Source organism: Antedon mediterranea, chromosome 2 (genome assembly GCF_964355755.1).
Source record: "Antedon mediterranea chromosome 2, ecAntMedi1.1, whole genome shotgun sequence".
NCBI lineage: Eukaryota > Metazoa > Echinodermata > Crinoidea > Comatulida > Antedonidae > Antedon > Antedon mediterranea.
Window position 1 is genome coordinate 14,742,642 of NC_092671.1, and position 209,843 is coordinate 14,952,484.

At 32.3% G+C, this 209,843-nt stretch overlaps 8 protein-coding genes and 1 long non-coding RNA gene across 25 annotated transcripts; 6 read left to right on the plus strand and 3 right to left on the minus strand.

Moving 5' to 3' along the window:
* The first annotated feature begins 2,749 nt into the window (after positions 1-2,749).
* Positions 2,750-87,457, plus strand: LOC140040525 (two pore channel protein 2-like). 12 transcript variants are annotated; one of them, XR_011842731.1, is made up of 30 exons: positions 2,750-2,948; positions 15,316-15,442; positions 15,854-16,031; positions 16,330-16,446; positions 16,909-17,015; positions 17,812-17,881; positions 18,337-18,481; positions 19,612-19,677; positions 19,891-19,955; positions 20,633-20,736; positions 21,195-21,276; positions 21,449-21,538; positions 21,706-21,825; positions 22,207-22,299; positions 22,393-22,479; positions 23,112-23,164; positions 23,992-24,079; positions 25,125-25,196; positions 25,436-25,515; positions 25,633-25,696; positions 26,042-26,124; positions 26,485-26,566; positions 26,779-26,867; positions 27,542-27,639; positions 47,605-47,639; positions 47,861-47,902; positions 48,551-48,641; positions 48,770-48,925; positions 50,729-50,813; positions 86,050-87,457. XR_011842731.1 is itself a non-coding variant. In XM_072086524.1 (25 exons), the coding sequence occupies exons 1-24, from the start codon at positions 2,831-2,833 to the stop codon at positions 27,612-27,614; spliced, it is 2,253 nt and encodes a 750-aa protein (XP_071942625.1). In that variant the 5' UTR covers positions 2,750-2,830; the 3' UTR covers positions 27,615-27,639; positions 86,050-87,457. The 12 variants fall into 12 exon arrangements, 5 of the variants coding, with proteins under 5 accessions (XP_071942625.1, XP_071942628.1, XP_071942629.1 ...); XR_011842730.1 differs by having other exon boundaries at positions 48,770-50,813; XR_011842732.1 differs by lacking the exons at positions 47,605-47,639; positions 47,861-47,902; positions 48,551-48,641; positions 48,770-48,925; positions 50,729-50,813 and adding exons at positions 77,279-77,361; positions 77,856-77,940; positions 84,033-84,103.
* LOC140040526 (uncharacterized) lies at positions 50,299-59,848 on the minus strand. The gene is made up of 3 exons (XR_011842737.1): positions 59,448-59,848; positions 51,035-51,205; positions 50,299-50,344 (listed from the first exon to the last, which is right to left on the minus strand). It is a non-coding gene; the product is annotated as an uncharacterized lncRNA (long non-coding RNA).
* A 6,970-nt stretch (positions 87,458-94,427) lies between the features above and the next one.
* On the plus strand, positions 94,428-103,893 carry LOC140040527 (G1/S-specific cyclin-D2-like). The gene is made up of 5 exons (XM_072086530.1): positions 94,428-94,877; positions 95,504-95,719; positions 96,136-96,295; positions 97,809-97,954; positions 102,164-103,893. The coding sequence occupies exons 1-5, from the start codon at positions 94,674-94,676 to the stop codon at positions 102,323-102,325; spliced, it is 888 nt and encodes a 295-aa protein (XP_071942631.1). The 5' UTR covers positions 94,428-94,673; the 3' UTR covers positions 102,326-103,893.
* Positions 103,894-105,266: 1,373 nt separating this feature from the next.
* On the plus strand, positions 105,267-122,231 carry LOC140040530 (E3 ubiquitin-protein ligase Mdm2-like). Of its 3 annotated transcripts, XM_072086539.1 has the most exons (13): positions 105,668-105,921; positions 107,874-108,018; positions 108,286-108,360; positions 108,516-108,649; positions 108,816-108,871; positions 109,045-109,106; positions 109,578-109,668; positions 109,962-110,155; positions 110,724-110,873; positions 111,367-111,459; positions 111,757-111,925; positions 112,072-112,463; positions 121,654-122,231. In XM_072086539.1, the coding sequence occupies exons 1-13, from the start codon at positions 105,896-105,898 to the stop codon at positions 121,666-121,668; spliced, it is 1,602 nt and encodes a 533-aa protein (XP_071942640.1). In that variant the 5' UTR covers positions 105,668-105,895; the 3' UTR covers positions 121,669-122,231. The 3 variants fall into 3 exon arrangements, with proteins under 3 accessions (XP_071942639.1, XP_071942640.1, XP_071942638.1); XM_072086538.1 differs by lacking the exons at positions 105,668-105,921; positions 121,654-122,231 and adding an exon at positions 105,267-105,647 and having other exon boundaries at positions 112,072-113,919; XM_072086537.1 differs by lacking the exon at positions 121,654-122,231 and having other exon boundaries at positions 105,670-105,921; positions 112,072-113,919.
* On the minus strand, positions 116,787-134,095 carry LOC140040528 (tyrosine-protein phosphatase 10D-like). Of its 3 annotated transcripts, none has more exons than XM_072086533.1 (24): positions 133,820-134,095; positions 132,324-132,587; positions 131,689-131,955; positions 131,178-131,450; positions 130,744-131,013; positions 129,772-130,044; positions 129,163-129,429; positions 128,701-128,973; positions 128,079-128,339; positions 127,410-127,670; positions 126,944-127,090; positions 125,456-125,575; positions 124,863-124,989; positions 124,516-124,583; positions 123,183-123,291; positions 122,665-122,745; positions 121,868-121,949; positions 120,181-120,271; positions 119,892-119,968; positions 119,635-119,769; positions 119,420-119,542; positions 118,949-119,097; positions 118,528-118,663; positions 116,787-118,407 (listed from the first exon to the last, which is right to left on the minus strand). In XM_072086533.1, the coding sequence occupies exons 3-24, from the start codon at positions 131,912-131,914 to the stop codon at positions 118,303-118,305; spliced, it is 3,654 nt and encodes a 1,217-aa protein (XP_071942634.1). In that variant the 5' UTR covers positions 131,915-131,955; positions 132,324-132,587; positions 133,820-134,095; the 3' UTR covers positions 116,787-118,302. The 3 variants fall into 3 exon arrangements, with proteins under 3 accessions (XP_071942634.1, XP_071942632.1, XP_071942635.1); XM_072086531.1 differs by lacking the exon at positions 133,820-134,095 and adding an exon at positions 133,072-133,277; XM_072086534.1 differs by lacking the exons at positions 121,868-121,949; positions 133,820-134,095 and adding exons at positions 122,243-122,324; positions 133,072-133,277.
* LOC140039305 (receptor-type tyrosine-protein phosphatase beta-like) lies at positions 132,183-136,073 on the minus strand. Its single transcript, XM_072084910.1, has 9 exons — positions 136,034-136,073; positions 135,407-135,664; positions 135,009-135,281; positions 134,672-134,920; positions 133,820-134,092; positions 133,483-133,731; positions 133,072-133,344; positions 132,324-132,587; positions 132,183-132,196 (listed from the first exon to the last, which is right to left on the minus strand). Exons 1-9 carry the CDS (start codon positions 136,071-136,073, stop codon positions 132,183-132,185), a joined length of 1,893 nt encoding a protein of 630 aa, XP_071941011.1.
* Positions 136,074-142,653: 6,580 nt separating this feature from the next.
* LOC140040531 (galactosylceramide sulfotransferase-like) lies at positions 142,654-145,741 on the plus strand. Its single transcript, XM_072086540.1, has 2 exons — positions 142,654-142,963; positions 143,261-145,741. The coding sequence occupies exons 1-2, from the start codon at positions 142,743-142,745 to the stop codon at positions 144,387-144,389; spliced, it is 1,350 nt and encodes a 449-aa protein (XP_071942641.1). The 5' UTR covers positions 142,654-142,742; the 3' UTR covers positions 144,390-145,741.
* Positions 145,742-161,702: 15,961 nt separating this feature from the next.
* Positions 161,703-166,364, plus strand: LOC140039306 (galactose-3-O-sulfotransferase 2-like). The gene is made up of 2 exons (XM_072084911.1): positions 161,703-162,396; positions 162,805-166,364. The coding sequence occupies exons 1-2, from the start codon at positions 161,703-161,705 to the stop codon at positions 163,572-163,574; spliced, it is 1,464 nt and encodes a 487-aa protein (XP_071941012.1). The 3' UTR covers positions 163,575-166,364.
* A 27,490-nt stretch (positions 166,365-193,854) lies between these two features.
* Positions 193,855-199,887, plus strand: LOC140040529 (uncharacterized). Of its 2 annotated transcripts, none has more exons than XM_072086535.1 (4): positions 193,855-193,949; positions 195,087-195,630; positions 196,443-196,537; positions 196,930-199,887. In XM_072086535.1, the coding sequence occupies exons 2-4, from the start codon at positions 195,157-195,159 to the stop codon at positions 198,482-198,484; spliced, it is 2,124 nt and encodes a 707-aa protein (XP_071942636.1). In that variant the 5' UTR covers positions 193,855-193,949; positions 195,087-195,156; the 3' UTR covers positions 198,485-199,887. The 2 variants fall into 2 exon arrangements, with proteins under 2 accessions (XP_071942636.1, XP_071942637.1); XM_072086536.1 differs by lacking the exon at positions 193,855-193,949 and adding an exon at positions 194,162-194,283.
* Positions 199,888-209,843: the final 9,956 nt, after the last annotated feature.

The window sequence follows — 209,843 nt, forward strand, 5'->3', positions numbered from 1 at the left end:
GTATGCCTATGATTAATGTGTGTTTTTATATTTCTTTTCAGAGCACACCTATGGATGTACAGATACAAGACTGTTGGAACCGATCACAGGTAAAAACACCATACAGTATGCCTATGATTAATGTGTGTTTTTATATTTCTTTTCAGAGCACACCTATGGATGTACAGATACAAGACTGTTGGAACCGATTACAGGTAAAAACACCATACAGTATGTACCTATGATTAATGTGTGTTTTTATATTTCTTTTCAGAGCACACCTATGGATGTACAGATACAAGACTGTTGGAACCAATTACAGGTAAAAAACACCATACAGTATGCCTATGATTAATGTGTGTTTTTATCTTTCTTTTCAGAGCACACCTATGGATGTACAGATACAAGACTGTTGGAACCGATCACAGGTAAAAACACCATACAGTATGCCTATGATTAATGTGTGTTTTTATATTTCTTTTCAGAGCACACCTATGGATGTACAGATACAAGACTGTTGGAACCGATCACAGGTAAAAAACACCATACAGTATGCCTATGATTAATGTGTGTTTTTATATTTCTTTTCAGAGCACACCTATGGATGTACAGATACAAGATTGTTGGAACCAATTACAGGTAAAAAACACCATACAGTATGCCTATGATTAATGTGTGTTTTTATATTTCTTTTCAGAGCACACCTATGGATGTACAGATACAAGACTGTTGGAACCGATCACAGGTAAAAAACACCATACAGTATGCCTATGATTAATGTGTGTTTTTATATTTCTTTTCAGAGCACACCTATGGATGTACAGATACAAGACTGTTGGAACCAATCACAGGTAAAAAACACCATACAGTATGCCTATGATTAATGTGTGTTTTTATATTTCTTTTCAGAGCACACCTATGGATGTACAGATACAAGACTGTTGGAACCGATCACAGGTAAAAAACACCATACAGTATGCCTATGATTAATGTGTGTTTTTATATTTCTTTTCAGAGCACACCTATGGATGTACAGATACAAGACTGTTGGAACCGATCACAGGTAAAAAACACCATACAGTATGCCTATGATTAATGTGTGTTTTTATATTTCTTTTCAGAGCACACCTATGGATGTACAGATACAAGACTGTTGGAACCAATCACAGGTAAAAAACACCATACAGTATGCCTATGATTAATGTGTGTTTTTATATTTCTTTTCAGAGCACACCTATGGATGTACAGATACAAGACTGTTGGAACCGATCACAGGTAAAAAACACCATACAGTATGCCTATGATTAATGTGTGTTTTTATATTTCTTTTCAGAGCACACCTATGGATGTACAGATACAAGACTGTTGGAACCGATCACAGGTAAAAACACCATACAGTATGCCTATGATTAATGTGTGTTTTTATATTTCTTTTCAGAGCACACCTGTGGATGTACAGATACAAGACTGTTGGAACCGATCACAGGTAAAAAACACCATACAGTATGCCTATGATTAATGTGTGTTTTTATATTTCTTTTCACAGAACACCTATGGATGTACAGATACAAGACTGTTGGAACCGATCACAGGTAAAAACACCATACAGTATGCCTATGATTAATGTGTGTTTTTATCTTTCTTTTCAGAGCACACCTATGGATGTACAGATACAAGACTGTTGGAACCGATCACAGGTAAAAAACACCATACAGTATGCCTATGATTAATGTGTGTTTTTATCTTTCTTTTCAGAGCACACCTATGGATGTACAGATACAAGACTGTTGGAACCGATCACAGGTAAAAACACCATACAGTATGTAGCTGTGGTTAATTCTTTTTATCTTTCTTTTTAGAACACACCTATATAGAGATAATAGACTTTTGGAACCAATCACATGTAAAAACACAAATTATGTACCTATGAGTAAGACTAACCATATTATCACATGTACCATTAACTATTTATGACCATTACTCTGTTCAGTTGTTGCTAATAAAGAATACCATAATGGTGGGATACTGTGAACAAATTAAAGCTAGCTACGTACTGGTACATTAAACATATTCGAATCTCATATCTGTAATAATAATATTTATGAATGTAAATGACAAGAATAGATACAGTATTAAGAATAATACTACCAGGTACCATGTTGTTATTGTATATTTGCAAGATCGATCGATTTTGCTAGTGGAGAAACATCCAAGAATTGCCAAAGGTAGAGTTTGTCAGTTGCAAAGAAATTGGTCTAAAAAACACATTTTTCGTACAAATTTGCCATTCTAATATAGACTATTATGGATAAAGGAGAACTAGTATAAGACTTATGGTTTAGGAGGAGATAGAGGAACAAATTTTGGCTTAATGCTATTGTAATATAGATTAACCAAAATGATACCAAGGTAATTCATAAAATAGTATTGTATTGTATATTTCTAGTATTTACTGACATATTTAGAATATTTACCTACAGTAGCCATACTACTAATTGTCGCCGATACTTGAAAAGAAAACAATTATGTATTTCAATTATTTAAATATTCATTAGGTTATCTAGGTAATGAATGAATGAATTTGATAACTTATATATAGTTAGCATTCCTCAACAAAAGAGCATATAAAGGTTATTTTTACATTATTTATTGTTAACTTTTTTTAAAACTCTTTAAAAAGTTCAAATATCTAAATTATAGAGGGCGGTGTTTGTTCCAACCACCTCTCACGTGATTAAATAAAAACATGAGTTTTGTGGTGAAGCAGCAGCGAAGTCTAAAGACGGTACAAACATTTTATTAGAACATTTAAAATAGCAGTGATGATTTACAATACTTTTATTTAGTTAAAATGGCTACAGAAGAAATGCCGGAATCGGCCTACAGCATTCTGACGAACAGCATGTATTCATCAACAGAGATTGAGCATGAGCTTTTGTCCGGTAGAGATGACAGAAGTGATCTCTGCAGTAAGTTCCTTCCTGTCGTGTCTCTTGCTTGTCTGGTTGCGGTAGTAGGGCCTAGCCTTCTTAAGCCTAGCTTCATATGAAGTCTAGGCCTAAGGGCGCATTTATTTAATTATATAGTATTTATTAAACCACAGTCTATCATAAAAATGATTTGCTGTTGTGATAATCTTTTGTTTGATAAATATAAAGGGAGCTTTTTAAAATTGTATTTACTGATGAATAGAATAGGGCCTAGCTAGCCTAGGCCTAGCCTATATCTATCTAGGCTAGGCCTAGCCTACTACTACTAGTACGGTCGAAGCGGCCGCCAACCAAAGCGGCCGCTAGTTCAATAACGGTAATTTGTATGGAACGCCGTGTGCGCTTTGACTGTCGTTGTTTTGTAATTTTTGATTGTCATTGTTTCGATCGACAGGTTTTCTTTTTCTCGGACGTAAATAACATTTAACAACCTACATTATTAATATTATGTAATTTATTCTCTTTTTTTACAGATTGAATGTGATACATTACGTTCTTTTAAACGAAATGGCGAATCGATGATTACTTACTTTAACTGTTTAATAAAGTCAATAAAATACATTGTGGTGTTTGTATTGTATATTAATATAATATATAATAAGCCAATTATTAAGAATAATATATATATTTTTTCAATAAAGTATATCAAAATATATATATTTGTTATTGTATATTGAAAGTGTCTGTACGGTACGGTAATTAATTACGCAAATTTCTGCTAATAACTCGACTGGCGGCCGGCCAGGAATAGTGCTGTAGAAGGTCGTGTTTTCGTCTTCACGTTGCTTTATTGAAAACACAAACAATGTATTACAATGGAATAACACTTAAATATATAAAATAACACACCCTATTACTAATCAATAAAAACAAGATTCGATAGTACAGTGTAAACGAGATATAAAAATTCGGCAATACCGTACGTAAATTATTATTGCAATACTGTATAAAGATTCGATGTAAATGAGATATAAAGATTCGGCAATACCGTACGTAAATTATTAATGCAATACTGTATGAAGATTTGATAGTATGTAAATGAGATATAAAGATTCGGCAATACTGTTACGTAAATTATTAATGCAATACTGTATAAAGATTCGATAGGAGAGTGCTCAAGAAACGTCGGGTCAGTTCAACGTTATTTTTCCCTTCACTGCCAATGTATTTAAAAAAAAAAAGAGATATAAATAAACAAATAAATAGTACGTAAATGAGACATAAAGGTTCAATAGTATGTAGATTATGATGCAAACGTAAATTATTAATGATTCGATAGTATATGTAAATATATTTAGTTAGTTAATATTAAAATACAAATAAAATATACATTGATTTATCGGCAGGCAAAATTAGAAATATAAAGATTCGATAGTACATGATTTGGCTTATATTTATTGGTTTGACCATACATACAGCTGTAACTCAACTCGCCATAGGCCATGGCGTTGACAACGACAATCAAAGATTAAAGCGCACATGGCGTTCCATACAAATGACGATATTAAACTGGCGGCCGCTTCGACCATACTCCGTACTGTAGTAGGGTCTAGGTCTAGCTAGGAGGGATTTTGAAATTAGAATGATGGATAGGAAAGCTAGGGCCTATGCCTCGCCTAGCTTTCTTCCGTCATATTTGTTTTCATCTCCGTTCTCTATTATAATTTTAAGTTATTAATATTTTATATATACCATTGTGCATTATTTAAAGATGTATTGTCCCTTGAAACACAAAAAATGAAAAAAAAAATATTCTAAATTTAAATTGGCCATATCAAAGTAATATTAAAGTTATTCACTTTAAGTTGAAAATTCGAGCCAAAAACAACAGTTTACGTAATTAACAGGTAAATTAATTAGATTACATTTCGTCTGAGAAATCGTCGCAAGCGAAAGTAAACAAAGATTTCAAACCATGAGTATGCATAATATGCATGATGCTAATTAGGATTGTTTACAACTCATCACCGTTGAGAAGGTGTTTTCACACAGATCGCGAGGAAGTTTATGATTATGCATACAGAGTAGCCAAACAAGCGCATTGCATTATGGGATATGTTTTGATTGAAAACTTTGACTGAAAGTCAAAGTTATTTTTTGAACAAAAAAACATCTGTATTTCGGTAAAATTATTTTTTTTTTGACTAATTTTTGGTGAAAGTTAATAACTATTATGATACTTCAAAATGACCCACTTTTTTTCGAAATTAAAAAAAAAAATTTTTTGTGGAATTAGTCAAAGGGACAATACATCTTTAATTGGTTATCCGCACTTGGCGGATAACCCCTTGTTATTGTCAGGATCTTTTTTTTTTTCTTTTTTTTTTTTTGGTTATCCGCACTTGGCGGATAACCTCTTGTTATTGTCAGGATCTTTTTTTTTTTTTTTTTTTTTTTTTTCGATATTCTTCTTTCTTTCCATGAATTTTGTTGCAAGCATATCTCTAATTCTGGCTAACAAATGACTGTATAACTTTGTCATAAGATTGCCCTGTAGCTGTAGATGTGCAAGAAACTTTTTTTTATGAATTTCGAGTCGCGCAGCGTAAGTTACGCGCGATTTTATGAATTTCAATGATTGATCATAGATTAAAAACTAAAATTCATTTTGTATTGAAACTTGGTGAACATTTAAGTCATATAATGCGCAAACTTTCTATGGATTAAAAATGGCATGTTTTACAAAAAGTTACGCGCGCACGCGCGTTTAAAATTTCAAAATGCGAAAAATCAATATCTAATCAACTTTCTACGCGTTTCATGTCATTTTGAGCATTTAAAAAATTCCCACGCGTGCGCAATTTTTTTACGCGCACGTGCGCACGTAGCGCAAAAACATCATTTTTTTGCTTGATTTTTGTTTTTCCTGTCTTTTTTAGAAAATTTACCAACTTTCAAACAATTTCGACTTAAAATCACATCATACGAGCATGTAGAATTAAACAATTTACGCGCATTTTTGATGAAAAAGTTCAAAAATTAGTCAAAATTATGCCTTTTTTTAAACAGTCATAAATTCTAAACTACGTGGTGAACTTTTTTATAATTACATATTCTGGTAGTAGATGAGTTGCAGATATCAAATCATGCATCAATATGGCTAACCGGACATTGTGACGTCATCATATGGCTACTCGAATATAAAATATAGGATTTTTGTCTCTTTCCTCGTAGCTCGTCACACTTAATATAGCGCATCTCCACTTATTTGTATTCCATTTCCCCCCATTTTTTTTTTTTTGTCTAGGTCTATCAATTATCTTTCGCACGATTCACCATTTTAAAAATTGTGATGACGTCATCATGTTCAAAAGCGTCAATAACTTTGGTCACTTATTTTCACCTATTCTGCACTGTATGTAGTACGTATACAGTATATAGTGTATACCGTATATACTCAGACGTGACGAAAAATAAAGAGCTTGCTGAAATTGTTTCAATTACTTAATCGTTTTTCTGCGCGCAATATTTTAACGTATGACGTGCACGTGGCCTTTGCGCTGCGGATAACCTAACTCGTCCGTAGTGACGAGTTCAAATCTAGTTAGTTATCCGCACTATGGCGGATAACTCCTTGTAACTGTCCTGTTTCATCATCTTTTTTTTTTTTTTTTTGGTTATCCGCAACGAAGTTGCAGGATAACCTCTTGTGATTGTACGAAATCATCAACATCAACTTTTTATTTCTCTTCTTTCTTTCTGTATGATTTTTGTGGAACGCTTTTCTCTAAAACTTGCAAACATAAAATTTTGTAACTTTTTCAACATATCGTCATGCACATGAAGATGTGCAGCGAAGCTTTTCATGATGTTTACAATTGCGCAACGTGACGTACGCGCGATTTAACGATTTTGTCGTATTTAACATAGCTCGACAACCAAATAACATTTCAACTTGAAACTTTGCAAAAGTTTAATTTATATCATGCGCTAACTTTCTGTTGAAAAAAAATTGCGTGTTTTACACAAAGTTACGCGCGCACGCGCATTTAAAATTTCAAAATGCGCAAAATTAATTTATAATCAACTTTCTACGCGTTTCATGTCGTTTTAAGCATGTCAAAAATTCCCACGCGTGCGCACATTTTTACGTGTGCGGTGCGCACGTAGCATTCAAAATGTATTTTTTTCGCGTGATTTATAATTTTCCAGCCTTTTCTAGTAATTTTACCAAATTTTAAACAATTTCGACTTAAAGATACGTCATACGAGCACGTCGAATTGGACAATTTTCGCGCGTTTTTTATGAAAAGGTTAAAAAATTCGTTTAAAATATGCCTTTTTTTAAACAGTCGTAATTTCTAAACTAGACGGTCAACTTTTTGTGGATGACATATTCTGGAAGTAGATGAGTTATAGATATCGGATCAGGTATTAATATGGCTAACCGGATATTGTGACGTTATCGTATGGCCACGCGAATATAAAATTTACGATTTTTGTATCTTTCGTCATAGCTCATCACATTGAATAGAGCGCATCTCCACTTATCCGTTTTCCATTTTCACCCCGATTTTGATATTGTCTAGGTCAATCAACTATCTTTCGAATGAGTTAAAAATATTTTAATTTTTTTGACGTCATCATGCCTAAAAATTTAAATCATGTGTGGCATTAATTTCATCTTTACTGTAAATTTTAATCTGTTATAGCTCGTAAGAATAAAATGTGATAATCACGATTAAAACTTTTTCTGGAAGCTATTGGATTGTAGATACGAAATTATGTTAAAATGTTGCCAATCGGATATGCGAAAGATAGTTGATTGACGTAGACAATATTACAATTTCGGGGGAAATGGAATACGTATAAGCGACATGCGCTTTGTTGAATGTGATGAGCAATAGCGAAACAGTAAAAAATCCAATATTTTACATTCGTGTGGCCATACGATGACGTCATAACATCCGAGTGGTAAAGATTCTGCATGAATTCATATCTACAACATATCTGCTTACATATTAAATTAAAAAAATTGGGGGTAACGGTTGATCCTGAGGAGCTATAATAGATTAAAAATAGGCTTAATTTTGGCATTATGTTGTCACTTTTGCAACTAAAACGCGCGCAAATGGTGTAAATCAACGTGTTCGTATGACGTCATTTTAATTTGAAATGATGTCAATCTTTTTTAAAATAACTAGGAAAGACTGTCAAATCATAATTCAAGAGAAAAACACATGATTTTCGTGCTCCGTGCGCACCTTACGCGTAATTTTTTTCGCACGCGTGGGAATTTTTGACATGCTTAATGTTAATGTTGCACCACTTGCGCGGCGGATAACCAAACTCGTCAAAGTGACGAGTTACATGTCTAGTTTTTTTTCTGTATTATTGGTTATCCGCAACGAAGTTGCAGGATAACCTCTTGTGATTGTACGAAATCATCATCATCATCATCATCAACTTTTTATTCTTCTTCTTTCTTTCTGTATGATTTTTGTGTAACGCTTTTCTCTAAAACTCGCAAACATAACATTTCGGTAACTATGTTAACATTTTGACATTTATGTAACGTCGTCAAGCGAAGCTTTTCGTGATGTTTACAATTGCGCAACGTGACGTACGCGCGATTTAACGATTTTCTCGTATCTAACATATGTCGAAAACCAAATAACATTTTAAAGTGAAACTTTGCAAAAGTTTAATTTATATCATGCGCTAACTTTCTGTTGAAAAAAAATTGCGTGTTTTACACAAAGTTACGCGCGCACGCGTATTTAAAATTTCAAAATGCGCAAAATTAATTTATAATCAACTTTCTACGCGTTTTATGTCGTTTTAAGCATGTCAAAAATTCCCACGCGTGCGCACATTTTTACGTGTGCGGTGCGCACGTAGCATTGAAAACGTATTTTTTTCGCGTGATTTATGTTTTTCCAGCCTTTTCTAGCAATTTTACCAAATTTTAAACAATTTCGACTTAAAGATACGTCATACGAGCACGTCGAATTGGACAATTTGCGCGCGTTTTTTATGAAAAGGTTAAAAAATTCGTTTAAAATATGCCTTTTTTTAAACAGTCGTAATTTCTAAACTAGACGGTCAACTTGTTGTGGATGACATATTCTGGAAGTAGATGAGTTGTAGATATCGGATCAGGTATTAATATGGCTAACCGGACATTGTGACGTCATCGTATGGCCACGCGAATATAAAATTTAGGATTTTTGTATCTTTCGTCATAACTCATCACATTGAATAGAGCGCATCTCCACCTATTCGTTTTCCATTTTCACCCTGATTTTGATATTGTCTAGGTCAATCAACTATCTTTCGCATGAGTTAAAAATATTTTAATTTTTTTGACGTCATCATGCCTAAAAATTTAAATCACGTGTGGCATCAATTTCATCTTTACAGTAAATTTTAATCTGTTATAGCTCGTAAGAATAAAATGTGATAATCACGATTAAAACTTTTTCTGGAAGCTATTGGATTGTAGATACGAAATTATGTAAAAATGTTGCCAATCGGATGTTGTGACGTCATCATATGGCCAGTTAATGAAAAAGGTCGTATTTTCATCTTTTGCGTCATAATTCATTACATTTAAAAGAGCGCGCATCAATATTTCACGTATTCAAATTTCTTCTACACGCTAATACGTTGTTGCTGAGATAATTTCCTTTCGGAATTGCTACCTTCGCGTTTTATTTTAAAACCGTCAACATGTTAAAAATTGCAATAAATAGCAGGTCCCGTAATTTCACCTATTCTACACTGTATGTCACTGTATGTGATATGGATACAGAATATACTGTGTATACTATATATGAATTTAAATAATAAAATTCAGCAATAACAACATATCATATTCTTCAGTTCAGATCATAATGCCAACGTGAACACTTCCTTTTGTCCTCAACCTATCCCCTTAATGTTAATGTTGCACCACTTGCGCGGCGGATAACCAAACTCGTCAAAGTGACGAGTTACATGTCTAGTTCTTCTTTCTTTCTGTCATTTTTGTGCAGAGCGTATCTCTAAAACGTGTAAAGTTAACATTTTATAACTTTGTCAACATATGGGCAATCACGTGAAGTTGTGCTTTCCTATAATTGAATGACGTCAGAGTTGCGCAACATGACTTACGCGCGTTTTTATGAATTTCGCGTATTTAACATAGATCGAAAACCATATAACAATTTAAATTGAAACTTAGCAAAAGTCTAATTTATATCGTGCGCTAACTTTTTGTGCACTAAAAATGGCATGTTTTACACAAAGTTACGCGCGCACGCGCGTTTAAAATTTTCCATTGCGAAAAATCAATTTCTAATCAACTTTATACGCGTTTCATGTCATTTTGAGCATGTCAAAAATTCCCACACGTGCGCAAATTTTTACGCGCGTGGTGCACACGTAGCGTTAAAAACGTCATTTTTTCGAGTGATTTATGTTTTTCCAGCCTTTTCTAGTAATTTTACCAACTTTTAAATAATTTCGACTTCTAATTACGTCATACGAGCACGTAGAATATGATAATTTGCGAGCTTTTTTGATGAAAAACTTCAAAAATTCGTCAAAAGTAAGCCTTTTTTTAAACAATCGTAGTTTCTAAACTAAACGGTAAAAATTATTTTTATTACATATTCTGGAAGTTGATGAGTTGTAGATATCAGATCATGCATTAATATGGCTAACCGGACATTGTGACGTCATCGTATGGCCACGCGAATATGAAATTTAGGATTTTTGTATCTTTCGTCATAACTCCTCACATTTAATAGAGGGCATCTCCACTTATCCGTTTTCCATTTTCACCCCGATTTTGATATTGTCTAGGTCAATCAACTATATTTAGCATGAGTTAAAAATATTTTAATTTTTATGACGTCATCATGCCTAAAAATTTAAATTACGTGTGGCATTAATTTCATCTTTACAGTAAATTTCAATCTGTTATAGCTCGTAAGAATAAAATGTGATAATCACGATTAAAACGTTTTCTTGAAGCTATTGGATTGTAGATACAAAATCATGTAAAAATTTTGCCAATCGGATGTGGTTACGTCATCATATGGCCAGTTAAATAAAAAAAGTCGTATTTTCATTTTTTGCGTCATAGTTCATTACATTTAAAAGAGCGCGCATTAATATTTTACGTATTCAAATTTCTTCTACACGTTAATATGTTGTTGCTGAGATAATTTCCTTCCAAAATTTCTACCTTCGCGTTTCATTTTAAAACCATCAACATGTTAAAAATTGCAATAAATAGCGGGTCCCGTAATTTCCCCTATTCTACACTGTATGTGATATGTATACATATTACACTGTGTATACTATATATGAATCAAAATAATAGAATTCAGCAATAACAACATATCATAGTCTTCAGTTCAGGTCATAATGCCATAATCTTTTTCCGTGTGCAATATTCCAACGTATGGCGTGGACGTGGCGTTTGTCGTGCGGATAACTAACTCGTCAAAGTGACGAGTTTCATGTCTAGTTGGTTATCCGCACTTGGCGGATAACCTCTTGTTATTGTCAGGATCTTTTTTTTTCTCTTTCTCTTTTTTCTTCTATTTTCTTCTTTCTTTCCACGATTTTTGTTCGCAGCGTATCTCTAATTCTGGCCAACATATGATTGTATAACTTTGTCAAAAGATAGCCCTGTAGCTGTAGATGTGCAAGAAACTTTTTTTTTCGAATTTCGAGTTGCGCAGCGTAAGTTACGCGCAATTTTATGAATTTCAATGATTGATCATAGAATAAAAACTAAAAGTCATTTTGTATTGAAACTTGGTGAAAATTTAAGTCATAACATGCTCAAACTTTCTATGGATTAAAAATGGCATGTTTGACAGAAAGTTACGCGCGCACGCGCGTTTAAAATTTCAAAATGCGAAAATTCAATTTCTAATCAACTTTCTACGCGTTTCATGTCATTTTGAGCATTTCAAAAATTCCCACGCGTTCGCAATTTTTTTACGCGCGCGTGCGCACGTAGCGCAAAAACGTCTTTTTTTTGCTTGATTTTTGTTATTTCAGCCTTTTCTAGTAAATTTATCAATTTTCAATCAATTTCGACTTAAAATCACGTCATACGAGCACGTAGAATTGAACAATTTAGGCACGTTTTTGAAGAAAAACTTCAAAAATTCGTCAAAATTAGACATTTTTTTAAACAGTCATAAATTCTAAACTACGTGGTGAACTTTTTTAAAATTACATATTCTGGAATTTGATGAGTTGTAGATATAGAATCATGCATTGATATTGCTAACCGGACATTGCGACGTCATCGTATGGCCACCCAAATATAAAAATAGGATTTTGTTCTCTTTCGTCATAGCTCGTCAAATTTAATAGAGCGCATCTCTACTTATTCGTATTCCATTTCACTCAATTTTTTTATATTGTCTAGGTCAATCAATTATCTTTCGCATGAGTTAAAAATATTTAAATTGTTATGACGTCATCATGTCCAAAAGCGTCAATAACTTATTTTCACCTATTCTGCACTGTCTTTAGTACGTATACAATATATAGTGTATACCGTATATACTCAGACGTGACGTAAAATAGAGAGCGCACTAACATTTTTTCAATGGCATAATCGTTTTTCTGCGCGCAATATTCGAACGTATGACGTGCACGTGGCTTTTGGGCTGCGGATAACCTAACTCGTCCGTAGTGACGAGTTCAAATCTAGTATTTATTTCTTTCTTTACACACTTCTCTCCCATTTTTTGTTGGCAGCGTATCTCTAATTCTGGCCAACATATGAAAGTATAACTTTGTCAAAAAATAACCCTGTAGCTGTAGATGTGCAAGAAACTTTTTTTTTTTTATTTCGAGTTGCGCAGCGTAAGTTACGCGAAATTTTATGAATTTCAATGATTGATCATAGAATAAAAACTATATGTCATTTTGTATTGAAACTTGGTGAAAATTTAAGTCATATCATGCGCTAACTTTCTATGGAGAGAAAATGACATGTTTTACTGAAAGTTACGCGCGCACGCGCGTTTAAAATTTCAAAATGCGAAAAATCAATTTCTAATCAACTTTCTACGCGTTTCATGTAATTTTGAGCATTTCAAAAATTCCCACGCGTGCGCACTTATCTTACGCGCGCGTGCGCACGTAGCGCAAAAACATCGTTTTTTTGCTTGATTTTTGTTTTTTCACCCTTTCCTAGTAAATTTATCAATTTTCAATCAATTTCGACTTAAAATCACGTCACACGAGCACGTATAATTGGATAATTTGCGCGTGTTTTTGATGAAAAACTTCAAAAAATCGTCAAAATTAGACCTTTTTTTAAACAGTCATAAACTCTAAACTACGTGGTGAACTTTTTTAAAATTACATATTCTGGAAGTAAATGAGTGGTATTTCTCGAAACATGCATTGATATGGCTAACCGGACATTGTGACGTCATCGTATGGCCACCCATATATAAAATATAGGATTTTTTTCTCTTTCGTCATAGTTCGTCAAATTTAATAGAGCGCATCTCCACTTATCCGTATTCCATTTCACTCAATTTTTTTATTTTGTCTAGGTCAATTAATTATCTTTCGCATGATTCACCATTTTTTTAAATTGTGATGACGTCATCATGTTCAAAGGCGTCAATAACTTTGGTCACTTATTTTCACCTATTCTGCACTGTATGTAGTACGTATACAGTATATAGTGTATACCGTATATACTCAGACGTGACGAAAAAGAGAGAACACACTGAAATTGTTTCAATGCCTTAATCGTTTTTCTGCACGCAATATTCTAACGTATGACGTGCACGTGGCTTTTGCGCTGCGGATAACCTAACTCGTCCGTAGTGACGAGTTCAAATCTAGTTTCTATATTCTTCTTTCTTTCCACGAATTTTGTTGCACGCATATCTCTAATTCTGGCTAACAAATGATTGTATAACTTTGTCATAAGATTGACCTATATCTGTAGATGTGCAAGAAACTTTGTTTTTTGATTTTCGAGTTGCGCAGCGTAAGTTACGCGCAATTTTATGAATTTCAATGATTGATCATAGATTAAAAACCAAAAGTCATTTTCTATTGACACTTGGTGAAAATTTAAGTTATATCATGCGCAAACTTTCTATGGATTAAAAATGGAATGTTTTACATAAAGTTACGCGCGCACGCGCGTTCAAAATTTCAAAATGCGCAAAATTCATTTCTAATCAACTTTCTACGCGTTTCATGTCATTTTGAGCATTTCAAAAATTCCCACGCGTGCGCAATATTTTTACGTGCGCGTGCGCACGTAAGGCAAAAACATGTTTTTTTTGCTTGATTTTTGTTTTTTCAGCCTTTTCTAGTAAATTTACCAATTTTCAATCAATTTCGACTTGAAATCACGTCATACGAGCACGTAGAATTGAACAATTTGCGCGCGTTTTTGATTAAAAAGTTCACAAATTCGTGAAAATTATGCCTTTTTTAAAACAGTCATAGATTGTAAACTACGTGGTGAACTTTTTTAAAATTACATATTCTGAAAGGTGATGAGTTGTAGATATCGAATCATGTATCGATATGGCTAACCGGACATTGTGACGTCATCGTATGGCCACTCGAATATAAAATATAGGATTTTTGTCACTTTCTCATAGCTCATCACATTTAATAGAGCGCATCTCCACTTATCCGTATTCCATTTCCCCCCATTTTGTTATATTGTCTAGGCCAATCAATTATCTTTCGCACAATCTACCATTTTTTAAATTGTGATGACGTCATCATGTCCAAAAGCGTCAATAACTTGGGTCCCTTATTTTCACCTATTCTGCACTGTATGTAGTACGTATACAGAATACAGTGTATACCGTATATACTTTGACGTGACGCAAAATAGAGAGCGCACTAACATTTTTTCAATGGCATAATCGTTTTTCTGCGCGCAATATTCCAACGTATGACGTGCACGTGGCGTTTGCGCTGCGGATAACCTAACTCGTCCGTAGTGACGAGTTCAAATCTAGTTTATTATTATTATTTGAATTTAATATTTTTTTTAATGTGATTTTACAAGATTTAATAATTTTGTTTTAACGTTCTGCTATTTTTAGTAGGCAATTTCATCATTTTATATTAATATTATTTCCTATTTCAACTTTTAACTGTACTTGTTACAATCTGTGGTTTTATTGAATTCCATTTTTGTCATTTTAACTGTCTTTTTATTAAGAAAATATAAAGAAACAAAAATTGAATTGATTATTTATTTTGATATTGTCAAACAAACATTGCACATATTAAACCTCAATTCCTGTCAACAAATTCTAAGAAAAGGAACCTTCCTAAATAATGTACTATAATAACAATATTTTTTTCGACTACGTTAATATGAATTTTAAATTCACAGATCCTGAGTCACTTTTACAAGCTGTTGTTTTTGTTGAAGATGCTGTCAAATTTAGAAGTATTTATCACAAAGTTGATATTAAATCTCTTTGGTACTACAGACTATATTATTCTCCAGTTGTGCAATGGTAAGTGTAAAGCTCTGTCTACACTATCAAACTAGTTATATAACATCATATAGGCACATCACATTTTTTGATAGTGTAGACAGAGCTTAAGAGTATGTTACGGAGTATATTCAAGAAACATTTTCAATGTACACTTTTGTATACAGCATTCTGTTAACATAGCCCCCATTTGTACATTTTTAGGGAAAAAAATTATTATTTCAAAGCTTGGTTCCCACTTAAACGGAACGGAATAGATTCAGCACAAGTGACTTGACCAATCACAAACAACTGGTGCAACATCGTGTTGTGAATGGTCAAATAAGCCTCCATCCTTGTGTTGCCTCGTGAGACCCAAACTTTATTTTGTATCTCACACAATCGTAAAAAGGGAGTACTAATATTTTGTAATAAAATTGATTGAATTCTCAGGTTCATAAGTACAGCTATATGTGTGATTCTGTTGCTGGCATTCTTTGAAAACCCATCTTCTTTGACATGGAGTTCAGATCCAAGGAAGAGAGGCGAACGTGTCTCTGCTCCATGTGGCCTAACAGAAGGAATTGAATTTGTCTGTTTACTGATATTCGCAGTCGATGTCTGTATGAAGGTACATGCTAGTATAATGATATTAAATCATAATATAAAGCTTTGTATCAATGTATTGGTATTAATATTTTTGTTGTTGCTTATTCCAAGTAGTTAGTAGTACTACCTGTTATTGAATGCTGTGAACATTTTCTTTTTGACATAAAAATTAAAATTTCCCAGCCACTACCTAAAAAATTCTCCACTATCCCTTTGCTACCTTGGTATAAGACTACAGTAGTGCAAGAGAGTCAACTTAAACCAATTCATAGGTATTTAATTCTATATGTAATTGTTGTTTTACTGTTCTTATCTTATAGGCATATCTAATTGGTAAAAAGCAATTTATAAAGCAGAAATGGTTATCTGCGTATGTCTTGGTGATTTTAGCATCTTTGATTGATTGGATAGTAACCGTTAACTTTTCATGTGAGGAGGTAATAATTGCATCCACTTCTAGGTGTAACTTCATTTATACATTATATATACGCCCATAAACTGCCCATGCTCTTAAGCACCCAAAAATAGTATTGCTCAAGTCAACATTTAAAATAACTGAGTAAAGCTGATCTAATCCAGATAGATTGAACCCTGACCTAACATTGGAAGCTGAGCATTAACCATTCAGGTATAACTTTACATCAAACCTCATAATTCTTTGAACACTAAAAGTATCCCAACAAAAATCAAAATCCATAATTTTTTAATATTTTTTCATTGACCATTTCACATTTAAGACTACTGTAAACATGTGTACGGGTGTTTAATTCACATCATAAGTTAATTTAGGTCAACTTGTAGTCTTAAATTGCAACTTAAATGTGTCTGATATTACAGAAACATCTGTTGTGTTGTGTATTTATAGTAATAATAACTATTATTTGTTGCTTTTTCTATAGCCACTCAGAGTTAGGCGTCTGCTAAGACCATTTTTTTTACTTCAAAATTCATCACTTATGAAAAAGACAGTAAGGAGTATTAAAAATACATTGCCAGAGGTTTTTAGGTTTGTATCTCTTTTTTAGTTCAGTTCAGGATGAAACCCCTTTAATAATAAGATTAAATGATACAATTGTCCAAAATTTAGCGTAAATATGCTGTAGTGCCCTGTCTTGAATTGGGTGTCGCATATGTAAAGTTCTTCTACATTACCTTTATATACATTTTTGAACCTGAGGTTTTTTTTACAATACATTATCCAGATTGGTTATTAAAATACAGTAGAACCCCTATGAATAAGACACCTTTAGCACCAAACAAAATGTTGCCCATAATAGGGTTGACCGCCGAACAGTGGTTGACTGCAGTGTTAGGGGTTGACCGCCGAACAGTGGTTGACTGCAGTGTTAGGGGTTGACCGCCGAACAGTGGTTGACTGTAGTGTTAGGGGTTGACAGCTGAACAGTGGTTGACTGCAGTGTTAGGGGTGGACCACTGAACAGTGGTTGACTGCAGTGTTAGGGGTTGACCGCCGAACAGTGGTTGACTGCAGTGTTAGGGGTTGACCGCCGAACAGTGGTTGACTGCAGTGTTAGGGGTTGACCACTGAACAGTGGTTGACTGCAGTGTTAGGGGTTGACCACTGAACAGTGGTTAACTGCAGTGTTAGGGGTTGACAGCTGAACAGTGGTTGACTAGTGTTAGGGGTTGACAGCTGAACAGTGGTTGACTGTAGTGTTAGGGGTTGACCACTGAACAGGGGTTGACTGCAGTGTTAAAATATATATTGCCCATTTTTTCACAGTAATACATATATTACTGTTGCCATTTTTTTCATGTAATTTTTTCTTCATATTTTATAGCGTTATTTTATTAGTACTACTGCACTTATACTTCTTCACTATGGTTGGATTAATCATGTTTTCAGCACAGGTAATATTCCTAATCTTTAAGTATAGTGTTGTTTTTACCAATTTGATTAAAATTTACTGTATGAAAATATATATACTGCTAGTTGTCATGAGCATATCCTGCTTTCATTTTCTTCTAAATTTGCATTTTCGATTTAGCTACATTTCTGATATGCGGTCACTGTAACCTATTGCCTATTTTTTTTCTTTTTGAATTATTATATAATACAGAAATAGAAACTTTGAAAACTTTAGTTTCAGTGGTTAATTGAAACTACATATTTACTTGAGGCTTTATACTGTTATTAAATTTTCATTTTATATTAAAATGCAATATTATGGATTTAAGTGTAAAGTAAAGTTTAAATTAACCTTTAAGTTACTTTTTTTGTGAAAGAAAAACAATCAATCAAATTGAACCAAATTAATATTTTCATTACTGTTTCTAATAACATTCATATTTTTTTATTGTTAAAGACATCTACTGCTAGTCGTAACTCTTCAGATACTGATTCAAACAGTGCAAACATCGACGGCAGTGAAGCTTCAGAAGCCTTTTCTTCCATTGGTAATGCATATATGAGCTTGTTAGTGCTGTTAACTACTGCAAACAACCCAGATGGTTTGTATCCAATACATTATTCTTCCAAGTGTATGTATCTCTTTTTTTTTCAGATTTTATGTGTTTGTTTGGTTATTTGTGCACATCACAAAACTGAATAGATACATGGACACATATCATCTGATGCACATTGATAAGTTTGACACAGATAAAGTACCTATCCTGTAAACATAATGTACATGTGATGAACATGTAGACCTATAAGAGGATGTTTGTGTAATGAAAGCATAAAGTAAATGTGATTAAATTTTATTAAATTCATCTGATGCATATGTATTGAAATTGTTGCACAGAAAAGTAAATGCGAAGTACACATAATGGACATGTAGCATATAAAAGGATTCATAAAGTTTGTGCAATGAAAGCATAAAGTAAATGTGATAAAGTAAAGTGCTTAAATGTTGTTATTCATTCAAGAACATTTCATTTCATCAATAAAGTAACATAAATTTTCATTAATAATACATAAAAATACCTTTTTTGCGATTAACACTGTATATTATGTCATCATGGTAACTTTCTTAACGACACAATATGACCTACTTTTTCATTTTAATGTGTTTCATGTTTTAAATGTAAGCCATTTGTATTCATTGATATTTTAATAATTTATGGTCTAATAAATAATACTGAACGCAAAACTACATATTTGTTTTTGACTACCAATATGAAAACAGCGTCATTAAACATATTTAAAGAAGTTTTTAGAATTGTACACTTGAATTGTACTCGCATTATTACCTTTTACTTATCATATATTTACTGTGTATACAATAATAAAATGCACAGAAATCAATTGAACACAAATACAGGCTTCTAAAAACCCAACATCATTTAAAAAAAAATGTTCACACTGTTTTTCTGAGCTTCCAGTGATAATAATGCACCTTAAATTGCTGGTAAACGGAAGCAGTGATGTGGGTTCGATTGGTCTTGTTTATTTTTTTAGTTTTTGTCAAATTTATCAATTGCATTTAGGTTTAAGGTTAATATGTTTCATGGTTTTTCACAAGCGCCTTGAGCACTTTAGTGGATATGTGCGCTGTATAAATCTTATTATTATTATTATTTATGTTGTCAATATTGAAATAATAAACAAAATGCTGATATAACATTTGAATATCTTTTAGTTATGATGCCAGCCTACAAAGAAAACAGGATGTATGCATTGTTCTTCATTATATTTCTTACAATTGGTAAGTAACAATAAGTCATCAGAGTCTTCAGTTTTTGTACAAAAATCAGAATTATGTTCTAAAGCCAAAATGTTCATGTTTAAATCCGTTTATTTAACTTAATAAAATGAATATATTATTTGAGGATTCACTTGTATTGTATCAGATTTTAAATCTATTTTGAAGCTCTTAAATTATAATTCTTAATTGTTATTTAAATTGTATTTGCTTTAGGACTTTACTGTTTCTTCAACATGCTAACTGCTGTTATTTACAATCAGTTCCGTGGTTACCTACAAGTAAGTCAACATGTATTTCATATATAAGGCTATACCACGTTGAAACACTGGTTCTCGTTAGATCACTGAAGTTAAGCAATGTTGGGCCTGGTTATAACTTAGATGGGAGACCATCTGGGTTACGGTATATAGGCTGGGTTCACCTTAGGCATTTGAAATCAGCTGTGCTGACTTATGGCAGCCCCTGCATCTAGTATCTGCTTCAGACATATTGGCCTATGCCTTTCCTCAAGTCAAGGTGGGCACTGGACGAGAGAAGCCCTTGATCAATGATAGGACCAATCAAGGTGCTTTAAACAGTCCTGGCTTAGTTTCATCCATCATTCAGATGAATGTAAAACTATTGACATTGTCATTCGCAACAGACGTCGGCCATAAACATTTTATATTGTGAACACATTCAAACTTTTGATCACAACACAAATTATATAAATTTACCTCAAAATGTGTGTCTGCTGACTGCAAACTTTATCAGTGGAATGACCTGTTTGCTGCGGTGGAAACTTGATCTTAGCCAACATCAAAACCATGTCATACACATTTGGAAGTTGAAACGGCCTGCTTTATATTTATTTGTGTGATGAGTTTACATGTTGATAATGTATTTTATATAATATTTATTATACAAATGCTTGCATTAAACCAAAACCTTTGTTTTCTTCAAATAAACATTTTAGACATCTATTCAAGCCAGTTTCTTTCGGCAGAGATTAGGAATTCGTGCAGCTTTTGAAATTATGAGACGGCAAGGAAAAGGGTTTTCAAATCGAACACAAATAAGGTACAGTTTTAATTTTTATATAGGTGGTTTTTATAAGTTGAGGAAATTTGGATTAGACCCTCTGTAGACCCACCGTAGCCACCATACATGATCAGCGCACACCGGAAGATAATTCCTTACTTACTGGATACAAGCAATATATGGAACAGACTAGGCCTCTCAATGCTAGTCTGATATACTGTACACCTAGTCTAATGTAGTTGATACTGGGTTTTCTAATTGCTGATTACCATAATAATATTATAGTGCACTATAATATCTCTATGCCATAATATTCATTCATTCATTCATTCAATCTTTTATTTCGGAAACTCTGGTCCATAGAAAGTAAATTACATATAAATGAAATAAATTAAAAAAAAAAAAAATCTATCTAAAATAGTAGACAAGAAGATATTTAATTTACATTTAGATAATTTTGGAATCCACACTCTAAATAAAGTTAATTATTATTTCAGAAATACTATTCCAGTTAGCATTGTCAAATCTGTTATTCTACAAGTTAAAATGAAAAAAGTTTTTAAAGCAGCCATAATAAGGGTAAGTTTTTGAATTAGACAATTTTTCATTCTAGAAGTTACTAACATGTTTCAGGCTCTTAACACACCCTTGTTATTTGTTCTAATTCTGTGAAAAGTCAATTTCTTATTAATATTTTGAATATTACTTAAATTGTTATTTTACTTAGTTCAGTTGTTTTATAATGTTTTAGGAACTTGATGATAATATGGGAGGCTTTGTGACCTCAACAGATTTCCGATCTCTGTTTGATGTTTTAGACACACCCATCAGAATAAAAAAGGTAACCTAAATATGGATTTAATTAGTATATTTTAAGAACTTCAATAATAATAATGTCTGTAACATTTACAATCCTTATACCATTTTGGAATTTAGAAATTACGAACTTTTTTGATGCGTTTTATGTAATGTCTTGTAATTTTAATAATATGTATTTGTTTGTTTTAGGAATTCCCTAAAAAAATCTTTCGACATTCAGTGCTGAATAAAATACAGTCATGTGTATCTCATCAATATTTTGCCTACTTTGGTAGTTTTGTAGCTGTGGTTAATGTATTCTGTATTACAGTAAGTAGGTTTCTGATCTCATCTCATCTCTCTCTTATATTGCGTTATGTGCAGAGGTTCAGCTGTCTCATTTAAAATTAGCCGCGCTTACTTTTTTTTTTGTTACTGTGACACACAGTGCAATGTATATGGTGTGTCATATAGCAGCAGAGTGTCCCAAAGCCCTTAATTTAAAACAACATAAAGATTGAAATAAAATAAGTGTGTTTCAAAAGCGTTTCACAAACTTCAATTAGGTGAGGGTTGATACAAGATATTCACATAGAGGAAGTTCCTCCATCATATAGCAAGCTTTTGTTTCAGAACGGTAGACAAATGAGATTTAAATTCCTTTAAATAATTCAACAGACCAATATTAATTACATTGTTTTATTGTTTTAGGTTGAAATGGGTCTAACCAACAAAGAAAAAGGAATTGAAGATTTAGTTTCTGCTCTGAACTTTATATTCATTATTTATTATGTGGTTGAATTGGTTAGTATGCATTTTAACAGAAGTTTTATTTTTTTGCAGCTAAATTTTCAAAATATTCCATTATTTTCTTGATTTTAATATTTATCTCAACAGATGCTTAAAATTTGGATGTTAGGCTGGCAGAAGTACTTTTCTACAATATTGAACATAATAGATTTTCTTGTAGTTGTCTCTTTGTTTGTAAGTATAAATTCCCATTCCATTAATCATACACTATTATATAAATTGTTTTCATTGTTTTTATTTTTTTTATATTTTATTTTCTTAATACATTTATTTTCAAGATTATCATAGTGTTTACTGTATATTTTCCTTTGCTAGAAAACAGTTTAGATGAGTATATATTATTTCTGTATATTTGAGTTTGGTTTTGTGAATGTACAGAATGGCCTTGTTAGAATAGAGACATACAGTGACAATTTGAACTATACAACAAATAATGGGTAATAGTTCATCAACATGTAAACCATAGTATGTCAACTTAAATCTAAAGGCGGTTTCATTGAACTATCCGATTGACTTCTCAGTTGGTGAAATTCAAGTTGACATTGCTTTACATTTAGATGAACTATTACCCATTACTACACTGAAAAAACATTAAAGCTTTTTACATTAACAAATAAGTTTGCCTATACAAGCTTCAAATGTATGTGTTATATTTTATTATATACTTTATGAAATTTGCGGTACACCACATGTATTAGTTCTGAAAAGAACTGTTGAGTTTCTCGACGTTTCGATCAATATGCTTTGATCGTCCTCAGGAGTGAGAATTGGTCATATAGTAATGAAAAAGATTATTGTTCCAACAGGTTGTAGAAATTGCATATGCCTCATCTGTAAAAACACCTTTCTATTCTAAAATGTAAGTACTAAATACAACAATCCATTGAGTAATAGGTATGTGCTTCTACCAATGCTACGCCTCTTGGTTCAAATCCAGTCTTACAGATATCAGTAAACAAGAGGTTGTTCTCCTTGTAAGGTTACTCTCCCAATTCTTCTTTACCATTCAAAATGTATTCTGAATACCAGACTTTGCAGAGTAGTCAGGTTTGTGGTACATCCCCGGGGGGGTCACTCTTAAATATTCAAGTGACCCCCCCCCCCCCCCCCCCCCGGGGTACATCATGTGTACTGCAAACTTGACTTCACTAGTCTTGTAAACATTAAACATTAATTAACATAACTTGTGTAAAGCATCTTGTGTATGTTCAGAGAATTGAGCTAGTAAACAATTTAAACAGCACCCTTGGTCACATTTTTTGTTGTATTGAATTTACATTGTCATGTCACAATCAATTTTCAACATGATGCTGTAAAGTTTTATGTTTTAGTATATAACCAGTTTGAACTCTTTATGGTAAACCACAAGTATGTATTCCTAATTTAAAGTTATTTATTCTACATGGACTCCTGAGGCAATTTGGGTGTTCCAAATAACTTTCATTTTCCAGTGGAATCTTTCAGGTCATTGGGTTGTGTAATGTATTAGCAGGTAGATGGAGATTGGAATTCCTACCCCACCCTTTTATCCACCTAGTTTAGGTTGATGTATTAATTATTAATTAAATTTTCTATATTATAATCTTTCCATACCTTATATTCGCATGTTGCTCTAAGATTCTATATTTAAATGATTTATTTTATATAATTGTATCATCTAATTCTTTTTTCTGTTTTTTTTCATAGTTATGACAGCCATGTTCTCTTTGTATTATCACGAGTAATTAATTTACTTATTTTAGTGCGACTTTTCAGAATTGTTACCCATATTAAAGTAAGTCAACTATTTATAAGAAAGCAATTGCATAATCTTATGTTCCATGTTACTATGTATATACTAACTATGGATGAAATGATTCAGAAATAAAAGATTATATTACATAGCCTATGTAAATACGCGAACGTGATTGGTTGAAACTGCATCACATGACTACCGCTGCGAGGATCGTAAATCGTATATATCCTCGAGAACGATGATATTGACTGTGTAATTTTCGCGTAATTATCGTGTCCCCTGTCATTAATCAGATAAATTCTCGAGTACGATGATATTGACTGTAATTTTCGTGTGCCAACACTCGCGTTGCCGATAAATAAACAAAAGTCATCTAGTGAGTCTTGAACTTGCGATGGAGTGACAATGTCATCGCAAGACAACGCTTCAACCGCTGCGCCACGAAACTTGCTTGAAGAAATTAATCATCTAAACTATTTAAGCTATGCATACATAGCGCCCTCATTTGTTATTAGTCCACCCTAAATGTGATGAAACACCGTTTGTGATTGGTCAATACTCACGGTAGTAACCTAGTAACTAGTACGCGCTGAACATCCGGTGATTCGGCTCCTCGAAGATCGAGAAGAAGACGAATTGTTTATTCGGCCTACCTGTTTATAATATTATTAATAGGCTTATTGATGGAAATTCTTCTGTTAATTTAAACGACCTAGGCCTAAGTGAATATTTTATTGCCAAGGAATCATTAATTAGTAATTATCTGTATATTATTCTTCGCAAGGTAAGGTGTCTAGGCAGGCTTGTTTAAATACAATACAAATACTATAGGAGGCCTAGCCTAGCTTCACCCAACCCAGCAGACTTGTTCTTGGCTATATAATATAACAGATATTGCCTTTTATATCGGTTAAATATAAGATTTGACATCCCCTCGGGAATGATATTAAGTTCTCGGGGAATGGCGCTTTGGGAAATATATATTCCCTCGAACTTAATATCATTCCCTCGGGGATGTCAAATCTTATATTTAATCTCTAAGCAGTCAATATCTGTATAATGTTGAATGTGTTTTGTATTTTAGCCAATGGCAATTGTAGTCTGGACAACGTTGGATCTTATAAGAAACTTAAGAGCTTTTGCAGGGATTTTAGTGGTGAGTTTAATTAAGTATACTGTGTTTAATTAAATAGTTATTTACAATACAATTTATTGTCAAAGATAACTTCCATTATGTTAAGATGCAATATATTTTGTATTGCTAACTTAAGTTAACTAAATAAAATATAACTAAATCAAAAAAGTACAATTGAACTTTCTTGTGAAATTAGAGTTTGAAATATTGAATCTGTATATCTAATAACTATTATATTTATGTTATGTTTGTATTAACAGGTCATCTATTATTTCTTTGCAATTCTGGGAACTATGGTGTTTAATGGCAAAATTACATTTAAAGATAGAGATATGAACAGGTAATTAAGTCAACTTTTGTTTGTTTAAAAAAATAGAATCTAATTTAGTAATGTTAAAAATAAATAAACTTTGACTTGCCAATGATACCAATTATTAACATATATGTTTTTTTTTAGAACAACTGAATGCGGTACTTATGAGCAGTTAAACTACTGGGCAAATAACTTTGATGATTTTGCTGTAAGTTACATTTAGATGAATACATATATTATAGGCATTTGAATAGCTATTAATATTATGGTAATTCATAAAGCTATGATTGAGTTGTCCAGAAGTAGCCGTAGTCCATATATTCTACATATTCCACATATTCCACCAACTAATTTCTTAACAATTTTCAAATGAAAATGTGTATACTGTACTGTTTAATATTCCAAGGGCTATTATCAGGTGCGACTCGAGCTATATACAACTGACCTCTCAAAACTTCCTGACTGCTGCTAAAAAGCCACATGTGGATTATGACCAGGGCCACTTAATGTTTAATAACTTTCTAGTTTTTGTTGAATATTATTGTTTTTTTAGGCGGCTCTAGTTGTACTGTGGGATGTTATGTTGGTCAACAATTGGCATATATTTCTTGAAGCATATAAAGTATATGTGAGCAAGTAAGAACCTAACAAATAATTTAAATAATAATTTATTTTTATAGCACAATCAATCCATACTTTTATACAAGCCTTCATAAACTAGATTTGGTAACATTTTCAGTGACTGTTGGTCTATAGCTGAAATTATTGTTCTTGAAAATGACTCATAGTAAGCTTATATCCCATGATGGTGTGTAAAAACAGAAGATGACTAGTACTATAGTATGCCATAAAACATCTGGATTTATTGTTATAGTTTTGGAAAATAGAATTTATATAATATTGTATACAATTACAAGGGAAACCATGTAGTGTAACAATATAACACTTTAGCAGTCTAGATATCATATCCTGGAAAATTCTTTTGTTGTTTTACAGATGGGCTCAGATTTATTTCATCCTCTGGTATTTTGTCTCTGTGTTAGTATGTCTAAACCTTTTTGCAGCTTTAATTATTGAGGTAAAATTATATTATACGATATGCACCCATTAATTGTAGTAAACTCTGTTCTCAATGTTCTAGTTCTCTATGCCAACTGGTAACTTTCAGGTTAACCCTCACTAAGAAAAACGTAGTTTTAACCTTACACTGATATATGTCATTATGGAATTAAAGAAAGACAATTTGTGTTGCATATTGATAAAGGATTTTTTTTATAATTTTAATTTCAGAATTTTATTACCAAATGGGATCGTTATCATATACAAGAACAAGAGGATCAGCAGACCATGTACATGTTAAATGTTCATGCAATGTTTAGGTATGACTGGATGAATTGGCTAAAAAAATTGTTATTGTGCATTTATAGTGTAGGATTTTGAAAAAGTGAAGTGCATATGGAACTATAATGGATATTCATTTTAACAAGACCATATACATGGCTGCAGTCGCGTGCTCAAATTTAAGTTAGTGTTTACCGACCGACCAGTCAACAGACATAGTGAGCTGTAGAGTCGTGTTTGCACGTGACTAAAAATGTCTTGGCTCAAAATAGGTCTCAACAACCAAACTATAGTGGCATTGTGGCTTGGTGGTTAACATGCTTATTTACAATCCCAGGATCCTTTGTTCACATCTGTTCCGTTTCAAGTTCAGGTTTATGTCAGGATTGCGCATACAGAATTAGTGACTTTTTGTTTTCACAACGCACCATGTGGCCATGTACATATCAAGTAAAATGATTGCCATGTGTAGCATGTGAAAACGAAACATTGAGATGCATTTTATTTGCTGGATCGGTGCAGGTGTGAAATACACTACCCAAGCCTCTTGGTTTAGAATGCCTGGGTGTCCCATTCTGTAACTGGTGAGATGTGTGTTTGCTGTTGGATGGTGTGAAAATTTCATTTTTGACATGTATTTTTAAAATATTAAAATATGTCTCCCAAATCTAGAAAGAAATATTTATATATATTATGTGTTTTGTTTGTATAGGCATGACTTAAAGGAACCATCGGAGGATGATCTGATGGATGCCCTTAGACAACACAATCATTTAAACTTATAGTAGTGAGTTAATGTACTTACAGAGGGTAAGTATAGTCATTAATTGTTGTAGTCTATTATAATATGGATTCCAAAAAATGTCATAGAATTTTGATATAAAATTTTGTTTTGATTTTATTTGTTTTGACCATAACATCAATTGTAGTAATGTTCTAACCCCAGTTCCTTATTTATTTTGTTCTTATTTAACCAGGGATTATTTTACAACTCCCTGAATTAACCACACACTAGACCATATTTTAGGTGTAGTTTTGTAGTTAAACATGTACACCTAACTAACTTAGTCGTACAAAGCTTATTTTGCCTGCTAGATTGTGTAAATTTGAAAAATGTTATTCAAATGAATGTATATTTGAATAAAAACAGATTTTATGTTTTAATTAATAAACATTAAAATCCCCAAAATAAAGATAGTTTTCCTGCCCCTGGTAAGAATATCTTTTTTTTTTTTATATTAGAAGTTTTAGAATAGGTGAAGTTCCTAGGGTCTTTAATATTTCCAAGGCCTTTAGATACTAACTTACCCAGTTAGCGGTTACGTTGTGGTTAGAATTAAGTGTCACCCGGTGCCTGGCTGGTGTCAGTTTAGGAAAGTCTTGTGTCAGTGATTATTGAGCAATGTTGATTTCTAATCCATGGATCAATAACTGCAGATGGCTAAATGATTTTTAGTTTAGCACCCGGCATCATATCCTTGTTTTTTTTAAAGATTTGATTTGTGTTTTTTACAGTGTTTGAAATGAAAGTATTTATATACTTGATAAACAAAGATAAACGCCACTGTGGTTTTTTTTTTATTTCTTCAATGCTTTTTTGTTCCTGAGAATAGTTACAGGATCTTCTGATCCATGGTGTATTTTTCTTTTTTCTTTCAATGTTGCTTGCAGTTAATATCCTATTTTTAGTGGAACACTAACTATTTTGTTAATAAATTGAAACTTCTGTTTAGCTGGAGATGTGGTAGCACACTCTCTGCTCCTGGTTCTCCCCTTACGGTGCTACAATTTTGCTTCACACTCTCAACTCTATGAGAGTACAGTCTTGCCCCTAACCATGATTTTACATTCTTTCCCCTAACAATAGAATACTATCCTTTCTTTACCTTTATGAAGGATTGATACCCTCAATCTGAACCTAAAGCCACTATTATGAAATAGATTCCCATGCCAACAGTACGTAATTTTGTTATTACATTTTGAGGATTAACCTGGTTTTGAAACGCTTCAAACCTTTTAATCCTTAACGGTAATTCTAAAGCTTCGTTTAGACTTGTTAAACTTACACTTTTGCATTCATTCAACGTATTTCTTTATTGTTTATAGCTGCAGTGAAGGCCTGTGGTATTTGCTGACATTTTTCACTTGTGTTTGACTTGACTGCTGCACTCTATGCAGTCTTTTAATCTTTGGTAAAACTATCTTTTTTACTGCTCATCTTCTATTCAATAGTTATGAATAGCCTCATTGAGAACTTCTGTTAAGTCATTGATGACCTTTTATTCACTGTTCACCAGAGGCATATTTGAGATTTTCAGAATTTTTATGATAATATTATTAATCTCAATGGGAAAAAGATAAATATTTGACATCAGTTAGCTAATAAACATTTTATAAATGATAAACAAATTATTGTAAATAAATATTCTTGCCCACACTGTAAATACACACAGTTGTTTAATATTTAAAACAAAACATGATTTTGTGCTTAATGCAATATATTTACGTAAATAGCAATAATTTATCTATTTAGTAAGAATATTTACAGTATAATTTTGCCTAATCTTTAAATGTTATTAAGTTCTAAATTGTGCTATAAGCCATTGGCCCTGATTTGTGTACAGTATGCAAATGTTCGCTTTTCCAAGATGCTTTCATTATATAAATAAAGCATGGAGTTATTTCTCCATGAATAAAGTAATAATAATATTTTAACATGCATACATCTTGAAGTTTGCAGCATAATGGTTATCTTTTAATAACAGCTTTAATTATAGACCAAAAATCATAGTTATAATTTATACATTTTATTAGATTACTGTTTATTAAATTTAACAAAACCAATTGACAGTAAGGCCATATAAAAAAATATATTTATCGTCCCCTCCCTTTTTTTCTATTTTTGCAAAAATGAATGTTTCATTACCAAAAATATATGAGATCTGATGAATAGACATACAGATCCATGAAGTTGGTGGATCCTCATAAATTGTTTCTCTGTTGTATTGTGTACACTACAGGCCATGTTTATATTTTGCCACCTAAATACTGCTTTTAGAAAAAAGAAAAAACTCCACTACTGACAATTTTGAGGATATAGGATGATAAACAATTAATTTTTTTATAGGGCTCAAATTGTAAAAATTAAATGTATTTTTGTATAAGTAAGTTTGTAAATGAACAATAATAAATTGATTATAAAAACAGTTGTTGTATTTTTTATGTTGTACATTATAACTTTTTGCAGCCTGGCTGATTGAAGAGGAATCATTATTCATTACTTGAATTGCCTTTATTTTAGGTCATAGTCGTTTAGATTGAACCATATGCATGATGAGTATGGTATGGTATTGGTGTCAAAAATCAAGTATTCAAGGTTGCCATGGCAGATTGAATGTTTTACAAGTTTGTTTGTAATCTAATGGCCATGTACTACATAAAGTACAGTATGCCATATATGACTTGTAATCCTGAGAATATTTTGTGGTCAAAAATATCTTTTGCACACCTACAAATTGGCAACCCGTTTTACATCATACTATGCAAGTATTGAAGGCACCCCTGGTATAAAGGTGTTACCGTATTTGAAATGTGGTATCTCTGGTTCAATACCTTTGAAAGTTTCAATATAATAACTGTAATCTTGTGTACTTAACCTATCGATTACTGCTTCCTATTGGACTTTATCCTCTTATATACCATAGTGCACTTTATAGTTCATATGGTAATTTCATCATGGATTCTCCTATTCTATGCCTCAGTGCTTTGCTGGCACAAAAGGAAATAACTCAACCTCTCAAAGGTAATTGAGAGGAACTAACAGATTAAAATCTTATGTAGGGAAAAAATAGATCAGCCATGCTTTATACCTGCAATTTTGACTGCTACCGAGAGACGAGAGAATTACTCACTATCCAATCCAGAATGGAACCCTTCAAATTGCTAGTCATAGGTCATTCCCCCTGGGTAATTATTAGGGGTTGTACACCTCCCTTTGTTAATTACCTAAACTGATTTCCATTTATAGAATGTTATGGAATGTAGATCACCTGAAATCTGTTTTTGATATTATTTTGCATAATTTAATTATTGTATGAAACAGTTGGTTAATGAGACTTGTCTGGAGTTTGGATTATTATGAAAACATTGTGTAAACTTTGTATAATGTTGTTAGTCTTACCATAACCCCTCTCTTTACCATCACTTTCATGTCTACCTTTGTACGTGTAATTAAGTCATTTTGATGTTAAAAAGATGATGGATTTTATATGTCAGCCACCTTTAATCCAGATGTTCTGTTATGTAAACTTTGCCTAATGTTCTAACAACATGGATTACAAAAAGGATGAGAAGTAGTAAGCCATGAAGCCAAGCCAATCCCATTTATGACTAAAACTGTTTAATGCCTGGAATTCAGACTTATTAGTAGTGTGGAGAGATGGTAATGGATTTTGTTTGGAGTGGGTGGTCTTTAGGCATTTCATAGCATTTTAGTACCAGTCATAATGTTTATCTTCCTCATCAGTCAAACAATTTGAAATTCTTCAATGGTTCAAGGGTGGATATAAAATTTGGGGATAAGGTAAGAAATTTGGCAATAAAATTTGAAAATTGGATCAAAGAGACATTACTTGCAGACAGGACCTTGCCAACAACAATTCCTTTAATAAAAAAACAGATTATAGTTATACATTAGTAGGCCTACATGTAGTGTTTCTGGTTTAACAATTAAGCAAAGATGTTTTAATCATTAATTATTGTCTTCAAGTTGTCAGTCTTACTTATCTAATGTCAATGCACCAATTCCTCTGCCACAACTGTCATCAGTCCCATCCTTATCATATACCATGGCACAGTCAATTGTCATTCAAATCATTAAATACTGTATATGATAATCAAGATAGTTAATCAAGATAGTTAATCAAGCTTCCTTTTATTTATCAATTTATTCACTTTTATTTATCAATTTATTCACTTTAATTTATCAATGTATTCACTCTAATTTATCAATGTATTCACTTTAAATTCAAAGTTCATTCAGATGTAAAGTACATCTTCCTGATTTTATATCATTTGCAAAAAAAATTCAATGTTAAACAGCAATGCTTTCAATTCTATTGTTATGCCTGTTTGTAGTGTCTTTGTTATCTTCTACAGATTTAAAAATAGATTTTTCCAGGAAGATATTCTAAATTCTATTGTACCCAGTATTATCACTATGCTGTACACTGTGTTTAATGCTGGTTTAATTAATGATTGTCTAGCATTAACTCACTCCTCTATATAAAAGTGTGAATTACTATTCATTCCAGTGCCATTGTTGATGAGAACCAGCTATGATTAAGTTCAAAGCCTGAGCAGATTTGCATTGATTATAGTAAACCCTACCGTCATTCTTTAATGGAGACCCACTTTATAGTTTGATTTAGTTCGCTTTTGGGAATCCTGTCTCTCTGTATTGTTTGTTATTTTTTTGTTATAATTATGTGAGACGAAATAAATGAAATGAAAAAAAAAAAAAATGAAATATAATTCAGTACTACACTTCTAATTTCAGCAAATGTTAGGAGTCATTTAATGAACAATCATTCTAAACAAAGCACTAATCACAATTTAAAAAATCCTGTATATCTTATTATGTAAAGGCTTGGCATTATCTAGTGTATAGGATCTGCAATCATAATGTTCATATGTATAGGGTATTTAAGGTAATCATTGTCAACTTTACACCTATTCATCTGAAGTTACCTAATTTTGTAGTCAATTATGCCCACCATTGTTACAATTGTATTTATGGTAGACATGGTATTAAGCAAAGTGTTAAGTTAAATAAGTTTCTTAACAAGTTCATGACTTAATTAAAACTCAAATGAGAGCTAATGAAGGCAGGTGCTACTTCTTTTTCCTGGTTCAGTAATCTTCTTGATTTCGTTACTGATTAACCCACAAATTATTTTATTTATAGGATAAATGAATTTCAGTTGTTTTAAACCAGCTTTTCAAAGTTTGGATAGTTGTTTTAAGGTGTTGCATTTATATTTTCTTTAGGCTTGTTATTTCTACTAATTGACCCACTACTGTAGCATTTCTATCTATACCTTTCTATAAAATATGAACATTGAAATGAGAATGCTGGCCATTGTCGCCATTCAGCTGATTACATATATTTTTCATTACACCTGGTAAAATGCTAAAATTATCTCAATTCATTGCAAACATTTTTACAGAGTAACCAAAATAACTCAATTGATGACATGTGTAACAATGTAATTAGTCTGTGTGGGCTTCAACTTATCTGCACTGGTCAGCAGAGGTCACTTGTGCCAACTACCTGTTTAGGGACACCTTTCTAGGGATACTGTTTGTTTTTAAGGTCCACTTTGATCATACCTACAAGGCTAGACTAGTTAATTGACTGTATGTTTTTATATACCTAATGTCCAGGAGAGTTGGCATTTATGGGATATAAAGGATCAAGTGCTTATTTGAAAGATCATAATAAATAAAAATGCATTCTTTGAATAGATAGATAGCCTTTTGTTGAGGAGGAGGTGGTATATTGCAATTATTGCAGATATTTTGGCAATATACAATAAGATAGCTGATGAAGGGCGTGTTCCTGGATAACTTGTTAATTAATGGCTGTTCATCTTGATTTAGCTGTTTAAGTTGACTTTTAGATTTTGTCATGGTGGAATTTTTGTGACTAGATTTGAGGGTGCTGGTGCCAGCAGTATGTTACAGGTGCTTACAAATTGTGTAAAGATTACCATCTCGTCTTCCTGTACCCTTCACCATCAGATATCTACTACAATGCCAATTTATATTTTTACTATGTGAACCAAGCAATACAGTAATCTATCAACACATTATCCTACCAAGAAGGATTTGATTTCTGATCCTTATTGAAATAAATCTGAACACTGATTAACCCACACAGGGATGCAGCCTTGCCAGGGGTTGAGGACCTTATTTAGAAGGATGAGAATTTGGTAAATCACTAATAAATGTCCCATAAAAAAATACATCTCAGACATGTTGACAGATAGAGTGTAAATTACAAGTTTGAACATTTATCTAGAAAATGTTGTAATGATTTGTGATTCAGGAAATTTATACTACCTGCAGTATTTTTGTATTGATAAATATTGGCTTGGCTGTGGTTGTTATGTATTAAATCTACCCTTTGATCTATAACCATATATATTATGGTTGTAGTACATTTACAAGTTGTTTTTTTTTTCAATCCATCCCATGCCCCCTTTGTTTTTTGGCCGCAGTCTATAGATTGTGGAACATCGCTTTTGGTACCTCACAATACAAACAGATCCTCATTAGTTCCTCAGGTAACAGACTGCACCCCACACCCTTTTAAGCAATTAGTACCGACTGGCTCCAAGTATCTTGTCACACACCAGGTGACAAAGCTGAGAAAATCTTTAGGTGGTAACCTTGATGTCCATTTGATAACTGACCACTCATAGCAGGATGCTAACAGGAAGTGGTCACTCACTGGGCTTTACAGTGTACAAAGAATCAGATACAAATTTGTCAGGAATGTGAGATGGTTTTCATATCTTCTTTTTCTAAATAAGAAACATCAGCTGACTGGGCACTCCTGAATTCTTGTCTCTGGGAAATGTTCTTTATTTGATTATAATCCATCTTATATTTATTCACTTCTTGTTATTTCTTTGGCTGAGAAGTGTGGCATATAACAATTAACATGAATGGTAGCACAGGCCGCCATGTTTACTTGCATTTTTGTAATAATGATATTTTGCGAACCACATATTGTGATATCATGTACTTGTTAACAGTTCAGGTCAAATATTTAAACGATGTAATATTGAAAACATATTTAAAGTTGAGTATCATTTAAAGGGACTGAAACACAATATATACATCCAGATATGTATACTGTATAATCATCCCACTCTAAAAGGCTTTAGAAATTCATAGTTGGCCATGCTGTAACTGACTTCCATAAAAAAAGTGATTATTTGTATTCAAATTGAGTAAAGTACATTAATGTAAAATGATTTATTATGGTATGTGATGCAAAGTACATATATTTATATATATAAGAATAATCTATAATTTACAATGTTTTATATATTTTTAATCCATCAGATATTATTTATTGAACTGATATGGTTTTGTTTATTACAGAACAGTACATACAACACAGCACTTTATGTTATGTTATTGTTATGTTATTTATTTATTATTCACAATTTTTTATTTTCCTTTAAGTTCTGTTATTTATTTGTTAATTTTGTAGCTTAAGTTAGTTAAGATGTTTTAAAAGGTACCAAGCTTGATTAGCTCCGGCTATAGCTTGGCTACCTTTTGTATTGATTAATTGTTTGATACAATAAAGAAGAACAACAGAACAACAACAACTGTATCTTTAAATTGTATTTGATAGAACAGCAGCATATTATGTATAAATCCCATGATTGGTATTCACAAAATTAGGTACAAATTGCCTAGTGGCAGATGCGGTCAACGTCTGTTGTGGTATGTATATCAGTTAGTATTACCCATGGTGGGCTAAGCAAATCAACCACCTCTACTTGACTTCTATCCCAACCTTTTTCCTTGTATCATTACTTCGACCTTTTGCTCCCTCTCTCTATCCTCTGGCTATGACAACTGACTAGACTATGGAACTGTTGCCTTGATCAAAGACAATGATGAAATGAAATACTGTACAGTAATTCACAAGTATTGTTTTTATTTACTTTGGCGCAGTAAACAAAATGTCTTTATTGAGTTGATTTGTTATTTTTGGTTGGTTAAAGACTGGCAAGGTACATTACGATCAAGTACTGTACTAATAAACATACAACCTGGGAATGTAGGCTTTTATTAGGAGTGTGTAATAAACCAAAAAATGTAGTATTTTACTAAAAATATGAGGTACTTCAGTATAATTAATCTTGGTCCTTAAAATATTTCAAATTGTCCATGCATATGGTGATAAGCAAGAGTAATAGTATACCTACCACTTAATTTTGGAATTTGCTATAGTTTAATTCTTCAAAAATTGTTTTGTTTTTTTAATTTTATTTGTTTACATTAATATTATTGAAACTGAGAGACAGTTAACCAATTAACACCAGCAACTTACAATGTGATTAAGATGGCTAACCCTCGCTTGATTTCTTCTCACAGTTTTGGTAGATTCTAGGTCCAGACGTCAGACAATGTCATAATATGCATATGTTGCAAATTGTAAATCTCTATAAATACAGTAATATATACATCTCTAGATGGCATCTTAAAATGGACCTGAAATGGAATTTCGATTTTCAAGAAATTCACACATGTTATTTAAATGTATCAAATTAACACAAACCCATACAAATAAAAACAAAATGTATAGTATTTTGAGTAAAAAAGAAATTTTAAGATACCATGGTAAATTAGCGAAAATTACTCACGCCATTGCAATATTCTATTTCAACGGCCGTCGGAAGCCTCTATATTCACGACGTCACATATACACACGATGATATCGAGAGCGGGTATGCCGCCCGATAGTCAGTGAATGATCGACGGCCTGGAAAGATACGCGAAGCGTTGACACTAATACTAATTTATTCAATATCTAATGTTGTTGAAATATAGGTCCCTAAAAAATGTACTTCGTTTGTTCTAAAACCCGAATTTAGAAGGCCTACCTCCCAAACCTTTACTAGGCCTAGGCCCCCAATCCAGTGCGCGGAGTCGATCCACCACCCACATCATGCGGCGAGGCTCCGTTTCATGTGCATCCAAGGACCAAAGCGATATCAACAACTTGCTGCGCTCATTGTCAAGCCAAAGTAAAATATGAATAAAATTCGTTTTCGAACTGCCTGATTCGTGACAAATAAATTATCATCTCATATTACTAATTTAATTCTGCTAAACTAAAAACTAAAGAAACTAACACATTTTAGCAGTATAAATTACGAACGATACAAAATACACGAACGGAAAATATGGATACGCATCATTGCGCACGGAGCTGTATCCCGGACAACGTTGCCAGGCCAACTTCGGTATTGCCAGAAAAAAACCGTTGATTTTAAGATTTTAAATCGTCATTTACTCGATGAATAACCGTTTATACGGTAATAATTTTATCTAAAAAAATTCTAAATACGTTTCTGCAAATGCACAAGCATTTTTTAGAAAATACTTCATAGATTTCAAGAGTTATAGCCAAAAAACTGCAAATTGTCCATTGGAGGGATAGGAATATATTCGCAAAGTGACGTCACCCGCGAATTTTTTTGATTTTCAAATGGGGCTTTCCCCAAAAGGGCCAATTTATATTTTGTAACAATATACATTCTAGCAACACCTAATAGCCCCCAAAACATCATTCTAAAATGAAAAAAATCGAAAATCCATTTCAGGTCCATTTTAAGAGGAAAATCTTTTGTCTTCATTTTCTGCCTAAGCACAGAATTTGTTTCCTGTATGGCAGATACTTATTTTGTTCCTGAACCCATGGATGGAGTTATTATTTTATAACTTCATGCTGAACCTAATCCTTTGTCTATGCTTCCTTCTTATAGCAGAACATAAGGAAATACTTTAACTTCTTCTCACTAATTATCATTTCAATTTCTGGGATTTTTTTAATGTCAAAGTGGTACTAAATTACTACTACTGTACTAATCTGCTGACTTAAAATGTCGGTCATTTTCTGAGGTCCTTATCATTTACTTTCCTTAAACACTTTTCAATTTATCTTTGCTATGTTTTCCTAAATATAGCATGGTATTAGAAATTTGGTTGTTATTTCATTCCAAGAATTTACCACAATTTAAAGTAATTTACCTTACCAAGCCTGGATAATTTTGATTTGCTGCTTCACATAGGTGTGAATTGGTGATATAATGGTGTGTATTCTGTCAAAGTATCTCATCAAACAGATTTATTCATTAGTAGTATGAGTGTGGTCTGTTCATCCCAGGAACCTATGCATTATCACAGGATACAAAAAGCAGATGTTGTGACAACCTAGGGCACTGTATGCATTCCATGTATACCAGTAAATTAACATCAAATATGTTAAATTTAATATTTTGAGTTTTCATCTGAATTACCATTTCATAAGAAATTGAAAAATGAAAATACTAAGTCATAATTGGAAAACCAAATTATACTGGAAGTTTTAAAATACCTCATCAGACAGGAATATGATTATGAAATAAAAATAAATGATTACCATGTAATAGTTTTGTTTGTGAATTTACTAATAATACAAATACAAAATAATTTAATTGCAAATAAAAATATCACCCGTCTGAAATGATAGTTGATAAATAAAGTGGTATATGAGAACTAAAAATGACATTGACATTTTTGTAACTGAAGGTAAATTGTAGCACAATGTACATTCAGTTATAAACTATTCCTAAAATACCCTAGTAACCCGTTTTAAATACCTACCAACAATGCTGGACAGTTTTCCCAAGGAAAACAAAAACAAAATAAATAGTTTGGTATTTGTATTTTCAGATCCCGATACAGATGTGAATTTCCGGTGGTCGGTTCCACTGACTGATAACCATCTAGGTGCGAACTTACAATAAAGAATATTAAACTCTTTTCTTAACCAGGCTTTGTATATCAATGAATGCTTTACCAATTAATTGTGAATGAAAACAATTTCTGTCTTTTTGACCTGGATAGGTTACTGTAGAATCTTTCTAATATTATATCACTATACAAAACCTGAATAGAAGATGGTTTGTTTCGTTTTGTGTCAGACTAATTGTGCGATGGTTATCTAGTGTACAGTGATTCTCATGTACTCTTGACTTGCTAAAAGAATTTTTATTTCTGTTCACTATTAGTGACTTATAGATTGCATTTTATTGAATTTGTTTGTTACAAGCTCATACAAAAGCTTTCTTTTTACTCTATATTTGGATTTTTTGCTACAATATATAGCCTTCATAATTTCCATATCTTTGAAATCATATTTTAATATGATTTCAAAGTTTTTTTTTTTTTAAAAGGGATGGAGGAAAGTTTATAAGCAAACGTGTCTCTGTAAAGCCCATAGTATCCTATTCATATACCTCTGCTTTAAAGTTATATTTACTTGCTTATTTGCTTTAGTTGATTTAATTCTGATAAATGTTGAAAAAGTTTCCTTTGTTGTCAAAAGACAGCCACCACCTGTAACCATTCACATTTGTCATTTTGAAATGCCGCCCTCTTGTGTTAATGCATTTCCTAAAAGTTTGTACAAATGGCATGTCTAGATAGGCAGTACTGTATAGTGTGTAGTTCTAACTGTCATTGAGGATTTTTAATATTTAGCATACTGTACAGTATATTAATGCATGTACTCCAATCTATACTCCAATCCTGCATTGGAGGTATTGTATGTACAGTAGCTAGCTGCAAACCCCATACGGTGCCCTTGTACACAGTGCCCTTGTACACAGTGAGAAAAATAATTTGTTTCTTAATAAGCAAAGTACCACCATTAGAGGAGGTCTTGAAATAAAAACATTTACCTGAGAAATGTTTATCAACCACCAATAATACAGTTTTGGATTGTATTAAAACATTTAAAAGCTCAACATAGTATTAGTCTGTTGGGATCTATTTTTAGTTAACTAGAATTCTATAGGTATTTAAAGACACATCTGGGAAGCCATCACCACCTGTAAGATATTATTGTTTTTTAATATTGATGATGTCTGATGTTGTTACCAAGTTATGTCTCCAGGTTAGAGCTGTGGTCAATTTCAATGTATAAACCTTTCAAGCATTAATGCACACATAATATATTTTAACATGAATTGTCCGAAATGGATCATCTAACTCGTCATGGCCAAGTTCAAATCTAAATTCTAACAATTATCTTAATTTCCATAACTTTCCCTTTTGTACTCAACTTATTTTCTCAGCTCCCAACTATTTACCATTATAACAATACTTGATTGAAGTCTTAAATTTCTAGTCCTGAACTTCAACAATGTTCTCTGGTTTGTTAATTAAATCTAATACTTATTCATTATACAAGTTCATGTATTTTAAATGGTTCTAATTTATTAAAATAATTACACTCAATGTACAGTGTCTGTTTTATTAGGCATTATCTTCAAAGTATACTTGAATAAAGAAATATTACACAATACACAGTAACTTTCCTGTATAAATATACTTTGCATACTTTGTGAATTTTTGTCTGGCACCTGGCTATATACTTTTATTATACAAAGCCTACTTTCTATTGAATTGTACTTTTGATTTATGTGGTACAAAGTTTAAAAGAAAATCTATGTCAGGTTGCTAGGTAAAGATATAAAAAAAGCCTTTGAATAGTTATCTATTGACCTTTTTTCTCATTAAATTGTTATCAAAATAAAGATGCAACTTTAATAATGTTTTAAACATGTATACAAAATAAAATTGTAATATTTAGTTTGAGATGATGGGGATAAGTTTCCCTTCAACAAGACTTGGTGTAGTGTTAGCCAAGTGCAGAAAGTATAGCGAAAATGGGTTAACCAATATGTCTTCATTCAGTTTGCCTAAAGTATATTTTATAGGGTATTCTTTTCGCACTGCGCCTGTTAGGCAGTTATATTCAAGTATCAAGCGGTTTACTACGGCTGAAAAAATTGGTATTTGGAAACTCGGACTTGGCATGTGCAAACCCCAAAGCACGTCTGGGAGAAGAGAGACTATGAGATGTATGCAGACAGTAGCCTATGAGGAGTGTTGACAAAGTTCGAGATATGCAAGGCACGCCAAATATTTGTGCGAGGCATCATTCTATCATTTCCAAAAGTGCGAGGCATGCGATGCATATAGTTTACAATTTCAAAAAGGTGCGAGGCATATCTTAACGTCCTATTATGCTATATTATAGGCCTAATAATCAATTATTTATATTTTTATAATAGGCCTAGCGTATCTAAATAGATTCGTGTGTACACTCATCATGTTGTTTATTTTTATGTAACGATGTTTTTTTCATTCAAGTCATATCGTCTCAAATTTTACTTTTACAAAAGTACCCAAACTGTTCAAAAGTTGTGCATCCATATGCGCCATATTTTTAAAATCTGAACGACAGTCTTCAACTTTCTATAAACAATCATTGTTATAGCGACACTTATCAAATGACTGCCATGCTTGTTGGCATTTTAACATGTCTCTCAAACATAGCAGAGTGAAAATAATATTTTGTCACACCCCCACGGCTCGATCCAGTAGACCTGAGAGATGGAAAATCCTTCTTCACTATTTAGCATATAGGTGAACGATTCTGCCCTGAGAGGATTCGGCCTTATGGCGATTTCCCTCCTATAGCATGTGGTTTCAGCAGCAACGCACAGACTTCTCTCTGAGCGGCGTGCCAAAGACATTTTTGTCATTCCATTCTCTAGGAAATCAACACGTGTACCTATCTCGCAAATAAAGTGAACAGCGATGGCCAGGATAAGTTTAATAACTGGCAGTGAATAAAAGGTAACTGATATGCCAATCAAATAACATGCCGCAAAGAAAACAATTCTGGAGCGATAATCGTAATACTAGGCCTAAAATTATACTTTAGCTAATATGCTTAGCCCTAACCTAGAGGCCTATGTAGAAAATAATTTAATTTAATTTTGATATAATTGGTGTAATATTAATAATGATACACTATTCCTGTTTTAGTAGGCTAGGTATATTACGAGCGATTTTTTATTTATTGTTGTCCATGTACGTACTAATAAACCTGGCTCTAGTTTCCTTCGCTTGTATTTTGACTCCAAATTTGATATCTAATTATCATGTGAATACCACACCTTAGAAGTATGCCTCAGAAAGAATCGCATAAAAAGTAACAAATAAATCCTTAAATTAATGATTTTACAGGCGTGTTTCTCGTTGACTTTTAATTTTGCTCTTTTGGCGTTCCATAGAAACTAAAATATTGAACATTGAAATTGAATTTCGTGAACAGTATGCAAGAAAAACGTCTGTAAAATCATCAATTTAACGGATATTATTGTTTTTATGCGATTTTTCTTCATTAAAGTAGGCCTACTAATTCTAAGGTATGGTATTCAGGATAAAGTTGGTTAACAAATTTCAAGTTAAAATACAAGGCAGGTGCAAAAGGGAACTAGTGGGCCTAGGCTAATTCAATTTCGGTGATTTCCTGCCTCGCAATTTTTGGGAAATGATAAAATGATGCCTCGCATTTTTTGATGATGCTAAAACGATGCCTCGCATAAATTTTTGACTTGCCTTGCTTGCCTTCCCTGCCTTGCGTGCCTTGCTGCCTCACACTTTCTTACTACCCGCCTATGAGACCTGTTCAATAAACATGTTTTCGTTTCCATAACCAGTTAAATGGCAGCCTGAAAATAATGTATAAAAGCACCCAATCGATTTGGTGTTACAATGCCATTTAGCCGGTTATTGCTGTGCAACTTTTAGCTGCATTGCAAAATAACGGTAAATGCAGTAACATTTGAATTAACTGCCAGTGCCCATTGTATTTTGAGTACTGCTAACGATTTCCGTCATTTCCGGCGTTTTTTTGTGAGAAATATTTCTTGTTTTAGTTTATGTTAGCAGAATATAATTGCTATTAAAATCTACAGTTGATACTATACTTCATTGAAGATAATATGTTGGGTTACATGGCAGATTGGGATAACATAATTCGGTTATCACACTTGAATTGCTTTGTCACTGTCAGGACCCCAGTCAAAATGACGCAGTTAAGGTTGGTCCATAGACATAAAGTTGTTGTCTTTGATCATGATCAAACCACTTTGTCATATGTAATCAACATTACAATATTTCTTTAACAGACGCACATAATTTCATAACATAAAACTCTTTTCCCATCTCTTCTTCCTCTCCTCTTCACAAATGATGTTTATCTATCCTAAACCCTTTCCTCCTCCTCTTCACAAATGCTGTAAATCTATTCCAAAACCCCAAACATTTTCTCCTCTTTTCCCATCTTTTTATTGCCTCCTTTTTACAAATGATGCTAATATATTATATTCTCATATATATTAGCATACATTTTCTCCTATATTTCTCAATTTTCTCATATTTTCTTTGTCTCTGGGCTTTCAGGAAGAATATCAACAGACGAATGTCATTTAAAATTCTACTTAACCTGTCACCCAAGTAACCTATATGAAAGTTGATTTGAAGGAAAGAAACTGGAAATAGTAATCATAATATTTAATTTCCTTATCACATAGTTTTCAGGAGCTGAACTGTTTATATTATTTTTTGTTTTAAACCTGATTTTAGCTGTATGGTTTCGAAATAATTGAAATGAAAATAGAAGAAATAATTGGTTAAAGAATGTGTCATTTGGCAGCTCTATTAAGAAAATAGGACACTTTGTTGGGTCCCCTTAATAAATAAATGCTTTCAAAGACCTACGTTAGCCAATAATTATATTCCTGTCTCATTCCTCTACAATCCTGGACCACCACTATAACTTTGTTTGTGAAATGTTTATTTCCAATGTCCTAAGACATGAAAACTCCCTTTCTGTTAATATTGTAAAAGGTAAATATTTTTACATATAATTTTAAGTTCAATCAACTTTCCAGGCACTCCACACATTTGGGCTAGCCTATTAATTACATCTGGTTTTCTGGAAAAAGTTTATATACAGTATAATGATAAAAAAGAATTTTGGACCTTAGGAAAAGTCTGGTTTTGGGAGAGTTTCTAATTTTCAAAGAGTATGGTAGTGGCATACCTTTTTCTATATTATGGAAGATTGTTTTTTTTTTTTTAGTTTAAAAAAAAAAAATCTTATATGTTTCCAGGTCAGCTCTTACAAAGTTAGGTTTGCACAAAGTATCTAGTCAGTTGTCTTTTTCATGTTCTTAGAACTAGTGTATTCCTTTCTGAGCGCCACCAGCTCTCAATCACATTTTGATATTGTTTCCAACTCAACTCGCTCAAATACATATGACACGTCAGGTGTGTCAAAATGTTTATCTTTTTAACAATATTAAGCTAAATCGCTGTCTAGAATCCACCAAAGAGCATTGATGGTCTAGACTAGTAATACAAAGTATAACTGTTTTTAATTTCGGAATGTAAATAAATTAGGTCATGTTCTAGAAAGAATTACTAGTTTTCCATTCCAAAATGTTCGACTTCTTAACACCTTCGTGAGCAACATCTTTGCACTTTCAATCGTTTACTAATTATGACAGATTTATTTTATGAAAGTGTAAGCTTTAAAATGAGACTTCATATTATATTTCATTTGGTAGTTTGAAGTATGTCAAATCTATACCAGGATAAATAAAGAAGCCAGTTAAAATGAGGTAATTCAGAAGAGAAGGAAGTCGACAATATCTAATAGCATTCATAAACCTGTTACCAAAGTAGGTTTATTCATTTCAATGGTATTTGAGTGTTAATAATATGTGCTATTAACCATTTAAAAATGTTTACTTAGGCAGTCTCTGGTCTTTGGTTCTTTACATTCATGTGTCAACATTTGAAATGAAGTAATATTTCAACTTAAATTGAATCAACCCTGTTTAAAAGTTTATTCGGCAGGTTATTGAGTTGAAATTGAACTTTTGAGAATAATATAAAACATTTCTTGTAGCAACAAGAGCATTTCATACGGGTAAATATTCCCTCCCCCAACCAATCACCCAGATCATTTCATACTGGTACATTCCCCCTCCCCAATCGAATCATTTAATACTTACTTGTATATATTCCCCTCTAACCCCTCCCCCCCCCCAACCAATCAACATGATCATATCATACTGGTACATTCTGCCTCCCAATCAAATCATTACATACGGGTATGTATTTCCCCCTTTGCCAATCAAGCAGAGCATTTCATACGGGTACATATTCCCTTCAACCCCTTCCCCAACCAATCAACCAGATCATTTCATACTGGTACATTCTGCCTCCCCCCCCCCCCCCCAATCAAATCATTACACACAGGTATATATTTCCCCCTTTGCCAATCAAGCAGAGCATTTCATACGGGTACATATTCCCTCCAAGCCCTCCCGCCAACCATTCAACCAGATCATTTCATACTGGTACATTCTGCCTCCCCCCCCCCCCCCAATCAAATCATTACATACAGGTATATATTTCCCCCTTTGCCAATCAAGCAGAGCATTTCATACGGGTACATATTCCCTCCAAGCCCTCCCGCCAACCAATCAACCAGATCATTTCATACTGATACATTATGCCTCACACCTCCCCCCCCCCCCCCCAATCAAATCATTACATACAGGTATATATTTCCCACTTTGCCAATCAAGCAGAGCATTTCATACAGGTACATATTCCCTCCAACCCCTCCTGCCAACCATTCAACCAGATCATTTCATACTGGTACATTATGCCCCACCCCCCAATCAAATCATTACATACAGGTATATATTTCCCCCTTTGCCAATCAAGCAGAGCATTTCATACGGGTACATATTCCCTCCAATCCCTTCCGCCAACCAATCAACCATATCATTTCATACTGGTACATCCCCCCAATCAAATCATACAGGTTTATATTTCCCCATTTCCTATTTTGTTACTTGAATAGTTTCTGTGTAAACATTCCACCACCACACTACAGTAATATTTCATACAACTTGCCATTTGTTATTAAAGTAAAAAGACAACCATTTTTTTTTCTTGTTGGAAAATACAACCATTTTCGCTTCCATGCAAACCTAAAATGTTAACAGAAAAGTAATCTTTGACCTGGCCTTGAAAGTATTCGATTTTAATTCAACTTGACAAACTTGTTAATAATTTTGAAATTCTTTTCGTTAATTATATTGTTATTGGCCAGTTGTTTTCTATCTGAAGTTTTTATGAAATGCATATGAGTCACAGTTTGCTTGCTTTGTAATAACATGCAGTGATATCCTAGTAAAATATACAGCTAGAAATTTGTAAAAAAGCAGGGATCAACTACATTATATAACATTTTATTATTATTAATATTTTCATAAATATTTATTTCTCTATAAATCTTTGCTGTAAAATCATGTTATACATAAAAAGTTCAAATTACTTTTTAATTGAGTTTCAATTCTATATTTTCTCCAGAGATAAATAGAATGTCACCTGTATTTCTCTGAAATTCTGCAGTATCTATTTATCTTGATGGAACTTTCAATTCCGGTGCTTTACCATTATAATAAACAATCTTGGTAGAAATGTTCAATTTAATAACTTCCTTTTAAAGACTTTTCTTAAGAAAACTTACTTAGTTCATATGTTACATCATTATACTTAAAACCGCAACAAAGATTGAAACCATTAGTTATTAAATCATATTATACATATGCTCTATCATTCCTTGCTATAAAATAAATGTAAAATGTAATAGATCATTTAGTATTAAAGAAAAGCAATTGGTTTAAATTTTTAAAACCACCAGGAGGGATAACAATATACTGTACAAACAAATGAATATATGATGATCTGTTTTGAAATGCTGCTAATATTGTAAAATCAGTTGAGTTTTGTTGAAAGATGAAGCAATTTGTTTTTAAAGTATTGACAGTGCAAATGTATAAATCAAGATACTCAGTATATCTATAAGTGAAACTATGTTCATTACTTAGGAAATGTTTATCAATTTACTCAAACTTAAGTGGTAAATTAAAAATGGTTGCAACTTGTAGAATGTCTAATCTATCTAATTTGTAAGTGAAACAGGACACAGTGGTTTACAGTAAAATGCTACTAGAAAACTGCCACCATTTATTTTCTGCTGTTTATTTAATTACTGTATGTATGTCCCACAGTACTGTAACATTGCGTTTCCGGTTATTATTCAATATTTTATTATGCCTTGGTATCGACATTGAAGCATCTACACATGCTCACTAACCAATTTGCGCGACACTGACAGATTCCAGAACTAAGAAAGTAAAATGAACCTCTTCTTTAATTCGGTCAGTAGGAACTGTAAAAAAACAGTAATCCCACCTTGTAAAGTGGAAGGTATGTACTGGTGGTACTGCTTCTTAAGTCCCACCCTATATTATTGACTAAACTTACAGTGAACCTTTCTATGTTTCTTCTTCTTAACTTGCCAGCTGATCCCTAATGTGACCATTGGAATTTGTGTGTAGTTAGTTGGTGAGATAGGTCAATGAACTACATGCCTTTAGGTAATATTTTCTAACTGCTCATGTTTTAAAGGTCATAGTCATAGACCAAAGGTCATATAGAAGAAGAAATATGTTTGACCTTTTTAAAGATTATACATTTTAGAATTTCTGATTCATTCAGGAACATCTCATATTTAATTGACTTGGAGATGAACAGGAAATTCCTAGAAAAAAAAAAGTTGGGTGGTCGGTCGGTGGTACATGGTAGATGCTGCTTCATTTGGGTAATGTTACCACCTGGTGAAGTTTTTGCTTCTAGCGTTTGTAACATTGGGAAAGGTGAAGTGTTAGAGTAGACCAATTTGAAATAAATCGACATCCAATGCGTGTTGGCGACGCACTGGTGAATGTTACAAATTCTAAGCTTCTAAATGAAGCTGGATTCTAATTGTCTGGAAATTGGGGTGATAGAAGTTCAGGTATTGTCTACTGCCCTAGGCTTTTGTAGTACGTGCGGACTCCATTTTTATCTTCATCTTTTTTAATCTTTCACTCTCTTCCCAACCTTAGAATTGTGTTCTCCTGTAGTTTATTTTATTACATTTAGTTACTTTATCATGACAATTTCCCATACTGTTTTCATAACCTTCATTTTCAGTTGATCAGAAGGTAAAGAAGGTTAGAAAATTAAAGGTCGGCTTCCATTTTATTATTTTTGTAAAACCAAATACAGGTTTCACTCCAATTAAAAAGCCACAACGAATAATTTAAAATAACTTTGTGGATTTATGTTTATGTTGGCATATAATTGGTAAAAGTGAATGTACAAATTGAGATATAAATACTTGGTAGATGAATATTCATGACAAACACTATTCTATGCAATAAAAGTAGCAATCAATTTTTTCTTTAAGCTTTGAGTCTCTATGTTTTACTAGTGGTCATCTAGCCTCTAGGTAAGAATGCCCTCTGAACTTTTGTTACCTTTCTACAGCAGCATGTAGATATTACAGTACCTAGACCCACATCCTGGTTCATGCTGGCTCGCCAAATAGCTATATCACCTATATTATTTTATGAATGGCCTTGTTTTTATCACCCCCTCTACCCACACCAGTATTTTAATACCTGGTCTACAGCAAAGGTCATAATTGACCACAGTTCTCATGAGGCATCCTTGCCTGGCAACATGAACAAGATTCGGATCTACAGAATTTTGGAATGTTCCAGCCACAGGTTCGCACCACTGGCATACTTTCTATACCAATAACTTCCACCCATCCTTGACCCCCTCCATATGTAGAACATCTTAAGGTCATATTTAATTGTTCTTTCACAAGAAAACTTCCACTATAATTTCCTAATTCCCTAGGCACTATGGTATGAAAGTGCGGAACTTCTGTTGGTGTATAAAATGATATCTCACCACCTTAATCCTTAATATTTGGCTGCCATATTACTGCTGGCTATTTCATTTTATTACAACTTAATTATTTTTGACTACCATGGGTAACTATTACCTCAGACCTACCTGTAAAATAACACCTGTAGTCTGTTCATTTGATGTATAGCAGAGCATTTAACATTTTATTTTTTTCATTTAGCATTTCGTAAATGTTGGCTGTACACAAGTGCATGAAAAAGAACACAACCACTTCTTGTTACAGTTGCCTCATAAAGAATTTGCGGGATATTGTATGTGTACTTTTATGATATTATTAGCTATACACTCTGTCAATTCTTCACATAATGTAGTCCTTTATATAATAAATCACTAAAATTGGAATAAAACTTGAAGAAAACTATTTGTTTGTGTTTTTAAGGAGGTACCGACAGATGCCATCTGATTGGATAACATGAACCAAGCTACATCCAATTAGTCGGCTCTACACAAGGTCCTCAAGAAGCCTATATTTCCACATAATACTGTTCATATTGTATGCTTTTAAAATATCATTTTCATGAATGTTATCAAGTTGGTAAGTGAATCTGGGATGTCTGAGTCGTCATACAAAAACTCCCACAGCATTTGACATCAACACCGTACACATTGTCTTTAGTCAAATAATCAAAGCGTAAGACAAGATTTAGTTCTGTTTTAGTTTGTTATGTTTAAATAAGTTTTTTTTTATGACATTCTACAATTACTTGTACAGACTAATATGTAAATTGTGCATAGTGTGTCACGGTTCTTCAGTATATTATCAATATAGTACCATCTGTTAGTCAGTCCAAACTGATTCCACAGTAGTACATCCCATTGCTCTCCCTTCATTTTCCTTCAGGGCTGTTCGTTTCATTTCATAGGCAGATCCAGGTGTCTAAGACCCCATTTACACTTCAGCTTTTAGCGAGCTCGAGGCCGGCTCCGAGCCAAAAGTGCACAAGTGTAAACACTCTGGGAACAACCGAGCCGGCCTCGAGCCGGCTCAATTTTGAGCCTAGTCTAGAGTAGGCTTCGGGCCGGCAATTGCGGGCTTCGGGCCGGCACTTCGTATAGTGTAAACACTCGCGGTCATAAAATGAACGTTCTGGGTCAACTTATTGCTGATGAATCGGAAATTCTTCATTGAAATTAAATTGGTGAAGATAGTATACGCCTTTTTCACGAAACGAAGACATCTTCGATCTATGACAAACAATGCCGTGCAACGAAGCGTAACCAACAGAAATAACATAGCGTTTTCATGGGATTTCAGGACACCATGCGGCGTCTATGCTTATAAACTGTGGTGTTTTTTCGATGGACTTAAGAAGTGAAAAAAAAAATTTAATTTTTTTTAATCACACAGTTATATAGGCTAATCTTTAAAGAACATTTTACAGTACAAATTTTGTCCATACGACTGTCCGTTGAGGAGTTACGAATTTTTAAGTAACTTGTCCTCCGAAAATAGGCTGAAAACGCTATGTTATTTCTGTTAGTTACGCTTCGTTGAACGGCATTGTTTGTGTTTTCATCGATCGAAGATGTCTTCCGTTTCGTAAAAAAGGCGTATTATCTACTACTATTCTTTAGAAAACGAGACGCAAACATTAGTAGTAAAGCAATAATACAATTGTTTTGATCCATATTAAATACCGTTATTTGATTCTTTTTTGATAAAGTTGATAGGCCTAGGCCTAGTGTAGATCGACAACTTTTTAACTTTTTAAGACACACATGAGCGGATATGACGTGAATGTAGCGAAATCGTATCATCGAGCACTCTTCCGCGAGAGCAAGTGTAAACACAATAGTAGGGGCCCGAGGCCGGCTTTTTGGGTAAGTGTAAACACATTGCAGGCTAAAAAGAAAGCCGGCGTCGGGCCGACTTCGGGCCGGCTAAGAAATCGTCGATGAAGTGTAAATGGGGTCTAAGAGAAACCAGTTGCGTTCTTCCCAGTCTGGGTCCCCACTAAATTTTTTCAGTGCAAAAAGATAAGAAATTATTTTAAGTTTAACGCTTCATATCACAATTTTTAGGCTTAGATCCTTGATCTGCCATTGTATTTATTTTATATAAAGGTAGTTTATTTGTGATGTATATCAGTTTTTCTGTTATCATTACCTCCTTCAATGTCATTATGTGAAGGTTGCGTTCTCATTTACTTACTGATTGTTTATCTAAACAAAAAAATGTAATATTTCCCACAAATTCTTGTAAAATATATATACTCATTTATGATCATGATTTGAGTTAGTGATTTCACTAAATTGAATATGTAGAGAATTATATTTATTTTACTATATTATGTTTGTTTTGTGTTTTTATTAGATTTTTTTTTTGGTTATGATCCAGGGAAATTCAAGGCTGACAATTAAGAAAGGAGGGGGTATTGTGATGATGGTGGCTTGCAAGAATGTTTAGAACATAGCAAATGAAGGTGGGCTTATCTCCAGATTATAGGTGTGAATGGTTGATTATAGTTGATTATCCTGGCATAATGAGAGGCACTTCACTTTGATGTTGACATGCCTCCAGGATCCCATAGCTGCAAGGCTAGATCAGACAAATTTCAATCAGGCTTAGCAACATAACTGTCTGCATACCAAAGTCAAAATATTATGCATATAGGTGCTGAGAGAGTTCATAGCATGTACCAACCTAAATTTCTTGGCAAGGCCAAGTTTCTTCCAATTAGAATGGCTAGTTGTTTTAAGCTAGATTTTCTATGTCAGCTATAAAGACAAACTCTTGAAGTGATTGAACTTCGTAATTGATACTTTCAGCCAATCCACTTACAGCATTCCATATCTTCAATCTATCACAGATTTCCTAAAAAAGCAATTGACTATTAATCTCAATTCAGTGCCTACAACGATTTGCATAGATACTTTTTAGCATAATTACTATATTAAAATGTTATGCCTCTGTGAATGTGTGGAAAAATCTCCAAAAAAAGGTTTATGTAGCTTAAATATGGTGTGGTTTGTGTCATAATTAATAATAAATTACTAAATATATGTGGTAATATTCCACAGTTTCATGGGGAAACTATTAAGAGAAGTTGTCAACATGGTAAGTGAATTTATTCGAGGAATTGTTTTTGCATATGATCTTAAAATAACTTTCCCTCTGGTAGGTTCATGTCTCATAAATATTCATGAATTAAATCCGCATGAATATTGTCAATTACAGGTGGTACAAACTTTAAATGTTACAACTCATGTCAGAGTTCAAAATCTAATAGTCATTAGGTACATATCTGGCCCTAGGGTATTGCTTATATATTTTTTTTGTCTACAGGGTATGAAATGAAACCTATGGGTTTTGTCTACAGGGTCTTATTAATAGAAAATTTACATGGCTTAATATGTCTCACAGTATCTATAGTATAATATTAAGAAGTTTACCTCGCCGTAAGCCTCTATGACTCGGGGGCGGTATAGTATGCGGTAAAAGAAATAGTTTTATAGGATTGATTTTGTTTAGCTTCCGATTGCTTCAGGTTTCTTTATTAGCATAATGTGCATAAAAAGATTTTGTAGGATATTGAAGTTAAATAAAATCCTCTTAAATTGTGAATAAAACTGGCAACAATAGAATAGAAATTTATGTTGTTTTATACTTTTATAGAATTACGTCACCCGTAAGGATATAAATCCCAAGTGTTTTGTATAACCAGTGGAATGTGTTTGCAATGATTACCAAAGAGGTAATCTAAACATAATTTATATAAATTGGGAGAGGTTATTATAAGTCATTCCTCTTATTTTTTTATAAATTACTAATAAGCAGATATTTTTTAACAAATAAGTCAAATTTCTAGTGTCATTTACACTATATAAATAATAAGTTAAGTTAGCTGCAACACAATCGGGGTCTCAATTTGACCCCAAAAACTGAACTCTGCAGTCTGCTGCACTGGGATGATTGCGGTCATCTCGCAGTCAAACTCGCGCGATAGGACCTAGGCCTAAGTCATTTTTATTTCTCTAGATAGTGAGTATTTTATTTAACTAAAAAATGTTGACCGATGCCATTACGAGGTTCGTAAAAAATATGTGAAGGAAAGAAGATGAGGGGACTTGTCGGGAGTCGGAAGAAAGACTCGCGTATAGGCCTACATGTTTTTAAGAATATTGTAAAGCGTGTGAAAAATAGATGAGTTCAACTTGACAATATCAGAGGGTGCGACGTACCTATACTTTAACCAAGGACCACAATAACGTTTCAGGTAATAATTCCCCCTTCTATGATGAAATGGATGCTATTTCTTGGGGATCGCGCTATGCGAAAAAAAGTAAACATGACCTCGATCAAATCGCGCTTCCGCCTAACGAACTGCATTGTGGTGTATATAATGACGTCATTCATAACGAACGCACATGGACGGAACCGGTTTTATTGGAGTAAAAATTGAGCTGCAACGCGATCTTTATTTATAAACAACAGCCGAAACCGGTTTCCAAAAAACCGTTCTTTTTTTATTTTTCAATAGAAACAGGCCCTTACTACAGTATAAGTACAAAATGTTATTGTTACATTTGTAATTGATTAAAGTACAAATATTTGTATTATACTGTTAAGATGCAAATTCATTATGAGATATAAACTAAAGTAAGCAAAGTGGCACACAGCCAACATTACATCAGAACTATGGTAGGAGATACATACACATACATAGCATTATATTGTTTTGATATTAACTTCAAAATTGTTCCAAACTTGGGCCAACCAACATTATACAATCCAATGGATATTAACCACTTGACCTGTTGTATGTTAGAATCTAAATTAAACTTTACTGATCTCTTCTTTGATGTAAATATTTACTGTCATCATGTGGTCACCAACTATTATCAGTTTAGTAAGTACAGTACTGTAGTTTCAGTAGTACTGTAATTCAAAACGAATTTTCAGAATTGGGAAATTCTAAAATCGCCACTTGAACAAAAAAGAGATACTTTCATGTATTTATGAAAAAAAACACCCAAAAAATTGTACAATGTTTATAGAAGGAAGGAAGTTGTATATAGGCCTATCATAAAAAAATGGGGTTTTTTTATCTGTAATAAAATACATAAATATTTGATCTGGGTCATGGGCAAAAGTCACAGAGGTTCTACCTTAGGAAGAAGATATACGAGTATTAGCTTTGAGAAAGTGGAAATATAGACGATTGATGGATTGACTTATTCAATTGACTGCGACTTATGATAATTTGTTAGCAAAGAAGGATAACATGGTAAGCCATGGAAACGGATTTAAGTACCCTGACCCAGTTGCCATTTTGTGATGAAGCACAGATGAGAAGAAAGCAGGAGAAAAAAGCCGCAGCATTCTCAACTTATTAGCTTTAAACACTCTGTTGAATTGGCCTTATTTTCTCCTAAATCATCAAATTAAATTGCAAATATTACTGTTTTACCCCAAGGATAGGCCTTTGAAGTGTTAAAAACCACCATTTTATGTCTTCAGAAGCTACTTGTTGTGGTTTTTATGGGTTAGTTTATAACTTTTTGTTTGACAACACTGAGAATGTTTTGATTGCCAAGAATTTGAATTAAGTTGATTTTTCTGAGAATTAAAATAAATTAATATCAATTTTAAATAAATTCTTTCAATATCAATTAAGAAATTAATTTGAATTAATTAAAAATACTAGTGTTTTAAGCATAGCCAGGATTTAATGTTTTGCTTTCCACTAAAGTGGCAAAATCATCATTAAGCTAAGCTAGTGGGGCATATTTACAATCATTTCATTTTATCTAGTTCACAGGGCACATCAGGAAAAAGTATAGTTTGTTTGAACCCTCAACCTTATGGTTACAGACTTGGTATATAGTTATAAAACTACAGTTAACTTTTTTATTGCTTTGTTAAATGATGAAACAGGAACTTCTATATATTTTACAATGTTAATACCATACTGTTTAAATAATAGCATACATAAGCTATTTCTGCCAGTTATCACCTCATGCAGTATGTATGGTATATTTCCAAGTGTGATAGTATCATAAAGATAATAAAGATTTATTGTATTTCATAAAACCTTCCTTCCTTAATTGCAGCAGTTAAGATAATTTAGATGAAATATGAATTCTTGAATGAAATTTAAGATACAGTCATCAGGATAAGGTTGATCAAATCAGTGTCCGGTTCTAATTCGTTTGTGATGTTAGGATTATTAAAAGGAAAGTATGGATTAATTATCAAGAACTGTTTAGTGCTTAAGACAATGTAGGCAAATTTCAATGTTATAAGTTTATTACTGTATTATCCAATTTTTTCATTTATTGGGTCATTGATTTTCTTAAATTGTTTTCTTAGTGTTTAGCTCTATGTTTCGTATGATTTCACCTTTTTGTCCCTTTCCTCTATGTACATTTTTATCCCCTTCATCTACCAGTTTGAGACTACTTTTAAACACTTCTTGTGTGAATCTTCCCAGCTATTTTGATTTGTTTTATTCCTTGACATCCATTTTTCTCCAAGTATTCTATATTTATATCCCATTTCTCTTATCTTTTGCTCTGCCCAGATCAGCCCACCCTATATTTAAAAAATTGTAATCCCAGAAGATAGGACATTAAATTGAACTTATTTCAAAATCCTCGATCTGCCACTGTTGCCTGTGCTACCTGTTTTATACACTACTCCCTGTAAAATATCCTTTATCCACTTTCTCTGTGTACTGTATCCTATCCTATATTTACATCCCCTTCCCTGTGAAACCTGCTTGCCTATCTTTATACACCCTGTGTAAAGAAAAGTACAGGCCCAGCCATCTTACAATGCTGTTTTTTTATGTGACAATTTCCTTATGTGGCATTTTGTTTATATTGTACATTAATAATTAATTTCATTTTTTTAATCCCTTTCCCCAATGTTACATTTTATCCACCTCATCTTTTCCCTGTGGACACTTGTGATATACTTACTTGCTTCTCAACATACATACTTTCTTATGTTAAACAAGCCAATGTTGATCATAAGTGTACTTGAATTAAAAAAGGTGTAAGCTTACAATAGGCTAGTGCTATTTACAATTGATTTAGTGAAAGTAGACATAAGTTTAATAGAACTGATGGCATTCTTAGGTGTCATCCTTGGTGTCCAACTTGCCCTTAGGCTGAATGATATATTTCCTGTTCAGTGTTGTGTTTACTGATTTGCCTTTGAAGGGTCTACCTGTAGTGTTACCTTTTTAATTCTTCTTCAATCATTGGAATGTGGTTGCTAAGAGCTAACAGACATTTTATGCTGGAATGTTTACAGTAATGTGTATTAAGAAAAGGATGTGTATGTTGTGAAATTGGTTATTCTGGTTTCGTTTTGATTTAGGATTTTGCTTTCCAACTTTCATCTATAGATAATCACCTTTTCGAAATATTTTCTTATCTTATATAACATCATCATGGTAACATCTTAGAATATAAATGTAGTACAGTATCTGGAGACAGAAATTACTATATTTATGTGGTATTAACAATGTTTTCATTAGATATAGTTTTCATTAAAACAGAGTCTACTGTTTAACATTTAATGACAACTTAACTGACAAATATATTTTCTGTACCCAATGACCTTTTGACATGTAACCTGGTTTCATATTGGATTGTCATTGATTGAGGACAATATGTACATTTTGTGTATACAAATTGATTGTCATTTATGTAGTGTTTGTATTCACTGCACCTGTCAATATAATTACCATATAAATCGGAGACCCTATTTAGCACAAAAACTTGTTTAAAATTACAACCAACAATGGTGTTGGTAGGCTTTTGGCACTGTGCTCACCCTCAAGACACATTTTTAAGGTCCCAAGGAACAATCTTTTTTATTAAGACAGTCCCATAGGCTGGTAGTAACTTGGGATACCCCTCTTTGTCTTGAAACATGTAGGCCTACATGGTAGGTATATTTGAATTGCAAAAAGTGCGACTTTTCTCCATGTAGATTCAAGATTCAAGAAATTTTATTTGTCCATAAAAATGGAAATTCACTTTGCTTGGTAGATTAAAACAACAATAAAAAACAAACAAAAAATGTTGCAACAATTTAAAACGTGCAGTATTATAAAAGATTAAAATACAAGATAAAAAGTTAAAAATAAAAAAAAACTGTTAAAAATGTAAAACTATTTAATAATTTGCATTATCGTCTTACATTAGAATTAAAAATATGAATTCTATTTACAACGAAGGATTTTCTAGTTCTACAAAGATTTGCTCTTGGAGGTCGTAACCTAATACCTGATCTATTTATGTCATAACAGTAATGTAACGGATGAGTGGGGTCTTTCATAATATTGTTTACTTTTTTTTAAATACTCTTTTCATAGATAAATGAACAAGGCGTTAGATCAGTTTTAATAATACGTTGTGCAATTTTACATGGTCTCTCAATATTTTTCTTTCATTATCAGTATAGTTACCATAAAAACATCCAATGCTAAAAATACTTTGAATAATACTTTGATAGAATTAAAATAGTGTTATCAACTCTAATTTGCTTGAGTTTTCTGAGAAAGTAAAGCCTTTGAGATGCCTTCTTGGAAATCATGATTGAGTTTGACTCCCATGTAATGAGATTATTGTTGTCAAATTTATACACTATTAATTAAAAAAGAGTAATAACAGGGTATGGTAAACTCTCAAATGGTGTTCTGACATAGGAGGACCGGATGGTCCTGTGTCCTGCCTCTGGAAAACCATATCATTTAGAGGGATCCTGATGTGTATGTACTACTACTATACTGATTCCCCCACCCCACCATGCCGTAATAAGAAGAGCTTCTGTACCTTACAATACATAAAGAAAGATAGTTGTTTATGTAAGAGAATTACATTGCGTTAAATGTTATTACGCACTCTTTTTGCCCGATTTCTGTTTTCTTGACTTACTTTTCAACTCGAAATTACGTTATACGAGCACGTCAAAAGTGACAGGCTACGCACGTGTAAATTAAAAAAAATATAAATGTTTTTAAACATTTCAACATTTTTAAACATGTTCAGCAATTTCGGTCAGTTGGTAGGTTGGTCGGTCGGTAAACACTAATGAGCACGCGACTGCAGCCATCTATATGGCCTTGTTGTTAAATGTTAAATCTAAAACTAAATAGATTTTTATTAAAAGAATAAAGCCAAGAGATATTTTCAATCTACCGTACAAGTAGAAATTCCACAATTCCCAAAGATATATGCAATAAACAGTACATAAGACCACCATAGTGTGGGAAAACTCAATTAGAGAAGTTTAGAAGTGACTAGATTCTCTGGTAATTGAGTTCCGAATATGTTTCTAAATTCACCAGGAGACAACTTGAGGCCATCCTAGGGGAAATAGCTCAACTCTTGCTGTTCTAACTGTTACTGTTGCCTGTGTACATATAGTGTTACAACCAGTAGTTATTTACATGTATCGGATACATAGAACATCACCATATCCATGCTTACAAATATGCACCGACCTTAGAGTGTTAACTGATACATGAACAGTTGGTATGCCTTGAGTGTATTAGGAAAAATCAAGTCTGAAAATTAATTATATATACAGTATGTTGTTATGGTGGTTAATTATCATTAATTAAGTTAATAAGTAATTATAAACAAAAAATATGTTCATGTTTATAGATATTGCATTTTTTTTTATTCAGGTTCAAATTAGTGGGCAATTCTCAGACTTCTCAGAGAACTTGGAAGACTGCTTGGGAAAATACATTGAATGTAGACTATAACATCAAATAAGATACTTTATTTTATTTATCGCATACAGACTCATACATCATGTCAACTATGATTTACATGTTCCCTATTAAATGTAAGAATCCCAGGGAGTGTATTTTGTTGTTTGTGTGTGGGTTGATTTGTCTCTTTTAATGTATTTGGCAACTGTGATTGTATTCAAGTATCATCCATTATTTCCATTCATTTATTTCACATCCTAAATTGTGCACACTTAAGTCTAGATTGTTTCCCTACAGACATACTTTTGCCGGTATCACCGGTAAAATCCCGGATCATTCATGCATTTTCCACCGTTGTTCATTTTAAAATGTACAGTGTTGAGCTACATATTATCAGTATATTCTATAACTGTGTTCCTTGGAGATTTTCTGTTAAATATAATGACATTTGCATTGATTTTTTTTTTTTTTTTTACTGGTCTATTGATTGAGAACATTTCGTAACATCTCTCATCTAAATGACACTACTCATTGGGTTTTTTTGTCTCAAATCTAAGTTAGTGTTAGTTAGTTAAGTGGAGGTATGAACAGAAGGCTTGTGATCGGGTTTGAGTCTCACCAGAGAATTATGGTACTTGCAGAGTTGTTTGAACGTATGTGAAAATATGAAAACATCTTACCTTCTCACATTTACATCCTGTCCCAACAAAGAGAAAACATATTTTTTCAGATTGTTACTAAGCCATTGGCAAGCCCTATACTAGCTCTGTTGTATAAATATATATAGTATATGCTAATTTGTAACTTTTTATAAAATTGTGTTCTTGTCACAGAACATTGATACTACTGTACTTAAATATAACTTTAGTGCGAGATTCTGTATTGTAGGTTTGCTTCAATTACATCTATTCAACAGTGATTTGCTGATAATACTAACTCGTACCAATATATGGAGGCCTAGATACGATAGGTAGTAAAATGTGGAATTATCCATTCATCCATTTTCACTAATATTAACTAAGCTTATTCAAATGTGTATTACATTGTGATTAGTTGTGATATAATTGGTGATAACTGTGATTGCGAGTATCAAGAATATCTCATAATCATGGCTGTCTGACCCTTTCACATTTTTCAACCAATCTGTACGTTGCGTTGATATTTGTGGCAATTCGATTCCTTGCTAATATTATATAGTTTAATAATATTGTAGTACTTTCACAATACTGCGTGTTGTGATCGAGTGTAATTCACGTCTAAATGCAAGCACTCTCGCACGCTGTATTCAATAGAATATCTAGAATAGAAACTGTGTCCATCAACTATTTATGTGAATTTTTATAGAGTAACAATTATTAAGCTATATATTTCAGTACTTACAGTAACAATATAATTCTTTACACACCACAAAACTTGTGTCTCACAATTGTACAATTTTATGTCTAATTACTGTATTAAATAGTTGACTCAGAGTACTGTTGACTGTACAACTCTATTCTTCTTGTGTATGCTATTGTGATCACTAGTACAAAGTGCCAAAAATGATATGGTTTCAAATAATTGACATAGCGCCCTCTGTTGGACAGGTGTGCCAGGTGGATTGTGGTCTTAGCTTTGAAACACCTGTTGGAGTGCAGTGACCTTTACTTAGTTTCACATTACAGAGCAATAGGGCAGATGGGATGATGAATGTTATGCTAGGGTATTTGGTAAATAAAAGAATGTAATTAATTATTGATAATAACTAAAATAAAATATACCTAATTTATTTGTTAACTTATTGTAGATAATGTTACACATCTGACATCCATATAACAATAATATTTTTGTTACAGTTTTTTATTGATTTAAATTTTGACTGGCAACTTCTCTTTCTCAGAGCTCCTTTTTCCCATTGAGTAAAGAATTTTATTATTCTTTACTCGAAGCTTTTCCCCATTCGGCAATAGATAAATAAATTGCCAATTATATATAAATCTAAATCAAACCATAAATGATGATGATGCGGATCTACCTCTAAACAACAAATAAACAGAATATTAAATTCTGTAATTATAATTTTTTCTAAAACAACTTTATAATAAACTTTTTCTTTTAATGTAAACTTCAGCCACATTTTAATCATTATCTTACTGTTAATTAGCCAGATATTACTTTGCCTTTATGGTTCAACAACCTAATTGTTATCTGTGTAATTTTAAGAGAGTCAACTTCCTCAGTACTGTATAACAGTCTCCTTAAGCATATGCAGGCCTTGAAGTCAATCTAGAGACTAGCTAATTTTTTAATGTTAAGATTACAAGATACAATTTGAAAGATACTGATACTAATTTCTTTCATAGAGACATAATAGGAAAAAACCAGTAAATTCACTTCCACATTAAATGACAATGGACATTTCCCAGATTCTCCATTACTTCGCTGCTAATTAACATACGTTTGAGTGTACCACTAAATGTATTATGGTTTTATTCCTGGCTAAGTTGAGATGGGAAATGGTTTGATCTTGTGGTGGTCTGGAACTTTTGGTTATGGTAGATCTTACGATTACATGGTGTCCCTTATGTACCATAAATTTAGTTCAGTACAGAAGTCAGTGACACAAAGTCAGTTGTACATTTGGTAGAGATTGATATTTTCCTGGCAGCAATTACTTATTGCCATTTTTTTAAAAAGTTTACGGACACTGCAAAATTTCTATAGGGTTGTTTGTTTTGCAAAAATATACTGTAATAACTAAATCTTTGACTTCCAACATTAATAATATTAGGCCTATAATATGTGGAGAAATGTGATTGGTTCAGAAATCTAAGGCTTCAAAGGAACAAAATGTCTATAGCTTTATGTTTCCTTCTTCAATATTGTTTCAATAATATTTGAGAGCAATAAGTAGTTTTCATACACAAACTGTTACTTAGGATAAGGGTATACAGGTACAAAACAGAAACATTGTGTGTAGATCCTTAGTCTATTACATGGTTGGGTGACACAGTGATCCACTTTTCCTCAGTAATACAAAATAATAAATTGTAATATTTAATTTAATCAAATACTATGATACTAAATGATTAATATAAAATCTAAAGTATGATTTATTTATCTAAAGAAACTTTGATGCAGCTATTTAAACGTTTTTGTTGTTGTATTAAAGTACAACAAAATATGTAATACCTAGTACCTCTCTGTAATAAAAGTCTTGAGTACTACCATATGAAAGCAATGTGAGAAAATAGTTCTTGGTATTTTTAGGAACGTCTCGCTAAGCTTTAGCCTAGGGCCAAGCATTTAATTTTCACAGCATTTACCAAGGTGGGGTTCATATCTTGATGCAAGATCCAACCATTTATAATACAATTTTCATTCTACAAATCTAATGATTGTAAACTATTTGCTATTAAAAGTTAAACCCATGTCATTGTTGTGGAAATAAGCTATTATTTTGTCATATAGCAGAGCCTTCATTAAGGGGGCACCTTCAGTCCCCTGAATGGAAGTTGGTAATAGTATTAAAACATATTTCCCATGTTTATTTCACAGGAAAGTGTCCCCTTAATATGGTTGTCCCAAATGAGGGCTTCCCTAATGATGAGACCTACTGTATTTATGCCTACCATATTGAGGGGAACGTCTTTTTTGACAACCCAAAAATAATTTGAATTTTAAGGTGCTTTGAAAGAGAACTACAGTATTCTGAAGCCTTTTCTTTGGTCACTTCCATTTTTAGTATTTTGTAGAGTATAGTACATTGTCATCAGATATTAACGATACTAATATTAAGATTTTGTTCACAAAGACGATCAGTAGATAAAAGCATTGTATGTATAGTATTCGCATTCAAGCACAATCTATTTTAGACTTATTTAAAACTTTACAAGAAAATGAAACTACTGTCAGAAATATGTCCCCTCTATTCAGTATCTATTGATTTAGCACAAAAGTAATATTGATTATTAGCTGGGTCCTGGAAGTACTGGTATGCTGACCCCAGTCCTCTTGGTTACAAACACAAATAGAGTGAGTAGGCAGGAAGTTTTCAATTTGTAAATAAATGAGCTTTTTATAAGGAGCCTCGTTACCCATTTGGAATCTACCATTTTAATGCAGGGTAATGACTTATTAGTCGCATATAACAACCCCACCCACCATCCTTTCTTATACAGTACCAGTTTTCAACTAATAATATTTGTTCTTTTTATATTACTATATAGTTACTGTACTCTACTTTTATAATATACAATTGTTAGGTTTTTCTTTTCACAAAGTCTTAAAATATCATCATCCTGAAAAAAGGAGCAATATGATTTGGTAATATCAATGCTTTAAACCATTTTGCTTTGTTAACTGTACGCCCATTATTCTATTTTAATATTTCCATGTTAAAATATTAAATCCCAATTGTATAGTTGTGAACCCCATGTACTCAATCTATAAAACTTTATACAAAAATGTATGTTGGAATGATTTCCACCTTCTCTACCAACAAAGGCAGTCTGAAGTGAAGGTTAATTATATAAGGATATTGATTGTGAAAATATACCACCCTGGCATCATTTATGAAAAAAAGGAAGCATTTGAATTTGTTATTAAAAATATTCCTTTGTTAATTTTCATTGTTAACTAATACGCAATTTACATGTACAACAGAATGTAACAAATTGTTACTTTATCTCCGATAATCTTACCGAATCTCTAACATGCTAGTTTGTTGAGATGCTGAAGCCTTGTTCCGAGATTTTACATCCATGTAACACAGAAATTATTTCACTTGTTCATGCCAATTGAACATAAATAAAATCATTATTTTTTGTTATTCTGGTTAATCGCCCCTTTTTGGTAATGTAAACCCCTTCATTCTACCCCAGAAACGGTGACTATTAATATTAATAGTCCTTATGCAAGAATCTAATCTGTTTATGTTAACCATCATGTTTATAGATGCAATAGAACATGTGATAGGTATCCTGTTTATATACTTGATGGTACAATATCATATGTATGTCTACAAATTCAGACACCATGAGAGTCATGTCTTCACCCATAAAGTTCAATATTTCAACTGCTCACCTTTAACCCTAGTCTATGGAAATGCCGAACAATGTTTGGAATGCAAATTGGTTTTCTATATATCTTCCATATGCTTTGGTATAACATAAAGTTTTACATACGACCTAAAACTCACTTTTTTACCCCGCTTTTTCCCTCTTCATTGTTGACAAGTTCAAAGTTTTCATCAACAAATTTAACAAGGGCTGTTATTATTTAAGGATGATACATGGCTATGTGTTTCACAGGTGTTTAGTAAGGTACAGGTGTTTTACACAGGTGGTTGAACAGATTGAGAAAAAATTCCTCCCAGTACCCAATGATATAAGAGAAGGTTCAAGACAACAACTTATGATGTAATCTCTGCACTTCAACTATGCAAGTTACACAAATCTTCTGTGGCTACCGCCAGACTACCGGTTCCCTGCATTTACAGTATTCACCTGTATTCAACTCAAAAGGGAGACTGAAGTTGTAGACAAATTGTCCTTTGTCAGAGTAATTTATTATGTCTCAACAATATAATAGTTTGCCATATTTTTATTTATAATTTAAGAGGAGCTTCTTGGTTCATCCAAAGTCTTACGAAATCTTTCAAGTACGTGCTCATGTGACGTGCTTTAGTACCTGGTCTTAGGTAACTTGATTACATAAATTTTTATGGTCATTACGTTTTACACTGCAAGTGAAATTGTAGAATGAATTCAATATTTAATGACATTTGGATGATACTACCATCACATCTGCTTTTTGACTTCCTCGTCAGGTGATGAATTGGCCTTAAAAATGCACTGTCACTGTTTTAAATGCAAAAGAAAATAATGGTTTACAAAAATGATATTAATTTTGGTCTAATCTTTTGGCAATTGAGGAATTGCCAATATACAGTACTTACTGTAGGCACCAACCATTTAATTATCATCATCAGTTCATGCCTCTCGTACCATTTTCCTCTTTCATCATGGGCAGGATGGTTTTGTATTTTGTTTATTTGTTTGTTTATAATTTTCAATTTCCTTTTAACTGTCATGATCCATGTGATTTTTGTCTTGCTCTGGTCTTCTTATTCATACTATTCTGTTATAATTATACTTATGCAAAACCATACTGTACATAATAAATTAGTTTTCACTTTGTGTACAATTTACAGTATTGGTGGTGGATATAGACTGGGCTGGAACTCATTTGTCATTCAGCTACCTCCAAGGTGTAATGTAGTGTGATCTGATTATTTAGTGGAGTTTTTCACTAGTCGCCAACATAAACAATCTAAAACTTTGATTTCCTGTCTCAGACTTGTTAACATTATGAATGTCAACGTTGGATTTGGTTTCTCCTTTGATAGCAGCCTCAGGACAAGTTCACAGCATACTTTAAACTGTTAGTTAAATGAATACTTGTTAATTACTGGCTGAACAATTTAAATTATGCAAATTGTCCTGCTTCCCACAGGAAAATCGTACTTTTTTTGGTTAGGATATCAACATTTGGCCCTTGTGGGTAATGATCAGTGAAAATGGGGGTCCAGTTACTGTTTGTGCCAAACTGAGTTTGATAAAATAAGGATCAGAACAACCTCAATGTTCTGCTTTGCAATCAGCTGATTTAGAACAGTTCATTAGTTTGTTAATTAATATACTTGCTTCCCTATGCCATTGCCAGGGTGATGAAGTCAGGTACTTCGTACCAGTATTCCACAACCTATTGTAAAAGATAATAATAATAAGATTATGTTACTGCTTAAGATATCAGCCATTAGGAATTAAAAGTACTGTAAATGTCTTAAATATATAACCACAATTGTACTATATAAATATCTTTTTTTTCTATACATCTTAACAATGAAAGAGATGTATTTTGTTGAAACCATAAATCTTATTTATAATTACTACAGAATTATGAGTTGTGGTTTTCCTAGTTTTGTTCATGGAAAAAGGAATTTAAAAAAAAAAGAAGCACCAGTTTATGTTTTTTGTCTTTGTTTATCTAAAGCACAAGTAAGGGCTCGACAATAGATACTTCAAGTGTGATGATAGTCATTTGACTTAATCATAAGGATGGATAGATATCCATATCCTATGGAATTTGACCTAAAAATACATAATGCTTGAATAATCATAGGGCAGACTGTTATGGGGTTTGATCATAAGTGGGAGGAATTATGTGAAATCAGGTACATCCACTGTATGATACCATTTTTTCAGTATTGCACAGTATAAAAGCTTTAAAAACATGTTATTTGTGGTTTTTCAGTTGCTCTTAGTCTTAGTCTTAGTTCTGATCTAGAAAACCGTCAAATGCATTTTCATCCCACGTTTTTGCACACTGCCTTTTTACCTATTACCTCAATGTCCTTTTTGGATATTGCAAATGCAATATAAAAGTATGGAGGAGCATCTTCATCAGGAAACTCTAATATTGTTCAACATCTGTATTGCAACCAACAGCATTTTGCAATTCATGGCTTCTTTCACAAGCAACTCACAGTTTGCTCTGGATAAGAAAACAATCTATAAAGGTAGTTTAGTTACGCAACATCACAAAATGTTCAAATATGTTTAATCCTCCCATTTATGTAAAGATAGAGCAGCTAAAATATAATTCTAAATATACGTCCCTATTGGCTCAATATATTTACATTCAATATTTCTTTGTTTGAATAATAATTGACCTTTTACATTTCATGGTCTTTCCTAATTCTTTAAAGATCTTTATTAAATAAGTGTTTCTTTTTCACCTACCTTTGTTAGAATGTTGGTTGTTAATGTAAAAAAAAACATGATTTTCTAAATCAATAAAATGTTTTGCGATGTGTTCCAAAATGGAATAAAAATGATGTAATGTATCTGAAGTTGAATGGTCGGGGGGAAAGGTTAAATGCCATGTAAACTTCAGCGATTAATAAAAATTGCTTAACGAGTTCAAAAGATGTTCATATTTTCTGATAGCATAGAATCTGCACGAATTCGCGACGAGAACATGTCATGTGAGGGAACGTGCAGGTCATCAAAGATTGACCTTTAGTAAAGTGAATGCCTCTTTGATTGGTTCTTTATCCCCGATTTATCGCAGGATTATATAAGTTGAGATCATCGCATGCCAGAACATTATTTGGCCATTAAACTTAAATAGTGCATATGTTGAGCTCATCTTTGGAATGTTAGGATTTTGTATTTTGTTAGCTTTTGATTCAGATGGGAAGGAATAGATCATCTAATTATTTGAACTTTGACATGAATGGAACTGTTTAGTTGATTTAACTATATTGTTTTAATAATGACTTGGAAGTCTTTGGCCATTATTTTAAAATGGAAAAGTGGTTTTAAATTTTAATATATTAGGCCTATTTTAAATTTTGGTTGTTTTGCTTGTCAAATGCCATGGTACCTGAAATACATGTTAATTTGTTGTTTTGACATGCGATTCTGTCATCTTAAATTTTGGTTCCGCTACTGGTCCCCAAACATCTAAATTCTTAATAATAATAATATTTTCTCTGTGATCACAGCTATCAACTTATGATTTTAAGCACATTCTTCATCTCATCAACAATACTAACATTGAACATTCCAAAATATCACCAAATCTGTAAGTGTAAGATGTTTTTTGACATTCCTAGAAATCAACTCTTGATTAGTAACTTTCGATTTTCATTCCCACATGACTAACATAATCCCCTTGTAAATTCAACATTTACTTCCTAGTTCTCTAATGTAGGCCTATAAAAATGAGTGATAAAAATGTGTTCTGTATCTCTCCCTTCTCATCTCCACACTGCCTCAATTATTGCTTCAGTTTTTTTTATATATGTACTTTTTTTCCTTTTATACAATAGTTGTTCTCACTTTCCGACGTTGAGACGTTGGAATGTTGTAAAGTAGGCCAAACATAATGTAGTATGTCTTCATTCCAATGGGAACCCTCCTACTTCAACTTAATACTCTTAATTATGAACATTCTTTTCATGTATAGAAATCATATTCTTTTGTCAAGAGTCACAGTCTGATTGTGATACCCCAGCTGTGATCAAAATCACATATCAGTGCTATCAAAAAATGAAAGAATGCATAAATAGAATAATCTGGATACAAATAAAGGGATGGCCCTGTTTAACAGGATGTTATACCCTGGATGATTTGGCGGTTGTCTGTCCACATACAACATAGCAACAAAGACTAAATTAGATTTGGCCTTAAGAGAAGAAAAGAGGATTTGTGTATAGATCCGACACGTGGAGAAGGCGGGGCTAGCTAGCATTAAACTTGAAAACCACTGAAGCAGAACATTTTGGTGTATGATTGATCTATTAGGATATCCATTTGGGATTTAGATGAACACTCAAGGATAACTATATTGGCTTTGTACCCCTTTATAACTATATAGCATAACACTTTTGAAAACAAATATGACAATATAGATTAATAAGTTAAATTGAAATAAACACATGTTACTATTGTTAGTATAGTAAGGACACATGCGATTTCTTAAGTAAGAATGAACTTGCCAGTCAGTCACCTTTTTGTTAAATTTCTAAAATTAATTTAATTGCATGTTCGACCTCACCAGCTGTTGTGGTCCTTGATTACATCATGTATCTACCTATTACCAATAAATTATGTTGGTGGAAGTCCACTTGCATTCAGCCCCACCCCCTCCTTTTTTTCTCCCTTTTTAAGAATATTAAGAAATATGAAAAAGGGCTTCAAGAAAATAATTAATGGAGGAAGATTCTTAACACCTCCTTCTCCCTCCTAATATTCTGCATCAACCTCTTCAGCCCTTTTTTATTGAATTAATACAAAAATTACATCAAAAAGGAGGAGAGTAGAATATTGTTAGGGCTGCCATGTAAAATCCATCAATGAGAATTTCTTTAATTGTTTCACTAACCTAGTTGGTATGAAATGATCTGTTTTAAAATACTTCTCTAAACTATTTTCCTTGCCATTAGAAACAGGCCATTGTTTGTTATCCTATTTCTAATTACTTGGAGTTTGTTTACATTCTTGTGGTCAGCCTTCACAAATGAAACCAATTAGGTTAATTATGGTCAAATTAAATGACCCAGGTATAATGACTTACCCAAAGGACTAAAACATCACATTAATTTTCAATTAAAATTACTTTTTAAGTGTCCTACTAAGATGTTTAAGCCCACCTTCAAAGTTTGAAGCGATTTTCATTCATAATTCATATAGGTGCCATTTCTACATGTTTGTCTTTTTTATCATTATATCATCAGTATGTATCTTTATGTATCATTTCACTATCTATTTTAACATATAAATGTTGTAATGACCAGATTACAAATATTAATGAACAACAAGACTTTTCAATTATCATAAGATTATTACCGGTAATAAATTATTTTTATTGATCAGATGATCAAAAGAAGCATTTAATATTATTTTTTATTTTCTTTTGGAATATAATCAGCAGATGTTACAAAAATCATCATATTTTTTCATGTGAAATAATTTTTTTTTTGGCAATTAGTGATTTACTTTACCAATGAGTAACTTCAATTTCAGTCTATTGTCAAGGCTTTTTTACACCACTACTAACACGAGCCATGGGAAAATATATTTTTCATGTAAAAAAATTGAATGAAAATCATTTGATAAGTAAACATTACTAATTGCAAGATTTGTGTGTATTGTGAAAGAACGTTCGTTGAAACATGTTAAATAGATGGTCAAGTTTACTTCACTATGCTTCAGTTAATATTTTGAACTGTAGTCAGTTACTGTGCGTAAATAAAAGATGATTGCAAAAAAAAGTTTTATCCATGATTTAACAATTAATTTCTGCACAATTAATTGATAAAAATTATTTCTTTTTTTGTTGATTTAAAATATTATTGTGGCATGGTGATTTCCCATCTTACTTAAGACATGTTATATGCGTAAGTTATATTCACTGATGCGAGTATCATTAGTGATTTTTGTCCTTTGTGAGGCAAGTGCCTTGGCAGGCAGCCCACGAACGGTACAACTGGTTCTTCATTAGTAGTGCGCCAGTAATGGGTTTTATCAATTAAACCTTTTGAGCATTTGTTTTGAGTAGTTACACTATTTTACACCTGTGATTATGCTTATACAGCAGGCTGTACTTAAGTCAACATCCAGAGATAATTGTTGCTAATAAATGGTTATTGAACTATTCAAAGGTTTTGTTAGGAAGTTTTGTGCCGCATAAGAGAGCTTGCGTGTGGCTGCGGATTAAGGGAACCCAGCCAACTTGGACCCCCTCTGTAAGAGTTTGCCTGAAGCCTCAGGAAACATACATAACATTGCACATTTGACTGGTAATTGTATTGTTGTTGTGCATTAAATGCTTATTTTAAAATTAATCCTTTTGAGCAATAGCATCAATCCCCCATGATGCCAAATAAACAAAACTAAAATATGGTTTCTGATATTATTATTACAATTACATTAAGCTATTGCTTTTTGGTTATCCGCAACGAAGTTGCAGGATAACCTCTTGTGATTGTACGAAATCATTCTGTATGATTTTTGTGTAACGCTTTTCTCTAAAACTCGCAAACATAACATTTCGGTAACTATCTTAACATATTGACATTTACGTAACGTCGTCAAGCGAAGCTTTTCATGACGTTTACAATTGCGCAACGTGACTTACGCGCGATTTAACGATTTTGTCGTATTTAACATAGCTCGACAACCAAATAACATTTCAACTTGAAACTTTGCAAAAGTTTAATTTATATCATGCGCTAACTTTCTGTTGAAAAAAAATTCCGTGTTTTACACAAAGTTAGGCGCGCACGCGCATTTAAAATTTCAAAATGCGCAAAATTAATTTCTAATCAACTTTCTACGCGTTTCATGTCGTTTTAAGCATGTCAAAAATTCCCACGCGTGCGCACATTTTTACGTGTGCGGTGCGCACGTAGTATTGAAAACGTATTTTTTTCGCGTGATTTATGTTTTTCCAGCCTTTTCTAGTAATTTTACAAAATGTTAAACAATTTCGACTTAAAGATACGTCATACGAGCACGTCGAATTGGACAATTTGCGCGCGTTTCTTATGAAAAGGTTAAAAAATTCGTTTAAAATATGCCTTTTTTTAAACAGTCGTAATTTCTAAACTAGACGGTCAACTTTTTATGGATGGCATATTCTGGAAGTAGATGAGTTGTAGATATCGGATCAGGTATTAATATGGCTAACCAGACATTGTGACGTCATCGTATGGCCACGCGAATATAAAATTTAGGATTTTTGTATCTTTCGTCATAGCTCATCACATTGAATAGAGCGCATCTCCACTTATCCGTTTTTCATTTTCACCCCGATTTTGATATTGTCTGGGTCAATCAACTATCTTTCGCATGAGTAAAAAATATTTTAATTTTTTTGACGTCATCATGCCTAAAAATTTAAATCACGTGTGGCATCAATTTCATCTTTACAGTAAATTTTAATCTGTTATAGCTCGTAAGAATAAAATGTGATAATCACGATTAAAACTTTTTCTGGAAGCTATTGGATTGTAGATACGAAATTATGTAAAAATGTTGCCAATCGGATGTTGTGACGTCATCATATGGCCAGTTAAATAAAAAAGGTCGTATTTTCATCTTTTGCGTCATAATTCATTACATTTAAAAGAGCGCGCATCAATATTTCACGTATTCAAATTTCTTCTACACGCTAATACGTTGTTGCTGAGATAATTTCCTTTCGGAATTGCTACCTTCGCGTTTCATTTTAAAACCGTCAACATGTTAAAAATTGCAATAAATAGCGGGTCCCGTAATTTCACCTATTCTACACTGTATGTGATATGGATACAGATTATACTGTGTATACTATATATGAATTTAAATAATAAAATTCAGCAATAACAACATATCATATTCTTCAGTTCAGGTCATAATGCCAACGTGAACACTTCCTTTTGTCCTCAACCTATCCCCTTAATGTTAATGTTGCACCACTTGCGCGGCGGATAACCAAACTCGTCAAAGTGACGAGTTACATGTCTAGTTAGAAATTGTATGGGTTCAACTTTAACAATGTAGGGGGACATCCCAATCCCCCTTAATATGTTCCTTCCGGATCTCTTGTTTGTATCAGGAATTTACTTTTGTTACTTTCGTTGGAAAAAGAGGAATTGTGTTATATACCTAAAATATATGCTTACCTCATCTAAATATGTAGTATGCGTAATTCTTCTATGTTTTTCAGTAGCAGAAGCCTATAAATAAGCCCAGCCATTTAAAATAGCAAAAACTTTAAGACTCTTGAGCAGTAATCCTAATGGACACTATAGAAAAAATAGTCAGTTTATCTGAATTTTAATCAGTTATTTGTAATACAATTATTTATTCAGACTTTTGGTAAACTTTATTCTTTGCTCACCTTCACTTATGAACTTAATTGTGTTCATTTCTTTTCTTTGAATTGGACTTTTTTTTATTAATTCCATATGAAAATTTATCTGATGCATCCGTTCATTGTATCTAAGTTCTTGACATTACAAATAGCCAGAAGACTAGCATATCAAATTACGCATATCACCAGAGAAATATCTTACGATTACGAACATCTTAAGATGAAGGGGTTCTTTTTGTACCTTTGATTATTTAAAGGCTGCCTACCAGCTGTATGATATTCTAGCTTAGGACGTGTGGCAATCTATTGTCTACAAAAATATTTATCTTTTGATTTCATCTTTTGACAATAGGGGTCGCGTGCCTTAAGTTGATGTGTACTTAAGACTTAAAAAACTGGACTTCCATTCTTTCAGTAATCACACACCTGCAGTATAGATGTATAGATAATGAACTTCACAGGAGAATTTATGCGAGTTCCTATGCTCTGTTGATTTTGCCAAGAGCGTAGTAAAGTCTTTTCAATTCAAAGAGTATTGGAATCTGAGACTATTGAGACAGGAGGGAGAGAAGGCAGGTGTGTAGCTACTACAATTTTACTTACGGAATGCTTCCATATTTGTTGTATTTGTGCAAACAAACCTCAGGATGGAGAAGCAAGTTTATGTAACAGCTTCTGTAGGCCTGGTTCACATTCACAATTGATCATGATGAAGCCACTCATTTTATGTAAACCTAAAATGATCAAATAACATATCACCTTAACATAATCTATTGGAACATTATTGAGAAACATGATTAACTAGAATGTGATAAATGGATTCATAAAAACAATAAACCAACCAGCATTTTATTTAAAGTTCCTTTTGATGATAGATCATGATATCTAAGTTAGTCAGTTACCAGGCCTGAATTTTCAGTTTTCAGCATGCCCAAAAAATTATCTTAAGCTCTGTCTACACTATCAAACGTTATGTGACAAAAAAATGTGATGTGCCCATATATGGACATGATGATGTCATATCACTACCATATTTAAGCATATCACTACCATATTTGGGCACATCAAACTTTTTTGTTTGATAGTGTAGACAGAGCTTAAATTCTGCACTATACTAATTTCTATCCAACATGAAGACACCAAAAGTTTAATTTTACTAGGGTAGGGCATAATTATCAGTCAAAAAAAACTTATAATTGTAACTAATGCATTTAAAAAAATTGTTTTAACGATTTTAATCAAACTTTATGCACATGTTCAGGTGAACAATTCCCCAATTATGGAGTTGCAAGGTGTGAGGTGTAACTGAACTTTTTCCTTTCAATTTGTAAATGTCCATTGTTACCTATTGTTTGCAAAAAAGTTTTCTTATGGTTTTATGTATGCAATAAAATGCTATTAAATGAATTGAATACATTTTTTACACCTTATTTGTTTTTCGTATTCATTCATTAAAAAGAGGTATAAAATAAATCTGTGAAGTACTGAACAATAAAGTAATTTGAAACGTACTTTAAATAGTTAAATAATAGAAGTTGACTGGTGGCATACTTATATTGTTTGTTGTATTTTTTTGTACTGCCAATCAGGAGGAATTCCTACACACATATCTTACAGCTGTATCCCAGATTTTTTAAATAAGGCGGAGCTTAACACTTTCTTATGCAAATTAATAACCCCTTTCACTGTTAAAAATTACTTTTGTTTGTTTAAGTTATTTGTTGTTGGTGATAATTATGGGAGGAGCCGTGATCACGTCTCCCCTACTACTGTATTCCATTCCGATATTAAAATTTATTTTGTTTCGAATTTTTTTTTTCCTGAATGAAACGGTCAATAAAACTGAATTATGCTAATTAATGTTAGCTGATTCATTATTCATCAACTTTTTAAAAATGAGTACTGTATTGTCTTTGTTCGGGGTACAAGGTTAATATTTTTATGTTTCTTAACATTACATAAACACTGTATATATTTACCCCATACATTGTCAAACCAGAGGAAGATCTTCAACAGAAGTGGGGCAACAAGTTACATAAGTTGTTGGTTTTGTCATTTAGTTGTAAAACTTTAAATTAAATTATGTCTTATATATTAAAATAATTTGTCAAGGTTATGTAATAATTGCTATGATGATTTGTAGTGACAAGTTAATTTGATTTTTGTTGTCAGCATATTTATTCATATTCTATTAATTGTCTATAAGTAGGTCAATCACTTAAGTTATCATAATTCTTTATAATGCATAATTACATATTGTTTAAAGCAACTGATTTTTTTGTATTAGATAGGAAATGCATTATGTTAGTGTGTAGGGGGAAGGGAGAAATTTTAGTTTCCTTTTGTATATTTCCACTGCTCATCAGATCAATTAGATTTAAAACTGAAGATTTAGTGATCGTCGTGTTTAATATAAGTTTTATTAAATCAATAATTAGTGGTTTATAAGTAGACGGAGCTGGTGTGAGCTGTTAATTTTATGATAGCAATAGTATTTTGTAGACTGAGATTGTATGAAGGAAACTTTTATGAAGGTTTGATGTATAGTACTAACGTCTCAAATTATCCTAAACCTAAATAAATCCCAAGAGAAATAGATGATCTTTTGTTAAAGGTGTCCCGTCAAAATGCTATTTTTATATCGTTTGTTTGTACTTCCTGGCTACCACAGAACATTGGCGACTGACAAAATTGAGTGTTATCCCAGACTTTTACTCATTTGTCAGACAAAAAATATAGAGACCCTGGTACAGGAAAAAAAAGATTACCCGGATTACAAAAAGCCAATCAGTAAAAATATATAAGTTGATTGATATTGATAGGTTAATACTGTATCTTCTTTGTTGTGAGCTTTCTTCAAGGTGTAAATTAGGTTCAACAAAAATTGGAAAGGAAACGCAATTAGATAAGAACAATTTATGAAACAATTAATTACACACGTTATCTAACTGGATTACACATGATTAAACTCAATTTTCTCTCAATCTTCTTGAATAATTTTGCCTTTAATCATATCATCACCACCAACATTTTACTGTATATACAGTACTGAAAATCGATAGTACTGTATGTCCCTATCTGGCCCCTCATTTATAACCTGGTGTGTGCACAACACTGCCCTCTTAAAAGTTTGTGGGTATAAATAGGATACTTTAAAGGAGGGTAGATATTGCAAATGTACATCGCATCAGCGAGTTGTCTCTTCAGGATATTGTACGGAAGGCCCAGCTAAATTCTCTGCACTCTATCACAACACATGAACCACCAGGAATGCACCACATACTGTTCCACTATACATTCCCTATAATTGGAGGTATTGTAATGTAGATCAGTCAAATAGTAAATGTTCAACATTGTACCAGCAGAAGATCTTGCACCTCATTATTCTACCCCCTTACTCCCCCAAAAAGTTAACCCCTTAATTCAAACCACAGATGGCTACTAGTGTGGTTTTTTTACCTTTTAAACAAAACAATATCTCTTTGATTAGTATCAACCCATTTTCTCATTAAAATTGAACTTATTTAATTTTAATCAATTATAATTTGTCCATGGAAACCAACCCTTGTGGGATAATTCAGATTCATGAATGAAAACCTACTGTATTCTACCATCAATAGAGTATATCCCCTCTGGCCATTTTTAAAGTTCATCAAAGCCAAACAGAATTTTCTCTTTTTTAATCCATCGAAGCATAATGAGCATTTCCGTTTCTTCTCTGACTGATTTTTGTTGAAGGAAATGTTTTAAGGAGACATGCGTTGTAGGCAGCTGGAAGGAGGATGATATTGAGTGGCAGTAACAACATTTTAAGCAGCTGATATGAATCCTCTTTTGTTTTCCAATAGGAAGTGTTCCCAGTTGCTGCTCTTTAATCTCATCCTGGACATTTTTAATTTAATTCATAGAATCAATGACCTTTGATCTACAAATATCAGTTTTGTTTCAAATTAAGCTAGTGTAAATGTCAAAGAGATCTATGGTGTTTTCCTTACAAACCTAAATGTATGACCTGCAGTATCCCTTTCTCCCTTCCCTGAAGCTCACTCAGAATGTTGTTTACATTTTTTGTTGCTAGATATTACCAAACTATCACCAACTTTAAGATAAATGTTGTTGATACAGTATTTTAAAAGATGTTGTTTAACTATCTGTCAAATAGTGTTTAGTTTACCCACAAAGTTTTAACACTTGCTTGTATACTCTCTAGTCATCATCATTACAACCAAACTGGAAATAAATGACACCTCCTCACTCTTAATTCTCATCTTATTATGCAATACTTCCGTTCTAACATCACTTATCATCTGTATCATCGTTAATTATCTCCTTCCGGCTGTGAAAAATGTTGTGTTTAAAGGGAAAGTAGATTGTGAAGATGTGTTAAGTAATGATTGAATGTGTGTTATGGTAGTAACTCTTAATGAGCAATAAAGGAAATAGCTTTACTGTTTTCAGAATTAGACAGTTTGGATGAAATTTCACTTTTCAAACATTCTGTTTTTTAATTAAATTTATCCAAAGTTTACTCTCCATAGGAAAACTTATTACTTAACTTTTTTAGTTGTCATTCTTCCTACTAAGCCCTTAACCAGGAGATGTTCAAGGGTTTGAATGCACCCCATTTTCCCTGAAGTTCCCTTTTCAATCTAGAGACCAGAAGTAGAAGTGATCGTAAATAGGCCTGGCTAAACTCATGAAGAGGACGGCCCCATCCCTACAATCCTGGTTATGGACTTACTCAAGAACACTAAATTGATTGACTACATCTTTTGTTAACATTTAATGAACATTTTGCCAAAAACTTGTTCAAGAAAATAGTGTTGTTGTTTTAACAGAAACCAGATGTTTTAATATTGAACATCTTGTCCAAGAACAATATTTGTTTGTAACTCATAAGGGAAGAACTTGTGAGATATTGATTATCACAGGTTCACTTCCCCCTGGCAGTAATTTTAAAACGTGCGTTCCATAATTAATTATTATTTTTCCTCTTTTTTTGTTAAGTTTTATGTTTAAATATTAACCCTGAATTATGTATTCATATTCAAGATATAAATTTATATAGTAGCACTCCCAAATTGCTAATATAAGCCATTTATGTATGCTTATTATGGCCTCTTTATTTCCCTTCTGCCAATTCCCATATTGGTCATAAAAATCAAATGTTTAAAGAAGTTGCCTGACTTTTGTATCCAGCTTCACATAGTTCTTTAATCATCATTAGTTTTTATATTGATTTTAAAATAATATATAAAATCACAGTACAAAAAGTACAAAAATCACAGTACAAAAAGTACAATACTGTACCGGTATTGTAGTTCCATTAAAAATGATGTTTTATGTATATTTATTTTGCTTTTAATTACATTACCTCATATTATATTTGTTTAATGAATAATTTAATATCAATAATAAAATCAATTAATTATTAAATTACCAAGTTTTCCATGAATAAAAAAAACATAAACATCTGCGTTAGCTTCTTTGCAGATGTTTAAAAATTTGGAATTATTTTGTTGACAACTTTTAGCATGTTGTGATCAACAAGTTTCACCGTTCATATTGAATTCATACGAACTGGAAATAAAAACAAACTTGAACAGTGTCTTAATGATGGCCCAGGTGTATATTTACTAATTATTTCATTAACTGTAACAGTTTACTGAAAACTGAGAACTTCAAATTAGATTTACATTGCTTCTTTAAGACATTGCCGAGTTGATTTACAAATTGCTTTATGTACCGTGATTTATCTTTTGTATGACAATTTCATAATTCATTGTTAAACTTCATTATTACAGCTTAAAATTGAAATGCAATATTTAAATCGACAGCAACGGGTGATTAAAATCTTGATTTCAGTGGTCTTTCATTTCATAAAAAGGTAAATATAAATGATAATGAACCATGGTGATTATCAAATGTATTGCAAACTTATAATACCCACTTTAATTCATTTTTGATTTGCTTTTTAATTTTCTATTGCGGTACCTTGTGAACACACCCCTAGGCATAAAAACAAACAAAACCCCAATTCTGTGGGTTTTACAATTGTTTTATTTTATTAGTAAGTGAGCCGTAGTCTCAAGGAGTTGATGAGAAATTGTTTCACATTTCAAGGAGCTAGTAACAATGCGTTCTAAACTCCCCATTTTCCGGATAATCGTTCTTGGCATTGTGTTACAATCTTTTTTTTCCACCCAGGTAAAATTTAATATTAACAATTTATTTCACCTGGGTAATTTTTAACTATACTGTGTATGAGAAAGGTAGGTGTGTTCAACAGGTCTAAACCTTAACCAACTTGAAATGTTTGCATTGTCATTTGCTTGTAGTAACATACAATTATTTCAGTATTTCCTAATATTTCCTAACTAGTCATGATTTTGTTCTACAAAGATTTCTACTACCAATAAACTTTAAAGTGAAATGTGTGAAATACAACAGATAGAAACCAAGACTGGTAAGTTTTTAGTATGTGATCATAATGATAATGACCCACCTGCATAATGATATTGACATGCATACTAATAAGGCCATCTGCATCCTGATTGGCCATCTGCATGTTTATATTGCACCTATCAAGCCACCTGTATGCAGTAACGTTTAAAGGTCCAACACAGTGTTAGGCTTGATTGCACATATTTTACAGATGGATGCACAATCAACCTTTTATTTTAAAATAGAATAAAAAGACTTATTACCTGTTTCTTTAAATTCTTTTATAACCGTTACTTTTAAACGATATTTTTTGTTACGATTCATTGAACAAATTTTACACCAATTTGCTACATTTAGTTTGATTTGAATTTAAAAGGTTTGCTCATAAAGAGTAAGAATTAATATCCTTAAAAGAGTACCCATTCCCAGAGAAAATTAAGTGTGTCGAGGTCAATAAAAATACTTTCTCAGACTTTTATCGTGAGGTTGAATAATTTTTTGCCTTAAAATTTATATGTAGTAATATTGAAGTTGTTCCCGCATTTTAATATTATTTTTATTGACTAATAATGATAATGAACAGCATTTATTAAATTAAGCATGTGACATGCAGTTTCATTCACTGAATTAAATACAGAGAGAATAATTAATACTTTTTATTATCATTCTATTGGACCTTCAATAATCAAAACCAACAATCAATATGTTCTTCCGGTTCTGTCTTCAATCATCCTACTATTTTTAAACATAAAATCACCATAAAAAATAAATAAGAAATTTACAATAGTACTTTGGCACCTTTTATAGGACACATTCATACCAATACGGTATAACCTTTAAAAAATAATATTATCTTTCTAAATATTATCTTCAATTTATATTTTTCTCATATATTTCTATTATTAATTAATCAACTTGTAAAATGATTCTTGTTTTTCTTCTACAATTTACTAAGTAAACATTCCCATGTGAAATAGTGGGTTTGATCACGTTGAGAAACATTTATATAAATATAGGAGTATTTATACCAAATATGAATGGATTCAGATCAAAATGCAAAAGTGTAGTGTGAAACTTTGGAAATGTTATTGTTATTGATGTTCTACCAACATTTACTGAATATTCTTATGTGAAATAGTGTGTGTTTTTGTCTTTTGTGGCGTGAACCACTGCTTTCATATCATAATTAAATACATTACTATTAATCTGTATATTTTTCTTATTATATTTCGTATTATTCTGCTCAAAAACAAAAACAAAAATGTATCAGTAATCTTTGTAAATTTTAGTTGTTCACATATTGTTTCAAATATTTTTTTCCTGTTTTCATGGTTTTTTTTATATTTGTTCTATTTATAAATATATTATTATTATTATTATTATTGTAGGTAGGCAACTACTGTAGTAAAAAAAAATTAATAACTAGGTAGTTTTAGGTAGGCCTATAGTGTATGATTTTCTTTTTTGTAATTAGTTTAATCAATATACATACAAATCTGAAGAGGAAACATTTAATGCAAAACGATGGTCAAAAAGGTTAGTGTGAAACAAACCCAGGAAACTTGCTTACCAGGAATTAAATGTGGCCACTCCCAACCACATTATTTTGTAATAACTCCACATATTTGTGACAGCAGCAATTATCTATCAAAGCTCTGCTACATGAAAACTTAAATAATTTTATGACATTTCTCTGTCTCTTTCAAATTGTGCAATCATAATTTATCGATAGTTGTCTTGTATCTATCTTATATCAGATGTCATTAACATGTTGTCATAACATTCTTACATTTTCAATTGTTTTTATAAAGAAGTAGGTCTACATTTTAATTAGCTTTGTGTCTACTTCAACAATGAGGGAATTTACCTTCTCTTTCAAAGGAGTCAAAACTGAAACTTTCAAAGGATATTATGTTTACATTTTGAGACTGTGATAAGTCTTTCAGAATGACACTTTTTTATGGAATGTTTTAGAGACAAATGTAGTTTTTTTTTTCATGTGGCTAAATTGTCTTTTGTTGGAAAAGCTTTCCCCCTGTCCTTAATATTTCAGATAATGGTTAACTAAAATACTAGTACAACCTCCTTTCCAATTACTCTATGGGATTTTATTTATACTTTAGTGTTTTCATTGGCAATGCTGCATTGTGCTTTGTCTGATATGTAGGAAATGATTCAATAAAACTTATATTAATATATGGACAGTATTTTATTCAAAATTGTTGCATATTTCACAAAGCTCTTTCAGACTATGGAATGTCAAAAAGTATATCAAGTGAAACAGAGCTGAACCTTTCCACATTACTGTATTACACGACTTTTTGTCCAATTTGATTGATCTAGTGTGAGAAATTTTCACACAGTTAAATTTCTGTTCAAAAATTCTTTTAGTATTGGTTAAAATTATATTTACCTCTCTGTGAATGGGTGATAGATAAATAGATAATAGCTAAAATCACTAGGCGTGGTTAATTCCCATGGATTCATATGCATCAGAACAGTTGATATTTTTGTGAACCTAAACAGCATTGTATCTAAGCAGGCGCGGATTTAGGCGGGGCCTAAACCGGCTTTACCTCCCCCCCCCCCCCCCATTCACTAAAATTTTACTTTTTAAAATAAAATAATGACTATTTGTATTTTTCTGCAACCTGACGGATTGTTTTATCAATAATGAAAGTATGTACCTAGAAATCCCCTTCTGACAATTTGGTCACTAAAGCTCTGTCTACACTATCAACAATATGTGATGTGCCCAAATATGGTAGTGGTATGCCAAAATATGGTAGTAATATGACATCATCATGTCATATATGGGCACATCACATTTTTTTGTCACATAAAGTGATAGTGGCGACAGGTCTTTATAAAACAAAATAGAGGAAGGGATATGTTTACCTAATGATGTAAAAACAGTAAATGAAATAAGAATTTGAAGTGAATCCCAGGTCTTTTTTAATCAATTGTAATTGTTCTCCCTGTAATTAAATAGCACTGTATTGGAAATATTCTTTAATTCCGAAAGATAGCTGCACAATGTTGTTAATTTCATGGTTCGATTACTCATTTTAAGTTACTAACTAAACTTTTGAGAGGTGTGATCTGCCTAGGAAAAGTATTAATTATCACGATCAGAAAATAATGTTTTTTCTTAAAGGTTGTTTTTGCCAAACTAACTAGTGAGTGTGATAAACATGATTAAAAATGAGGTTCTCTCATTGGTGAATTGGCCATGTTTGGTTTTGTAGCCCTATAAATTGCACCTATTGTATTCATTGTGTGTATGTATCAGTCCTGTAAGACTTCTCAAAATACAATAGCTTACATGCTTTATCTAATCTTTAAAGAGCCTGGGAATTCTGACTGGAATACTTACATGCATTAATACTTAATGAGCAAAGTCAGTCTTTTTATACATTCCTTGCTATACTGGAGATCTATAGTAGAATTACAAAACCAAATCTTCTTTTAGATTAGATACACAGGTAATAATAGATAATCTGGATATTTGCTTAAGTCACGTCAACACTGTTACCACTCCAAAACAAGATTCTTTTTTAAAAAGATAGCTAATTAACAACACTGTAAAACATCATTATCTTTGTGTTAAGAAGGGCTATTTTTGTATTTGTGTTTTAAGCTTGTTGCTTGCTTGTTTTAATCATGTTGGTGATTAAAGTAAACTTAAATGGGTCTGATAAGTACTACAGTAACTCTATGTGTCCTCAATATGGAATTAGCAATCAATAATTTTTCTGTGCTTAATTGCTGATGTTACTTTTGAATAAAGAACACTTAAGTATACCCTGGATAAGTTTGTTTACACTCCAAATTGTATGCTATAAATGAGGTATTAATTTCCCAAATATAGTCAGAGCAATGCAAAGAGTTTATAGTAAAATGATAATAAAAACACCTTGATTGAGATGGTAGGGCCAGTTTCCTCTGCCAAGAAAAAAATTAATTGTGTGAATAATTTACTGAAACAACAAATTTGACTGAAACAACAAATTTACTGAAACCACAAATTTACTGAAACAACAAATTTCCTGGTATAAAAACATCAAAAGTAGAACTCCATTCATTTTTAGAGGCAATCCTGACCAAGATCACAATTCTGGGACCACTTTTTATTATTTACTTAGGCCGTCGTCAAAACTAAAAGACGGATCTTTACCAAATTTAAACCCCAGATAGATATGTGGTCACAGACAACTCCATCAATTTTTAGAGGCAATCCTGACTAAGATCACAATTCTGGGACCACTTTTTATTATTTTATTTAGGCTGTCGTCAAAACTAAAAGACGAATCTTTACCAAATTTAAACCCCAGGTAGATGTGGTCACAGACAACTCCATCCGTTTTTAGAGGCAATCCTGACCAAGATCACAATTCTGGGATCACTTTTCATTATTTTACTTAGGCCGTTTATCAAAACTAAAAGACGAATCTTTACCAAATGTAAACCCCAGATAGATATGTGGTCCGCAGACAAATCCATTCAGTTTTGGAGGCAATCCTGACCAAGATCACAATTCTGGAACCGCTTTTCATTATTTTACTTAGGCCGTTTATCAAAACTAAAAGACGAATCTTTACCAAATTTAAAGCCCAGATAGAGGCAATCCTGACCAAGATCACAATTCTGGAACCGCTTTTCATTATTTTACTTAGGCCGTTCATCAAAACTAAAAGACGAATCTTTACCAAATTTAAACCACAGATAGATATGTGGTCCGCAGACAAATCTATTAAGTTTTGGAGGCAATCCTGACAAAATCACAATTCTGGAACCGCTTTTCATTATTTTACTTAGGCCGTTCATCAAAACTAAAAGACGAATCTTTACCAAATTTAAACCACAGATAGATATGTGGTCCGCAGACAAATCTATTAAGTTTTGGAGGCAATCCTGACAAAATTCCAATTCTGAACCACTTTTCATTATTTTACTATTTTTTATTATTTTGCAAAACAAGATCTTTATCACAATTTTTTTATTCTTTTTCTATTTTCATTCCTGGCATAGGTTGCAACTCTCTGATTGCTCTTGTTAAATACGATTTGTTGTATAGCCTAGCTGCAATGAGAAATCATAAATAGTTCTTAAATAGTCATTCTTTTTCTAATAACAAATATAATTACAACAAAACACGAGTGATATAAAAAGTGATATTTAAGGCTTAAATTTTTAAGTATGAAAAAAGAAATAAAAAGGATTGTTTATGCAGTCTATTATAGGCTATAGTCTTAACTAAAATACATACAGGCCTATATACTGTACATTGTAAGGGTCCTGGGAATTCTGACTGGAATATGTACATGTATTCATTCTTAATGAGTAAAGTCAGTCTTGTATACATCCCTTGCTATAATAACTGGTTCAGAAAACTAAATCTTCTTTTAGAATTAAAGTATAATAGATAATCTGGATATTTGCTTAAGTCACGTCTTAAGTTGGCAAACACTGTTACCACTCCAAAACAAGATATTTTCTTTAAGATAGCTAATTAACAACACTAGAATCATTATCTTTAGAAGGACTATTATGTACTTCAAATCGCTATCATGATCTGCTTAAAATACAATGCCTTAACATGGGTCTGAGAAGTAAGTCTATGTGTGTCCTCAACATAGACGCAGCAATCAATACTTTTACATGTAAATGATAAATCACTTTACAGATAATGAAGTATACTTAAGTATATTCTAGATAAGTTTCATTACATAAACATTTAGAATTTAATTAGTACCTCTTTAATTGTCCATGTTCAACTGTTGTCTTTAAAAAAAATAATTCTGTACTTCATTAGTATCTTGTATTATGTGTGGTACTAATTAATTCCTGTATAGGGGGCCTACGCAATTTAAAAATAATTTTATTTCATATTGTAACTACCTAGGTTTTGTTACTTTAAAAAAAAAAGGTTCAGTTTACTCATTGTCAATTTAGTGTAAGTAAAGGTCCCAAGCGGCACCACTTTGGGCAACACGATTAAAATCTCTGTTAATACAATAATATTTTAATGATTATGGGGAAAAAATGATGTACAATATTTTAATATTATGTGATACATTACCATTATATGTTATAATGTTTGAATTATTCTAGCTACCAGTCGATAAATTCCTGACATGGTGTGAGGTATTATCACAATGGCTGAGTTTAAATCCCCATTCATGGTAAGTTTAGGCCGATAGCTATCGTCTTTTTCGGCAGTAGGTCATTTACCGGTCCTCAACACTCTTAATCTGTCTCAGGTATGCCCAAGTAATCCTTCTTTGAAAACTTACAATTGTTTTACCAATGCACCTTTCTCATACCACTGTTATTTTTGTATTATTTTGCCCTTAGTTACACTTTCTATGAATGAAATATATGTTAAAAGCACCAATTAAAAGTTTTTAATAATACAATTTTTTGTTAATGTCTGCCATCATAGTAGAGATCTAAATTTGATTAAGCACTGATTAAATACCTGTTGTGAGGTCATAGGTTGGATAGAATTTGTTTTTTTATGGCTGTATTATAATGGTATTGATTGTATATATAATATATATTTTGTTCCTTATCATTGATTTTATGCTTCTCTTTATGACATTTAGTTTGTGCACTTTCAGTGAACTTTTAAGTCACTGCGTGATTCATTGGAATTCATTTTTTGATGATTTATTTTAAATTTTCGTTTCTTTACAAATAATATAATGAGTGTATAATTTGCATAAATTGATACCCATGTTACAAAGTTAAATATGACAATAGAATACTCTTTTTGAATCCCAAATACCATTTTTAAAAGTAAACATGGTGTATGGTAGATGTGATATGAACAAACTCAATCTCTCCACCTCGACACCCCTCCCCCACCCCACTTTTTTCGTCCAATATTTCCAACTAAGTTCACTTAAATATGTGTATCTACTAGTTGGTATGATATGTTGACATTAATGTTCAAATATGCCTGTCTTTCTAATTTTATATTGTTCTTTTTACATTTAAACATTGACATAACATGTTTTTATACCAAATTTTTTTGTCTGTGAACCTGGTCAAAAGTTTGTGGGAAAAAAATAAAATTTACTAATACACGGTATGTCACCCCATTGGTGTCATGATTATACCTAAACAAACTTAAACAAAGTGAAAGTGAAAAGGATCTGAAATATGTACATAAACATGTCAACTATGATTTTAAACTACAGAAACTACAATCACCATAATCCAGCAACAAGATCACAAAACAATAGTTTAATATTAAGTGAAAGTTTACTCAAAATATTTACCTTTAATTTGTTAATTATATATATTTTGTTGAGATCCAGCCACTGCACTTTTTTTAGTAATTTGCCTTTTGATTTATATATGTATAATCATTTGTCCAAGTATGCTCACTTGCACTGATGAAGGGCAAGTGTTGCCCCGAAAGCTCTGCTAACTTTTCTGGCTGTTTTACTTTATCGTTTTGATTTAGTTATTTGCTTTTATTTTGTATCTCCATTGAGATCCAGCCACTGATACCCACAGCATTGTCAGTTTTTCAGTAACTTGCCTTTGGATTTATATGTATAATTATATATATATTGAACTATAATAGGTTCATAAGTTTAAACAGTTATACCATTAATGTGACCTATCCCAACTTTTTTTAACTTTATCATGTGTTAATCTATTTATTGTTTTATGGACTCATAATACTGTGAAATGACTTGGATGTGTGTCCTCCCAACTGGGGGTCTTCCTTAGTTCACACCTAATGCATGTACAGGAATTAAATAATTATTTCCTTTGTCAATTGTTGTGTGCATAAATGTATAAGCATTTACTCCTACCAGTATAATTCTTCCACATGGGTACATTTGATATTTATTTATGGGTACATTGATATCTGTTTAATTGCAAAAGCATTTTCAATTTGTTGTACCATGGACCTATAAATTAGAATGTATAGGTCCATGGTTGTACAACTTCTACTTTAAAAAAAAAAAAAAATAATAATTATTTAAGAAACTTGTAGTTGTACTATAATTAGCATGATTGATGTATTGATTTTGGTTGCATTGATTGATTGATTGATTGATTGATTGATTGATTGATTTCACTAATTGATGGATTGTCCTCTTTTCTACAGCAGATAAACACCACAAGACCCACAAAAGGGTGTCATAAGAAAAGGACTTGTTGAATATATACAAAGGCGAAGCATTCAAGAAATGCAGGTATAGCCACAGTTAGGATAGAATAACTGTGTGAAATCCAGCTCCCTCAAGCCAAATGGTATCATGCTGCATAGCCAATAGATGCTATCTTTTGTTCACAGAGACCACAGAAATTCCTTGACATCCCAAGTTCGTGGACACACAATAGCATTTTATGATGTCTTGGTGGTTTGTGTTTATTTTGGTGTCGTATTTTGTGATGAATAAATCGGTAAACACACTGTAAAAAAACTTGGAAAAATTTCTATGATCACACTGGGTCATTTTCTTTGTTGACCTATTGATAATACCATCCCTCCTCAAATATATGCGTGTGCCAAGTGTGAGAGGTCAAGAGTTGCTAGGAGACACCTTGCTTACCACAAGTTCTGTATATTTGAGGATAAGTTGTTTCAAATATTGATTTGTTTAAGAAGAGGGAGAGGAGTGAATACGATTGTAAGTTTCCTATTATAAATGTGTTAGTGTGTTGATTCGGTTTATTTATCCGGAAGAACTTTTAAGTCATCTTTGTTCTCCGATATCAGTTAAGCAAATTGGCCATACAGACATTGGACGTCAAGGAACAGGGAAACTAAATTAACCAGTGTGTGGCCCATGTAATTTAATAAATCATGTTGCATTTTTTACATTATTGTACTGTACATACAATAACATTATTTATTTCATAAAGAAATTTTCAGATATCTCCCTCCAAAGTTATATAATATGTTCAATATATTTTTAGATAGTTAAGATTAAATAAAATATATATTCAATATTTGTTTCTTCATGCAGGAAAAAAAAATATAAGAACTATATTAATAATAATTAGCAACTCATAATACAGCATAATATGCTTCATTTTATTTTTTTAAATATAAAAATTCTATATTTTGCAAATTCAAATGAAAATGATTCCATGCACCAGTTTTCGGTGATGTGTGTTACCTCATCGCTGTTGACCGCGTTTTCAGCCGTGCTGAAACCGGGTTTTGGTATATCTGCACTTTATTGCTGACCTTCATCGTTCAACCCACCTGTCCAGAAAGCGCTCAGTGACCTTTTAGCCTTCATATCTTTATGATATTGTATTTTGTGAACTATATTTGGTACATACCAATTACACAAAGCTCATTGTACATTTGACCATGTTACCTTTGTTGCTTTTTTCTAGGGTTCCCATTTTCAAGGCTATGCTATATTTTCTGCATTTTTTCTTGTTATTGTATAATATAGGAAATGCTTTCCAGAGTGGATTAAAGTGGAAAAGAGAAAACAAAAGAAAGTTATATTTTATGTATCGAAAACAATTATGTACAGTATAAGGCTTGTAGAATCATACTATTGCACTAATAATGTTATACCCACAAATAACAAAACCTGAAAATGATACTCGCCGAGTCCCTTACAATTTATCCCACCCCAATCACTCAACCAAGACCACCTTTTAGCCAAGACAACCCTTCAGCTAAGACAACCCCTCCCCCTTTAAAAAGTAAAATATACCAAGAAACTTGTTGTTATAATAATGGCGTTTTATAAAATAAATGGAACTTCCGTCAAGAACAGGCTCGTAACAAGAACGTATAATTAAGCTATTAAAAAAAAACGAATTAGACCCTGAAGCTACCGAGAACATCAGGTCATTCAACTTTCAAAAAGGAAGTGGTAGATTGACACTTATGGGCATGATAACGTGGTCTTGAGATGACCCATGTAGTGAGACCATCAGCAGTCCTGACGACACAAGGTGCGTGATATTTAGAATTAGTAATAAGTAGGTCAATATTAATAAATAATATTATAAAAGCATTATAATGCGCCATATATCCAATCAATAATTGCTCATAGGCGCAGTATATACATGACTGTATAAAACTAGTATTATTAGATCTCAGTACACTACATGCGTCCCCATTCTAGTCCTCTTCGAAGTTCGAGCTTTTAAAAATAAGGATTTTTTTATTTTACATTGTTTTGCAGGGAAGCAAATGGGCCTTTTTTCTCGAGTGATTGAGATTACACAATATGGACATATACTATACCATTACCACTTAACAACCGACACATACGGTGTGTACTTTCTTCATTCTAGACCAACCGTACAACCATGCGTTATTGCAATAAACATTGAATTAGGCTAAACATCATCTTGCGGATGTTATGCTGTAATGTTTCTGGTTTTTGCCAAGGACGCGGCATATAAAAGTACAGATATTGAAAACCACATATTATTAAATACAATGTATGCCACGCGTTGGAATCGATACCGGTACGCGCTACCGGTACACCGATTTTTTTTTTTGCATAAAAAATGGAATCATTTATAAATCCGTTATGAAACAGCGAATAATGCACTCAAGTTAAGTTGTTGCTCGATAATAGGATTATTGATAATAGCTTTGAACCTAGGCTTATTTATTGTTCATTATTGACCTTGTGGAATTCGATTACATTGCTGGGGACCAGTGTACTGGGTGATATCGGACCCGTGGAAGTTGGGGTGGGGATAGTAGACCAATGGACTGGGCGATTGCTGACTCCATACATAGTTTCGTTTCATTTTTTTCAATATAACGTCAATAATAACGAATTGTTTAATAATAATACAACACGTAATAAAATATCTATGAATGTACACAATACTATTTTCTCAATGTTTTTTTCAGCAAGCTGACCTCACCACCAATTTCATTCCCCTTCAATAGACCTACCCAAGTTCACTCACTACTCTTCCCCTTGTTGGCCTCGTACCTATTTCCCCAGTCATTCTTTATATTATTTGCAAATCGTTACCTTGTTTGACCATTAATAGATTATTAGTTCGGTTTCACTTCACCTGCGGCAACATGCTGAACTGTGCAATGCATTTAAACTATACAGTCAGTACTTATTTTAAAATATTTTTTTAGAATAAAACCTGCCTGGACTAACTAAAGTGTGACTTAAACCCCACATTTCCGTTATGATGTCCTTTACCTTCCTCGATGGTTGCATCGATTATCATCAAAAGTGGGCCAATTGTGAGTTTGCATGGTTCGATGTGAATGTCATATTGACCTAGTAACTTTTCACATGAATACATACTATCTTGTTTTTCTCATTTCACTCCCACTCTTTCTTTTTTTTATTTTGTAAGTAATAAATGTTACTGGTATGGTCATGAAGAAATAAGTCCTAACTTATTTCTCCAAATTATTTTTTCCTCCATGGTATGAAGCTATCTCTGAGGGATGAACAATTTTTACAATATGTTATCAAATCCCCTACTTGTTATTGGACTGTGTTCACTTATATCGACATCGTGTAGGCCTACTTTATGTCAATATAAACACAGTGAGGCCTAGGTTATTATTAATATTATCGTACTTTATTATCGTGAACTCCTTTAGCAAGGATAACCCTGATAAGTTATCAGACCCCACTTCCGATTTAGCCATGTTATTGCATTGCTTACGTCTACAATAATTGAGAATACATGTGATGCGATTTGTTTATTATATTTCACCCTATCAAATCGAGGGCTTAAGCTTTTACGGTACCGTACTTTATCTATTCGTATTCGTATGTCGATGTATATTGTGACACGTAGGTTTCGTTTTCCTTGTTTCTCGGCTATGGATCCACAAGCGATGTCTTAGGCCACAAAACGAACGTACAAGTATTTTGTGTGCAGGCTATCCACCACTTCCCGGACGGACTTTGTCCCTCTCCAATTTCCAGACGGCGCTTTGTCTTTTCAAGTAGTAACACTGGTTTTGAATTAATTTTGAGATATAAGAATAATTATGTACTGCCTTTCTTGTCTGACAGTGTCTGATGTTTTCTATAGACATTAGGCCTACAATGATTATGGTTATCACACCTTAATGTTTTAAAGAAAAAAAATCTACTTGACAATTTGTACACAATTGAAATCATCGTCGATTAATTTGCGCTTGTATTTAGTTCATCAATGTTATTGCTTAATTTTTGGGCGTTGGCGTTGAAGCTCGATCGAGTGACAAATACCTCATCAAGTATCAACGTCGTGTGTTATGATGTTGTTATATTTTATTTGATACATAATTCTCTAAATACGTTTATTTCACGTATGTCTGGACCGTCGGAACTTACAGAGCATGCTCATAGTTGTTTATATTAAGTTAGATGGATGCTCATATTTTTAAGTCCGAATAGATCTCCCGAAAGACATGTATTTATGCCCGGGTTTAATATTTAACCTTAATACCATCAGTACCTTATTGTCTAACGGTAGATTACACTAACTAGGCGTTGTGGTTAATTTTGTTTTCTAAATTTACCATTATTATTTTGTGTTGTTTGTTGTTGCACTTCGTAGCTACGGAGAGTGTTAATCATACAGTTGAAGTGGTTTCTTTTTGGGAAAAATCGATATATGTATAAAGTCCCGTCGGATTAGCAACACTTGAAATGTTTTAACATGATTAGGTATCTGCATTGATTATAAAGCGGGTGACTTCGATGATAGAGAAATTACACAGAGGGTTTGTTTATCAAGGCTGGCTCTTCAAGACTAATGATTTAATAACATCAAATTTGTGTTTTCGCAACCTGTAACTATGGATATTGTCATTTCAGTGAGATTTTTACTAGAAAAATCAATATTTATTGATAAATTCTAACACTGAAGAAATATTTTATCCAGATAAGTCATATCAGTATTGATTATAAAGTGGGTTGTAAGAGTACACGTTGGTTCGGCATGGTCTGTCTATGGCGTTACCGGTATTATTTAGCTGGTCATGGCCTTATTCTGACGAGATATCGAACTTAAACCTGTGTGTATTTTATATAATAGGCTACAAATTACCCTAAAATGTACAATACAGAATGTCTCAATATTATAAATTGAAAATATAAACTGGCTCAGCATTCTAATGATTACCATCGTTTCGCTTGCTTACCATTTTGTTATAGGATATACTTTTTACAGTGTTATAACTTTTGTCCAATCAAAGACAGCGTATTCGTCGTGAAAGAAATAGTTGACCAATGGGATCGAGTATTTAAATACGCATGCGCTAGTCTTAACGCTTGAGTGGCTATCAAAGTATACACAGAGAGACGATCGACTGTGTGGTACGTGGAAGTGACCACAATGTGACCGTTTAAATCGAATAGTTCTTGGTGCAGCATTTTTATTATATTTCATTTATTCGTAGATATTTATTATATTATAAAGATATTTATAGTTATGCTAACCTCCTATATTATGATAAAGCTGTAGGTAAGGTTTTACATCGGAAGGAGGTATTTATTTCAGTTTTGGAAACTGTCATAATGGGGTTTTCCCATTAGATGATAAATGATTCTCACTTTCGGATGCACTTCGTTCGGGGATATCCTTATGTCGTTTAAGTTCACTCCTACAATATGGAAAGAAGAAATCGGAAGTTATTCTATTCGTTTGTCTCAATACATGTCGGAAGAGTTGTATCCGTTTTTAGTAAAAAGTGAATCGATATAACTTTCGTTAAAGGTGAAGTCTCATATTGACTGATTAACTGCATCAGAGCATCTTCTTAATGTTAGATTTGCACATAATATCATTAATATCACTATACCATTTCTATATTACCATCGAATCTAAATAGCCTTCTCGCTTGTTCGCCATATCATCACTTGTGTATTTATGGAGAAACTGCAGCTATATAACTGACTAGTAAGATTGGCCAATTAATTATAAAAGGCCTAGAGTATGCATTCGATGGTTATGCACTGCGCCCATCATTAAAATAAATATCAATAAGAAGGTCATCAAGTAATGTTAGGACAGTGGTTAAAATGTAAAACCACATCCTTACAAAATACACTGTGCTAATCTATAGGCCTACTAATGATTGCGTTATCAGATCAGACAACATACAACATTCCATGCCTTTTTTTGTAGATTGTTTTTTTTTTTAGATATATTTATTATCATTGTGTATGTTTTATTATTTCGATGAAATACGTAGGCTTCAAAGTGTTTGTGTAAATTCCAATCCAATCATTGAAGTGAAGCCGGTAAGTCTGGAAAGTGTGTAGTTCTATGTAGGGTGCCTTGTACAGAGAACATTCACGGTCTATAAGCCTATAGATTTGGACGCAGGAAAAGGCGTTGAGGCTGAGATTAGAACTCTTTCTAATAACTAAAGATATTGAAAGATAATGTATCGATATTCTTGTTAATGTTCGCATGTTTGTGACCGCTTTGTATCCATATACCCCAAATTTCATCTACACGCATGCATAGTTGTGCTACATTATCATGTTGAAGCGCATTGATATCAATGTAATGTTGTTATTTAATTTGAATAATTATATTATATACGGATGCCAATACTTTTTTGTATTAAATTATTAGAAAATTATATTATTTAAAAACAAAATGTTGTATTGTTGTATGTTCTTTGGGTTAGGCCTATATAGTGTATATATTTTCACCAATTTTAATATTAAACGGAAATAATAAAGTTAAAGTTAAATTTCCTCTTGTTGCTATGTATAATAAGCAAAACCGGTCTTATCTGGTTTATTCCCGCCCCCGCCTTTTATAAATTCTGCTAACTTTGCTCTGGTTAGTCCTAATGTTTTAGGCTCTGTTCGTCGCAAAGATAGATAGACTTGTAATGATGTTGTCACTCCATATATCTTTGTTAGGCCCACAGACAGAGGCGTACACGGGGGGTTTTGGGATTAGATCCTTGTGTCATGATCGGACTTTTTTATGCATTGTAATTCACGAACGAATAAGAAACACCTTAAAATTGTAGATCTCTAGCGCGTCTTATACAAACAAAAATCATAAACAGTGTTTATGGAAGGACCAATGCGTGTTAAATCTTGCAATAAACTAAGCTTTTATATCTAAACTTTATTTGTCTTTGATGCTAATACTAATAGTGAATTTACACAATTTACTAACAAACAAGTGGTAATAATGCTTTATTTCGCGGTATTTAGAATGAAATTGGCGCGATAAATATACAAAAACAGTTCAGATCAAAAACGGTATTCTGTAATAGAAATTTCATTTTCTATATGTAATATTACAGGAGTAGGTCTACCGTGTTTCAATCGTAGATATCGCAGCTCTATGTAATGAAATCATTACACTGCCAGAGTTTCAGGTTAAACATTTGCACTAGCAATATAACCAAAGCGTTAACCAATCAAAGTTGGTCAAAACTTCACGTTTGATGCAGAGGTGGAGCTTTTACTGTCAGCCCTTGCGTTAAAAATAGAAAAATTTGCCTCGTTACAGCGGCGAAGTATAGACAGTGAATTTCCGTGACGATGGTGGTGTCAGTGCCTTTACAATGGTATTTGCATAGTGAGAAGAAAGGGTTTTGTCGATTACCGGTCATGCTAATTAGTACCCATGTAAATGACGTCATCGCCTATCGAACTATATAATCTTCCCAAACCGTCTTTTCCTCTCGCTTTTTATCAAGTGGTTGTTTTCATATTTTAGACGAATTTATAAATATATTGGCCTTGTTGTAAATGATTCTGATTATTAAAAATACATTATATATTCCATTTTTTGAAGTGTAAAAAAAAAAGATAAAATACTAATACTAATGTCTGATGTGAATGAATGTTACATTGTATATCAATTTTTCAATGTAGGCTAAAAGTATTGTGTTATTGTAACCTACAGTGACGATATACTGAATTTCAAAATTTAAAGATCTCTGCAGGTACCATACCGTATGTATTTTACACAGTCTAGTTTAAAACCAACTTATAGAACCATATTAACAGACATTAACATTATTAACAAAACCCCCAGAAATTAATTAATTTGAAAATAGCATAACATTAAAAATGAATTTACGCGGTATCGTAATTCATACTACAACATCTGCCTTTAGACATCTGCTTCAAGTCTCTTGCATTAAATCTGTTTCTATAAAAAATGAATTTTTACGCTGTCTTTTTAAAAGCCTTTTTTATATTAATTGATAAAAGACTAATCCCCAGGTGTATCAACTAAACATTGTTTAAAATTATTATCCAGAAGAAAATATGAACAAAGCATTGATGCATTGCTATACACTGTAAGTACAGGCATTTCACTTTTCGCACCAAATTTGCCAGAATGCGCGAAAAACGCACATGTTGCTTTGTTGTTAATTGTGACGATCATTGTTACGTAATTTGCATATGCATAGAACGTCAATTAGATTTCAGAGATTGGTCAGATCACTGGTAAAGCTTGTTAACCGGACGCTCACTGGTTGATAGGGCGACGTAATAAATTATTCATGAGGTTGTCTCAATAACTTCGTGTCACTTCATGCCGTGAGATTGTTGGCCGGTGAAAATCACACTGAAAGCACTGAAATATAATTTGCTCTCCAAAGTATCTTTAAGTCGGCCAAACCGGACTTAGCCCTACCAGACAGTCAAGATTTTTCCTTTATAGGATTCAGTCAATCTGTAGTGGTAAAGGCTGTTTAGTCTGTACAAAAACAAAGCATATTCTCACTATTTTAAAGATTGTTTTTAACAACCTAAACTAGCCTAGCCTATCAACCATCAAATGGAAGTACCGGGTGGATTGCTATGTTGCGAAGTAGAGAAAATACGTCGAAGCTATCGTGATCCAGTTTTATTAAATGACAGAGTTTTGAACAATTTATTATGCAGTGAAGAAAAATATACATTGAGTAGTGACTATTTTACAATCATCCAAACAGATTTAAAACCATATATGAGGAAAATGGTTGCAGACTGGATGTTGGAAGTAAGTGCACTTTTTGATGTGTTGTGTTTGAAACGAATGAATTTTGACAAGCAATGCGTCTTTCTATTTTCATTATATTTTCATAATATTTTCATTCATTTTCTAAACAAAAATGAATTTATATTAATCAATACTTACTTTTACCTAAACAATTTACTAATTTCTTTTAATGTGATATTTTATTGATATTTTTTACGAAACGTAGGAAAATCGCGCATTTTCTGTGATCACCACCTCCGCCATTTTCTTTTGAAGTGGGTCTTTTAAGATTTAAGTTTTTCAAACTTTAAAAGCCTTAAATGTAACTCAAATTAGATATATAAGACAATGTGTTATGGAATATTAATTTCTGATAATTATTTTTAAAATCAATTGTTGTGTATATTTTATTTCGTTTTTTTAAAAACTTGTTGATTTGGACGATCCACACACATCATGCAGGTTTTTATCCTCTCCGCGCCTAGCTTGGCTTCTGTCCAAGTACGGTTTACTCGGCTAGACGTCGAGGAAGGCTGAAAATGCACGTGAGAAAATGCACTGAGACTTTTGATAAAAGGAGACCTAATTTCGTAATTGATCTTTTAGCTTGTATTTATGTGTTCTTTGTTTATTTTCTGTTTTCATAGGTATGTGAGGAACAGCAATGTGAACAAGACGTGTTTCCTCTTGCAATGAATTACATGGACAGATTTCTAGCAGTTTGTAGACTAAATAGGAACAAGTTGCAATTGTTAGGTGCAACGTGTATGTTTTTAGCATCAAAATTAAAAGAAACATCGCCATTGACGGCGGAAAAACTCATCATCTATACAGATAAATCAATAAGTTATCAACAATTACTAGTAAGTTTTTATTTTATTTTAGTTGTTTAATTGTGTTTTATTACTTTATGATTGAAGGAAAGGCCTAGCTTAGTAGCTAGCCTAGGATCATCAGACCCTGTTCTCCAGACACAAGATGGTGGTTTCCTAGGAGCCTTCTGCGATTTGTTACAAAATGTTATAATTTGTATTACGCAGAACAATTGCCAGTAAACAAATCAGCTGATTATTTACATGAGGAATCATCATGTTCATGTTTTTTTATATTAATATACTAAAGAGTGAAATGCGTGAATGTATTACTGTTTGTGTAATATAGCTATAGGCCTAGGCCAATTTATTTATTTTTCATATTTAATTACCTAATTTTAATGACCTATGCTTAAATTACAACTTTTACTGAAAATCTATTGTCTTTTTTTCTTTATCTCTTCTAGGAAATTGAAGTATTAATATTAAAGAAACTTAAATGGGACCTCTCTGCAATAACCCCACATGACTTTTTGGAACAAGTTCTGCATCGATTACCGATAGAAGCAGACTATGCTCATCTTATCCGAAAACATGCACAGACATTAATAGCCATGTGTGTTACAGGTGTGTTCTCATACATTTTACTGTTTTCTTTTATTAGAAAAATAAAGTGTGTGTGCCTGTCTTTAAAAAATTGATTTATATATTTTTTTGTGTGGAGTCCAACACCTATATTTTGATCCTGTTGCAATTTTGTGTGCGTGCAAAAACTATTTTGTGGAATCTTTGTTTTGTGCATTTGTTGACTTAATGTGAAATTTAATGGTAAGTGACGGTTGTATATTCTTTTTCTTTATTTGTTCAACATGTTTCTATATTTTTACAAATTTTGTCTTTATACAGAACTTTATTCATCATATTCATATTCACACCAACAACTTTTCAATTAATTTTTTGGACATCATTCATTTAAAAAAAAAATTTAAAGTGTATTTATAATTACATTCAAATTAAGGATTTATTCTTCTATTTTTATCAACAAAAATTTACATATCTTGAATAATCCATCGAAATATAAGGGCATTACATTTAGGCTTATGATACAGTAATGTAAAAGAAACACATATCTTTCAATTCAATATTGATTCTCGAAGCTTTATCTTCATTTAATATTCTTGTCTGCCTTGTTAAGTTCTTTTGTTTTTTTCCTGGACCCTGAAGTAATTGATTATGTAATTTTTGAAATGATTCAACTAATCCTGTAAGCTTAATCTTAAGTTGTCATTCTGAGCAAGGAAGGTCTTTTGAATTGTTTTATTAAAGACAATTTAATTTGAGAGAAATCTGTTGTGCCAATATTTTCTCATCATTTATAGACAACAACAAGCCATCAGCCAGGCCAACAGAACTTTAAAATATGCCAATGGTCCCGGTGGTGGTCATGTTTGCTTTTGTAGTTAGTCCATTTGTCCTGATGTGAAGAAGTCCTAAGGCTTGTTCTTAATCTTCCAACACTGCATTTTCAAACCTTAAATGCCATTTCCTGGATACTCTACACTCTAACTCTATAACCTATCTATTTTATTGCCATATGTTACTTGTGTTCTTAATTGTGTGTTTACAATTACATTGCATTATTTCTTTCTACTGAAAGTTGACTTGTTTTTGAAAAACCTGACTTGATAGATTTTGATATCCTTATTGATTGATTCCACTATTGACTGCATACAGGGGGTATAAACCTCTCTCTTTAACCATTGAAAATGAATAATGGCGGATGTTTTAAATGATCAAGATTATTAAATAAATAATTGGAACTATGACAGGCCGGAAACATTTTGTTGATTTATCAATAAAAGAGTTTAAACTCATAAAATCTTTACGTGGTTTGAGGTGTACCTCCAGCACAGCCCTGAAGAAAAGATTATTCCTGTTTTATAACAGTGTAAATTTGTGAAAAACAAATTTGTGTATGGATGTATTTGTTTAAAAGCTAGTACTGTAGCTTAGTATATAACTAAATCATATCACTTTCCTTTATAATTGAATATTATATTGCTCAAAGTCCAAATTTATTATTAATATTATTTATATATATTATATTCATATTAATTTTTAATTTTTTTTATTTTTCCAGATTATAGTTTTGCAATGTATCCTCCTTCAATGATAGCTGCTGGGTGTGTGGGGGCGGCAGTTAATGGTTTAAGCTCTGGTATCAGGAGGTGTGATGAAATTCCAAATCTAATGAATAGATTATATGAAATTACAAAAATAGAATTGGTGAGTTTAAAATTAATTTTTAATTCTTAAAGTAGTAAGTAGTCTTTTGGTTAAAATTTTTTCCGGTCAATAATAAAATGGCTTTTCATTGTGAAGACCACTATACATTTTTCGTTCAAAATATGAAGTAATGAATCATGGGCCCTTTCAGAAACCAGAAAAACTAAATAGAATTTAGAACAAGTTTGTTTAATGAATTAGGGTCATTGTACTGGACTGTTAATCCTTTTTATTCTTTCTTATACTCTTCTTATTTTAACAACCTTGCTATTGGAATGTATTGATTTGATAACAATGGCCTGCAACCATGTGCTAAGAAGGTGGCTAGGCCACATTTCAGCAGCTTTAAGCACTAGGTGTAATTAACAGCATAAGGTACACAATAACGCTGATAAAAAGACTGCTTTTGTATTTCTAAATGCTATACAACATTTTATAAAGCAGTTATCATATTGTTTTATATTCGTTTGTTTGCAGTAAATATCCTAGTTAATTTTTATATAATATTTTATACTAAATACTGCAAGTACCTTTTCCTCAAGAACAAAATTAAGATTTTGTAAAACCTATTTTAAGAAAGCACATATCTAAGATGATGTAATTGTACTTTAAGTACATTTGAGAATACTTGTGAACAAATTCACAATAATAATTTTCCAAATTATTTCCCCAGTTAAAATACTTTGGCTTATATTGTACTAAAATTAACTAACAGAAGAAAATGCTACATATCCCTTTCCTTACAAATATTATCATTTTGGTTAAGCTTAATTTGTCATGGTAGGAACTTACCTACCAGTTCAATGTACACATTTTCAATGACCACAAAAGATGGTATGCAAGATAATGAGTAAAAACAATACAATTTTTGCCTTCTCTCGCCTTTTCTAACTAATTAAAAATTGTGAGTAGACCTACACTATATGTAGGGTGTTTCTGGAAAGGCACCTGAAATATTGATTTTGGTTTAAGGGGGAAAGTTGGACTTACAAAAGGATTGCGTATTCTGTAGAACCATCCTAAATTCCTTAGGAATGTATGGCAATCAATCACAAGTTGATATAAAAGGAGGTTGATGTATTGACATATCCCGAACAAGCATGTCATGTTCAACTATCAACAAATATGAAATGCTGTTCAAGCTCTCCCTCAGTCCCTAGTGCATTTTTATTCAACCCCCTTTTTTTCACAAGTCTATAAAGATAATATATAACTTCTGTAATAGAATTCAACACTCTATCTAAATAATGCTTAACACAAAAGTATTTTTTTGTTAGAAGGGCTCTAAAAATATTGGTTTATTTCTTGAGACAACATACAAATATACCATCCTACTTAACAAGTATTAAATTTTATGGTATAGATTATCTTTGTTAAAGGTGTTGTAAAAAATTTCACAAAAATAAGTGTTATTTGTTCACTAGGTTCAGTTAGTTTGTGTAGGTGTAAATATTCTTTGGATGATTTAAATAATGTATGAGGTCAAATTGGGTGTCTGAACTTGATTGACTTTGGCCCTGAAAAGGTGTTTAAAAATTGTGCAAAGCAACATGTAAAACATTACAGGTGGATTTCAGTGGCATTACAGAGACAAATAACTTTGAAGCTGACAAAAAATGCAGTGAAATTCTAGCTGTGGGTTTAGATTAGGTTTATTTATTGATGATCTGTGAGATACTCATAGCATATGCATATACCACTTGACCCTCTATCATTGCAAGGTGGCCTTTATTTGATTTGATAAATCAAATGCGACTCTACCCTTAAACTCACAATCAATATTTCCTCAACAGAAATGAATAAAAAAAAATTGTGTTAACATAATTTAACCAGCTTTCTTCATGGTCCACAAAACTGGTGCCTTACCGTAGTTTATTTGGATTATCAGTAATTACTTACATTATTGTTACAATCAGGCCTAGTTACAATATGCTATGTGTCTTGGCCTTTTTGATTGGTTCAATGTGAGGAAAGTTATTCTTGGTCCGTCAGACCTCCCATTCTCTGTGACCTGTCAATATTTTCCTTTACATGCTCTTGTTAACCGCCGTCGGATCATGTTACGACTCGGTATTCAGTTGGCATGTTGGTGGCGCACTCTTATAGTTTAAAGACTATTAGCCTCTAGACAGTAGGTAGATTACATTTCATTGCTGGCCTGCTGTGAATCAGCATTTCCACTTTCCTTCTCAATTCCCATCAAGCTGTTTTGGCTGTATATTCCTCCTTAAACCAACTGAGCGGCCTCTATCTTATACAACGCTTATCGAACTTCCATGCGGCGTCTTGTCTCCATACCTTATTACTCGGTGACGAGTATACTTGTTACGGTCACTGTACCGATTTCCGGGAAATGCCGGTGCTTCAACGATTTAAGGTATTTCCATTCCTTTCTTCTCACGCGTGCCGTGGAAGCACTGGTGGTGAGACAGGGTGGTTAACCGGCCTCAGGTATCGATCGGAATTTTAACCTGTCGCTTCTAATCTGATAATCTAAATCCAACTTAATAAAAAGGAAAATGTGAAATTTCAAATTCAAATTGATTAATGGGCTCTCAATATAATCATTCTCCCAAACCTATCCTTTGATATGCTCAAATTGAAATAACATCAATTCTGTTAGATAAAATGTGGCAGTGACATTCAATAATGTGAAAACAGTTGTTTTAATTTAAAGCATAAGGAACTTTAAGAATTTGTTATAATAATCATAATCATGTTATGATATTGCTGGCGACATGAATTACAAATGCGGTTGTATTTATTTTAATGGGTCCTTATAACAACTGAGAGAGAATATATACCAGCGGTGTTGCATTCCTGGGCTGTTTGACACTGGGAACAGAGCCTAGAGCAATGATCTTAAGATGCTAGATGGATGAGTTCTAAGATGTTTCTGATTAGCAGTTAATGAGCAATGATTGACTTCTTCTTGTAATGGAAGTGGTTCAATTTAGGATAGCAGCTTGCTGACTTCCGTTCTCTATCAAACAGCATGGGGCTCTTTCCAAGAGATTGTTCACAAAATGAAAGCCCTTGTTCTAGTAATTTATTAACTTCTATTATTATCAATTATTCTAAAGAAAATTAATATTATTTATATTATCTATTATATATAATAATAAATAGTATTTAAATTTCTTTAAATTGTTTGATGACTGTATGGTATAAATGTATGGTATAGTTTACATTGATCTGGAAGAACTGATTTATGAAACGTTCGTGCTAACATTACCCTCTATTGGTCAAATTGCTATAGAAACTAAATAAGTTTATTGTCGGGTCATCTGAAAGGTCAAATGGGGAACACAGTAGGGGATTTGTGATGTAAAGACATACCTGCTTGTCTGTTCTTTGACCCCTAGTTAGGTAACAGCTTATTGATGCAAATGACCCATTTCCCCTTCACTCTCAAGTGACCTATTTCCCCTCCTTTCCCACATGTGACATAATGGAGTGGTAAAGCTAATGCAGACCCTCATGTAAGAGGAACTGTCTAGCCCTGGGTGGTACACTTCGATGTTGAACTCATTTGCTCTTGTATATTTATGACCCAGTTCCGTGTGTTCTACATTTTCTCATCCCTGTTCCTCATCTTTACCCCTCAATTCACATTCTTACTTATATAGAGCTCTAGTAGTTTTTATTTTACATGCCAACATGCCAAATAATAACATTTTCTTCCAAACGTTTATGTAATTTCTCATCGTACAATCTACTTTTTAAAAATTTCGTTTTAAATTTTTCAAACAATATAATTGTGTATAGTAGCAATTTTAGTTCACTAGGTTCAAATTTTTAAAGGAATTATTGTATAGTGTAATTTAGTTGAATTAAGATTGACTACTCTACCATGCTGTTTCAATGGAGGCCATTTCCTGTACTTAGTTTCATTGTTGAATAATTTACCTACTGGGCATGTAGGCCTACAGAGTAGCTATAGTGTGTTTGATGTGCCAGTTTGTTGACGTCTTCTTTGTTATTCAATACAGTCTTTCTCATGTAAAACAGCATTAAACACCCTACCATCTAATGAGTGATACAATAGATAAAATGTCTGGGCTTGCTGCTTTAGAAAAGATCCTATACATTGTGTTATTCTCACACCTATTATACTTTATACATACTTTATCTATTGAATGTCTGTTGTTGATTAAAATATGTTAAAAACATTGACTAGTAATCAGTAATTTTTGTTTTATCTTATAGGAATACCTTCATCAGTGTCAAGAACAAATCGAACACTTGTTGTCAAAAAACTTATCGTCGGGCAGCCAACAAGAAGAAATGTTAAAGGAAGATAAAGAGGCGCCCTCTACACCCACAGATATACAAGAAATTTCTCTCCTCCTGAATACCGGTTCTACGTAAACATTTTTAAATAAATGGCTGCATGGTTCTCTTTCTAATTAAAGAATTTAATAATATTTAAAAAAGGAAAAAAAAATTAAAATTACCAAAATACCTGTATACAAAAATGTGTGTGAGAGAGTGTGATATTGTTTAGCAAATAAGTTTTTTATAATGATGAAGCTGGTTGGGTTATGAAGGTGAAAAGGTATAGAACAGAAATTAGGTTTTTTTAAATTTTGACTAATTTAACTCGATTAAAAAGAGAACTATTCAGTAATTTTAGTGATTTTTTAATTCATGCAAAATTATTTTTGTTAGCGGATCTATGCAATGTATTGGGATTCAGTATGTCCATTCGAAATGATCTAGACAACTAGACCCTATTTATTTAACTCTTAATTATATTACATCTTTATTTTAAAGTATTATATTTTTGGTTTTTTAAACATGTATCTGAACTTTCAATATAAAATGTTATTATAATATTTTCAAGTAACATATTTAATTGTATGAGAATTGAGTGTTAACAACTATTTTAAATTTTGAATTTGCTTTTATTTTAAATAATGGATAAATTATTAATAACTACACTCATCACAATGTCTTCCAGTTTGATGTGATGTACCAGTTTAAAACAAAGTCAATTTGCTACCTCAATAATGATAAACAAAAGCAAGTTAGCAATTAACAGTTATCTGTATATGATCTTCCGTATCCTGTTTTATGCAAGGGTGTTACATAATGTGCACAATATAAACAGTATTGGTTTAAATTACCCACCATCATATATACATGTATAATAAACTTGGTGTCTATGAGAACACTGCCATTTTTACAAGTAGTAAACATTGTCATATTTACAGCCAGCTGAATTTATACCATTGTACCAAAGATATCCATTATAAATTAGTTTGTTACGTCACCTAGAAACTGCCACCAATTATTTTACATTGCAGTGTTGGGATTTTTTGTGTCATTACATTACAAAAGTTTGATGTGTTGAGTATATCCTATTATCCAATTGCTGTGTAGAATTATGACATTTTAAACGGATTATATACCCATTCAAAAATTAATAATGTAGGTAACTAAGAGTGATTCAACCAAAATTGCCAAATTGGTTATTTAAAAATTGTGCCAATTTATAGGTACTTGATATATTAATTAGTGCTTTAAATGTTATGCTGTGACAATGTTACAAGAGTAAAGTTGTAATTAGGAATTTTAAATTGTAAACACAATGATGTTTTTAAGTATTTCAACTATTAATAGTGACCAAATTAAAGTTTGAGCATTTTTGCTATGTGTCCAAGTGTTATTCTTGGTGCTTTAATATTTCCAATGTAATTTTTACATTCAAATTGATCATTCCATATTAGGTATTACAGAGAAAGGGTGGACAATCATTTGTATGATACTGTTAGGTGCTGGCACTCTATTAAACTACTGTTTCTGTATCATTATGTCATTCATTTTATGTTTTTTTTTAATTTTTTTATACCTTTAAAGGTGTGTTCTGACTCAATTTCGACTGCTTAGTCATTTGTAAGCATTTTCATGTGGAAAAATAAAATGCAGAGAATATATATTATTTTTTGTTGAGTTTACTACTTTTAACAAGTACATGAGCTTTAACTATATATTACTCAACTGTAATGGATAAAAATGAAGAAGAAAAAAAAAATTTAAGACATAAATTTATTAATGGAAATATCAAGTAGACCGATTGAATTCCGAAAAGAAACCAAAAATCATGCTGTTGAATTTATTTCAGTTAATTTTTCCTTTAGCAATAGGTCTACAGAGTACAGTATAAAAATGTGAGAACGCGTCTTTCATATCGTGTTCAGATAAAGTTTATAAAGATGTAGAGGGCGGCAGACAAAATGTTAAAAAAAAGTACGAACGTTCGTGGTTGTTCAGCCGTGAATCGGTCGGCGGCGGACGGTTTTTTTTATATGCGGCACCAACTCACAATAGTTACTAATAATAATAATAATAAACAGTATTTATATAGTGCCTAGTGGATCACTGACCCCTCAATTTGTTTAATAATACTGTAACAATCGAATTGTATTGTAAAATTTGTATTGCAAAAGTGAAGGTAAAATTAGTTCTTTGCTCTATGGTCTGATTTGAAGATAGAAGTTGATATACAGATAAATACTCTGAAAAGTATCACGATTTAGGCGCGCCTCTGTTTAAATAGTTTGAACTATTTGTTGTAAAATTACATTACCGTATGTAAGTACAATAATGTGGATACACACACACTGAATACTAGAGACGTACTTTATACACAAAACGTTGAATAGAAAACGGAACCCGCTTGCAATCACTTCAATCATTTTGGTTATTTGAGTTGCAGCCAACCAGGATAAAACGTTTATGGGGAATTCCGATTTCCAAGGATACATGTATACGAATTTCCGCTTGACAACAGTATTCTATTTATACTGAATATTGCATACCAGTATACCAGTACTCGCCGATTTAATGCTACAGTACTGTATATGTATATTGTATTACGTATTTGATTACGGGACGTATTTTCATATCGCTCTCTTTTCTTTAGTTAGATATATTTAATTCAGTGGTAGCAAATATAATTTACCTATTTTAGCTATTGATTTTTAAAATTAAGTTTTGTATATCATGGAAAAATGTATGAAAAGTGCTCTTTTGTTTTGAGCAGTTTTCCACAGACGCATCATTACCAAACGGTAACTGACTTGACTTTTGACCAATCAGAGGAAACAATTTGTAACCATGGCGACTGTACAGGCAAATTTAACATTAATTGCAGCCTTAATGTATTAAAGCAGATATTCGAATACAAGTGCGTAGTTATTAAACACATTGTAATGAAATAAAAACATATTGGTATAGATTTATATTTGTTTACATTTAAGCATGTAGCATACGGTAATTCAATTAGCATATTATAGAGGGCGGCAGATGAACTTTTTAACTTTATCAAGAGTAGTACACGCAGTAGATATTATCTTGTCTCAATATATTATTAGTTAAAAACTTGCATAACAATGTTAGGGCTATTTTCGTATTGTTTAATAATGAATTTTTGCTTTCATACTTTTAAGTGCAGGATGTTCTGACAAATTATTGGCCAATTTAATTTATTGTTTGTATAGCGCGACCTCTTTTGTTGCGTTGTGAGTTGTAGAAATTCGAATCAGAGGCATGTTCAGACGTGACTGGTTTTGTCGAAGAATGTATTCTTTGGATTGAGCCGAGTATTCGTTGGGTTTACCTACCAAAAACGACGTTTTTATCCTGATTGTTAACTTCTACAGTTAAACTAGGATGTTGTGAAATAAAGGTGAGTTTATACTATAGCAGTATAGACTAATAATAATATAGGTTTTATATCAGCCGTGTAATAAGCCCACACACAGACACAGGGGCTGGAAGTTTAGTTGTAAGGAGGATGATACGCCTGATTGAGTTTCACCTTTGTCTACTATAGACTAGCCTAGGCTTGTCTACCGTGAGTTATGCTTGATTGAGGGAAGTGTTTTGTATTCATTTCCTCACAAACCGTAGGAGACATAGGCTTAAATTATATTTATGCATGGAGAACAGCTAATAAAAAGGTAGGAAATCTAGGCATGATAGGCCTGGGGCCTACTGGTACTGGCAAGGCCTAGCCTACCTCTAGGCCTCTAGCCTACTTTGTTATGTGTATTATATACTTATTTTATAGACCATCATATGGCAAGAACTGTATTATTATTAATAATAATTATTAATGTTATGATTTTCCTCAAGTTTCCAAATGAAAGAAAAATGGCGCTAGTTCCGTTTCGCACCTGTCATTTATTTCGACTCAAAATGTGTTAAGAAACGTTATCGTGAGTACCACACCTTAGAATTAGGCCTCAAAAATACTTTTACGAAGGAGATCACACAAAAAGTGACAAATAAATGCTTTAAATTGATGAATTTACAGACGTGTTTCTCGCACATCGGTTTGTCAATTTCGCATACGCCATGTTCAATGTTGTGGTTTCTATGGAGCGCCAAAAGAGCAATTATAATACGCCGTGGTTAGGATTCCGGCACCGGAACTCAACTGCCCACCGTTAGGGAATCCGACACGCTATTGCGCATGCTCAGAGCTCTGGGAAGTGAATAATTATAGCTTGTGCCACACTGCACACCACACTACCACTGCTGAGGGCTGAGAGTCGGAGTGTTAGGATTTACTGAGCCTAGTTAGTCGTTGCGCGAGCGAGAGAGCGATGGTTTAAACTTGGCCTAGGCCATACATGAATTAATAATTAAAATACAAATACGCCAGGCGCCACGCGTTAAAATAATTATTATGATATTAATAAGAATCGGTATATCTATCTACCGTAAGAATCGTAATGCTGTATTTAGCGTTGCGACCCCGACTTCCCGAACAGTTTTTTCACATCCACGCGGTGGCTGCCGTCAATAAATTAACTTGTGATTGCATGTTATGTACAGTTATAATGCGTTATATGAAATCTTTTATTTTGTACTTGAAAAATCATAAAACTAGTCAACTCATGTAATTATATAATTCATAATTAGGCCCTATATGAAGTTTATATATGAATGAAGCAACCACTTTTTAATTACAAAATAAATAGGCCCACTGGTCACGTCTAGCTGGTAGGCCTAGCCTAGTATTTACTATTAGTGGATCCCGTTATTAGTAGGCATCTACGCTAGTTCGCCGCGTGGCGGAGCTATGAAATGATCCATCGCTGTTGAGTCACCGATTACCGGCGCTCTGGGCATGCGCAATAGCGTGTCGGATTCCCTAACGGTTGGCAGTTGAGTTCCGGTGCCGGAATCCTAACCACGGCGATTATAATAGAGGGCTAAAAACTCAATATAATGCGTATATTTAATGCATTTATTGGTGAAAATTACGTTCAATTTTAATATATTTTGCCAATGTCAATGCAACAAAAATGTTACTGTTGATACCCTACATGGTTTTCGCAGTTTTCGTTAACTTTTAAGAATAAAAATTGACAAATTCATCATCCATATACATGCATGTACTGTAGTTTTTATACCTCAAATGATCTAAATATTCCTCTTAGTCTTAGGCCTAGGCTAGGTAGTGATGCTGATTTAGGCCTAGGGTTTTGTTGCATTGACATTGACATTGAAATATATTAAAATTGAACGTAATTTTCACCAATAAATGCATTAAATATACGCATTATATTGAGTTTTTAGCCCTCTATTATGATTGCTCTTTTGGCGCTCCATAGAAACAACAACATTGAACATGGCGTATGCAAAATTGACGAACCGATGTGCAAGAAACGCGTCTGTAAATTCATCAATTTAAAGCATTTATTTGTCACTTTTTGTGTGATCTCCTTCGTAAAAGTATTTTTGAGGCCTAATTCTAAGGTGTGGTACTCACGATAAAGTTTCTTAACACATTTTGAGTCGAAATAAATGACAGGTGCGAAACGGAACTAGCGCCAGAAAAATTGTCATATTTGACTGTTCGCAGTTTCCATCCGCACTACTACATTTTATTTGATCTTTTCAGTTTTAATAACATGGGAAGAAAACATCGACACTCTTCATCGAGTCCACCCAGTGAGTCACAACATGAAGGAACAACGATTATTAAGGCTACGTTTTTGGGCAAAGAACTCAAGCCGGAGCATAAATTGCCAAAAGAGAAAATTGTAGTATGTAGATTTGTATTCTTTATCTTTTTTTCCTTTAAAATTTTGTTTGTGGTAAGAAAATGGTAAGTGCAGAATTTCTGAAATGGAGATGTCAGGTGCAATAATAAAAAGTCTGAAGGTGCATCTTGACTCCAGCAACAGGAATCCAACCTAACCCTAAAAGGAAACTCAAATTGGCTATGTCTAGGTTGGTGCTATAATAAATAAATGCTATAATAATATGATACTCTAAAATTAATTCTGCTTTTTCGAAAATTTATTTTACAGGTAAAACCCAAGCCATCTTTCTTAAATCTTCTTTCCAATGTTGGTGCAAAGGGGACAGTATTCACATCTCAACAGGTTAGTAAGAAATGCTGTGTTTATTTAAAAAAAATTATAAAATAGTTTTATCCATCCTGTAATTGGCAAGTTCCTTTGCTATACGATGCATATATAATAAAGATACTGTAATAGATGATGCATTTTGACGTCCATAGTAATTGTTATTTTTATAGATTCTTCAGTTTTTGATCAAGTACATTGAAGGATCGCAGCTTTTTGATCCATTGGACCCAAGAAAAGTTTATTGTGAATATGATGAATTGGGAAGAGTTTTTGGCGTTAAGATGTTTACAATCAAAGATGCAAGGTATTATAATCAGTGTGTTACTGATTAAAGTTGCTATCATTTTTAGTAACAGTGATACCAATGGTGTTTGTAGTTTGTGGTAAAGACTTTTTATTGTGAGGTGTTCTATTGAATTTAACATGTTTTCTTATAAATGTAGTAAAATTGTGGTCTGTTGTTCTTACAGAAAATTGATATTTGCTAATGTAGATGTTGTCCCCACTCAGACTGAGAAGAACAAAGGTAAAACTGCTATACTGCTGCAGCTTATTCTGTAGTAAAAGAACAAACAAAATAACTACACTAACTAACCAACACTCTTTGTCCAATACTATTGTTCAGCCACACTGAAATCTGTATTCTGTTTAAAAAAGTTGTTTACCGGATATTATCAATTGTTTGATTCATTTTATCAGGGGATTCTCAACCAGGAGGGTCGCAGCAGCAATACTATTACACATTACAGCATAGTCACTGGGTAAGTAAACATGTTTTAATACGTAGTAACATTTATCTTTGTCCCACTTTTATTACAATACTCTGTCTTAACTATATAAAAGATATATGTTGCAATAGAAATTGTATTTATTATATATAATTAACTTGCACTGATGAAGGGCTAGTGTTGCCCGAAAGCTCTGCTAACTTTTCTGGCTGTTTACTTTATCATTTTGATTTAGCTTTTCACTTTTTATTTTTGTATCTCCATTGAGATCCAGCCACTGATACCCACAGCATTGTCATTTTTTTTCAGTAATTTGCCTTTGGATTTATATATAATTAATATATTATTTAATCAATACTGAACTTAATTTTTAGATATTTTTGAAGTGCACTGCCTGCTCTTTAAACTAGGTCTAATACACTACTTTGTGTCAGACAAATAATCATGTTAGTTACATAACTAATATGTTTTTAATAAAACAATTTACATTTATCAAACTTTCAGGTGACTTCAGGCAATACATCAGTAAGCAATGCTCCTTGTTCTACTTCAATATCAGTGGCTACTGATGAATGTGATACTCCTCTTAAAATAGGTACATTTACAAATCTCATTCATGCCATAGTTTGCACTTTGATTAAAGCTCTGTCTACACTCTCTGATTTTAGAAAAAAAGTGTGATGTACCCAAATATGGTAGTAATATGCTCAGATATCGTAGTGATACTGATATGATACCACTATGGGCACATCAAATTTTGTCGCATTAAGTTTGATAGTGTAGATGTAGGCTAAGATTGTGCACAATAAGATTAAATATTTTCAGAAAGAAATTGTGAATGATTTTTCACATCTACATTTTAGATAAGAAGTTTTTTTATTTCAACAGTGCAATCTATGCCACACACATCGCGAAAAAGGTCTCATTCAAACTCAACGGGCAGTAGGTGTTCCAAAAAACGCTCAACGCGTAGTGTGTCAGCCAGTGAAAAAGATGAAGCAGAAGGAGTGATTCCATGGTATGCTATGAAGTATCCATTTGATGATCAGACTTCAATGAGCACAGATCAACATAGTATTCATGTAAGATTTTTTTTTTTTTAAATATTTATTTCATATGCATCCAACAGTGAGCAACCTGCCAATTACAGAATGGATAAACTGTTTATACTTTATTGTGTTTATAAAGTTTCATTTTTGAGACTTAGTAAGTTGAATTGAAAGAGTCGTGAGTTACAACTCTGGCCCTAAGTCAGGATTGGACATTGTTGTTGGAAGGCAAGCACGTTAACAGGCAGACAATCTCCACTATGATATTTCTTTTCATATTCAGTGTCATTTGTGTAATAGATAGGGAGAATTATTTATAAGAAACAGTACCAAAAGCAATGGAAAACAAATTGAAATTAGTATAGTTGAGGAAGTTATCAGAATGAATATGTGTGTTTGTAAGAATGGTCAAATACTGACCATAGTAAATTTGACAAACTTGGATATTATTCACATGCTATTACTCCAATCACTGGACAACAGTTTTTAAACCAAATTATAAATTTAACCTTCATGGATGATGAAAACAATTGAAGTTCAGAATAATCACGAAAATAATAATTTATTGTTGTTGATATATTAATATTATTTTATTTATCAGGATAAAGCTACTGCGATTATTACAAATTCATCTGATGATCTTTGGTTTCTTGAGGAAGATCAACTTGAGTTTGAAATTGAATCTGAAACTTCTAGTGAAAGCTACAGAAGCGTTACTAGTTCAAGTGATAGTGACAGTGCCATCACAGAGGTAAGACAAAGTGTTAAGCTCTGTCTACACTATCAAACTTTATGTGACAAAAAATGTGATGTGCCCATATATATGGATATGATGATGTCATATCACTACCATATTTGGACATATTACTACCATATTTGGGTAGTTTGGTAGTGTAGACAAAGCTTTAGAGAGCTACATGTATTTTTTATTTTATTTCTTTAAAACAATTTTTATTTTGTATTGCATTGCAACACAAATGTATCAATGAGTAGCAATAGTTTTTTTTCTTACTATTTTGGTATGCTATTGTATGTTCCCTGATACTCCGTGACTGTTCCTCCAAAGTTCAATCTCACAAAACACTTGTTTGTGTTTTGTTATTATTGGATGTTAAACTGGGAATGCTCGAAGCTCTAAACATTCTATGTCACCATGCAGTATAAAAACCTTCAAAGATTGTACAGTATTATTTTTGATATTGATAAATGGGGAACTTTCATATTTTAAATAATTTTACCTACAGGCAATATTTGAAGTGGAAGTTCGAGGCGATGAGTCAATTTTAGGAGATGTGGACAGTGATTCAGATAGCATTGACACAGAGATATCTGAGAGGGTATGTTATTAACCCTGTCTTAAATTACAGAATTTATCATAATCATTAAAAGACAATAATTTTTGTGTTTATTTAATTAAGTAACAAAATATTCAATTACTCGGAAATAATTGCTAAAAATTTAAATTTTTAATTGCTTTACATAAGTTAATAAATATGTTATTTATCATTGTCTGAATTCCTTCTCAAAGTGATTTGAATTTTAACAACTTGCTTCCATTAATGAATGTGCTGTGGCAATGTTGCAAATGGACAGTAACAAACAATTCTTGAATATTTGAATTAATATCTTTCTAGGACAAGTGGGAGTGCAATGAATGTGATACCTTAAATCCTGCAATTCATGGTTATTGTATGGGATGTTGGGCTTTACGTACAGGATGGTTAGCAGATGAAAAGAGGATGACATTAAAAGAACGGTTAATGTCACAAAGACAAAGTCTTAGAAGATCTCTTTCAGCACCAAGTAAGTTTCCATTTTTAAAAAAGCTTCACATGTCTGCATTTAAACAAATATCTGTAATATTTAAAATGTTATGAGATTTGTATAAAAAATTATTTACAGACATTAATTAGGTGTGTAAAATTTAAGCCATTTAATTTTCTTTTCAGCTGATATGAGACAAAATCATGATGGGATTCTTAATAATCTGTTAGTGTCTCCTGATGTGTGTGATGGTTTTGGAAAAGGGCCAAGCTCAAGTAGTGAGGATGAAAAAACGTGTGTTGTCAAGAAGAAAGGAACAAATGAATTGATGACGAAATCAGATGATGAGAAATTGAAAACAAGTTTTAATCAGGAAGGTGAAGATGAAGCAGGAACCGGTGCCCGACCAAGGTCACCAGTAAGCTCATCAGATACAGTTATCATTGAAGAAGCGCCCAGTAGTAGATTCATTGGACAGTGGCCTACACCAGTGAGCATCGCAAGTAGTTCTTGTCTTCAGACTAATATTTCAGTAACTAGTGATGAAGGAAGAATAGCATCATCATCATCATGTCCTGTAAGTACCGACTTGACTGGGAATAAAAATAAAGGTCCGCATACTCTTTGTATGATTTGTTTAAGTCGAACTAAGAATGCGAGCATTATACATGGTAAAAGTGCCCATCAAGTAAGTTGTTATTCATGTGCAAAGAAACTAAGGCGACATGGTAAGCCTTGTCCTGTCTGCCGTCGTAAAATTCAGCACGTCGTTAAGAATTATTTTATTTAGCAAATGTTATTGTAATTTTACCAGGTTTATTCATTTAGTAAGTTATGAATTTTAAATATTGGAATTTGAGCATATTACCGTCACAGTCAAGGGTTCAAATCTTGTCTGGTAGATTTCTTTTTCTCTCCCTTGAGTTACTGTTGGTCCTGTGAATCGATTGACATGTGTGATTCAATTCACTAGTCTTGGCAATACATTACAATCCTGAAGAAGTAAAGACAATAAAATGTATTTACCAATTAATATCTAATAAAATGATGTATCATACAACGTTGTTTATTTTTCTAAATGACATCTTCATTAATACTGGCATATTAATGTATTCAATTGATAATTTTGCTCATTAAAATTCTTTTTATTTAATTTATTCTCAAGACAAAAAAAAGAAACAATTTTGTTTAGAGTGGCGATTGTTGTTTTGTGAATGGATTGGTGCCTACATTGGCAATCTTTGGCAATATTCATTAAAATGTGAATAATTGTATTTTAATTTCCTTGTTTATTTTAATTATTTAGACGCATTTAATTAACTGAAAATAGTATAGTATTATTATATTAGTATTTGGAATTTGCCTTCAATAAATTTGTCATCAATTTCCATCATAATATTTTTACCTCAAACTTATTTTAGTTCTTAACTTCTTTGTATTATATTTCCCCCTTTTTTTTAGCATAGATTAAAACTAAATCTATTATTCTAGTGTATAATCCCTTTCTTATGCAAAGTCATAAGTAAGGCAGTGCCTTAATTAAAATATACAGTATAAGCTCTTTAGCTTTTTGTGCCGAAGAAACAATATGTGCAACTTTTTGTATGCAATTTGTCTGTTCCAGGTCTTGTTTAGTACTTAAATATTGTCTGCCAAATATAGAATTTTTATATATATGCATGTATTTTTGCATATATGCATGTATTTTTGTTTGCAAATTAACCTAAATAAAGACCAAGATGCTTCTATAATGGTGTTTGAAATAGATTAAAATGAGTCTGGTGCACATTTAACCATTTACAGTATAAATTAAATTTATTGGCAGCTGAACTGTATACAAGCAATTGAAATACAAAAGTTAAATGTTTTCAAATAAAAGCAATTTGAAATGTATAAAGGTTGATGACATATACTAGAGTGTGAGACAATTAAGACTGTCCACTATGGCCCTGATTAAGTTGTGATTGGGTTAACACTCTACTTGTTGTAATATCTCTGATTGTTTTATAAATAATGGAAGGCAGAATTCCAAGGGGAGGGGGGGGGGGGTTGTGATATGTTTAGCAGGTGGTGTACATGCATGATTAGCAATATACAAGTTTTAGAATTGACAATACTTTTTTCATACTGTGAGAAGTGCTATAGAAAATTTAAAAAAAAGAGGTTTTTATATTGCAATGAACAGAATATTTTCAGCAAATATTAATCAACATTTATGAATTATATGTAATTAAGTTTTTTATTATTTTCTGTGATTGTTTTAATAACCAGTTTATTATTTATTCCTCTATAATCAAATATTTTCATCCACACTTTAAAGGCAGGCATGTTACAATATAAAGAACTGCTCTATAAATGTTTAAAGATTCAACCAATCAGAGCACAGAGATTCAGTAAAAATTGCAGACAATAACTCTAAGTAAAATCATGGAGTATAAAAGTAGGCGCATGTTCACTCATAGGTTATTTTATTATAAACTATTTAGATTATTGAGTTTTTGATGGAAATTTTTATGTGAGGTGATCAGACTAGACTACAAAAATAACAGCAGTCTTATTACTGTCTTAATTGGTAGAAGAAGGTATGTTTATAAAGCTAGGCCCTAGGCTAGGCCCATCAAATTGATCTGTATACAGTACTGTATTGTGGGCCCTGCTAGGCCTAGGCCTTAGACCTACTTTGGCTAGGCTATGTATGTCAACTTCATGACATACACCTACCTTGACTGGTATGTATGAACTGATTTAATATGCTAATGATTAATTGAATGGAGATCTTTATCTGTTAGTTATTATTAACAGTTTCACTTTCTGAAAAAAAATCCATACCTCGCATGCTTGTGACTTTACAATTTACATGAATGTTGTGTCTTAGACCTAGGCCCTACTCCTTTCAGTCTTGCAATGTTATTTTCATAGTTTATGTATATAAGTGTATAGGAACATTTAATTTATTGATTGTATTATTGATTATCTATTCTGTGCATTATGGCTGTAAGCACTTAATTGTTGATTACAACAAATCTAGAAGTATTGTACATTTCAAGTAGACATTAGTGGTATATTTCAATAATGCGGTTTAATAAGTTTATTAATAGATTTCAATGAAATACTGCATATTTCTACGAATTTGTGATGTTCAATTGTTTATTTTAAAGTTCATAAATAAAATAAATGGTTCCTCATTGAATGCAAGAACAATAGAAATTGTGTAAAACAATTACTGTATAGAGTCCTCTTGTATAATTCCATCCCTCTAGAACATGAAATTAGGCCAACTTATACTCAAGGGAAACCCTGGTTCAGGAAAAAAATGATTGGTAAGCATTTCTTTTAGAATAAACTTGAAGTTGAACTGGCAAGAGATAGGCCAACATCCAGATCAAAAGTCAAAATTGGGACTATACCTGGGGATATGCCTGTTTGTGAAATTAGGGAAAAAGTAGGGGTGGGATTAGACTTGAAGTGGGATTATATCCAAGGATTTACAGTACGTCTGATATAACTACAGTAAAACCCGTCAAAGGGGACACCTTCAGTATCCAATAAAAGTGTTCGCTTATTGGGATGTCCTGAATAGGGGCTCAAAGGGGACACCTTCAGTATCCAATAAAAGTGTTCGCTTATTGGGATGTCCTGAATAGGGGCTCAAAGGGGACACCTTCAGTATCCAATAAAAGTGTTCGCTTATTGGGATGTCCTGAATAGGGTCTCAAAGGGGACACCTTCAGTATCCAATAAAAGTGTTCGCTTATTGGGATGTCCTGAATAGGGCTCAAAGGGGACACCTTCAGTATCCAATAAAAAGTGTTCGCTTATTGGGATGTCCTGAATAGGGGCTCAAAGGGGACACCTTCAGTATCCAATAAAAAGTGTTCGCTTATTGGGATGTCCTGAATAGGGGCTCAAAGGGGACACCTTCAGTATCCAATAAAAAGTGTTCGCTTATTGGGATGTCCTGAATAGGGGCTCAAAGGGGACACCTTCAGTATCCAATAAAAAGTGTTCGCTTATTGGGATGTCCTGAATAGGGGCTCAAAGGGAACACCTTCAGTATCCAATAAAAAGTGTTCGCTTATTGGGATGTCCTGAATAGGGGCTCAAAGGGGACACCTTCAGTATCCAATAAAAGTGTTCGCTTATTGGGATGTCCTGAATAGGGGCTCAAAGGGGACACCTTCAGTATCCAATAAAAGTGTTCGCTTATTGGGATGTCCTGAATAGGGGCTCAAAGGGGACACCTTCACTATCCAATAAAAGTGTTCGCTTATTGGGATGTCCTGAATAGGGGCTCAAAGGGGACACCTTCAGTATCCAATAAAAGTGTTCGCTTATTGGGATGTCCTGAATAGGGGCTCAAAGGGGACACCTTCAGTATCCAATAAAAGTGTTCGCTTATTGGGATGTCCTGAATAGGGGCTCAAAGGGGACACCTTCAGTATCCAATAAAAGTGTTCGCTTATTGGGATGTCCTGAATAGGGGCTCAAAGGGGACACCTTCAGTATCCAATAAAAGTGTTCGCTTATTGGGATGTCCTGAATAGGGGCTCAAAGGGGACACCTTCAGTATCCAATAAAAGTGTTCGCTTATTGGGATGTCCTGAATAGGGGCTCAAAGGGGACACCTTCAGTATCCAATAAAAGTGTTCGCTTTATTGGGATGTCCTGAATAGGGGCTCAAAGGGGACACCTTCAGTATCCAATAAAAGTGTTCCCTTTATTGGGATGTCCTGAATAGGGGTTCTACTTTAGAGTTAGAGAGCATGCATTTCCCGTCATTTGTTTTATGGGAAAGTGTCCCCAAACATGTCCTGGGAGTTGTTATTGGGCTTGTTAAATACTGTAAATACTGGGATTCTGGAATAACACAAAATGAGACTTGTTTTAATCTATTGTATGATTTCTATTTTCAAGTACGTAGGCTGAAAAATTATATATTTTGTTATTTCTATATGAAAAAAATGTATAAAATTATTTTATTATTACAAAATATACATAACATTATTTGCATAGATGTACAATTAATATAAATTAGTTTTAACATTAAGCTACAAAAAGCATAAGAACAAATTAATACTAATACTAAAAAACAATAACAATACTTAATGTTAATAGAAAGATGCAGATAGAGGGGTGTTTTGGCCCATTTTTGTGTGTGAAATTACAATACATACACAATATTATATCAGATTTACTCCCATTCCACCTGCTAATGTCCATGTCTCTATAGTCATAATACTGTACTAATTAATAACTACTATACATTACCATGCATACAGCCAATTGGCCTTTTACATAACACAATTTTGTTAAAACCAATAATTAAAAAATAAATACGCTTAATATTAAGTTAAGTATAGAAACAATATAAAGTAGATTGATCTACAGAGTTAATATGTTGACACATATTATAACACTATATTTCAAGATAAATTTACTTGCACAATTACAATGATAGTGCACAGCACCATTTTGGAAATATAAGTATTTATATAAAAACAATTTTAAAATGTATAAAAATACAATCAAGTAAAAAATGTTATTGAAAAATGATTATTGAACAAAGGTGGGTTAAATTTGTCCTGATATTTAAAATGTACTCTTAAAATAATTGTTCACATCAGAGTTCAAGATTCTATTGAGAATCTGAAAGGCAAGCCTATCTGTTGCATTTCTTCATTTGTGTAGTCCAGAAAGAGAAAATGCCATCTTAAAAACCATATTTTGAACCATATTTTTAAAACAAAAATTATTCCTTTATAAATAGAAATGGGCCCAGAATTTTATCCTGGCTAATCAACTTAATCTAGTCCAGTCCACTAACTAATCAAAAAATAGATTTTAATCACATAATTATTACTACAGTATTATTCTAATAAAATAGAATATTACAAACCAGTTGTACCAAAATATATATTGCATATATAAATATGGATAGAAATATACAAATTTATTATAATACATTTTAAAATTATTACAATTACGCTGAATGAAAGCCTCTATTGAAATGAAGTTTAAAAGTGTTTTGCCTAGTGGAAATCAGGCTTTGAGAGAGTCTTTGTTCTAAAATGCATTGTGTTATACAGTACCATATCATAATAGTTCTGTAAATGCAACCACACTCATGTCCAAAATAAGATATCCTAACCTATTTTTAAATTATTTAATAAAGTTAATCTTACACTAATAAATGGAATAAAGGTATTTGTAAACTTGCATTTAAAATTGGTTTGTTTGTCGTTTAGTGTGCAAGCATTGTCACTGTCACAAAATTCATTGTTACACTTGATTGTCCATTGAAACTTTAAGAGGTTTTATATTTATTGAATAAATTGGAAGACAAGACGGATTATTATAAAGTCGTTGGCCATTTCTTTTTACCCTTTTGAATGATAATGCAAAATGAAAATCTTTGTTTATGATGCACTGAATCCACCATTTTCATATATGGCTTCGTTTTGTGTGTTGCTATGGCCCTGAAGTATCGCTAAAACACACTGATGTATGAAGATATATTGTTTCTGAAAAAAGTTTTAAAGACATTTATTATTAATAAAATAGCCTGTTTACAAATAATTAATAATAATTGTTTTTACAGTTGATGATGTAGTGTGGCACATAAAATAAAACCGTATACTTACTTCAGTCTGTACCATTAAATTTCTACTCATTCGCATTTCACAAACTATTCCAAATATGTCGACATAATCATGCTCACGCATATGTTGTACCAGTCTGTCCAGACATATGAATGTTCCTGTGCGTCCAACCCCAGCACTACAGTTAAAAAAAAGTGTTTATAAGAATTAGGACAACAATTAACACCTTTAGACTAGTCCATTTTTTTTTTGAAAAAGAAATTTTCATCAGAGTGTATCATGAAGTATGAAAAACATCTTTAAAAAAATATAATTTTTGGATGATTTCTGGATTTCTGGTTTTTGACAAGTTGTACAATATGCTACTTTTAAACTCTATAATCAGATAATAATAATCGCAGTGCACCAGAGTGGGAATGAATTTTAAATTGTATATTAGGAGATAATGTTTGTTAAACATTACCTGCAATGTACAAGTGTAGGTGTACCGTCTTTAGGTATTTGTCTTCTGACATTGTTCACAAATTTCAAGATAGTATCGGTTGAATCTGGAACACCATGATCTGGCCAAGCAAGGTAACTAAAGTGGCGTACATGCCTTATCCTGCTATTCTATAAAACAATAAGAATACATTTAATTATACTATCTGTGTGTACAGTTAACACATTTAAAATATTTTACCAAAAGTTGGTTTTCACTAGGACATTGACGCAACAAGTGAGCAACAGTATAATCCATTGTTTGTGTCGCATCAACTTAAGCTTACATCCTTGCATTGCGTGCTAGTGGGAACAAAGCTTTACAGTTGTGAATGTTTTTAAATACCTATTTAAAATAGGATATTCAATTAAATCTGATGATACTGTAAGTTCCTGATTGTGAGGTTGTGAAATATCACTTAATATCCACTAGATTATCTTAGTATGTACTTACATATTCAAGTTTAAATTCGCGTATAGTCCAATGTGGTAAGTTGTGTTCTTTTTCAATTGTTACCATGATATCGCCATAATATGTTGGATTATTATCAAATGGCCAGTAATGATGACATTTCACCTGAAAATGATACAAACATGTTTTAAAATACAGAAATGGGGAAAAGAGAAAATTACTGGTAAATGTACAAAGCATGCACAAAGTTATCTTACCCTGCCTCGTTCTGTCAGTTGTGTAACCATGACAATAGTGGCCACATGTTGCTCCCAAATCAGTTTCCACATATCGTCTTCTGTTGCTGGTAGTGGTCCTTGACAAGCAATGAATTCTCTTGGGCTGTTGTAACCCTAAATTATGATAAATTAGAGTTAGGATTATATGTTAATTCTTTTTTATTCATTGAGTGACTTAGTTTATGTGAATTTTTGTGAAAAGAATGAATATTCAACCTTTAACTCTTTGAACTTACTGGCATATAATTTGCATTTATATAATCTGAGCCTTCCTCATCATCAGCTGGTGCTAACTTAACACGTGTATGATCGTCTGAAAGAGAAAATAAATTTAATGTTTAGATTGTATTTTTTATTTGTTTTTTCATAAATTATAATTTTGTAGAACCACAATAGAAATACCTTTTTTTTATCTTATATTTTGTGATTTATTAAATAAAACAAGAAAAGCAAATGTTGAAAATTATAGGTACCCAAAATGCTGGGTTTTTCTGAAATCTATAAATAATAAGTTTTAATACATACACGGCAGAATATTTGTAAAACGATTTTTGGTCCGGTTTACTGGAGCTATGGCAGCGTCTTTAGACTGGTTGACACCAACCTCTCGTATCTCCTTTAAAATGGAACAAAAAAACACATTATTAAGTCAATGTTTATATTATAAAAAAATTCTTTTCCTCAATACAACAAATTCTGGCTACGGGTAGAAATTCAGTGTTATCTCATATAATATCATAAAGTACTCTTTTTCAAATTAAACATACATATAAATATTGAAAAAATAACATTAAATACTCTGATGAAATTTGAAAGTAGTAATTATCATAAAAGCTAGAAATATAGATATCCTATATTGAAAGACCATTACAGTATTTAAATAGAATTGGAATGAAATACTATAAATGATTTAAATTAAAGATGTATTGTCCCCTGAAAAAATAATTCTTAAACAAATTTTTGTTGAATATTCCATTTTAATGTAACATAATAGTTATCCACTTTGACCAAAAATTGGATGAAAAAAAAATGTATTTACCTGAAAAAATATGATTTAAAGCAAAAAATAGTCAAATTGGCTGCCAGCCAATGGATTTTTGGTTGAATTTGACCATTTATATTGTCATTTTATAAATGAAAACATTTTTTTTTTTCGTTGTTTTTTCTATGGAAGTGATTAACTTTATTAAAACTACAAAATAACATACTTAAAGCCTGATTTAATTAATTTTTATTTTGCATGTTTTTGGGGGACAATACATCTTTAAGTGATTGTTGATACTTTAAAAACAGACAGAAAATAATGACTTATAAGGACTGTGTTCAATGTACTAAGTGTTAGTAGAAAAATGTTAGGTACTGTATGTATTGTAATGGGTTCTAGGACACCTACCCCCTAGAAAGTTAACCCCCGGATGTTTACCATTGTTCCTAGGGGGTAATTGTCCGGGGGTAGTTGTCCAGGGGGTAGTTGTCCTAAGGGGGTTGTTGTCCTAAGGGGGTAGTTGTCCAGGGGGTGTTTGTCCGGGGGGGGGGGGGTAGTTGTCCTAAAGGGGTAGTTGTCCAGGTGGTGGTTGTCCGGGGGTAGTTTTCCGGGGGGTAAATGTCCAGGGGGTGAATATCCGGATACGATTGTAATGATATATTAATATAACAAATACTACCATGTTTACACACGTGCATACAATACTAGTAATAACAATGAGGTTAGCTGATGCAACAAAAGCTTATTTACTGCATGGTGTGAGAAATGGTAGATTGTGTACATGCAAATAAAACAGTTGATAAATAATCCAGGACAGTTTTCCTTATTTGTGACACGCCTATTCAGTGGACACGCCTATTGAGAAATAGCAATATATGGCCAACCCCATCAATGGACACTTCGTATGGGAAGTTCAACACAATCAAATTAAAGTAAATTACAATATTACTTTCCATTGCTTTGTATTATACTGCAAGACATCTTTTTAATAAATAAGTATTCTCTTTTCTTAGATTCTGGTTGGTTGAAGATGTATTTGTACATGGTATGATTTAAACAGTCAGAAATGAAGAAATTGAATTGATAAGTGGTAAGTTATAATTTAGATAGATACAAGACTCATCACATAGAAGATTGTCAAATACAATAGACAAATATGGCAACAAGGAAATTAGAAATAACAAGAAGACGTGAATAAAACCACAACCAGATATTGAATTAAAATACCTCATACTCCTCAGAAAAATGATATTCTGAGTCCGATTTCATAGCTCTATAATGTTCGGCGAATTGCATCAACCTGATTGGCCTATAATATGCGATTTGTAATATGGGAAGAAAAAAGAGGGAATAGAGGTGTTAATAGCAATGGTGAATTATTTTTGTTATGAAATGCACGATTTATACTACCAAATTTAAAACAGATCATTTGAGAAAGTATTTTTATACTGTATTTAGAAATTACAAACAAATACTTTCTGTTTGTGTGAGATTTGTGTAATTTTTACTAATTCACTCAAATTCTCAAATGCAATCTGTATAACTGAAACAAATTTGGTAGAATATATCACACTTTTCCATCATTTTCCAAATTAAGTCTACCTCATATTCCAAATTTATCAAGTAGTTGGAATCTGTCAATAACTTCTGACAATGTTCTGGAAAATTTATTAATTTCACACATCTGAGAGAATAGAAAATAAAACAACAATAAAGTGTTGAAAATTCAAACCTGATTACTGGCCGTAGTTTATTTTTGTTTGTTAACACAATTTTCAACACATTCATCTGTGTGTTTTCACTCATAAATAACAGTAAAATCTCTCGAAACTAAATTATTATGGTACATCAAACACTCACCCAACAGTAACTCTCTATCACCTAAAGATGTTATATTTCCGCCCTTCAACCGAATTCTTTACTTAATGAGAAAATTCTCACCAGTAGTACATCAACCACTGTTGAGTTACCATTAGAATGTTGATAATTATATTCTAAATTTGTAATGTGTTCATATCGCTTACCTTGAGTGAGATTTAGATTTGATTGATTGTCTGTTACCCAAAAGAAGATTCTCATTATTATTCCCACTGTGATCTCTTTTCCTGAAATATAGCAGAGTAAAATTACTAATGTTACTACAAAATAAATAATAATATAGCAGACTGATTTCCAAAAGCCATATACAGTATGCGCTTAACTAGCCATGGAAAAAGAAAAGCAAAAATATTAGTGCATATTGTGTGCATAATATCATTCATTTTTCTATATAGCTTTTTCTATTTGTTAATGCAATATGTTGTTATCTAAAGTATCATAATTCATTTTTACAAAGTATTCCATGTAATGTGAAACATGCCAACATTCTTAAAATACATTTAATCACATGAAACGTTTTTAACCATGGCGGTATTAACTAATCATTAGAGGGTATATGTTTGATCCATAATTATCTTATATAATATATACTGTATTAAAATCAGACAACAGTACAAAGATTTGAATTCTGAAAACAGAACCTAAAAACATAGAAAAAACATACCCTGACCCTGACCTTCGTCGAAAAATTAATGCAACAATCACAATGATAATTATCAACAGCACTCCTCCAATTACAGACAAAGTGATTATTAATGGTGTATAATCTTTTTCTGAAATGGAATAAAAAACGATTTAATTCCAGTTATATGCCTCAGGTTGGTGAGAAATTTGGAATACTATTGTAGGTAAAGGTCATGGAAATATTACTGAATGGCTAGATAGGCTCTGGAATATAATTGAATGGGCATTTGGAATATCATTGAATGGGCATTTGGAATATCATTGACTGGCTAGATAGGCATTGGAATATCATTGAATGTGCATTTGGAATATCATTGAATGTGCATTTGGAATATCATTGAATGTCTAGATAGGCTCTGGAATATCATTGAATGTGCATTGGAATATCATTGACTGGCTAGATAGACTCTGGAATATCATTGAATGGACATTTGGAATATCATTGAATGGACATTTGGAATATCATTGAATGGCTAGATAGGCATTGGGATATTTTTCATTGGCTAGATATATATTTGGAATAACATTCACTGGATAGGTTCTGGAATATCAATGAATGGGCATTTGGAATATCATTGAATGGCTAGATAGGCATTGGAATATTTTTCATTGGCTAGATATGCATTTGGAATAACATTCACTGGATAGGTTCCAATATATGCATATCCCATCAATGCAAATGCAAAGCATAGTTTACTTTCATAAATGGTATAGATTTAGGAGACATGGTATTTAAGACAGATTGCTAATAGTTATCCTTAAATACAAGTAAGCAAAGGAAGGCAACCCGAGAATTGATAGCATCTTAATACCTTTAGTGAACAAGCCTTCGTATTGCAATTTGTATAATATTTAAACTGGACCTTTAAAGATAGTTTTAATTTAATTTAATTTTTTGGAATATCATTGAATGGCTAGATAGGCATTGGAATATTTTTCATTGGCCAGATAAGCATTAGAATATTTTTCATTGGCTAGATACTGTAGGCCCTGTAATAATATTGAATGGCTAGATAGGTCCTGGAATATTACTGAATGGCTAGATAGGCTCTGGAAAATATCATGTATTGGTTAGATAATCATGGAATATCATTGGTTAGATAGTATCAGTACTACACCTTTGAAATAATTACAGAGTTTTGATGCCCTATGCATATTCATACAATACAATACATTATTTATTGGTTAATTAATATTGCTGTTACAACTGGAAAGTAAGAAATTAAAATACTCGAGACTCAAAGAATATTCGGTGTTTTTTATGTTCTAAATTTATGTTTGAACTCATTCAGGTAACAGGAAAGCTTACTTACCTAATTTTATTGGACCAGAGTAAGGTGACTTGGTGCAACCTCCATCAGTACAAGCATAAAATTTGTATCTAAAATACAAAGTGAAAAATTATTTTCATACAGTTTTGAATTTTCAACATGGCATATATGGTATTTAAATAAAAACACACAATTCAAAGGCTGAATGTTTAATCATAGCACCTAGATTCCTCTAGGTACGTCATCAAATAAATTATAATATTAACTGTATGAAATCTTTCCTAATCGAACAATTTGAATCTTCCTAATCAGTTTTTACTTGACCTCTACATTATACTGTAGTGGTGTATGTATGAGGTATTATATTAGCATAACACCCTGCTACTTACACATAAGTCTGATCATCTTCTAACCAGTGATTACAATAATAATCAACTTTGCCTTTCCTGCAATCAATTTCACCAATGGTAACGTCCTCAGTTGTAGTCTCCCTTTTCTTTCTCCGATTCTGTGATTCTGTACAAGATATTTTATATTACACTTATTAGTTAATCTTGATGATTACTTCATCTACAGTTTCTTTTGTGCCATTCATCACTAGCATGGCTATCTTTGATTGTTTCAAACTTGTAACCTCACATCCATTGTGAAATTTGTAGTTTCCAATATATGCATATCCCATCAATGCAAATGCAAAGCATAGTTTTACTTTCATAAATGGTATAGATTTAGGAGACATGGTAATTAAGACAGATTGCTAACAGTTATCCTTAAGCAAAGGAAGGCAAGCCGAGAATTGATAGCATCTCAATACCTTTAGTAAACAAGCCTTCGTATTGCAATTTGTATAATATTTAAACTGGACCTTTAAAGATAGTTTTGATTTAATTTAAATTTCAGCTTAATATGTGGTTCACTGAAAATGAATCAAAGCTAGTAAACAAAGTAATCAAAAAGCCCAGATTGAATATGAATCTCATACCACTATTTTCAAAATATGGTTTAAATTCAAAAGCTTGATATGGAATAATCGTATCTCCACGTCCAGCTTTATCCCAGTTGTTGAAATTACCATTACTGTCTTCCAATGGTTCATCTTTGGCTGAAAGATGTAGAATGACATTAGGTTTAAATTGGATGCTTGAGAAACTGTAATAACCACATTTGGAAATTTAATACTGTAATATATTTGGTCATCAATAATAATAATAACAATACTTTTGCAAATGAATAACAATACATTTGCAAATGAATAATAATACATTTGCAAATGAATAATAATATATTTGCAAATAATAATAATATATTTGCAAATGAATAATAATATATTTGCAAATGAATAATAATATATTTGCAAATGAATAATAATATATTTGCAAATGAATAATAATATATTTGCAAATGAATAATAATATATTTGCAAATGAATAATATTATATTTGCAAATGAATAATAATATATTTGCAAATGAATAATAATATATTTGCAAATGAATAATATTATATTTGCAAATGAATAATATTATATTTGCAAATGAATAATAATATATTTGCAAATGAATAATAATATATTTGCAAATGAATAATAATATATTTGCAAATGAATAATAATATATTTGCAAATGAATAATAATATATTTGCAAATGAATAATAATATATTTGCAAATGAATAATAATATATTTGCAAATGAATAATAATATATTTGCAAATGAATAATAATATATTTGCAAATGAATAATAATATATATGCAAATGAATAATAATATATTTGCAAATGAATAATATTATATTTGCAAATGAATAATAATATATTTGCAAATGAATAATAATATATTTGCAAATGAATAATATTCTATTTGCAAATGAATAATAATACATTTGCAAATGAATAATAATACATTTGCAAATGAATAATATTATATTTGGCCATAAATTAAATAATAAAAGAAAAGGTAAAGGTAAGTTGCGTATTCACTCTGAACATAGGGAAATGAGTTGTTAGGAGCTAATTTTACTAAGCCTCTGTATTATGTGGTAGGGTGGCCAGTTCCTTTCCACGCTGCCTTATCCTCCCTAGTATTTTCAACTAGGTACTCATTTACAGCTGAATAGACTGGAAGTTGAACCCAGGTCTCTCTGTATGACAGTCAGTCAACCACTTGCCAATTTAAATTTAGATTATTTTGACCTTCATTTTTTGTGTTTCAAGGGACAATACATCTTTAAGGAATATATTAATATTTTTGGTAATGAATGTTAATATATTTTGGCCATGAACATTTTACAACAGATTGACTAATAACTACTGTAACAATAATAATAATAATTCACTAATGAATATAATATATTTGGAAATGAATATATATTGCATCATGAATATATATTTCATCAGGAATATTAAATAATACATTCAGTAATGAATATTATACTAATGTTAATAATAAAACATTATCTGCTTTGAAGACTTACCAAATTCTTCTGATACGATAACAGTATAATTCTTAATTTTGCCGTTTTCTTCACTAAAGTATGAACTTGAAAATTGAACAGTAAATGATTGTGTTGTTGTTTGTGTGTCAACAGGACTTGGTGGTGTGTCAGTTGCATTTGGTGGTGCTGAAACAGAATAAATAAAAACATTCTTTGAATGATGTGGTACTTTCATTAAAGGTACCCTGTACCAATAGCCAGCTGCAATTTCTGTCAATTCAAAAGTTTTTTGCTGTGATCTTTACAGTGTGATACATGAATAAGATGCTTTTGGTAAAGCATTTACAAAATTTCTTTTCTTACTTGTTATGCTTATTTGAAAGCAGTATTTAGATTAGATATAATTTTACAACACATAATTCATGTTTCTTTAATGAGGGAACCACTTTAACAAAAACTTTTTCAAGTCAAAATTGTTATAATTATTGTTAGTTAAAGTACTTACCAGCTTCTTGCGTTTTACCACTTTTACTGACTGCTTCACTTGTGTCTTCATTATTTATTGTAGTTATTGTCACAGTATAATCACTATCTGGATTCAACTCTTCAAATGATACAGACATATCCGTGGTGTATTTCTCTTGAACTACGTCCGTATTACTTAAAACCACATAGTAAGATGTTAAACCACCAATAGGCTGATCCCAATTAGCCTCGACAGATCTCTTGCCAAACATAAGTTCAAGATTTGTTGGTTTCTCCGGAACTATTATTATAAAGAAGAAAAAAGTAATTGTATATCATTATTGTCATAATAATTTACAAATTGCTTATATATACCACTTTAAGCTTTGGTATGATACTGTACTTAAGACACAATTATAACATTAATACAACGAATAATATTACGTTTTCTATACCATTCAACTTCGCACTACCATTAAAGTATCATTACTAAGTTTTACAAAATGTCATACACATTTAACGGCAAGAAACTAGCAAATGACAGGAAGGATAAACTATAAGTTATCGTGCTTATAAATTAAGTTCCATTTGTGGTTTAATGAGTCCAGTAAGTCTTGAGTTACAACCCTTGCACTAGGTCAGGCGTGATCCCTTGAAATTGGAAGCCAAGCGTTGTTAATCACCAAGCTGCAGCTCCACTACTACTTACTGGAATATATGTTCACTTCTTCTCCCTGTCCACTATTCTCTTTGCTTTTGGCAACTACAGTAATCGAATACATTGTTCCTGGAGTAAGCCCTGTGCAAGATGCTCTGAGTGGATCATCATCAGGCACCACTGGCTCTGTAACATCTCCTCCTGAGCAGGTTATGTTATAATTGTCAACTTCACCTACTGGGGCTTTCCAGCTGGCTGTTATACTTTCAGTTGTTGCATTTGCTTTTGTTAGGTTTTGAACTTTCTCAGGTACTGAAAAAAAAACAAGAAAACTGGCTTGAAATTGTATCTAAATTACATAAAGATTCAAGAAATACAAAAATATATATTGTACTGTACAATATTGATGAAAATGCTGAAATAAACATAGTTTTGATGTAATGTTTCTTGTTGATCATCGATTACCATCTGCTTACGTTATCTTTCCCAGACTGTTTTAAGTGATTGGCTATGATTCAACCCTGTCCTTTCAAACTATTGTTTATGATGTGAAAAGTAAGTATAATTTTCTTTTTATTTACTTGTCATCGAACTGAGAAGTAAAAAATGATCTTACAAGGACTGAAAATCAACAGTGGTTTGCAAGCAAAAAAAATAATAGGTTGCTACCTACATGCTGTTAGAGAAATAGAATTTGAGCTTGTTTTCCCAGAACTAACAGTTGTAACTTCTAACACATGAGTTGAACCAGGTATTACATTAATACAGCTTGCCTCAATTTTGTCTGTATCACTTATGTCACTACTTTGTATGTAAGAAGGAGATGCTTGTGTATCACCATCGCAAGTTATATTAAATGAATTCACTTCACCAGACGGTTTTAACCAACTAGCAGTTACGTTAATAGTTGTGGGACTCTCTTCTGTTAACTGAACACTGTTTGGTACTGCAAGAAGATTTAAAATTAATCGTACACGATTGTTTTTTCTCCAATAATATTAGATTACAAATCATATGTATATAATATTGTGGTGACACTCTGCAAGTTTGAAGAGATACCACTGCCAATGCCATGCAGCACAATTGATGCAACAACCAAATTTATAATAAACAAAATACAAATGCTTAAACTTACTTGTAACTACAGTTACAGATTTATTCTCGCCTTCTTTTTCATTACTGTTTGAAGACACTGCGATTATGTATGTTGTTCCAGGAGTAAGTCCGGTACAAGTCTCACTGTAAATATTCTCACTATCTTCATCAGATTCTATCATGCTACTAGGCATTTCAGGACAATACACGTTATAAAAATCAACATATCCTTCTGCTGCTTCCCATTCTACTTTAATGGTTTCGTTGGATGTATTTTTTTCGATTAAATTCTGAACTGCCTCAGGCACTAGAAAAGCAAACATTAACACTTTATTTTTGCACTGATTATGGCCAAAATTAAGTCTTTGCAGTGGATGAGGGGTGGAGTTAGCTGTGGAAAGAGAGGAAAGCATCATGTTGCCAACAAAAGGAAGGAAAGTATCATATATTGTGGTTAAAGCATGACACATGTTACAGGAAAGATTTATGATATTAAAAATATTTGAATACCATATCTTGAGAATGCTATACATCGATTCCATGTGTATCAGGAAAATAGATTTCTTTTATTAATTTATTAGTTACTATACAGTAGTTTGTGGAAAATAAATTGAATTGAAAAAGATGATATTTAATATAAAAATAATACCTGCAGAAATAATGATTGTGTCATTGTCACTTGTTTTGTCACCACTTGTACTTGACACAACTATGGTGACATTTCTACCAGATGTGACATTGTTGCAAGTAGCATTGTACAATGTGTCCCCAGTCACATAGATTGTTGTATTAGTAGGATAACCACTTTCACAATATACATTGAAATGTTCTGCCACACCATCATCTGCCTCTGACCATGTCCATTGTGCTGTTACAGATGTTGTAGTAGCATCATATTCACGGAGTGTAACAGCACTTGGTACTGAAAATAATATATATGACCAGTTAATTCCCATTGGAACATACTGAAGGTCCTCTCAAAGTAAGTGGTAGGGTTGTTTACCCAACACAGTGAAGAAATTACAAGTGCTGCTGAAATGGACCAAATAAACACCAAGGTAACCTCCTCTTTGCACTGGATTCTATAATGTGCACACATGCGATGTGTTTTTGATATCTGAGAAAACTTGTTCTATGGTCAAGGAGTGCATTGAACCTGTGCCGATATTATGGCTGTGGCTTAACCACTCAGCCACATCACTTGAGAATTTTGAATTTAATATAAATATACCATTACATATGGCCTAAAATACAATATAACATTTATATTTAGCCAATACATTTTTTTTAATGTTACATAAAAACAAATACTGCATGTTTTAAAATGTACTTCAAAAACAATAATTTTTATTTATTGAAAGATATACTGTAATAAAATATATTCTTGCACTCAACAATGATTTCATTTATGTAATGAAAAGGATGGATAAAATATATCCTGCTTGAAAACCATGGAGGGTTAGCTTAAGATGTGGAGTAGAAAACAGTTGTGTGTTACAACCCTGGCACTAGGTCAGTATTGACCCCTGGACCTTTGGATTGAAAATTAGGTGTGTTTGCCACCAATATACTCGTGTATACTGGTAAAATTTAATTACAAAAATTGAGTCATTTGAATTACCTGCAAATATGTTTACATTATCTACTTCTCCCTGCTTTCCATTGCTATTTGCAATTACAGTAAGTGTGTAATCCTCTCCAGATGTTAGCTCAACACACGATGCATTATACATGTCTTGTCCAGAAATATGATTAAGTCTTTCAGGCTTGGCATCACCACCAGAACAGGTAATTTGGTAGAATTCTACATCACCAATTGGACTTTCCCAAGTTGCTGTAATTGTATCAAGTGTTGCCTCCTTTTCTATTAGATTCTGTACAATTTCGGGAACTAAAAAATACAATTAATTACAATTAACATGCGAAAAAAATTAAAAGTTTATGTTTCCTAAAATTATTAAGTTTATATAGAAATATTACCTGCAGAAATGATATATTATTTTCACTTGTTTTATTCCCCCAAAAAATATATTATGAACACAATTCTATAATTACCTGCAGAAATAATGATGGTGTCATTGTCACTTGTTTTATCCCCGCTTGTACTTGACACAATTATGGTGACATTTCCACCAGGTGTGACATCACTGCAAGTAGCATTGTACAATGTGTCACCAGTCACAAGGATGGTTGTATTAGTAGGATCACCACTTCCACAATATACATTGAAACGTTCTGCCACACCATCATCTGCCTCTAACCATGTCCATTGTGCTGTTACAGATGTTGTAGTCGCATCATATTCACTGAGCTGAACAGCACTTGGTACTGAAATACACATGATTAAGTTCAAAAGTTTATTCTTTTAAACTGTAGCTTAGTAGATTGTAAATATAAAATGTTGTGTGTATGGAAACTATGTTTTTTTACTGAAATTTATCAATTGGAGATTAACCTACTCTTGTTACAATTAGACGTCTTGTTTGGCTAATATAACAATAGACTATTATCTTTACATAGGGTCAAGATAAGTGTATTATTATAGTTATGGATGATGACAACTTACGTGCTGTAAGACTAATAGTATCAGAACTTGTTTCAGCTCCACTGATTGTCACCACTGTTAGAATTTGTGTTGAACCAGAGGTTACATTAATACAGCTTGCATTAATGTTGTTACCAAGATCGTTGCTATAAGGTATATAAGATGGATATGCTGTGGCTTCTCCGCAGCTAACATTAAAAGAATCAAATACACCAGATGGTTTTCTCCAATAGGCTGTAACAGACATAGTGGTCGATGGTCCTTCTTCTAATTTAACATTGTTTGGTGCTAGAAAGAAAATAATAGATTAAAGAATTTAAAAGCTGATATTTTAATGATTCTAAAAGTTTTCTTACAGAAAATGATAGCATAAATCCACCTATAATTGACTAACAATTTAGGCTGAGGGTGAAGTAAAATAATATTGAAATGACAGACATAAAATTGTTATGTGAAGGGAGCTCCTGAGAAATGTTTTCCGTGGCAGAACTCAATTGAACCCCACATTCCCAATTTCATGGTTCCACCTCTGTAATATAGCAGTAAACCAATACTCAAAACCATTTTATAAACTATGAGGTACACAGATTTTCCAGATGTTTTAAAGGCTTCTTATTGTTTTAAACATTAGATCCTCATTTTTTATCAATACTTACTTGTAATCACTGTTATAGAAGATGCTTCTCCTGCCTTTTGATTACTGTATGCTGTTACGATAATCTTGTATTCTTCACCAGGAGTGAGCTTATTGCATTCTGCAGTATATGTTTTTTCATTAGTATGTTCAACAGTTTGCAAAGTTGCATTTTCAAAGCAACTGATTTGGTAAAAGTCAACATCACCTTTTGGTGGTTCCCAACTTACTGTAAGAGTTTCATTTGTCACTGAGGTCTCTCTAAGATACAAAACAGTTTCAGGCACTAAAACCAAAACCAGAAGACATGAATTATAAATTGGTCTGTATTAATGAATTCTACACCTTAAAATCAAAGTTTCAAATAATTGTCTAAAAAGACTGTGTAAGATCAGAAATTGTGTAGTTGACAAAAACATGCAATGAGGAGAAGTTCATGGAACATCTAAACAAGTAGAAAAAACTTTTTCATAGACTAAATGACACAAAAGAAATATACAGGTCATGTTTTCATGAAAGATCAACAGTGAAAATCGAGTATGGAAATATCAATTTTCATTATATATACTTTTTGAATTATTTTTTTTCTGATGGAACTAGCCTTAAAGTCCTCTGGGCTTATTTATGTTTCTCCAGAATAAGTGCATTCTAATTTTAAAAAAAAACTGTCATGTTATTTCACAATGATGTATCTTATGAAAATAAAATTGAATTGAAAAAAAACAATTTAGGACAATAATATACCAAGATATTAGGATATCAAAAAATACCTGCAGAAATAATGATTGTGTCATTGTCACTTGTTTTGTCACCACTTGTACTTGACACAACTATGGTGACATTTCTTCCAGATGTGACATTGTTGCAAGTAGCATTGTACAATGTCTCCCCAGTCACATAGATTGTTGTATTAGTAGGATAACCACTTTCACAATATACATTAAAATGTTCTGCCACACCATCATCTGCCCCTGACCATGTCCATTGTGCTGTTACAGACGTTGTATTAGCATCATATTCACTAAGCTGAACAGCATTTGGTACTGAAAAATACATGTTTGAGTAAGTACTTACATTCTACATTATATAGATTAAACTCAGATTTAAATGTGTGTGGATCTTCATATCTACATATAAAAATTGGTTTATTATGTAGTAACATAACTGTACAATTTACTTACTTGTGAAAACATTTAAAGTTTGTTCCTCTCCTAACTTTCCATTGCTGTTGGCGACTACTGTGACATTATAATTTCCACCAGGTAAAAGTCCAATACATGATGCTGTGTACATATCTCCTGAAACATCAGGCTGACCCTCAGAGCAACTTATTTCATAAAAGTCAACATCTCCATCTGCTTCATCCCATTCCACTGTGAATGTGTTAGTTGTTGCTGAGGTTTCTGTCAAATTCTGAATCATTGCAGGTACTAAAAGTAATAAATAAATGAAAATGTTAAACAAACAAATTAGGCAACGATGATCTAATATTGAAACATTACACATTAAAATGATTACCTGCAGAAATAATGATGGTGTCATTGTCACTTGTTTTGTCACCACTTGTACTTGACACAACTATGGTGACATTTCTACCAGATGTGACATTGTTGCAAGTAGCATTGTACAATGTGTCACCAGTCACATAGATTGTTGTTTCAGTAGGATCACCACTTCCACAATATACATTGAAATGTTCTGCCACACCATCATCTGCCTCTGACCATGTCCATTGTGCTGTTACAGATGTTGTAGTAGCATCATATTCACTAAGCTGAACAGCACTTGGTACTGAAAGTATATATGATTCAGTAAGTATTCTGACTTCTCAATGTACATTGATAAAAAAAATGGCATTAAAAGGTGTGTGGGTCTTCATATCTACATAGTGGAATTAGTTTATTATGTAGTAACATACCGTAAAACCTCGAAAAGAGGCCCATGGGCTTCTTCTTTTTTTAGTGCTCTTGGGTGGGCTTCTTTTCGAGATGGGCTTTTGGAGATGAATGCTGTAAATTTTGTGAATTTCTACTACAATAATGTGACTTTTGAGACATTTTTTCAACCATGAAATTATGTTTAATATACCAATTAAAAAACAATATAAAAAGCAAAAAAACAGTCCTATGATTCACCGTCAAATACAATAATTTCGTCATCATCTCAATACAGTATGAGTAGTCTATCTCGAAATGAAGCCCATACTATCTTGAAAAGAAGCCCAGGGGGCTTCATTTCGAGATGGCCTTCTTTTCGAGAGTACTTTTGCAAACTGTAGAGAGGGGCTTCTTTTCGAGATGGGCTTCTTTTCGCGGTTTAAGCCCATGGGCTTCTTTTCGAGGTTTTACGGTAACTGTACAATTTACTTACTTGTGAAAACATTTAAAGTTTGTTCCTCTCCTAACTTTCCATTGCTGTTGGCGACTACTTTGACATTATAATTTCCACCAGGTACAAGTCCAATACATGAAGCTGTGTACATATCTCCTGAAACATCAGGCTGACCCTCAGAGCAACTTATTTCATAAAAGTCAACATCTCCATCTGCTTCATCCCATTCAACTGTGAATGTGTTAGTTGTTGCTGAGGTTTCTGTCAAATTCTGAATCATTGCAGGTACTAAAATTAATAAATAAATAAAAATATTAAACAAACAAATAAGGCAACGATGATCTAATATTGAAACATTACACATTAAAATGATTACCTGCAGAAATAATGATGGTGTCATTGTCACTTGTTTTGTCACCACTTGTACTTGACACAACTATGGTGACATTTCTACCAGGTGTGACATTGTTGCAAGTAGCATTGTACAATGTGTCAACTGTCACATAGATTGTTGTTTTAGTAGGATAACCACTTTCACAATATACATTGAAAAGTTCTGCCACACCATCATCTGCCTCTGACCATGTCCATTGTGCTGTTACAGATGTTGTAGTAGCATCATATTCACTAAGCTGAACAGCACTTGGTACTGAAATACATATGATAGATAGATTGAGTAAGTATTTAAATTGTACATTATATAGATTAAACTCAGATTTAAAGGTGTGTGGACCTTCATATCTACATTTGAACATGACTGTACACTGTACTTACTTGTAAAAACATTTAAAGTTTGTTCCTCTCCTAACTTTCCATTGCTGTTGGCAACTACTGTGACATTATAATTTTCCCCAGGTACAAGTCCAATACATGATGCTGTGTATATATTTCCTGAAACTTGCTGAACCTGAGGCTCACCCTCAGAGCAACTTATTTCATAAAAGTCAACATCTCCATCTGCTTTATCCCATTCCACTGTGAATGTGTCATTTGTTGCTCCGGTTTCTGTCAAATTCTGAACTGTTGCAGGTACTAAAGAAATATTTAAATGAATATTTCAATTAAATGAATAAGGCAGCAATTCCCTAAATTATTCAACAATACCAAATAATATATATATTAGAAGAATGAGCAATCCATGATTTTCTCTGTAACACTACTGTTTCCTATGGGGGGGGGGGGGGCATCACATACATCGATGTAGATAAACTATTTGATATTGATAAACAAATTTAGCATGGTGGTAACATTTTTTTTTTTCAGAATTGAATATTCATATATCGTTATTAAATACTTTCCATCAAATTTGATATAACTGAAAAATATATTATCACAATTCTATGTTTAACAAAATGTTAAACAAACCAATAAGGCAACGATGATCTCATATTGAAACATTACACATTAAAATGATTACCTGCAGAAATAATGATGGTGTCATTGTCACTTGTTTTGTCACCACTTGTACTTGACACAACTATGGTGACATTTCTACCAGATGTGACATTGTTGCAAGTAGCATTGTACAATGTGTCACCAGTCACATAGATTGTTGTTTTAGTAGGATCACCACTTCTACAATACACATTGAAACGTTCTGCCACACCATCATCTGTCTCTGACCATGTCCATTGTGCTGTTACAGATGTTGTATTAGCATCATATTCACTGAGTGTAACAGCATTTGGTACTGAAATACATATGAAAATATCCACATATTTCAAAATACATTAAGGAAAGGAGTCTAAACCAAACTCCTAGCAGGTGCTCTGGGTTTGTCACTGGTTTTCTATATATTCTTGGTCTTCCCTTGATTTAAATGTAGTATTTGAGAGAGTACTGTCGAGTATTATGGTGGATACTGTACAGTACTGTTAAGTTGATAATGTAATTTTGTAGCAAAACATTCTTAACTTGACTAAGGGTATGTTCAGACTCACGTTAAGGTAGCATTATCTACACAAGGTGTACGGTAATCCGTGGCGTTAAAAGCCAAGGTGTTCAGACACAACGATCAACAATGCCTTGCATTTAAAACATTTTGATCAGGTCTAAGCAGATAGAACTATGTATACATTGTTATTTTTTATTTATATTGTCACCTTCAAATATACTGATTTGTTCTTTTACTACTTGCAGAATTGCATTATAATTCAAAATAATTTCAAACATAGTTATTACACCAGGGAAGAGTTAAATTATACGTAAAATTACACGGACAACTATCTGATTAATTGATTTAATTTAAAAGATCATATCACTGACACCAACTGTACTGTTCATTAAAATTGAAAACCTGAAAACACATTACACAGTACTGTAGCTATTATCTGTCATAAACTAGGGTACAGGTATGTAGTTGCTGTCTGCTAATCGTGGTCATGTTTTTTCATTAGTTAAGGTTAAATTCACTGATGCATTACTGGATTAGCGTTATTAAATCTACCCTCTCCTGCTAGAATTATTAACGGCGTAACAGCTATGCTAATTCGTGACCTAGTTCAGACACAAAAATATGTATGCCGCTTAAATAAAGCCACCTTAACGGCGTGAGTCTGAACATACAACCTAAAGCTCACTATCTACACTATCAAACTAGTTGGACAACAAAACGTGTGATGTGCCCAAATATGGTAGTGATATGACAAAATCGTGACCATATATGGGCACATCACATTTTTTGTCAGATAAAGTTTGATAGTGTGACAGAGCTTAAGATTTAGGTTTTTACCTGTCGTTTGTATTTCAGGGTCACTTGGTGCACTTGACAGTGAATTATTGTTATGTACAGCAGTAACAGTCACATTATATGTTACACCTGGTAGCAACTCTGTGACATCCACAGATATAGTTTCAGTAGCATTCTCAGATAGACTTTCATTTACAAATAACAACTCCTCATCATTTAATGATTTTAAGATTATCCAATGCACTTTATAACTTCCAGGAGGATTTGGGGAATCCCAGCTGACTGTAAACCTGGTTTTCTCTACATCACTTATTGTTACATTTTCTGAAATAATACAAATGATATTACAGTGTTTAATTTGAACACGCTCATCTAAAAGTTGTTTTCTTTATTCTACCACCAGAACCATGAAATGATCCAAAAATATGTGATTTTATAGCTGCAGTGGTTATGGTGGTGTATGGTAATTTACAACAGGTATGAAACCTTTATGTATGAATTGTTTTATCATTTATTTAAACCAGACCTTCCACCAATATAATATTATTCTTTTAAACCATAAAAATAGAAACATATATTCCTTGCCCTCTTTTCCAGTCAGATCAATTTTTTTCTTTAATAATCTGTTTTTATTGAACAAAAGGTACAGTATACTAACAGTAGGCCTAGTCTATTTAAAATAATATTATACAGTTGTTAAGGTACTACAATAACTATGATAGTATAGTACATGAAAAGAATAGTTTTAAGAAATTAGCCAACTGAACATTCTGAAAATAAACACAATTGTTATTTTACTCAGAATATTATAACAAATGCATTTAGGATAGGACATAAAAAGTAATTAAAATTAAAAGGACATAGATAAGTTGTTATTATAACTAGATTCAGGAAGTTGAAGAATATTATTTTACAACTTTCATAATGTACAATGAGGTACAATGGTTCAATTTAAAACCATTATGCTATTAAGAATGTCAAATGGAATGAGGAAACATAATAGAAATGTGTCTTACCCGGAGTGTTCAATATTTGAGCAGTGCAAAACTGTAAAAAAGAACAAACATCATACAATGACTAGTGAAATAATGGTAACTGTAGTTACGCCTAAAATATAAATATTTAAATATAGGTTGTGTGAAAAATGCCTCAACCACGATTTGTGTCTTCTGTTTGATATTGATCTTCTTCAGGGGTAGATTTAGGGTAAGGCATGAGGCACTCCTACTGTAGATGTTAAAAACAATTAAAAACCATCACAACCTACATGAGTACTGTATAGTAAAAACAAACTGATGTTGTAAATCTGCATCAGTTTTGTTGTAGTATTGTGTTTTCTATGGTTCTAGACTGAATTTCAACTTAATAATTGGTAACAAGATAAATATGTTTCATACATATAATAAAAGACTCGCACTGATGAAGGGCTAGTGTTGCCCAAAAGCTCTGCTAATTTTTCTGGCTGTTTTACTTTATCATTTTGATTTAGCTTTTTGCTTTTTTTTGTATCTCCATTGAAATCAATCCAGCCACTGATACTGTACCCACAGCATTGTCATTTTTTTCAGTAATTTGCCTTTGGATTTAAAACTGCCCTTAAGATTTGACCTATAATTTATTACACTTTTATTATTTTATTTTATTAATAATAACTATAACAATAATCTTTATAACAATAATTACAATAATTAAAAACAATAACTACTACAGTAGTAATGACTAAAATGTATGTGTTTAAATTTTAAATGTAAATATGTACAGTATAATTATGTTTGTATGATGTAGTATGTTTAAGCAGATATTAGCCCTTGATGGCATTTGCAAGAATAAAGAAATTGAATTGAATTGAATTGAATAATAAAAGACAATAAATACAGACTGTTGCATTACTGTACATCATGTATTGTACCATACAGATAATCTGAAAGATGCTACGGTGTTACGGTATTCATTAATTCCAAATTTAAAACGATTAAATATAGTAAGATTATTGAAAAATAATATTAATAATCATAGTACCTGTACTTTATAGTCATTATTCACTACAGGAGTACTGTAATCTGATAGAAATTAATGAAATCATATTATTTGTACTTTAATTTTTTTATGTGATTTTTTTTTTATTTTTGAGATAGGTGGGGATAATCTAAAGAATACTAGAGCGTTGGTTGCCTGGGAATTTCCAGAATTATAGTTTACTATACATCACTGTACACTGTACATTTACAGAATACCTCTGGGCTTTAAAAATGTTACGACTTTTTCAGAGAAAAAATAGAATTTTATTGTTTAGGACCACACAATCAACCAAAACCAGTTTTTCCAACAAACGTCTCTTTTTCTGTAAAGTACAGTATTTCCCAAATGCATTTTAGTAAAAGAGAGTTTTAAGAGAGAGTTTGTTTTCATTGTCAGTGATTCTTATTATGCTACAGTTAATCTGCACATGCCACTGTCATTTAGAAAATGTAAAATTATGTAATGTCTACCCCACCAACCATGAAACAACATGTCAGTTGTCATCAAATTAAAATTATATTTTTAGTATTCAAATATAATCTGTTTATGAAATCATACTTTTAATCGAAATTATTGTTGTCAGTTTTGTGTTTTTGTATCTAAGTAAATGATTACATACAGTTTTGTATCATCCTACGTAAGCAAAAACGACCTTGTGAAAAACACCAATTTGGTGAATCTAGTTCTGTATATGTTTCGAAATAAAGTTGTAATTAATAATATTATATTATTAAATAGTACAGTAATTCTGATAATATAATAATTCCGACAAAAAAAAATAACTTGGGGCCATTGGCAGCCCGATATGAATAAGAGGACACCATAATGGTTTTTTGGGGTGTTTGGTAATATAAATATACAGTACCAATCTATACTTTACTTTATGATTGGCAATGGAATGTATCAAAATACGTTCTGTGAGAAGGTCACATCCCTCTAGTGTTATTTATAGTCTACAATGAGAACGTACAGTACATGTATGGGTCACAAGTGGAGGTTGAATAATTACCCTTTTCATTGAAATCATTCAGCGTAACCATTTAACAATACCGGTTACCACAATACTGTGGTGGATACTACAAAAACCGAATGACACATCGGATAAAAACCGTGTCCACCCAGTTCTTTACTATTCGGCCTAAAAGTAAAGGGTTGTCACATTTTATATAATTATATAACACACAGTACTTTTATATTAAAGTAATACATCTGTTTTCAATTATGTTATAACATGATTGCGTTTTGAGCCGTTTAGGGATTTACTAAACGTAAACTAAAGAAGCTCATTTAGTAGTAATATAATCTTTTGACCTCTTCTGGTTCTTTACTACACACGACTGTACTGCAGTCTGGATTAGTTAGGAAAACACGGTAATATCTTACCTTTAGAATTACACTCCAAATAATAAAGCTTAAAACATGTAGCTTCATAATAATTTGAGTGTGATGATCAGTTAAATATATATATCTTGTTATAAACTAAACGCTATATTGCCGACGGAAGAACTAAATTAGTTTATAACCACTCCATAAGTTCCAACAATGCTTCCAAACTTTATTTATATTTCGAAGAAGCGGATCGAATTGCCGGGTAAGTATACTACTATCCTTGTTTTTCCAGGATCGTTTTCCACAGTCTAATCCTTGTAAATCCTTAACTATCAGTCCGCTGACGATGGCTTCATGTCGTTGTCAATGTTGGCTTGGTAAATAAGGAAATAGTTGGTTTTATTTATTGGTAGTATAAACTTCCTGCTGTAGGCAAACAGAGCCACAATATCTCGCTTCACTTATCAACAATGTCACCAATTGAATGACGATCAATTGGTGACGTATGATGGCGGTGTAAGATCACAGAGATACGCTATCTAAAAATGTATTTGCTGTGACCAGAGTCTATAATGACCCACTCAGGCTATGTTAGGTGGTCATTTATAGGCCTACTGGTCGAATATTTTAATTGATGATAAATAAATTCACTTAGATACATTTATTTCTCTCTTTTTACAATTTTTCCAAAATAACATTTGTTTGGAAAATGATAATTTCTAGTAGAATCTTTACTCGAATAATAGGAAATCACCTAATGTAACCTACTTAATGATAGTTAAATCAGTTTTTATTATTAATTTATTAAAACGAATGTAGTTTTAACTATTTCTCCCGAACTGTCTAATCATGGCATAATGGTTGTTAGAATTGTACAGATCGGGTACAACAATCATGGACTTAATAAAACTTTGTGATCCAACAACAAAAGCTATAGTGTACCGCAAGTTTAATTGACCAATCACGTCGCGATAGATCCTCCGAAGTCGCTTGTTGTTTGGTCATCTCGTAATAGTGCGTTGCGTCATGTAGAGTTTCAATTATTTGGTACATGAGCAAAACAATTCTCAATTGAGTGGCAATGATATGAAACTAGAAGGAAGATAGAACTAATAATAATAATAATATCTTTGTATGTTTAGCAGGATGTGTTTTGTTAATATTAATCAATACATATAAACAAAATATGTTTTAACTTCCTTTACCACCATCGTAGGCCTACTTCATCAAAAAGGTACTTATGTATGTGAAACGACCAACAATTAAAACACTCGTTCAAAACTGTGCTAAATATATGGTTTCGATTAGACAATAAGTTAAACAAGTTGGTTGATTACCGTCGGTACATATTATATTTATAAACATTTTGACAATATTAACATTACTTTTGGAATTGTGCGAGACTAATGTCTTTGATACAGTATTTATATAAAATATGGATAAACTTCCTCAATACACATTTACGGTATCATTGTGCGTATTATTATTATTGATATTATCAATGATGATTAATACGTACGAGTTATTGCACTCTACCCTAATGTACAATTAATGGGACACAGACCTATAGGCCTATATACGTTGACCAAAAAGTGGATAAAAATATTTAGGCCCTAGCTGATAAAAAAAAAAGTAAACCGTCAATATACAATAATCATATCAGTCCCCTTTTTAAAGAAGGGAATAACTTTATCAAGGACTCGGTCTATAAGTTTGATTTTGTGATGAATACAGTACATCCTTTCTAAAGGACGTAGACGCAACATAAGTGAGTTGACCAATAGCACATGACAGTTCGGATAATCCACCATCGCTTGTGATAGTCAAATCACTCACACTGTGCGCTTAATGTATCCTTTGTGTTGCGTCTAGTCTTTCTGTATATTATTTCCAATATAAATATGAAATTTAGGCGGTTTTTAGTATACCGCCCTCTATCATTTTGACCCGCGTTTCTTATTTTGTTTCTTTCCTCCAAAGCCAGTTGACATGAAATCGATATTTTTAACACAATAACAACGCTAAGCACCATACTTTGGGTACTTAAATTATGTATTGTAAGTTGAAAAGGCTATGACCGGCATTAGAAGCAATATGCGGACTAAAATTAGGTATATACTAGCTTTTACACTGACTGTTCTTATATTGTTTGTGCTGTATTTGAAAGGCCCGAAGACACCGAAGCCTAGCTATAGTAAAATTTCCGAAGATACTGTTGTAGGCTACGCTTTCAACAACGGGGAAAAAAGATCCGGTGCAGCAGTAGCTCCAATTAACTGGAAGAGCCACGTCAGGTAACGTACAACAAATGTATAGTTTTACTCTTTATATTATATCTGACTAATGTAGCATATTATAGGCCATATGGTTGGGTTGGGTTGGGCTGTACGTAACCGGCATGGGATTTATCTAAATATAGGTTAGGCCATATAAATAGTAATACTCTCACAAGCCGCCGGAACTTCTGACTAATCCAACTTTTAATAATTTTATAGGGGCCTTGTGGTGACGATGTATAAATTAATTTCAATATGTGATTAGGTGCAAATGATACAGTAAATATAATTATTTGTTATGTCTATTTTCAACAGGAAATCTGAAAAGGACCGAGATAAAGAAGTAAAGGAAACAAGTAAAATATCAAGTAAACAAAATGAACAATATCACAGAGATTGCAAACCAAAAGTCAACATTACACTTTTAAAAGTTCACAAAACTGGAAGTAGTACACTTCAAAATATATTTCTACGCTATGGCGATAAAAACAATCTTAATTTTGCAATTCCACCAATTGGTCACCACCTGGGATACCCACAATATTTTGAGAAAAAACACATGATACCTGTGAATGGTGCATGTAATATTTATTGCCACCATTCACGATTTAGTTCTGAAGTACTAGATGTTATGCCACCAAACTCGGTTTACATCAGTATACTTCGAGATCCTGTGCCTGTTTTTGAAAGTGCATTTACATACTTTAAGATGGATGGACGCGCGGGCATGCCAGGAGATCCAGACGCTATGACTAAGTTCTTACAGCGGCCCAAGCATTTTTACAACAAAATGCGGAGCAAAGTACACGCAAGAAATGTTATGCTTTTTGATTTTGGTTTTCCAGAAGAAGACTTTGATGATGACAGTCTTATTCAAAAAGCAATAAAAATGATTGAAAAGCAGTTTAATTTAATCGTTATTGCCGAGTACTTTGATGAATCGCTTATACTTCTGAAAGAATTACTTTGTTTTTCTCTTGAAGACATTGCATTTTTTAAAATGAATTCGCGTAAAGAAAATTCAGTTCATCAGCTTTCAGATCAACTGAAAAAAAGTATAATTGATTGGAATAAAGGCGATGTTATGTTGTATGAACATTTTAACAGAACTTTATGGCAACGCATTAAAGCGTTTGGTGTTGAAAAAATGGCTGCAGAGGTAGAACAACTTAGAGAGATAAACCAAAAGTTGTTTGATAAATGTATCGCTACGGATACTGGTGGACAGGGTGACGGCAAATACAGGATATTTCAACCTCCAGGTGTTAAAATAAATACTTTTGTTTTAAAGGAATCTGCGAAAAAAGACCAATTATGCGAACAAATGGTGAAACCTGAGATAAGCTACACACAAGATTTGCGTAGAAAGCAATTTCCAAACTTTAAAAGTCCTCAAGGGATGAGACATCGGCAACGGCCACCAGTAAAAAGAAAGCCATTTTGAGTGACATGATTTTTCCTAAGCCTAGACAAATAGTTAAGTTATTTACAAGCACATATTTGGACTGATCACAACATGTTATTCTGACCTGGTACATACTGTATCAGTTATGCCTATATACTGTAAGTGACAACAAGAGCAATTAAAAAAAAATGATGGAAAGTATATAATTCAATTTTATTCTACTTAGCCACAGTCAGCAAAAGCAAATTTAAACAAATATACTAGTCAGCTAATAAATTAAATTTAATACTGATCTTAGCTCACATTACTGTAAATTTGTAAGTGCAGTAATTGTAAATGAAAATTTAATGGATATTGGCACTGAATTTCCTTTCTCAGGTATAATATGCTCATCTATCTTCCAAAATGCTACACACTCCAATGCCAACGTTTTTAGTACAAGAGGTCATATTTAGCATCACTGTTTTTATTCTATGATTATTTGATTATTATTTGAAGTAATGTGCCCATTATGGGACTCGTCAAAAACAATTTAAACATAATTTATTGTTTTTAAAAAAAATGTATTGGATTGTATATAAAAACACTTAAAAACTATAAATTATATTGCAACAACCAAATACCACTGCTGAACATTTATGTTTATATTGCAACATGACAGACAGTAATGGAGTAAACTCCATGTACAATCTACTTATTTAAAGATTATATATTTGTATTGTATATTAGTTATATTTATTTTTGTATATATTTAATAGTTTTACATTCATATCCTATTTTTGAGTATATTTTTATTTATGTACGTTTAAGGACAGTTTATGTTAAAACAATATTTGTTGTGTTATATCGTTGTAGGCCTGTCTAGGCAATTTTCATTATTACTTGTAATGTGTGCACATAGGTTAGAGATATTTCTCTGTGCTGATTATTTTAAAGTTAGGTTTTAACATTTTTACATTAAGAATTTTAATTAAAACAATTTATTAGAAGAATGTGTGTTTAATGGGTGAGTTTTTGGGGATGAGGAAGTCTATTGGGGTTGTGAAGGTATTTGTCAAACGTTTCAAAAGAGGGTACAGTATTCATGAGTATGAAACCAATATCCTGAAATAAACATGGCTTTAAATAAGAAAAAAATAGTTGTTTTTGCAAACATATAGCATTCATGTGTATCAATTTACACCATTTCAGGCCAATATTTGGAACGTTTTTGGCTTGTTTTAAATATACTTTTAAAATGCGCATTTAGTTTAAGGATGGAATTTATCACAGGGTTAATGTGTAAAAAGTTTTTTTATTATACATTTTATTTATATTATTAATAGCTTAGTTTGAGTTAATTCCTTTAATATATATCATTAATATTGTCGGTTACATTAATGTATTGTATGTCAATTGCAAAATATATATGCAGATATATAATAGCACATATACTTGTTTATTGTATTATTACTCGTTCCGTTTCAGTATCATTGGCATTCAAGACTAACTAAAGTTCTAACTCTGACCATGGAGGTAAACCTCAATGCTCTCACTGACTTTTCATACGGCCAGAAAGGATGTACATTACGATATAATACATTAGGCTAAAATGGTTTAAATACAGTTGTTCTTCTTGGGCAGTTGTCATCATAATCATATAAGCTACTTTTCCATCGATCAAATTACTTTAAACCCCAACCAAATTACGTCTACGTACACTCCCTACTAATACAAAATTTAATTGATAGCACTAGATGTATTACGAGTTACACATTTTTTTCTACTTAACTTCTGCATAGCTAATTAGGTATATAAACTGATTTACGATTTACAAGCACAGTAAATTAATGTTTCATCACAAATTTATTAGCCGTAAAGCCTTTTGAATATTTAATATTTTTTTCCGAGGGATGTAAATATTAATTCATAATCGGAGAGGCCTCTTACTTTACATAGGTTGCATATAAAATATACGGTGTTCGATGGAATATGGTGTTGTTTTCAATGTGTGTGAGACCCTGATCGGGTATCACCACCCGAAAGGGGACAAGTTGCGATCTATGTCTATGATATTGACATTTGACCCTTAATCACAAAGGATTTTTTTCATAAGGTGGTTGAATAGACACATATAATCATAACAATGTCATAAAAGACCAAATTGTTCTTCAATAAATTTGTTATAATACATTATACATAATACTGTTGTAATTGGTAAATTTTGAACCTTAACCCCTTATATCTCGAAAACGCTTCCTATCCTGATCGATTACCTTCCATATTCGTAATCTACGGAAAATTCTTGTCTAGAAAAGTTGGATGGCAATGTCCACCTTTGGGTGGTGATTTATTTATTTATTTATTTATTTTATTTTATTTTATTTTATGTCTTTAGGCAATGTGGCCAAGGATTACCAATAGTGAATTAATCACTGTCCTATCAGATAGGTGGTAATCCCCCTGATACAGGGGGCTATTGTGTGAACCAGTTCACCAGGGTAACCCCCTACTCTTTTTCGAATAATGAACTGGGTTCTTTAGTGCACACAGGTTATAACTGTGTACACTGGACCTACGGTTTATAGTCCTTATCCGAGAAGACTTGTTCCACCACCAGAACTAGGAGCGAGTTCGGCCTCGAACCCTTGCCAATGTTGGCTCTTTAGGTACGGTAAACGGCGCCCCTGCCTTAACCGCTCGGCCATATGATTTCACCCCCCCCCCCCCCCTCCTGCCACCGGACTATGAGTAATTACTCCATGCACTTATTTAAATGTTAAAAGCGGAGACAGCCCTTTGAAAAATCTGCATAATAAAAGTAAAGCATACTCAAGTGCTATGAGAATGTAAAACAACACTACTTAAACAACACAGCATTAATTTACGATGTTGAGGCATGTTACAGCCACACGTATAGTAAAATTGTATACGGTGAAATATTTAATGGGCACTGTTGTAGCCTATTGTTTATTTTATTATATTAATTACATCCGATCATGGAGGAATTATTTCGATCTCTTGATTCGATATATTATTGATACACCATACATACATCGAATTATAAAGTCTTATTATAAAACTAAAAAAAAGCCTAACCATAATTTTTTAAATCGGTATATTTGTTGGTTTGTTATTGAGAGAGATAGGCCTACACGTCGTGCCAAATTATATTATCTGAAATTATATCTACAGCCGCGGTTTGCATCCTGGTTGTAGACTTCCCCTTTGTTCCCTTTGTAGGAGTGGTAACTATGAGATTAATATTTCCGTCTTGATAAATATTGACCCTGGAAGGGGTCTGGAATTAGTAGGCCTATAGCACATTTAAAACAAACTGAAATCGTCAACAATAATAATAATAATGTAAATAAAATCAAAGAAACACCAAGCAGCAATAAGAGAGGGGGGTGGGGGACTTGCCGAGTCTCTTGTACAGTTTAGTCAGGGAAGAGTAAAATTACATTTAATTACACTCTTCACTGGTATAGTGAGGCTTCTGTTAATGACTTTAACATAAATAAACCTCCCTTTTTCATGTTCTCTTTTCAGATGGTGTAATTCCAGTCTCATAATAGTGTGAACATTTACTCATGGGCCCATTTCACACGTTCCCTTGCTGGTACTGTTCCGGGAAATATGGATACCTTATTCAATTATTTAGGACTCTTATTCGTGACATCATAAACAGCGAATAATTGTTTGATACTGTCAAAAATTAAAGACATCGTGAGTAAACAGTAATGTATTGGCATGTAATTGGTATGAAAACAACAATAAAAATTGGGTTATGTAATTTAACCATGGAGCCCGGATACACTTAACGTCATTGGTTTAAAGTTTGTGCACTCATTGTGCTATCGTTAGGGTCATCGTGCCCGACCGGGTCAATATTTTAAATTGCTCGAAAACGAAATTCCGTTGAATATAGCCTACTATAGGTGCAATATAGCACACAGAATCACATAGAAACCGAATTCCTTGAAAATACAGTAGCCTGGCTGCGGCATGTCATTTTATCCATGTCTTTATGATTGGTTTGATCTAAAAAGAAATGACAAGGATTATAATGCAGGCCCTAGTCGATCGAGTTAGATCGATTGTTTCGGTTTTTTTGAAACAACAAGCTATTTATAATCAATTGTTTCATTTTTCTGATGTCTTTTCTTATTTACAGATATAAATAGTTAGACATTTTTCATTTTTATTAGTTAATCATTTCTCATAGAAACAAGTGTATAGAAAACACCAGATAGATTAATACCTACATATTGTGTTGCTGATCTTGACTGAATATAACCATTTATTGGATTTTATTACATTTTTCATGTTAATGCATAATTTAACTCTGATTACTTTTTACAAGCAATGCTTTAGGGAAATTAAAAGAACTGTCAGTTTAATTGAAGGCTACTAAAACTAAATACAAAAAAAGTGATAAATGTAAATGATGTCAACTTGATGTTCTATTTGTAATTAGGGATCTTTCAGACAGAGAACCTACGACCTACGAATAGTGTGTTGTTGGCCGTTCCCTGCATAGACCTTAGGAACAGTGTACATTTTAAAAATATTTGTAAAAGCGCACCTGACAATATAGTGGCAGATAATCTGTTTAAATAGACCATATGCATACAGTATGCAGTGAAATTGTTTCACCCATGTTAGACTCCGTCTACACTATCAAACTAGTTTGACAACAACAAGGGCAATGTGCTCAAACATGGTAGGTAGTGATATGGCATCATTATGTCCATATATATGGGCACCTCACATTTTGTTGACACACAAAGTTTGATAGTGTAGACAGAGATTTAGGAAATGACATTTCAGATTAATTGTAATAATTATAAGCGCTTACGGTATGATGCGCCGGATTTCGATGATAAACATGTGCAACCGATAAAATAATTTGTAATAATTATAGGCCTAATTATTGCAAATTCCATATCAACTCTCAATTTAGGATTTGTAAATAAATAGAATATATAAAATAGATAACATTCATTTCCAGTAGGCCTAGTTTTCAGCGCTAATCACAAAGGAAACTTATATAGATATTTTTCTTTGTAATAACCTGTAGCCTATAGGCCTACTGATCAACGAGAACGGAATATAATAAGTTTTAGAACCGTTGCTCGAAGTTTTTGCAAATGAGGGCGGTAGATATGTTTTGTATAATAATTGTAATTGTATAATGCATTATAAAAAGATTTAAAAAAAAAAAACAGTTTTAATAAGTGTTTTAATATCATAGCATATTTACATAATGTTATGGTAGTAGTCGCTGTGGTTTTAAAAGAAAATACATTATGAAAATCATGGATTGCCCCATGTCTTGAATAATCAGAAACTGTACTAAGGTAATTAAAAGAAATATAAATGAGAATTGATGTTGTCGTTGAAATGGTTCATTTACTACACATTACATGTGCGTACGCATAATAAAAATTACAAGAATATAATTGAAAGAAAAAATATTGTTTTATGCTTTTGCATGCATTTTGCATCTTGAAAACTGAGGAAGATTGGCTGGGTTTGTATTAACAACCCGAAACCTTGAACTTATACCGGAATGGTGTCCGGTGGGGTTTCATTTTTTACCAACCCCGAAACCTTGAAATACCGGAAAGGTGTCCGGTGGGGTTTCATTTTTTACCAACCCCGAAACCAGTTCTAGAAATACCGGGATGGTGTCCGGCGGTGTTTATTTTTTTTGCCAATCCCGAAACCATTTCTAGAAATACCGGGATGTTTTCCGGTGGTGTTTAGTTTTTTACCAACCCCGAAACCAGTTCTAGAAATACCGGGATGGTGTCCGGTGGTGTTTAGTTTTTTACCAATCCCGAAACCATTTCTAGAAATACCGGGATGTTTTCCGGTGGTGTTTAGTTTTTTACCAACCCCGAAACCAGTTCTAGAAATACCGGGATGGTGTCCGGTGTGGTTTCATTTTTTACCAACCCCGAAACCAGTTCTAGAAATACCGGGATGGTGTCCGGCGGTGTTTATTTTTTTGCCAATCCCGAATCCAGTTCTAGAAATACCGGGATGTTTTCCGGCGGTGTTTAGTTTTTTACCAACCCTGAAACCAGTTCTAGAAATACCGGAATGTTTTCCGGTGGTGTTTAGTTTTTTACCAACCCCGAAACCAGTTCTAGAAATACCGGGATGGTGTCCGGTGTGGTTTCATTTTTTACCAACCCCGAAACCAGTTCTAGAAATACCGGGATGGTGTCCGGCGGTGTTTATTTTTTTGCCAATCCCGAATCCAGTTCTAGAAATACCGGGATGTTTTCCGGCGGTGTTTAGTTTTTTACCAACCCCGAAACCAGTTCTAGAAATACCGGGATGGTGTCCGGCGGTGTTTATGTTTTTGCCAATCCCGAAACCATTTCTAGAAATACCGGGATGTTTTCCGGTGGTGTTTAGTTTTTTACCAACCCTGAAACCAGTTCTAGAAATACCGGGATGGTGTCCGGCGGTGTTTATTTTTTTGCCAATCCCGAAACCAGTTCTAAAAATACCGGGATGGTGTCCGGTGGTGTTTATTTTTTTACCAACCCCGAAACCAGTTCTAGAAATACCGGGATGGTGTCCGGCGGTGTTTAATTTTTTACCAACCCCGAAACCAGTTCTAGAAATACCGGGATGTTTTCCGGTGGTGTTTAGTTTTTTACCAACCCTGAAACCAGTTCTAGAAATACCGGGATGGTGTCCGGCGGTGTTTATTTTCTTGCCAATCCCGAAACCAGTTCTGAAAATACCGGGATGGTGTCCGGTGGTGTTTATTTTTTTACCAACCCCGAAACCAGTTCTAGAAATACCGGGATGTATGTAATGGTTTCCGGCGGGGGATAGTTTCACCATGTAGTTTTAAGTTCTATTTATTTATTGTTAGCCAAACCCGTTCAATTCATTTCAATGTAAATGTTTTTATATGTTTACAAAATAACAATAAATTTACTTACTTACTTACTTACATAGAACGGTCTGCTGATTTTGATTTTTTTTAGAATGACAGCATCCAGAAAAAAAATCATGTTTACTTTGTATATAGTGCGCCCTCCTTTAATCTCAGCCATGGATCTGAAGAGCTTCCAAAATAAAGAGTTACAATTGAACTGGCTCTCGACGGAACATCTTTTACCAAACTTGAAATATGTACCAGCCACCATGCTTAAACAACCAGGCTACCAATAGTCATACATTTAAGAAACAAGTGGTAAGTGTGTGTGTTTTATTTCAATACTTTATTTGAATAAGAGAATTTAGATATTTATTAAGTGGCAATCTTAAGATCTTAACAAATTATCATACAAAATTATATACTTTAGTCACATAAACGTACCATCAAATTATACGTCATCTGTTTTTGCTATCATAGTTTTAAAGTTCTTTTTGAAGTTTTTAAACATTGGCACTGATGATCGATATATTGTTTGATTCAAAATGTGCTCATTAGCAGTGACGTACTCAATATTATAACCATTAGGCCTATTAAAAGGAGTAACCAACAGACATTGGACACGTGTCATGGGATTTCATTGGCACTCTATGAGACTCTGAGACGGAAAATGATCAAAATAAATAAAAAGTAATACAACTCTTTTAATTACGGTAAAAATATTAACTATGAACTTTACCATATTATTATTACCATTTTAAACAAATGTCCTTCCTTTTATTCAAGTAAACACTCTACTTGAATCAAAACAGGGAATCTTAAGCACTCCTTCTAGATAGATGTAGATTACCGATTTGATAAATGAAATAAAACATTTTAAAAGCAACGTCAAGTCTGCCGAATGTCTTAGATATGTATTTTTTCTGTGGGCCCATACTTGTAACACGATTAATACTGTAATTAACATGGAAATACAGACCTCCGAAGGATACTTTAAGCTTCCGTACTTCTACTGATGCGACTATATTCTCTTTAAGTTTTAACACCACGCACATTATGATGTAATAATTCTTAGTCCACCTGGATTTAAGACACACCTGTGCTTTTTCTCAGTGTCGAGATGACTACTTATGAAGCCATAATGTTACAGCTAAAATGCTGTTAAAATAAAATCAAGGTATTTAGGCTTGAAATAAGCCTTTATTTAATCGTATCTTAATATATGATTTTTTTATTCCGTTTACTATCACGGAATCAATCGGATTCTACGGCATGGCGATTCCACACAGACCGGGCATAATAAATTAAATTGACGGTAAGAAACGATACTCATTCGTCCACGAGGGAATTTGGTCATGTTGTAGAAGTGATATCATAAAAAAATATCCTATTAAATTTATGATTATTTGGCCACTATTATCACTAAGCAAGACGTATGCAATTTACCATTGAACAACATTCAGAAATGGAATGTATAAAATAACAATGTGACGTGATCTTTGTTAATACATTACTGTTTTATGTTCGTACAAACAGTCACATTAATGATCCTAATATAATGTATTCATATCATTTAGATTCATAATTCCTATAGAGGCCTAATGTGAGACAACGTATAACACCTGAAATCAGCTATGAATTTTTTCGGCAAATGTTAATTGACCGATCGGTTAATGCATAGGTTACGAGTTCGCGCGCAGAGGGTTGGTGGTGAAATCTGTTCATTATAGGGACATTATTATCCATTATAAGGGGTTTTTCTGTCGTCCATTAATAGGGCCTGAGGGAACATTTGTTGTCCGAAGGGTTAGTTTGGGGTAGGCCTATTCTCTCGGTTAATAAAATGGAAATGATATCGTTTTTAAAACAGTACTGTAACCTATACGATACGTATACGTACTCTAAAGTTAGGTTAGTATAAATAGGCCCCTACGATTTCTGTTAAATATTTAGAATAAAATCACACTACCCGTAGGATATGTAGGCCTATACGTTTGTAAAGTGTTATTTCAAACATGTTGTTTCAAGAAAGTTTTAAGACCATGTGATACAGTACCAGCATGATACGATCGATGACTTATTATAATAATTACATTCTCATTTCGTTTGCAGATCAACTCTCCATATTTTATATTGTTATAGACACACATGTGCTTCAGGAGAATCAGAATAACAAACATTGATGATCTTGAAATCGTGATTCGTTCGTATTATTGCTATCATTCGTGCTATGGCAATGCTTGGTTCTCAGGACGTAACGACGCAAGGACGTACGTACGCGCAAAAAAGTGAGTTGACCAATCACAAGCGACAATTTGGATGGTTTATCTCGTCGTGTTTGGTCAAATTACTATTGCGTTGTGCCGTGACGTCATTGCGTGCGTCCTGCCAATAGATACATGAATGTGCGTATCATATCAAGCTGATGACGATTCCGAGTTTGAATATCGGTGAATATTTAAAGTTTTATCATTCCAAAATCTATCCCAAATGTCTTATTTAGCAAATGATTTATTAATGTTTTGTTTTTGTTTGTAGCCAATATGAACAGACATCAACGGTTGTCTATAATCTTCACGGTAGCTTGTTTGGTGTCCATGCCTTTCTATTTGCTATATATTACAACCGTTATGCGTGTGTATAGCCCGACTAAATCGTACAACATGCTGCTACAAATGAGGTAGGAACGGCTTTATTTAATTATCTACAGTACTTCTTTATAAAATTTGACTGATAATATTTCCAATCAATAAATTAGAATAAACAATATCGTATAAAAATGTGATACAGTTAGTGACAGTTAGGGTGGGTGTACATTGGCAGAGACGTGCGCGCGCGGCACGTTCATGATGGATGGTAAATGATGAGACCGCTTGGCTGTAAAAACGTGTACCGGTCGTGTAATATCCGGCAACAACACATTTGATTCTCAACCAACAAAGAATCAATATATATCTGCCAATAAAACAAAAAATATAGATATATTTCAAAATGGCAATATTGATTTAAACAGCAATTCAAACCTACCGGTACGTTTTAATTAGGCCTACTGAATAACTTTATAATACTTGACTTTAACGTTCTGTCTGAATAATCTCGAGAGGTGAATGTTGATGTTGAATATGTAAGTATGCAAATAAAATTGAATTATGAACAGGTTACCGCAAACAAAGTCTACATATCATAGTTATAATAAATACACAGAAATTGTATTCATCTCGGTAACTATTTATTTATATGATATCTCGTGCATGTTCAATATTCGCTAAAGCTTGTTCTCTATCCGAGAACACAACTTAATTAAGTCACAGTACGCAAATTAGCGCTGCGCGTACCGTCCTCTTTGCGTTGCGTAATATGTATGTAATATTAAGATTGACTTGGTTATTGGGAGCAGCCAGGAAAATAGTTGATCAAATCCAGTACAATTTAATGATAATAGTTGGAAAATGACGTCCTTAAGCACCATAATAATAAATCCAATTTTTACGTACACTAAAGAAATTGCTTTTGAAAATCTACTCTCGATTTATTACTTGACGATACCTTTTATGGTTATGTAGGTCTAAATGCCACATATCGGTTCTTTTACATTTTAACGGAAAGTGATTATCAACGTTATGTATTGCTTATTATTCACGTGCGATTTTATTAGACTTGGTAGACATATTATTTAAACTTTCATTCCGATGATAATTAAAGTCAGTCTTCATAGTATCATCTGAACACAGGAAATGGCATTTTCATTTCTCATGCCAATACACCTTTGCTGCCTGTGTGTTTCATATAAAATTAACTGGTTCACTCGTGTCGCATGGAAAATAAGAGATACGGGCCACTCAACTACTATCGAGTAAAAAAAGTCATTTTGCGCACGCTCAGAAACATTTGAGCACCTTCTTTACTCGACAGATGCGTATACTGCAGTTGTCGTGAAAACAAAAAATCGATTTATTGTAAACAACCACACATATTTTTATATTGACTACATAGTACCTAGTATAGGGTTCGTATTAGTAAAAAGATAAATATTTTGGCACATATGGCGTTCCATAAGTATAAACTCGAAAACACAGTTTTAGACAACAAATCGGGGGGGGGGGGGGGGACTAACATAAAATAGACAATAAGATTGATTCCATTAAAAAGGTTACGTTTAAATCGATTAACAATTATTTACTACCAAATAATTTTCATTTTTGTATTTGACAAATGTCAGAAACAAAAATGACAGGAAACGAAAAAAAAAACCAAGTTTTTATTTATTTTCAGTTAGTTCTTTAATTGCAAATCGTCTTTACACCTTAACAATTTCAATCGATTTTTTTAACCGAAGGATGAGCTAAATTTAGCACTTCAATTTGTTTTTTTTATTACATTTTCAATCGATACCGGTATAATATAAGGTCTAATAGACATGTCAGGAAATAATTTATATTTTTTTCACATTCTAAATAATACTACATAATCTAAATAGAATCACAAGCGAATCGTTTATTCAGAAAATGTCAAAAAATAAAATCTTAAACATTTTACACAATCTATCTTAGAATGAATCGGAGTTAGACAGTATCGACTAATCACCAACTCACCAACCCATAACAAGATAATTTACTAAGGGACGTATATACGTTTCAGTCACAGCTCAATAATTTAACGTCGTGTCCAATTTTACTATGGCAATTAATTGATAATCCTTTTAATTCATCCACATTCAATATAAATTAAACATTATTATCAAATAAAATACTTTTCTGATTAAACTATAGTAGGCCTACCCTTGACGTATGCGGTTTGAAAGACTTTATGTACTACATTATTGAGTGCCATATGGGCCCAGTTATTGATTATATACAAAATACGTACGTCATAATAATGTTGAATAATGTTGAATTGCTGTTACACGTAAAAATGTTCTCTAGCAATAAACCTCTACTGTAGTTAGTATGCTATGTTAAAAAAAAGACACGAAATGGCTCCATGAATTTGTTGTATATGAAAATGACCGTTATGAGCTATTATATATGTCGATTTCGACCAGGTGATCACATTCTACTTACAGTTTTCTACTTAAAATATAGAAATAACGGTCATTTATTCTGAAACACTTTATGTAAGACACTCTTAATATCGAAATACACTCTTAATGAACTGTTATAATTCGCACATCAAACAGAAAGAGTTTGTGAAGTATAACGTCACGGACCACTTCATCCTTTGGTCACAGCAGTAATTAGGCCTTATGTTGTAATTAACCTAGAAATAACTAATTATGTTGCTAAACGATATTTATATTTAGAAAAAAAATGTTGATTTCCGATTTAATTTACCAAGCGTTGTGTATTCATAGTTTTCAATGAAGGTTCGTTTACACTTAGACGATAACGATCGACGATAAATAGATACGGTAAACATACATTTTTTTTACATAAAACAAAATAAATTGGAATCATCTATGCTGTCTTTGATAAAATTAATATTTAAACAAATCAAATGACGTCATGATAACAAAAACAAGTATTATCACAATAGTATTGCTCTTACTAATCGTGACGTCATTTGTATGTTTATCTATTTATTGTCGATCGTTATCGTCCTAGTGTAAACGGACCTTTAACCTTTTTTTAAATTTATTTATTTAACTTGATGATTGGCTGAATAATTACAATTAAATAAAGACCAGTAGTCACATGATGCTGACCGTCATCGATTGGATGTTTTCACATTTTATTTTACATGTCTTGTGTGTAATCTTCTTTGGTGTGACGTAGAAGAACTTTATATCAACATATAAAGAAATCTGAATCGACTTGGAAAATTAATTCGGGGGAAAACAATCGATTCTCTGATAAAACAAACGCTTGCTATCTTTTTTAGCGGGTGTCAACAATCTGAATGATAAATATTAAAAAGCGGTTAAATTAAAAAATAGATATATAAATGTAAAGATAATAATTCTTTACTCTGAGTAACATTCACTGCTAATATTGTGGCAAATGAATTATTCATAAGAAAGGTAAATGATTACCGGTATAAAATAAAAAGAAAGCATTTTTAAATATTGATTCTACAAATTAGAGTTCTCAAAATGCATGATACGTGAAACAATACAGTCCTGGGAATATGCTTATTTTCGTAGTAAATTGTCTGCCGCTTGATCCACAGTTGTACACTGGTGTACGTCAGATATACTCATTCTGTATAAATAACAAACTCAACTTTCAACTCTAATCGTGGTAACTCGGGCTTGGAATTACTGTTTTCAGTAGGGAATACTTGTAATTAATGAGCTTTATCAGTCTCCTGGATTTAGGTGTTTTTTATTAAGGAAATAGGGAATTGGCCATGAATCGTACAATTGTGATTTTTCATATTTCACTTTTAATAGTGAAATGTAAAATGATAAATATTAGGATGCCATGATATATATATATTATGTAAACCCTATTATGGGATAGAGACAATGTGTTTCAAAGTACATTACCTTTTGTAAAAAGTCTGTACTTAAAATAAACATATAGATGTAATTTGTCATCGTCATCATCACCATTATCAACATCATCAACATCATCATCATCAACCTCATCGTCGCTGTCGTCGTAATCAACATATTGTCATCATCTTCACATTACAGAAAGCAAGAATTATAATGATCATCTTCATTTTTATAAAAATATCCTAATAAATTCGGTCACTTCTCAATGGAGAAAAATGTAACTGTAATCCAACTGTTAAACCTCTTAGACAGCAGCAGACGAAGAAATTCTTGAGATCCTCGTCCTCCCTTAACTGTTCAATAACTGGCGGAGGTTACACACACGCTTCATTTGCTACACCATCTTCACAGCTAACTAATGTTTTGCCTGATAATTTACTAGTCATTACACAAGAGACCTAGACGGCAGTATAGTTGATGTATTTACAACTCCATTGTCGTTAGCAAAAACAACTTGGTAATTATACAGCAATGAACCGTTACTTTCTTTATCATAAACTCACAATTTACGAGATATTTTATGAATGTTTCATGAAAATTGTGCCTCATTTTTAAAAGAGACAGTTCAGTGCAACATTTAAGCCAGTGCACGGCCTGAAGTAGCTTCGATCGTACACTGAAGCATCACCACTGCTTTGAATATTCTACTGCAGTAATACATATCAGCTGTTAGCCACAGTAATTCTAAATAGTAATATGTGTGCCATATAAATATATTTTGTTAAAATGTTCACGGTATATTCCTCATGGACAGTAAGCTTTCACGACACGCAGTAAATAATTATGTGATCTGTGCGCAATTTTCTAAAAACACGCTTTTAATTATATCTTCACGACCAGTATTCATTATTTTTATTTTATCTAATTTTGTTTGGAATTGCTAAATCTACTGTCGTCATATTTTCTTACCTGTCTCTGTTGTATTCACGTACGTACTGTCGCAAAATTAACAACGAATCATCTATATGCACAAAAATGTCTTAAAATAGTTGTATAACGCTTTCACATTTTTTACAACTATGTCAATAATAATGATGTTGGCCTATGTATAACTTTCGACGTGGATTTGCTGTATTTTCCCGACAGACAATCTAGCTACCGCGGCATTGTTTTAGCTCAGATACTTGTACTAATTAGTCTTGAAATCATATGGGGAATTGAGACTTTCAAGTGTCAAATTCTACAGACAATGTATCGCAGTGCCTTAAATTTATGAATAGCTCCTATGTTGTATTAGAGAGATAGCTACTATTGATTAACTTAGCTAATATATGTGTAATTATAGTTTAGTAGATGGTTGAACCACCAAGTGCTAGACAAATAATATTTTGGTTTAACAAAAAAAAAAATAACACGATGATTGATATAATGTTTAAATAACGTGATCATCAAGATAATGATTTAGGCCATACCTCATGAATTAATTTTAACATATTTATAACAAATGTAATTTGTATTTTTCATTAATTATTAGTTTACATCACCTTGTACGCAGAAGGTGGGTTTTCAAATGTGTTTTAAAAACTTCAATTGACTATCGAATAGAACGAGAAGTTTGTTTCGCCGAGCTGCAACTGAAGAGATAATAAAACAGTTCAGAAAATAGTTACAGCAACATAGAGACGGGCATGGTAATTAAGCAAGAAAAGAGAACCAAACAAATGCCATAATGTCAACCAAGCACCGACACAAGAAACAGGGGAAGACCAAAACGTAGAGGACGGTACTTTTTTCCTGTATAAATATTTGTTTTTAAATAATTACCAACGTACGCAGGAAATGTAAACGTACCTCCTGGGCAAAGACAGTAAAGAAGAGGAACAATCTGAGACACGGGAAAGGCTTCAGCCAACAGAATGATGGAGCAATAAATAAATGTCGATAGCGCTGATGGATAACATGATATTGCTTTGTGCTTTCGACAAGTGCTTGGATTACTCCCATGATGGGAAAAGCCCTATCTACATCGCTTGAGAGATAGACCTGCTTTGTCTGTATTTTTTGGATATCGATTTTAACACTTGCATTTCATCCGATGAAACCAACTTTTCAATCAATTGTTTGAGTTATTTTAAAAAAATTATTGATTCACGTTCACATATGGCTTTATATTGGATTAAATCAGAATCGATCGCAGTGTTAGTGAAAGTAATTCGTTCATATGGGTTCAAAACCTGCCTAACTGACAGGTAGTGTGGGATAAACGTATGAGTATTCAATATGTTGTGGCTACATCTCTGAACCGAGACTAATCTTGTCAACAGTTTTCACAGTAATATTCAAATCTGTACGTGAAAGATCTATTGGTAAAATTTCATATATTAATTTACAAGAAAATGTGAACGTGATTTGTTATAATAATCGTACCAGGGGAACATAATCAACTAGAAAAATGACTCGAATTCGACGGCTATACGTTGGTCTGATTGGTTTGGTCTCTTTGTGTACCCTTTACCACGTATTTGGAATTGTCAGCAACGAATCTAAAATCAAAAAGGTGCAAAACCCGAATATGTAAGTTGATTCATTATATCACTTTTATACGTTACGTTTTACGAGTTATAAGTTTTAATATCGCGAAATGATTAATTAAAAACGATAAATCTGAGAGAAGAATGAGGTTACACTTTTTGTCAGGGAAGAGTGAGATAACACTCTATCTTATCTTCTTCGCATCCGATTTTTGTTGTTTTTCTGTCTTTTCATTTGGTAGCGGTAAGTTTTCAAATTTGTTCATATTGTATATATAAAAACCGATGGTTGATGATAGTAGAAAATGGCGAATTGTCTAATGTTTTTATGAAGCAGCTCCGCTAAAATTGAGCCGATTTTAGGCACTGTTGCTGTGGAAAAACATCCTTCTGATTCATTGTCTACATATACAAAAATCTATTTAATTGGTTAATTGATCACGTCGTTCGTTGTTTATGGGAGAATCGACCAAGTGCAATCAGTTTATAGCTACAGGAAAAGTTAACTTTGGGATGTTATTTTTCTTTTGGCATTCTAATAATCGGATAGTTAGTTTGTGAATGAGTTGGTGAAAATTTTTCAATATTATTTTTCTTAACTTGTGATAGAAATTCTATTATTAACTTTTTTACAATACAATGAAATGTTTGTATGTAAGAAAGAGGAGCTGGAAAAATGTTTCTTCCTGTTTACGTAGGTCTACTAAAAGATATTACATGATTTTAGCAAACACATACATTGTGAAAACGGTTTAAATATTTAAATATCAAGTTTTATGGGTTTCAACATAAATATCAATCACCGCGTTTATGATAATATTCATAATTATAAAATTGAGGTATACAACTTATAACACATTATTATGTAGGCCAAATAAGATTTAGAACATGCCATCTCGTTAACATTATACGAGAAACAGATATTCACATTGTTATTACAGTATTATTGTCATTATAAACAATGCGATACAATTTGCAATTACCCTCTATCCATCGTAAACTAAATGGTTTAAAATGTGTTATATGAGTTTATTATAACTATTGTCCTTACAGTATTCATTTTCGTTGCATTTGAGATTAATATTTCTTATCATCATTATTGTTATCATGATCGTATCAACATCGTAATTATGGTTTAATTTTAATTAGTTTGTAGTCATCTTCTGTTTTTGGAATAGTTTTGGAATAGTTACCGAATCTCTGTCACAGAATCTACCACCATTATCAACATCTTCACAACAATCAGAACTATATGATCATAATCTTTGACGTCATCATCATCACTGTTATCATAAACGACATCTTCCTTCCAATCAATTTTATTTAATAAATGTTTTGTGTTTTTCAGTGAGCCTTTGATGGCAAGCAGTGATGGCGCACTCCGGATTCAAGAACGAGAAGAATCTAGTTTTTCAGTGAAAAAACATGGTGGACTTAAACGAAATGATACACAGTTACGAACATTTACCCAATATAATAAGTTACAACAAGTAAAAAATATGAAAAACATTAATTCAATAAATGTAGGCAAAAGTGTTCAAATTTCATCAAAAGATGTAGATCGTAAAACCTCAAAGTCAATTTCACCTGGCGACGATTTGTACATGAAGTACCGTGGTATTGAGAAGCAACACAACCAACATGGTGATTGGAATTTACGACAGAAATTAAAAATTATAGAAGAACATAAGTTTCCAAAACACAATGATGCAACTAAAACCCGGTCTAACAATATCGATTTAACTGACAATCGCAATCAAAACAAATTTATTGTACCTAAAAAACCCATAAATGAAATTGCAAAACCAAATGATAACAGTCCAAACATTCCAAGACATAGGGTGAATTTTGGTGAAACAGAGTTGATTTCAGGATCAGAACAGAGTGACAATGATCCACCACTCCTACTACACATAGGAGACAATGAAGAGAATATTATATACAAAGATAATTTAACACAAACTTGTAAACCAAAGAGAAATATTTGCTTTCTAAAAACACATAAATGCAGTAGTTCGACCATTCAGAATATATTATTTCGCTGGGGAGATGACCACGACGTAACGTTTGTACTACCTCGAAGTAACAGACCGTATCTCGGTAGTCCTTCGTTATTTAATCGAGTGTTTGCTATGCCGTCTTTTGATGGAAAATACAACATACTTGCAAATCATGCAAGATACAACAAACAAGGTGATTAATTCATTATAATTTACTGCATGTAAAGACACAGTGGCATAGTAGTCAGGGTTTAAATAAGGTGCTTTTGAAACAAGTCTGTGTTCTCTTCATCATTTCTAGTGCTCAAGTTGGATGGCACACGTTACGCATAGGTTTATACATGCCTCTCCGTATTTTCAGTCCAATGTATGAAATTATAAGCTAAAGAGACATCCGAAAGGTGGACTAGTAAAATCACGCCAATTATTTTGGTTACATAAACCTATATAGGTGGTATATCATTGTTTAATTATCAGCAACGTACAATATTTGTAAAAGTGTCATGGGTGTTATGCGAGGGCACACCCAACAGTGATGTCACACTAACCTTGCCTTATGTGTACAAGTAAAAATAAATGTCCTTTTTTTTTTATCTTATAGGCATGTCATCGGTAATGCCAGGTGATTCGATTTACGTCACTGTTTTACGTGATCCTGCTAAACAATTTGAAAGCATTTACAATTATTATCGCTTGAACACACGTTTTAATCTAGACCTTACGCACTTTATCGATCAACCAATGAGGTACTTTCGGCGACAACAGGGGGCGCTTGTTAGCGGACGAAACCCAATGCTATTTGATCTTGGCTTTGACGCAGCCTATATAGAACCAGAAGACCGAAAGGTTGATGACTGGATTCAACAATTAGAGACAGATTTCCATCTCGTCCTTATTGCTGAATACTTTCAAGAATCCATGATTCTTTTGAAAAACGAACTATGTTGGGGATTGTCAGACGTCGTGTCTTTTAAGCAGAATCAACGCAGCAAATCTTCAGTACGAACAACCGATCCAGTGGTCGCCGACAAAATCCGACGTTGGAATGGAGCCGACATGAAATTATACAACCATTTCAATAAAACGTTATGGAAGAAAATAGAGGCTTATGGTATAGAAAGAATGAAAAATGAAGTAACATCGCTACAAAAGCTTACCGAAGAATTTAAAAGGACATGCATTGGTTCTACGCGTGATTTTGGAGATCCTCGGATGTGGTACCCAAGTGGGGTTAGAGTAAAGAGTTACGTAATTAATCCAGACGCAAAGGATAATCGAATCTGCTCACAATTAACTAGGCCTGAATTATCTTACATCAGTTTATTACGCAAAAAACTTATTAATAAAAACATTAAACATGCAAGCAGATGACATCCACATCATTTTAGACGTACTTTATTTAAATTTGAATTATATCGCACAAAATTATCTTCAAATGAAGCATTACAACATATTAACTTAATTACAATTAATATTGCATTATCATGTTACATTTTGTTTCTATTTTACACCCAGCTTTTGTACTGTGTAGGACAATAATAATGTTTGTACTTGACATAGCCGATATGATTTCCATATTTGGGCCGACTCTGATGCAGGCAGATGGTAATGATTTTATTTGTTGCCTATAATTATGTTATATTATTATATTTGGTCAGAAGAGTCATTCGCATTTTGGTTTATAAGTTTCGATACATTGGGTTTTTTTTCTTTAAAAAATGCATATCAATCAAAGCATACTGATCATACTACAGTAAAGCAACTAACATGATCAAAACTAATTTCTAACCTAATTAAACTAAAGTTTGAAAATAGTTTTCTGATGAAGATGACGTGACGTCAGAGGAACAAAATGTAACATTAGTGGTATACATCTATTTGAACGGTTTGAATTTCAAAAAGTGCAATAAAGCTATTAAAATGGTCAGCGGATACATTATCTTCTTATTGCAATCGAACTAAAGCAATGTTTAAAAGCAATACGGGAACAGGTTTCGCATATTTCAAAAGTGCAACTAAGTAGCGGAAAATAACTGCAGCACGTGTAACCTAGTGTGACACAATCATTAAGAATATAATTTGCAGCTCATTGTTATACTATGTAACTATCAGTTGTGGTTTACCAAAATATAACCATATATATATTTTTTTCTCTTTTATTGCAATGATAAACAATATGGTGAAGGTTACAGTATAATATATGTCTATCTATCTATTTATCAATGAATATTTAAGTGATATTACACAGACAGAGGTTAAAAGATTATATAAAATATTTTGATATTGTGTTGAAATCTAGATAAAACAAACATGTATACAGAGAAAATTTATATTACAGAGCTAAAACGATATAAAGATTTATAATCAGTATTAAAAAGAGATTCGATATAATATAAATATATATGATAAAATGGTATATTGCATTATAAGATTATGTTTTGTTTGAATACTTTTATAAAATTGTATAGTTTTACATTTTGAACATAATATTGCTTTTATTATTTATATGATAAAATAACAAATTAATAAATATTGCAAAGCTAAACCCAAACCGAAGTATGGGGATACGCCCTCGTCGCTAGCCAGGTTTATTTTAATAGTTCTAGTTTAAATCCTGGCTAGCACCAGTTGCGTCTCGGTCATCCCGGACTCGGGCGCCTCCTAGAAAACAATAATATAATAATGAGGGTAAACTAACAATTGATCTAAATCAAGAAAATATACTGTATACCGTACGTTTATGTTTATTCTTGTGTATTTCTTAATTAAATTAAATTTTATTGATTATTTTTCTTTTTAGATAATTGATTCAAGGAGTTTTTCTTTAACGTCGTTCCATTTTCTTTCTGCTTTGTTTAGATTACATAAGTATTCATTTGAAATTAAATTTTTAGTTCTATCTTAAATAAATTCCAAGTGATAATCCGTTTGGTTGTTTTATAAATAATGCAAGATTTGTAAATACTAAATGTAAATAAAGAGATGAGTTCATTAACGAGCGTGTTCTTCTGAGTTCTGACCATTCGGGGAAACCTGGCCGTAATGTTTCATTAGTCGGAATACATTTAACGATCAGTTTACGGAACTTCCTTAAAACTGATTGAATGCTATTACAGGTGTACAACATATGTTTTTCACTTTCTATTTCTATACAACACTTTTCGCAACAATCACTTTTATTAAGATTCCACTTCTTTAAGTTTTTTCTACAAGCTAAGATACGATGTAATAATTTTAAATTAAATTGGGCGATTTTTGGTAAATGTTTCATATTGTGAACTTTACAGTACCATGTTTTGTCCCAGTCTATTTCATTTTTACCTAACTCAACTTCCAACTTTGCTTGAATATTGGGGATTTTAGCAACCTTGCTAACAAAAAGGGTATAATGAAAAGATTCCTTGTATTTTTTATGAAATACGGTTTCTTTGACTTGCAGGTTAATTTGATTGTTTTCTATTGAATTAAAGATGATTTCTTTCCACAAACATGGAATTGAATACAATGAGCGCAAAATATTCGATAAGTCCTTTTTGTTTATTGATTAAAGTAGGTATCACTTCATCTGAAGTTAGAAATCTGTTATTAACGATAATGTCACATACCGATTTGTATTTGGAATGTAACCATATTTTAAAATAAAGAGATTTTCCACTTGCGGAAATTATATATTTATTTTCCCAAAGTGGTTGTATTAAAATGTCTTCTATATTTTGTGGAACTACACTAACAATATTATTCAACTTAACCGCTGATTTTAACATTGATACATAAAAATCAGGCATTCTATTCAAGTCAATATGATCTTCAAGGTTAAGCTGAGTAGCACCTATAGTGTATTCTATTGGATACATAAAGTATTTCGGAATATTTTTCCATTTTCCTGGATCGGGACTGAGTAATCTTTTTATCCATGTTAGTTTTAATGAATCTATCACGGAGTTGAAATTTATCATATTCAAGCCACCTTCGCATGCTTTTTTAATAAGAACAAGTCTTTTAATTTTTTCACGTTGACCATTCCACAGAAAATTATAAAGTATTTTTTCAACAAGTGGAATTATATGTAAGGGTACGTTAATTATGCTTGCGTTATAAATCAATTTAGAGATTGCAAGCGTTTTGATGATTGTTATTCTTCCAAAGAAAGTTAGATTTCTTTTTTCCATAACTGAAGAACGTTTTGTAGTTCAATAACTTTTTCGTCCCAGTTTTTTTTAATACATATATCTTTATCATAGCCATATATATTTGTGATTAAAATATTATTTTCAAATTAGCTGAAATTAATTTAGTGTGTATAGGTTTAAATGAAGCATTTTAACAAAGGGCCTACATCAATCAGGATAACATTAGGCTTATAAATTAGCTTATTTATTACATGCATGCTATTTACTTTTAAAAATTTCGAGTAGGTTTTGACATCTTCACTCTGTCGGTAAGTGTTGAGCTCAGAAATTAGAAAACCCTTAACTCGGTATTGTAGACCCTATTTCCCAATTATGAAAAAACCGTTTAACTTTTTCCCATTGGAAGATAATGTTGAAATATGTTTTATCCGTACTAATGTAATGCTTCCCAATTGTCACTTTGTAATAAAATGGCCCGATAGTTTTCTTTATAATCTATCTCTCGGGTACAATAGCAGATTATAACAGTTATTGCGCCCTCATTCTGTGGTGAGAAATAATAAGAGGAGAATGAAATAAAAACAAAAAAGAGAAGCCTATTTTGATTAATATAAAAAGAATGTTATTTTAATTTGAACAGCCCTAAAGTATGTTGGCATTCATTTCTGACAAATAATACTGTAAAGGGCCACGCGCGATCTTGATAATGTTTAAAAAGACTGACATTTTCAACTTTTATTTCAGACAATTGTCCATATGGTATAATACATTACAACAAAAAAAAGATAGGGGAGAGAGGACCAAAACTGTTATCTATTGGTATATAATGCCTCTCTCCATTTGTAGTATGTTCAACCACTGGATTGTTTCAAAAATGATAATTGTATGGTAAATTTGATTATTTCGGACCAATGTTGAAATCAAGTTAGATTAATAAGAAATATAATAATTCGAACAAAAATATAACAGTATTTTTAAAATAAATGAAATACCAGGTCGTTACGCGTCTTTCAAGGGTCATTGCATTTTGTCATCGTTGATGGCGCTCTGATCAAATAACAACTCTATTTTACCTTCTAGACTTCTTGTCTACTTTGGCAATCAGTATCTGTATAGTAAAATAAGTTAGTATTGCTTCTTGTTACAGGGTTATAATTCTGATTATTTGGAGGTTTAGATAAAGTTAGGCCAACGTTTCTTTAGTATAGGGGTGATAAATGCGGGGATAAATGCGAGGAAAAGGAAACGAATCATAAGAACTGCCCTTCCAAACCGCAAGATGGTGGTATGGTAAGTTTGTGTATTTATTATACCATTGAAATACTAATTTCAAATGCTTATGAGCTACAAATAGAGATTCTAAGATAATTTAAAATAATAACCCCAGATCATTGTCTTGTAGGTTAATTGAGTACATTTTAAATAGGATAAATACACCGTCACACAGCACAACCATTAATGGTCAGACAGAGAAAGGGAGTGCAATGACGTATAAACCTATATATACACATGTTTTACTAACTCAAGTTCATGTTACGTCAACACGTAGGACGAGAAGTTTTGCAGCGTCATCAAGTTATATATAATGATCAGCGAATACTGCTGACATTATTTACATCATACTGATTACGGTATCTCAAAGTATTGCTTACGAACGTGTTGAAATCACTTATTTTCTTCATCTGTCAGACCCTATCGTGACCAATCTACGACATTTATTGCCTCTATTAACATTTGAATCGTGAATACGGATGTTAAGACGAATTAAATTAAAAACCAATAGAGAATCACATTTCGTCATCTGCAAATCTAAATTGGTACCAAGTACTAGTTTATTGAACCATGAGCACTTTTTAAAGTATTTATGTGAATCAAAGAATATATTTCTGCAAAATATTAATTTTAAAATGAATTATTAATTGATGGAGGGTTTTGATGTGATAGTTTGTTGCCCAGCTGTTCGGCATCTTTTCATCCGCTTCTACTGTGTCCCATGGAAGTAATGATAGCTGTCTATGAAACTGCGATCGGCCATTTTTCTCCAACTGATACGTTAAATGCTCTCTTTAAAAATAAATCATTTTGAGGTACACGGGGTTCCCATAAAATTGAGTTGCTCACTTGGTATTGTGACGATACAGGTATTGAAATGTAAAATGTGTACCAGTTAACCTAAATTACTTACGCAGGAGATTGTATCATATTGATGATATAACACCGTCGTTTTACGAGGTTATGTTCGCATGATAACGAAATCGTCACCTACACAAAAGACTATCTTATTTTGTTCTAGTCTACGGAAAGAAAAGTGAGAACTTATCAAGTGATTATTTTGTTAATTTGTTACGCCCTGAACCATCTGCGCACTAGAATTCGGCCTTCCAACGTATAAAGTACTACATTAACAATTAGAAACCATCGCGATAAACAGATCAATAACGCAGTTCAAATTATTTGAAAAAGGTTCAATGATTATGTTTCAAGGATCAAATCAACGGTGAAATATTGTAAATTTACAAAATTCACAAAATATATATAGGCCTATAGTTTCTTGGATGATTATTTTATACCACTGCCATAACTATAATTATTTTAAAGACAACCGATACCAATTAATTACCAATAGGGCCTAAGTATGTGCTTATCAATCACATTACACATTTGTTTGCCTTCAATCATTTTTTAAAAACTACCGTGGCCCATCTTACAGTGTCAAATAAAACATTGCAGATACTAAGTGCGGAAAATTTAAAATAAAATATATAAAGGCGATCCATCGATTGTACACATGACCTATAACATCTTCAAGATCGCGTGAAGAATGTCAAAAACCTAGCATGTATATAATAATAAATATGATTTGAAACGATAAGATGAGGAAATCTGTAAGAATGAGGAAAAGTCGCTCCAACCGAGATTCTAATCCGGAATTTTCTGATTGATATGCAGATGTCCTAACCTAAATATAAGACTTTAATGGTATTGCTCGAACTCGACTCTCGGCGTGGTACGACGGAGGAACATCGCTAATCCCTCAATTACGCACGCACGCGCACCAGAGATCAAATTGATACTCCCTCATCTTTCAGTATTTTATTCACGAAGCGGGATCTCCGAAGAGATACTTTTATAAACACCACAGGCACAGAACAAATGCTGTGACCGGGCGGTTTCGAATTTGTTCTGTGCCTGTGATGGTAATAATAATATTATATTATATGTATTCGACTGGTATGATACCTATAAATATTGCTTACAGTTACTGTGTACATTTTCGTTATTAGCCGGACTTTGTCAGTCGGTGACACTCGGTTCAGTTTATTGATATTAGGCAATAATTACGATTGGTACATTTACAAAAATAAATATTGTCTTTGCTTCTCAAAGAAACAATTAAATTATACTGTAAATAATAAACGATGATCAAAGTGATATTGAATGTAAATATACAGACGAAGAAGGTAGAATGCTTATTCCTAAAGTAAGATATAATGAGAAGGTGTTTAATTTTATTAATGTATATGCACCTAATAATTACAAAGAAAGGGCAAACTTCTTCAAAAAATTATAAAAAAAGATTGAATTGATGTGTTTTAAAAAAGAAGAATATACAATAATTGGAGGTGATATGAATTGCATTTTAGAAAGAAAATTAGATCAAAAAAATAGTGTAAATCAATACGACAAGTCACCATCTGTGTTAAAGAATTGCATGACAAAAAATAAATTAATAGATATATGGAGACAATATCACAAAACAAAAACCCAATTTACTTGGAGACGAAAAAGCACGTACAGGAGGTTGGATCTGTGGTGCATCTCAAGTGCCCTTTATAAAAATGGTGATGTGATGTCTACCGACATTAGACCATCAATATGTTCTGATCATCAGGCTATCTCATTAAAAATATTAAATAATCAACAAAAAGCTGGTCCAGGAATATGGAAAATTAACTGTAGTATTCTTAAAGATGAAGAATACAACATAAAAATAAAAAGAATTATTGAAAATGTAAAAAAAAATGAAAATAATCTTACTCCAGACTTGCTGTGGGAACTACTTAAAATAAAAATAAAAGAATTTTCAGCTAAATTCTGTGCAAGTAAAAAAAAAGAGATGAATGTTAATAAGCTAAACCTAACTAAGGAAGTCAATGTATTAACGAACAAGCTTAATATCGCATACGATCAAAATATAGAAGAAAAATTAAAAAATAAAACTAATGACTTAGATAAGATTTATCATTGTGAAGCAAAAGGCGCCATAGTCAGATCAAGGGTTAAATGGTTTGAAAAGGGAGAAAGAAATAACAATTTTTTTTTAGGATTGGAGAAAATCAATGCAAAAAGAAAACATATTACCATGCTCTTAAAAAGGAATGGAAAACATACTACGGATGTTCACGAGATACTAGAGGAACAAATTAGATTCTATGAACATCTGTATTCAAATAAAATTCTAACAGAAAATTAAATAAATAAATATTTACGAAATACTACAGTTAAAAAACTATCAGAAAAAGATAAAATAGAATGTGAGGGAATATTAACAGAAGGAGAACTAACAAAAGCAATATCTAACATGAAGTTGAATAAAAGTCCGGGTTCCGATGGACTAAGTGTCGAATTCTATCGTCATTTTTGGGAATATCTAAAAGGTATTTTGTGTAATTCTTTAAATTACAGTTACAACAATAATAGTTTAAGTAACTCACAGAGGTTAGGTGTAATAAATCTTTTTATTTAAGAGTGGAAAGAGAGAGTGTCTCGAAAACTGGAGACCAATTACATTGCTAAATGTAGATTACAAAATAATGGCATATGCTCTTTCAAACAGACTAAAAAAAGTATTAGGGTCTATTATCAGTAATGATCAAAAAGGATATATTAATGAGAGATTTGGAGGAGAAAATATTAGACTAGTTGAAGATGTGTTGTCTTATACGAAAGAAAAGCAAATACCAGGAGCCATGATTTTTCTTGACTTTGCTAAGGCATTCGACTCAATAGATAGAAAGCTAATGTTAAATGTTCTAAGAAAGTTTGGTTTTGGTTTATCTTTTGTACATTGGATAAATGTAATATACACAGGCACTAGATGTATGGTTAAAAATAACGGATGGGTTTCAAACAGTTTTAATATGGAATGTGGAGTACGTCAAGGTTGCCCATTGTCTGCACTATTATTTACAGTTGTAGTCGAGGTAATGGCAATAAATATAAGGAATAATCCATTGTTTAAGGGAATTGAATTACCTGAGAATAAAGATATTGATAATATTGTGAAAATAGCTCAGCTCGCTGATGACACTGTGATTTTTACATCAGGTGAAAATAGTTTAAAATATTTTTTCACTGAAATCAATGCATTTTGTAATATTTCTGGGTTGAAGCTAAATAAAGGAAAATGTAAAGGAATCTGGATTGGATCAATTCAGAATAACCTAGCAACCCCTTGTGGTATCACTTGGACGAAAGAGCCAGTGAAATTCCTCGGAATTTATGTAGGCTATAAAAAAGGTGTTTGTGAAAAAAAAAACTGGGATGATAAAATTATGGAGTTAGAACATACTTTAAGGCTATGGGAAAAACGACACCTTACCTTCTTTGGAAAAATGATAATAATTAAAAGTCTAGCAATTTCAAAATTAATATACAATGCTAGTATTATCAATGTACCAAAACATGTATTTCCAATGGTAGAGAAGTTACTGTATAGATTCCTATGGGGAAATAAAAAAGAAAAGATTAAGAGGAAAACACTTATAAATAAAATAGAAGAAGGAGGGGTTAATATGATTGATTTTTATGTAGTTGTGAACTCGTTAAAGCTAAACTGGGTTAAGAGACTACTTAGCCCAGACCCAGGCAAGTGGAAATGTATTCCAAAATATTACATGTACCCTATAGAATGTACATTAGAGATAAGTAAGCTTAATTTTGAAGAGCATAAACAATTACAAATTATGCCTGAATTTTATTTAAATATGATTAATGCAATTGTGAAAATAAAGAATATTGAAATGTTAGATCCTCAAAATGTACAGGAAATTAAATCTCAAACCTTGTGGGAAAATAAACATATACTGTCAGACGGAAAGTCTTTATACTTCAAAGATTGGTTAAAGTCGGGCTATAAAACAATTGGTGACATTTTGGTCAATAACACAATTGTAAGTCTTAGAGATTTAATTCCCACGTTATTAGTAAAGCATAATGGGATAATAGAATACTTCAAGCTCATGAATGCTATTCCTATTGAATGGAAGGAAGTATTGGCACGACATAGATTAGAGAAAGAACAAGTTAATGTTGATATTAAAAATGAATTATTCAAATCAAATGTTAAAACAGGTTTTTATGATAAGTTTATATTTGAACTAAAGACAGTGCCAATCTCCCAAGTAAAATGGGAAGCAGAGTTTTTAAATAAGACTATGGTATGGAACAAAATATGGAATAATAAAGTCAAAGATATGAAACATATGGTAAAAGTTGCGCAATTCAATTTTAAACTTTTACATCGCATACTTGTTTGTAATAAAAGATTACATATTTGGAAATTGTCTAAAATTAATATTTGCGATAGATGTAAGAATGTGATAGAAAACGAAGAACATATGTTACTTAAGTGTAAAGTGATTAAGCCAGTTTGGAGGAAATTCAATAATCTTATTGTTGAATGTTTTCCTAATGAAACGCCAATACATTGGTTTGATATAGTTACTGGTTCCAAAGATAAACTTGTAAATGAGCTAACATCTATCTTTACGTTTTGTATATACAAATCCCGCATAAGGCTTAGTTTATTAGATAACATGATGGGTAACGAATAAAAAAGTATCTTGAATATGTTTAAGTTTGAATTAAAAAATCTTATAGAAAATGAATACGCATGTAATCAGTATAAAGCAGTTATAAAATGGAATGATGTTAAAATGAAATTATTAGAATTCATAAAATAAGAAAAATATAAAACTAGTACAAGCTGTAGTGTAAAACTAACACCTAGACTTATACTAAAACTAATACATGATAGAAATAAATGTATTAGGGTAAAACATAGACTGAAACACACGGTCAAACATATAAGTAAACAAACTGGTAAATGTAAAGGGCCAACATAGTAAGAAAAGAACTTTAAAGGAATAGAAATAGTGGAATGAAACAAATGTTATACAAGGCCAAAACATAAAAAGTAGCATATAATGTGTTTATAATAACTATATTAAACTGATTCGTAAATGTAAATAGGTATATTAATGTGTGTATGTGTGTATATACTTGTAACGGATGTAATATAAGGTCAAAAGAAATAAAGAAACAAATTGTGAGTACTGATTTAAGATATAATAAAAGAAACAGCTACTTTTTAATACATTTCTTAATATAAAGTAAATTTAAATGATAAATAGTCGTACTTTTACTATAACTTGCAATAAACATAAAATGTACGTTTTTAAAGCAAACTTTTACTCCATCGATTTTATGTACATGTATAGATATAGTGCCTTTTTAGCTGTTATATTGAATTTTATTGTTCTTTATTTTTATAAAAATGTATGTATGTTATATAATATATATTTGTAAAAGGAATGAATAAATGTGGGTGACCCCCACGAAAGAGAAAAAAAATAAAATAATAATAAACGACAGGACAGTTGAATCAGCGCGGTGTTCTTATCGATTGTTTACGATTCCATAAACTTTCTCTTTCGTACATTTTAAAAGAGGACTTACTTTGCTGATTTGTCAACATTAATGTTAATATCTATAAAATGAAATCTTATGTAAGCGTTATAGATTTAAGAATCAAACGCATGATTTGTTCCTATCCTTTTCCTTTATCTCACGGTTCATTACATATTTTTGAACTGAGTGTAACTGTGAGCAAGGTGCGTGGTAGCGACAATAGGCCCGTATGGAATTCGGACTGGAAAAATCAGTAGGCCTACATGTATTTCCATTTTTCAAACCTTTGTTGTGCGAACTTTAATCAATACAAACATGTTCCGTAACACTTCTGGTGCAAAATCTGTATGAAAAAGATGTAATGAACTTCTTTTTAGGTAATTTACATTTTTCCGAATGTGTTATTACCATCATCATTATTTAAGGTGATATTCGGAAATGTGTGTCCAGTATCATTGCGAGTGTGTTACAGTGTCGCATATGAGTCACATGTGACGTTTGTGGCCTACAGGTGCCACTATGATACATGTGACATTTATAGATAGATACCATACCGGTAGTGGAGATACTAAAGAGAATCGTTTTGTATGCTTGTTACAGATAAATTAGTTTGTTCTATGATTCCCATGTTCTTACTTATTCCATTATTCAATTAACCATTAGTTATGCAACAATTTATGTAAATTTTTACTTATATTCATGTGTTACATTATCCATAAATATCATAGTGTGAACTGAACCTTATTTGTAATATGAAACGTGCTATAGCAAGTTGTAAAGTTGTATGAGTAAAATAACGTGATTCAATATTCCGATATTATTCTAAAACAGAAATAGCATTCAATCTGAACGAATGATGAGTTCTTTCACTGGTTCTTAAAGAGGATTTAAAATTAAAAAATTGAGAAAAATATAATCTTAGTTGATCATTGAATCTTTCGTCTGGTCTTAGCATTAAGGTCGAAGAAAAAGTCATGAGTGACTACTTGTAGGCTGCGTTTAGAATAAGGAAAACGAGAATGATGTTGACATTTTGAAAATGAACGAATGAACCTTTTTTTGTTATTTTCAGGCCTAGTGAAGTGGGTCCCCTTGCATATGGTATTTTGTTTCAGTACTGATATACTGTTTTATGTTTGCTTCCGTTTTATCCCAAATTTAATTAACAAACAATTCCATAATAGCAAAGCATTTTTATCTTTTAGTAAGAAACGTATGGCCGTATTCACCAATCACAAAGTGTTTCACCATGTCAATAAAGATAATATTTAAAATGTTATTAAAGATATATTGTCCCCTGAAATGATTGTTGAATAACAATGCAATTTAAACGTCATAGTAATTTACTTTTACCAAAAAGTGGATCGAAACAAAAAATTATTTACCTGAAAATGTAATTTAAACAAAATAAGTGTCAAATATATCTTTCAAAAGTAGTACTCAATATAAACTAATAAATGTTTTAGGCCTAAATGTTGTTTTTCCTTAATGTGCCGAAGTGTGATTGGTGAATACGATATTTACTTACTTATAATAACTTAGATTCACCAGATCAAAGAAAATGACTATAATTCAACAGTTCAAGATTATTTATTATTGGCAAAGCAATTTCACAATACTTATATATTCTGCTCCTGTACTGAATTATTAGATCATTTAGACTACCACACACAATCAGTTTGCTTCCAAAATAATAAGAACTAGTGTCTACAGTAGCAATTAAGAGAGGTGAGTTAACACTATCCAACGGATGAGCAAATTATGTGTCTATTGTAAAAGGGGTAAGGCTTCTGTTTTTTTCCAAAGAGAGGTTTGTGATATTAACTACTTCTTAACTTTTGTTATAGATAATTGACGTTACCATAAAATAAATATTGATATAATAAGTTGTAAATTGCACTAGAAATGTCAAACGCTTTAAATAATTAATCGAAAATGCTAAAAAATGCTTAAATATTATCTATATTTGGGAATGTATAAGCAGGTACAACATTCCACCTTTTAATTTCTCGATTCAATCATTGAAGCAATGGGTAAACATTAAATGTTATCTGATACAACATATTTGCACATATTAAGACCACTATAAACATATACATTATTTAACTTGTATCTCTAAACATATTTTAAGAATAAAAATATATATTCGTAATAACTTCTAATACTGTAACAAAAAAAATATAAATATATATAAATGTGTCTATTAATGTTTTCAATAAATCATGGCCCTGCCCTAGTCTCAGTGTTTGCGAATGTATATCATGCTGTTAGCCTTTTTAGTATAGTTGATAGTATAGTTGATATAAAGTTTCCAGTTAACTACGTATATTAGTTAGTCCTGGACTTTCTGAATTCTTACCCCTGAGGACGATCAAAGTATATTGATTGAAACGTCGCGAAATTCAACAGTTCTTTTTTTTTAAACTAAATTAAATTTTATTTAAAATGTGGTGTACCGCAAACTTTATATCAACATATTAATTTCGCCATGCAAACCTTCAAACAATAATGATAAGTAATAATTCAACTGTAATTCGGACTTTTTTAAACAACGTCATCGGCATCGTAATATTGGATGAAGTATGAATGAAAAAGAATTTAACATTAAAATCTAATTGAGGTTTTTAAAAAAATATGTCATTGGCTCACATACAATAAAGAATAGGCCTATTAAACTATGCAGGCTATTATGTGTTATAATTAATTTTAAATTTCACTTATATTAGCAATAATTATAGTGAATAAGACAATAGTTTAACCACATAAGTTACTCAACAATCTAGGATGTATGTAATTATATCACATTGGTTATCGGATTACATTAATAGTAGGCCTATAATATTTTTGACTGAAATGAAATATTACTAAAAATAATACTATAGTATTCTAATTAATGCTTACTTCTATTTGTAACAATGATAATATGATAATTTGCTTCTTATAAATTGATACTTCCGTCTAACTTTAAATTATTCAAAATAAATATATATATCATAATGCATTAATCATTGATAGGATTTTGTTAGTTCGTGTTATTTGACAATTGTCAATCAGCATCCCGACATTACTGTCCTATTTCAATTTGTTTTTCAATTTTCAAAAATAAAATAATACTATTACTTTTTCCCTTCCGTGTCATTGAATTCTATTTGCCTGGAGGTACAACAATACTTAATCATTTCGAATCGTGTGCATGGATTGTAACAGCATTCGGTAACAAAATTTGTTTGGCCATGCTGACGGCGATCTAAATTTACTGATGAGAACAGCCTACTCCGTTTAGCCTCCAAATATCCAGACGCCCTTTCCTTTGTTAAAAACATTTCATCTAAAAATAAAAATCAATACATCATAATAAGACTTACTGCACAACATCGATGTCGAACCTACACATATTACATTACAATTTTACAATATAATTTTTTTTAAACCACTGAGGTTATTAAAATATGAGTTGGAAAAGAACATTTTAGCAACCTTAATAAAAACTTTCCAAACATTTTATTTTTGTAATTTGTTTTATAGAACAAGTTTAGTATTTGAAATGCTTGTTGACAACAAATACTGTATGATAAAAACAAACACGATTATAACACGCTCATTCAAGATAACTATATTGCCACTTATACTGTAACATCTGACCAAATAGAAACAATTAGAATTCATCATTATACTTACACATAGGTAATTATCTTTCAATAAAAACAAAATTGAACGAAAAAATAATCATCTCTGCTAATTAGCAGACAAATTGTTACAAAAAAAGTAAATTGGTACCCTAAGGACTAGATGTTGAAGAATATGTTATATTAAATGATACAAACTACCAAACCATTTTCAATCTCATTTTATTTGGGGTCATTTAAAACTCTACTGCGATTATGCCTACATTTTATTTTATTGCAGTAATGACGGACATGTAATTTTAATTTTTAAAATGTTTTGGTTCAATATAAGTAGACATTTTTGAGGAAGTGACTGCAATAAATACTCATCAAAATAGTGTAAACAAGATTAGGTTAAAGAGGAAACAAAATATAGTTACTGCAGTAATACTAAATAATTACTAGCAGAATAATGGTTCCTTAATCATGTTACCGCTTCCATCACCATAAATTTAACTTTTAAATCAAAAACATTTGCACTAAATTTTAAAGAAATATAATTATCTCAGTAATACAATTCGTTTCTGAATTAAGTTACTGAAATATTGGTCAAATCGTTTTCATCAAACAATCAGCCTTTTAAGGAAGTACATTAAGTGTTTGTGAATGGAGTAAGCTTACTTTGTCAATAATACATTTAAGTTTAAGTGGGTTCAGCTTCAATCAGTGCATAATGAGTTTACATACTGGCGAATAATAATCGTGAAATTTAAGTATATAGTGTCAAAGATTCACCACTTAGTTTCCGCTTAATGTTTCATATTTTACCCGATTCTCAGTGCTGTATTTTCACATTATTTACACAGTATCATAGGGAAATTCCGTAATACAGCATCTCATGTTTGTCACATGTCATGCCTGTATCGTGGACGTTTAGGTTATGGTATATGATACTAAGCGATACATGTGAAACATAACGTGATGCGTATTATGACATTTTTCTATAATATGGAGAAATGAAGATGCAGAACCGAGACTCGTGTTCTCTTGGTCTATACTGAATGAAATCTTGAAATTTATTGTGAAATCAAACATCTGTTCTTCGTCTTTTTTGTTGTGTTTTTGATGATTTTTGTTAACGTCATTGGATGTTTTACTTTCAACATGTATTTACATTGTATTCTGAAACAATTCGTATTATTGAATTTTCACAACCAGGTTTCATTGGAATCACTAAACTGTCTCCCTTTCTTGTTGTATTATGCTTGAAAAAGTTCTATCAATGCGTGCAATAACAAATGTGACGTTACGCTTCCAGTGTTCTATACTGATGACGTTATCGGAAACGGTGTATAATATGTTTACTATAGTAAAGTGTCTGCAATGTATTAAGGGCACGGTTAAGTAGTAATTGATGGCGAGAAAGTTCAGTGAGTCTACGACAAAGATGTGTATGTTTCAACGCGCTTTATTCTGACCTGTAAGTATTGTGCATGTTTTGTCCTCAATCTTTCACGGGTAGTAATTCCATCGCTCTTGTACACTCTTGTCTATGCAAATATTGAACGGTGTCCATTACGAGGCATGCTTACCGTACTCCTAGACACCTGCAATTCAGTCTCATTGTCTACTACTAGGTCATTGCTTGTTAGGGTAACTCTTTTTTATGAAAAAATCTGCCTACCTGTGTATGTTTATTATGTTGTGTTTTATAATATTAAATCATCTCTCAATAATGAGTATAAGAGCGTTTTCGTCTACGTACTTAGGCCTACATATCAAGTAAATATATGTATTTTGCAGTAGTAGTATTGTGGACTTATTTGCTTACGTCTAATGTAAACTGCGTTATAATATACATTGTCTTTATTAATTATTGATTACGCCTATAATAAGTTTAGTGATTGAATACAGTTTTAAGTTAATGACTTATGAAAATAAGGTGAAACATGATAATTAAATCAATTCCATTGGCAGTTCGATACAAAAAACATTGGATGGGAAACAATTATATTGTTATAGCATTGAACAAATTATTCTAAATTTAAATTGAGTGGGCTGACATTTTAATGTAAATTCAATCGATCTTTCAACAAGTGTAAGGGTGCGTTTTCTTTCTTGAAACTGCAAAATTAATCTGCGCATGCCTATACACGCACTATACACACCGTTCCGTTGATTATCGAATTGTATTGATCCGTGTAACGTTTATTCTTACCGTCCCCACCAAACGAATGTTCGCAAGTTAACCGTTTTTCTTCTTTAGTTGATACTCAACTTTGGGTTGGTGAGGAATAGAATAGACTCCTCGCAGTCCAACTTTACTTTGTCGTGGTTAATTGATTTAAAACAACATACCGAATATAAGTGCCGAAATGTGCTAAAATGTATTATGAGTATGTAATTGGATTGCTCATAAACAGACTGACAAACTATCACATTTTTGTAATTTTACTAACCTGATTTTGATTTTAACAATGGTAAACTTGAATGAGACCGTTTAGTTGCATAACAACTCTGACAAAAGTTCATTAATGTATTTGCGGCACTTCCACAATACCAGTCTCGGGCGTCTGTAACTTGCACTTGACTTAGTAGCACTACAACGATGGTTATTACTAGGCTAGTTGTTGCCACGTGTTCATGCTGTCCATCAAATAGTTTGGTCATTATAATCTATAAAAGAAAATGTTTAAAATCTTCATAACTTTTCAAACTTGTTCCTAAATTGTACCATTAAGAACGACTGCTGATTAATTAGTTAAATATCTAAAGTTTCCACTTTTGTTTATACGAACCAGCAACCAAATATATTGGAGAGATTCAATCAATGGCTGAAGGAGATTGAATCAGGAAAGAGTGAAATTACACTCGTTAATTACAATACTACTATTACAACAACACCAAATTCAGCACACACAAAGAAACAATACGAAGTATATATCAATTAATGCATTTTATGAAACTCAAATTAATTCCCAATAGCAAATTAAAGTGTTTACATACATCTATTTTATGGCGCTACTATTTTGTAAATGCACCTAAACCAGGCAAGTCTAATATAATGAGGATTATTGTGTATGGAGTAATCCGTCAATAAAGTAATTTCAGAAGAATCCAATATATAAATAAAACGAATAAGAAATACCAAAGTAGACATTATTTAGTATAATATATTATTGACATAGAACCACAGCTTACTATACAAATAATACAAATGATGTAGTCATAAACATTGTATCAAGAAGTTACAGATATTTTGTTATAAGTGATTCAATAAATTTACATTTATTGATGGAAATTGTCTATAACCATAATTGTGTTTCTTGATTTAATTTTGTTGAGTGCTCACATGTCAAAAGTTGTTCATCTTGTTTATTATGAAATTTACCGTAATGTTATTGTAGAAAGGCTCAGCAAGAAGCTTGCAATGGCAGACGCCGATACCAACTTCTTCAAAAAAGAAGGCTAGCACGTTTGATGTAATTCCAAAATTCATTATTGTTTATTGTAATGTATTGAGAAATAAAGTTGAATTGAATACACATTGTATTATACGGTAATGCATGTTTCTAAAATTATTGTGCCTAGAAGGTTTTCAAACCACCATATGGATTGAAATGTCAATTGATCACTTTGTCACTATATCTTCTCGATCGGTTTCTTATTTACCTCCGCCAAGGTGTAATCGGTAGCGTGTGTTTGTTTGTTTGTTTGTTTATTTGTTTGTTTGTTTGTTTGTTTGTTTGTTAGCAGGATTACTCAAAAAGTAATTACAAGATCTTTACCAAAATGAATAGACAGATAGATATGTGGTCAAGGACCATTCCATTTTGGGACCATTTGGGACCACAGTCCCAATTCTGGACCACTTTTTAGTATACTTTTTTAGACCTGCTAGTGTTAAAAGATAGGACAGAATTTTTCAAAAGCCGGCGAGCAGTCTTAAAGTAACAAGTAAACTGAAATTGCATTTTCTCGAGAACTACTTGTCCAAAAAACTTCATTTTTGAACAAGAGGCAAGAGTTATAATTTGTGATTTGTAATTTTAAAACATAATTTGATTTAATGTGCACGTTTTTTGATGCGAGTAGTTTAAAAAACCTATTTCTTTTCAAATTCACTCGTTTGATTTTCGCGTTGCTGTTCTATTGTTAGTCAACTGAAGCTTTTGTTAATTGAAAGGCTTGTTACATAACCATTACACCAAACTCTCATACACATGCTTGTAATGAAATTAGCCTAAATCACAAACAGCATTAAGACACACACAAATATATATATATATATATTTTTTTTTTTACCGGAGAAATCTTATGTAGGAGAATTTTACAGTAGGCGGAGGTATGCCCTCTCGGAGTGGCTTTCTAGTTTATAATGTATTAGCTTATACAATTTTGCATAAGTGTATACGTTATCGTTACATTGGGAATCACATCAACCAATGTGTTCACAATTTATAAAATTTGGGCATAATCCAGTAAGTTAATTTGAATTACTAGTACATGAATTACACCACCTTTATGATGGCATATAAAAGAAGCATTGAAATATAACCTGATAAGTTCAAGAACAATTTGAAAGATATTTATGCACCTCAAGGTAGTGTGATTAGACACAATCATCCTTGAACAATCTATACACAAGCCACATCAATTATCCTCCCTCATCCAGGTAATTTATAAATCAAGAAGATAGGATGCTTTATAAAATATTTCAAAACTGAAATAGCTAAATTTTTAACCATCTTGAGGCCATACTAAAAATAAGTAAAAGTAAGTAATACGAATTATTTTATAAAATGAAAGTTGGCATATATTTTAAGTTTGGAAGTGAGAAACGATCTACTGTTTCTACCTGGTTAGACATACCACCACACATTAGCTGATATTATTGTTTTTAGCAACAAATTTAGTCCTACACGAACATGATGTGTTAATACCTTGGGGTGGATCAAACTTAAAGTCCTTCTGACTTATATATATATATATATTTGCACCTCAAGGTAGTGTGATTAGACACAATCATCCTTGATCAATCTATACACATACACAAGCAACATCAATTATCCTCCCTCATCCAGGTAATTTATAAATCAAGAAGATAGGATGCTTTATAAAATATTTCAAAACTGAAATAGCTAAATTTTAAACCATCTTGAGGCCATACTAAAAATAAGTAAAAGTAAGTAATACGAATTATTTTATAAAATGAAACTTGGCATATATTTTAAGTTTGGAAGTGGGAAACGATCTACTGTTTCTACCTGGTTAGACATACCACCACACATTAGCTGACATTATTTTTTTTAGCAACAAATTTAGGCCTACACGAACATGATGTGTTAATACTTTGGGGTGGATCAAACTTAAAGTCCTTCTGACTTATATATATATTTTAGACCCAAAGTTTAAATTAAATTTCGGGTTTATAGTCGAAACCGAAAGGAAGATGTAGGCGGGAAATGGAATACAACATACCTACGAGTATAAACTGTTATTTAAATCCATTTCGCAATTTGAAAGCCATTGAGGAACATCGATAATGGTACATTGATGTTCTATACGACATTATAAATATTTTTATTCAATTATTGTAATTTTAGGGTAGATATGGATGGAATGTTATAGCACTTTTGTGTGTTTGAGTCATATCAATATCATTTCATCTTGTAAAGTTGTGTTTAATGACAAGAAATACGCATTACTTTAATTGCTTGCAGGGAGCAGGTGTGATCTCAGGTAGATTTTACAGGTAAAGCACGAACCGACAATACAGTGAAGCTACGTGTGGATTGAGCTGTGTTTTGCATGCATCTATTACTTAAAGGATGGTAAACACAACGTTTGAACGCACAAAATCGATCGCTTCCTGATGTGTACTCGTCACTAACAACTTCTTCACAATAATGTAATCGCTAAATTGAAATGTGAGAGGCATTCAGTAGACACATTTCACGGTTCAAGTTACTTCATACATATAACTTGAATTATGGCAAATTATGACTTATGAGCAACACCGTTACCATCATTTCTCATTCCATTCAAACATTAATGATCTCAAGATTATGTGTCAAGATGATATAATATCTATTAGTTTATACATTTTTCTGGTTGATACTTTCATTTTTATACCTAAATACACCAAGTGATACTAAGACATTTTTATTGTATCAACAACTTTATTTTAACATAAACAGTGTACATTAAATCACATTGTTCCCAAGTACAGTATGTTAAAGAAAAATGTAATTTATCTTTAAATTCTTTTAAGTTCAGACTTAGTTAGTTCCTATTCCACCAACGTTACTGATAACTGTGTCCTCTATAGGGCCTATGGGTGAACCAACTTTCACAGAACAATAACTCAAGTCTAAAGTGGTGCTGATATGATTTACAAATACACGTGTTGTTATTTTCGGTCTAATTACTTTTAGTGAAGGTTTGTTAAGTTTTGTATTACGGTACTAATCAATATGTAAGATTCCATTTGATGTTTGTGCATACAAGATTGTTTTGCTGATCTGATCCATTTAGCACAAAATTTGTCTAGAATTAAAATAAGAGTTATTTGTATTCAAAATTATTATAATTCTAAAATTTGTATATTAATACTTTGAAAAGTTCAAAATCGCCAGTAACATCTGTATTTCATTATTGTCGATGGATGAATGGAATACGATAGTTCCTGCTAATATGGGTAGCGTCCGTATTCAACTCGTGTTAGTGTAAATATGATTCGAATTTACGTAAATCGAGTCGATTATTTTAAACTAATAAGTTGCACAATAACGACTCTCCAAAGGGTACGCGTTTAACACGTTCCTAATCCTCCTAACATTAATCATAGTTAACACATGACAGTTTGAAACCAATATAACACAAAGGTTAGGAAATGTGCGTTGCGCAGTACCTTACACGTGAAGAAATTAGTTTGTCTAAACTAATTCTGATAAACGAATTAGTTGGTTGGTCACTATTAATTTGTGCTAGATAACATAATTAAGCATACATGCACAATTGAGTGGTACACTCGGTCGTCACTCTTCTTTGGATCTAGTTAAGGTATAAGCACAGTATCGTATATAATACATAGACGAAAACCCCGTTGAACTTTCCAGAACCGTTGAAACATGGCTTACAATAATTAGAAGGAATTGAGTGTTAATTTCCCTAATTATGATTTCAAACTGAACAAAAATAAATCAGAGACACAGTAAACGATTTTCATCTCTAGTGCTCTTAACTAACATCGACATTACTTTCAACATTAAAGCAATTACTTAAACAAGATGAAATCTATGCTATAATGTACCATGTCATCTTGCTTGTCAATGTTATTTTTCAGAAGCGTAGATATTGTAAAAATGTATACGGCTTTCATAAATAAAATAATTAAATGGTGCTTTGTTAACCATAACAAGACGATCTTCGGTACTAGTATTATTAGCACATCATCCTACTTTCCACAAATATACAAAGGCAAACAGTACCGAATATCTATGTAGGCCTAATAATAGAGGAACTATTGGTTCTAAAGCCCTATCTACACTATCAAACTTTATGTGACAAAAAAATGTGATGTACCCATATATGTCATATCACTACCATATTTGAGCATATCACTACCATATTTGGGCACATTGCACTTTTTTGTCAAACTAATTTGATAGTATAGACAGAGCTTTATATAATCAATTTTGATCTTCCAATGATCGTTGTGAGAATTTTTTCCTGTGAGTTCAGTATATCACAGATATTTAATAGACACGGATGTCCACAAACATTCAGTCTCACTTGATTCAGTGGTGACAAGATAGTGCAAGATGAGAACAAGATAATTGTATTTACCTTAGAAATACATCTTTCACTCTGAGACATTCTTATATTATCAACTCTTTGATCAGATGACATATTAACTATACAGATATACTACTGAAGTTGGTGCCATATTTACTATTTAACTGCTCTTTTTATAGTCATATGCAATTATTGCTTATTTACATAGCCCTTAAAATATTATCTCTTGTTTTGATAATAGTTTTTCTAATTTGTTTTCTTAATTACAGTTCATTTAGGTATATTTATTCATAAAAAGACATCAAAATACAACGGCAGCCAAAAGGCTGAAAAGTAGTATTTTACAAAACTTGATAAAAATATATAAATACATTAGCCTATGTATAAAAGGTAAAACTAGTTTAAAAAAAAATAAAAAATTTACCACATTAAAATTGGTCCACCTGTAAGTTAAAATAGTGCCAGCCTATTCAATATTCATCATTAATGAGTCGGACTAATAAAGGGACTGGTGAAGATCTAAATCTTTCTGTACGACCAAACGGGATTTCGAATAGAGGCTTACTCGCAGACCTCAGGGTTCTGCTAATGTCACGAACAGGGGGAAGAATGCTTCTAAATGTATCAGACTTTATTATTCCTTTACCAAATTTCAGTAAGAGTTGGACTCTTCTGTTAACTAGCGATGGAAGGTCTGACAATTAGTTAGTAGTTATATTCACGTTTAATGTTAGTGTCTAGTGAAGCTAGTTTGAAGTTTTTGAGGAAAAAAGACACCACATTCTATATTTAAGCAGTATACTTATTTACAATAATCAGTCTAATCGAAAATACATCGCTTTCTATACAAAACTATTGGCTACTCTGAACTCGCAACCTCAAATTGACAAAACACAGGGTTACTATGTTTTGGTACCACGATATTATTATTGGAAGATCGATAGGACGGCGTGTTAACAAGCCGACAAAGAACATACTCGTTATTTACCACTTATGGTTTACAGAGATATTGAAGTATATAGTTGTGAAAAAAAAATTTCTGTTGAGTAACACAGATTTAAACATTCTATTAAAAAAAATCAGAATTCTGACATAGAAAAAAAACTCTTTTTACTAGAAGCACAAATGTTTTTCAATTACCATATCGTATAAATTCATAGCAAAAAGTATCTATACTTACGGTTCGTTAATATTCTTAGTCGACCAAATTCGTTGTTGCGGTATACACTTGTCAACAATCCTAATTTTAAGTATTGTATAGTACTAGTACCAAATCAAGTGTACTGTTTTATATACCATGTGCGTAATTTCAACTCCGCCTACACTTGTTTACATATTCCAATTTGAGTTCATTGATTGGATAATTGTCGTTGACCTAAGAATCTTAATATGTTACGTCATCAATCAGATAAACGTTTAGATGGTGAGAAAATCTAAAGATTATTGAAAGTTTTTTAATTGCTAATAAAGCAAAAAATGTATTCGTTAATATTTCCACTTATATAAACTCAATGAAACAGTATGATAAGCAGCTGTATTGCTGTCGTGGATGACATTATGTTTTCCGGCGTTTGAAAGGTTGATTAGTAAGAATTATAACTGCCAAATTAATAGATACATTTCAACAAATAAAAAAGTGTAGATGCTAAAATTGCGCTAAAATTCTTCATCATAGTCTAGTTTGGTTTTGAAAATGCTGCGATTGTTATTAAATTTGACATAAATTGTGAATTAAATATATTATCAGTAATGATCTGTTACGCTCATATAGTATTCAAAACCATACTAAATTGGAAAACGAATGAATGTTTGCAACTTATTGAGTTGCAATTTAATAGAGGAGGAACATAAACTTAATCTTCTCAGACATAACTGAAAGAAAAAACATAAAACATAAAAAATGTCCAAGCTTAAAGTATCGGACAGTATCGTAAATTCAAAGCTTTATGATTGTATATAATATAGTGTAAACTACATTCAAGAAGCCCACATTATGTTACATAAAATACTACAAGGAGTAACTGTATAGCTTGAAAACTTACGTTATAGCAATTTTGTGTAGTGGTTTAGCAAATTTATTTCGTTGAATTTATAACAGGTCGAAAAAGTGTGTTGGTCGTATGTCTAAATTCCATATACTTGACACTTTAGAAGGTTCTTACAGGATATTGAGACCAGTAATTCACACATTCATGAATATAGTTAAACGGTTATTGCAGTCCTACATGGTAAAGACCTTATAACAATTTGGTGAATTTACTGAAGTTATTGATCTGAACATACCTATGGTAGATATCGTGTGTATGGCATGTTATACAAGACAGTTAGAAATCATAGTGACGTTTTAATAATTCAATTCAAATCAAATAAAAATCTATTTCTCTTTCTCTACAAGAAACGATTCATTTTGTATTAAATTTTCTATTGTTTTTATTATTTCGTTTGTAAAGTATTTTGACTAGTAAGACCAATTGGACATATATTAAATTAAGTAAAACTTTAATGGTTTTATTCATCCTTTTGCATTATTTTAAACCTTTAATCATTTTAAAGTAAAAATCTGCTAAATCAGGAATATACATTGGAAAAAACAATTATCTGGAAAATATTCTTTGATTGTCTGCTATACTATCACGTGGTTTCATATAATTTTAAAAAACAATTTTTAAGACACAAGATAGAGGGATTTTGTAAAATGTTGATTTGTTTTCATCAACAAATCTATAATGATGAGATCAATAAATATATCGAAATATTTCTACCTGTTTCATATTGTTTAATTATCTGTTTACTTAACTGGAAAATAATATTTTGGTATAATGTCTCCAGTAGTATTGGTTACAATCCTACATAAAATCGTTAATTGTTTTTGTATTATAATTTATAAACCATCTGCGTATTGTAGTTGAACTATTGGCCATAGTTATTTGGTATAATGTGTCGGTGTTTCTAATTGAACGTACCTTGTACTATACAGTTAGCAGTTATTGCATTACATTATTCGTTCATTTATTGTGGTGTGATAGGAACGTCAGTTGAAATCTCAGATGATAATTCTTTGACAATTGGCAAGAATTCATGAATCATATTTTCAACATTTACCAAAAGAAATGCTTTATTTGCTGAACCGCTTTAGCTCTTCCTGTACTCTCTCCCCCTTTGTCCAAACGACGATCATTCTGAATTAAAACGCTCTCAACAATGTTGTTAACCGGTCAATGGTGCGTGGGAGTGTGAGAAGTTTGTATGTAACACACACCTGCCTGTCGACTAGGTTCGTCTTCCACAATGTCAACCAAAAAACATGTAACCTGTTTGAAACGCTGTTGTATACTAAACATAGCACCAACGAGTAGCGGATTTGATCAATAGTAATTAAGCTATAATCTAGTAATCATGTACTTGTAAGAAGCGTTATGACACGATGAAATCATGACGATATCACAGAAGCGGTGCCGAACACAGAACTTTGATATGAAGACTACGTCACTCTAAGATGGAATGTCGTAGTTATTATTTTTTAAAGAAATTTAATTGCTACTGCCTGATCGCAATTTAATGCTTCGATTACCGGCTGCGTGGCAGTTGACTATTACTGAGGCCAATAAATTGACGCAACAACTTGAAACGCAATGCTGGCATAAAAACACTCCATAAAAGTTGAATAATTGGTACATACCACCTGGTAGACTTGCCCCAAGTCTGTATTTATTGTCTTTTTTTTATATTTATTTGTTTTTATTTCGACCGCGATTTTTCTCTGAAAATACAGACTTGTGAAACACGTATAGAAATCGATTTGGAGACCGCAAACATCCGATAAGAATGACGTAGGTTATCATACCGTATTTGGCTATATGGGGCGGGCGGTATGTAAATATGGATTTCGAATCAACCAATGATCATTTTGTTTCAAAATGAAAAAGATAGAGTACGTACAGTGCTGAATGTACGATCGAGACTGAACAACTGTTGAAATATAAAATCGTGTTGCCAAGTTGTTTTGTTTATTAATTGTTTAGTCCTGGCCTAGGCCTCCTTCGTAGGGATACTCAACTCGTACGTATAACCTGCCAAATAGAACGCCAATAAAGTACATACCACCACCGACCGGCACACAACAGGGCTACACCGGCACACAACAGGGCTACACCACCACACAGAATAGGACAGGGTATGGCTGGGTGGGAAATAAATTAAATTATCTCCGCATAATAAATGATCCATTCAATGTTTGATTTGCGGAGAAGCTAGCCTATCATATCAAGACGAGTTTTCATGTTCTTGGGAAAAATCCCATCAAATGTTTACCAGACTACTAGGCATATAAAATCATTTCTAGCTTTCAGAAATTGTCATCAATGTACCCAAGTGCACATTGTCTAAACGTAATATAGCGCATGCGCATCGTCTTAGATGTTGAGTCTTTGAAATTCTGAAATATGAATATTAAAACAGTGTACGAGTGAGTAGCCAATCACATACAGCTAAAACTAGTCAACCGGATAATCGTATGCACCAAGAATTCTTGGTGTCAAACCACGTGACTTGTGCGTGTTTCCCCAGACGGAGTATCCAAACTCAAGTAATACACGTATGAAACGCCATATGTGCAAAAATATTTATATTTTTACTAATATTAAGACAAAACTCCGTCTGGAGCCCAGACTAACCACCTGGTATTGATATTTCATTTCAATACTTCATGTCCCTGTGGTATACGGTACCGTACAACATTTAGACACATTTTACTTTGCGATTAAATCCTATGGAACAAAATGTATCATTCAAATAAAATGTTTGTGCTTATTAAGAAACAGTTCCATTTTAGAGTAATTTTGGTTATTTTTCACTTACACAGTTTTTAGTTAGGCCTACGTGTTAAATCGTGTGAAGTATTATTATTGATTAAATAAATGTGAAAAACCCAGTTTTATTCACTTTACATTATAAAACATAGGCCTATTTAAGTTATTTTATAATGAGGAGGTATAAATAATATAGTTAAAACACTTTATTTTATAATAACTAGCATATTGTAAGTGGGTTTCACAAAAAGAGTTGATACCGTATGTCCTTGTTTGCAATTTGAGAAAATGCTGCATAATAACCCTCATGTTTGTTGACATCCGATGTGCAGTAGTTCAAATTCATTTCACACCTATCTCAATCTACAGCACATTAATATAAGCCTGCTTGTTTTTGACACCTTTTTCTTCTACAAGTACGGTCGAATTTGTTTATAGGTGTTTGGACATAGGCATACCCTGCAAATATTTCAGCCATTATTTTTACTTTTTTTTCATGATTGTCTAAATACTTTACTGATTCATTACGAGTAACACATTTCACTTTCTATACTCTCCCAATCAACAACAAATATGGATAGGCCTATAACAGTTCAGGATAGCTCAGTTTTAGTGAAAAAAATACTTTGTAAAACAATTCTTCATAAAGACAAAAAAATTAATAGGTTTTTATCATCCAAGCCTTGCATTTAAGTTGAATGATGAACACAACACTATTAAGTAGGTACTTATGGTATATTAATTGCTGGTCAAATAATAGTGTTATTTAGTAGAACATTTTACTTATAGGTATCAATTAGAAAATATACGCGGCGTTTTCAGATAACGATTAACCGTATTATAGATTATTCAACTAGGATTGTGTTACCCCTGGCTCGATAGATGCCAACTTCCTAATGACCAATGGATGGATAGTGGTGGTGACAATTACTTTGTTCCAGTAGTGCGAATATAATGTGGGATACTACTTTAATAATAATTGTTACGATATGTGGAAATACAGTAGATAAAGGAAACACCACCTTTTGGTGGACAACGTAGCTCAGATTAAAGCACTAACGGAGATAATTACAATTGAAAATCTTGGATTAATTGCAGCATTTCATGGAGCTGTAAAAGTAAAATATGAGAACATTATCAGCTCGTCCGTCGTTGATCAGTTGCAATAATAATGCCTATATTGTATCTGAAATAGTTGCCTATCATTAACGCTGTGAAGTTTTCATCCCTGGAGAAGTGCCGTAACATTAATGTGGAGTAAACAAACATTAAGGACACAGTACAAACGATTGAAACGTTTGAGTACAAGTCTTACGTCATTCATTGGAATATTGATCAGTAGAAACGTGATATAATAACGATTAGTTCATAAAGATCAGCTGGAACTTTGTTTTATTAATTACAGCTACTGCTCTGCCAAATTGTTGTTAGATTAAAAAATGTCTTCAATTTTTCTCTATAGTAAAGAAATGAGAAAAATAGATTGAAGAAACAAGTGAACAAATTAGACAACCACTATACAATATGTTCTTCTGAAAGAAGCGTCACCAATTACTTTAGACTATTTGAACTTTACCGGAAAGCGATATTTTAGAAAGAAAATTCGATACAATGAAAGAAAATTATTATGATTGGCTGTTTGTCGTCACGTAAAACGTCGCTAACTGAACACTTGTTTTGTTGTCTGTTTTATTTGTGTACTAAACACATTGTATACAAATAAATACATAGAAACTGGTGCATTAAAACTTCGGATTTGGTTTTGTGGAGTTTACATACCGATGTTCTAACATATACTATTAATAAATATATTACATACATTTATATTTTATTTTATTTTATTTTATTTTATGTCTTTAGGCAATGTGGCCAAGGATTACCAATAGTGAATTAATCACTGTCCTATCAGATAGGTGGTAATCCCCCTGATACATGGGCTATTGTGTGAACCAGTTCACCGGGGTAACCCCCTACTCTTTTTCGAATAATGAACTGGGTTCTGTAAAGTAGCCTACACTACTAACTTGTAGAAAAATATTTTTTTTCAGCTGATTTTTTTTGTGTAATTGTAACACAGGGGGCGCTAGACAACAATCACCCATGCTTGAAAGTACACTAGACTTACGGTTTATAGTCCTTATCCGAGAAGACTTGTTCCACCACCAGAACTAGGAGCGAGTTCGGCCTCGAACCCTTGCCGATGTTGTTGTTGGCTCTTTAGGTACGGTAAACGGCGCCCCTGCCTTAACCGCTCGGCCATATGACTCGCTCATATATATTATAGATATTGATTTGCGACTATGATAACATTATATACACCTGTAAACATTCGTCAAACAAGTCTAAAAAAAATATGCTTAAAGGAAATGAATCGTTTATGAATAATGTTAGTCGGCAGATTTAAAAAAAAAAATATTTTTTTTCGGCTGATTTTTTTTGTGTAATTGTATTCTTGTTCATTTTCTTAAAATGTTGACACACACTGTCCTTAGTGGGTGCGATACCAGCAGCGAGTTCAAAATATAAACTAACACAGGGGGCGCTAGACAACAATCACCCATGCTTGAAATTTCAACAAACTATCAAAAAGGTCACAACCTAAGCGTGTTCGCTCGGTTCAGGTTGTTTGATTAAAAATAATTATTTAGCCGAAGCAAGCTGAAAATTATGGTTGCCAGGCCGTTATACTATTGTTGATTTGTTTGCTATAATCTGTATTATAAAGATTAGATTTCACGAATTGGGCTGAACATAACATACATGTTGTCCAACCATGGGCCTATAATTAGTTTGTATCTCAGAAAATAGAGGGCTTACTTTGCTTTTATCAATATTAAAGATACAGTATACAATGAGTAGGCCTACGGATCTACTCAATAAGTTATACATATCTATAAAAAATATTTATATCCAAAGGCATAATTGACTCCTAAAAACTAGTCAGGAGGCCAAACTCAGTGATTTCAGTGTGTGGGGAGTTGTCCCGAGGGTGGTCGCATACTACGGGCGGTTCAACTGTATAGTCAGATCATTTGGAAAAACAAAATCCTTCTTATATCATTAGATATTTAAATAATATTTCTGAGAGCGAAAGGAGGCCCTCTATAACTTGTAATACTACAATAACCAACAACACGACGATTAAATTGGATCATGCGCAATTGTGAAATGTTTAAAATTTAGGCTAACTGAGTTCAATCTAGAGGTTAGTTAAATAAAGAACTTTATTATTTCAATGTTTGTAATGTTGACGTCTGTCTCTAGGCTTTACTGTCACACTACTACACTGTAGTAGTTACTCAACGTTGTACGTATGAAAAGTTCCATGAGTATACAGCAGATGAAGAACATAACATGCGTTGTAAAATGGCTATTAAAGCCCATAATGCATCATTGTAGACTTGGATAAATTATACGGACTTGGAATTGGAAAATTAGATGTGTAACTATTGATCAACAGGCCAATATATAGCATACGCCGTTAATTTGCCATTAATTTAAGGATTCACGTTCACCTTTTGTGGATATAAGATCATTTCTCCACAAAATGATCGACGCAAATAGTTTTTTTTTGACCTGTGACACGCGCATTGATATGATGCGCATGCGTATGTGAAATATTTTGCTTATGATATGCCGCCCCACGGAATCGAATCGAAACAGCTTCTCGCCACTACAGTTTGCATAATTGTATGTTCCTTTATTTAAATGGTAAGTAACACTATATGGTAAACAATCAATATTGTGCAAATACGAACACAAACGTCAAAAGTTAGGCCTACTTATTGCAACAATGTAAAGAACATCATTTTTGGGAAATGGCGATTTCATCGTCGGCGGTGACGTATACACGCCCTCTATGGGCTATGAATGCGCCGCCCGCTCTTTTTGGTTAGCCATTTTTTTTTAATCGCATTATTAATGTCTATAAAAAAGGTTGAGATTGTTGTTCAATTTAAAAAAAAACAAGAACAGTTTTTATAAACAGCATGCCATTTTTTAGCACACACACTAGGCTACCCAATAAATCTAAATTCGTTTAGAGGTAAGTTGTATGCCGACGGCGCGCTTTGCTTTGAAGGAGGCATTAGCCGTTTTCGTAACTAGAGGCTAGGCTACGTAGGCCTCTCTCTAGCAGCCTGCTTGTTTAATTTTGTTACTATGTAGGACTACTGGCGACTGTTTGTACCAGGCCTAGGTCTCTAGCTGGCTTGATGAATACCATTTTGCTTTCTTTGCATAACTTGTCGATTACAATATGCAAGGTTAGAAATCATGAATAGTGTTTTTATGGGTAGTGAACAGAGTGCTTTTTACCGGCTTTTTATTGTGGAATTTACGTCAGTATATACGGTATATGTATAGCGCCCTCTGTTTTATTTTGATCATCAGCCGTCGGTCGGTGGTGGGGTACGTTGTGTGGCCTCTCAGTACGTGTGCTGTATTGTGATTTTCTGATTTTAGTGCTTTGATAATGAACTGTATAAATAATTAAAAACATTACAATTTATAATGCAAAAAATTACTGAATTTTACAGTTAAAAACAGTTTCTTACTTATATAAAATTCTTTTTTTTTTCAACACAATAATATTTAGTGAAAACTAAACAAAATGTTAAAGTTAATACAGTTGATACATCCATACAGAGGTAGTTTAAACAATTTATGAATAAATAGGGTTTTTTTAAATAAATATAAAGGACACATTTTAAATTGGATGCTTAGTTGATAAAATATTATAATGTACTGTCATTTAGACCTACTGATTCCATCAAATCAAGCCTATTAAACTTAGCCCTTGCTCTGATATGTTTTAGTTCACCTGCACATGTTCTTCTCTTTTTGTAGTAAACCATTCAGTATCTTTTGATACAGTTTTGAAGCAAAAATTGTGCCTCTGCGCTTAAAAGTTTCTTTGATGGAAAAGCGTATTAGGAAACCAACAACCAAATATCTCTTATTAACAGAGAAGACACTGAAAAAGACCCTTAAGGACAACTTCAAACATTTAGAATCTAAAAAAGACAAAATTATGGACTTGTTTTTAGATGGAGCAGATACAAATTCATTAAATATACAATTGATAAATTGGTTAAATCTCTACATGTCATATTGCAAATCCTTTGACAAATATTGCCTTTTGCTGACAAATGAAAATAAACAGCAATATAAGGAAGAGTCTTTGGTTGGTAATCAATGGCTTGCAGATGTAAAAACTGCCATCAAGTTGTATCAAAGTCAAGAAAAAAAACCAGGAAATATTCCGGTTTTTCCCGAGAGACCAAGAGTAAAGGAACCTGAGAAGATTACTGTGGATGATAAAGCCAGTCCCGAAAAAGAAGTCTCACAATTACCTGTAGAAATGATTGATTCTAAAAATAATGATACAAAGGTATAGTAAATGTTAACGATTCCTTAAGATACACTACTGTAACAAAATTAACAGTAACAGAAATTAAATTTAGAATTGCATTCAACGGCATTGCAATTTCATTTCACCACATTTTTATTTGTTCTCGGTGATAGTAAATGGTGCAGCGTTTAAAAAAAAAATAGCAATTTCGTGTCATGTTGATAACTGTTTAGGAGCAAATAATGTTTGTAGACAACAGCAACTCAATTTGAAGGTGTTTCACAGCAGTGGTAGTAGGGAGAAAACACCCTAAATAAAATACAACCTCAGCAACGAAACAGACCTTTTTATTATGAATAATAGACCTAAACATTTATATTGCTCAAGCCTAACCAACCCAAGATTTGTTCGAACATGTTTTTGTAACCCTGTACATTATTTTAACAAATTGCATGCATGAGTGAATTTTGCTAGCCTAGCACCCTCAATTTGTTTTGGTTTTTTTTCCAGTAACAGAAAATCAACAATCTTGAATGCTGACAATTTGTGCTGTGCTTGAAACACAATTTTTTTTTCCATCTGTATTATAAGATGTTATTTATTTATAGGTTAAACAGACACCCTTGTCCTGGTTTTCTGTTTTTTAGTATTTAATGGTAAAATAAATTGTGACCTTTTTGGATTTGGTCTGGTTTTTGGAAAAGTTTCATAGACTGCAGTATGGTATTTGTCTGTTATACAGTAGTTCCTAGCGTGTTTTGACTAACAGTAACATAGACATTTTTACTAGGTTCATACTGTTTTACTCAAAATAAAATTTCAGAAATGAGTTTATTATTTTTTTCTTTCAGAAAATGAAGTCTATAGAAAAAGTTCATGTTGCCCCTCTTTCATCAAAGAGCATTCCCGCCTTGTTTGCTGTTCCATACAAAGACAAATCTAATGGGTATGCATATTTTTATATTTCATTAATATTGTCAGCATTGTCATGTTTTTCAGTAATTTGTCTTTGGATTTATATTTCATTAATAATTGACAATTCGCAATATTGAGTAGGATGTATGCTTTACTCTAGGTTTGATGAATTTGAGGGTATTTTGTAATTGTTGGCAATCCAGATATATTAATTCAATGGAAAAAATGGATTTTGTGTTGTTTGTCTATATGCACATTTGCTGACATTCTATATTCTAACATCCAATTGATTAGTGATTTCACTAGTGCTATGTTCCAAAATTATAATATGGGGTGTACTGTGCTTCATTACTAATTCTTCATATAACTTGTAATGTTACTGTATGTTGTTGATATTACAATGTTTGTTTGTTTTATTTATAGGAATCCCAAAAGTATGCGATTATGTAAGAGAGTTATTTACATAAAAAATGGTATGTCATACAGCAATTATGTTCCAGTAACGCAGGCTGAAGCTGATTCCAAAAATATGTTTGGTATTGAAAGAGTTGTAAATGTACTGGATGAGAATCATAAATTTAAGCGTCATATGGTTATTAAAAACTGGGTTAACCATGTCAAGCCAGCTAAAGGAAATATTAGCCATATTATACCACCTAAAACACATACTAATACACCTTTGGTAGTTTTGCCTGAAAAGTTTGAGGAGATTCCAGTATCTAAACAAATACCACCACAACAGTCCATTCAGAAAGATAAGTTATTTGTGCAGAGCACTGACTCTCAAGCAAAACACCCTATAAGCCTAGCTAGCCAAACCGTTTCAAATACATCTGAAATTAAAATCACTTCTGTGTTTTCATTTGCAAGCAAAAATGATTTGGTACAAAATTCAAACAATCCAACAAGTTGTAATGTCCGATCCACTGATTCAAGTGGCAGTTTATTTTTTAGAAAATCTGCAAATGACAGTTTAAAACAAGTCGTAAGAGAAGAAGTTGTAAATGCAGCTCCAACAAATAACATCCAGTCTCCTGCTTACTTAATAGGTGACACACAAAAAACTACATCACCAAATAAAAATATTGAACACTTACTTGCAGCACATTATAGAAAAGGGAACATGATACTTCCCACAGATCATACATACATTGCTGCCACACATCAACCCATTGTAAACTTTGTTGTAGAACAGAAACCTAATTCACAGAAATATACATTGGGATCAAAACCAGCTAAGCTAGACGAAATAGTTGATAAGAATTCTAAATTGAAAAGCAAAAAGAAAAAATCAAAGAAGTATGAACACAGAAAACACAAAAGAAGTTCACCGAGAAAGAGAAAGAAAAGAGCTTATTTTCCACAAATGGAATGTTCCTCTGATTCTGAAGATTCATCACAGAGCAGCGATGCAGAATTAACTAGTCGATCAGCATCTTGCAAAATGTTAAAAGGAGTTGAGCATGCCCAAATTGAAAATAGACCAGTAAGAAAAAAGAAGATTCCAAGAATGTCATTGCCAATTGGTACAGCATTAACAGATACTGAATCTTCTTCAGAAACTGAAGAGGAATTAAAGCGTAATAGAATTGTGATAAAAGAGGAACCTATGGATCCCAGTGATGGTTACTTGAATAGTTTTTTAAAGGAACAACAGTTAGCAATGAATTCGTTATTAAATCAATCAAATACAAATACGGATTTTCCTCTTGTAATGATAAAAAAGGAACCAGTTTCTGACACTGAAGATTCTTCAAGTTCCTCACAGATTGTTAGAATAAAAGAAGAACCAGTGTCAGAGGAAGAAGATCAGTTTACTGCGAGAACTGAATCACCACATGAGGAAGACTTAAGTGAGGTCTGCACATCAAGAGAAGATCGTGTAAAGCAATTAAAAGAACGAATTAAAGAAAAACAGACTGTCTTGGCAGCATTCAGAAAGAGACCTCGTATTTCATTGCTTGTTAATAACATTTAAAACATTGAACTTCAAAGTTCCTCGATTCCTCTGAAATAATTTGTGAATACTATGTGTTCTGTATATCGTGTGTATACCTGATGTGCAGTAGCTTTTTCACCATGAAGACTATGAGTATCTTATTCTTAGTTGTTTGTGATTTGTCACTTGTAAGTGTGTATAAGGATTGCTCATTGTCTAGTATTGAACGTTTTTTATGCTGTTTATTCCATCAAACGTTGTTTGTTAAAAAATTTGATCTACCAAATTCAAAAATAATAATAAAGTACATAATGATTTTATAATAATATGTTAAACGAATGGTAAAAGATTTTTTTTATGATAGGTGAATAATAATACTGTAATTACATCGAGGCTATTATTTTTTTTTTAAAGGTGCCTATGAGACCTTAGAAAAGATGTTAATGACTTAATCTAATTAATGAATCGTTTATTTACCTCATTGGTAGCCCAAATGACATGGTGGTAATGATAGATGGTAATTTTGAAGAAAAACTTTATTTTATTGTCATTGTAATACTGTAATATTTTATTATTTCGAGTTTGTTTTGTTTTATTCGACACTAAATTTGAAAGTTGCACATCATCTGATAGTAATGAGAAAATATTAAAATCGTGAACAAATCTATTTTGTATTTATTGTATCACCTATTACTGTATATAAGTTAAATTGATGTATGATTTTATATTCCACTTTATTTTAATATATTGAAGGTAGTGGGAAATGTTCAATAGATAAGGGAAAACCCCCGTTTCACCACTAACTAGATTGTTTTTTCACGCTGCTGCTCTAGCCCGCTACGTCCCATTAGGACTACTCAATCAGAAGCTAAAGCAAGCAGCAGTTATAGTTCTAAGGACGACAGTTTTGCGAAATGGAAACTCCACTATAATTTATTGATTCCAGCTGCTACAGTAGACCCAAAAAAAGTCTGGGAAAAGAGTCTATTGTCATGATAAAATTACAAATCCTAAAGCATTTCTGGTATATTCACTGTCAGATATTCATTGAATTATTATCGAGACAGTCCAATAAAGTTTGTATTTGTAATAGGATACTTCACACTTGAAATATCTAGGGTGATGAAGTGACCCCCAGACTTGACCTTAGCAATAAAATTAACTAAAGTGACAGAAATTATTATTATGAAGTATTTGTTACTTTAAATTACATTTTTTTTCAGGTAAAATAACTATTATGAGACAATAAAATGACATTAAAAAAAAATTGAAAAAAAAAAAGAAATATTTCTTGTTTATCTAAATGTTTTATGCCAATCTTGCTTTGATAAACAAACATGTCAATGCACTGTGTATACAGAAAGGCATAATAAATAACATAACCATCAAAGATCCGTTTTGAATATTATATGGGGAGGGGATATAAGATGCAAAACAAATGAATTTGTCTACGAAACGTGGGATCCCCGCCCACCTTTGAAAAAAAAGTTAGGGTGGAAAATATCCACGCATTGATAACCACCAATAATAACACGTAAATATACTGATAAATATTCATAATTTCTCTGCAAGAAAATGATTGAAATAAAGTAAACAAAATGTATTTAAATTTAAACCACTGTCAACATCAAGTAATAGTTGATATATTTACAACTTTGCTCCATTCAACTTCTTTTTTTTGTTACTACTGTATTTTAATTAATATTGCAGTGAACCATACTTTTTTTTTTAAATTAGTTAAATGCGGCCAGTAGAAATATTATATACATTTAGTTAAGACGATAATCGCACCTCTTGCGTTACTTTGAGCCCGTTCGAACCAAATTATTTCCCCGGCTAAGTTCACTTTCACGGTCACCATAATAACAGTTACCTAACTTCGCAGGGTAGAGGCCAATAAAGTCTAATAAACACAGATGGATGGTTGCTTTTTTTATTAAAAAGAGAACTAACCTGAGTTTAGGATTTATTGGCCTATTTAAATTGTACATAACAAGGGAACAACGTAACCTTTAATACAGCATACGGTACTGCATCGATTAATTACAAGGTGATTGTTGATAAACATTGTTTTTTGGTGAGATGAGTAGATCTTAGACAGGTCAATAAAAAGAATTACTTTAGGCTGGATAGTGATGTCTCCTTTCATTACGTTCGATATCGTTCAATTAAAATTGAACTCTGCCAGCCTATTTTCAGAATATAGAATGTACAACACAATGATGAATATTATAATTCTGATAGGAAAGATGTATTTATAAGGACCGTGTGGTCTTCTGTAAAATGACGGTCTTTCGGTTTTTTGTTCCAATGTCGAACCTAATATTCCAATGGGGTCCTTAAAACATACACATGTACACAATACATTACGATATTAACACCAGTACACGAGTTAAAATTAAGTTTCCCGTTTATGAGCTCTATAATAAATTAATTAGGCCTAACTATGATCTTGAAATTTTCATTACATTTTTTATATAACCATTAAAGATCACCCCCCCCCCCCCCAGATAAAATATGAAGATTAATAAATGGATTTTGAGGGCCATTTCGCAGTTTTAATAAAGTTCTGTTTGGAAAAAAAAGAAGTAATGTTTTTGTTGTTTTAAATAGAAAAAATAAACGGTTAAATTCAACAAAACTTCCAGTCATTGACAATGTGTGTTTTTTTTTTTAATTATCTTTTTTTTTTTCAAGTAAAATATTATGTGACAGTTAAAATCGCATGTTTTAACAAAAACATAATTCTTTTTTTTCAGGAGGATGAATCTTTAAAGGCGTATTAAAAACCTTTTTTACGTTCAATGTACTTTTAAACATGATAGCATAAGAAACCACCTTCACTACGAAAATGCCCTGACAGTTCTCGTGCTTAGAATGACGTGATTCTGACGTCAATTACGTATTACTTGAGAAACTTGATAACAACATTATAAAAATCGATAAAGTTGAAGAAGTTTTTCTTTATTCATATCATCATTATCAACGTATTAAGTAAATGAAAATCAAAATATAATTGTTGTCGACATTTTACCTTAGCCTCAAACGTCATATCAATAACATTGAAACATAAGACGTGCATGTTCTGGTTATCAATTAATTCAAATATAGGCTTGTTCAGTTGTTTTAAGAATACCGTGAGAGCTAGTGAATGAACTATTATTTGCAATTGCGATCCCGATTGGTTTACACCATCAATGAAGTTGCTATAATACGTTCCCTTGGTTACTATACGCAAGACAAAAATATGAATGGACAGCTTGGCGACATTGTATCACTTGTAAATAGAAATTTGATCCAGCATAGTTCAAGAAATTATTACACATAAATAGAACAAGATCGTATACAACAAACACTTAACCGGTGGATCTCAACATTTAGACCTATTTTAAAGACATTTTAGTTTTGTAACTTACGTACTTTTAGAGAGGAGATTTTTTCCCTTAAAGATGTATTGTCCCCCTGACAAAATTTGTGTTACATTTTTTTTGTTGAATATGCCATTTTAATGTCACATAATAATTATTCACTTTGACCAAAAATCGGATCGAAAAAAATGTATTTACCTGAAAAAACTGTAATTTAAAGCAAAAAATTGTCAAATTGGCTGCCAGCCAATGGTTTTTAGTGAAATTTAACCATTTATTTTGTCATTTTATAAGTGAAAACATTATTATTTTTTTCTACGGAAGTGATTAACTTTATTAAGACTACAAAATAACATATTCAAAGTCTAATTTAATTAATCTTCATTTTTCATGTTTTTGGGGGACAATATATCTTTAATGTAACTAAAGTTTATGTAGGCTTCCATCCTGTTCTAATGTAGTCCTATATTCTATTATATATATTTGGCAAAACTCCATGGATGACCATTAAGTTCACACCAGACACTGGCTATAGACAGAGTCCTGGAACTTGGCAGTTTTCGTTTCGTATTTATATTTTATAAAGTTTAAATAAAACTATAATTGCAACAACTAATTATAGATAAACGTGACCTTTGTTTTTACTGTTGCCCTTACTTATTGATTATTATTATTATTAAGATAACATCATTTTATTATAGGCCCTATAGGCCTATTATTTGTTTGCCTAAATTTTAATGAAATAATCAAAGCACCAATAAAATCAGCGCTTACAATTTGTAGGACCTCGGTTCCACCAACTTTCAAATCTAGGATCCGTCACTGATGAACAGATCTAACAACATGTGAGAGTAAATTAAGTAGAAAAAACTTACAACTATGAACAATATCAATCATTATCTCAGTCCTAACTAAAATGGTATAATTTGACAAAAATTTGATTAGATTAGATCTACCCAATCGACTCATAAGGCCTACAGTATAACATACATATACACAAGGCGGTGGCGGACCAACCGACTCGTAAGTACCACTGGTGGTCGAAGATAAGGGACGTCAAACAGGATGTGTTTCCTTCACAACATGTAATGTATTCTATTACATTAAATGTAATTTCAAAATAAAACCCACCTGATATGTGCTATATGGGCTAACAATTCTATATATACTATTTTCCGTCTTTAAATCGTTTAGGCGTGTTTAATGTACATTAACGTCATTAAAGAAAATGATATCCCGAATAAGATTTTACATAGCAACATTTCAGAAATTATTTCCTAGTTTACGGTTGTTAAATTTATTTACTACGTCATCACAAATGGCAAGTACATCTATTTATAGACAAATTCGCGGCGTCAACCCGAACATCTTCAATTATCTTCTCTGAGGAAGGCAGTTAAATCACCGGAGGGAACTCGATTGCATTTTGTTTCCTCGGGATAAGGTAAGTACGTGAATATTATCAAATACGGTATGGACCTAATAGTATTATTAAGACAAGTTAAGAAAAGTAATGTTTTACGAGACGATAAAAGATATAATTACTCGTTTGAAGGCACGTACCAAATTAAATTTGTCCTTTTTTGTGGCTTTTTAATTTTTACATAGATTCTATTATTATTATAATCATTGAATTAATTAACATTGTTTTTAATTTACTGTATTAATTGTTATACTTTCAATATATCAATTGTACATACCTGAACGCCCCCATACGTGAACAAAATTACAAACAAACAAACAATTTATTTGTTCAACGCTGGCGATAAATACAGTATATAAAATGGCAGTACGGTCAACGTTTATGGTAAGTAACCAGTAATGACGTGCGATGTTTAAATGTTTCTTGTACTCAGAACTGCTTGTACTTCCAAATAACTGTGTAAAGGAGGACCAAACTTAAAGCCTTGGCTTAATGCGTCCTCCTCACACAATTGTATTTATTAATTTATGTTTCTGTTCATATTGTATTGTATTGTATTGTGTGAAACAATAAACTTGAAACGTGAAAGATAGGAGTCAGGTAGCCTTTCTGCTTTGCCTACTCCATTCATTTAGGGCATGGGCTTTCATTGTATATGCCCGTTTAAATCTGATTATCTTTTTTTTTACTCCAACGTGGTATGATGGAACAGCACATATCTTGGAAAGGAAATACCAAATTGAGGGCCTTATTAACAGAAATCCACAAGGTGGAATCTTCAAATAATGATTAATATTTTTAAAAACAGCTTGATTATTGTCCAATTGTATAGGCATATTTAAAGTGTAAAATATTTGTAATATAAATGTAATTATATAATTTGGAATGTATCTTATATTGCCGGGGGGAAACACAATCAAAAGACAATTGTGTGTATATATTTACATGGATGCCCTTAAGAATAACACTGCTGCGTGCTATTTATACTTTCCCCATTTCCTATTTGTATACACTGTCTTAAATAACACCCATTGATGTATGCATAACACAGTTCATCTTTACACGTGTATGTTTCATTCAAGCATCTAGCTCTATCGATTTACAACCGTAAATGGTTTCCGTTTCAGTTATTTACGTAAAAACGTAAAAACTTATTTAGCATTTGATGTTTAATTGCTTTCTCCGGAGAGGTAGCTACGGATCGATAGCAACACCTGGTAACAGCTATTCAAATGCAGATTGATAGAGACATGTTCGTTAATTCTTCCATTACTGTAGTAGTGAATAGATTATATTAGAAAACATAATAATCTGTTTTCTTTCTACGTGGGCGGATGTAGAACTAAGGAACCCATGAGGTTTTTTTTTAGTATAGTATCACTTTACTAGAATAAATGTAGGCATATTAAAAACTGTTTTCGTATTACGTCATTTACGATTACATCAAATCATAGAATAAATGGAGAGTGAAGCAAAAAAAGAATAACTATTATTCAGTGACTAGGGATGATAGATGTATGATTAGTTTTTGTAGTTACTTGTGTAGAATGAAGAAAAGACAGGGGTATGCGTGGAGAGGTAAGGTTGCGACACATTTTCTGTCTATTTTCATTTTTATATCCTGTCTATATTTTTTGTCTGCTGTTCCCTCCCTTCCTGGTTTACCCTTTTCGTTTTCTTTTATAAATGCCTTTTGTTTAGACCCGCATTATTTTTACTTCGAATTTTAATAATAAACATCGAAGATCAGGATTAGCTTGTTAAAATGGTGCATATGGTTGTGAGTGCTGCTGCATCGGGTCCCTGTTACAGGAATAACTAAAATGTCACCACACTGCTTCCCTTCCGTTATAGCTGATTCCTTTTTAGATATTAATGGAAAGACGCGCTGAGTAGGCCTAATTTTATTAATTATTCTAATTTTGTTCAAGAGCGTTCATGAACTATGTAATCATTCAAGCGCCTATTACTAGATTAATATTAATATACGAATTATCAGCTTGTATTAACCTCTAAGACGTGCCTTAATATTGATTTAGCATTTAAGTGATAATTTTATTACGATCTAATGAACACCAAGGATATTCTTCATTCCCACCCGATACACGCTCGGTATTATGTCTAAATACAATACACACGTCTTCTAACTATCATCACATTATGGGATATTTTAAGGCGTTTTTCTGCTAGCCAGCTGTTTGCTGATTCGTTGTGCTTCGGATTTACAACCGGTATACATTGGTTTCGAATCCCATCTAATTGTTTTAGTGAGATATTAATTAGAGGGTTTGTTAAGTTAATAATAATATCATAGAGCAGGATATCGCTGATCGATACCCAACCTACTTGACTGCAAACATGCACATTAAGATTCAGTGCGTGCACACCCATATAGATACGTATTATAGGCGTTGTAGTTATTAGAAATTGCACATAGATTTCGTTTCCTGAGGTTCTCACAAAACGAATCAACTAATGTATACTGAAGATACTATTCTATATTAGGCCTAAGTTATGAGTTGAATTTAAAATTTAAAAATTAAAAACTCATTGTAAACTCACGAGAACAGTACCAACTTAGTCTAAAATATTTATTTTAATTAAATATTTAATGGATGATCGATTTAATGATACTCAGTTTAATCGCATGGTTTTAACAGTACTAATAGAGATATATTTACTTATTACAGTACTCAAATAAGTTATTTTACAAAACTTCATTGGCGCCCTCTTTCTAAATGTGCGTATGTTGGATTTTGATTGGTCAGTAGTTTACTTGATGTGGCAGCCGGCGGATGCGGATGACGACCGATCATTGCTTCCTCATTCTTCGTGATATGCCGCGGCAACAGTGCTGTTTTGTCGCGGACAGTTCTGAAATCAATAATGATCATCCGATCGGTAAAACTGAGGGAGCATACATTCCAGTGATACACGTACACACAAAATAAAATGATTGATAATCATGACATTTAATGAGTCATAATATCAAGAACCATGTGGATATGATTAATTAAACCTGTTGCTTCGTGTTTGGTAATCTAAAGGAATGTGACAAGATAGCCCTACTTCGGAACGCATTTCATCCGTAAGATCCCTAAATTAACAGTCAGTTTGAGTCTATGTAAATCAATTTGAAGTACAATTGTTGCTCACAGACCGTATGGACAACGTGTCCACTACAAGAGTAAGTGGTACTCGTCAATAGACAAATACGGATATATATTATATATATCAATCTTTTGCCAATACGAGCCCAACATAAAGTTTGTAATTAACTGAATGCCATACATTAGTTTAAACGTTATTGTTACGAAAGCGAATGCTATTAATGATAATAATCTGCCCACTTTCGACGAATAGCCATTGGAAATTTCACAATTAACCATATAGGGTTCCGATTTTCAGTCGTGGGCGTTAATCGTAAATTAAAGTTATATTTATAGGCCTATAAGATGTTTTTGATGGCGTTTATTTTTATTATGCATGTGTTTTAATAAATGCGTGATATAATATTCTCATTTTAATGTAAACTACACAGTTCCTACTGTAAAAAAAACATTTATTGGTCTGCACAGATCGTGAATTAAAATCGCATCAAAAATAGGCCTACTTTAAATTGTAATTTGACTCGTTCCATAATTATAAAGTTGATATACTTTATAGAATACATTAACGTGCCCTATTAATTGTGATACGGGTGTTAATACGGTAAGTTTTTATTTATTCATACAACAAGATGAAACTATTTCTGATCTAATTCGATTTTAATCTTGTCTGTGAAATGTCCTTACTCGATACCCACATGGATGATAATAATCGTAGGGTGTGTGGTGTAAAATCCGTGTGAATTAATAACCTAGATTAAAATTCCCATTTCGGCGTGTCATACTCAACACATTGGAAGCGTTACACTGAATCCTGGAATGCTAAGGAAGATATCATGACAGTACTGGCCATGGTTTTTCTTCAAGGGAAGCTTAACAGATAAGGCTCACAAAAACAAATTCCGCGTCGATAATAAATTGAGTCGTTTACCTATAAGATCACACCAAACAAAGGACACATTTCTGTGAGCTTTTAAAAAATTACGAACTTGCACTTCATATGATAAGCTTATCGAACCAAATTGAATTAAAAGTGTATAGGCCTATTTATTTTCTTTAATAAGTTATATTGAATACTGTATATATTATAATTTACCTGATCTTTCTACTGTTCTTCTTGTTAGAATACCGTAATTAGACCTAAAACGGCCGTTATAAGGCTAGGTCGCTACGTAACTTTTACAAATTATTCATATACCCATGTATTTTGTATCCATTATTCGTTATATACTAAATGCTGCCACACCTGTGATATATAGATGGGCATATGTTACCGTCTGTTGACATGAAACACAGCTCTGTTAGTTGCTTGTTGTTAGGCATGACACACCGCACGTGAATCGGCTGCTGAAGTGTACTAATGTCATCCACAGCACTCCGATATAGTGTACCATATTTACTGTCATATCTTTTTACCCCAACCAACCTCTTCTCATATCTTATTTGTACAACAATTTAACATTGTCATTGTAAATTCCTTCTTTACTTGCCTATTAATCACTGAAGTATAATCATAATATTCATACCTTCAACGCGACCATGGGTCGCTGGCAAACACATGATCCTTCAAGAAGGCTTTGTTGTTTGTTTTAGAATAAAGAAGCCTCTGATACCCGTCCGACGTGCCCAAATGAAAATGTTTATGTATGAGCCACAATTTTGTATACGTCAATACATAACGTCAATATTATTATAATGCAGTTCCATCCCTTCTCTCCTAATTAATTCCAATGAGGATATTCTATTGTCTACTGTAGATACAGTATAACAATTGAAAAAAATTATACCTGCCGTATAAACATACTACATAACTATTACAGGTTTCCAAGAATGTTTAATAATCTAATCTAAAATTCATCAACCAGTACTAGTAGGCCTACATTAAGCGATAGATTAGTTAGCATGTTAAAACAATGTTTTCCCTGGCAGGGTGCTCGTCGTAGGGAACAAAGTATTTTGCACGAAAATTATTGCAGTACATCTGGAAAACATGAAACTTCTCAATATTAGCAAGTCAATATTGAAATTCTTTAAATTCATAAGCAGTAGGCACGTAATATCTGAAAAACGATTCTGACAAGTTGTTCAACAGAACCCCAATCAAAATGAAGTGACCAATTAACCCACAATTCTGACCTTGATATCAATGAAGATGCATCTATAGTTGCGGTATATAAGACAGAAGGTTCGGGTAACCAATGTGTGCATAGGAGGTCTTCCGTTTTAGAGAGGGAAAAACAACCCCGGCAGATAGAGTGTTTAATTATACTGTATACAGCTCTATTATTTCTTTATTTACATCTATAATAATAAATATAATAATAACAATAATAATAATAATAATAATTTATTGGAAACTTCACTTTTACAACAGTGGCACACTTTGATGATAAAGGTGCGTCCAAGTAAAAACATACAAGAATAAATCAAATTATTAACTTAAAAATGAATCAAAATAAATGTAAAAATAATAGAATGTAGTGTGAAATACAAAACATAAATAAATAAAAATAAATAAATGAAACGAACTTTAAAAAAAATATAATAAAAATGTTTAGATACACACAAAATAAATAATAAAATTTATTTCATGGCATGAATCAAAATGAAGAGAACAACAAAAAAAAAATTAAAAAAAAAAAAAAAAATTAATAAATAAAAAATAAAAAAAGACTTAAATACTTAACAATGTATCAACATTAACTAAACAGAAATGGTGTAATGTAACACATTATTGTTATAATTGTATTTATTATTTTATATTAATATTCTTATCGACTTAAATGATACAGTCCGTCTGTCCGTAACGTAAAGTTGTTTTTTTTTAGAAGTAAAGACGACAACAGCAGCGAAGGTCACAAAAGTGTCCTTCCTGTAAAAGTTTTAACTTTCGGTGCATTAAAGAATATCGTATTTCTTGAATATAATCCAACATTCTCTTTATCGTAATTGATTAATTAATTTAGGGCCATTTATACTAATACGTCATAGCATCAACAAACGTCTTAAGGTGTTTGTGTAATTAAGGATGAAATGTTTAAACAGGGTTTTCAATAACTAACATTAATTCCAGACACACTCAAGAGTAAGCTGGCCATGATTCTTTTCCGACTGCTGGCCACACAGAAAAACTTTTGCTTTCTGCATTTCTTCTTTACTACCAATCAGTGAAGAGTGAAATTTACTCTTCTTTACTATCAACGTAGAAATAAGAAATATATGGTATAATAAGAGATATTTGAATTACCGTACTGTAGAAGATACACAAAATACCTGTGCTTGAATTCGAAATCCTCGTCGCCATGTTAAACCAAATAAAAACAGTCAGATTAGATACGGTATCATTAGAATTCAAGTCTTTTATTATTCTTTAAAAGTGTTTTATTATTTAGGCCTAAGCATTCTATGTTATCGTACGTTCAAACTGAAAAAAAATATAAGTATACGAACCAACAACCTGTAAATTGATATGCAAATTAGCTCAATACACCTATATGCAA

Excerpts from the sequence above, each read along its gene's own strand:
- LOC140040529 (XM_072086535.1), top strand. The coding sequence starts at position 195,157 with ATGGAAAAGCGTATTAGGAAACCAACAACCAAATATCTCTTATTAACA. Across the intron at positions 195,631-196,442 it reads CTAAAAATAATGATACAAAG|AAAATGAAGTCTATAGAAAA; the intron begins GTATAGTAAATG and ends TTTTTCTTTCAG. Across the intron at positions 196,538-196,929 it reads TACAAAGACAAATCTAATGG|GAATCCCAAAAGTATGCGAT; the intron begins GTATGCATATTT and ends TTTTATTTATAG.
- LOC140039305 (XM_072084910.1), bottom strand. The coding sequence starts at position 136,073 with ATGACACCATCATTATTTCTGCAGGTAATCATTTTAATGT. Across the intron at positions 133,732-133,819 it reads CACCATCATTATTTCTGCAG|TACCTGCAATGATTCAGAAT; the intron begins GTAATCATTTTA and ends TATTACTTTTAG. Across the intron at positions 133,345-133,482 it reads AACTTTAAATGTTTTCACAA|TACCAAATGCTGTTCAGCTT; the intron begins GTAAGTAAATTG and ends TGTATTTTTCAG.
- LOC140040528 (XM_072086533.1), bottom strand. The coding sequence starts at position 131,914 with ATGTCTGTTACAGCCTATTGGAGAAAACCATCTGGTGTATTTGATTCT. Across the intron at positions 128,340-128,700 it reads TTCTATTTCTCTAACAGCAT|TACCTGAGAAAGTTCAAAAC; the intron begins GTAGGTAGCAAC and ends TTTTTTTTTCAG. Across the intron at positions 121,950-122,664 it reads AAATCTAAATCTCACTCAAG|GCCAATCAGGTTGATGCAAT; the intron begins GTAAGCGATATG and ends CGCATATTATAG.
- LOC140040527 (XM_072086530.1), top strand. The coding sequence starts at position 94,674 with ATGGAAGTACCGGGTGGATTGCTATGTTGCGAAGTAGAGAAAATACGT. Across the intron at positions 95,720-96,135 it reads TAAGTTATCAACAATTACTA|GAAATTGAAGTATTAATATT; the intron begins GTAAGTTTTTAT and ends TATCTCTTCTAG. Across the intron at positions 97,955-102,163 it reads AAATTACAAAAATAGAATTG|GAATACCTTCATCAGTGTCA; the intron begins GTGAGTTTAAAA and ends TTTATCTTATAG.
- LOC140039306 (XM_072084911.1), top strand. The coding sequence starts at position 161,703 with ATGAAAAACATTAATTCAATAAATGTAGGCAAAAGTGTTCAAATTTCA. Across the intron at positions 162,397-162,804 it reads TGCAAGATACAACAAACAAG|GCATGTCATCGGTAATGCCA; the intron begins GTGATTAATTCA and ends TTTATCTTATAG.
- LOC140040530 (XM_072086537.1), top strand. The coding sequence starts at position 105,896 with ATGCATGGAGAACAGCTAATAAAAAG. Across the intron at positions 108,872-109,044 it reads TCAGACTGAGAAGAACAAAG|GGGATTCTCAACCAGGAGGG; the intron begins GTAAAACTGCTA and ends TCATTTTATCAG. Across the intron at positions 109,107-109,577 it reads CATTACAGCATAGTCACTGG|GTGACTTCAGGCAATACATC; the intron begins GTAAGTAAACAT and ends TCAAACTTTCAG.
- LOC140040531 (XM_072086540.1), top strand. The coding sequence starts at position 142,743 with ATGACCGGCATTAGAAGCAATATGCGGACTAAAATTAGGTATATACTA. Across the intron at positions 142,964-143,260 it reads AACTGGAAGAGCCACGTCAG|GAAATCTGAAAAGGACCGAG; the intron begins GTAACGTACAAC and ends TATTTTCAACAG.
- LOC140040525 (XM_072086524.1), top strand. The coding sequence starts at position 2,831 with ATGGCTACAGAAGAAATGCCGGAATCGGCCTACAGCATTCTGACGAAC. Across the intron at positions 23,165-23,991 it reads ACACCTTTCTATTCTAAAAT|TTATGACAGCCATGTTCTCT; the intron begins GTAAGTACTAAA and ends TTTTTTTCATAG. Across the intron at positions 26,868-27,541 it reads AATGTTCATGCAATGTTTAG|GCATGACTTAAAGGAACCAT; the intron begins GTATGACTGGAT and ends TTGTTTGTATAG.